Source organism: Pseudophryne corroboree, chromosome 10 (assembly GCF_028390025.1).
Source record: "Pseudophryne corroboree isolate aPseCor3 chromosome 10, aPseCor3.hap2, whole genome shotgun sequence".
Lineage (NCBI taxonomy): Eukaryota > Metazoa > Chordata > Amphibia > Anura > Myobatrachidae > Pseudophryne > Pseudophryne corroboree.
In genome coordinates, this window is record NC_086453.1 from 149,429,073 (window position 1) to 149,709,646 (window position 280,574).

General features: G+C 45.9%; 1 protein-coding gene and 1 pseudogene across 1 annotated transcript; one reads left to right on the plus strand and one right to left on the minus strand.

The window, feature by feature from the left end:
* Positions 1 to 348: 348 nt before the first annotated feature.
* On the minus strand, positions 349 to 171,352 carry LOC134966273 (B-cell lymphoma 3 protein homolog). The gene is made up of 8 exons (XM_063942878.1): positions 170,281 to 171,352; positions 116,989 to 117,160; positions 86,282 to 86,390; positions 21,822 to 22,017; positions 20,831 to 20,919; positions 20,362 to 20,439; positions 8,274 to 8,441; positions 349 to 1,138 (listed from the first exon to the last, which is right to left on the minus strand). The coding sequence occupies exons 1-8, from the start codon at positions 170,651 to 170,653 to the stop codon at positions 1,013 to 1,015; spliced, it is 1,311 nt and encodes a 436-aa protein (XP_063798948.1). The 5' UTR covers positions 170,654 to 171,352; the 3' UTR covers positions 349 to 1,012.
* Positions 171,353 to 274,211: 102,859 nt separating this feature from the next.
* Positions 274,212 to 274,331, plus strand: LOC134968224 (5S ribosomal RNA; annotated as a pseudogene).
* Positions 274,332 to 280,574: the final 6,243 nt, after the last annotated feature.

A 280,574-nucleotide genomic window follows, 5' to 3' on the forward strand; every position in this document is an offset into this window, starting at 1 on the left:
GGGATAGACATAAGGATATCCTTACAAAGAAATAAGGATCAAATAGGATTTGAGGTAACAATAATGTATGGTTAAAAAAGGGGCAGACTAGATGGGTCAAGTGGTTCTTACCTGCCATGAAATTCTGTTTCTATGTGTACGGTACAGAGATATCACCATCCTTGCTACTCAGAGCAACCCATCTAGTCAGGTAATACAAAAGTACTGCAGTGCTAAGAGCCTCTGTTAGTGACTAGTGCTCCTGGAAACTTTCCCACATAATCCATTTACGCTTGACCCTCTGACAAACGCAGCTTGGTTTAATAAAAAAATATTTATTGTAAAAAATATTAAATAACTTAGAGGTATGCAAAGCCTGCAGAAAAACCATGTCACACAGCCCCCCTCCACCATAACACATCATTCAAATGCAAGCAAGCATACTGCCAGTACCTTCCTTACGTTGAAGAACAGTTTCTTTTTCCATCATGGATGGGTGAATGACCTTCTAGTATTGCGTTACAGGAACAGTTACAAGGTCATCTAGAAGGTTTTCTGAATGTGTCACTGCATCAGGAAAAGGGTCATTTGTCACCACTAAGTTGTGTCAAGGAACAATATAATGCTGTGGTTGAGTTCTGTTGGCAGTTTATGAGATGTCTCTCCTCGTTTGGTCCTTGAAGTGTCTTTGGTAAATTTTCACAATTAGAACGTCTTTGCGCTGGGTGAATTCTGTGGCATTGTACTGTAGTTCCTACTAGGCAGGCAAAGGGCTTTCAATTAAAAGAACCCCTTCTCATATAAGGGGAGATGTGTCAAGCTTTGGAGAGAGAGTGGAGTAGTTGCCCAAAGCAACCAATCAGATGCTGTCATTTCAAAAACTATGCTAGATAAAAGGACAGTTAGAAGTTGAGTGATGCTTTGGGCAGCTTCAGCAAATTATCTCTCTCCAAGGCTTGATGCTTCTCCCCCATAGTGGTCACAGACAGAGTATGAGGTAGGAAGAATAATGGACTTTTTATCGAGGAGCAATTTAAGGGCTGCAACTGGACGATGTTATTTGTAGTGGTGAAGAACATGAAGGGTCTATGTTTTCTCTCCTTATTCTCTCAATTTGACCATGTGGAGAAGACGACTTTCCCCGGATGATATCTGCAATCTGACAAATGAAAAAGTAATGTAAAATAAAGATCACAATACCTGGGACTTATACAGTACATGCATACCAAACAAAGTACACAGCACTCTAGATCATAAACAAAGAGAAAGTCTGTATAGCAGTAAGCTCAGTTATATACAATAAATAAGTCCTTGGTCTGAAAGGCTTATATCAAATTAAGTAGATGGAGACATACTGTACACAAATAAGTGTGAAAAAGTACGCAATATGTGATAACAGGTAAAAAGTACAAGTGATTGATTACTTATAATCATGGAGCATGCATGGTGCAACTCGGATGCATGGGCAGTACAAACAACATTGGTTAACTGCTCACAAATGGGCACCGCATCCACCTCTGAATTCGGCCCCATAATATTTACAGGAGGATTAACATACATAACATTACTGGTGTACTGTATTATAAGAGTACTGCACAGAATCCCAGCAAAGACCTAATATAACGAGTATTAAATGAACAGAGCCATGACTTTGACCTTGGACTATTCTATATCAGATATTACAGAATAGTCATTTCCTAGTTCCATGCAAATTCCTATTCATGTACAAACAGCTCAATATCGATTAATAAAATAGGGCGTTTTGGGTAGTGAACTGGGTGGTGACGGGATCAGTACGAAATCCCGCCGGAATACCGACACCGGGATCCCGACTGGCACAATCCCGACAGGGGGGCGATCACACATAATCACCCTGGCTCATGGGAGTAACATGAGAGTGTATCTAAAGCTCCCGAGTCATGTATATGGAGAAGGGAAGTCTGTTTCAGACATATCTCATGCACCTAACGTTGGTGCAAATTCTTATACTAATTCTGACGGTTGTAGCAGACTGTAAAATCAAGGGGCGGCACTGGTTTCCTGCTTGTAGACACACAAACCCCTGAAATTAGCTGATCAGATACTCACATTAGCATAATGTAGGGAATCAGGCTTCCGTGGCTGCCCGCTATTACAGCCACTTTGTGTGCAACTCACAATCAGCCCCATAATGCTGACATGGTTACAATGTTTGAAATTACATTACCACCGTGTTAGCATTATCTGGCCAGCATTAGTATTGACATTGGGCCTAATTCAGGTCTGATCGCAGAAGCAAATTGTTAGCTAATAGGCAAAACCATGTGCACTGCAGGAGGGTGGCAGATATAACATGTGCAAAGAGTTAGATTTGGGTGGGTTATTTTGTTTCTGTGCAGGGTAAATACTGGCTACTTAATTTTTACACTGCAATTTAGATTTCAGTTTGAACACACCCCACCCAAATCTAACTCTCTCTGCGCATGTTATATCTGCCCCCCCCCTGCAGTGCACATGGTTATGTCAACAAATTTGTTGCTGCAATCAGGTCTGAATTAGGCCCATTGTCACCAACCCTTTAGAAAGACAGCCTTTCAGACTTTCTTTCCTTTCCACTAAAGTTCTCATTCACGTGGGTGGTTTTTTCTATCTGTGTGACCCCCCTCCCCCCCCCCCCCCCCCCCACACACACACACACACTTAATTTATGCACAATTAAAATGTAAAAAAACTTTATGATGAGGGACTTGGGTTTAATCAGACCAGTGATTAAGAGAGGCGAATGTAACACACCACAATTTGTTCGTTAGAGGTTATCCTCAAAACTTAGGGTGTTTTCCTTCACTGACAGTTATATATTCCATTACAGGGCACTTTCGCAATGAATCTTAATGTGGTGCGAGTGGGTGGGGACTGTTTGTTGATTACATATGAAAGTCGGGCCTAATGCGAGCACATCAGATGCGTATTACCTTTGGTAACACTCAACTAAAAGTAAAACTACTTGTGGTCTGATAGCCGTGCTGTGCTGTGATCAGAGTTCAAGTAACTCATAAAACTGAAATAAATTCCCCCCAAAGGTGTGTGTCCAATGAGGCAGGAAGTTGTGCTGGGGGGAGGATCATGAAATGGAAATTATTAAAAATGAAGCAAATGTATACATGTAAGGATAATTCTATCTAGGTAGATCTAACAATGCATAAGAATTATAGTATTAGACTTCTTTAGCTCACAGAATCATTACAAACGTTGCCAGTACTGTAGTTTGTGGGGGGGTCAGCAAACCATCGTCGGCATCCCAGCAACGGAATGTCGCTGGGGGGAAGGGGGGGGGGGGGGGCGAGCGCAAGAAGCCCCTTGCGGGCCAGCTCGGTGGCGACAGTGAGGGGTGGGATAGTGAGGAGAAGGGATGTAGGGGGAGGTAGTGTGACTGGTGGTCTCCTGACCGCCAGTCACATAACTACATCCCATTTGTGGATGGTATGAGATAGGCACTACTGACTTTGCTGTCTTATGTAGACAACTAACCAGGTACATATCGGAGTTCTTGTCTAAGTTTGCACAGCATTACACTGGGTGCAAAACTAACAATAGCTTGTACATACAGTATGTGTCCGCATACATCATTGCTGCAGTCATACCAAACAGCCCCTCTTGGCACTCCATGTCGCGTGAGAATCTTCTAGTGTCGGACGTCTTTTTGCTGAAAACGCATCTTAGTAGCAATGAGACTACGACATACAAGGAGACAGTGTTGATTAATTTGATATATGACGCTAGTATATCTGTCTGTGATGGAGTCTCTGAATGTATGTACAAAGGGTTACGAGGTAACAGCCACAGCTTTTTCCCCAATACCGTTGTGCTTTGAACACAGGCTCTCATTCAATATATAAATGTCATGTATCAAATTAATCATTACGGTCTCCTCATCCATCCTAGTCAAATTGCGTTGTGACTAAGACACATTTTTGGAAAAAAAGACACCTGACGCTAGCAGAGTTGCACGGTACCTGGCATCTCACTTGCGCTAGGCATCTCATGCTCCATGGCGTATTGAGGTTAGATGTATGAGGACGCATCTGTATACATCCATGTATTGCAGTGTTTGCAGGTGTGGTTTATGATAAGATGTACTATAGCGCAAAGATGAATTACTGTCTATTGATGACGTGACTATCTAACATGTCCAACATTAACCATTTTAAACAGAAAGCTATTCTTCAATGTTTACGTAATTATCACTTGTAAAGTGACTGACTTACCATAGGTGTCTAGTCATATGAGATTTATGAGGCCTTGCTCTAATTAGCTCTATGTTGGGAAGGTGGGATGTGCCAGACTTAGGAAGGGACTGGGACATGGGGAGAAGTGCAATGGAAATGTGTACAGAGTTGATGCATAGAATATTGAAATGAAACAACATTCTCATGATGTACACAGTGCACCAACATGGGAATTTCTGTCTTCAGGTGGGCGTTTAATGCCAAGTGAAAAAAAAAAAAAAAAGTTGTCTTTTACATCATTTTAAATATTGTGAATTTTAAAATGGAAATTTACTATAAAAAAAAGTTTGGGACACTGCATTTTCAGGAAACATGAAAATAGATGTTTAAAAGTAACTATGTATTTGTTTATTTAAATGTCATAGGGGTATATGCAATTGCGGTCGAATTCCGGCTGGAATTCGACCATTTTTAATTCGACACAATTCGACAGTCACATACCCTCTCGCCGGGACCCGAATTCGACATATTCAATAAAAAACGGATTCGACAGTCCCGCTGTCGAAAAACGGACCAATTGACGGATATGTGCGTCCTGGATTTGACTTTTTGGACGGCACAAAAATGTAGAAAAAACCGGAAAAAAATTGCGTGGTGTCCCCCCTCCTAAGCATAACCAGCCTTGGGCTCTTTGAGCCGGTCCTGGTTGTAGAAATACGGGGGGAAAAATGACAGGGGTCCCCCGTATTTTTAACACCAGCACCGGGCTCCACTAGCTGGGGAGATAATGCCACAGCCGGGGGACACTTTTATACCGGTCCCTGCGGCCGTGGCATTAAATACCCAACTAGTCACCCCTGGCCGGGGTACCCTGGAGGAGTGTTGACCCCTTAAATCAAGGGGTCCCCCCCTCCAGCCACCCAAGGGCCAGGGGTGAAGCCCGAGGCTGTCCCTCCCATCCAAGGGCTGCGGATGGGGGGCTGATAGCCTTGTGTAAAAAAAAAAGAGTATTGTTTTTTGTAGCAGAACTACAAGTCCCAGCAAGCCTCCCCCGCAAGCTGGTACTTGGAGAACCACAAGTACCAGCATGCGGGGGGGAAACAGGCCCGCTGGTACCTGTAGTTCTACTGCAAAAAAAATACCCAGATAAAAACTGTACACAGACACCGTGATAGTAAAACTTTATTACATACATGCCAACACACACATACTTACCTCTGTTCACACGCCGACCTCTGTCCTCTTCTCCAAGTAGAATCCATGGTGTACCTGAAAATAAAATTATACTCACCTAAATCCCAGCTAGTGGAGCCCGTTGCTGGTGTTAAAAATACGGGGGACCCCTACGCTTTTTGTCCCCCGGATTTTTTGCACCAGCACCAGGCCCAGAGCCCGGTGCTGGTTGTAAAAATACGGGGGATCCCCTGTCAATTTTTTTGACGAAAAGTACTGTATTGCATTGTCGAATCCAATTCGACAGGTTTTTTTGTGTCGAAAATGCCCCGTTTTTCGACATTTGCGGCACTTCGACCGCAATTGCATATACCCCAATATCTTACTTAGGGGGGAATTCAATTAGTCAAGGTTATTTACTGCGGCCCAATTGATCCCCTGGGGTTAATTAGCCGCTGGCAGCTATTATTGGGGATTTATTTCGGGACCTCAGCAGGCTCCAAAAAAAAAATAATCCCTGCTAAAAGTCAGTTTTTGCGAATCCTGCAGCAAAAAACAAATAGGTCCATGAACATATCACGAATTCTGTGTGTTCACCTGTAAAATTATAGTTTTTCGGGAGCACATAACATAAGTTCATGGACAAATGTAAAGTTATGCACTTTGGGACTAAGAACAACCAGGCAGCCTATAAACTAAATGGGGAAAATGTAGGGATAACAGTAGTTGAAAAGGATTTGGGCGTGCTCATCGTCAATAAACTTGGTAGCAGTACGCAATGTCAAAATGCAGCAACAGCAGCAAATAAGATGTTAGCATGCATAAAACGGGGAATGGAGACAAGGGATGAGAGTGTAATCCTGCCACTGTAGAAATCATTGGTGCGGCCACACCTGGAATATTGTGTACAGTTCTGGGCACCTCACTATAAAAAAGTAATCTTGGAACTCGAAAAGGTTCAGAGGCGAGCCACCAAACTGGTTAAGGGGTTAGAGGCACTGGATTACGAGGAAAGACTTAAAAGGTTAGATTTGTTTACACTGGAAAAGAGATGACTGAGATGAGACATTATTAATATTTTTTAATACATTAAGGGACAATACAAGGATTTATCAAACAATTTGTTCATCAAAAAAACACTACATAGGACACGAGGACACCCCCTGAGGTTAGAAGAAAAAAAAATTCCATACCCAACGGAGAAAAGGGTTCTTCATAGTAAGAACAGTAAAGATTTGGAATTCTTAGCCAGAGAAGGTAGTAATGGTGGACTCAATCAATAAGTTTAAAAATGGATTAGATAAATTCCTAGTGGAAAAAAATATCCAAGGATACAGCATTTAGGGGGTAATTCCAAGTTGATCGCAGCAGGATTTTTTTCAGCAGTTGGGCAAAACCATGTGCACTGCAGGGGGGGGGGCAGATATAACATTTGCAGAGAGAGTTATATTTGGGTGGGTTATTTTGTTTCTGTGCAGGGTAAATACTGGCTGCTTTATTTTTACACTGCAATTTAGATTGCAGATTGAACTCACCACACCCGAATCTAACTCTCTCTGCACATGTTAAATCTGCCTCCCCTGCAGTGCACATGGTTTTGCCCAACTGCTAAAAAATTTCCTGCTGCGATCAACTTGGAATTACCCCCTTAGTTAGATAAGAATTTTTTTTTTTTCATTATTACTGCAGGTTGAACTCGATGGACATTTGTCTTTTTTCAACCTCAACAACTATGTAACTATGTAACAGGGCCTGGAAAAAAAAAATGCTAGAAAATCATGAAAAATTAAACTTCTCAGTGAAGTGATGTAATAATGGGCTCACGCCATATATGATTGCTAGGAAATGAAAACACTTTTAGATCTGAGCGTGCGGTGCACATTAGGTGTGACGTGCACAAATGCTCCCCATGACGGGAATGAAGAGGACTGGGAATAAGGGTGGTAAGTATAACAGACGGGGAGAGGGTGAAGAAGCTGAGCAGACCAGGCGATGCCAGGTCCATTTATTTTACTAGTGTACATTAAGCTTAAATGTTGTGATCAAAACATGAACAAAATCCCCATGCTTTATTTGCTAGATACAGATTTGCAATACAGCACACTGATGTTAGCGCTGATAACACGTGTTTGTTTGCGTTGTATGGGTATAGACTTGCAGTTTCATATGCTAGGCTGACCATATTATCCCTTTAACCGGGGACACTCATGAATTAGGTATACAGGGGAGAAGTCCTGGGGTGCGACCCTGCAGAGACCTTTCAGTAGCACTGTACTACAAGCCTGCATTTCACCTGGTTTTAAGCAGCCTCAGAACCTGTGTAATTCATGAGTGTCCCAGGTTAAAGGGATAATATGGTCAGCCTAATATGCATAGAGAAGCGGGGCAGGGACAGGTAAGCTTAAGCTACATTAAGGGAGTGTTTATGATGCTATAACACACAGGTTCTCAAACTCGGTCCTCAGGACCCCACACAGTTCATGTTTTCCGGTCACCTGTAGATTTTAAAAATGTGACAGTTGGTGATACACAGTGCAGCTGCTGGGAGACATGGAAAACTGTGTGGGGTCCTGAGGACCGAGTTTGGGAACCACTGCAATAACACATGAATGCATCTGCAGATATGCCTGTACAACAGTATTTGAGGAGGCTTATCTCTTATGGGTGCTGGAGGGGTAGTGTGCAATTATACCAAATCATCATAATGATACAGTTTTATATCAAAAAACATTAGTGACACAGCTTTATATAGTAGGGAGATTGTCTAACAATTTTAGGATAGAAGAGTCCCAATTTTTTTAAAGGGGAAAACAACAAATATTTGTATTTATTTAAAGTTGTTCAAAAAATATAGGGGGCACAAAACCACATATAAGATTTTGTGTCATGTACTGCTATCTCCCGGCCCCAGCTCACCTTTCTGTCCTTCGCCACCATCATGGCTGTATCGTTGTGACAATTCTTTATACTACCATCTGCTCCGCTTTTCAGAAGTAACCGTGTTATCTCCACAAGACCTCGTCCACTTGCCACGTGCAAGGCTGTGTTACCAGCATAGGATACTGCATTGACTTTAGCACCATGCTGTAGGTAAATACACAGAATATCACAAAGCGGCACACTCTGAGTAAATAAACCCAACCCCTCTCTGATGGTTAAAGGCCTACTGTAAGTGTTATATTTTCATGTGTCAGACACCGGGGGGAAAATCAACCTGACATTCAGAGACAGAGAAACTAAACCTAGCCATACCCATAAAGATCTGATCACCCACATTACAACCTAGAGTGCTCTAAAATTCAGTACTTATTGTCTACCTTGGTGGCTCTGTCAACTGAACCTGTGACAGTGTGGCTAGCATGCCCTGCGAGACCCTGATTGTCATCCACAGTTGAGACTACAGGATGACTACTTTTGGCCTGTACACTGTACCTTCTTTTGCATTGTGATCTAAGGTGAACTCTACAGTGCTACACAAGGGCTTCTAGCCATTCTGAGCCTCTGGTATAAATATCATCAGAGGGTATGATCACCTTTCCCAGCAACTCTGGCAGTATGACAGTCGTAAAACAGTCTCTTTGATGCAGCCTCTATTCTCCCTCTATCCTACTTACATGTGTCTTTCAATAAAGCTTTGGACCTGATTAGCCATCTGTACCCCTCACTTATCACACTATTTCATCTGTGTTGGAAAAGTTGTCCTGTGCAGGTGAAGAATGAATAGGGCAGTGCATAATCTATAGTGTAGGACGGCAGTTCTCAAACTGTGTGCCGTGGCACCCTGGGGTGCCTCGGGACACTTGCAGGGGTGCCCTGGATTTTTGGTCCAGGACCAATTTAAATTATTTATTGTCAATGTAATAGGCAAAACCAGTGCTGGTGGCTGTCAAACATAAAATATGTGGACATACAGTAGCAAATCTTGTCCCTCATCACACAATTGAACTTAATGATGACATATATCACATTATGGGTTGAATTTTCTATGGGAAATAAATGTACAAAATTTTTTTTTAATAGGGACAAGTTATAAACCGCATGATATTAGTGTGACTGAGGAAGCACAACTTTTGATGCAAATCGAGAAAGCTACAGGACTGGGGGAGGTCCTAATCATTGGGGACTTTAATTATCCGGACATAAATTGGGCCAGCGAATCATGTAAAACAGCTAGGGGTAAAAGGTTCTTAAATATGCTAAAGGATTATTACTTGTCGCAAATAGTCGAGGAACCAACCAGAATAGGGACTATACTGGACCTGGTACTAACTAATAACGTGGAGATAATAGCGAATATCGCAGTAGGCGAGACCTTGGGTAACAGTGATCATAATATGATCACATTCGACATTAGCATTCAAAAGCAGTACTCTAAGGGTACAACTGAGACTCTTAACTTTAAAAAAGCTAATTTTAACATGCTGAAACATGCATTAAAGGACATAGATTGGGGAAAGAACACTGCCGAAATGTGGGATGTTTTTAAAATGATGCTAGACAAATATACCCATAAGTGCATCCCCTTGGGCAGTAAAAATAAGAGTATTAAATTCAAACCACAAGGAAGAAATGGATAAAAAGAGGCAAGCATTCAAAGCTTTCAAATCAGACGGGAAGGAGGAGTCATTCCAGTACTACAAGGAATGTAACAAAAAAATGCAAAAGGAAATTAGACCAGCTAAAATAGAAAACGAAAAGCAAATCGCTAAGGAGAGTAAAACTAACCCCAAAAAATTATTTAAGTACATAAATGTTAAGAGGCTAAAAAAAGAGAATATAGGACCATTAAAAGGCGAACTGGGATTCCTGCTAAATGACGACAAAGAAAAAGCTTAAATATTGAACAAATTTTTCTCATCAGTGTTTACTAGAGAGGACCAGATTGTGGGATTAGTGAGTAAAAATAACAATTGTATTGATAAAGGCCCATTGCTTAATACTTATCTATCTGAAGTAGTCAATGAACAATTGAAAAAAATGAAGACTAATAAATCTCCTGGTCCAGATGGCTTACATCCTAGGGTTCTGATGGAGCTAAATGCTGAAATAGCAAGGCCACTGTATCTGATTTTCACTGAGTCACTTAGATCAGTCATGGTACCAAAGGACTGGCATATAGTGGATGTAGTCCCAATATTTAAAAAGGGTATTAAACTTCATCCTGTTAGCTATAGACTGGTTAGTCTGACATTAATAGTGGGGAAACAATTGGAAAGTATACTAAGGGATAGCATACAGGGTGCACTTGGAGAACTCCCATGCTATTAATAAGAACCAGCATGTTTTGTGAGAAATAGGTCATGCCAAACTAATTTGATTAGCTTCTATGAGATAGTAAGCGACTAGCTTGACCAGGGTAATGCAGTTGATGTGGTTTATCTAGATTTTGCAAAAGCTTTCGACACAGTACCTTACAGGAGGCTGGCTTTCAAATTAAGGTAACTCGGTATAGGAGACACTATTTCTACATGGGTGAGTAATTGGCTTGATAACAGGGAACTGCAAGTGGTGATTAATGGGATGTTTTCCACCTGGGCTAAAGTAATTAGTGGAATACCGCAGGGTTCTGTGCTGGGGCCATGATTGTTTAATACATTTATTAATGATTTAGGAGAAGGACTAGAAAGCACAGTGTCAATTTTTGCAGATGATACTAAAATATGTAAGGTAATCAGTCAGAAGTGCATGTGGAGTCTCTTCAGAGCGATTTATTTAAACTGGAAGTTTGGGCAATGAAATGGTGTATGAGATTTAATGTAGAAAAATGTAAAGTTATGCACTTTGGGACTAAGAATAAATATGCAACCTACCAATTAAATGGGGAAAAAATAGGGGAAACTGTATTAGAATAGGATTTGGTGATGCTTATTGATAGTAGATTTAGAAGCAACACACAACGTCAAAGTGCAGCAACAAAGGCAAATAAAGTGTTAGCATGCATTAAAAGGGGAATTGAGACAAGGGATGATAGCGTAATCCAGCCACTGTATAAATCATTGGTCCGACCGCATCTTGAGTATTGTGTACAGTTCTGGGCACCACACTATAAAAGAGACATATTAGAACTTGAAAAGGTTCAGAGGCGAGCTACCAAATTGATTAAGGGGTTGGAGACACTGGACTATGAGGAGAGACTTTCTAGGTTAGATATGTTCATACTAGAATGAGAGGACTAAGAGGAGATAAGATTAATATTTACAAATATATAAAGAGGCAATGGCCCTCATTCCGAGTTGTTCGCTCGCTGCTAATTTTAGCAGAATTGCTAATAGGCTAAAATCCGGCAGTTCTGCGCATGCGTATGCACAGCAGGGTGCACGCGCTAAGCAAAATTACATAAAACTATGCTATTTTACTCACAGGCGAACAAAGCTTTTCAATCGCTCTGCTGATTGACAGGAAGTGGGTGTTTCTGGGCGGAAACTGGCCGTTTTCAGGGAGTGTGCTAAAAAACGCAGGCGTGCCAGGTAAAAACGCAGGAGTGGCTGGTTGTACGCTGGGCGTGTTTGTGATGTCAAACCAGGAACTAAACGGACTGAGGTGATCGCAATCTAAGAGTAGGTCTGGAGCTACTCAGAAACTGCAAGGAAATTGTTTTCGTTAGCAATTCTGCTAATATTAGCAGAATTGCTAATCTTTCGTTAGCAATTGCTAATCTTTCGTTAGCAATTCTGCTATGCTAAGATACACTCCCAGAGGGCGGCGGCTTTGTGTTTGCATTTCTGCTAAAAGTAGCTAGCGAGCGAACAACTCGGAATGAGGGCCAATATGTAGAGCTATCATGTGAGTTGTTTACTAAGAGACCTCTACAAAAAACGCGCGGACACCCGCTAAGGCTTGAGGAAAGGTAATTTCGTACTCAGCGCAGGAAGGGATTCTTCACTGTAAGAGCAATACGAATATTGAATACACCTCCAGAGAAGGTTGTAATGGTGGACTCAGTCAATGCGTTTAAAAATGGGTTAGACAAATTTCTAACGGAAAAATATATACGAGAATATAGCCTTTAATCTGCATAGAATAGGAAATGAAATATAATTCAGGTTGAACTTGATGGACAACTAGTCTTTTTTCAACCTCACTGACTATGTTACTATATTTACTTAGTTTAATATTTCTTTCGAAATTTCTCAATAAGAAACTTTTGGCCTAGGGGTGCCATGAAAAAAATTCTGATGCTCTAGGGTGCCGTGATTCAAAAAAGTTTGCGAACCACTGGTGTAGGAAATTACATCATATAACCTAGTTCTTCCATCAGACTAGTACACGTTAGAATTCTTACCATGGGGCTACTTTTATACAAAGCAGAGGTTCCCCTGTACTCACATGTATTGAGGAATAATGTTGAACTGCTGGTGAAAAGCAGCCATAGAGACGGGATCATGTGCACTGATACAGGGACACATAGATGGCAGTGAAACCAGTGTTGTCAACCAGGGCACAAGGCCTAGGGGGCTACCTGTCCCTGCAGCTCCTCTATTCTCTTTGTCATGATGTTGTTAGTGCAGAGAAGTCAGAAAGCAGAAGAATAGTTCAGGTATTTGAAGGTGTCGGAGAGAGGGTTAGAGTTGTCGTCTTGCGGCGGTGGCAGCGTCAATTGGGAGGGGACACAAAAATGTACTGGTATTCTCTGCGCTGACCAAATAACAGCTTCTGAATGGATGAATTCTGTGTCCACTGTCCAGTCACATATTAGTTTTAGGATAGTGGCAGATGATAAACTCTGTGCCCTCCTTGGTGTTCCCATAATGTACATATCTAGTGTGGTTAGGATAGACTTATTCCTTGTTAGAAGTATGTCTCCATATAACATCTATGCCCAAAATGCCCCTTATGCAATTTCATAGGTCATAAAACACTTCTAAATTGAGATGTTTCACAGGGACTTCTATTGACTTGAATTCTTTTAATCTGATGTGGCCCTCAGGCACTGTATGTGGTCCTGTGACAGAATACAAAGCTTATGGCAGGCTGTCCAGACATATATAAAACAGGACTTGGGTATTCCCTTTTTTGATAGTAGTGAATGAGATCTGTGCACCTTGGATCAAAATCTTCCTCGCAAGCATTCCCTGGGTATTTACCTAGCACTCAGTGACAGATTTCCCACTAGGCACATGCCTAGGGGTGCTACCTGCTGGGGGCGACACGGGATGTTCCCTTAACAGTGCACTGCATCCACGTCAGCATGGAGGCAGTAGCTGTTAGCAAGAAGGCATTAGCATCACAGACCCTCAGTATCTCAGCCACACTACTCACAGGAATTTCCCATTGCAGACAGCAACTTCCTTGCAAGTTCTGGAAGAGTTTAAACAGGGAAGACAGCGCTGGAAGAGGAAGAAAATGTAATGGGAGGCAAGCCCAAAGCAGAATCCAACAGAGAGCTAAAGAAGATTACTGGTAAGCTCTACTAGCGGGATGCCACTATCCTATATTATAAAAGCCAAGTATGCTCCTCAACTCTGTTATGTGCGTTGCCGGCCACTAGAGGCCGCCACATGGACCAAATGATTCCTTTGTGTGCTAGAAGCTGACACAGCTCAAAGTTAAACTAATACTGCAGGGAGATGTTAGTCTCCTACCCTGCTGCTGGTAATATTAATAATACTGATCTGACTGTTTCACACTTGCTGCAAGGGGAGTGGGGGGGCTGGGGGGAGAGAGTGGGGATAGGAGCAGATAGGAACTGGGGGGGGGGGGGGGTGGAGATAGGTGTAGGGGCAGATAGGGACTGGGGGAGAAAGAAAGAGGGCAGGAGGGTTGGGGCATATAGGGACTGGGGAGAGAGGTGGGGTAGCAGCAAATAAGGCATGGAGAGAGAGGGGTAATATTCCACTTTATTTAGATGTGATATGATCCAGTGTAGTAGTAATATAAATAAAGTTCTTACAAATAATATGTCAGGCTGTCTTTGTTTTATAAAATCATTGATTTGATTGTGCTTGTATTTATAGCTCATTTATATTTTATCTATATCATCCCATTATAACCAGCATTCTGTGTTCATGTGATGGTCATGTATATACACAATATTATTACTCAGCTATAGTAGTAACGTTTGGTCCGTTTCCCTAGGTTTAAACCTAGTTATGTCACATATTGTATGATGGTATTACCTGTACTACGTGGCTGAAATTTACAGTGAGCCCACGGTTTATTCACTTATTTGTTCTTCAATTATCAGTGACCCTGCGGTTTTACAATAGGTTTGATCTAGTTATACAAAACAGTTTATAGATATTACCAATGAACTTACAGTTGTTATTTACAGTGAACTCCCCACTTATTGTAACTGCACTTGCTGTGCTTTAATTTTAAGTGAGCCTGCAGTCCGTTGTTAATTCGCTAGGAAATACGGATATGTAAAACAGGCTTCCAATGAATTACAGCCATTCTATACGACTCTTATTATAGGGCTTGCAGTTTATAACTATTGGTTTTATATATATATATATATATATATATATTAACAGCAGATGGACGACTTTTATAAGCGACATATTTCTATGATGCCGTTGTCTCAGTAGGGCACATCATGTACCAAATTAAAGGTCTTGGTCTGTAGATTTGCAGAAAAATATTGGCATTGTAATTGCTTACTCAGTTTCGAGTTATGTGGCAAAACATCCGCCAGCAATTAACAATGCATCATTATGAAAATGTGACAGTTGGTGAACTCTCCCTGTGCACCTGCTGGATGACCTGGAACATGTGACCTGCTGGGTGGTCTGGAAACTGTGACAGTTATTTGCAGCCACCCACTAAGTAAGGATTTTTTTCAAAATTTGATTACTAAGGGGGTGAAAAGGAGTAAATTGTCCCACCCAGCAAACCATTGAAACCGGGCACATAAGCTACAGTACTTCATTTTTAATGCTGATTAAATTTGAAGAGCCTGTGGCTTATCATTGCCACAGAATAATACCGGCATTGCTGGACCCATATATTATGCAGAAGGCTCAGTGTGTTCAACTACCCAAGGCATGTGTATTTCAGAGCGCGAACACACACCCACGAGTGGTCAGCGAGGCGGTGATGTGCTACTGTCAGAGAAGTGGGCATGTGATGCTGATAGTGAGGCAGGAATGTGCTGCTGCCTGTCAGTGAGGCTGTGATGTGCTGCTGTCAGTAAGCTAGTGATGTACTGCTGTCACTGAGGCAGTAATGTGCTGCTGTCAGTAATGTGTTGATGTCAGTGAGGCAGTGATGTGCTGCTGGCAGCAAGACAGTGATGTGCTGATGTCAGTGAGGCAGGGATGTGCTGATGTCAGTGAGGCAGGGATGTGCTGCTGTCAGAGAAGTGGGCATGTGATGCTGATAGTGAGGCAGGAATGTGCTGCTGCCTGTCAGTGAGGCTGTGATGTGCTGCTGTCAGTAAGCTAGTGATGTACTGCTGTCACTGAGGCAGTAATGTGCTGCTGTCAGTAATGTGTTGATGTCAGTGAGGCAGTGATGTGCTGCTGGCAGCAAGACAGTGATGTGCTGATGTCAGTGAGGCAGGGATGTGCTGCTGGCAGCAAGACAGTGATGTGCTGATGTCAGTGAGGCAGGGATGTGCTGATGTCAGTGAGGCAGGGATGTGCTGATGTCAGTGAGGCAGGGATGTGCTGCTGTCAGTGAGGCAGTAATGTGCTGCTATCAGTAATGTGCTTCTGTCATTTAGGCAGTGATGTACTACTGTCAGTGAGGCTGGAATGCTCTGCTGTCAGCAAGGTGGTGATGAGCTTTTGTGAGTGAGGCAATGAGATGTAGTTATGTGACCGGCGGTCAGGAGACCGCTGGTCACAACACCTCCACCTACATCCCACCTACTTACTACCCTGACGGTCAGCATGCTGACCAACAGGGACTATCCCACTCGTGGGTGTCCACGACACCCATAGAGTGGGAATAGAACCTGTGGCGAGCGCAGCAAGCTCACAAGGAGCTTGTTGTGCTCACTTCCGTCAGCATTCTGCATCCGGGATCGCAGCATCGGGATGTTGACTGCCGGGATCCTGGCCGCCTGTAACGCATACCACACCCGAGGCAATGCTGCGTTGCTGGCAGTGTGGTTGGGATGTGCTGCTGTCACTGATGTAGTGATTTGCTGCTGTCAGTGAGAAAGTGATGTGCTGCTGTCAGTGAGACAGTGATGTGCTGCTGTCAGTAAGACAGTGATGTGCTGCTGTCAGTAAGACAGTGATGTGCTGCTGTCTGTAAAACAGTGATGTGCTGCTGTCAATGAAGGAGTGATGTGCTGCTGTCAGTAAGACAGTGATGTGCTGCTGTCAGTAAGACAGTGATGTTCTGCTGTCAGTAAGGCTGTGATGTTCTGCTGTCAGTGAGGCTGTGATGTTCTGCTGTCAGTGAGGCGGTGATGTGCTACTCTCAATCAGGGAGTGATGTGCTGCTGTCAGTGAGGCTGTGATGTGCTGATGTCAGTGAGGCTGTGATGCGCTGCTGTCAGTGAGGCATGATGTGCTGCTATCAATGAGGTGCTGATGTGCTGCTGTCAGTGAGGAGGTGATGTGCTGCTGTCAATGAGGCAGGGAAGTGCTACTGTCAATGAGGCAGGGATGTGCTGCTGTCAGTGAGGCAGGGATGTGCTGCTGTCAGTGTGGCGGGGATGTGCTGCTGTCAGTGAGACAGGGATGTGCTTCTTTTCTGTGAGTAGTGTCTCTGTGAATGATGCTAGTGTTTACAGTTGTGGAGTGACACAGCTGTGGCTCTGCGATGAGGTTTTTGTGATATGTATATATATATATATATATATATATATATATATATATACAATGGATAACGGACCGCGCTCCTGTGATCTAGCTGACTTAATCACGGAATGTGGAGTCCCATAACATATGAGGAATAAATATCTTCTCAATGTGAAGCACCAGGTCCCTGTAACGACTGCTGCTCCCCTCCATATATTCCACAGTCACTTGGAAGAATCTGTCAACTATACAAATAAATGGGGGGACACTCCATAGTGTAAAACCATAAGTTTATTAAAAACAATCAAGGACATAACTAGCGGTCGGTACGGTTAATATACATACGCTTGTTATGTCCTTGATTGTTTTTAATAAATTTATGGTTTTACACTACGGAACCCCCCCCCCCCATTTCTTTGTTTTATATATATATATATATATATATATGCACACGCATGACCCACAGCACCCTGATGTCTGACTGTAAATATACTTAGCCTAATAACTGCCTGGGACAGATACCAGCACTATTCTAAAACTGCATCACAATCGTTTCAGTGGTTTCAGGGTTTATCACAATCAGACAAGCTTAAGGGGGGTACACACGGAGCGATCCGTGCTTAAAATCTAAGCAATCTTGCTAGATTGCTTAGATTTTAAGCACGGATCTGCCATGTGTATGCCCTCCAGCGATAGCGATGCGCGGCCCCGCGCATCGCTATCGCCGATGCTAGATTGAGCTGCATGCAGGCTCAATCTAGCGGGTCGCTCACTTCACCGTTGTGTGAAGTGAGCGGCCCCCCGTCGGCTTTCCCCCTCGCTCAGCATATCGCGCTGTGCTGAGCGGGGTGAGAGATGTGTGCTGAGCGGTCTGTGTTAAGATCGCTCAGCATACATCTCTCCCGTGAGTACCCCCCTTAACAGTCTTTCTCATAAGATGTATAGATAAGGCACAAAGGCCGTGGACCATTTTCTCCCTTCTTATGTCTTCACTCTGTTTTTTATTTCACTAGGAGTGCATACGCTCCAGCTGTACCTTTTTGGCAGGTACAGTACCTTTTTTTTATGGTCTGTGCCGATTTTTGGCTCTTCAAACTTCCATTGAAAGTATAGGAAAGGGGACGTGACCACGGCCCCATTATCTGTGGCCACGCCCCTTTTGTAATTTGTACCGATTTTTCTGTGTAAAATGTTGGAGGGTATGGGAGCATAGATACCCAATTTGAAGTATTTTAACGGATAATAATAAAAAATTATTCATTAACCACTTAACGGACACGGTCAGATCACATGCACCGCCCCAATGTGTCCCCCAGTTTCTGACGATCAGGTCCGCTTTACAGATGTGCATAATATAATATTTAAATATTTAAAAAAATATTTTTTAAACTACCGTATATACTCGAGTATAAGCCGACTTTTTCAGCACATTTTTCTATGCTGAAAAAGCCCCCCTCGGCTTATACTCGAGTCAACGGCTGCAGCAGACGCCGTGGGCTGTGTGGGCGTCCGCTGCAGCCAGCTCCAGGGACAGACACTAGAGGTCATTATTGACCTCTAGTGTCTGTGCGTCGTTGCTATGGGAGAGACGTCATGACGTCTCTCCCATAGAGATGATCGGGTGCCAGGAAGCGGGCGCCGGAGCAGGCGGCCAGACGGAGCGGGTGAACAGACGGAGCGGAGCAGCGCAGCAGCAGAAGAAGCGGTCGGGAAGCAGGAGCGGGGCAGTGGTAAGTATTGTTTTAGTGTGTGTTTGTGTGTTTGTAAGCGGCAACGGGGGCACAGTAACAGGGGGCAAAGAAAGGTGGCACAACAACTACTGGGGGCAAAGAAAGGGGGCACAATTACTGAGGGCAAAGAAAGAGGGGTCATAACTACTGGGGGCAATGAAAGAGGGGGCACAACTACTGGGGGCAAAGAAAGAGAGGGCATAACTACTGGGGGCAATGAAAGAGGGGGCACAACTACTGGGGGCAAAGAAAGAGGGCATAACTACTGGGGGCAATGAAAGAGGGGGCACAACTACTGGGGGCAAAGAAGGGGCATAACTACTGGGGGCAAAGCAGCGGGGGCATGTTTTTATCTGGCACTGTGGGGAGATATATGTCGCTGGGGGTATATGTGGCACTGGGGGCACAACCCTAGCAACAAGCATTACCCCCTGGCAACAAGCATAACACCTACCGCATGAAACCCCTGGCAACGAGCATGACACGCTGAGCATGAAAACCCCCGGCACTGTGCATTTCCCACCCTAGGCTTATACTCGAGTCAGTCATTTTTCCCAGTTTTTTGTGGTAAAATTAGGTGCCTCGGCTTATATTCGGGTCGACTTATACTCGAGTATATACGGTACATTACTTAAAACATTTAAAAAAAAAAATTTAAGAATTTTTTTTGAAGGGAAAAATTCAAAGTGGTTAAGGCAGAGGTTCCCAAACTGTGTGCTCCTTGGGGTGCCTCGGGATACTTGCAGGGGTGCCCTGGGTTGGTGGTCCAGGACCAATTCAAATTATTCATGGTCAATATAATAGGCAAAACCAGTGCTGGTGGCTGCCAGTCATAAAATATGTGGCCAAACAGAAGCAAATCTTGTCCCTAAGGATGACATATAAACGCGATCTACTTAATGTAATATTTCTTTTTAAATTTCTCAATAAGAAATTTTTGGCCTAGGGGTGCCGTGAAAAAAATTCTGATATTCTAGGGTGCCGTGATTCAAAAAAGTTTGGAAACTACTGGGTTAAGGTATTACCGGAGAATACCTTAGTGCACCCATGTGGACTTTTTGTTTTCCAATTCTTTGGAAATTGTGGATATTGCAGTTTTTCTGGGGTGGCCTCCCCTTCTCTAATATTTAGAAAAGAAATACACTGGTATTGAATAATTGTGTAAATACATCTAAAGGGGATGATATTTTCTGTTTGTAGATCCTAAGGGGTAAATTTACTAAAGCTTCTAAATTGAAAAGTGTTGATGTTGCCCATAGCAACCAATCAGATTCTGTTTACCATTTCTCTATTGCATCCTAGAAAATGATAAACAGAATTTGACTGGTTGCTATGGGCAATAGCATTTTTTTTTCTTTTCCATTTTTAGACGCTTTAGTAAATATATTCCTAATAGAGATTTCCATTGCAGTGATACTCCATATTTTCTAATTTGGAATGATTGTTAATAATCTATTTTTCAGTTGAGGATTTAAATTAACACAATGCATTTAAAGACCACTGGCTTCAGCTACTGTAGGGATGTTAATAGCTGGTTTACAGAGTACAACTTTTGCTGAAGGTAACCAAGACAGTACACACCTGAAGAAGAAGAGACACTAGCGCATCAGAGCCGCTCTCCACAGCCTGGAAAATAGGACTCTGACCACTCTTTATGTCCTGTAATAAAGACTACAATTAGATGGTAAAGCTTTATGGTAGTAACACCATTGCTAGGTCAATAAGTTGTTCTTAAGCTGTTGTGGAACAACAAGTTCCAGCATGGTCATAATTATTTTATACTTCCGATAGGTACAGGTTAATGCTAGGTGTGAACAGTTTAAATCATATGGCAGCTCTGTGAAAGCAGGGAAATGAATCCTGTTAAGATAGACCAGGAGATTGATGCTGATAAGAGCCTGCAGCAATCTGCTTCCTCACTGATAAGTACTAAGAGATAGGAAAAATACGTACTATGATGTTTCTTTTTTTTTTTTTTTTTACAGATTGTCAAATAAAATATTGAAAAACAAAATCACTTTGGGGCTCAGTACCCCTTAGGGCATCATACCACGGCATTAACGCCAGCTCCATGCTCCAGCAAACACAGAGTGATATCCCTACGTCCTGTGCTGACTGCCACATGTAGAGCAGTCATACCTGAAAGAAAAAAAGGGAACGTAAATGATATGGAGCGGCCTATGGAATACATATACGTTTTGCCAGCAGCCGGGATTCCGGCTGTCATGATCCCGACAGTGGAATCCCGGCCACCAGTATACTGGCAGCGGTGCGAGCGCTAGAAAGCCCCTTGGGCTTTCTGCGCTCGCCATGCTATGGGCACGTTGGCTCGCTGCGCTCGCCATAGGTTATATTCTCCCTTTATGGGTGTCGTGGACACCCACAGAGGGAGAAAAACTTATGGCGCCAGTATTCCGGCGTCGGCATTTCACCGCCTGATGTGATTCCGGCATCGGCATTGTGACCGCCGGGATCTCGACAGGCAGTCTCGTGATCGCCTCTCCTGCCTATGATACAATCTAAACATACCAATGCATTATAAGCAGCATAATTAGAGATAGAATACATCAGTTGTCTTGCTGAACACTGACACAATGTGCATATGCCAGATGTTTTATGTGTCTTACACACACACACACACACACACACACACACACACACACACACACACACACACACACACACACACACACACTTGTTTTTATGACCATATATCTATATTGCAAAGTCAGTTAATCCTTTTGGCAGAGTTGTTAAAGGTCCAATGTTACTTATGTGAGGTGCCAGTGGCACTCAAAAAAGGTTAAAGTTACATGACGATTACATAGGTCATGGTCATACAATACAAATGGGTGGAAACTTTCCTTGTGACTTCACCGTAATAGTCAGAGTGGGTGAAGTTCATGGAAAAAAGGGGTGTCATGTTACTAACAACTAAACAAGACAGAGTAGTGCAAACAGGACTATTGAAAAGTGCTGTCTTATTACTTTCTACGGGTTCTAACAAAAGTTGGATTAAACTTAATATCCTAGTCTCACACCTTGGTAGTTAGTGGCTTCCAGATTCCTAGTTCCAGCTCTCATCAGGACCTCCAGGCTGCCCATACTTCCATATTCACATGCCAAATGAACACACGTCTGTCCATTCCGATCAGGAATCTGGGGTGAGGATCCGTGTTCCAGAAGGAGAGCCACAAGGTCTGGATGATCAGTGATTACAGCAAGGTGAAGTGGTGTCTGAGTCAGAATGATAAAGAGAGCATTAAACAGTGAAAGGTTGAAAACATGTCAGGAACTGGTTAATAAGTGACACACATATGAACCATGAAAATGTCACGTAACAGATAGAACAGTATTATAAGACATGGGTGTTTGACTCATAACTTACAATATTTCTCTTCAATTTCCAGGAAAATTACAGAAGCATGTAAAATTCATGTAAACTGTATACAGGTATAGAGCACTGTTACACTATAACATGAACAAGTCTCCCATGCTTCCAGTTGTCCCATGACAAAACCCATTTGACAGCTACTGAAGGATAGGTTCATCGGGGACTTTTTTAGTTTAAATATATAGATGCAATAAACTCAGTGCTTATTTTGTCTTATCTTTTACCAGTGGTTAGGTACTATGGGCCTGATTCAGGTTGGATTGCAGTGTGCGATCCAACCGCAAATAAGGAGAAAGAGATGCGGGCGCATTCGCAGCGCCCTTTCTGCACATGCGCCCACATTTTCTGCGGGGGACAGCAGAAAATGCGATCGCCTCTGCCTGTCAATCAGGCAGAGGCAGTCGCGGGGCGGGGGAGAGGGGCTTTGCGGGGGAGGAGGCGGCCAAACGGGGGCAGTTGCAGCGCGAACGGGGGCGTGATAACAGCGGCTGCGTGACATCACACACAGCCCCTGCGATTGAGAACATGGCAGCGGGCTTCCTGCGGGCGCAGCTAAGCTGCGCCAGCAGAAGCCATCCTCAGTTTCTGCTAATAAGGAGAAATTGCGATGTGTTCGCAATTTCTGCTTGTTGAACGAGGGCGCAGGGGTCAGCATGCTGGGCGGCCTTCCAGAGGATTGCAAATTCTGCTAATTAGCAGAATTTATAATCCTTACTGAATTAGGCCCAATATCTGTTTTAGTATCATGTATCTAGTATCAGAGAGAGTTAGATTTGGGTGGGGTGTGTTCAAACTGAAATCTAAATTGCAGTGTACAAATAAAGCAGCCAGTATTTACCCTGCACAGAAACAATATAACCCACCCAAATCATATGCTGCTTTCACATCGCAAAACCTGCTTTTGAAACGGTTCTTTAAACGGTTCTTAAAATGGGTCTGAGCAGTTAAACCCCCTTCACATCGCATGTTGTAACCAGTATATTACCATTTCATTACCGTTTTGGTACCTTTCACACTGAACCCGTTTCACCCATACAAAACAGTGGTTGTCATTGTAAATGGACTTTTCTGGCCCACACATTACTAATAATTATTAATGAATTAATTATTAATAATTTGGATAGTCGTACGATGGAACCCAGCAGCTTGAAGCATTTTAACCATGTTTTTATATATGAGTGCATCCTTGACTGTCCCAGTTATTTGTCTACAGATTTCCTCATCCCCTCTGATCCTTAGCAGCTCCCTAACCTCCTCATCACTCCAAGTTGCCATTGTATAATATATTTGCAGTAAGAAAACACTTCTAAACCCACTATCATGTGTCTGATGTGTTTTTCCTCCAGCTTCCTGCTTCTGCCTGGTGACATCACACATGGAGACAGCCTATCACCTCCTGTGGCTTGGAAATACCGTTTCAGAGCCTTTCACACTGCACAGTGAAACGGTTCTGAACCGGGTAGGACCCTGCTTTTTAACCGTTTCAAAATACCAGTATTTTGAAAACGGTAAATTCAATGTGGCCCTTTCACATCGCAGCTAGAACCGTTTAGGAAGGCTGAAAAATCGTCAATTTACCGGGTTAAAGCTGCGGTGTGAAAGGGGTATAACTCTCTCTGCACGTTATATCTGTCACACCTGCAGTGCACATGGGCCCTCATTCCGAGTTGTTCGCTCGCTAGCTGCTTATAGCAGCATTGCACACGCTAAGCCGCCGCCAACTGGGAGTGAATCTTAGCATAGCAGAATTGTGAATGCAAGATTAGCAGATTTGTGAATAGAAATTTCTTTGCAGTTTCTGAGTAGCTCGAGACTTACTCTGCCACTGCGATCAGTTCAGTCAGTTTCGTTCCTGGTTTGACGTCACAAACACACCCAGCGCTCACTCAGACACTCCCCCGTTTCTTCAGACACTCCCGCGTTTTTCCCAGAAACGGCAGCGTTTTTTCGCACACACCCATAAAACGGCCAGTTTCCGCCCAGAAACACCCACTTCCTGTCAATCACACTCCGATCACCAGAACGAAGAAATTTCTTCGTTAAGCCGTGAGTAAAATACCAAACTTAGTAGCAAATTTACTTGGCGCAGACGCACTGCGAACATTGCGCATGCGCATTAGCGGCTAATCGCTCCGGTGCGAAAAAAAAATAACGAGGGAACAACTCGGAATGAGGGCCCTGGTTTTGCCCAACTGCTAACAAATTTGCTGCTGCAATCAACTCTGCATTACCCCCAAGGTTTTGTCTATTAGCTAACAAATTTGCTGCTGCGATCAGATCTGAATTAGGCCCTAAGTTCAGTGATCTATAAATGTATATGGAATGGGTATGTGTGTGACAAGGTTTATTTAGGTGCAATAGATGTGACAATTGAACAATCAAAATAACACAAAGACATAGATTTATTTGGAGTCATCATCAAGCAAACAAAAACAAATGTCCAATTCAAGTTCATAAGAGAAATATGGCGTTTAAATTAAAAGTAACAATGTCAGGATGGGTGCCTGGGGGACCGCCGGTCTCTGCACTGACCGTACGAGTAGAGACGCTCACAAACACAGCATGGGTGCCTGGTGGACAGAGGAAAACCAATTAAGGCTGATACCACAGACATCCAGGAAATGCACATCCTGTACATCGGAGGGGTAAGTTCTGCGAAGAATGAAGGGTAGGGGACGCCGGCCCTGCTCTGTGAATTCCCTCCCCACACTTCTAGGGTATTTTTTGAGACTAGGACGCACAAGGAGACTCTGCTGATTAACTGGATATATAACACTTGTATATTGGCCCTCATTCCGAGTTGTTCGCTCGTTATTTTTCTTCGCATCGGTGCGATTAGTTGCAAACTGCGCATGAGCAACGTTCGCAGTGCGCCTGCGCCAAGTAAATTTGCTAAAAAGTTTGGTATTTTACTCACGGCTGTCACAACTGAGGGCCTGAGCTGACGGGAGGCAGCCTCAGTTGTAGGGGCTGAGATGTACCGGAACCTGGGAGGTTGTATCAGACCCCTGGACATGTAAGTAACATGAATAATAACTGCCCGAAGGCGTGACCACGACAACTTAGATAAAAGTCAATGATGTTTATTATGACAACTCCGCAACACAGCAGCAGTAAAAGAAAACGTAAAAGTCAGCAAATAATAAATACAGTTTCTGGGTACTACAGGATGGCAGGAGCCACAGGGCACTGGTAGTGTGAGATAGTTATTATGATCTTCTAGATGGAAAGTCCTTACCAGGCCCGACTGTAGCAATGGAGATAACCCAGGATTGTGCCAGCTGGTGTTCCAGGAAAAGCTGGGTTGCTGAAGGTAAAACAGCTGCTGTGGATACTGGCTGGAACCAGACTGTTGTTAGCACGGAGTGGATACTGGCTGGAACCAGTTAAATAGTAAATGAACTTGGGAGCGATGAAATATGAACTGAAATGTAGAACTTGAGAGCGGAGAAATAATAATACCGGTGGAGAGTGGTAAAGTGTAGAAAGGACACCGGCCCTTTAAGGGAAGCTGTACTCTGCTGGAAGCTGAGCTGGAAGCAGGTAATGTTGTAGCTGGAAACAGATGAATCCACAATGGATTGGAGAGTCAGGCTACACCGCAGGTGGAATGCTGGTGCGGGTCTCTATGGTGGAAGTCTTGAGACAGGAGCTGGAACCTGGAAGACAATCACAGGAGAGAGACAAACAGGAACTAGGTTTGACAACCAAAGCACTGACGCCTTCCTTGCTCAGGCACAGTGTATTTATACCTGCAGCAAGGAAGGGATTGGCTAGGCAATTATGCAGATTAACAATACTGACAACAGATTGGAGGAAATGATCAGCTGACAGAATCCAAGATGGCTGCGCCCATGCAGACACTTGGAGGGAAGTTTGGTTTGTAATCCATGTGGTAATGAAAACAGTAATGGCGGCGCCGGCCACTGGAGACAGGAGACGCTAGGCTGACAAGTGCACATCCAACCACGCGGACACAGCGGAGGCCGCGGCTGACGTAATCGCCACTCTGACACTCTGCATGCAGAAGCTCAGGGACGGCGGCGGAGGCCGCGGGAGACGCCATGCCAGATGTAATAAGGCGTTACTGTGACAGCGTCTCAGAGAGACAGGAGAGGATGCAGGAATGTGAACATTAGGATAACAGATGGGATCCGGTCCTGGAGCGCTGAGCCAGCCTTAGGAGGCATCTGATGGGTAAGAAATGGCGTCCAGATACCCGGATCGTGACAGCACCCCCCCCTTTAGGAGTGGCCCCAGGACACTTCTTTGGCTTTTGAGGAAACTTGGAATGGAATCTCCGGACCAAGGCAGGAGCATGGACATCAGAAGCATTGGTCCATGAACGTTCCTCAGGACCATAACCCTTCCAGTCAATAAGATATTGTAGTTGACCGTAACGGTGACGTGAGTCCAGGATCTTGGCCACTTCATACTCAACGCCTTGTTGAGTTTGGACTTTCGGAGTTGGAGGAAGTGAGGAATGAAACCGATTCAAGATCAGCGGTTTCAACAGGGAAACATGGAATGTCCTGGGTATTTTTAAGAAGGGAGGCAACTGGAGTCTGTAAGCAACAGGATTGATGACTTGTTTAATCTTGAAAGGACCGATATAGCGAGGTGCAAACTTCATACTGGGAACTCTTAACCTCAAATTCTTCGTGGATAACCATACCCGATCACCCACCTTGAGAGCAGGAACTGCTCGACGCTTCTTATCCGCAAACTTCTTGTACCTGAACGATGCCTTGAGCAGAGCTGATCGTACGCTCTTCCAGATATTGGCAAACTGATGCAAGGTGATATCCACTGCGGGAACAGAAGTTGCTGTAAGCGGTTGGAACTCAGGAACTTTAGGGTGGAATCCAAAGTTTGTGAAGAATGGTGTTGAAGCAGATGAAGAATGATACTGGTTGTTATGACAGAACTCGGCCCAGGGAAGTAATTGAACCCAGTCATCTTGAGAGGAGGACACATAGATGCGGAGGAAGGCCTCCAAGTCCTGATTCACCCTCTCGGTTTGACCATTGGTCTGAGGATGGTAAGCCGTGGAAAACTTTAGCTTGACTTGGAGGACTTGACATAAACTTCGCCAGAATTTGGCTGTGAATTGAACTCCTCGATCTGAGATAATTTCTTCAGGAAGACCGTGGAGTCGGAAGATCTCTTGTATGAATACTTGAGCCAACTTGGAAGCTGACGGAAGACCGGTGAGAGGAATGAAGTGTGCCATCTTGGTGAACCGGTCAACTACCACCCAGATGGTATTGAACTTGTTGCACATGGGTAAGTCTGTAATGAAATCCATCGACAAGTGGGTCCATGGTCGACGGGGAACGGATAGTGGAACCAGTTGCCCCGCAGGCGACTGGCGGGATACTTTATGTTGGGCACACTTTGGGCAAGATGCAATAAACTCCAAGACGTCCTTTTTCAGAGTTGGCCACCAATAGGACCTAGAGATAAACTCCAGGGTTTTTTGGATACCTGTATGTCCGGCAAAACAGGAAGCATGGGCCCAATGCATGAGCTTCTTCCTTAGCATCGGCTTCACAAAACTTTTCCCTGATGGGGGCGTAGAGTCCATCCCTACCGTGGAGAATGCCAACGGATTTATAATAGGATGCTTGTCTGAAGACTCTGACTCATTTTCTTGCTCCCATGAGCGGGAAAGGGCATCGGCCTTGCGATTCTGAGAGCCCGGACAGAACTGGAGTTTAAAGTCGAACCTGGAAAAGAAAAGTGCCCATCTGGCCTGACGAGGGTTGAGACATTGTGCGCCCTTCAGGTATAAAAGGTTCTTGTGGTCTGTAAGTATGGTGATTAAATGAGAAGCTCCCTCCAACAGATACCTCCACTCTTCTAGAGCGAGCTTGATGGCTAGCAACTCCTGGTCGCCAATGGCATAGTTGCGCTCAGCTGGGGAGAACTTCCGGGAGAAGAAACTGCAAGGATGTAAATGGCCATCTTTAGCCCTCTGAGATAACACCGCTCCTACTCCAACGGAGGAGGCATCCACCTCTAGGATGAAAGGAGAGTCGATGTCAGGCTGTTTCAGGACAGGCGCAGAGATGAACCTCTGTTTTAAAAGATGAAAAGCTTGCATGGCTTCTTCAGACCACTTGGACGGGTTAGCACCCTTCTTGGTGAAAGCAGTAATAGGCGCCACAATGGTGGAAAAGTCTCGTATAAACTTTCGGTAATAATTGGCGAACCCTAAGAACCTCTGGACCCCTTTGAGGGTTAAGGGTACCGGCCAATTCTGAATTGCTTGTAGTTTCTCAGGATCCATCTCTAGTCCGGAACCGGACACAATGTACCCTAGAAACGGAATGGACTTGACTTCAAAGACGCATTTCTCTAATTTGCAATAGAGATGATTGACACGGAGACGGGACAGAACCTCTTTAACCCAAAAACGATGTTCCTCTAAATCGTTGGCAAAAATGAGGATATCGTCTAGATAGACCACGACATGACGGTATAGAATGTCTCTGAAAATCTCATTGACAAAATGCTGGAAGACAGCTGGAGCATTGCTCAATCCGAAGGGCATGACGAGGTACTCATAATGTCCGTCACGGGTGTTAAAGGCGGTCTTCCACTCGTCACCCTCACGGATCCGGATGAGATTGTATGCACCTCGCAAGTCCAGCTTTGTAAAGATGGTAGCTCCGCTAACTCTGTCAAAGAGCTCAGTAATCAGGGGTAAAGGATAACGGTTCTTGATGGTAATGTCGTTCAAACCTCTGTAGTCGATGCACGGCCGCAGACCACCATCTTTCTTTTTTACAAAAAAGAAGCCTGCGCCGGCTGGGGAAGAAGAAGGTCGAATGAACCCCTTTGCTAGGTTCTCTTTAATGTATTCCTCCATAGAATGCGTCTCAGGCAGAGACAACGGATAAGTTCGGCCTCGAGGTGGAACCTTCCCTGGAACGAGATCAATCGGGCAGTCCCATTCTCTATGAGGAGGAAGGATATCAGCAGAAGCTTTACTGAACACATCCGTGAAATCTTGATATGGAGGAGGTGGAACACCAGACGACCTGGGGGAGGAAGAACAGACAGGCAATACTTTAAACAAACATGTCTCTGCACAGGAGGAACCCCATGCCAGGATTTGCGTAGTCGTCCAATCAATTGTAGTGTCGAAGTCAGAAAAATGTCTTAATGCACACTGCCATATTTGCACCGCACACTGGTCCGTGCTGCGCACGCGTACGCTCTCCCGTGGAAGCGCATACCCGCAATAGCGTGCACTCGCACGCGCAGTATGCGCATTTACGGTAGAGTTTATGTGATCGTAGCGTGCGACTCATTCGTTACAAAAGTTCACAATTAATGTAGTTTATAGATCATGTTCCCCTCAATAGTTTCTGTAAGTTTGGTTTAGATAGAATGTCCCTGAGCGGAGGAATCCCTCTTTGTATTGCACGAAGGGTCTAACAGGAGTCATACAGCAGTGTTTGGTATCCATCGGAAGAGTATTTAATTAGCAATATTCCGGTGTTGGTTTGGAGCGTATTAATCGCTCGTGCGAATAGTTATGGACATAAGAAGTTTATGTCCATTTCTATTATTTACCCATACTCAGGTATGCGGCGGGAAACCCAGTTTTCCCACCCACCTGAGCTGTTTAAACTCAGCACAGCCCACCTGTATGAATCAACCTATGACCTTTGGTTACAGTACAGGGCCGAATTCCTGTGTCCAATAAACTGTAGGATTGTAGGGACTAGGAGATTGCATTGTGTGTGAGGCATAAATAGGCAGACCGACCACATCCAGCTCTCACTCTCTCATCAACGGTTATCTGCTGATAATCGGGAGCTGGATATCGAGGCGCAGGCGATCATACCCTTTGTGCGTAAGTTCTCTCCATAATCATTGTCTTTCTGCGAGCCAATATCTCTCTTTCTCTCTCTCTCTCTATCTCTCTCTCTCCTCTTTTCTCTTAAATACTTCGTAGTATTATAGTATTGTATTGTATTGTGTTAGACCAGGATAGCATTGTAGTTTATCCCTTAGTTAGGTGTTTGGTTAGGAAGTCTTTGTTATATTGTAGTGTATCATTTGTACTGTGTTACTCTTTTACAAGTATACTAGATATAATACAGATAATAGGCTTTGGAACCCTAAATCAGTATCAGTGTATTTACTATAGTGTTAAGTGTTCATTTGAGCGTCGGTGACGCTCAAACAGCTTTGTAGGTAGTCAGGTTACACAAGGTTGCATTTACACCCTGTACTCACATTAAGGTATTCTGTGTGTTTCATCGGTATAAGGTTTAATATCAAGGTATAGTGTTGTGAGCGTCTGCATCGCTGGTGACCTCCTCGTGGTCTCGAGCGTATGCTACGCCATAGCGAATCTTTCCCCTAGACATAACCAATAACGTGTCCTGTGATCACTGGGCCGTGAGCGAACGTGACGCTTGAGCGTCTCGCCTACGGCTGAGCGATCGTTACGCAAATAGCGTACAATTACGGTACTTCTTAAGTAAACAGCGTACAGTGTTCTTAGCTTCATAAAGGGTTGATTATACGACAAAGGAATTTAGCATTGTCAATTGCGGGCTCGTCCGGTCCTTTTCACATCTGCACTAGGTAGATCAGCAGACATTATCCCTCCAGCAAAGGGTGGGAGGTTGTCTCATAGTGCTGACGGGATAAGCGTCTGCTTCGCTTAGGTGAAGAGTGCTGAAGGAATCCGGTAACCGGAAGTAAGAACAAAACGCTTGTGTCTTTTAAAACTGTTTATTTTTCTTTTGTCTTGCGTACGCACGCATATATCTGCATTTCTATTTCATTTTTTCGTATATCACTATTCCTGTTTGCCAAATTTTATAGTTGATAGAAAGGGCTAAAAGGAGATTTGCTGTTATTTAATAAGTAGAGGTAATAGTTAAAGTATAGAACAACACACGGCTTGTCCGAGAGACGAGGCAGCCAGTGTGCAGTGTGGATTGCGGTAGATGATCAGGGATCATCTACATTGATAAAATATATATTGTGTTACGGTGGATCCTCTGCATTGCGTACACGTGTCGCTAACAAAGACTAGCGTACGCAATCCAAAAGGCAGACGCACGCAGCGTTCATTACGCAACGTAGCGTCTGGTTACGCCCACGTAGCCCAAGTCACGAAAAGTTGAATTAGCGCAAAGCGATAATTAGCGCAAAGGCGATAAGTAACGCACAGCGGTAGATAACGCGACGCGGTAAATAACGCAAATCTATTTTTGGAAAATCTGAAATTTAGTTTAACAGATCCTGCTCCTAATTGGTAACACTCTTGGCCTGAAGACAATTTCTGCGCAGAAATAGATATAGAAACAAAAGTGTACATGTGTTGAGTGAGTGTGTTTTGTATACAAAAGTTTATATAACTTTAAGGTGGAACCAAAAGGAAAGTCGGGTACTCGTTAAGGAACATACGTGTAAGTGACATATACGGTGGCCAGGGAGGCATCTCTGGTTAAATAATATTTGAGCATTAGAGTATAGCGGACCATAAGGTAACAAGACCAGGAGGTCATAAGGAACAAGACCAGGAGGTCGTAAGGTAAAAGGTCCGCTATAAAAGTCCAGTGGCACAACGCCTGGGGTGTTGGTGCAGAACCCATATAGGCCATAAGCTCTGGTTGAAGGAATCGCAGCCGGAAACATCGATTCCATTGATCTTTCAGTACATGACAAGTAGTGCTCGTATACTGAACGATTGGACCGCACGTAATTGTGTGCAGTAGTTAGTAATCTGACCTAAATACCATTAGAGTAAAGTGGTCACAAACGCTATTTGTACATTCTGACGTGATTTGTGTAATTTTTTATTTTTGGAAGGGAAGTTCGCTGGTCACTCAGGGACTATCTAACAACCCCAACGTTTACTGGAAAGAGTAAGTGTCCTGCGGGTAACCCTCATATGTTCCAGTAAACTGAAGGTTCCATAGGGGCCCTGTATCGAGTACGCCAGCACCACGTCGGTGTGATCAGGTCGTATTGGTCGAGGTGGGCGAGTGAGTGGGGTACTCGGTAAACCGCCACCGCCGGCCTACTGTGGAGTAATTTGGTTGTCTGAAAAGGCTTGCTGAAAACCTTGATACAGAAAATCCAAGGAGGACTAAGCAACACCTACAGACTATGGGGGCCAGTTGCTCAGGTAGGGGGCGATCAACCCTGGTTCAGGTTGATTCTGTGAACCGACCAGTTGGGTCGGCACGATATGTAATGTGTGAAAAATATGGAATTCACACCGAATCTTTATGTGATGAATGGGAGAGAATGACTGTACAAGACAGGGACAAGTTCCCAAGAATAGGTAGCTTCAGTCCAGAGGTGTTACAAAATTTAAGGAGGAGGATAAGTCTCGTTGAACCAACGAAGAGACAAAATAAACATTATGAATATTTACAGTTATGGCAACAGGAAAGTGAATTACAAAGAGAGTCTATTGACTTTTCTGACTCTTATCTTGAGAGGAGAGACATGGCATCGGGAGAGGAGTTGATTGCGGAGAGAAAAGCACAAGGGTGGAACAATAAAAACGCTCTTAGCAACTGTAATATAGATTATAAGAATAAGTGTAATAAATGTAACAATGATTATTGTAATACTGTTGAATGTACAACTATTAACCTGTGCCAGTTGCACCCCATGTCAAACCTCCCTCAGGAATACAAACAAGACAGTGAGCCCAGAACGATGTCAGCACCTCTTCCAACAACCATCACAGAAGCCATCCAGGTGGACACGACCAAATGGGTAAAGGCAATAATCGAACCCCCTAACGGAGGGTCAGGTGAGGTCGTGTCCACAGGTACGTACAATGTTTCATATCACGCACAAACAGATGTACCCCATATTGTAAGGCCAACACAAGATGATGGAACTGAGCTCAATCTGGCCAGGGTGATCTCAGTCCCCAATGGGAAGACTGACGATCAGGGAATCATTCCCGTCAAGGACAGTGCAATGCGCTGTCTCTTGTCCCGGACCGAATTGAGATCAATTGTGTCTGAATTTCCTGATCCTAGGAAAAATCTAGCCAAATGTCAAAGGTTTATAAAAGAACTAGGAAACGCCACAGAACCCACCAACAAAGAGTGGCGGACAGTGCTGAGGGCATGTTTGCCCTCCAGGGTTGACCCTGAAAAGTTCATTGCTGATTGTAAATTAAACACAGAGGTACCTTGTACGGAGGAACACAATCAAGAATCACATAGGCAGGAAAGGTGATTGTTAGGAATGGAGGCAAGCCTGAGGTAACGGTTAATGAAGTGGGAGGTCATTCACTGAAGACATGAGAATGACCAGGTTAAACGTTGTAAATGTATTTGTGAAAAATGTTTTTCTCTTTTCTCACTCTCTATCCCCATCTCTGACGATTATTGGTAAGAATTCAAACATTGCATATTCGCCTGGTCCTTGCAGAAGTCTACCAAACCCCAGCATGACCTATCCACCACAATGTATTCTGGCCAGATACAGACAGTGGAGTAATGCAAGTGCTGGTGGGGAGGGACTGCTCAAGGAGACCATTAGACACGTAGATACGACAGCCTGATAGTCTAACAATGTTTTCTTAATGTTGACAACGTTTTAAAAAATGCTTTGTTTCTCTTTTCCTATTGATGGTTATTGTCGGGTTATGTAATATATATATGCATATGAATTATTCTCTCTTTTGTTCTTGTTTTCCTCTCTCTTCTCACTCATGTTTCCATGATTTAAAGATGGTATGTCACCCCTAAGTGTTAACCAATGGTAATGCCAGATTTTTGCTCCTTACAGAAAGATCGTCGGTTAGGAAGGAATATTGCATCACCAGAATGTTCGTTTGGAAGACTGAGAGACAGCACCTTTGAGAGGACAGCAGAACAAGAAGAACAACAAAACGAGAGAACTTATTATCGTAACGAGTTCTCTCCCCCTCAAACTGATTTTCTTATACCCCCTTTACAAATTTCTTCTTTTCTCCTCCTGTAAGATGGACTTGCCCCAAGAGACTGTGACATGGATTTTGATGTTAACCATGATGTTGACCAGAGCAGTCTGTTCCGGCGAGAGTACCATAGAGGTCGAAAGAGGTTCTGGAATGGGTTCCGATTATGATGATGGAGGCGTAGTTTTCCAAGATCAACCAAGCCAACAAGCAAAGGCGAGTATCAGAAAACGATCCGATAGAAGAAATTGTGATGGATTGTTAGCTGAGGAAAATTGTATCTGTAGGCTATGTGATAATCTGGTTGAAGATGGATGCATAAAGAAATGCCAATCTAGTTTTAATATCCATATGGACCGGCATCCATTGAGTGACTATCACTCTCTAGTGGGTAACGTGTTGAACCAAACAGATTGTTGGGTATGCTCTCAAGTACCTCAGGGTCACAGCAAATCAGGGCTAGTACCATTTCCTTTAACGTTAGGGGAGGTACTTGAGCTAAGTGGTGGGAGACCGGTGGACCGGAGGTTTAATATCTCCAGCCCTCCTAGTTTGAAGCTCCACCAGTACCATGTGGATAGGTCCCTCATATGTTTTAACATCTCCAATCCCAGAAAACCGGGAAATTGGGAAGTGTCATGGAGCAACCTTACCATGACCTTTTCACACAGAGCAGATAGAATGCCTACAGATACAGAGCTCGTACGCCACATAGCCAGTAGAGGAAAATCTTTCCGGTATCGATATACCTTAGGAAATAGGATTACTAAAGTTGGAAAGGTATCACCAGGATACTGTGCACATATCGTACAAACTGATACGTGCATTAGGCAGATGGAAGAATTAGGGTCAGGAGATTTCACCTGGAAGGTTTGTAACATGGTCATGTCCTTCTCCGTCCCTTATGTTCTCCCCGATGATGCATATTTCATATGCGGGAGAAAGGCGTACAAGTGGCTTGCCCCAAACTCTGAAGGATTGTGTTATATTGGAAAAGTATTGCCTGAAGTGATGACTGTTACACATGACAAAATGAAAGACATACACCGTGGTGCCCAAGCTCCTTATACTCACACTCACTACGAGCACCTTGTTAAAAGACAACTGTCAGAAAGGTTAGAGCATCCGGCCTCTGATCTTATCCATGAATCCACCGGGATTCAGGTTCTGGTAGCGTTAGATTTCACTCGTACCGCTCGAGGTGTGATGAATTATAGATACATTTCCGCACTCGCCAATTTGTTAGATAATATCACTGAAATGTATGATGACACGTTTAGATACACTGGAAGAGAACTTCAAGCTTACAAAACAGAACTAGTTCAGCATAGGATGGTTCTTAATTACCTTACAGCGGTAACAGGCGGATATTGTGTTACTTTGGCAACACAGTACGGTATAAAGTGTTGCACGTATATCACAAATAGCACCGAGGATCCGGTAGAGGTCATAGACCAAAAGATGGACGATATTCTGCAATTAAAGTGGGAATTTCGTCGAAAACACAATCTCACCCTTGCTGCTGTAGGTAATGAGCTGACTGGTTGGGTGTCATGGTTGAACCCGCGAAATTGGTTCTCCGGTTTAGGAGACTGGGCTCAAGGAGTCATAATGGATGTTGGAAAGTTTCTCCTATGTATCTTGGGTGTCGTTATATCTATTGGATTGATATTTAGATGCGGGCAGGCTTTAATGAGGTGCAAACAAAGTACAAAAGTGATGAGCTTAAGGAGTGAGGAAACTGTAATTAACCTGGATTTGATTTATGACCCAATGCTAGAAACCATGACGTAATGATGTAATGAGTATACGGTCCGTCTTTCACCCATTTCTATGTTTTCCTCCGAGGTACAAAGACCCACGTAAACGAAGGATTTGATGAGCCAAGGGGCCGACAACGGAAAGATGGAAAGAAGAAGGGCAGACGACCTGATATACAAGATTTTGATGGACAATGCCATGGGTACCCCAGTTTCCCTAGGAACTTTAAAATCACGCCAGCCCAACATTTTTTGTAAATCCATGGACGTTGTTTGCTTTACTCACGATTTATGAGCAAAAGCACAAAGAAGAAGACTCCAATCAACCGACACCAATCAAGACCTCAATCGACGAACGTACATTAACCTGACATAGAATATCATTGCATTTTTCGTAAGTGTTCTTTATCTTCATCTCTGCAACCCTCAAGTAATAACACACATAGTCGATAGGGAATACAGGCACAGATAGCAGCAACCACATACCCCCCCAATTCATGTATCATCAACTAAAATGTGCATCCCCATTGTGTTACAACCACAGCCGAAATGAGCTCGGTAGAGTTTGACAGCCCATCCACAGACCTGTACCACAGGATAAGAAGGAATTCAAATGTATACTTCGCAATACCTCGAAGCTTGATTTACCACACGTACGGCACGATGATACATGACCCTCCAAACATGGACTCATACACACATGCTCCTACTCTCTCACTAGGTCATACCCTTTTCACACCTACTCCTCTCTTCTTCCTTACCCCACCATGGAAATCAATTAACCCCTGACTTACATTTTTCTCCTTAAATATTTTGTGGCAGTTATTATTGACTGCCAAAGGGTGGACTGTCGAAGTCAGAAAAATGTCTTAATGCACACTGCCATATTTGCACCGCACACTGGTCCGTGCTGCGCACGCGTACGCTCTCCCGTGGAAGCGCATACCCGCAATAGCGTGCACTCGCACGCGCAGTATGCGCATTTACGGTAGAGTTTATGTGATCGTAGCGTGCGACTCATTCGTTACAAAAGTTCACAATTAATGTAGTTTATAGATCATGTTCCCCTCAATAGTTTCTGTAAGTTTGGTTTAGATAGAATGTCCCTGAGCGGAGGAATCCCTCTTTGTATTGCACGAAGGGTCTAACAGGAGTCATACAGCAGTGTTTGGTATCCATCGGAAGAGTATTTAATTAGCAATATTCCGGTGTTGGTTTGGAGCGTATTAATCGCTCGTGCGAATAGTTATGGACATAAGAAGTTTATGTCCATTTCTATTATTTACCCATACTCAGGTATGCGGCGGGAAACCCAGTTTTCCCACCCACCTGAGCTGTTTAAACTCAGCACAGCCCACCTGTATGAATCAACCTATGACCTTTGGTTACAGTACAGGGCCGAATTCCTGTGTCCAATAAACTGTAGGATTGTAGGGACTAGGAGATTGCATTGTGTGTGAGGCATAAATAGGCAGACCGACCACATCCAGCTCTCACTCTCTCATCAACGGTTATCTGCTGATAATCGGGAGCTGGATATCGAGGCGCAGGCGATCATACCCTTTGTGCGTAAGTTCTCTCCATAATCATTGTCTTTCTGCGAGCCAATATCTCTCTTTCTCTCTCTCTCTCTATCTCTCTCTCTCCTCTTTTCTCTTAAATACTTCGTAGTATTATAGTATTGTATTGTATTGTGTTAGACCAGGATAGCATTGTAGTTTATCCCTTAGTTAGGTGTTTGGTTAGGAAGTCTTTGTTATATTGTAGTGTATCATTTGTACTGTGTTACTCTTTTACAAGTATACTAGATATAATACAGATAATAGGCTTTGGAACCCTAAATCAGTATCAGTGTATTTACTATAGTGTTAAGTGTTCATTTGAGCGTCGGTGACGCTCAAACAGCTTTGTAGGTAGTCAGGTTACACAAGGTTGCATTTACACCCTGTACTCACATTAAGGTATTCTGTGTGTTTCATCGGTATAAGGTTTAATATCAAGGTATAGTGTTGTGAGCGTCTGCATCGCTGGTGACCTCCTCGTGGTCTCGAGCGTATGCTACGCCATAGCGAATCTTTCCCCTAGACATAACCAATAACGTGTCCTGTGATCACTGGGCCGTGAGCGAACGTGACGCTTGAGCGTCTCGCCTACGGCTGAGCGATCGTTACGCAAATAGCGTACAATTACGGTACTTCTTAAGTAAACAGCGTACAGTGTTCTTAGCTTCATAAAGGGTTGATTATACGACAAAGGAATTTAGCATTGTCAATAGTAGAGGACGAGCCCCCAATTGACAATGCTAAATTCCTTTGTCGTATAATCAACCCTTTATGAAGCTAAGAACACTGTACGCTGTTTACTTAAGAAGTACCGTAATTGTACGCTATTTGCGTAACGATCGCTCAGCCGTAGGCGAGACGCTCAAGCGTCACGTTCGCTCACGGCCCAGTGATCACAGGACACGTTATTGGTTATGTCTAGGGGAAAGATTCGCTATGGCGTAGCATACGCTCGAGACCACGAGGAGGTCACCAGCGATGCAGACGCTCACAACACTATACCTTGATATTAAACCTTATACCGATGAAACACACAGAATACCTTAATGTGAGTACAGGGTGTAAATGCAACCTTGTGTAACCTGACTACCTACAAAGCTGTTTGAGCGTCACCGACGCTCAAATGAACACTTAACACTATAGTAAATACACTGATACTGATTTAGGGTTCCAAAGCCTATTATCTGTATTATATCTAGTATACTTGTAAAAGAGTAACACAGTACAAATGATACACTACAATATAACAAAGACTTCCTAACCAAACACCTAACTAAGGGATAAACTACAATGCTATCCTGGTCTAACACAATACAATACAATACTATAATACTACGAAGTATTTAAGAGAAAAGAGGAGAGAGAGAGATAGAGAGAGAGAGAGAAAGAGAGATATTGGCTCGCAGAAAGACAATGATTATGGAGAGAACTTACGCACAAAGGGTATGATCGCCTGCGCCTCGATATCCAGCTCCCGATTATCAGCAGATAACCGTTGATGAGAGAGTGAGAGCTGGATGTGGTCGGTCTGCCTATTTATGCCTCACACACAATGCAATCTCCTAGTCCCTACAATCCTACAGTTTATTGGACACAGGAATTCGGCCCTGTACTGTAACCAAAGGTCATAGGTTGATTCATACAGGTGGGCTGTGCTGAGTTTAAACAGCTCAGGTGGGTGGGAAAACTGGGTTTCCCGCCGCATACCTGAGTATGGGTAAATAATAGAAATGGACATAAACTTCTTATGTCCATAACTATTCGCACGAGCGATTAATACGCTCCAAACCAACACCGGAATATTGCTAATTAAATACTCTTCCGATGGATACCAAACACTGCTGTATGACTCCTGTTAGACCCTTCGTGCAATACAAAGAGGGATTCCTCCGCTCAGGGACATTCTATCTAAACCAAACTTACAGAAACTATTGAGGGGAACATGATCTATAAACTACATTAATTGTGAACTTTTGTAACGAATGAGTCGCACGCTACGATCACATAAACTCTACCGTAAATGCGCATACTGCGCGTGCGAGTGCACGCTATTGCGGGTATGCGCTTCCACGGGAGAGCGTACGCGTGCGCAGCACGGACCAGTGTGCGGTGCAAATATGGCAGTGTGCATTAAGACATTTTTCTGACTTCGACAGTAGGATTGTGAAGACGGAGCCATGGAAGGCCCAGGACCACAGGATGTGTGGCTCTTGGAATCACTAAAAGTGAAATAAGTTCGGAATGAAGAACTCCCACTCTCAGACGAACTGGTAGAGTCCTTAGAGCAATAACAGTATCAAAAATTTTACTGCCATCCACGGCAGTTAAGGAAAAGGAGGAAGGAAGTCTCTCGGTGGGTAGGGACCACCGTTTAACATAGGCTTCAGTAATAAAGTTCCCAGCTGCTCCGGAATCAAGGAGAGCAATGACGTTCCGATAACGTTGAGCAACTTGAAGCGAGACTGGGAGATTACAATCATGAGGAGATGGAGAGGAGATCATTACTCCTAGCCGGCCCTCTCCTGGGCGAGCTAGGGTTTGGAGTTTTCCCGGACGTTCGGGACAGGCATTGATGGTGTGAGACGGAGCTGCACAGTAAAGACAAAGAGACTCAGAGAGACGTCTTCGGCGCTCAGCAGGAGTTAAACGGGAACGGCCAATTTGCATGGGCTCATCTTTAGATGGTGACAGTTGACGAGGAGGAGGAGCAGAAGATTTTGGAGCAGATGATCTTCCACGCTCAGTTGCTCTCTCTCTGAAACGTAAATCAACTTTCGTGCAGAGTGAGATTAGCTCATCTAACTTAGAAGGTAAGTCTCTGGTAGCTAACTCATCTTTAATAAGCTCAGATAAGCCATGCCAGAATGCAGCATACAGGGCCTCGTCGTTCCATGCCAGTTCGGATGCCAGGATCTGGAACTGTATCAGATATTGTCCTACAGTACGTGACCCCTGGCGTAAACGGAGAATCTCGGATGTAGCTGAGGTTACCCAGCCTGGCTCGTCGAAGATGCGCCTGAATGTTGACACGAATGCAGTGTAAGAAGATAGCAGGGTGTCGGACCTCTCCCATAACGGTGATGCCCAGTCAAGGGCGGAGCCACTGAGAAGAGAGATGATGTAGGCAATTTTTGTACGGTCACTGGGAAAATTGCCAGGTTGTAGCTCAAACTGAATCTCACACTGGTTGAGAAATCCCCTGCAGAATCTTGGAGATCCGTCAAATTTTGCTGGCGTTGGAAGATGAAGACGTGGAGCAGAAATGGGTAAGGTGGGTGGGGTTATAGCTGGAGTCACTGTGGTTGACGCACCAGATGCGCCTGATCCACGGAGAGTTGTCTGAATCCCATCCAGCCGAGTAGAGAGATCCTGGAGACAGCGGATGATGTGGCCCTGTGCAGCCTCCTGATGTTCTAGTCGGGCTGCCAGTTCTTGCATCGGCCTGGCCGCTTGATCCTGGTCTCCGGCTGGATTCATTAGGTCAGTGCTTACTGTCACAACTGAGGGCCTGAGCTGACGGGAGGCAGCCTCAGTTGTAGGGGCTGAGATGTACCGGAACCTGGGAGGTTGTATCAGACCCCTGGACATGTAAGTAACATGAATAATAACTGCCCGAAGGCGTGACCACGACAACTTAGATAAAAGTCAATGATGTTTATTATGACAACTCCGCAACACAGCAGCAGTAAAAGAAAACGTAAAAGTCAGCAAATAATAAATACAGTTCCTGGGTACTACAGGATGGCAGGAGCCACAGGGCACTGGTAGTGTGAGATAGTTCTTATGATCTTCTAGATGGAAAGTCCTTACCAGGCCCGACTGTAGCAATGGAGATAACCCAGGATTGTGCCAGCTGGTGTTCCAGGAAAAGCTGGGTTGCTGAAGGTAAAACAGCTGCTGTGGATACTGGCTGGAACCAGACTGTTGTTAGCACGGAGTGGATACTGGCTGGAACCAGTTAAATAATAAATGAACTTGGGAGCGATGAAATATGAACTGAAATGTAGAACTTGAGAGCGGAGAAATAATAATACCGGTGGAGAGTGGTAAAGTGTAGAAAGGACACCGGCCCTTTAAGGGAAGCTGTACTCTGCTGGAAGCTGAGCTGGAAGCAGGTAATGTTGTAGCTGGAAACAGATGAATCCACAATGGATTGGAGAGTCAGGCTACACCGCAGGTGGAATGCTGGTGCGGGTCTCTATGGTGGAAGTCTTGAGACAGGAGCTGGAACCTGGAAGACAATCACAGGAGAGAGACAAACAGGAACTAGGTTTGACAACCAAAGCACTGACGCCTTCCTTGCTCAGGCACAGTGTATTTATACCTGCAGCAAGGAAGGGATTGGCTAGGCAATTATGCAGATTAACAATACTGACAACAGATTGGAGGAAATGATCAGCTGACAGAATCCAAGATGGCTGCGCCCATGCAGACACTTGGAGGGAAGTTTGGTTTGTAATCCATGTGGTAATGAAAACAGTAATGGCGGCGCCGGCCACTGGAGACAGGAGACGCCAGGCTGACAAGTGCACATCCAACCACGCGGACACAGCGGAGGCCGCGGCTGACGTAATCGCCACTCTGACACTCTGCATGCAGAAGCTCAGGGACGGCGGCGGAGGCCGCGGGAGACGCCATGCCAGATGTAATAAGGCGTTACTGTGACAGCGTCTCAGAGAGACAGGAGAGGATGCAGGAATGTGAACATTAGGATAACAGATGGGATCCGGTCCTGGAGCGCTGAGCCAGCCTTAGGAGGCATCTGATGGGTAAGAAATGGCGTCCAGATACCCGGATCGTGACAGCACCCCCCCCTTTAGGAGTGGCCCCAGGACACTTCTTTGGCTTTTGAGGAAACTTGGAATGGAATCTCCGGACCAAGGCAGGAGCATGGACATCAGAAGCATTGGTCCATGAACGTTCCTCAGGACCATAACCCTTCCAGTCAATAAGATATTGTAGTTGACCGTAACGGTGACGTGAGTCCAGGATCTTGGCCACTTCATACTCAACGCCTCGTTGAGTTTGGACTTTCGGAGTTGGAGGAAGTGAGGAATGAAACCGATTCAAGATCAGCGGTTTCAACAGGGAAACATGGAATGTCCTGGGTATTTTTAAGAAGGGAGGCAACTGGAGTCTGTAAGCAACAGGATTGATGACTTGTTCAATCTTGAAAGGACCGATATAGCGAGGTGCAAACTTCATACTGGGAACTCTTAACCTCAAATTCTTCGTGGATAACCATACCCGATCACCCACCTTGAGAGCAGGAACTGCTCGACGCTTCTTATCCGCAAACTTCTTGTACCTGAACGATGCCTTGAGCAGAGCTGATCGTACGCTCTTCCAGATATTGGCAAACTGATGCAAGGTGATATCCACTGCGGGAACAGAAGTTGCTGGAAGCGGTTGGAACTCAGGAACTTTAGGGTGGAATCCAAAGTTAGTGAAGAATGGTGTTGAAGCAGATGAAGAATGATACTGGTTGTTATGACAGAACTCGGCCCAGGGAAGTAATTGAACCCAGTCATCTTGAGAGGAGGACACATAGATGCGGAGGAAGGCCTCCAAGTCCTGATTCACCCTCTCGGTTTGACCATTGGTCTGAGGATGGTAAGCCGTGGAAAACTTTAGCTTGACTTGGAGGACTTGACATAAACTTCGCCAGAATTTGGCTGTGAATTGAACTCCTCGATCTGAGATAATTTCTTCAGGAAGACCGTGGAGTCGGAAGATCTCTTGTATGAATACTTGAGCCAACTTGGAAGCTGACGGAAGACCGGTGAGAGGAATGAAGTGTGCCATCTTGGTGAACCGGTCAACTACCACCCAGATGGTATTGAACTTGTTGCACATGGGTAAGTCTGTAATGAAATCCATCGACAAGTGGGTCCATGGTCGACGGGGAACGGATAGTGGAACCAGTTGCCCCGCAGGCGACTGGCGGGATACTTTATGTTGGGCACACTTTGGGCAAGATGCAATAAACTCCAAGACGTCCTTTTTCAGAGTTGGCCACCAATAGGACCTAGAGATAAACTCCAGGGTTTTTTGGATACCTGTATGTCCGGCAAAACGGGAAGCATGGGCCCAATGCATGAGCTTCTTCCTTAGCATCGGCTTCACAAAACTTTTCCCTGATGGGGGCGTAGAGTCCATCCCTACCGTGGAGAATGCCAACGGATTTATAATAGGATGCTTGTCTGAAGACTCTGACTCATTTTCTTGCTCCCATGAGCGGGAAAGGGCATCGGCCTTGCGATTCTGAGAGCCCGGACAGAACTGGAGTTTAAAGTCGAACCTGGAAAAGAAAAGTGCCCATCTGGCCTGACGAGGGTTGAGACATTGTGCGCCCTTCAGGTATAAAAGGTTCTTGTGGTCTGTAAGTATGGTGATTAAATGAGAAGCTCCCTCCAACAGATACCTCCACTCTTCTAGAGCGAGCTTGATGGCTAGCAACTCCTGGTCGCCAATGGCATAGTTGCGCTCAGCTGGGGAGAACTTCCGGGAGAAGAAACTGCAAGGATGTAAATGGCCATCTTTAGCCCTCTGAGATAACACCGCTCCTACTCCAACGGAGGAGGCATCCACCTCTAGGATGAAAGGAGAGTCGATGTCAGGCTGTTTCAGGACAGGCGCAGAGATGAACCTCTGTTTTAAAAGATGAAAAGCTTGCATGGCTTCTTCAGACCACTTGGACGGGTTAGCACCCTTCTTGGTGAAAGCAGTAATAGGCGCCACAATGGTGGAAAAGTCTCGTATAAACTTTCGGTAATAATTGGCGAACCCTAAGAACCTCTGGACCCCTTTGAGGGTTAAGGGTACCGGCCAATTCTGAATTGCTTGTAGTTTCTCAGGATCCATCTCTAGTCCGGAACCGGACACAATGTACCCTAGAAACGGAATGGACTTGACTTCAAAGACGCATTTCTCTAATTTGCAATAGAGATGATTGACACGGAGACGGGACAGAACCTCTTTAACCCAAAAACGATGTTCCTCTAAATCGTTGGCAAAAATGAGGATATCGTCTAGATAGACCACGACATGACGGTATAGAATGTCTCTGAAAATCTCATTGACAAAATGCTGGAAGACAGCTGGAGCATTGCTCAATCCGAAGGGCATGACGAGGTACTCATAATGTCCGTCACGGGTGTTAAAGGCGGTCTTCCACTCGTCACCCTCACGGATCCGGATGAGATTGTATGCACCTCGCAAGTCCAGCTTTGTAAAGATGGTAGCTCCGCTAACTCTGTCAAAGAGCTCAGTAATCAGGGGTAAAGGATAACGGTTCTTGATGGTAATGTCGTTCAAACCTCTGTAGTCGATGCACGGCCGCAGACCACCATCTTTCTTTTTTACAAAAAAGAAGCCTGCGCCGGCTGGGGAAGAAGAAGGTCGAATGAACCCCTTTGCTAGGTTCTCTTTAATGTATTCCTCCATAGAATGCGTCTCAGGCAGAGACAACGGATAAGTTCGGCCTCGAGGTGGAACCTTCCCTGGAACGAGATCAATCGGGCAGTCCCATTCTCTATGAGGAGGAAGGATATCAGCAGAAGCTTTACTGAACACATCCGTGAAATCTTGATATGGAGGAGGTGGAACATCAGACGACCTGGGGGAGGAAGAACAGACAGGCAATACTTTAAACAAACATGTCTCTGCACAGGAGGAACCCCATGCCAGGATTTGCGTAGTCGTCCAATCAATTGTAGGATTGTGAAGACGGAGCCATGGAAGGCCCAGGACCACAGGATGTGTGGCTCTTGGAATCACTAAAAGTGAAATAAGTTCGGAATGAAGAACTCCCACTCTCAGACGAACTGGTAGAGTCCTTAGAGCAATAACAGTATCAAAAATTTTACTGCCATCCACGGCAGTTAAGGAAAAGGAGGAAGGAAGTCTCTCGGTGGGTAGGGACCACCGTTTAACATAGGCTTCAGTAATAAAGTTCCCAGCTGCTCCGGAATCAAGGAGAGCAATGACGTTCCGATAACGTTGAGCAACTTGAAGCGAGACTGGGAGATTACAATCATGAGGAGATGGAGAGGAGATCATTACTCCTAGCCGGCCCTCTCCTGGGCGAGCTAGGGTTTGGAGTTTTCCCGGACGTTCGGGACAGGCATTGATGGTGTGAGACGGAGCTGCACAGTAAAGACAAAGAGACTCAGAGAGACGTCTTCGGCGCTCAGCAGGAGTTAAACGGGAACGGCCAATTTGCATGGGCTCATCTTTAGATGGTGACAGTTGGCGAGGAGGAGGAGCAGAAGATTTTGGAGCAGATGATCTTCCACGCTCAGTTGCTCTCTCTCTGAAACGTAAATCAACTTTCGTGCAGAGTGAGATTAGCTCATCTAACTTAGAAGGTAAGTCTCTGGTAGCTAACTCATCTTTAATAAGCTCAGATAAGCCATGCCAGAATGCAGCATACAGGGCCTCGTCGTTCCATGCCAGTTCGGATGCCAGGATCTGGAACTGTATCAGATATTGTCCTACAGTACGTGACCCCTGGCGTAAACGGAGAATCTCGGATGAAGCTGAGGTTACCCGGCCTGGCTCGTCGAAGATGCGCCTGAATGTTGACACGAATGCAGTGTAAGAAGATAGCAGGGTGTCGGACCTCTCCCATAACGGTGATGCCCAGTCAAGGGCGGAGCCACTGAGAAGAGAGATGATGTAGGCAATTTTTGTACGGTCACTGGGAAAATTGCCAGGTTGTAGCTCAAACTGAATCTCACACTGGTTGAGAAATCCCCTGCAGAATCTTGGAGATCCGTCAAATTTTGCTGGCGTTGGAAGATGAAGACGTGGAGCAGAAATGGGTAAGGTGGGTGGGGTTATAGCTGGAGTCACTGTGGTTGACGCACCAGATGCGCCTGATCCACGGAGAGTTGTCTGAATCCCATCCAGCCGAGTAGAGAGATCCTGGAGACAGCGGATGATGTGGCCCTGTGCAGCCTCCTGATGTTCTAGTCGGGCTGCCAGTTCTTGCATCGGCCTGGCCGCTTGATCCTGGTCTCCGGCTGGATTCATTAGGTCAGTGCTTACTGTCACAACTGAGGGCCTGAGCTGACGGGAGGCAGCCTCAGTTGTAGGGGCTGAGATGTACCGGAACCTGGGAGGTTGTATCAGACCCCTGGACATGTAAGTAACATGAATAATAACTGCCCGAAGGCGTGACCACGACAACTTAGATAAAAGTCAATGATGTTTATTATGACAACTCCGCAACACAGCAGCAGTAAAAGAAAACGTAAAAGTCAGCAAATAATAAATACAGTTCCTGGGTACTACAGGATGGCAGGAGCCACAGGGCACTGGTAGTGTGAGATAGTTCTTATGATCTTCTAGATGGAAAGTCCTTACCAGGCCCGACTGTAGCAATGGAGATAACCCAGGATTGTGCCAGCTGGTGTTCCAGGAAAAGCTGGGTTGCTGAAGGTAAAACAGCTGCTGTGGATACTGGCTGGAACCAGACTGTTGTTAGCACGGAGTGGATACTGGCTGGAACCAGTTAAATAATAAATGAACTTGGGAGCGATGAAATATGAACTGAAATGTAGAACTTGAGAGCGGAGAAATAATAATACCGGTGGAGAGTGGTAAAGTGTAGAAAGGACACCGGCCCTTTAAGGGAAGCTGTACTCTGCTGGAAGCTGAGCTGGAAGCAGGTAATGTTGTAGCTGGAAACAGATGAATCCACAATGGATTGGAGAGTCAGGCTACACCGCAGGTGGAATGCTGGTGCGGGTCTCTATGGTGGAAGTCTTGAGACAGGAGCTGGAACCTGGAAGACAATCACAGGAGAGAGACAAACAGGAACTAGGTTTGACAACCAAAGCACTGACGCCTTCCTTGCTCAGGCACAGTGTATTTATACCTGCAGCAAGGAAGGGATTGGCTAGGCAATTATGCAGATTAACAATACTGACAACAGATTGGAGGAAATGATCAGCTGACAGAATCCAAGATGGCTGCGCCCATGCAGACACTTGGAGGGAAGTTTGGTTTGTAATCCATGTGGTAATGAAAACAGTAATGGCGGCACCGGCCACTGGAGACAGGAGACGCCAGGCTGACAAGTGCACATCCAACCACGCGGACACAGCGGAGGCCGCGGCTGACGTAATCGCCACTCTGACACTCTGCATGCAGAAGCTCAGGGACGGCGGCGGAGGCCGCGGGAGACGCCATGCCAGATGTAATAAGGCGTTACTGTGACAGCGTCTCAGAGAGACAGGAGAGGATGCAGGAATGTGAACATTAGGATAACAGATGGGATCCGGTCCTGGAGCGCTGAGCCAGCCTTAGGAGGCATCTGATGGGTAAGAAACGGCGTCCAGATACCCGGATCGTGACAACGGCTTAACGAAGAAATTTCTTCGTTCTGGTGATCGGAGTGTGATTGACAGGAAGTGGGTGTTTCTGGGCGGAAACTGGCCGTTTTATGGGTGTATGAGGACACATCTGAAGGATCTGATTGGTCGGCACTCATAAATCTCTCCCTAAGTATTCATTTCACAGTGTTGTAGAGGAAAACCATCTGCACAGGTTTATGACTCACACATGTAACAATTAGCACCCATACATACATGTATACATTTGCTTAAGTGGGAGCCAATTTTGACCCAATCATGGTAACCTGTAACTGCAAAAAAAAAAAAAAAACTATTTCCAAACAAAAAATTATTTTGATGCAAAATGATGTTAATCAACAACAAAATATTTGGTAGTAATTTGGTGTGTATCAGCCCGTTAATATCTAGAGCTGTTACTAGCTAGCTCAAGTCACTATGGTTACATTTTCAGAGATCTTGATTGGCTGGTGAATAGTATCACCGCTAGACTGGAAGTAGCATGTTGCCGCATTGCATGTTGGGAACAGGGATATGTTCCACCACAGGAGGGATGCATTCCACCGCGGACGCTTCTGATTTCCCAGTGATTATGGCTTGTGAGTGTATCACACATGTGAATCCCGTTATACACAGGTAGAGGGGCTCACTTTGATGCTGATAGGCGCCTGATCATTTATGTAGCAGCATTATGCATTATTTTGTATGCGCCCTTGAGGAAGGTAAGAGTCCACTGAAACAGCTGTCGGGCAGAAGGGCAGATGCTCTTAAATATGTCATCCTGCTGGACACATAAGTAAATATGTCATCCTGCTGGATTGATCCTCCCACACAAGGAATAAAAGGCAGATGAGGCTACACCTAGTGGATGCCCTTTGCACAAAGCCCAAGTGAGGCTGCAGTCAGAGTGAAACAGGATCAGATGGCCAGTGTCAGACCTGGATATGCAGGGAGTTCCGTGAACCTCTGACACTGCACTTGGGAAGTTGTGGCAGCCAGCCAAGCCAAGCAGTAGCCTGTGTACCTGCAAGGAAGCAGGCCAGACTGTGAGACTGTATACTGTACTGTATGTGAGCAGCAGTGGCAGCCAAGACAAGCCAGGACAGAGCCTGGCTATGAGAGACAGTACTGGAAAGACTTTTAGATACTGTTTGCAGACTAGCTGCCCAGCTCCTGTTATTTTTCAGTCTGTAACATGACAGTTAGGAACTGATTGGTTGATACTATATCTCCGTCCACTTTAACTATCTTCAAGACTAGGGGCCGATTCCGACCTGATCATTGCTGTGTGTTTTTGCAGCGGTCTTTGATCAGATAGTCGCCACCCGTAGAGTGAAAACCTGCCCCGTGCAAGTGTGCAAATGCATGTGTACACCGTGCAAAAATTCCATCAGACAGCGGACATCTGCAAATCCGTTCGCAACTCACTTGCCATCAAATGATTTTTCCAATTTGTGCAGTCTGTGCGTAGCCCAGGGTTTACTCCTACAGTACGATACAAACAGGCTGATCGGGCCTGGAGCTGACGTCACACACACACACTGAAAACGCTTGGGAACACTTGCGTTTTTCCTGACACTCCCAGAAAATGAGCAGTTACCACAAATGTCCTCTTCCTGTCAATCACCTTGCGAACGCCTTGCGATCTAAATTTTTGCACCCATCCTGTCGCTGTTTGGTCTCGCGCCTGCACATTGCTGCTCATACACATGTGCAGTCAATCGATAATCGGCTGCTGTGCGAATTCGCACAATAGCGATTAGGTCTGAATTGGGCCCTTAGTACATAGACCCGTGTGCAAAAATGCATACTGATATACTGGGCCTAATTTAGGGTTGATTGCAAAAGCAAAATCTTTCTCTAATGGGCAAAACCATGGGGGTCATTCCGAGTTGATCGCTAGCTGCCTTCGTTCGCTGCGCAGCGATCAGGCAAAAAAAATGCACTTCTGCGCATATGGTGCAATGCGCACGCGCGTCGTACTATTACAATGAACGATGTAGTTTCACACAAGGTCTAGCGAAGCTTTTCAGTCGCACTGCTGGCCGCAGAGTGATTGACAGGAAGAGGGCATTTTTGGGTGTCAACTGACCGTTTTCAGGGAGTGTTTGGAAAAATGCAGGCGTGCCAGGAAAAACGCAGGTGTGGCTGGGCGAACGCAGGGCGTGTTTGTGACGTCAAAACAGGAACTGAATAGTCTGAAGTGATCGTAAATGCTGAGTAGGTCTGAAGCTACTCTGAAACTGCAGAAAATTATTTTGTAGCCGCTCTGCGATCCTTTCATTCACACTTCTGCTAAGCTAAGATACACTCACAGTGGAAGGTGGCCAGCGTTTGCATGACTCCTAAAAACTGCTAGCGAGCGAACAACTCGGAATGACCACCCATGTGCACTATAGGTAAGGCAAATATAACATGTGCAGAGAGAGTTAGATTTAAATTCTATTGTTTAAAAGAGTCTACAGAGGTGCGGGCCTCAAGGTGACCCAGAAAAAAGCGCAGTGCCAGGAGGGCTGATTCTGAGTAGGACGCAAAGTGTCTGTGTTTGCGATATGCTGTGGAAGCCTGATTTACTACCTAATGCAAATGTCAGTTTCCATAGGGCCAAGGGAGGGCGTAGCTACCATAGGTGCAAGGAGTGCAGCTGCTATGGGGCCTAGAGCTTGAGAGGGGCCCACCTTCTCTGTCAAATTACATGTGTTATATACATTTCTGCAGCGGGGTACATTGTGTTCCACAGGGAATACATTGGGGTGTAAAGCGGGATCTTGGATCGAGAGGCACCATCAGGCATAGCTTTGACTGTCCCAGGATGCATTGGGGCTTCCTCTATAACCCCGCCTCCAGGCACTGAGAGCTCAGTTTCGAGTGGTGCCTGCAGGCAGCAGGTCGCTAACAGGCAGGCTGCTCTGGGCAGCCCTGAAAAAGCTGAAGACTTCTAGGGATGCAGCACTGTTATGTCAGGATGACATTCAGCGCTGCCTCTCCGTCACCTACTAAGCGGCGTCGCATACTCCCGTGGCTCAGATCCCAGGTACTTGCAGCGGAGACGTGCCGGCTTAGGCACACGGTCGCAGACATTCTCCTGGTTCGCGGGGCTGCTACGAAGGGAGGAGGTAAGTGGGTCCCCCAGGCGGGCCCCGCCATTAAATCCTGTTCCTGTCACAGTCTAGGGAGATGGACTGCGACGCTGGCGTGGACACGGTTACCGATCAGGGACCCCACTATATCTGCCAGGGCATAGGAGTACAGGTCGGGTGTACTAACGCCTCTATTGATAAGGCTCCGTAGTACCGGCGGTGAGGACCATCAAAGGGGAGCTGGCGCTTGACCTGTAGCCCCTCCCCCGGCCCAGGGCGCCATCTCCTCGCAGATTTCCCGCCCTGGAGCTGCCTCACACCCTCCCTCAGTTCTTGACAGAGACGCTGGGCGCCATCTTCTGAGCATAGCTGCTACTGGTCTCTGGGATTGCAGGGCAAGGTCTCCCCTGTAAAGCCGACTATCCACAGCGCTGAGTCACTTGAGTATTCTACATGTCTTATTACAGACAGCGTTAGTTAAGAAAGAGTGTTCCTATTACAGAATATATTGTACGAGTATTCTGATATATACCTCCGGTCTAGGACCGCGTTGTTATATATTCTAGTCCAGTGCAGTTTTATTGTGCTTATAAAAATCTCTGCATTGCCATGTGACTTTGTGTGCCTGTACCTGCTGTATGGTTTCACTCTCATGTGTATCCCATCTAAGGTAGCTATCACTATATTCTATAACCGAAGGGACTAGGTGTGTCAGGGTCCTCTAATATAGGGTACACAATACTTATCGCTATACAGATATTTTACTGTGTCTCAGTCACGTACACTGGGATTTAGGGGGTCATTCCGAGTTGATCGTAGCCGTGCTAAATTTAGTACAGCTACGATCATTCACACTGACATGCGGGGGGACGCCCAGCACAGGGCTAGTCCACCCCGCATGTCAGTGCTGCCCCCCCCCCCCGCAGAAGTGCAAAGGCATCGCACAGCGGCGATGCCTTTGCACTTCAAGAGAAGCTCCCGACCAGCGCAGCTTTAGCGTGCTGGCCAGGAGCTACTCGTCGCTCCCCGGCCCGCAGCGGCTGCTTGGGATGTCACGCAGCCGCCGCGGACGCCCCTTCCCCCAATGATCCGGCCTTGCCTGCCTTGACCAGACCGCTCCCCCTAAACGGCGGCTTAACGCCGCCGTCCAGCCCCCTTCCGCCCAGTGACCGCCTCTGCCTCAGAGGCGATCACTAGGCAACAACGGCTGCCATGCGCCGGCGCACTGTGGTGCCGGCGCATGCTCAGTTCCGACCCGATCGCTGCGCTGCAAGAAACTGCAGCAAGCAATCGGGTCGGAATGAACCCCTTAGTTCAGAAGTGTGTGTATTCTGACGCTGTTTGTGTACTCTGTCAGTAATTTGTGTACTCTCTCTGGCTTCATCGTACTAATAGCCTGGTTGTTGCTTTATTATGGTGGTCATTCCAAGTTGTTAGCTCGTTGCCGATTTTCACTATGCTGCGATTTTTTTGCTAAATGCGCATGCGCATGGTACGCAGAGCGCATGTGCTAAGTTATTTTACACAAAATTTAGTAGATTTGCTGGTGTTCGTACAGCGCTTTTCAGTCGCACTGCTGATTGGTGAATGATTGACAGGAAAGGGGCGTTTCTGGGTGGTAACTGAGCGTTTTACGGGAGTGTGCTAAAAAACGCAGGCGTGTCAGGGAAAAACGCGGGAGTGTCTGGAGAAACGGGGGAGTGGCTGGCCGAACACAGGGTGTGTTTGTGACGTCAAAACAGGAACTAATCGGACCGAGCTGATCGCAATCTAGGAGTAGGTCTGGAGCTACTCAGAAACTGCAAGAAAATATTTAGTAGCAGTTCTGCTAATCTTTCGTTCGCTATTCTGCTAAGCTAAGATACACTCCCAGAGGGCGGCGGCCTAGCGTTTGCAATGCTGCTAAAAGCAGCTAGCGAGCGAACAACTCGGAATGAGGGCCTATAATGTATAACAACAAAGGCAGTAAAACTCTGGAAGCTCCTGTAATTTGCAAGGCGTGCTCCAGAGGTTTACCTGAGGGGGAAGTATTGGGTGAATACCATACACCTCTCAGTCAGCTTGCAGCTCCTGTAACTACAATGGAGCCACCCTGGGCTATGTTCACCACCCTCCTGGGGACTCTGGTGGACCATTTAGCCCCCACCTATGGGACCTCCGGTGCCACTGCAACCACAAGTTGTCCCTACAGTAAATCCGCCTTGGGCGGAAAGTTTATCTACCCAGCTGCAACAGTTAAATCAGTCTTTGGTTAGACAGAAATCTACCCCAGGTGTCAGTCTTGTGTCTCTAGGTCCTCTAAGCGGGCTGCTTCCTCCTCAAAATCCACTAACCTCTCTGATGTTTCATCTGATGAGTAGGGGGAGCATACGGTCGTGTCAGACTCTGAATCATGTGTTACTGATGAGGATTCTGCCTTCCAGGTTGATGTCCCTGCCCTGGTGGATGCTATTTAAGCAGATCCTACAACTTACTGAGGATGAGGATTCCACTACAGTGGCCAAGAAAACTGATATGTTTAAGCAACAGAAGGTGGTTAAAACTGTATTACCCCATTCTAATCATCTCATGGACATCAGGAAGGAACCCTGGTGTACCCCAGGTAAGAGATTCCCGCTCCCTAAATGGGCTTTGGCTCGCTTTCCTCTCCCTGCAGAGTTTTGTAGTAATTGGGAGAACCCACCGCCGATGTATTGTCCTTTTACCCATCTCGTGGTGTCGTCTACTCTGCTTGTCACCACTGTCACCTCCCTGAAGGAACCGACAGATAAGTGTGTGGAGGGATGCCTGAAATCTATATATTACCTCGCAGGAGCCATTCATAGGCCCACTATAGCTGACTCTTGGGCCGCAAAGGGTATTGAGGCGTGGGTTCAGGCGTTAGAGGATGAGCTGTCCAAGGATATGTCTGACAAGGCCAGACAATACCTGTCTCACATATGCACTGCCGCCTATTACATTCAGGAGGCGTCCTCTGAGGCAGGGATAATGGCAGCCAAAGCGCCATCCACGCCTATCCTGGCTCACCGGATACCGTGGTTAAGATCGTGGAAAGTGGATCTGGACTCCAACAAGACCTTGGAGGTACTTCCCTTCACTGGCGACATTTTATTTGGAGAGGACCTAAATAAAATAGTGTTTGAATTAGCAGCTACTAAGACTGCCTTTCTTCCTCCTACTAATCCTTCTATACAGAAGGTGAAGACTACCACTTTTCGTTCCTTTCGACCTCAAGGGAAAGCTACGGGCCAGTCTTACCACAGACAGGCTCGTGCTCCCAAGACTACCAAGCCTAATATGAAACAGTCCTGGGCGGCCCATCAGTCTGCTTCAAAACAAGACAAGCCTGCTACATGACGGGCTGGGCCCCCCCCTGGCGGACCCCAGGGTGGGAGGCCGACTTCTATAGTTCGCCAGGTCTGGTTAAAGACCACTTCAGACGCTTTGGGTACTGGAAGCTGTCTCTCACGGGTATGCTGTCTCCTTCAAGAGATGTCACCAGTACCTCAGTCCCAGCATGGTAGAGGCTATTATTCAACCTTGTTTCTTGTGCAGAAACCCAATGGGTCTTTTTGGCCTATTCTCAACCTCAAGTCACTGAACAAGTTTGTGAGGGTCGCCAGGTTTCGTACGGAAACATTGTGCTCTATTGTGCTGGCGATGGAACTCGAAGATTACATGGTATCCCTGGATATACAGGAATGCGTATCTGCATATTCCTATTGCCATATCGCATCAGCAGTTCCTGCGGTTTGCTATTGGCGACAGTCACTACCAACTCCAGGCTCTACCGTTTGGACTGGCCATGGCTCCTCGGATCTTCACCACGGTTATGGCTGTGATGACGGGTCACCTCTGTCGCCAGGGAGTCAGAATCCTGCTGTACTTGGACGACTTGCTGATTCTGGCGAGTTCGCACAATGTCCTCCTTAGTCATCTACAATTGACGTGAGTTTCTTACAAGCCCACGGATGGCTGATCAACTGGAAAAAGTCCTCGCTGGACCCAGTTCAGAGCATGGTGCACCTAGGGGCGCTCCTAGACACACACAGTCAAAGACTGTTCCTGTCTCCAGACAAGGTACTGAAAATCCAGGACAGGATAAGACACTTCATCCATCACCAGAGAGTGTTGATTCACTCGGCAATGCAAGTACTTGGCCTGATGGTGTCGATGTTCAACATGGTGGAGTACGCTCAATTTCATTCCTCCCCTCTGCAACGATTAATTCTTGCCAAGTGGGACAGCCTGCCTCATCGGATCAGATCCCAAAGGACCCTGTTGACTCCGGAGGTTCGTTTGTCGCTGACCTGGTGGCTCCAGGATCAGCAATTGAGCAGGGGCCGTCCCTTCTGGATCCCCGACTGGGTACTCCTGATGACGGATGCCAGTCTAAGGGGATGGGGAGTGGTGATGGAGCAACACTCTTTTCAGGGTCGGTGGACCAAGGAAGAATCACTTTCCCAATAATCATCCTAGAGCTGAGGGCGGTTTTCAATGCATTATCACTTGCCCTACTTCTGGTATGGAACAGACCGGTTCAGGTACGGTCAGACAACACCACGACAGTGTCATACATAAACCATCAAGGCGGCACTCAAAGCCGCATGGCTATGAAGGAAGTGTCAAAAATCCTTTGTTGGGCAGAACGCCATCTGCCGAGTATATCGGCAGTGTTTAATCCGGGTGTCCTGAACTGGGAAGCGGACTTCCTCAGTCGTCAGGACGTAAACGCTGGAGAGTGCGTCTTTATTCGGAAGTCTTTCAACTCCTAGTGGACAGGTGGGGTCGACTGGACATTGTCACAACTGAGGGCCTGAGCTGACGGGAGACAGCCTCAGTTGTAGGGGCTGAGATGTAACGGAACCTGGGAGGTTGTATCAGACCCCTAGACATGTAAGTAACATGTAGAATAACTGCCCGAAGGCGTGACTACGACAACCAGGATAAAAGTCAATGATGTTTATTATGACATACTCCGTAACACAGCAGCAAATAAGAAAACAGAAAACTCAGCAGGGAAATAATACAGTTCCTGGGTACTACAGGGTGGCAAGGGCCACAGGGCTCTGGTAGTATGAGATAGTTCTTATAATCTTCTAGTTGGAAAGTCCTTACCAGGCCCGACTGTAGCAATGGAGATAGCCCAGGATCGTACCAGCTGGTGTTCCAGGAAGAGCTGGGCTGCTGTGGATAAAACGGCTGCTGTGGATACTGGCTGGAACCAGACTGATGTTGGCACAGAGTGGATACTGGCTGGAACCAGTTAAATAATAAATGTAGCTTGAGAGCGATGAAATATGAAATGATATATGGAGCTTGAGAGCGGTGAAATAATAATACCGGTGATAAATGGTAATCTGTAGAAAAGGGTACCGGCACTTTAAGAAGAGCTGATCTCTGCTGGAAGCTGATTGCTATAAGCAGGTGGATCTATGGCTGGAAGCAGATGAATCCAAGAGGATAGGAGATCAGGCTACACCGCAGGTGGAATGCTGGTGCGGGTCTCTTTAGTGGAGGTTTGGAGATAGGAACTGGAACCTGGAAAACAACCACAGGAGAGAGACAAACTGGAACTAGGTTTGACAACCAAAGCACTGACACCTTCCTTGCTCAGGCACAGATTACTTATACCTGCAGCAAGGAAGGGATTGGCTAGGCAATTATGCAGATTAACATTGCAAACAGCAGATTGGTGGAAATGAACAGATGACAGAATCCAAGATGGCTGCGCCCATGCAGACACTTGGAGGGAAGTTTGGTTTGTAATCCATGTGGGAATTAAAACAGTAATGGCGGCGCCGGCCACAGGAGACAGGAGACGCCAGACTGACAAGTGCACATTTAACCACGCGGGCACAGCGGAGGCCGCGGCTGACGTAATCACCACTCTGACATTCTGCATGTAGCAACTCAGGAACAGCGGCGGAGGCCGCGGGAGACGCCATTCCGGATGTAACAGGCGCTGCGGTGACCGCGTCTCAGAGTGACAGGAGAGGAGGCAGGAATGTGGACATCAGTATAACAGATGGGATCCGGTCCTGGAACGCTGAGCCAGCCTTAGGAGGCATCTGAAGGGTAAGTAATGGCGTCCAGATACCCGGATCGTGACAGCACCCCCCCTTTAGGAGTGGCCCCAGGACACTTCTTTGGCTTTTGAGGAAATTTGGAATGGAATCTCCGGACCAAGGCAGGAGCATGGACATCAGAAGCATTGGTTCATGAGCGTTCCTCAGGGCCGTAACCCTTCCAGTCAATAAGATACTGTAGTTGACCGTAACGGTGACGTGAGTCCAGGATCTTGGCCACTTCATACTCAACGCCTCGTTGAGTTTGGACTTTCGGAGTTGGAGGAAGTGAGGAATGAAACCGATTCAGGATCAGCGGTTTCAACAGGGAAACATAGAATGTCCTGGGTATTTTTAAGAAGGGAGGTAACTGAAGTCTGTAAGCAACAGGATTGATGACTTGCTCAATTTTGAAAGGACCAATGTAGCGAGGTGCAAACTTCATACTGGGAACTCTTAACCTCAAATTCTTCGTGGATAACCATACCCGATCACCCACCTTGAGAGCAGGAACCGCTCTACGCTTCTTGTCCGCAAACTTCTTATACCTGAACGATGCCTTGAGCAGAGCTGCTCGTACACTCTTCCAGTTGTTTGCAAACTGATGCAAGGTGATATCCACTGCTGGAACAGAAGTTGCTGGGAGCGGTTGGAATTCAGGGACTTTAGGGTGGAATCCAAAGTTGGTGAAGAATGGTGTTGAAGAAGATGAGGAATGATACTGATTGTTATGACAGAACTCGGCCCAGGGAAGTAATTGAACCCAGTCATCTTGAGAGGAAGACACATAGATGCGGAGGAAGGCCTCCAAGTCCTGATTCACCCTCTCAGTTTGACCATTGGTCTGAGGATGGTAAGCCGTGGAAAACTTTAGTTTGACTTGGAGGACTTGACATAAACTTCGCCAGAATTTGGCTGTGAATTGAACTCCTCAATCTGAGATAATTTCTTCAGGCAGACCGTGGAGTCGGAAGATCTCTTGTATGAACACTTGAGCCAACTTGGAAGCTGACGGAAGACCGGTGAGAGGAATGAAGTGTGCCATCTTGGTGAACCGGTCAACTACCACCCAGATGGTATTGAACTTGTTGCACATGGGTAAGTCTGAAATGAAATCCATCGACAGATGGGTCCATGGTCGACGGGGAACGGATAGTGGAACCAGTTGCCCCGCAGGCGACTGGCGGGATACTTTATGTTGGGCACATTTTGGGCAAGATGCAATAAACTCCATGATGTCCTTTCTCAGAGTTGGCCACCAATAGGACCTAGAGATAAACTCCAGGGTTTTTTGGATACCTGTATGTCCGGCAAAACGGGAAGCATGGGCCCAATGCATGAGCTTCTTCCTCAGTACCGGCTTCACAAAACTTTTCCCTAGTGGGGGCGTAGAGTCCATCCCTACCGTGGAGAACGCCAATGGATTAATAATAGGATGCTTGTCTGAAGACTCTGACTCATTTTCTTGCTCCCATGAGCGGGAAAGGGCATCGGCCTTGCGATTCTGAGAGCCCGGACAGAACTGGAGTTTACAGTCGAACCTGGAAAAGAAAAGTGCCCATCTGGCCTGACGAGGGTTGAGACATTGTGCGCCTTTCAGATATAAAAGGTTCTTGTGGTCTGTAAGTATGGTGATTGAATGAGAAGCTCCCTCCAACAGATATCTCCACTCCTCTAGAGCGAGCTTGATGGCTAGCAACTCCTGGTCGCCAATGGCATAGTTGCGCTCCGCTGGGGAGAACTTCCGGGAGAAGAAACTGCAAGGATGTAAATGGCCATCTTTAGCCCTCTGAGATAACACCGCTCCTACTCCAACGGAGGAGGCATCCACCTCTAAGATGAAAGGAGAGTCGATGTCGGGCTGTTTCAGAACTGGTGCAGAGATGAACCGTTGTTTTAAGAGATGAAAAGCTTGCGTAGCTTCTTCAGACCACTTGGACGGGTTAGCACCCTTCTTAGTTAAAGCAGTAATAGGCGCCACAATGGTGGAAAAGTCTCGTATAAACTTTCTGTAATAATTGGCGAACCCTAAGAACCTCTGGACCCCTTTGAGGGTTAAGGGTATCGGCCAATTCTGGATTGCTTGTAGTTTCTCAGGATCCATCTCTAGTCCGGAACCGGACACAATGTAACCTAGAAACGGAATGGACTTGACTTCAAAGACGCATTTCTCTAATTTGCAATAGAGATGATTGACACGGAGACGGGACAGAACCTCTTTTACCCAAAAACGATGTTCCTCTAAATTGTTGGCAAAAATGAGGATATCATCTAGATAGACCACGACATGACGGTATAAAATGTCTCTGAAGATCTCATTGACAAAATGCTGGAAGACAGCTGGAGCATTGCTCAATCCGAAGGGCATGACGAGGTACTCATAATGTCCGTCACGGGTGTTAAAGGCGGTCTTCCACTCGTCACCCTCACGGATCCGGATGAGATTGTATGCACCTCTCAAGTCCAGCTTTGTGAAGATGGTAGCTCCGCTAACTCTATCAAAGAGCTCAGTAATCAGGGGTAGTGGATAGCGGTTCTTGATGGTAATGTCGTTCAGACCTCTGTAGTCGATGCACGGACGCAGACCACCATCTTTTTTCTTTACGAAAAAGAAGCCTGCGCCGGCTGGAGAAGAGGAAGGTCGAATGAACCCTTTTGCTAGGTTCTCTTAAATGTATTCCTCCATAGAATGCGTCTCAGGCAGAGACAACGGGTAAGTTCGGCCTCGAGGTGGAACCTTCCCTGGAACGAGATCAATCGGGTAGTCCCATTCTCTATGAGGAGGAAGGATATCAGCAGAAGCCTTACTGAACACATCCGTGAAATCTTGATATGGAGGAGGTGGAACATCAGACGACCTGGGGGAGGAAGAACAGACAGGCAATACTTTAAACAAACATGTCTCAGCACAGGAGGGACCCCATGCCAGAATCTGCGTAGTCGTCCAATCAATAGATGGATTGTGAAGACGGAGCCATGGAAGGCCCAGGACCACAGGATGTGTGGCTCTTGGAATCACTAAAAAAGAAATGAATTCGGAATGAAGAACTCCCACTCTCAGACGAACTGGTAGAGTCCTTAGAGAAATAACTGCATCAAAAATCTTGCTGCCATCCACGGCAGTTAAGGAGATGGACGAAGGAAGTCTCTCGGTGGGTAGGGACCACCGTTTAACATAGGCTTCGGTAATAAAGTTCCCAGCTGCTCCGGAATCAAGGAGGGCAATGACGTTCCGATAACGTTGAGCAACTTGAAGCGAGACTGGGAGATTACAATAGTGAGGAGATGGAGAGGAGATCATTACTCCTAGCCGGCCCTCTCCTTGGCGAGCTAGGATTTTGAATTTTCCCGGACGGTTGGGACAGACATTAATGGTGTGAGACGGAGCTGCACAATAAAGACAAAGAGACTCAGGGAGACGTCTTCGGCGCTCAGCAGGAGTTAGGCGAGAACGGCCAAGTTGCATGGGCTCATCTTTAGATGGTGACAGTTGGCGAGGAGGAGGAGCAGAAGATTTTGGAGCAGATGATCTTCCACGCTCAGTTGCTCTTTCTCTGAAACGTAAATCAACTTTCGTGCAGAGTGAGATTAGCTCATCTAACTTGGAAGGTAAGTCTCTGGTAGCTAACTCATCTTTAATACGCTCAGATAAGCCATGCCAGAATGCAGCATACAGGGCCTCGTCGTTCCATGCCAGTTCGGATGCCAGGATCTGGAACTGTATAAGATATTGTCCTACAGTACGTGATCCCTGGCGTAAACGGAGAATCTCAGATGAGGCTTAAGTTACCCGGCCGGGCTCGTCGAAGATACGCCTGAATGTTGACACAAATGCAGTGTAGGAGGATAGCAGGGTGTCGGACCTCTCCCATAACGGTGATGCCCAATCAAGGGCTGAGCCACTGAGAAGAGAGATAATGTAGGCAATTTTTGTACGGTCACTGGGAAAATTGCCAGGTTGTAGCTCAAACTGAATCTCACACTGGTTGAGAAATCCCCTGCAGAATCTTGGAGATCCGTCAAATTTTGCTGGCGTTGGAAGATGAAGACGTGGAGCAGAAATGGGTAAGGTGGGTGGGGTCATAGCTGGAGTCACTGTGGTTGACGCACCGGACGCGTCTGATCCACGGAGGGTTGTCTGAATCCCATCCAGCCGAGTAGAGAGATCCTGGAGACAGCGGATGATGTGGCCCTGTGCAGCCTCCTGATGTTCTAGTCGGGCTGCCAGTTCTTGCATCGGCCTGGCCGCTTGATCCTGGTCTCCGGCTGGATTCATATGGTCAGTGCTTACTGTCACAACTGAGGGCCTGAGCTGACGGGAGGCAGCCTCAGTTGTAGGGGCTGAGATGTAACGGAACCTGGGAGGTTGTATCAGACCCCTAGACATGTAAGTAACATGTAGAATAACTGCCCGAAGGCGTGACCACGACAACCAGGATAAAAGTCAATGATGTTTATTATGACATACTCCGTAACACAGCAGCAAATAAGAAAACATAAAACTCAGCAGGGAAATAATACAGTTCCTGGGTACTACAGGGTGGCAAGGGCCACAGGGCTCTGGTAGTATGAGATAGTTCTTATAATCTTCTAGTTGGAAAGTCCTTACCAGGCCCGACTGTAGCAATGGAGATAGCCCAGGATCGTACCAGCTGGTGTTCCAGGAAGAGCTGGGCTGCTGTGGATAAAACGGCTGCTGTGGATACTGGCTGGAACCAGACTGATGTTGGCACGGAGTGGATACTGGCTGGAACCAGTTAAATAATAAATGTAGCTTGAGAGCGATGAAATATGAAATGATATATGGAGCTTGAGAGCGGTGAAATAATAATACCGGTGATAAATGGTAATCTGTAGAAAAGGGTACCGGCACTTTAAGAAGAGCTGATCTCTGCTGGAAGCTGATTGCTGTAAGCAGGTGGATCTATGGCTGGAAGCAGATGAATCCAAGAGGATAGGAGAGTCAGGCTACACCGCAGGTGGAATGCTGGTGCGGGTCTCTTTAGTGGAGGTTTGGAGATAGGAACTGGAACCTGGAAAGCAACCACAGGAGAGAGACAAACTGGAACTAGGTTTGACAACCAAAGCACTGATGCCTTCCTTGCTCAGGCACAGATTACTTATACCTGCAGCAAGGAAGGGATTGGCTAGGCAATTATGCAGATTAACATTGCAAACAGCAGATTGGTGGAAATGAACAGATGACAGAATCCAAGATGGCTGCGCCCATGCAGACACTTGGAGGGAAGTTTGGTTTGTAATCCATGTGGGAATTAAAACAGTAATGGCGGCGCCGGCCACTGGAGACAGGAGACGCCAGACTGACAAGTGCACATTTAACCACGCGGGCACAGCGGAGGCCGCGGCTGACGTAATCACCACTCTGACATTCTGCATGTAGCAACTCAGGAACAGCGGCGGAGGCCGCGGGAGACGCCATTCCGGATGTAACAGGCGCTGCGGTGACCGCGTCTCAGAGTGACAGGAGAGGAGGCAGGAATGTGGACATCAGTATAACAGATGGGATCCGGTCCTGGAACGCTGAGCCAGCCTTAGGAGGCATCTGAAGTGTAAGTAATGGCGTCCAGATACCCGGATCGTGACAGACATAGACCTAATGGCGTCTCGACACAATAACAAGGTTCCGGTCTTCGGATCAAGGACAAGGGATCCTCAAGCAGCATTCGTGGACGCACTGGTGATTCCATGGAACTTTAGACTGCCTTCTGTGTTTCCTCCAGTGTCACTCCTGCCCAGAGTTCTATGGAAGTTCAAACAGGAATGAGGAATGCTGCTTCTAGTCACTGCAGCGTGGCCCAGAAGGCATTGGTTCTTAGACCTGCAGGGTCTATCGACAGGGTATCCTCTTCTGCTTCCTCAACGACCAGACCTCCTCGTACAGGGCCCTTGTCTCTACCCAGACCTGGCCAGACTCGCTATGACGGCGTGGCTCTTGAAGCATCACTCCTGAGAGCCAAAGGATTTTCGGAGACGGTTATTCAAACGATGTTGAAAGCGTGCAAACCGGCCTCTGCCTGGATTTATTACAGGGTTTGGCATTCTTACTTCACTTGGTGTGCTGAGAAGAATTATGATGTCCATGGATGCAGAATTTCCAGAATACTGGCTTTTCTGCACAGAGGCCTGGACTTAGGTCTTTGTCTTGCCTCCCTCAAGGTTTATGTATCTGCCTTGTCGGTTTGGTTTCAGAGGAAAATTGCCTCTATACCTGATGTTCAGACGTTCATTCAGGGCGTTATTCGGATTCAGCCTCCCTATGTCCCTCCTGTGGCTCCATGGGATTTGTCTATTGTGCTGAATGCTCTGCAAGAGTTCTATTTGAACCTCTTGAATCGGTGGACCTTAAATGGCTCACAGCCAAGGTCCTGTTCTTGCTGGCAATTGCTTCTGCAAGACGGGTGTTGGACTTAGGCGCTTTGTCCTGTCGTTCACCCTTTCTCATATTCCACCGGGACCGGGCGGTTCTATGAACTCGCCCATGTTATTTGCCTAAGATGGTGTCATCTTTTCACCTTAACCAAGAGATTGTGGTTCCGGCCTTTGGCCCTCATTCCGAGTTGTTCACTCTCTAGCTGCTTTTAGCAGCCGTGCAAACGCTACGCCGCCGCCCTCTGGGAGTGTATCTTAGCTTAGCAGAAGTGCGAACGAAAGGATCGCAGAGCAGCTACAAAATAATTTTGTGCAGCTTCAGAGTAGCTCCAGACCTACTCCTAGCTTGCGATCACTGCAAACTATTTAGTTCCTGTTTTGACGTCACGAACCCGCCCTGCGTTCAGCCAGCGACACCTACGTTTCACCAGCCACGCCTGCGTTTTTTCACTCACTCCCTGAAAACGGTCAGTTGACACCCAGAAACACCCACTTCCTGTCAATCACTCTGCGGTCAGCAGTGCGACTGAAAAGCTTCGCTAGACCTTGTGTGAAACTACATCGTTCGTTGTAAGAGTACGACGTGCATGTGCATTGCGCCGCATACACATGCGCAGAACTGACTTTTTTTGCCTGCTAATGAAAGCAGCTAGCGATCAACTTGGAATGACCCCCTTTGTCTCTTCGGATTTACGTATTTATCTCCCAAAGAACGTTCTTTGGATGTGGGTAGGGCTCTCCGTATATATGTGGAGAGGACTGCCTCTATCAGGAGGTCAGATTTCCTTTTTGTTTTGTTTGGTTTTCACAAACGTGTCTGGCCTGCGAATAAGCAGACCTTGGCCAGATGGATTAAAATGGTGATTGCACAAGCCTATGCACAGGCTGGACTCCCAGCTACTGCTGCAGTTAAAGCCCATTCTACTCGGTCCGTTGGCCCTCCTTGGGTGGCCCATCGTGGCGCATCCCCAGAACAATTGTGCAAGGCAGCTATGTTGTCCTCTTTGAACACGTTCATTAGGTTCTGTGCCTTTGATACTTCCGCCTCCCAGGATGCTTCCTTTGGACGCTGGGTTCTCTTACCCACTAATGCGCATCCCCTCCCTTGAGGAACTGATTTAGGACATCCCCGATGTATTCCTTGTGGAACACAGTGTACCCCGCTGCAGAAAATTAGAGTTACCAAGGCAAAAGGTTGTAAGGGCCATTATGTACTCCCAATAGTGAAAAAAGGAGAGTTACGGTAGACTTACCATGGTTACCTCTCTTTCTGCGAGGTACACTGGGTTCCACAGGGCGCCCACCCTGACGCACCTAGCTTCTTTGGGTTGTATGGCATTTGCCGCTGGTACCCTCTCCTGTCGTGAGATTGTGGTTCTATGTGACTAACATCTGCCTTCTCTTTTACCTGCTCCTGCATTGGACTGGTTAACGAAACTGAGATCTCAGTGCCTGGAGGCGAGGTTATAGAGCAGGCCCCAATGCATCCTGGAACAATCAAAGCTTTGCCTGATGGTGCCTCTGGATCCAAGATCCCACTCTACACGCCCGATGTATTCCCTGTGGAACCCAGTGTACTACGCAGAAAGAGAGTTAACCATGGTAAGTCTACCGTAACTCTCCTTTTTTCACTATTGGGAGTACATAATGGCCCTTACAACCTTTTGCCTTGGTACCTGCAATATTTCTAGGCCTGCTCATTGTGATGAGGTATAAAATTAACTGGAGGACATTATAATGTTCCATAATATGAACTGGGGACACTGTAATGTGGCATAATATGAAATGGGTACATAGGGGTAAATTTACTAAGATTCATGTTTTCCCGTTTGAGGTCAAAGTTCAATCACGAATGACATTGAAAGTGTAAATATGCAACTTTTTGAATTGATTACGACTAATTTACTAAGCTGCCGTATTCTGCATTTTCGGGTTTTCCGATGTCGATGTCATTCGTTTTTTTTGGCAGTGTTTTACGTGAGTGACTTGTAAAACACTGCCGACTTTAATGCAATGAATCTCGGCCGGATCTGAGAGATCCGTGCTGGGCTTCATTGTGCACTTTGTTTAAAAAAAAAAATAAGAATTTACTTACCGATAATTCTATTTCTCGTAGTCCGTAGTGGATGCTGGGAACTCCGTAAGGACCATGGGGAATAGCGGCTCCGCAGGAGACTGGGCACATCTAAAGAAAGCTTTAGGATCACCTGGTGTGCACTGGCTCCTCCCCCTATGACCCTCCTCCAAGCCTCAGTTAGGATACTGTGCCCGGACGAGCGTACACAATAAGGAAGGATTTTGAATCCCGGGTAAGACTCATACCAGCCACACCAATCACACTGTATAACTTGTGATCTGAACCCAGTTAACAGTATGATAACAGAGGAGCCTCTAGAAAAGATGGCTCACTACAACAATAACCCGATTTAGTTAATAATAACTATGTACAAGTATTGCAGACAATCCGCACTTGGGATGGGCGCCCAGCATCCACTACGGACTACGAGAAATAGAATTATCGGTAAGTAAATTCTTATTTTCTCTGACGTCCTAAGTGGATGCTGGGGACTCCGTAAGGACCATGGGGATTATACCAAAGCTCCCAAACGGGCGGGAGAGTGCGGATGACTCTGCAGCACCGAATGAGAGAACTCCAGGTCCTCCTCAGCCAAGATATCAACTTTGTAGAATTTTACAAACGTATTTGCTCCTGACCAAGTAACTGCTCGGCAAAGTTGTAAAGCCGAGACCCCTCGGGCAGCTGCCCAAGATGAGCCCACCTTCCTTGTGGAGTGGGCATTTTAAGATTTTTGGCTGTGGCAGGCCTGCCACAGAATGTGCAAGCTGAATTGTACTACAAATCCAACGAGCAATCGTCTGCTTAGAAGCAGGAGCACCCAGTTTTTTGGGTGCATACAGGATAAACAGCGAGTCAGATTTTCTGACTCCAGCCGTCCTGGAAACATGTATTTTCAGGGTCCTGACCACGTCAAGCAACTTGGAATCCTCCAAGTCCTTAGTAGCCGCAGGTACCACAATAGGTTGGTTCATGTGAAATGCAGAAACCACCTTAGGTAGAAAATTTGAGGACGAGTCCTCAATTCTGCCCTTTCAGAATGAAATATTAAGTAAGGGCTTTTATATGATAAAGCCGCCAATTCTGACACCCGCCTGGCTGAAACCAGGGCTAACTCGTCACTTCCATGTGAGATATTTTAAGTCCACAGTGGTGAGTGGTTCAAACCAATGTGACTTTAGGAAACTCAACACAACATTGAGATCCCCAAGGTGCCACTGGAGGCACAAAAGGAGACTGTATATGCAGTACCCCTTTTACAAATGTCTGAACTTCAGGCACTGAAGCCAGTTCTTTTTGGAAGAAAATCGACAGGGCCGAAATTTGAACCTTAATGGACCCTAATTTTAGGCCCATAGACAGTCCTGTTTGCAGGAAATGGAGGAAACGACCCAGTTGAAATTCCTCTGTAGGGGCCTTCTTGGCCTCACCCCACGCAACATATTTTCGCCAAATGCGGTGATAATGTTTTGCGGTTACGTCTTTCCTGGCCTTGACCAGGGTAGGGATCTTCAGGATCCGGCGTTCAACCGCCATGCCGTCAAACGCAGCCGCGGTAAGTCTTGGAACAGACAAGGCCCTTGCTGGAGCAGGTCCTTTCTTAGAGGTAAAAGCCACGGTTCGTCCGTGAGCATCTCTTGAAGTTCCGGATACCAAGTCCTTCTTGGCCAATCCGGAACAACGAGTACAGTTCTTACTCCTCTCCTTCTTATGATTCTCAGTACTTTTGGTATGAGGGGCAGAGGAGGGAACACATACACTGACTGGTACACCCACGGTGTTACCCGAGCGTCCACCGCTATTGCCTGAGGGTCCCTTGACCTGGCGCAATATCTGTCTAGTTTTTTGTTTAGACGGGACGCCATTATGTCCACCTTTTGTTTTTCCCAACGGTTTACAATTAGGTGGAAGACTTCTGGGTGAAGTCCCCACTCTCCCGGGTGAAGGTCGTGTCTGCTGAGGAAGTCTGCTTCCCAGTTGTCCACTCCCGGAATGAACACTGCTGACAGTGCTATCACATGATTTTCCGCCCAGCGAAAATACTTGCAGCTTCTGCCATTGCCCTCCTGCTTCTCGTGCCGCCCTGTCTGTTTACGTGGGCGACTGACGTGATGTTGTCCGATTGGATCAATACCGCCTGACCCTGAAGCAGGGGTTTCGCTTGACTTAGGGCATTGTATATGGCCCTTAGTTCCAGAATGTTTATATGAAGAGATGTCTCCAGGCTTGACCATAAGCCCTGGAAATTCCTTCCCTGTGTGACTGCTCCCCAGCCTCGCAGGCTGGCATCCGTGGCCACCAGGACCCAGTCCCGAATGCCGAATCTGCGGCCCTCTAGAAGATGAGCACTCTGCAACCACCACAGGAGGGATACCCTTGTCCCTGGTGACAGGGTTATCCGCTGAAGCATCTGAAGATGCGACCCGGACCATTTGTCCAGAAGGTTCCACTGTGCGTGGAATCTGCCGAATGGGATTGCTTCGTAGGAAGCCACCATTTTTACCCAGAACCCTTGTGCATTGATGCACTGAGACTTGGTTCGGTTTTAGGAGGTTCCTGACTAGCTCGGATAACTCCCTGGCTTTCTCCTCCGGGAGAAGCACCTTCTTTCTGGACTATGTCCAGAATCATCCCTAGGAACAGAAGACAAGTCGTCGGAACCAGCTGTGATTTTGGAATATTGAAAATCCAATCGTGCTGCCGCAACACTACCTGATATAGTGCTACACCGATCTCCAACTGTTCCCTGGATCTTACCCGTATCAGGGAATCGTCCAAGTAAAGGATAACTAAAATTCCCTTCCTTCGAAGGAATATCATCATTTCGGTCATTACTTCAGTAAAGACCCGGGGTGCCGTGGACCATCCCTACGGCAGCGTCCGAACTGATACAGTTCTGTACCATAACCTGAAATACCCTTGGTGAGAAGGGTAAATTTTGACATGAAGGTAAGCCTCTTTGATGTCCCGAGACATCATGTAGTCCCCTTCTTCCAGGTTTGCAATCACTGCTCTGAGTGACTCAATTTTGAATTTGAACCTCTGTATGCAAGTGTTCAAAGATTTTAGATTTTAGATTTTAAAATCGGTCTCACCGAGCCGTCTGGCTTCGGTACCACAATAGTGTGGAATAATACCCCGTTCCCTGTTGCAGGAGGGGTACCTTGATTATCACCTGCTGGGAATACAGCTTGTGAATGGCTTCCAAAACTGCCTCCCTGTCAGCGGGAGACGTCGGTAAAACAGACTTTTGGAAACGGCGAGGGGAATACGTCTCGAATTCCAATTTGTACCCCTGAAATATTATCTGAAGGATCCAGGGGTCTACTTGCGAGTGAGCCCACTGCGCACTGAAATTCATTGAGAACGGGACCCCACCGTGCCTGAACTTGTAAAGCCCTAGCGTCATACTGAGGGCTTGGCAGCGGCGGAAAAGGGTTTCTGTTCCTTGGAACTGGCTGATCTCTGCAGCCATTTTCCTCTCCCTCTGTCACGAGCAGAAAAGAGGAACCCTTTTGTCCGCCTGCCAACCAGGACTGCGCCTGATAATACGGCGTCTTATTTTGAGAGGCGACCTGGGGTACATCCCCTCTTTTAAGGCAATACTTCCAAATGCCGTTTGGAATCCGCATCACCTGACCACTTTACTGGAATAATTGGACAACGCACTTATACTTGATGCCAGTCGGCAAATATTCCGCTGTGCATCCTGCATATATAGAAATGCATCTTTTAATTGCTCTATAGGCAATAATATACTGTCCTTATCTAGGATATCATATTTCCAGTCAGGGAATCCGACCACGCCAACCCAGCACTGCACATCCAGGCTGAGGCGATTGCTGGTCGCAGTATAACACCAGTATGTGTGTAAATACATTTTAGGATACGCTCCTGCTTTCTATCAGCAGGATCCTTAAGGGCGGCCATCTCAGGAGAGGGTAGAGCCCTTGTTTTTACAAGCGTGTGAGCGCTTTATCCACCCTAGGGGGTGTTTCCCAACGCACCCTAACCTCTGGCGGGAAAAGGTATACTGCCAATAACTTTTTAGAAAATATCAATTGTTATCGGGGGGAAACCCACGCATCATCACACACCTCATTTTATTTCTCAGATTCAGGAAAACTACAGGAAGTTTTTCCTCACCAAACATAATACCCCTTTTTTTGGTGGTATTCATATTATCAGAAAAGTGTAAACTTTTTCCATTGCCTCAATCATGCAATGTGTGGCCCTATTGGAAATCACGGTTGTCTCTTCACCGTCGACACAGGAGTCAGTACCCCTGTCGGCGTCTGTATCTGAGGAACCGGGCGCTTTAGGGCCCCTGTATAAGACGTCTGGACATGCACAAGCTGAGTAGCCGGCTGTCTCATGTCAACCACTGTCTTTTATACAAAGCTGACACTGTCACGCAATTTCAACAGTACATCCACTCAGGTGTCGACCCCCTAGGGGGTGACAACACTATTTCAGACACTCTACTCCGTCTCCTCATCATTTTTCTCCTCATACATGTCGACACCAACGTACCGACACACAGCACACACACAGGGAATGCTCTGATAGAGGACAGGACCCCACTAGCCCTTTGGGGAGACAGAGGGAGAGTTTGCCAGCACACACCAGAGCGCTATATATATATACAGGGATAACCTTATATAAGTGTTTTTCCCTTTATAGCTGCTGTATTGTTATATACTGCGCCTAATTTGTGCCCCCCTCTCTTTTTTAACCCCTTTCTGTAGTGTAGTGACTGCAGGGGAGAGCCAGGGAGCTTCCCTCCAACTGAGCTGTGAGGGAAAATGGCGCCAGTGTGCTGAGGAGATAGGCTCCGCCCCTTTCTCGGCGTCCTTATCATCCGTTTTTCTATATGTTTTGGCAGGGGTTAAATGCATCCATATAGCCCAGGAGTTATATGTGATGCATTTATTTTAGCCATATAAGGTTTTATCGATTTATTGCGTCTCAGGGCGCTGCCCCCCCCAGCGCCCTGCACCCTCAGTGACCGGAGTGTGAAGTGTGCTGAGAGCAATGGCGCACAGCTGCGGTGCTGTGCGCTACCTTATCTGAAGACAGGATCGTCTTCTGCCGCCGATTTCACCGGACCTCTTCGCTCTTCTGGCTCTGTAAGGGGGCCGGCGGCGCGGCTCCGGGACCCATCCAGGCTGAACCTGTGATCGTCCCTCTGGAGCTAATGTCCAGTAGCCTAAGAAACCCGATCCACTCTGCACGCAGGTGAGTCCGTTTCTTCTCCCCTTAGTCCCACGATGCAGTGAGCCTGTTGCCAGCAGGTCTCACTGAAAATAATAAACCTAAACTAAAAACTTTCACAAAGAGCTCAGGAGAGCCCCTAGTGTGCACCCTTCTCGTCGGGCACAGAAATCTAACTGAGGCTTGGAGGAGGGTCATAGGGGGAGGAGCCAGTGCACACCAGGTGATCCTAAAGCTTTCTTTAGATGTGCCCAGTCTCCTGCGGAGCCGCTATTCCCCATGGTCCTTACGGAGTTCCCAGCATCCACTAGGACGTCAGAGAAATAAAGTTTAAATGTTAAAAAAAAATTGCGTGGGGTCCCCCCTCCTAAGCCAAACCAGCCTCGGGCTCTTTGAGCCGATCCTGGTTGCAGAAATATTGGAAAAAAATGGACAGGGGTTCCCCCATATTTAAGCAACCAGCATCGGGCTCTGCGCCTGGTCGTGGTTCCAAAAATACGGGGGACAAAAAGAGTAGGGGTCCCCGTATTTTTGAAACCAGCACCGGGCTCCACTAGCTGGACAGATAATGCCACAGCCGGGGGTCACTTTTATACAGTGCCTTGCGGCCGTGGCATCAAATATCCAACTAGTCACCAACTAGAAGCCCGAGGCTGTCCCCCCCCATCCAATGGGCTGCGGATGGGGGGCTGATAGCCTTTGTGATAAGTGTTTGATATTGTTTTTAGTAGCAGTACTACAAGGCCCAGATAGCCTATGCGCTCAATTGTAACCAATGGTGGGAACTTTCAGGTCAGCGGTTGACCGAAAGTGACCTCACCGCTGACCTGAAAGTTCCCACCATTGGTTACAATGGAGCGCATAGGCGCTACATTGTAACACTGCCGTGTGCCGCCTGTCATACAGTACAGGAGCACACAGCCGATCAGGAGGGTGCCACAACGTGGCGCTCCCTGATTGGCTGAAGAAACCCACTTAGACATCAGTCAGAGTGGGTTTCTGGCATTCGAGGAAAGGGGGCACATGTGAAAACATGGGTCCCCTTTCAGTTCGTGGTCAGGTGTCCGTTTTTTTTTTTTTTTCCAAGTACGTGGATTACAAAAGGATTTACCGAGGAGCCGAAAACACTGGATTATGTGAGTATAATTTTTTCTACAGGTACACCATGGATTCTACTGGAGAAGAGGACCGACCTGCGTGGGAACATAAGGTAAGTATGTGTATATGGAGGTGTGGATGGATGTATTAAAGTTATACTTTCAAGGTGTGTGTGTAATGTCTTTATTGGGGTATTTTTTTAGTAGTAGTACTACAGGTACCAGCGGGCCCATTTTTCCGCCGCATGCTGGTACTTGTGGTTCTCCAAGTACCAGCTTGCGGGGGAGGCTTGCTGGGCCTTGTAGTACTGCTACTAAAAACAATATCAAACACTTATCACAAAGGCTATCAGCCCCCCATCCGCAGCCCATTGGATGGGGGGGACAGCCTCGGGCTTCACCCCTGGCCCTTGGGTGGCTGGGGGGGGGGAACCCCTTGATTGAAGGGGTCCCCACTCCCCCAGGGTACCCCGGCCAGGGGTGACTAGTTGGATATTTGATGCCACGGCCGCAAGGCGCTGTATAAAAGTGACCCCCGGCTTTGGCATTATCTGTCCAGCTAGTGGAGCCCAGTGCTGGTTTCAAAAATACGGGGGACTCCTACTCTTTTTGTCCCCCGTATTTTTGGAACCAGGACCAGGCGCAGAGCCCGATGCTGGTTGCTTAAATATGGGGGAACCCCTGTCCATTTTTTTCCCATATTTCTGCAACCAGGATCGGCTCAAAGAGCCCGAGGCTGGTTTGCCTTAGGAGGGGGGACCCCACGCAATTTTTTTTCTGAAAATTTAGAACATTTCCCCCCCTTCCCACTGAAAAATATGCACGGATCTCATGGATCCGTGCATGCCTATACAAACATGGGATAAAAAAGCAGGTCTGTTTTTTTTAGCACTTTTTCACGATTTGTATTTTAGCACGGCAGTGTTTGGCTATTATCGGCAGTGTTTGTGTTTTGCACTTTTTAGTAAATTCCCGATTTCTAGCAAATTGCAGGCGTATTTGACCGATGGTGTATTGATTCGTGATTTTTTCCTAGGACTTCCAAAATATTACGAATGCCCTCATCACTGCCGTGATTTTTGCTTAGTAAATTACCGAGATGACACTTTGATTAAAAAACGGCATCTCGGTCAAAATCGGGACCTTAGTAAATATACCCCATTGTCTGCTATAATTTGAGTTGGGAGTGCTGTGTTACATAGTTTGTACTGGCAGCCCTGCAATGTGACATAATATGAACTAGGGCACTGTTATGTGGCATAACAGTAACAACTTCTGCAGAGAGGTGTCTCTCTAGAAGCATTGGGACAGGGGCCCCTTCAAAATTTTTCTATGGGGCCCACGAAGTTCTGGCTACGCCATAGGGCTAATGCCAGCTTCCATAGGGCTAATGAGAGGATCCATAGGGCTAATGCGAGGAATCTGCACCATGCACTGTTTGTTTGTCCACAGCCGCAACGGCTATCATCATTACAAGTGGCACCTACTGTACACAAGCCCCATGCTGGGTGGAAAAGATCTGTCACAGACAGGCTTCCCTGTACGCATGACTCAGAATAGTATAGAACACTAGCTACACGCCCAGGAAAACGCCAGTGTCTCCCCCATAAGACATAACAGTTACGGGTGATCACAATGCTCCCGCCCAATTCCCATCCCGAAATGCTCATTTAATGCAAAGAGAGATCCAGTCAAGATCTGTCCAACTCAGAATCAAATGGAAATAAGCAAAAATGCATAAATTTACTTTTGTGCATGTCAATATCTTCAGAAATATGGCGTGTGCAACATACTGTATATCTGGTGATTTCTTCAGAAGAAATCTGCATAAATATGGCAGTGGTAGCCTTGTTATTGATGCAGGGTAGGCAGTATAGAACCTCTATTGACTCAGGTGCCCCATATGTACATCCTGTACCCACTATACTGTAGATAGGCCACTGTATTAGAATTAACATGTTTCTATTTGCAACATCAAAATACACTCTTAGAATTATATCACCAATACAAAATACATATAAGAGGCATAAAGTTCAAAATTAGGAACCCACAGCAAATGTGATTTAGTGTCAAACCTAAGGCACTACAGTAAGAGGAAGAGATAAGTTGTCAATGTATTTCAGAGCAGGGACGTGCAGTCAGGGTAGGCAGCTTTGCCTCCCCTGTCATACTCCCTGTCAAACTCCTGAGGTTTTATATAAAAACTATTAGAATAACAGAAAGAACATATTCTTATTTGTTTATTGTAATCCTTTTTATAGCTAGCACTCACCAGCTTTGTGGAAATCCCTGGGGCTGCAGGGAGACAAGAGCATTGGTGGATTTAAGGGGAAGCAAATAGGGAGAACACTCCCCCCCAACATACAGTTCCCTTCCACCTGCTACTCTGCGCACAATGTGCCGGAGATCTGCATTAGTCCCTCCCACAGCAAAGTGAGTCACCGCTGGGTGAGACTGAGAGACGGGACTGAGCTGAGCCATTCATGCAGCACTTGTGCAGAGGGAGGAGAGAGCTTTCCCGAGTCCCAGCCAATCAGAGCTGGCCTCCCTCCCCTGCTATTCCTCTCTCCCCTGATCTCCCTGTGTGTGAGCCTGGCCAGTCTGTTGCAAATCATTGCTGGGATTGGGAGTCTCTCACGTCTAACCTGCCTGCCCTAGGGATGGCCATCGGTGAGTTATCCATCAGTGGTTACCATCGATGGATAACCTCGATGGTGGGAAATCCTCTTTAAAGGAACCATCGATGGTTTCACCCATCGATGGTCATCCCCTACTTTAGTATTGAGCAAGCCACGGGCTAATCAGGGCCCTGGGACATGGCTTTGCGAGTCTCGGGGGCTGTGCTATGCTCCGTGTCCTGGCACCTAGTTAAAAAAATATAAAAATGGCTAAAGTATTCTACATCGGCCAAAAACAATAGAGGATTAAGAATCCTCGATGGTCAATGGCCATCCCTAGCCTGCCATGTATCATGTCTCCTGACTGAGCTGCAAGAGGAACCCCCTCCTCGCCTTTCCTCTCCCTCAGCAATTCCAGTCTCCTTGTCTGCAGTTCTAACGGAGGTCAGTGTCCCGTATGCATACCTCCCAACTGTCCCACTTTCAGCGGGACAGTCCCGCTATTTGGACCCTGTCCCGCTGTCCCACCCGCGGGCAGCAGTGTCCCGCAGGCGGGGGGGGGGGGAGGGGGGCAGTTGGGATAGCCTTTGATCACCCGCCGTTCTGCTCTTCAGAGCAGCCGGTGATCACTAAATACATGCTGTGTGCACGCGCACGGCATGTATTCAGTGCTAGGAGAGTGGGGGCTGCCCAGCTGCTCGGGGAGCGCTGGGCACGCCCCCAAAAGGCAGAAAACATAAGAATTTACTCACCGGTAATTCTATTTCTCGTAGTCCGTAGTGGATGCTGGGGACTCCGTAAGGACCATGGGGAATAGACGGGCTCCGCAGGAGACTGGGCACTCTAAAAGAAAGATTAGGTACTATCTGGTGTGCACTGGCTCCTCCCTCTATGCCCCTCCTCCAGACCTCAGTTAGGGAAACTGTGCCCGGAAGAGCTGACACTACAAGGAAAGGATTTGGAATCCAGGGTAAGACTCATACCAGCCACACCAATCACACCGTATAACTTGTGATAACCATACCCAGTTAACAGTATGAACAACAACTGAGCCTCAATCAACGGATGGCTCATAACAATAACCCTTTAGTAAGCAATAACTATATACAAGTATTGCAGAAGAAGTCCGCACTTGGGACGGGCGCCCAGCATCCACTACGGACTACGAGAAATAGAATTACCGGTGAGTAAATTCTTATTTTCTCTGACGTCCTAGTGGATGCTGGGGACTCCGTAAGGACCATGGGGATTATACCAAAGCTCCCAAACGGGCGGGAGAGTGCGGACGACTCTGCAGCACCGAATGAGCAAACTCAAGGTCCTCCTCAGCCAGGGTATCAAACTTGTAGAACTTAGCAAATGTGTTTGAACCCGACCAAGTAGCAGCTCGGCAAAGCTGTAAAGCCGAGACCCCTCGGGCAGCCGCCCAAGAAGAGCCCACCTTCCTTGTGGAATGGGCTTTTACTGATTTTGGATGCGGCAATCCAGCCGCAGAGTGAGCCAGCTGAATCGTGCTACAGATCCAGCGAGCAATAGTCTGCTTCGAAGCAGGAGCGCCAACCTTGTTGGCTGCATACAGAATAAACAGCGAGTCAGACTTTCTGACTCCCGCCGTTCTGGAAACATAAATTTTTAAAGCCCGGACTACGTCCAGCAACTTGGAATCCTCCAAGTCCCTAGTAGCCGCAGGCACCACAATAGGTTGGTTCAAATGAAACGATGATACCACCTTAGGGAGAAATTGGGGACGAGTCCTCAATTCTGCCCTGTCCATATGGAAAATCAGATAGGGTCTTTTACATGACAAAGCCGCCAATTCTGACACACGCCTAGCCGAAGCTAAGGCCAATAGCATGACCACTTTCCACGTGAGATATTTTAGCTCCACGGTCTTAAGTGGCTCAAACCAGTGGGATTTCAGGAAATCCAACACAGCGTTAAGATCCCAAGGTGCCACTGGTGGCACAAAAGGAGGCTGAATATGCAGCACTCCCTTTACAAACGTCTGAACCTCAGGCAGTGAAGCCAGTTCTTTTTGAAAGAAAATGGATAGGGCCGAGATCTGAACCTTTACGGACCCTAATTTGAGGCCCGTAGTCACACCTGACTGTAGGAAATGCAGAAAACGACCCAACTGGAAGTCCTCTGTAGGGGCCTTCCTGGCCTCACACCAAGCAACATATTTCCGCCATATGCGGTGATAATGCTTTGCTGTCACATCCTTCCTAGCTCTTATCAGCGTAGGAATTACTTCATCCGGTATACCCTTTTCCGCTAGGATCCGGCGTTCAACCGCCATGCCGTCAAACGCAGCCGCGGTAAGTATTGGAACAGACAGGGCCCCTGCTGCAACAGGTCCTGTCTGAAAGGCAGAGGCCATGGGTCCTCTGTGACCATCTCTTGAAGTTCTGGATACCAAGTCCTTCTTGGCCAATCCGGAACAATGAGTATTGTTCTCACTCCTCTTTTTCTTACTATTCTCAGTACCTTGTGTATGAGAGGAAGAGGAGGAAACACATATACCGACTGGAACACCCACGGAGTTACCAGTGCGTTCACAGCTATCGCCTGAGGGTCCCTTGACCTGGCGCAATATTTTTTTAGCTTTTTGTTTAGGCGGGACTCCATCATGTCCACCTGTGGCCGTTCCCACCGATTTGCAATCTGCTCGAAGACTTCTTGATGAAGTCCCCACTCTCCCGGGTGAAGGTCGTGCCTGCTGAGGAAGTCTGCTTCCCAGTTGTCCACTCCCGGAATGAACACTGCTGACAGTGCTTGTACGTGATTCTCCGCCCAATGAAGAATCCTTGAGGCTTCCGCCATCACCACCCTGCTTCTTGTGCCGCCCTGTCGGTTTACATGGGCGACTGCCGTGATGTTGTCTGACTGAATCAGCACTGGTTGGTCTCGAAGCAGGGGCTCCGCTTGACTCAGGGCGTTGTATATGGCCCTTAATTCCAGTATGGTTATGTGCAGACGAGTCTCCTGACTTGACCACAGCCCCTGGAAGTTTCTTCCCTGAGTGACTGCCCCCCATCCGCGGAGGCTTGCATCCGTGGTCACCAGGTCCCAGTCCTGTATGCCGAACCTGCGGCCCTCGAGAAGATGAGCACTCTGCAGCCACCACAGAAGAGACACCCTGGCCCTCGGGGACAGGGCGATCAGCCGATGCATCTGAAGATGCGATCCGGACCACTTGTCCAACAGATCCCACTGAAAGATCCTGGCATGGAACCTGCCGAAAGGAATGGCTTTGTATGACGCTACCATCTTTCCCAGGACTCGCGTGCAGTGATGCACCGACACCTGCTTTGGTTTCAGGAGATCCCTGACTATGGTCACTAACTCCTGAGCCTTCTCCTCCGGGAGAAATACCTTCTTCTGTTCTGTGTCCAGAATCATGCCCAGGAAGGGCAGACGCGTCGTAGGAATCAGCTGCGACTTTGGAATATTCAGAATCCAGCCGTGCCGTAGCAACACTTCCTGAGAGTGCGCTACGCTGACCAACAACTGCTCTCTGGACCTCGCCTTTATGAGGAGATCGTCCAAGTACGGGATAACTGTAACTCCTTGCTTCCGGAGAAGTACCATCATCTCCGCCATTACCTTGGTAAAGACTCTCGGTGCCGTGGATAGACAAAACGGCAACGTCTGGAATTGGTAATGACAGTTCTGTACCACAAACCTGAGGTACTCCTGGTGAGGCGGATAAATGGGGACATGCAAGTACGCATCCTTGATGTCCAGAGATACCATAAAATCCCCCTCTTCCAGGCTGGCAATGACCGCTCTGAGCGATTCCATTTTGAACCTCAACTTTTTCATGTAAATGTTCAAGGATTTTAAATTTAGAATGGGTCTTACCGAACCGTCCGGTTTCGGTACCACAAACAGTGTGGAATAGTAACCCCTTCCCTGCTGAAGGGCGGGTACCATTATTATCACTTGCTGGAGGTATAGCTTGTGAATAGCCGTCAGGACTATCTCCCTCCCCGTGGGAGAAGCTAGCAAGGCGGATTTTAGGTAACGGTGAGGGGGCGTCACTTCGAATTCCAGCTTGTATCCCTGAGATACAATTTGTATAGCCCAAGGATCCACTTGTGAGCGAACCCATTGGTTGCAGAAATTTCGGAGACGCGCCCCCACCGCTCCTGGCTCCGCCTGTGGAGCCCCAGCATCATGCGGTGGACTTAGTGGAAGCAGGGGAGGACTTTTGTTCCTGAGAACTGGCTGCATGGTGCAGCTTCTTTCCTCTACCCCTGCCTCTGGCAAGAAAGAATGCACCTCTGACTCTCTTGCTTTTTTGAGAACGAAAGGACTGCATTTGGTAATACGGTGCTTTCTTTGGCTGTGAGGAAACCTGTGGCAAGAAAGTCGACTTTCCAGCTGTCGCTGTGGATACGAGGTCCGAGAGACCGTCCCCAAACAATTCCTCACCCTTATAAGGCAAAACCTCCATGTGTTTTTTTAGAGTCGGCATCCCCTTTCCATTGCCGAGTCCATAAGACCCTCCTGGCAGAAATGGACATTGCATTTATTCGAGAGCCCAGCAGGCAAATGTCCCTCTGGGCATCCCGCATATATAAGACGACGTCTTTAATATGGCTAAGTGTTAGCAATACGGTATCCCTGTCCAGGGTATCCAACCCCTCTGACAGAGTATCTGTCCATGCTGCAACAGCACTGCACATCCAAGCTGAAGCAATAGCCGGTCTCAGTAGAGTACCAGAGTGTGTATACACAGACTTCAAGATACCTTCCTGCTTCCTATCCGCAGGTTCCTTTAGGGCGGCCGTATCCTGAGACGGCAGGGCCACTCTTTTAGATAAGCGCGTCAGGGCCTTGTCAACCCTAGGGGAGGATTCCCAGCGTAACCAATCCGTTGGCGGGAAAGGGTACGCCATTAGTATTCTCTTGGGAATCACCACTTTCTTATCAGGGGAAGACCACGCTTCTTCACATAACTCATTTAATTCATGTGACGGGGGAAAAGTCACTGGCTGCTTTTTCTCCCCAAACATATTTACCCTCTTGTCAGGGACAGGGTCAGCCTCTGAAATGTGTAATACATTTTTCATTGCAATAATCATGTATCGGATGGCCTTAGTCATTTTGGGCTGTAATAGTGCCTCATCCTCGTCGACGCTGGAGTCGGAACTCCGTGTCGACATCTGTGTCAACCAACTGAGATAGTGGGCGTTTTTGAGACGCTGACGGCCTCTGAGGCGCCTGGGCAGGCCCGGGTTGAGAGCCCGGCTGTCCCCCGGGAGCAACATAATCAAATCTCTTATGTAATGAGTTTACATTGTCATTTAAGACCTTCCACATATCCATCCAATCAGGGGTCGGCACCGACGGGGGCGACACCACATTTATCTGCACTTGCTCCGCCTCCACGTAACCCTCCTCATCAAACATGTCGACACAGCCGTACCGACACACAGCACACACACAGGGAATGCTCTGACTGAGGACAGGACCCCACAAGGTCTATGGGGAGACAGAGAAAGAGTATGCCAGCACACACCACAGCGCTATATACACAGGGATACACACTACCAGAAGTGAATTTTTCCCAATAGCTGCTGTATCAATACACCTTTTGCCTAAATTTATGTGCCCCCCCTCTCTTTTTACCCTCTTAGTGCCAGGAGACTGCAGGGGAGAGCCTGGGGAGCGTCCTTCCAGCGGAGCTGTGAAGAGAAATGGCGCTGGTGTGCTGAGGAAGAAGGCCCCGTCCCCTCAGCGGCGGGCTTCTGTCCCGCTGTTTCTGACTAAAAAATGGCGGGGGTTTTACACATATACAGTCACAGACTGTATTATGTGTCTTTTTTATGCCAAAGGTATTCTTATTGCTGCCCAGGGCGCCCCCCCCCCCCCAGCGCCCTGCACCCTACAGTGACCGGAGTGTGTGGTGTGCAGTGGGAGCAATGGCGCACAGCTACCTTAATGAAGACAGGAGTCTTCAGCCGCCGATTTCATCACCAACTTCTGATCTTCTGGCTCTGCGAGGGGGACGGCGGCGCGGCTCCGGGAACGGACGACCGAGGACCTTTGCCTGTGTTCGAACCCTCTGGAGCTAATGGTGTCCAGTAGCCTAAGAAGCGCAACCTAGCTGTGAACAGGTACGTTTGCTTCTCTCCCCTCGGTCCCACGTAGCAGTGAGTCTGTTGCCAGCAGATCTCACTGAAAATAAAAAACCTAACATTACTTTCTTTACTAGCAGGCTCAGGAGAGCCCACTAGGTGCATCCAGCTCTGGCCGGGCACAGATTCTAACTGAGGTCTGGAGGAGGGGCATAGAGGGAGGAGCCAGTGCACACCAGATAGTACCTAATCTTTTCTTTAGAGTGCCCAGTCTCCTGCGGAGCCCGTCTATTCCCCATGGTCCTTACGGAGTCCCCAGCATCCACTAGGACGTCAGAGAAATGGGCCGTTTGGCGAGGCTACGCCCACTTGTATGAGGCCACGCCCATCACGAACGAGGCCACGCCCCCTTTTCGGGACGGCAAGCGGCTGCGCCGCGCGAGAGTCCCGTCTTCATCAACCAGAAAGTTGGGAGGTATGCCCGTATGTGTGCACTGTGCAGCTTAGTTGATGTCTGCGCACAGCTCAGACTTCAGCAATCACTGAAGGGAGATATGCATGCAGTGTGACAGCAGTAGGGTTGGGTGAAGAGAGAGGTCTGTGCAGACTGCTTGTAACATATGTGTCTCCTCACAGACAGACTACAGTCAGTGCTGCAGTCTTCAGTGTAAAATTGCCATGTGCTCTCTGTATTATGCCCATATGTATTTATTTGATCTTGTTAATAGACATTTACAGTGAAGGTGTGTGTTATGTTGTGTTGGTATGTGTTTCACTCGTGTTGTGTGGTAATCTTTTTTTTTTCTAAAGAATGTATCCCTTTTGTCCTGGAACAAAGAGACTGTCAGTGGCAAACGCAGGATTTGCATGGGGGGGTTTCCAGAACTGGGCGGAGCCAATCACGGGGGTGGGGACTGAGGTGACCCAGTATATGCTGGGTCCGTAAAACTAGTGTGTGTGTGTGTGTGTGTATATATATATATATCTACACATATATATATATATATATATATCTACACACATATATATATATATATATATACACATACACACACACATACATATACACGGGTGGTCTTCAGTATGCCGGCGCCGGGAGCCTGACCGCCGGCATACCGATACTTATTCTCCCTCGTGGGGGTCCACGACCCCCCTGGAGGAAGAATAGAATAGTGTGGCGCGCGTAGCGTGGCGAGCGCAGCGAGCCCGCAAGGGGCTCATTTGCGCTCGCCACACTGTTGGTAAGCCGGCGGCCAGCCTCCTGGCGCCGGTATGCTGGTCGCCGGGAGGCCGGCCGCCGGGAGATGAACCCATATACATAGCATATTAAACATGCATACATATATATATATATATATATACACACACATACAGTACACATATATATACACATGTATATATATATCATGTGTGTGTGTGTTTATATGTATGTATGTATGTATGTATGTATGTATATACATGTGTATATATGTAGGCACATGGATATATATGTACTATAATTAAAATAAAGTAAACTTTTATTGCACTTGCAAGTGCCACCAGGAAGACAGCAGGCTTCAGAGGACGCTAGACAGTCATTAATAATACTCATGCAGCTAAAAAAAAAAAAAAAAATTTTTTTTTTTAGTGGAGGGGGGTTTCTGGGTACTCGGAAACCCCCCCTGGGTGCGCCACTGACTGTCCTGGAGTGTGACATTCACCCCTTCATCCAACACAATGATGGTCTCCTGCCGCACTGGCGTGTGTACAGAGTGTGAAGGGTGTGAACCCACACACCTCTCTTAAGTACAGCCACACATTGTCACCCTGACCCCACTGCTGCTCATTTATTAGTTAGTATCACAATACAATGTAATAAAAATAATATACTACTCTTATCTCACACATGAAAACGGCTAAATTCCCCTTTGCTTTGAAAGTTAAATAACTTGCATATGTCATATGTGACAGATTGTAGTTTGTAAATCTCTTATTAAAACAGTGCACTCGCTTCTGTCCTGCTGACAACATGCATATACACCACCATTTAATAACCATCTTTATTCCACTGAAGCGGTTGGTGTCCTGCTATTACCAGTCTCCTGCACCTTCAGATACTATGCTCCATTTATTGTCTTATAACAAGGACCCATACTGAGCACAATTATTACCCCAATCTTGTTATGTACTGTGTTCATCCACTAGTACTGTCCCTGATGTTATTCTGTATAACAATGGGGGTAATTCCAAGTTGATCGCAGCAGGAAATATTTTTAGCAGTTGGGCAAAACCATGTGCACTGCAGGGGAGGCAGATATAACATTTGCAGAGAGAGTTAGATTTGGGTGGGTTATTTTGTTTCTGTGCAGGGTAAATACTGGCTGCTTTATTTTTACACTGCAATTTAGATTGCAGATTGAACACACCACACACAAATCTAACTCTCTCTGCACATGTTAAATCTGCCTCCCCTGCAGTGCACATGGCTTTGCCCAACTGCTAAAAAAAATCCTGCTGTGATCAACTTGGAATTACCCCCAATGTATGAGTAGAGTTCTGCAATGTGTGTTTTTTCATCAGATGCAGAACAAAAATTCTAGCATACCATGTTTGTCCACAGCTGAAGGGAGAGCCGTATATTGCCTATGAGTTGTATTTCTGTAAAGTAGTGCAGCTGTGTCCCTGAACACAGAAAAATCCACAAGAGCACTCCAAGGATTCATCAAATCATTCCAATAAGCTGGAAAAGAGGACTATGCAAAATTATAAGGAGGTGCAGGGCTGAAAAGGGGAGGGGCCAAACTGGAAGTGGGAGGAGTAATGAGTAGAAATGGGAGGAGTCCGCATTGATTCTTTAACCGCACCCCCTAAAAGAAATTTCTAGATCCGCCCCTGGACAAGAGATGAGGCAGCAACAGCTCTGCCTTGGTTCTACAGTCAGACACTGCTTTGCAGACCTGGGGGATGGGGCCACACCACGGGCAGTAAAGCTCCACAGAAAGGGAACTAATAGAGGCATTCCTGAGAGGCAAACTCCCAGCATTCAGACCTATACATACCCATTTGTGCCTCCCCAGCCATTCACCTCACCTCACGTCACTGTCACAGCGCAGACACCATTTCAAAACAATCATATTAGTGGCTTGTTTCTTCATAAGTGGAAGGCCAAGTCCATCAATAATGGGTTCCGGAACATGACTAGTGCAGTCTGATTGGCAGGTAACTGTACATTTTGTTTACAGAACTACAAAATTTGACATAGCTCATCATTCTGGACACACAAGTACAGTCATTTTCATACAATTTGGTCTAAAGTATAATTATCGTATGGATAACAGAAAATGTTGGGGGGATATTTTGCTGGAAAGTTTAATTCCTGATTGACAGCACAGTATATCAAACTTTCTCTGTTCCCCTGATGCAAAAGACAGCATATAATAATATTTTATTTATACAGTGCTCTTTCTCTAATAGGACTTAACAGATAGAATGAACATAATATAGGACCTCATTCAGTAAAGATTGCAGATTCTACTATAAAGCAGAAACTGTAATCCTTTCAGTCGCATGCTGAAGGCCGCCCATCGCAGGGCAGGCTGTCCAGCATGCTACCCACCGCCCACCCACTGCGATCACGCTCTCATTGCGCCGCAATTAGAGCGTGGTCGCAGAAACAAAGGAATCCTCCCACCACCATTTTTTCGATCGGAGCGGCTGCGTGTGACAACACTATATCAACTCTGACTCTGAACTTTGCTGCCCCGGAAGTGAACCAAGGCCCTCATTCCGAGTTGTTCACTCGCAAGCGGATTTTAGCAGATTTGCTCATGCTAAGCCGCCGCCTACTGGGAGTGAATCTTAGCATCTTAAAATTGCGAACGATGTATTCGCAATATTGCGATTACACACCTCGTAGCAGTTTCTGAGTAGCTCCAGACTTACTCGGCATCTGCGATCAGTTCAGTCAGTTTCGTTCCTGGTTTGACGTCACAAACACACCCAGCGTTCGGCCAGACACTCCTCCGTTTCTCCGGCCACTCCTGCGTTTTTTCCGGAAACGGTAGCGTTTTTTCCCACACGCCCATAAAACGGCCTGTTTCCGCCCAGTAACACCCATTTCCTGTCAATCACATTACGATCGCCAGAACGATGAAAAAGCCGTGAGTAAAATACCTAACTGCATAGCAAATTTACTTGGCGCAGTCGCAGTGCGGACATTGCGCATGCGCATTAAGCAGAAAATCGCTGCGATGCGAAGATTTTTACCGAGCGAACAACTCGGAATGAGGGCCCAAGTTTTCCTAGCTTGTCAGTACAACCATGATTGCCTGTGGTCTACACCAGCCATTAAATAACACAACGGGAAATACAAGCAAACCTCATGAGAAGGACCTAGGGTGCTACATTCAGTTGAAGATGGCACCTGTGACCATTAGGCCTCCATGCAGTTCCACGATAGACTGATACAGGATTGCCTGGTTGCTGGTGTATTTTCTATTCTCAGGGTTCTGTTAATCTCTACTGAAGAAATTGGACCAACCTACTAGTATCACAAGATTCATAGGGGTAAGTTTACTAACATGGCAGTAAGGAGCTGACTGTCTTGTACTTTATCTCTCTCCGCTTTATTGTTTTTCAAGTATATCTGGCCCTATGTGAATGTTATATCACTATGTTGTGTCTGTGATCATATAATTCTATCTTGAAATGTGTGTATTACTGAATCTCAATCATACTGTAGATGTCTGACTAAGGGGGATCCCCAGAACCTTGTGACTTCCCGCAAGAGTGACAAACACTGAACTAATTATGCAGAACAGTTATGTCAGCTAATCTGTACTCTCACAGAACATTATAAGAACATGTTTAATGGTGCAATATTAAATTGTGCAGAGAGCTACGTAAGTGCAGTTTAAAATTACACACAACATCCTGTATTAATTACAAGTTGTTAAATAAAGTTTTACCGTGAAAGGAAAAATAAAAAAAAGTTTCAAAGAAGCTATATTTGAATTTACATAACTTAAGTTCAATACACCGAGCACTAAACAGCGGATAGATCAGAAAAAAAGAATGATCTACATCCTTATTGGCCCATACATGACAATGAAATTAAAGGGTAAGGAACTTTACAGATTGTGATGTGACTGGGGAAACAGCACCCGTAGGACAAGCATGCCTGAAGAGGCCATCGCAGTATAGGCTGTGAGCCAGTCACTTCTACGCTCTGGGGCAACCTCACTGTCAACTTTCCCAGCATCTGTGGAATAAAAAGTGCAATGCGGTCACCCCTTTAGGTCACCATTCAGCTCAACACTGAATTTTTTGCCTATTTTATTACCATCATTAAAAACAATGGGGCTGATGCAGAGTTAGATACAAGTGGACTGTAATTGCACCCGCATTATAAGCATCTCTGCGGTCGGACCAGCCCTGCCTGTGCGTTTTGTTTCATAGCCATCATTAGTGTGCACTGGCAGTAGTCATATTATTGGTGCAAACAATGTCTGAAAACATTTATACTTTCGCACATCTCTGCGTAGACTGCAATTTCAACGACACGCCCTCTCTGAACACAGCTTACGTGCAAACAACCAGTTACGCCCCTTTCCCTTCCACCGCAAGTGGAAATGCAACTCACTTGTGTATGACTCAGCATCACCTGTACTTGTCTAAGCTCGCCGCAGTACGGAAACAAGCAGAATTCAATTCTGCGTCAGCCCTGCATGTTTTTCTTGGACTTTGCTACTATGTTAGTTTTATTATATTTTTCTATAAAGGACAGCCCTCATAGAGCATAAGGAACTATTTATTCACAAAACAAAACAATAACAGACAGAAATCTGGAGAGATGAGAGATCATCTGTCACTAACCTGTCTGAGGTTGTTGAGTATATCCAATTCTTTTCTGCCATGTTTAAGCAGAGAGATCACCCGCTGGGCAGCTGAAATGTTTCCATGAACCACCGCAATATGCAATGCTCTGTAAGTGGAAAATATAGGACAGGTAATCATCTGAGAACATGGGTAGGGGTGTTATTCGCATACTAACAGCAAATATCTGGTTTCTGTTGCATTTTAGAAAATGTTGTATCATTTCTTTTCATTCCCATAGTCGGAGCCAGACTGGGACTTTAAAGTAAACCTTTGCATGCAAGCATTCAAGCCCACATTTATTTACATGTCTGAAGCAAAAATAAATAGTAAAATAAAAAATATCTCTAACGCTAAAGTCACAATGAGAGCAATTATCCTCTAAGAGCTTCAGGAGTCAGGACTTGCAGCCAGTGGGGGGGATCTACAGTAGGTGTCCGACCACCCCAGCAAAGTAAAGGATTGACGTCCCACCCCCCCCCCCCCCCAATCCCCCCCACACACACTTGAAATAGGGAAGGCACATGTGCTAAAAAGGGGCATGGTCACACAACAGTACCCCCAACTCAAATAACACCACACAGTAGTGTCCCTTACTCAAATTACACCACACAGTAATGTCCATTATTCACGTTATGCTACACAGTAGTACTCTTTATATACATTATGCCATACGCTAGAGCCCCTTATTAACATTCGCTACACAGTAGTACCATACTCATTATGCCATGTTAGAGCCTATTACACGCATTACACCACAGTAGAGCAGACCCCTTTATACACACTGCGCAAGGTAGCCCCTTATACACACTGCACCAGGTAGCCCCTTATACACATTGCACCAGGTAGCCCCTAATACACACTGCGCCAGGTAGCCCCTTATATACACTGCACCCGGTAGCCCCTTATACACACTGCACCCGGTAGCCCCTTATACACACTGCACCAGGTAGCCCTTTATACACACTGCACCAGGTAGCCCCTTATACACAGTCACACTGCGCCAGGTACAGCCTCTTATCAGAGACAGAGAGAGTGAGTGTGTGTATGTCTGTGTTTCTGTTACCAGGACAAAGTCACTAGCGGGACAGCACCGTGGCTGGACCGGGAGGTGTGTGGTGCGGACAGCGGTAGGGCAAATCAGATGCCCCCGGCCAGTGCCTCAATTGCAGGGTCTCCCAGCAATATGTAGAGCTGGCAGCAGCGACAGCCACAGTTCCTGGCGACGGTGTCCGGCACGGCACCAAACTAAAATCAAGAAAATGTACATAAACTACAGCTCCCAGCAGCAGTTGCTGTTGGGAGCTCCCGGGCTCTCAAGGGCTGCTGGGAGCTGTAGTTTATGTAGCATTTCTTGATTTAATGCAGTGCCGTGCCGGACACCTTTACTGGCGGCCCTGGCAAGTGCCATCCTGGCCAATGGGTAGATACGCCCCTGCTTGCAGCTAATTGATGGTATGCCTAATGACCCTACAGTAGTGGGAGCCACATAAAGAGATTACAGTGGCTGTGCAGGAGGATGTGTTTCTATGATGTTGTCAAGGTGTTGCTGTAGAGGTGGGGAAATGCGTTGCCTACAGGGGGGAAAGGGAATATGCTGCTACATGGAATGGCCATACCTCAGGTGGTGGTGCATCCTGTATTGCGGAATTGCTCACACTTCTTTCTTCATAGGGACTTATTAGCAAAAATCAAAGACCTTTTACACTTTGTGTTTTACACATTTAAGCAAGTAAAGTTTTATTGTGGCCCCTTCAATGAATGTAGTATCCCAATGTGGCCATTGGGGTAGAAAAGACTATACATTCCTGATTTGGCACCTCTAGTGGTTGTAATTTTTAGTTTCCTTAATTGTGGTCATATAAGACACAAGAAGAAATGCAGTGTAATAAATGAAAAGTTATTTTTCAGCCTATAATTTTTTTAATACATGAAATCCACCAATGGCAAATTGAAAATAAATCATGAATGCAATACACCCCTTATGTCAGTAATCAGGAAAATACAGATGAATCCGATTCCCTCTGTATGAGAGAGGTTTCCCCTTTTCATACTCCATTCTTTATCAGAACAATAAACCATCAGGGCAATAAACCTAAAGGCAATCCGCAGGATCTTGGAAAACTTTGGGGGCTAGCTCAAAGTAGCATAATCAAGATTATCTGTTTGTGGTGTATAACAAAATATCTATCTGCAGGCGGATGCCGGTAATGGGTTTCTACGCAAAATTTGTCTGCACATGACATGACACCCTCCCTGCACCCTCCCCAGTATTTGCTGTGCTGCCCCCAAAAAATGGGACTGTCTCGCAAAAATCGGGACAGTTGGGAGGTATGCCTAACAGGATTTACCCCATGGTTTGTCCAGGTGCAGTTACTTGCAAAGTATCAGCTCCAGTATACAGAATTACAAAAAGGGATTTTGGATTTGGTTAATAATATATTTTTTTTAAATTGAAAGATCCATTCTCAAAAGAAAGAGTCTATCAGGTTTGTCCTAGCATGTATAGCATTCTAATATGCAAGTTTATGTTCATCTGACAATGCAGTACAGAATGTGCCTGTTAGGGGAGGAAGTGCACTGGGGGAGGAAAGCTAGATGTGTGTCAGTTTTAGGAAGCTAAGGGATTTCACAGAAAAGGCTTTTACTACAAAGTGAAACTTAACAGTATTTTAGTGGGAGGAGTGATGTATTGTGAACGTACACAGACAAATAACACAGAGAAGGTTCATTAAGCATAAGAGGAATGAAGGCACTGATGTGTCACCAATCATACACCTCTCCTATTTTCGGCACATGGCATGCAATGCATGGCACATAAAGGGTAGCAATTCCCAGTATTTCAATAATTTTCCTGAAGTTAGGGGCCTATGTACTGAGCTCTGGAGAGTGATGAAGTGCCAGCCATTCAGCTCCTAACTGTAATTTCTGCAGCAGGGTACACTGGGATTCCACAGGGAATACATCAGGGTGTAGAGTTGGATCTTGATCCGAGGCACCACATACTTACCACATACCACATACTTACCTACTTTACATTTCTCCTCTCCGGGAGAAGCCCGGAGAGGAGACGCTGCAGAAGACTTCGGAGGGCAGGGCCGCCCCCAAATCGGGAAATGCAGTGATTCGCGGGTCCGCGGGAAGGCGGCTGGGCTAACATTACGCGATTTGCGTCATTTTAACCCCTTCCCCACCCCACGGACCTGCGAATACGGGAGATTATCTCCATCCTGCCCGCATCACTAGGGTGCGAGCAGGATGCAGGAGACCCGCCTACTCTTCCGGGGGTGCGGAGGGGCTACCCCCAAAAACGGGAGCCTCCAGCAGCTTCCGGGAGAGTAGGCAAGTCTTTGCTAAAGCTTTGACTGTTCCCAGGATGCACTGCACCGCCTCCTCTATAGCCCCGCCTCCCGGCACTGGAGCTCAGTTTGTAAGTTGGTGCCTGCAGTGCAGGTCACTAACAGGTGGGCTGCGCTAGGCAGCCCTGAAAAGAGCTTTTTAAGAAGACTTCAAGGGCCGCAGCACTTTATATGTCATTCTGACATACTGTGCTGCGGCTCCATCACCACCCCAGCAGCGCTGCATACACCCGCGGCCGGGTTCTCTGGTACTTGCAGCAGAGGCGCACTGGTCATCAGGCACACCACCGCTGACGCTCTCCAGGATCGTGTGGCTGCACGTCAGGGAGGAGGTAAGAGGGTCCCCCAGGTGGGACTCGCCGGTAAATTGCGGTCCGGTCGCGGTCCCAGGAGACGGATCGCGCCACTGGTGTGGGCACTGTACTGCACAGGGAACCCACTATATCCACCATGGCAGGGAGCACAGGTCGGATTTACTAAAATCCACTTTACATAGGCTCCACAGTACCCGGTGGTGAGTACCAGCAGAGGGGTTAAGGCGCTGACCTGTAGCCCCTCCCCCAGCTCCGGGCGCCATCTACTGCTTGTGTTCCCGCCCTGGAGCTGCATTTCACTCTACCCTCACTCCCTGACAGAGATTTTGGCGCCATCTTTACACTGCTAGCTGGGCTGACCTCCGGGACTGCAGGGCACTGTCTCCTCTGTAAAGCCGCCTGTCTCATCAGCAATGTGCATTTACAGACACTTAAGTATTCTACGTGTCATTTTGGACAGTGTTAGTTAAGAACAAGTGTACTGCTATCTGAATATTTAGTACAAGTATTCTGTGATATACATCCAGTAGTTACTGTGCATTGTTATATCTATATTCATACATATCTATATGTAGTTTTACTAGTCCAGTGCAGTTTTATTGTTTATCTGTAATAACTTCTGCATTGTACCTGTGACTGAGTGTGCCTGTAGCTGCTGTGTGGATTCCATTCTCATGTATCACATTACTTGCTATCACTATATTCTGTACCCTGGGGGGCTAGGTGTGTCAGGGTCTCATTTACATATATACAGGTTGTATATACAGGTTGAGTATCCCTTATCCAAAATGCTTGGGACCAGAGGTATTTTGGATATCGGATTTTTCCGTATTTTGGAATTATTGCATACCATAATGAGGTATCATGGTGATGGGACCCAAGTCTAAGCACAAAATGCATTTATGTTTCATATACACCTTATACACACAGCCTGAAGGTAATTTTAGCCAATATTTTTTATAACTTTGTGCATTAAACAAAGTGTGTCTACATTCACACAATTCATTTGTTTCATATACACCTTATACACACAGCCTGCAGGTCGTTTAATACAATATTTTTTAATAACTTTATGTATTAAGCAAAGTTTGTGTACATTGAGCCATCAAAAAAAACAAAAGTTTCACTATCTCACTCTCACTCAAAAAGTCCGTATTTCGGAATATTCCGTATTTCGGATATTTGGATATGGGATACTTAACCTGTAGTGCTACACAGTATATACTGTTTGGTATTTTTTTTACTGTGTATTTCAGTCACCTCATATCGCTTAAATCCTCTGTTTGTGCCCTATATTTACTGTCACATAACGCAGGGGGTTATTTGCAGGTATTGTGTTTGTCTGGCTATATTGTACTGTTACGCTCTAAGGCTACATTCCCTATAATGTCTGCCACACAGGGCGGGAAATCTGCGGCCACTTCTACATCATGCAGTGCTGGCACCATGGATTTACCTGAGGGGGAAGTTTTAACTGATGGTTCAGGCACTGAATGCTATACACCTCACAGTCAACCGGCAGCACCTGTGGCCAATCAGGACCCACCTTGGGCAGCGTTCTCAAGTATGCTGAATACGCTTGTGACACATCTTACCCCCCTGTGGGACCTACTTTGCCATTACAGCCACATATTGTCCCTGTAGTTAATCCGCCCTGGGCGGACACTCTGTCTACCCAGTAACAACAACTAAATCAAGCTTTGGTTTGACAAAAGTCTACCCCACACCCCTTTGGGGCCAAGGGGTCATCTAAGCGGGCCAATTCTTCCTCTCAGTGCACTAATATTTTCGGATGATTCTTCTGATAAGGATGGGGAATATACTGATCCATCAGACACTGATACAGTTGCTTCTGATGAGGAATCTACAACCCAGGTTGATGTTCCTGACCTAGTGGAGGTTATTAAGCTGATTCTCGCCGAATTCTGTGCTTAAGGTCCTGGAAGGTGGACATGGACTCCAAAAAGACCTTGGAGGTGCTCCCTTTTAAGGGAGACATCCTTTTTGGGGAGGATCTGGACAAGATTGTGCCTCACTTGGTGACTGCTAAGACTGCGTTTCTCCCAAGTACTAATCCTTCTGCTCCGTAGGCTAAGAGTACCACTTTTCGTTCCTTTCGACCTCCAGGGAAAGCAAAAGGTCAGATGTGCCCGAGACAGGCTCATGCTTCCAAATCCAGTAAGCCCAAACCTAAACTTCCAAACAAGGCAAGCCTGCTGCATGACTGGACGGGCCTCCCCCTGGTGCACCCCAGGGTGGGAGGCCGACTTCCTGCAGTTCGCCCAGGCCTGGTTAAAGACCACTTCAGATGTCTGGGTGTGGGAAGTTGTCTCTCACGGGTACGCACTCTCTTTCAAGAAACGTCCCCCTCGCCAGTTTTGCTCAATGGTAATCCCTTCGGATCCGTTGAAAGCGCAAGCTCTACACTTGGTTGTGCAATCCCTCCTGGACACAGGAGTGGTAGTGCTGGTACCTCTGTCCCAGAGAGGCAGGGGATACTATTCGACCCTGTTTCTAGTTCCAAAACCAAACGGGTCCTTCCGGCCTATACTCAAACTTAAATCATTGAACACATTTGTGAGAGTGTCCAAATTCCGTATGGAAACTCTGCACTCTATTGTACTGGCCATGAAACCCAAAGACTATATGGTATCCTTGGACATACAGGATGCTTACCTTCATATACCTATTACCATATCGCATCAGCAATATCTGCGGTTTGCTATTGGCAACCTACATTATCAATTTCAGGCTCTACCACTTGGACTGGCCATGGCCCCTCGGATCTTCACCAAGGTCATGGCCATGATGATGGCCCTTCTCCACCGTCAGGGAATCAGGATCCTGCCGTATCTGGATGACATGCTGATTCTGGCAAACTCCCAAGATGTTCTCCTCAGTCATCTAGAACTGACGGTTCAATTCCTACAAGCCCACGGGTGGCTCATCAACTGGAAAAAGTCCTCGCTGGTCGCTGCTCGGAGCATGGTGCACCTGGGGGCACTGCTGGACACACATAACCAGAGATTGTTTCTGTCTCCAGAGAAAGTTCTGAAACTTCAGGACAGGATCAGATACTTCCTATCTCACACAATGCACGTACTAGGCCTCATGGTGTCGGCTTTTGACATGGTGGAGTACGCTCAATTTCATTCCCGCCCTCTGCAGAGGTTAATCCTTTCCAAGTGGGACGGCCTGCCTCATCGGATCAGGTCTCAAATGATCTCTTTGACTCCAGAGGTTCATCTGTCACTGAACTGGTGGCAACAGGACCAACAGTTGAGCAGGGGCCGTCCCTTCTGAATCTCCAACTGGGTCCTCCTGACAACGGATGCCAGTTTGCGAGGTTGGGGCGCGGTGTTGGAGCAACACTCTCCAGGGTCGGTGGACCAGGGAGGAATCTCTCCTCCCGATAAACATTCTGGAATTGCGGGCAGTGTACAATGCGCTGACGCTTGTCCTGCCTCTGGTACAGAACAGGCCTGTTCAAGTACAATCAGACAACGCCACCACGGTGGCATACATAAATCATCAAGGTAGCACTCAAAGCCGCATGGCAATGCTGGAAGTATCAAAAATCCTCCGTTGGGCGGAACGCCATCTGCCAGCAATATCGCCAGTGTTCATTCCCAGAGTCCTCAACTGGAAAGCGGATTTCCTCAGTTGTCAGGACGTTCATACTGGAGAGTGGAGTCTTCATCCAGAAGTATTTCAACACGTAGTGGACAAGTGGGGCCGACCAGATGTAGACCTGATGGCGTCTCGACACAATCACAAGGTTCAGATCTTTGGATCAAGGACAATGGATCCTCAAGCAGTATTCGTGGATGCACTGGCAATTCCATGGAACTTTTGGCTGCCATACGTGTTCCCTCCAGTGTCACTCCTGCCCAGGGTACTACGGAAGTTCAAGCAGGAATGGGGAATGCTACTTCTAGTCGCTCCAGCGTGGCCCAGATGGCATTGGTTCTCAGACCTGCAGGGTCTATCGATAGAGCGTCCGCTTCTACTTCCTCAACGCCCAGACCACCTTGTTTAGGGCCCTTGTATCTACCCGGACCTGGCCAGAATGGCTTTGACGGCGTGGCTCTTGAAGCTTCACTCCTGAGGGCCAAGGAATTCTTTGAGGTGGTTATTCAAACTATGTTGAAGGCCCGCAAACAGGCTTCTGCACGGATTTATTATAGGGTCTAGAACTCTTACTTCACATGGTGCGCTGCTAAGAATTATTATGCCTATTCGTTCAGAACTTCCAGGCTTTTGGCTTTTCTGCAACAAGATTTAGGCCTTCGTCTGGCCTCTCTCAAGGTTCATATATCTGCCTTGTCGGTGTGGTTTCGGAGAAAAAGTGCGTCTATACCGGACGTTCATACTTTCACTCAGTGTTTTACAGATTCAGCCTCCCTATGTCCCTCCCGTGGCTCCATGGGATCTGTTTGTTGTCTTAAATGCCCTGCAAGAGTCTCCATTTGAACCTCTTGAGTCTGTGGACCTTAAATGCCTTACGCTTAAGGTCGTGTTTCTGCTGGCTATTGCCTCTGCTAGGAGGTTGTCGGACTTAGGCGCTTTGTCCTGTCGTCCACCCTTTTTGATTTTTCACCGTGACAGGGCAGTTCTTCGAGCTCACCCTGGTTATTTACCTAAGGTGGTATCTTCTTTCCATCTTAACCAAGAGATTGTGGTTCCCGCTTTTATCTCTTCTAGTTTGACTTCCAAAGAACGGTCTTTTGTTGTGGTACGGGCTCTCCGTATCTACGTGAAGAGGACTGCCTCTATCAGGAGATCAGATACTTTTTGGTTTTAACAAACGTGGCTGGCCTGCGAATAAGCAAACCTTGGCCAGATGTATTAGAATGGTGATTGCACAAGCCTATGCGCAGGCTGGACTCCCAGATCCTGCTGATATCAAAGCCCATTCTACTTGGTTTGTTGGACCTTCTTGGGCGGCCCGCCGTGGTGCGTCCGCTGAACAATTGTGCCAGGTGGCTACGTGGTCCTCAGTGAACACGTTCATTATGTTCTGTGCCTTTGATACTTCTGCCTCCCAGGATGCTTCCTTTGGATGCCGGGTTCTTGTGTCCGCTACGGTGTGTCCCCTCCCATGAGGAACTGCTTTATGACATCCCCTGTGGAATCCCAGTGTACCCCGCTGCAGAATAGGAGATTTATGGTAGACTTACCATAGTTAAATCTCTTTCTGCGAGGTACACTGGATTCCACGGGCGCCCACCCTGACGCAACTTAGCTTCTTTGGGTTTGTATGGCATTAGCCGCTGGTCCCTTCTCCTGTCGTGAGAATGTGGTTCTATGTGACTAACATCTGCTGTTTCTTTTACCTGCTACTGCATTGGACTGGTTAACAAAACTGAGCTCCAGTGCTCGGAGGCGGGGTTATAGAGGAGGCGGTGCAGTGCATCCTGGGAACAGTCAAAGCTTTAGCCTGTTAGTGCCTCGGATCAAGATCCAACTGTACACCCCGATGTATTCCCTGTGGAATCCAGTGTACGTCACAGAAAGAGATTTAACTATGGTAAGTCTACCATAAAACTCCTTTTTTCAAATACATCCTGTAATATGGCAATTATGAGCTGGCTGGCTGGTACTTTATCTTCGTCCTCTCTCCAAGGCTAAATACACAGACCCCATTGTGTCTTATTCGCATCATAGCTGCATCCAAAGTCGCTTACAGTGTCCTAGACCCTTAGAGTCAGTATTTATGTTGCACAGGAATAAGTACAAAGTCGCAGATTAAGCCCAGTGATGTCTGGCATGATTCATGGTGTGGCTCACTTGTATCCGTCCTCTTTCATTTGCTTTTTATTACCCAGGTTAGCACCTGAGTCGCACACAGCAGCTGCATGGAATGCCAGCGCCATTGGCCCTCATTCCGAGTTGATCGCTCGCTAGCTACTTTTAGCAGCCATGCAAACGCATAGTCGCCGCCCACGGGGGAGTGTATTTTCACTTTGCAAGAGTGCAAACGCCTGTGCAGCCGAGCGGTACAAAAACATTTTGAGCAAAACAAGACCAGCCCTGTAGTTACTTATTCTGTGCGATGATTGCTGCGACGAAGGTCCCGGAATTGACGTCAGATACCTGCCCTGCAAACGCATGGACACGCCTGCATTTTTCCAAACACTCCCAAAAAATGGTCAGTTGCCACCCATAAACTCCCACTTCCTGTCAATCTCCTTGCGATCGGCTGTGCGAATGGAATCGACGATAGAAGCAGTGCAAAACAACGATGCTCTTTGTACCCGTACACCACGCGTGCGCATTGCGGCGTAGTTTTGCCATTTTTTTACCTGATCGCTGTGCTGTGAAAATCGGCAGCGAGCGATCAACTCGGAATGACCCCCCCTTGTTCAGGACACCCGTGTATTTTATTTTTGTTGCATTAGTGATGTGAAAAAGAAGCATATTTTGTATAAAAGGATCCACATCCACATGGCGTGACTTGAGGCCCTATTCATACTTGTATGGTATTGTACAGCTGCAGGGAATTGTTCTTTCAATGGTTTCAGGTAAATCTGTGTGGGCAGGAAAAGGCAGTTTACAAGCAATGTAGATGTAGTACTCAGTGGATCGCCTCTTTGCAGTTGTGCATACATCTAAGTTGCACTGCGCAAGTGTCGCAAGGATTGATTCTCAAAGTAATTGACAGTCAGGGAGTGTTAGTGTGCGGTAACTGGGGAGTGGCTACTCAGAAAAAAGTGTGTTGTGACCATTGTGGGTGTGCCACAGTTTACAACTGTGATCCTGTGCACAAATAAAATGGCTCTGGCGCCTTACCTCCGACGTGCATGAGTGTCTTATACAAATCCTGGTAGCTGCAACACTTGCATATATGTGTACAGCCACTGTATACAAGATCGCAGCTGTGAAGGCATTTGAATCAGACCCAGAAATATGAAGTATCACATAGATAAGGCACTCTGTGCCTGGAAAAAACAAAAAAATATATACCAATAGGTAATAGATCGGGCGCTGAAGGTTGCCGCACCTCTAATGCTGCTGCTAATTATAATGGGGTAGTCACACCCAAAATTACGGCAAAACACAAACAAACAGTAGCAGCGCTGATTTGAATTACTAACACATAAGGATTGAGTGATAAAACTTTCTATTTAATATAATGGCAATCTTTAGCCTGATTAAAACAAACATGCACAGCTCATAAAAAAATGATTAAAATGGGTCTCAGCTTTAAATTGCCTCTAATAAGCAGTCCGTTCCTATTTGATGAACTGGATAAGCAGATGAACAACTTTAGAAAAGAGACTGACTGCGCAGTCTAAACATCCAACTTTACCAATGCCGCTAGAGGTGAAGTCCCTTGGTAATTTCTGTTGTTTATGAACGTCCAAGCGGGTTCCTCAATATTTTGCGGTGTCCTTTTCCTTAAGGCTATATGTTGTTGGATGTTGGAGAATTCTTTCCTTATTTTATCTGCAACGTTAAACGTCCAGTTCTGGTCCGGATATAGGCAATGTAGAGTGGCAAATGATGACCCAAGAGGTTGGTTCCTGACGCGTTTCGCTGTACAGGCTACAGCTTTTTCAAAGGATCTTTTGAAAAAGCTGTAGCCTGTACAGCGAAACGCGTCAGGAACCAACCTCTTGGGTCATCATTTGCCACTCTACATTGCCTATATCCGGACCAGAACTGGACGTTTAACGTTGCAGATAAAATAAGGAAAGAATTCTCCAACATCCAACAACATATAGCCTTAAGGAAAAGGACACCGCAAAATATTGAGGAACCCGCTTGGACGTTCATAAACAACAGAAATTACCAAGGGACTTCACCTCTAGCGGCATTGGTAAAGTTGGATGTTTAGACTGCGCAGTCAGTCTCTTTTCTAAAGTTGTTCATCTGCTTATCCAGTTCATCAAATAGGAACGGACTGCTTATTAGAGGCAATTTAAAGCTGAGACCCATTTTAATCATTTTTTTATGAGCTGTGCATGTTTGTTTTAATCAGGCTAAAGATTGCCATTATATTAAATAGAAAGTTTTATCACTCAATCCTTATGTGTTAGTAATTCAAATCAGCGCTGCTACTGTTTGTTTGTGACTCTGTGCCTGGACAGTATAATTAGTAAATAATAGACACTTTTAGCATGTAAGATAAAATTACATGCAGATGAAAACACAACAATAATAAACAAATTAATGTTAATTGATTACAAAAATCTGTAGGTCCTTCCTTAAAATAGATATGAAAAAAAAACTGCAAAAAAACAAACACATGTCCAATTTTACATGAGTGCTTGCTGCAGCAGAGTCCACTTCCATAAAATGGATGTACCATTTTGTGAAATGGAATCTGTCTTGATCAAAGATCCCTGTGATCGATCATATTTATTATATATTCGCTACTATGCCCGTCACTGGCTGCCTGACACTAGACACAGCCTCTTTTAAAGCTGAGGAGAAGATTGAAGTGGTGAGGGGGGACAGAGATGAAAGGGAGACCGACACAATGGGGACAGAAATTAGATGAGGGGAAGGGGGGGGGGGGGGTAGAGACAGAGAGAGGGGGGCGAGGGGGGATAGTGATGAGAGAGAGGGACAGACAAATGGGGAAAGAGATGACAGAGAGATAGATAGGAGGAGGGGGGGCAAAGGTGAGAGATATAGACAGATGGGGGAAAGAGATGAGAGAGGAGGGGGGACAGAGATGGGATGAAGGGGGAGACAGAGGCAAGAAAACTCCCTGCAACACTAGTTGCTTATAGCCGCCTATTTTATTCGCAAGTGGTCTTCTCACCTGATTTGTCAAGGTCCCCAGTGACAGAGACCAATTAGCAAGTTGCCTAAGCCATGCAGCCATAAGTATTAATTTTTATATATGTTGCATTGCAAACTATATATTTATATAGTGCTCCATTGAATATATAGATTTCATTTTTCAAGTGGCAATTATTTGGGTGGGTGGTCTTCAGTATGCCAACTGACGGGATCCCGACAGCCGGCATACCGACACTTATTCTCCCTCGTGGGGGTCCACGACCATTTGGGTCTGTTAATGTAATTCTTTGGTTTGCTTTTAAATTGTGTTTGGGCTTTAGAAATTAGGCCTGACCCCCCTGGCTGTATTACTGAGAATGAGTAAGAAGATTCCTGTAGCCAAGTGAAAGATATTAAAGTAAGCTAGAAAAGGTAAATAGGGAAGTTTTAGAGGGTGGAGGAAGTTTGTGGTCTGAGGGTATATAGGGGAAATTTGTGGTTTTTTGAACGGCTGGGTTAGGTAGTTTCTATGCCTTTTATTTGTGATCTTCCAGTAAAAAGATGAATGTTGGTTTAATAGCTATCACTGACAAGGGGCTTAAACATCAGTCATGTTTATTGTCTATAGATCGATACACAGTTCTTCAATAACATGCCTTTGAGACCATACATTCATATACCTAGGAAAGGGCTACTTTCTGTTTAGGACCTTGTCTACATACCCAGAGAAAGACCATTCATTCCTATAGGACCTGTTACACATATCCAGAAAAGGACACGGGGGGTCATTTCGACCCGTTCGCATGCTGCTGTTTTTTGCAGCGGTGCGAACAGGTCAGCCGCAGTGCACAGGCGCGTCGTTGCCCAGCGACGGCCGTTGCTGGGCAATGACAAGAAGAATTAAGAAAGCGATCGCTACCGCGATTGCAAGAAGATTGACAGGAGGAAGGTGTTCCGGGGCGTAAACTGACCGTTTTCTGGGAGTGGTGCGGCGAACGCAGGCGTGTCCAGGCTTTTGGAGGGCGGTTGTCTGACGTCAATTCCGGGACCTGCAACGCTGGATTCATCACACAGGGTAAGTAACTCTTACCCTGGTCTTGTTCTACACAAAACTTTTTTTGCATAGCAGGGCTGCACAAGCAATCGCAGCCTTGCTATGCAAAAATACACTCCCCCATAGGCGGCGTCTAGTTGATCGCACGGTCTGCAAAAAGTTTCAGCGTGCGATCAACTCGGAATGACCCCCACTATCTCCTTTGGCAGCTGTTCTACATACTAAGAGAAGGACCAGTCACTTCTATTAGATCTGTTCAATATATCCAGAGAAAGACCATTCACTCCAACAAGACCTGTTGCACATATCCAAAGAAGGATAACTTACTGCTGTAGAACTTGTTGCACATATCCAGAAAAAGACCAATCGCTCCTATAGGACCTGTTCTACATACCCAGAGAAGGACCACTTACTCCTATAGGAACTGTTGCACACACCCAAAGAAGAACCACTCACTCCTACAAGACCTGTTCTACATACTCAGAAAAAGACCACTCACTCCTACAGGACATGTTGCACCTACCCATAGAAGGACCACTAATTCAGAGATGTAGTTACAGTCCTGGCGGTCAGGATACCGACGCCTGGATCCCGACTGCCGAGAATGCCCACAGCTGTGCCAGGACTATTCCCACTCGTGGGTGTCCACGACATCCATAGAGTGGGAATAGAACCTGGGCAAGCGCACTGAGCTCGCAGTGTGGTGAGCGCAGGGAGCCAACAAGGGGCTTTCTAGCACTTGCCCCGCTGCTGGCATTCTGGCGGTCGGGATCCCAGCGTCGGTATTCTGACTGCTGAGATTCCATACCCAACCCCTAATTCGTATAGGACCTGTTTCACATATTCGGAGAAGGACCACTCATTCGTACAGGATCGGTTGCGCATACACTGAGAAGGAACAGTTCCCTAGTTGGTACTTTTTACCCCCCCTAATCGGTAGCAGTTTCTTTTAGAAACTAAAAATTAACATCAGTCATCTAACAAATGTTCTACATAATTTCCCCTATCTCTTGTGGTTATTGAGTTACTCTATATTAGGTCACAGCACCCAGAACAGTTTGAGCATACACAAGGTTTGTGCAACAAGAGTCACAATGTGAGTTGGTTTTCTGTAGAATTCTGCTCTCTCTATTCCTGCCTGGGACCTATTTTTATAAATATTGACAATGGAGTATAGGTTCTTATATGATAGAAAGCAGAAGTCCTCTTGAATGTATTATCATTATAATTTACCAAAGCACTGTAGAATCACATTTTTCTGCAGCGGGGTACACTGTGTTCCAAAGGGAATACATCAGTGTAGAGTTGGATCTTGATCCAGAGGCACCAACAGGCTAAAGCTTTGACTGTTCCCAGGATGCATTGCATGGCCTCCTCTATAACCCCGCCTCCGACACTGGAGCTCAGTTTGTAAGTTGTTGCCTGCAGAGCAGGTCACTTAACAGGGGGGGCTGTGCTAGGCAGCCCTGAAAAGAGCTTTAGTAAAGAAGATTTTTCAAGGGCTGCAGCACTTTTATGTCCTAGTGACATACTGTGCTGCGGCTCCAACACCTCCCCAGCAGTGCCGCATACTCCCGCTGGCTGGTTCCCAGGTACTTGCGGCAGAGGCGCTATGGTTTCCAGGCACACACCGCTGGCGCTCTCCAGGATCGGGTAGCTGCTTATTTGGGAGGAGGTAAGAGGGTCCCCCAGGTGGGATCCGCCGAAATCGCGTTCCGGTTGCGGTCTTAGGAGACAGACCGCGAAGCTGGCGTGGACACTGTGGCCGTACAGGGATCCCACTATATCCATCAGGGCAGGGAGCACAGGTTGGATTTCACAAAAATTCTTCTAATAAGGCTCCACAGTACCCGGTGGTGAGGACCAGCATAGGGGATAAGGTGCTTGACCTGTAGCCCCTTCCCCAGCTCCGTGCGCCATCTACTGCTGGTGTTCCTGCCCTGGAGCTGCTTCTCACTCTCCCTCACTCCCTGACAGAGATTTGGGCGCCATCTTTACACAAGTAGCTGCGGCTGATCTCCGGGACTGCAGGGCTATGTCTCCTCTGTAAATCCGCCTGCCTTAACCCAACGCGTTTCGTCACATATGACTTCTTCAAAGAAGTCATATGTGACGAAACGCCTTGGTTTCCCTGCACTGACCCCCTGCCTATTTTTAAAGCTAAGTCGAATCTCCTACCTTATATTTATATACTTTTATCTCTTGAAAATTTGTACTTTTTTATCTATTAGCTTTTATATCTTATTAAAATTGGTTTATTTTTATATATATATTTTTTGGCTCATAAATTCAAAGTTTTTTAGTACATACTTTTTAAACAACACAGGTCGCCGGTACCCCTATCCCCCTCTTTTTCCATATATATATATATACATATATATATACAATACTAGTATTGTATCTGCCTGGCTATATTGTACTGTTACGCTCTACGGCTACATTCCCTATAATGTCTGCCACACAGGGCGGGAAATCCGCGGACGCTTCTGCATCATGCAGTGCTTGCTCCAAGGATTTACCTGTGGGGGAGGTTTTAACTGATGGTTCGTGTACTGGGTGCATACATCTCCCAGTCAACCCGTAGCCCCTTTGGCCAATCAGAAACCACCTTCGGCAGTGTTCTCAAGTATGCTGAATACGCTTGTGACACGTTTTACGCCCCCTGTGGGTCCTCCTGTGCCATTGCAGCCACATATTGTCCCTGTAGTTAATCCGCCCTGAGCGGACACTCTTTATACCCAGATACAACAATTAAATCAATCTTTGGTGAGACAAAAGTTACCCCACATCCCTCTAGGGTCAAGGGGTCATCTAAGCAGGCCGCTTCCTCCTCACAATCCACTAATATTTCAGATAATTCTTCTGATGAGGATGGGGAATGTACTGATCCGTCAGACACTGATACAGTTGCTTTAGACGAGGAACCTACAACTCGGGTTGATGTTCCTGACCTAGTGGAGGCTATTGAGCTGATTCTATAAATTAATGATGAGGTAAAACCCACTACTGCATCTAAGAAACCTGATAAGTTCAAACCTCAGAAGGTTACTAAAGTACACATTCTGACCATTTAACTGACATTCATCAGGAATCCTGGTCTTTTGTCTTTTCCAGGAAAGAAATTCTCCCGGTCTAAAAAGATGCTAGCTCGCTATCCTATCCCTGCAGAGTTGAGTAAGAAGTGCGAAAATTCAACGCCGATGGACTCTCATGTCGCCCGTCTTGTGGTGTCATCTACTCTGCCTGTCACCACTGTCACCTCACTGAAGGAACCGACAGATAAGCGTGTGGAGGGATGCCTGAAGTCTATTTACTCCCTTACCGGTGCTGTACATAGGCCCACTATAGAAGCCTCCTGGCTTGCAAAAAGAATTGAAGCATTGGTTCAGGTATTAGAGGAAGCGCTGCCTCAGGATATTTCTGACACTGACAGACAATATCTGTCTCATATTACCACAGCCTCCCACTATATTCAGGAAGTGTTCTCTGAGGCAGGTGTAAAGGTGGCCAAGACGTCTACTATGTCCATGCTGGCTCGCTGAATTCTGTGGTTGAGATCCTGGAAGGTGGACCTGGATCCAAAAAGACCTTGGAGGTGATCCCTTTTAAGGGAGACATCCTCTTTGGGATGGATCTGAACAAGATTGTGACTGACTTGGCAACTGCTAAGACTACGTTTCTCCCAAGTACTAATCCTTCTGCACCGAATGCTAAGAGTACCACTTTTCGTTCCTTTCGACCTCCAGGGAAAGCAAAGGGTCAAGCGTACCAGAGACAGGCTCGTGCTTCCAAAACCACTAAGCCCAAGCCTAAACAATCCTGGGCTGCCCGTCAGCCTGCTTCCAAACAAGACAAGCCTGCTGCATGACGGGCCAGGCCTCCCCCTGGGGGATCCCAGGGTGGGAGGCCGACTTCTGCAATTCGCCCAGGTTTGGTTAAGGACCACTTCAGATGCCTGGGTGCGGGAAGTTGTCGCTCACGGGTACACTGTCTCTTTCAAGAGACGTCCCCCTCGCCAGTTCTGCACGACAGTTATTCCTTCGGATCCATTGAAAGCGCAACCTCTACACCTGGTTGTGTCCCAGAGAGGCAGGGTATATTATTCGACCCTGTTTCTAGTCCCGAAACCCAATGGGCCTATACTCAACCTCAAATCATTGAACAAATTTGTGAGTGTCCAAATTCCGTATGGAAACTCTGCGCTCTATCGTACTAGCCATGGAACCCGAAGACTATATGGTATCCCTGGACATACAGGATGCTTACCTACATATACCTATTGCCATATCGCATCAGCAATATCTGCGGTTTGCTATTGGCAACCTACATTATCGATTCCAGGCTCTGCCATTTGGTCTGTTCACGGCCCCTCGGATCTTCACCAAAGTCATGGCCATGATGACGGCCCTTCTCCGCCGTCAGGTAATCAGGATCCTGCCATATCTGGACGACTTGCTGATCCTGGCGAACACCCAAGATGTTCTCAGTTATCTGGAACTGACGGTCCAATTCCTACAAGCCCACGGGTGGCTCATCAACTGGAAAAAGTCTTCGCTGGTCCCTGCTCTGAGTATGGTGCACCTGGGGGCACTGCTGGACACACACAGCCAAAGACTGATTCTGTCTCCAGAGAAAGTCCTAAAACTACAGGACAGGATCAGATACTTCCTTTCTTGTCCAAGAGTGTCGATACACTCGGCGATGCAAGTACTGGGCCTCATGGTGTCGGATTTAGACATGGTAGAGTTCGCTCAATTTCATTCCCGCCCTCTGCAGGGGTTTATCCAGGGGTGGGGAACCTTTTTTCTACCGAGGGCCATTTGGATATTTATAAAATCCTTCGGGGGCCATACAAAAATTCTCAACTTAAAAAATGACCCTGCCCCCCCGTAGGTCTGCCCCTTAGGGGTACTGTGCGGCAAAAAATGGGTGTGGCCAGTTAAAATGGGACGTGATACACATATGCCCCCAATAGTGTGGTGCCAGATCCACAATTGCCCCCACAGTGCCAGGTTTACAGATGCCCCTACAGTGCCAGGTATACAAATGCCCCTCACAGTGCCATTTATACAGATGTCCCCACAGTGCCAGGTATACAGATGTCCCCACAGTGCCAGGTATACAAATGCCCCTCACAGTGCCAGGTATACAGATGCCCCCACAGTGCCAGGTATAGAAATGCCCCTCACAGTGCCAGGTATACAAATGCCCCTCACAGTGCCAGGTATACAGATGCCCCCACAGTGCCAGGTATACAGATGCCCCTCATAGTGCCAGGTATACAGATGTCCCCACAGTGCCAGGTATACAGATGTCCCCACAGTGCCAGGTATACAAATGTCCCTCACAGTGCCAGGTATACAGATGTCCCCACAGTGCCAGGTATACAAATGTCCCTCACAGTGCCAGGTATACAGATGCCCCCACAGTGCCAGGTATACAGATGCCCCCACAGTGCCAGGTATACAAATGCCCCTCATAGTGCCAGGTTTACAGATGTCCCCACAGTGCGAGGTATACAAATGCCCCTCACAGTGCCAGGTATACAAATGCCCCCCAGAGTGCCAGGTATACAGATGCCCCCACAGTGCCAGGAATACAGATGCCCCCACAGTGCCAGGTATACAAATGCCCCTCACAGTGCCAGGTATACAGATGCCCCCACAGTGCCAGGTATAGAAATGCCCCTCACAGTGCCAGGTATACAAATGCCCCTCACAGTGCCAGGTATACAGATGCCCCCACAGTGCCAGGTATACAGATGCCCCTCATAGTGCCAGGTATACAGATGTCCCCACAGTGCCAGGTATACAGATGTCCCCACAGTGCCAGGTATACAAATGTCCCTCACAGTGCCAGGTATACAGATGTCCCCACAGTGCCAGGTATACAGATGTCCCTCACAGTGCCAGGTATACAGATGCCCCCACAGTGCCAGGTATACAGATGCCCCCACAGTGCCAGGTATACAAATGCCCCTCATAGTGCCAGGTATACAGATGTCCCCACAGTGCGAGGTATACAAATGCCCCTCACAGTGCCAGGTATACAAATGCCCCCCACAGTGCCAGGTATACAGATGCCCCCACAGTGCCAGGAATACAGATGCCCCCACAGTGCCAGGTATACAAATGCCCCTCACAGTGCCAGGTATACAGATGCCCCCACAGTGCCAGGTATACAGATGCCCCCACAGTGCTAGGTATACAGATGCCCCTCATAGTGCCAGGAATACAGATGTCCTCACAGTGCCAGGTATACAGATGCCCCCCACAGTGCCAGGTATACAGATGCCCCCCACAGTGCCAGGTATACAGATGCCCCCCACAGTGCCAGGTATACAGATGCCCTGCCCCCCCCCCTCCCCTCCGTGCTGCTTACCGTGCTGCTTTCGGCGGGACACGGAGGAGCGCGCGGCTATGTTGGGCGGTTCGAGAGCCGCGGCTTCTGATTGGCTGCCGGTCCGCGAGCTCTGATTGGCTCACGAACCGGCGGCTGGTTTCAAGTCATACACGCCGCCGCTCCCACCCGACAGCCGCACTCTCCTCTTTGTTCTGACAGCTGAGACACGCTGCCGCCGGACTGAGCGGCAGCGTGTCTCACTGACACAAGCTGGTGGGCCGGACCAAACGGCTTTGCGGGCCTTATACGGCCCGCGGGCCGGAGGTTCCCCACCCCTGGGTTAATCCTTTCCAAGTGGGACGGCCTGCCTCATCGGATCAGGTTTCAAATGATCTCTTTGACTCCGGAGGTTCGTCTGTCACTGAACTGGTGGCTCTAGTTGTCAGGACGTCCACGCTGGAGAGTGAAGTCTTCATCCGGAAGTCTTTCAACTCCTAGTGGACAAGTGGGGCCTACCAGATGTAGACCTGATGGCGTCTCGACACAATCACAAGGTTCCGGTCTTTGGATCAAGGACAAGGGATCCTCAAGCAGCGTTCGTGTGTCACAACTGAGGGTTTAAACTGACAGGAGGAAGCCTCAGTTGTAGGGGATGAAATGAAATTAAACTTGGGAGGTTTAATCAGACCCCTGGACATGTAAGTGTAGAAGGATTACCCGAAGGTGTGACCATGACAACCAGGTTAAAAGTTAATAAAAGCTTTATTAACAAACTCCGTATTGAACAACAGTATTCACAGTTGATAAAAGCAATGGCAAATAATACAGTTCCTGGATCACTATAACCATGGGAGGTATCACAGAGCACTGGTAGGTTGAGGAACAGATGTTAAAGTCCTTTGATGGAATAACCTTACCAGGCCTGGCTGTAGTAGTGAAGATAGCCGAGGAACACGCCAGTAGAAGTATAGATGTAGTTGGTAACTTGAACAGACTGTTGTAGATACTGGATGGAACCAGCCAGGTGGTAGAGACACGGAGTGGATGCTGAATGGAATCAGCCAGGTGATGAAGACACGGAGTGGATGCTGGATGGAACCAGCCAGGTGATGAAGACACGGAGTGGATGCTGGGTGGAACCAGCCAGGTGATGAAGACACGGAGAGGATACTGTAAGATGCTATGGAGCATGGAAACAGAAGAGTTGAAAAGAGGTTACCGGTGGTAGTGGATACTGCTGGTAAGTAGGGATCCGCTGGAATAACACCGGCACTTTGAAGAAACTGGATACTGCTGGAAGCTGACCGCTGGAAGCAGATGGGTTAATAGCTGGAAGCTGGAATAGCCACGGAGGGTTGCAGAGTCAGGCTGCACCGCAGGATGGAAGGCAGGTGCGGATCTCGTAGTGACTGCTGGAGACAGGAGCTGGAACCTGGAGAAACAACCACAGGAGAGAGAGACTGGAACAAGGTTTGACATTCAAAGCACTGACCATTTCCTGGTTCAGGCACAGGATACTTATACCTGCTGCAGGGCAGGCATTGGCTGGCCAATCATGCAGATTCACAGTGCAGCAGATTGGTGGTGACTGAACATGTGACTGGAACAAACATGGCTGCGCCCATGTTAGTACTTGGAGGGAAAGTTGGTTTGGAAAACCATGTGGAAACACAGCAGCAATGGCGGCGCCGGCCACGGAGGACAGGAGACGCCAGACTGACAACTGCACACTGAGACACATGGATGACAGCGGAGACCGCGGCAGGCATGAGGCACCACTCTGACAACCTGCATACTGGAACACAGGAGCGGCGGCGGAGGCCGCGGAGGACGGGAGACGCCACACTGGATTCAAACATGGCGCCGCTGTGACAGCGTCTCAGAGTGACAGGAGGGATATGCAGAGTGTAGACATCAGTAACACAGATGAGATCCGGCCCTGGAACGCTGAGCCAGCTTCAGAAGACATCAAAAAAGGCAAGTAATGGCGTCCAGATACCCGGATCATGACATCGTGGACGCACTGGAAATTCCATGGAACTTTCAACTGCCATACGTGTTCCCTCCAGTGTCAGTCCTGCCCAGGATACTACGGAAGTTCAAGCAAGAAGGAGGAATACTACTTCTAGTCGCTCCAGTGTGGCCCAGACGGCATTGGTTCTCAGACCTGCAGGGTCTATCAATCAAGCGTCCTCTTCTACTTCCTCAACGCCCAGACCTCCTCATTCAGGGCCCTTGTGTCTGCCCAGACCTGGCCAGACTGGCTTTGACGGGGTGGCTCTTGAAGCTTCACTCCTGAGAGCCAAAGGATTCTCCGAGGCGGTTATCCAAATTATGCTGAAGGCCCGCAAACCAGCTTCTGCACGGATTTATTGCAGGGTCTAGAATTTTTACTTGACCTGGTGTGCTGCTAAGTATTATGATGCATACAATTTCAGAACTTCCAGACTTTTGGCTTTTCTGCAACAAGGCCTAGACTTAGTCCTTCATCTGGCCTCCCTCAAGGTTCATATTTCTGCCTTGTCGGTGTGGTTTCAGAGGAAGATTGCATCTATTCCTGACGTTCATACTTTCCCTCAAGGCGATTTACGGATTCAGCCTCCCTATGTCCTCCCTGTGGCTCCATGGGATCTGCCTGTTGTCTTGAATGCCCTACAACAGTCTCCATTTGAACCTCTTGAGTCTGTGGACCTTAAATATCTTACACTTAAGGTTGTGTTTCTGCTGGCTGTTGCCTCTGCTAGGAGGGTGTCGGACTTAGGCGCTTTGTCCTGTCGTCCACCCTCTCTGATTTTTTACCGTGACCGGGCAGTTCTTAGAACTCGTCCCGGTTATCTACATAAGGTGGTGTCATCTTTCCATCTTAACCAAGAGATTGTGGTTCCAGCTTTTATCTCTTCTGGTTTATCCTCCAAAGAGCGGTCTTTGGATGTGGTACGGGCTCTCCGTATTTACGTGGAGAGGACTGCCTCTCTCAGGAGGTCCGATATCCTTTTTGTACATTTTGTTTTTCACAAACGTGGCTGGCCGGCGAATAAGCAAACCTTGGTCAGATGGATATGAATGGTGATTGCACAAGCATATGCACAGGCTGGTCTTCCAGCTACTATTGATATCAAAGCACATTCTACTTGGTATGTTGGACCTTCTTGGGCGGCCCACCAAGGTGCATCCACTGAACAATTGAGCAAGGCGGCTACGTGGTGAACATGTTCATTAGGTTTTATGGTTTTGATATTTCCTCCTCCCAGGATGCTCCCTTTGGACGCCGGGCTCTTGTGCCCGCTACGAGGAACTGCTTTAGGACATCCCCGATGTATTCCCTGTGGAACACAGTGTACCCCGCTGCAGAAAAGGAGATTTATGGTAGATTTACCATAGTTAAATCTCTTTCTGCGAGGTACCCTGGTTTCAACAGGGCACCCACCATGACGCACTTAGCTTCTTTGGCTTTATATAGCATTAGCCGCTAGTCCCTTCTCCTGTTGTGAGAATGTGGATCTATGTGACTAACATCTGCCGTCTCTTTTACCTGCTACTGCATTGGACTGGTTAACGAAACTGAGCTCCAGTGCCCGGAGGCTGGGTTATAGAGGAGGCGGTGCAGTGCATCCTGGGAACAGTCAAAGCTTTAGTTTGTTGGTGCCTCGGATCAAGATCCAACTCTACACCCCAATGTTATTCCCTGTGGAATCCAGTGTACCTCGCAGAAAGAGATTTAACCATGGTAAGTCTACCATTAAACTCATTATTTATCAATACCAGTGCCAATTTCTTAATACACAACGATCAGGGCCAGATGTAATCAATTAAACGACCAGTATGCATTTGGACTGTAAGCAGAAACCAGAACACCTACAATATGACACCAACATAGGCCCAGCTACCAATTCTACGTCAATACACCCTGGCTGGGTCATATTCAAGTCTAATGCTGGGCATACAGTGCTATTTTTCAGTCTATTTACTAAGCCTTAGAGCGAAAGTGGACAGAGATAAAGTACCAGCCAACCAGGTCCTAACTTATATTTTTCAAACCCACCCTGTGACATGGAAGTTAGGAGCTGATTAGCTAGTACTTTATCTTCATACAAGGCTTAGTAAATAGACCCCTTTGTTCCTGAACCTGTCCTGGGCCAAAATGTATTTTCCATAATATAATAAGAATTTACTTACCGATAATTCTATTTCTCGTAGTCCGTAGTGGATGCTGGGAACTCCGTAAGGACCATGGGGAATAGCGGCTCCGCAGGAGACTGGGCTCAAAAGTAAAGCTTTAGGACTACCTGGTGTGCACTGGCTCCTCCCCCTATGACCCTCCTCCAAGCCTCAGTTAGGATACTGTGCCCGGACGAGCGTACACAATAAGGAAGGATTTTGAATCCCGGGTAAGACTCATACCAGCCACACCAATCACACCGTACAACTTGTGATCTGAACCCAGTTAACAGCATGATAACAGAGGAGCCTCTGGAAAGATGGCTCACAACAACAATAACCCGATTTAGTTAACAATAACTATGTACAAGTATTGCAGACAATCCGCACTTGGGATGGGCGCCCAGCATCCACTACGGACTACGAGAAATAGAATTATCGGTAAGTAAATTCTTATTTTCTCTGACGTCCTAGTGGATGCTGGGAACTCCGTAAGGACCATGGGGATTATACCAAAGCTCCCAAACGGGCGGGAGAGTGCGGATGACTCTGCAGCACCGAATGAGAGAACTCCAGGTCCTCCTCAGCCAGAGTATCAAATTTGTAGAATTTAGCAAACGTGTTTGCCCCTGACCAAGTAGCTGCTCGGCAAAGTTGTAAAGCCGAGACCCCTCGGGCAGCCGCCCAAGATGAGCCCCCTTCCTTGTGGAATGGGCTTTTACAGATTTTGTCTGTGGCAGGCCTGCCACAGAATGTGCAAGCTGAATTGTACTACAAATCCAACGAGCAATAGTCTGCTTAGAAGCAGGAGCACCCAGCTTGCTGGGTGCATACAGGATAAACAGGGAGTCAGATTTTCTGACTCCAGCCGTCCTGGAAACATATATTTTCAGGGCCCTGACAACGTCCAGCAACTTGGAGTCCTCCAAGTCCCTAGTAGCCGCAGGTACCACAATAGGCTGGTTCAGGTGAAACGCTGAAACCACCTTAGGGAGAAATTGTGGACGAGTCCTCAATTCTGCCCTGTCCGTATGAAAAATCAGGTAAGGGCTTTTATAAGATAAAGCCGCCAATTCTGACACGCGCCTGGCCGAAGCCAGGGCCAACAGCATGACCACTTTCCATGTGAGATATTTCAAATCCACAGATTTAAGCGGTTCAAACCAATGTGATTTTAGGAACCCCAAAACTACATTGAGATCCCAAGGTGCCACTGGAGGCACAAAAGGAGGCTGTATATGCAGCACCCCCTTGACAACGTCTGAACTTCAGGAACTGAAGCCAGTTCTTTCTGGAAGAAAATCAACAGGGCCGAAATCTGAACCTTAATGGATCCTAATTTTAGGCCCATAGACACTCCTGTTTGCAGGAAATGCAGGAATCGACCCAGTTGAAATTCCTCCGTTGGGGCCTTCCTGGCCTCGCACCACGCAACATATTTCCGCCAAATGCGGTGATAATGCTTTTCGGTCACATCCTTCCTGGCTTTGATCAGGGTAGGAATGACTCTTCCGGAATGCCTTTTTCCTTCAGGATCCGGCGTTCAACCGCCATGCCGTCAAACGCAGCCTCGGTAAGTCTTGGAACAGACAGGGTCCTTGCTGGAGCAGGTCCCTTCTTAGAGGTAGAGGCCACGGGTCCTCTGTGAGCATCTCTTGAAGTTCCGGGTACCAAGTCCTTCTTGGCCAATCCGGAGCCACGAGTATAGTTCTTACTCCTCTCCGTCTTATAATTCTCAGTACCTTGGGTATGAGAAGCAGAGGAGGGAAACACATACACTGACTGGTACACCCATGGTGTTACCAGAGCGTCCACAGCTATTGCCTGAGGGTCCCTTGACCTGGCGCAATACCTGTCCAATTTTTTGTTGAGGCGGGACGCCATCATGTCCACCTTTGGTTTTTTCCAACGGTTTACAATCATGTGGAAGACTTCTGGGTGAAGTCCCCACTCTCCCGGGTGGAGGTCGTGCCTGCTGAGGAAGTCTGCTTCCCAGTTGTCCACTCCCGGAATGAACACTGCTGACAGTGCTATCACATGATTTTCCGCCCAGCGAAGAATCCTTGCAGCTTCTGCCATTGCCCTCCTGCTTCTTGTGCCGCCCTGTCTGTTCACGTGGGCGACTGCCGTGATGTTGTCCGACTGGATCAGCACCGGCTGACCTTGAAGCAGAGGTCTTGCTTGGCTTAGGGCATTGTAAATGGCCCTCAGCTCCAGGATATTTATGTGAAGTGATGTCTCCAGGCTTGACCACAAGCCCTGGAAATTTCTTCCCTGTGTGACTGCTCCCCAGCCTCACAGGCTGGCATCCGTGGTCACCAGGACCCAGTCCTGAATGCCGAATCTGCGGCCCTCTAGAAGATGAGCACTCTGCAACCACCACAGGAGAGACACCCTTGTCTTTGGTGACAGGGTTATCCGCTGATGCATCTGAAAATGCGATCCGGACCATTTGTCCAGCAGGTCCCACTGGAAAGTTCTTGCGTGGAATCTGCCGAAAGGGATTGCTTCGTAGGAAGCCACCATTTTTCCCAGGACCCTTGTGCATTGATGCACTGACACTTGGCCTGGTTTTAGGAGGTTTCTGACTAGTTCGGATAACTCCCTGGCTTTCTCCTCCGGGAGAAACACCTTTTTCTGGACTGTGTCCAGGATCATCCCTAGGAATAGAAGACGTGTCGTCGGGATCAGCTGCGATTTTGGAATATTGAGAATCCAACCGTGCTGCCGCAACACTACTTGAGATAGTGCTACCCCGATTACCAATTGTTCCCTGGATCTTGCCCTTATCAGGAGATCGTCCAAGTACGGGATAACGAAAACTCCCTTCCTTCGAAGGAGTATCATAATTTCGGCCATTACCTTGGTAAAGACCCGGGGTGCCGTGGACAAACCAAACGGCAGCGTCTGAAACTGATAGTGACAGTTCTGTACCACAAACCTGAGGTATCCTTGGTGAGAAGGGTAAATTGGGACATGGAGGTAAGCCTCCTTGATGTCCAAAGACACCATATAATCCCCTTCTTCCAAGTTCGCAATCACCGCTCTGAGTGACTCCATCTTGAATTTGAACCTGTTCAAGTGTTCAAGGATTTCAGATTTAAAATAGGTCTCACCGAGCCGTCCGGCTTCGGTACCACAAACAGCGTGGAATAATACCCCTATCCCTGTTGCAGGAGGGGTATCTTGAGTATCACCTGCTGGGAATACAGCTTGTGAATGGCTTCCAATACCGCCTCCCTGTCGGAGGGAGACGTCGGTAAAGCAGACTTTAGGGGAGTGCCTGAGTCCGCTTGTAAAGCCCCAGCGTCATGCTGAGGACTTGGCAGAAACGGGAGAGGGCTTCTGTTCCTGGGAACTGGCTGTTTGCTGCAGCCTTTTTCCTCTCCCTCTGCCACGGGGCAGAAATGAGGAGCCTTTTGCCCGCTTGCCCTTATGGGGCCGAAAGGACTGCGCCTGATAATACGGCGTCTTCTTATGTTGAGAGGCTACCTGGGGTAAAAATGTGGATTTCCCAGCAGTTGCCGTGGCCACCAGGTCTGATAGACCTACCCCAAATAACGCCTCCCCTTTGTAAGGCAATACTTCCATATGCCTTTTGGAATCAGCATCACCTGACCACTGCCTCGTCCATAACCCTCTTCTGGCAGAAATGGACAGCGCACTTACTCTTGATGCCAGTCGGCAAATATCTCTGTGCATCCCGCATATATAGAAATGCATCTTTCAAATGCTCTATAGTCAGTAATATACTGTCCCTATCCAGGGTATCAATATTGTCAGTCAGGGAATCCGACCAAGCCACCCCAGCACTGCACATCCAGGCTGAGGCGATTGCTGGTCGCAGTATAACACCCGTGTGAGTGTATATACATTTTAGGATATTCTCCTGCTTTGTCAGCAGGTTCCTTAAGGGCGGCCCTATCAGGAGACGGTAGTGCCATCTGTTTTGACAAACGTGTGAGCGCTTTATCCACCTTAGGGGGTGTTTCCCAACGTGCCCTATCCTCTGGCGGGAAGGGGTATGATGCTAATAACCTTTTAGGAATTATCAGTTTTTTATCGGGGGAAACCCACGCTTCATCACACACTTCATTTAATTCCTCAGATGCAGGAAAAACTACAGGCAGTTTTTTCTCACCAAACATAATACCCTTTTTAGTGGTACTTGTATTATCAGAAATATGTAAAACATTTTTCATAGCATCAATCATGTAACGTGTGGCCCTACTGGAAGTCACATTCGTCTCTTCATCGTCGACACTGGAGTCAGTATCCGTGTCGGCGTCTGTATCTGCCATCTGAGGTAACGGGCGTTTTAGAGCCCCTGATGGCTTTTGAGACGCCTAGACAGGCACGAGCTGAGTAGCCGGCTGTCTCATGTCATCAACCGTCTTTTGTAAAGAGCTGACACTGTCACGTAATTCCTTCCATAAGCTCAGCCACTCAGGTGTCGACTCCCTAGGGGGTGACATCTCCATTACAGGCAATTGCTCCGCCTCCACACCGTTTTCCTCCTCATACATGTCGACACAATCGTACCGACACACAGCATACACACCGGGAATGCTCTGATAGAGGACAGGACCCCACTAGCCCTTTGGGGAGACAGAGGGAGAGTATGCCAGCACACACCAGAGCGCTATATATATACAGGGATAACCTTATAGAAGTGTTTTTCCCCTTGTAGCTGCTGTTTTATTTATACTGCGCCTAATTAGTGCCCCCCTCTCTTGTTTTACCCTTTTCTGTAGTGCAGGACTGCAGGGGAGAGTCAGGGAGACGTCCTTCCAGCGAAGCTGTGAGGGAAAATGGCGCTCGTGTGCTGAGGAGATAGGCTCCGCCCCCTTCTCGACTGACTTTTCTCCCGCTTTTTGCTGTATTCTGGCAGGGGTTAAAATACATCCATATAGCCCTGGGGGTTATATGTGATGTATTTTCGCCAGCCAAGGTGTTTCTATTGCTGCTCAGGGCGCCCCCCCCCAGCGCCCTGCACCCTCAGTGACCGGAGTGTGAAGTGTGCCTGAGGAGCAATGGCGCACAGCTGCAGTGCTGTGCGCTACCTTGGTGAAGACTGATGTCTTCTGCCGCCGATTTTCCGGACCTCTTCTTGCTTCTGGCTCTGTAAGGGGGCCGGCGGCGCGGCTCTGGGACCGGACTCCGAGGCTGGGCCTGTGTTCGGTCCCTCTGGAGCTAATGGTGTCCAGTAGCCAAGAAGCCCAAGCTGGCTGCAAGCAGGCAGGTTCGCTTCTTCTCCCCTTAGTCCCTCGATGCAGTGAGCCTGTTGCCAGCAGGTCTCACTGAAAATAAAAAACCTAAAACTAAACTTTTACTAAGAAACTCAGGAGAGCCTCCTAGAATGCACCCTTCTCGGCCGGGCACAAAAATCTAACTAACTGAGGCTTGGAGGAGGGTCATAGGGGGAGGAGCCAGTGCACACCAGGTAGTCCTAAAGCTTGACTTTTGTGCCCAGTCTCCTGCCGAGCCGCTATTCCCCATGGTCCTTACGGAGTTCCCAGCATCCACTAGGACGTCAGAGAAATTTTATTTTAAAGTCCATTTTTAGTGCCTTCTTTTATAAAAACTAGCTATCTATCTATAACTTTTTTAATAGCTCCACCCCCAGACCCGTAGTTCCTGAACCTATTTTTCAAGAAAAATAATACTGTGGGCATACATTATACAATTATCGTCCCGATCCACCAATAATCACATACCATGTAGCCGCAACCAATACAAATGGTAGGACTGTTGGACATACCGAATCGTCCCGCATGTCCAACAGATCCGATAATTTGTGGGCTCCAGCAGTGTATGCAGCCTCTGTCTGAGTGACCAACAGATCTCTCCTGTTCCTTTACAAAGGAGGAATGGGGTAATGTCTCATCCCCTGGGGAGGAACGGGCTACTGTCTCATCCCCAGGGGAGGAATGGACTAATGTCTCATCCCCAGGGGAGGAACGTGCTAATGTCTCATCCCCAGGAGAGGAACGAGGTAATGTCTCATCCCCAGGAGAGGAACGAGGTAATCTCTCATCCCCAGGGGAGGAACGGACTAATGTCTCATCCCCAGGGGAGGAACGTGCTAATGTCTCATCCCCAGGAGAGGAACGGGCTAATGTCTCATCCCCAGGAGAGGAACGGGCTAATGTCTCATCCCCAGGAGAGGAACGAGGTAATGTCTCATCCCCAGGAGAGGAACGAGGTAATCTCTCATCCCCAGGGGAGGAACGGACTAATATCTCATCCCCAGGGGAGGAACGTGCTAATGTCTCATCCCCAGGAGAGGAACGGACTAATGTCTCATCCCCAGGGGAGGAACGTGCTAATGTCTCATCCCCAGGAGAGGAACGGACTAATGTCTCATCCCCAGGGGAGGAACGTGCTAATGTCTCATCCCCAGGAGAGTAACGAGGTAATCTCTCATCCCCAGGGGAGGAACGCAGATATTGTGTGGCCATCACTGTGAAATATCTTACAGTGTACGGCAACAATATCGGTTGGGTTTCATGCTCTCAGATAAAATGTCTGTCAGTCTGCTAGGCAAGGCAGCAATGCTAACCATTGTGGTATCGTGTCACCATAATACAGTTTCATAAAGTCATTATAATGTGATTTTAGTAGTAGTACTAGCAGCAGCAGAGGATATGATAATATTTAAGTGCAAGATATATAGCACAGAAATGTGCACTGCTCTGGTGTAATAGGCAGAGGAGGCAGAAAGGTGGGATATTCAGAGGGCCTTACGTGTCTCCATCTTCATCCGACTGCGTAGCTGCTCTGATATCGGCCTGGACATCTGTGTCAGTAGGAAGCAGCGCTGTGTGATATGGTGGCAGTAGTCTCAGGAGGGGTGGGTTCATAATTGCAGGAGCTGAGTACAGGGGTAACGTGGATGGTAAATATGCGGCAGCACTCCCTGAAATCAGAGGAAACAAATTCTGCTATTTCTTTTCTTTCACTTTGTAAAGGTTAACTGACAAAGGCGCATGGCTGGAACGGAGGGTAAACAGTAGAGTCGATTACCTTGGAACAAAATCCCAGTACTTACGGCAATTACCTCTCTGTCCCAAATTATCAGCAGGAGAAAAGCATTTCTACTCCTATTCAGAATAAATTTCATGGAATCAGTGGACATTACCGGATGAAAATACGGCAATTCATCTTACCATGCACCCAGTATATTCTAAGTTTCAGGTGCAGTGAGAGGGTGGGGTGGATAAAAGCTACTTTTGCTCATCTTGGGGTTCTTACATGCCTATCCCATGCCCATGGCCAGGTTGTCAGGCAACCCCTCCCTGTTGACAATATATTTCAGTAGGCATTGCAATATGTATCTGACTTGTAAGCTAATGCATTTAGGGCCTAATTCAAGGTTGATTGCAAAACAACATTTTCCTCTAATGGGCAAAACCATGGCCCTCATTCCGAGTTGTTCGCTCGCAAGGCGAATGTAGCAGAGTTACACACGCTAAGCCGCCGCCTACTGGGAGTGAATCTTAGCTTCTTAAAATTGCGACCGACGTAGGCGCAATATTGCGATTACAAACGAGATAGCAGTTTCTGAGTAGCTTCAGACTTACTCTGCCTGTGCGATCAGTTCAGTGCTTGTCGTTCCTGGCTGACGTCATAAACACACCCAGCGTTCGCCCAGGCACTCCCACCGTTTCTCCGGCCACTCCTGCGTTTTTTCCGGAAACGGTAGCGTTTCCTGCCACACGCCCCTAAAACGCCGTGCATCCGCCCAGTAACACCCATTTCCTGTCAATCACAATGCGAACGTCGGAGCGATGAAAATGCCGTGAGTAAACTTACTTTCTTCATAGTAAAGTTACTTGGCGCAGTCGCAGTGCGAACATTGCGCATGCGCACTAAGAGAATTCTCACTGCGATGCGATGAAAAACTCAGAGCGAACAACTCGGAATGAGGGCCCATGTGCATTGCAGGTGGGGCAGATATAACATGTGCAGAGGGAGTTAGATTTGGGTAAAGTGTGTTCAAACTGAAATCTAAATTGTAGTGTGAAAATAAAGCAGCCAGTATTTACCCTGCACAGAAACAATATAACCCACCCAAATCTAACTCTCTCTGCATATGTTATATCTGCCCCACCTGCGCTGCACATGGTTTTACCCATCAGAGGAAAATGTTGTTTTACCATCAACCTTGAGTTAGGCCCTTAGTTCTATCTCACTGGTCATTATCAGTTACAGAACATCATAGCCTTATATCACTTAAGAAGGCCTAATGACTTTCACAGATTTTATCTGCCCTATAGCCACAAAAGGACACTCTCATAATGTCATTGTCAACTCTTGGGGGTTTGCGAAAGTAACTTTGTTTAATGAAACTTACATACATTGCACAAATGTGCACACTGAGAAAGCCAATTTGCGGTAATTGTGGCAAGGTTGAGAGACTTTTCTATCAAAGGTGACATGGGAAAAGTTGATGGAAAAGTGGGAAAATCAACCTGGACCCCCAAAAAGTGGCAACTGAGATAGCAGGACCATACAGACCAGAGCCGGCCTAAGCATAGGCAAACTAGGCAAATGCCTAGGGCATTTGGTATGCCTAGGGGCACAAGCAGTTTCTTCTGATTAAAATTATATGTGGCATGCCTATATTCTGTGTGACAGCGGCTGTATCTGCATACGAAATGCTACATTACAGTGTATTTCTGGAAATCACTGTAACATAGCATTTCGTATGCAGATACAGCCACATTCGCACACAACTATAGACATGTAGCATATAATTTTAATCAGCAGAAGCTGCTTGAGCATCCTAGCCACATAGCAATGCAAATAAGATGCATTTTCATAAAAAAAATTGGTGCCCTACGTTAGCAGAGCTGCCAGCTGACACACGCCAGGCATCTCCTTGCTGCATGGCGCATTGAGGCAAGATGTATGAGGACACATCTGTATCCAAGTGGAGGCAGAGGTCACAGTGTTAGTGGGCATGTGAGTGTGTTTGTTTGCGCAATAGTGTTCGGCATATGTGTAAGGGACATGATGCGTGTCATGTGTATAAATGCATTAATAATGTGTGGCAATGTGTAAGGGGCACTATGTGTGTCATTATGTGTATAAGGGCACTAATAATGTGCGGCATATGTGTAAGGGCCATTATGTGTAAAAGGGCATTAATAAAGGTTGGCATAATATGTAAGGCACATTATGTTTATAAGGACATTAATAATGTGTGTCATATGCGTAAGGAGCATTACTGTGTGGTATTATGTGTATAAATGCCTTACTAATGTGTGGCATTATGTGTATAAGGTGCTCTACTTTGTGGAGTAACGTATAGAAAGGGCACTACTATGTGGTCTAATGTGAATAAAGAGCAATATGGTGTGGTGTAATGTGAATAAGGAGCAATTCAGTGTGATGTAATGTGAATAAAGGGCACTACTGTGAGGAGTAACGTTTATAAGGTAATGTGGTACTACTGTGTGATGTAACGTGAATTAGGAACACTATTGCATGATATAATGTGAATAAAGTTGCAGTACTGTGTGGCGTAATTTAAATTGGGGGTACTATTGTGTGGCCATGCCCCTTGCTAGCAAAAACACACCCCTTTGTGTGCCGGATGTGCGCACTGTTCCTATTTAAAATATAGGGGGTGGAACACCAAAATAAGGACTGTTATGGGTGAAGGGTGATGCTGCTGGGAAAGGGGTGCAGGGTCAGAGGTGAAAATAGCAGTGGTGCTAGAGGGCACCAGCCAAAATCTTGCCTAGGACATCATATTGGTTAGGGCCAGCTCTGATACAGACGTCTGAGAAAAGTACTAGAGGTACTGTATCTAAAAGGTGTCAAATGTATAATTATCACACTTTTTATTAATGGTTGAAAAATGATAGCAAGCGTTTATTAGCAAATAAAAGTTATTCCATCATTTTGGGGTACAGAAAACTGTCTGTATAGTCATTTTCTATTTTTTTATAGGTTTGTAAAAATAAAACATCTATGAAAGAGCAGTCAGTAATTTCACATGTAAATGATCACAAAATACACTAACAATAACACAATCCACATGTCTAAAATTAAAATACCCCAATATACAGTTAAAATGTATTATTAACATGGACAAAAGTTTCTTATTGAGAAATTTAGATGAAAGATTAAATTAAGTAAATTGTATTTATATGTCAACCGTAGGCTCAGTTATGTGATGAGGTACAAGATTTGCTTCTGTTTGTTAACATATTTTATGCTTGGCTGTCACCGGCAATGGTTTTGCATATTACATTGACCATAAATAATTAAAATCGGTTCTTGAACACCAATCCAAGGCACCCCTGCAAGTGTCCTGAGGCACCCCAGGCCAGGGTGCCCAGACACACAGGGGCAGATGTATTAAGCCTGGAGAAGTGATAAAGCAGTGATAAGTGCAAGGTGATAACGCACCAATCAATCAGCTCCTTCCGGTAAATTTACATTTTGGAGCTGATTAGCTGGTGCGTTATCAAATTGCACTTATCACTGCTTTATCACTTCTCCAGGCTTAATACATCTACCCCACAGTTTGAGAACCACTCCCCTAGATTATTAGTAATTTTTCACAGAATTCCTAAATCAAAAGTTTCTTATTGAGAAATTCAGAAAAAAAATAAGAATTAAGCAAAGTGTGCTTATATATCATATATAGGTTCAGTTATGTGGTGAGGGACAACATTTACTTCTGTTTGTCCACATATTTTATGATTGGCAGCCACAAACACTGGTTTTGACAATTAAATTGATCAACAACCCAGGGCCCCAGGGTGCCATAGCACCTAGTTTAGGAACCACTGCTCTATACCATTTAGCAGTAAATGTTTACTGTAACTAAGTGCTATGTGTACCAATTGTTTATGCATTTGTACACAAATGTTATTAGGGATTTAGCAAGCTATTACCTTTGGACTCATACTAACAATATCTGAAAGCTGATTATTATTGCAATCTCTTCCTGGGTTTCTTAAGGTAGGAACTCTGGTTTTCCCCGTTGTTCCTAGATGACTGCCTGCTACAAATTGCTACGTCATTACAGCTGTAAATTGTAAGTATGTTGCAAGAAACTATTCTCCCATGTTCCGGAGATTGCCATATGTGATCTCAAGCATTTTTATGAGGTTCTGATACACTAGAGTTGGACACAAATGATACAATCCAGCTGCCAGTGCAGCTGACATTCCATGTATTCCATATATACTTGGCTGATTCTGACTCCCCCGAACACAGTAAGGTGATCGGGCAATATGGTGAAAAATTACACAATTTATCTGTATTCATGCAACTAAATTAAGATTTAGGGAATTTATAATGACACATATTCCAAAGGAAATAGCCTGTTACATTACACAAACTTTAACCAACAAGTTGACTCATAGATGCTAATGATAATAATCTATAATCACACATTCAGTCCCAAATGCTAGTAAATGGTTTCAAAATGGTACAAACAGAATCCTACTGATCCAGTCCTGCCAGAATTTCAGATAAGGGATATTCAACCTATATTTATCTAGATATAATCATCTTTTCTGTGCTACATAGATTATGTATCTGCTATACATTTTATAAATGCATTCTGGAACATGGGGGCTTGTTTATAGACTCTTTTAAAATAATGGGCGACCCGGCGGCGGGGGGGCAGTGACGGGGGAGTGAAGTTTCTTCACTCCCCCCGTCACCCGGATCCATAGAAGTGCAGGCAAATATGGACGAGATCGTCCATATTGGCCTGCATGCACAGGCGACGGGACACAAGCTTCATCACTGGTGCCTCCACACTCAAAGACATGAACGGGATCCCATTCATTAATGAACGAGATCGTTCATATCTTTGAGTATTATCGCCCAGTGTGTAGGGCCTATAAGTGTAACAAGAGACCTCATATGTGGTATAGTAGTGTTTATAATGTCTTTTTTTTTTCACTGAAGCCTCTTTGGTGTGTCAATATGACTAGACAAACCCTAGTCATATTAAAAACAATACTAAAACCTACTGGCTGATTCACATATATGTAATGTATTTTTCTTGTTTGACCACTTAGGGGCCTATTTAATTAGTGTCGGAATTTCCGACAAGTCGGAAAAACGCCACTCTTCGACTTTTTTAGGTTGAATCTGGATTCGAACTATTCAATTCCAATGCCGTTTTTCCAACTTGTCGAAAAATCCGACTTGTCAGAAAACACGTGGATCGGCGGATTATCCACGGATCCACGTTTTTTTGTCAGACTTGCAGGCGTTTCCGACAGTTTTTTGGCCTGTTTTCGACAATGCCAATTTGACTTTTTTAAAGTCAAATCGGTATTGACGAAAACGGGCCAAAACCTGTTGGAAACGCCCACAATTAAATAGGGGGTGTCGGATTAGAGCCATATTTCCAACTTGACAAAAATTCTGACTCTAACTGAATAGACCCATTAGCTGGCTAATGTTTTTTCCATAGACCGATCAGAAATTGTCGTAATATTTTATGACTGAATTAGGGTAAAACTTATCAAACATGATTTTATGTAAAATATTTTTTTGTTTAAGATACTCATAGCCATGCTCATCTTTGCTGCGAGGCAGTATGCTGCAACATGGCTTGCTGCATGATGTGCCAGGCTGCGACTATTCGCAGCCGGCAATCACTCGGAATTAATGAAACAATCGCTGGCTGTGAATTGACGGAGCGATCGCTGGCTGTGAATAGTACGCAGCCTGGCACATCATGCAGCATGCCATGATGCAATATGCCACATCTCAGTAAGATGAGCATGGCTATTTCTGTATGTAAAATATTCATTTCCAGACATCGGTGACCGATATATAAGACAACTGATCGTCGGAACATCAGTTGTTGTTTTTTACCCTCTGAGATTGGAAGCTGATAGAAGATAATTATCTTCTCAAAGCTGCTCAGTGGGCATCTCTGACTGATCACATCTGATGCGACCATGTCAGGGAAAGCCTAGCCTGGTGTTATCGTGTCTGATGCGACCACACCAGGTAAGTGGTTAATAATTCAGTCTTTCAGTCAACAAGATAATCTTTTTCCAACCTATAGTTAAATAGAAAGTTCCTTAGTAAACATTGGTATTACTTATTTACTAAACTGTATGTGTCTCATAATGTCACATCCTTCTGTCCGCCCCTGTATTCCAGAAATCGGCACTTGGAAGAATAAGACATGGCTGTTGCTATCACTTAGAAGGTATGTTGTGAATATCCCACAAACCTTAGCAATATCCATAACCACAGAACCACGGTAACTGCAGTCCATAGTTTGTTTCCATGGTTATGAAGGATGCTAATGATTGTAGAATATTTACATCTTATCTGCCAAATTGCACCAACAACCATGTCCCAACCTTCGCACGCTAATTTCAGGAACAATTCATATTTCAAGTTAATCTGACAAGTTGAGATACATGATTTGCCATTTATGAGCACTGAATTACTGAAGTCCACAGTAGGCCACTTTGTTGAAAATCCATTAAATCTCACAAAGATGATTCAAAGAGGCGTAGTAGTATAAATGATTAATGTGACAGCCTAAAATAGGATGGTCTTCTAACATGTAAAAGCTCAGAAATGATGATCTGGCAGGTTCCAACGCAGGATCAAACAGTCCAGCACTGCTCTGCTCTCACCTACTACAACCAGTCTGATCTGTACAGGCTGAACCTCCTAGTCATACACATGATATATTCACATGGGTGGGGCATTGACAGCATCATCAACACTTGTGTGTGTTAGGAACAAGTCAGCTTTAGCTGGGGGGAGAAGAGTGCAGCATTGGAAGGTTGGAGCAGATGATGGAGTGCAACAGTTAGGGGGAACACCACGCCAATAGGATTTATTTTTTATTTTTTTATCATATCTTTGTAAATACCTTCAAAATCTACACTAGACAATTTGGTTGGTGTTAACCTTTTAACAATGTTTTAACTTTAGTGCCGGTCTGTGAAAGTACAGACTGTGTTCTGTCATGAACCTACCTACTAATGGCAAATGTATAAAACTTTCTAAAGAGTGGCAAAGAGGACAAGTGGCAATAGCAACCAATGAGATTTACCTAGCATTTATTGATTGGCAGCCATGGGCAGCTTCTCCACTTGTGCACTCTTAATACCACTTTTACACTCGCACTCCCGGGTCACTCCCGGGATGCTTCCCGGGATGCATCCCGGGATGCATTCCCGGGACTGACCCCTTTCACACTGCATTAAGACCTGGGATCGACCCGGGACAGCCCCATTTACACTGATCCCGGGATATCCCTGCAAATGCATTAGTATGTCATTAGAAATGGCCTTGGGCTCAGAAAAGATGACATCAGCTTTTCTGAGCCCAATCCAAGTCCTTTTAACAGTCCCGGGATAGTGAATCCCGGGACGGACCCTTTCACACTACACAGCTTCCCGGGACGGTCCCGGGTTCAACCCTGCTTTTGACCTGGGATGAAATCCCGGGATGCTCGTCCCGGGAAATTGTCCATGTACCCATTTACACTGAGAAGAATCCCGGGATGATGCGCGTTCACGTGCAATATCCCGGGATTTTCCTGCGAGTGTAAAAGGGGTATTAGAAGGTTTGATACATCTTCCCCTTAGTGTCTTCTTAGAAACAATCCAGCATTGATACTTCTTATGCACTTCAAAGTTCAGTGCAACAATGTGATCATGCTAAACTGCTGGCTGTGCATGCCCCTGTATTACAGTATGGTGCAATACATGGTTATGTACAGTAGTCCATAGGTTTATGCTTTCCCAGGGACACGTATTAACTAATAATACATATTCTTCAATAAAGTAAATTCTTGCTGTACCAACTTTTAAAAGGACTAGGAATTGATTCCTGTAAATAGTAGTCTGATTTTATGGCCTGAGCAAACTTCAGGCTAAATGGGTGTCCCCTATCCGTATGGTTTGACAGGAATTGTCATCATGATGCACTTGCTTCAGCATATTATTGGTACAAATAATACTTCTGGAAACCAGCACATTCTGGAAATCTGCACAGCCCCCAATTCCATCCACATGCCTTCTATGAGGTTTGCCTATATGAGAATTCCCCGCTATTGCCCAGTTACCCTCCTTCAGCAGAGATGTGGCTGAAAAGTGCATGCCTCTACATCACTCATACTTGGGTACACCAGTGCGAAAACATGCAATATACACTAAGATGTATGTACAACTCAGCCTGAGGCCCACTGACTATATATGAATGTGCTTTAGTGCTAGTGTCAATGTTTTACACTGCCTATCCTGATTGCTGCTTACTAGGATGACTGTGGCTAACTTTTACCTTGACCCTAACCCTTGTTTGGTCACCTGCTTGCCAAAAGACCCTTGCTTAAATATGGTCATGATACTGCTTGCAAATGCTGTATTCCATTGCTCATCTTCTGTCCAGTCTGTTTTTGACCATAGCCTGTTTTTAGCCTTAGGTAAGCTACACGGCTAACTGAATACCCTCTTTATGTTTCCAGTTGCCTTATCTGCAAGTGCAAGTTCTGGGAGAAACTGCATATTGTTGAGATTATATAACTCTAATGACAATGCAGCAGCTGCTACATGTGAACATCACAGGATGCCAGGTAATACGTATTTGGAAAAGCTTTTAGATGAATGGAAATGATACATTCCCCTGGTTATTGCTGCAGCTCACAAAACACTTTACATCGGATTGTATAGGGGACAGGAACAATTCAACATAACAGAGTAAGAAAAAATAAACAGTAACTAAAGGCCCATACACATGGTGAGAATCGTGCTAACCCCAATTCTCACTATGCGACAGGGTTTAGGTCGGCATCGCAAGCACATAATGACTGTGCTTGTGATACTGACTATGTGCGATTTTGGCTAAGTGTCAATTTTGACTATCTTTTCTATGAGATAGTCAAAATTGACTTGCCTGCACAGTCTATCTAGACTTGTGATGCCAACCACGCAGGACCGCGCATCGGCATCGCATTGGGATCGCAAGGTGAAAGTCACCTTGCGATCTGCACTAACTTTTCTTACAATTTTGACTATATAGTCAAAAGCGTAAGAAAATATCTCACCGTGTGCACACACCGTAAGATTTACTGTATATGTTTATTTATCTAACTTATTATTTGTTTTGTTGATTTGAGCTACTTGTTTATGAGCTGTAATAGCTGATTACAATGTAAAAAGCAGAAATATTACTCAGTTAAAAACGCGGAGGCAACGTTTATCCCCACTGATTTATGGGAAGCTTTTGAGAATAATGCAAGCCCTGGAAACTACCTGAATTTTCAAGGCTGTCTTCCCTTGGACCTTTATTTCTGTGAATGAGATATGAATAACAAATGTTTTTAAAGGCAACGCCTACACATGGAATCACATCAAGATGACAGACATGGCTGGGAAAATATAAAGTGAGAGGCACAGGCAAAAAAACAAAAAACAGTAGAACGGTAGAGGATTTATTTAATGTCTCAACGTATTTTTAGCAATAATTTGTATGCTGTATGAGACCACTATGAAAAGCATGAAACGCGTTAGACTTAGGAAAGCGGAATGCAATTATCACTGAAGCATCGTCACCTCTACTATAGAGTGAAGGAAAGCTTGGTGTTACATGTCCATCCACACTTGAAACCTCCACCACGCTTTTATCAGCATACAGTATGAGGGGCTGGCTCTTGCACAGTGCAGTTCCATTTGGGGTTTTAGTTCTACAGAGGAGATTGGGGACCTATGATGCAGTAATTAGATATGCATGACTGATACGCATTGCCATCTGCCCCAATCCACCCCCTATAACAAAAAATTGAATAACTACTACGGAGTATGGTGACTGTGTGTTACACTCCAGCATAGAAACATTCAATTTTTACATTGTCAATTCCTCAACTTACTACATATCGAACTGAGTAGAATTAAAGAATAAAGAAATATGCAGCACAAGTTACCATATAAAAAGGACTAGTAATAACATATGCAAATACATATGTTAACGTTCCAGAAGCCTAACACAATGCTGTAATGTAGGACAGTATTTTATTTTATGGTATTACCGGTAAGTCTACAAGAATATAATTATAACTTCCAGGCTGTCCACTTTTTTCCTTTCTAAACAGTGCTAGAATGACAAATTGGTTTTATCAGTTTGAAAATTGCCCCCTCTCAATAACAACCTTCTCTCAAATATATACCATTGTGTTAGGCTTCTGGAACGTTAACATATGTATTTGCATATGGGGTGTAGTACTGCTGACCGGCGGTCAGGAGACCGCCGGTCAGCTTACCGACGCCGGGATCCCGGCAGCATACTGACGCCGGGATCCCGGCGGGGAGGGGCGAGTGCAGCAAGCCCCTTGCGGGCTCGCTGCGCTCACCACGCTGCAGGCTCGGTGGCGACTTGCGGTCGCCACTGGTTCTATTACCACTCTATGGGTGTCGTGGACACCCACGAGTGTAAATAGTCCCTGTTGGTCGGCATGCCGACCATCAGGATAGTGAGCTGTCGTGCTGGTGGAGGAGGTCATGTGACTGTCGGTCAGCTGACCGGCGGTCACATGAATACCACCCTTACAGTCAGTGGAGGTGATCAGGAATAGTGGGGACCACAAAAAAAGACTCATGAGGGCCTGATGTCTAGTATTAAAATCTGTGTCACAGAAGTATACTGATATTAGTACAGAGCCTACACAGTACACTAACAGGTGCTTATTACTTTAATACATGGATTACAGTTAGTGCTGCTACCCTGCCAGTATCCCCCAGTGTGTGAATGTTAAAACCAACATTCAAGACAATGTGTTAGAAATGTATCAGCAGTTCAGTGCCCGATACTTTCAGAATCCCTCCCTCGGCATTTCTGCGATGGACTTTATCGTGGCCAATATATACCTCCCATGCTACTTACAACCCCATAACCTCCTTGCACTCTGCTTTTAAATAGGTAAATTAGAAGTAGGAGACAGACACAGTAGAGAGGCGAAGGGCGATGCTGCTGCTGCTGCTAATTCACAGGAACCAATCATTGCTTAGCCATTGACAAAGTAGATTGCAAAAAAAAAAAAAAAACTACAGGTGAGCTTAGCTTTGACCCGGATGACAGACTATTTAACTTCATCCTCTACCTATTCACAGTGACTGCCATACAATACATACAGCATTACGGTGATCGCCAAACAAAATACAATGAGCATCACAATGACCGCAGTATAATGCAGAGAGCATCGCAATGACCACCATATAATGCAGAGAATATCAGCGACCACCATATAATACAGAAAACATTGCAGTTCTGAACATTACATTTCCTATCATGCAATACAGACAGTATTTTTGATTGCCTTACAATACCATTCCCTCGTCAATATTTAACCCTTCATCAAACAGTATGACCTAATTCATCATCATTGTAACAACTTGATTAGGTGTAATTAATATAATTAACCTCTTTACAATAATTACTTACGTACAGATGTGTCCTCATATATCTAGCCTCAATGATGTCTGGTGTGAGTGAGCAGCCAGGTGCCATGCAATTCTGCTAGTGATGGGCTTCTTTTTGCCGGAAATGTGTTTCAGTAGCAACACAATGTTTCTAGGACACACAAAGACACTGTGCTGATTAATTTTATATGAAACACTTATATATTGAGTGTGCCCGAGTCTGTATAGGGAGCACAATGGAACTTGTATTGGAAAAAAGCTGCGGCTGCTACATTCTAGCCTTTCATATACAGATTCAGGGACTCAGCCGCACAAAGATATACAAGTGTTGCATATCAAATTAATCAGCAGTCTCCAAAGCTTTGTGATAAATATGGTGGATAGAATAATACTACCAACCAATCAGTTTCTACCTGTCATTATACGGGCTGTGACAGTATGCATCAAGCATCACATTTTGCATGCAATGTAAGCATAGCGGCATTTAGTAACCCTGTATCCTTGTAAAAGATTGAAAAGGACAGCTCTCCCAATACAAGGACTTTGTGATACAGATTTATGACCTGGGAGTCCTTCTAACCCTTAATCCCTTAATCTGGTGGGAAGACTAAAAGATTTCACTCAATAATGTTCTTTTGTTTTTTGCAGACAATCTATTCCACCCATGGACTGTCAACATTGGGCCTAATTCAGATGTGCAGCGGGATGTAGTGGAGTCCAAGATCGCTGGAGATTTTTTTTAAAGGGGCAAACACAAGGCAAAATCCTGTCTTGTAAGTGATTGCCTTGTTAAAAAAACCATCCAAGATCAGCCAGCATCGCGCACCTCCGGCAATCTCTGACTCCATTACATCCCGCGGGGGTTGGAGTTGTGCCCTGTGCCACAAAGTACAGATTGTCTGTACTCTGTGCATACACATTACCCATTCTGCGTGTGCACGAAAGGGACTCAGGACGCCAGCAGACTGTCAGCGATTGACAGTCTGCTCCCATCTGATGGCAGCTACGGCCGCTGTTTGGGAGAAGTGAGGTGTGTCGCTGCTGTTTAAGAGGAGGGAACAGGTTATTGGACGGAGATTTCCTGGCCCCAGCAAAGGGCAGCTTGCGTGGCAGCGTGAGTGCCGTAAGCCACCTGATGTGACTGAGTGATCCGATGCAGGCCGGATCACTACTGCAGCAGGAGGCGTCTGCTTGCAATAGACGCCTCCTGCTGCATCACTATACAGCACTATCACTGCTGCTTTCAAGGAAGTGATAGCAACTCCAAAGACATCTGGATTAGGCCCATTATAGTGGGTGATATTCACAATGTCAACATTATGGCAATGTTGCTATTAAGTTCATGTTGATATTGTGTGTCGATATTCAGATCATGTCAAGATTATGATGTGAACATTCTGAATGTTGACATAATGACTGTGACAAAGCCTCTGCAGCCTATTGCTGCAAAACACAACCCCTTGGAAGGGATAACTATATGGTAGCTTGCCTTATGGTCCCTAGCGCTGGCTATGCAGCCATGTACAGAGCCACTTGTAGAGGGCGCCACCACTGCCTTCTCAATATTGACTGCTTACTGCTGCCACCTCCCGAGATGTGCTTGCACCCTATGCCACACTGACCGCTGTGAGAGCCCGGACTGCGAGGTGTGGTGAGCCGGTGAGGGCCAGGGTCGCACGCTGTGGGTGCCATCTCACTATCTCCCTGTCACCCCTGCCTCACCAGTCACCCCGATTAGTGCACCGTGTCCCCTTGCTGCGTTCGGCACAGGTTGCCATTTCCAATTGTAGACCACGTGGATCGTAAAGTATGAAAAAGTTCAAAAAATAAAAAAAATGTGAAAAACTCATGCCAACCTTTTGTCATGTTGACCTAGTAGATGTCCACCTTGAGTCCCTGTCGACCTAGAAACCATGTCGACCTACTTACTGTTGACCAATAGTGGTCGATCTAGACACTGTCGACTGAAGTCTTGTCAACCTAATGACCGGATCCCCTATCCAGACTGCCAACCACAGATAACTACAACACTGAAAGACAAAAAGTTGTATGTAACCTATTTCTACTACAGACTGATCACTTTACCACTGCTTACTGTTCTCAACCTCAGGGACTGTCCCATGTCTAGAAGATTTGTTATTGGATGTTGTTTCACTTGCTCTGTAAGCTGAGTACAAGTCTTATAATTATTGGGTGTGTTATAGGAGATCTACATTCAGTAGGTCTACAGTCATTAAGTTAACCCCATATGGTCGACAAAGTCAATAGGTCGACACAAACTCCAGACACACTTTTTTATTTTTGGGGTTAGTATTGATAGTTTTTCCATCTGGGACCACCATTTGTAGAAACGCGGCCCCTCGCCACGCTTCGAGCACAGTGTCTCGCTTCGCTCGCCACAAGGTTACAAAAGGTTATGATTTGTGACATGTATAGTCAAGGAAGGAAAAAGTCCAAAGACATGAAAAAACCCCAAACAAACATGTTCCGACCATTGTCATGTCGACTATATAAACCTGTCAACCTTTTCCAGGGTTGACCTTTTATATGTGGACCTTTTTTCCATATCAATCTTGTGCCTGTTGACCATATGGGGTCAACCTAATGAATGTCGACCTATAGCCCAGATCCCATAATTATTATATGTTTATGGACAAATACCTTAGTGGTCTCTTGCAATTTATATTGAATCAGTTCCATTTCCTTCCATGGTTTCATTGTATTTTAAAATCTATTGATAGTTGCACAAGGAGAGGTAACATGCTCCTTTATCTTTGAAGAAAATCACAATATGAGGGTGACGAAACGTGCAAGGACATGCAATTGATTAGCTAGGAACATTTTTCCCATAGATATTTTTTTAATTATCATGGGGATTATAACATTGAACCCAGGTACATTATTTTCGTGTAGAAGTTACATTGTTGTGCACAATCTATCATCTTGATCCAGTTTCTGGAAGGTTCAACTTATTTGCTTTGAAACCTAAATCTAGAACTGCATTTCACAAAGCTTTGCTGCATTGAACTGAATTTTTTTTTTCAAAGGTCCTAAAGAAACTGCTTGTAAAAAACGATACCTTATCAAGCATTATGCCAGACATACTGTACACTATGCAATTATCCTCCCAATCCAATAAGCATGTCTAATAGATCCGATCATTGGTCGAATGCATCTGACAGTGTATGCAATGTACAGTGCCACAATATTGGAATTTTATCCTTCCCACTTCCTGGACTTTTCTGTTTAATGTTTTATGTTGTACCGATACTGGATGTCTTTAGTATATTCATTTAAACCTATCCATTTGACTATTATCTTTATTACCATCATTATGGTTTCTTTTATTTATTTTATCCTGTCTACAACTAAATTTATTAAATACCTATTAATAAATGATAATAGGATTTTAATACCTACCGGTAAATCCTTTTCTCATAGTCTATAAGGGATACTGGGGATACTTAGTATGATGGGGTATAGATGGGGTCCAAAGGAGCTGATGCACTTTAAGTTTTTCAAACTAGGTGTGCTGGCTCCTCCCCTCTATGCCCCCTCCCACAGCCAGTCTAGGAAAACTGTGCCCAAAGGAGATGGAAATACTTGAGAGGAAGAAATATAACAAGACAACGAGTGGTGAGAGTAACGAACCAGCACACAACAATCATAAACTAGACCAGCAACAGCTGGCGAAACAGAACAGCAACAGCTGATTCAAACAATGTTCACACAAGAACAAACCTGCAGACAAGTCTAAGCACTGAGGCGGGCGCCCAGTATCTCTTATGGACTACGAGAAAAGGATTTACCGGTAGTTATTAAAATCCTATTTTCTCTAACATCATTAAGGGATACTGGGGACACTTAGTACGATGAGGATGTCCCAAAACTTTCAGAACGGGTGGGAACGTGCTGAGACATCTGCAGCACCGCCTGCCCAAACTGGGTAACCTCTGTAGCCAGGGTATTAAATCTGTAGAACTTGACAAACATGTTTTTCCCTGACCAGGTAGCAGCTCGGCATAGTTGCGAAGCCGAGAGTCCATGGGCAGCCTCCCAGGAGGATCCCATCGATCTTGTAGGGTGGGCCCCAATAGACCGTGGAACAGGCAAGGTTGCCGAAGTATAGGCCTGTTGGATAGTAAGCCTAATCCAACGAGTAATCGACTACTTCGAAGCAGGGCAACCCTTTTTCTGAGCATCATACAGCACAAAAAGGAATCCTTTTTTTTGACATGAGCCGTCCTCTTGACATAGATCTTTTGTGGTATGCACTACATCCAAAGTCTCCGGATTAGAAGTGTCAGAATTGGACGGAACCACAATTGGTTGATTCAAGTGAAACGCAGAAACCACTTTTGGCAGGAACTGCTGACGAGTTCTGACCTCCGCTCTGTCCACGTAAAAGACCGAATAGGGACTCTTACATGAAAAAGCTACCAATACAGAAACTCGCCTACCTGAGGCTATGGCCAATAGCACTACCGTCTTCCACGTAATTTACTTGTCTTCTACCGTCATCAATGGTTCAAACCAGGAGGACTGCAGAAAATCCAAAACCACATTCAGATCCCTGGGTGCCGTTGGAGGCACAAAGGGAGGTTGTTTGTGGAGTACACCCTGTAAGAAAGTCTGGACTTTCTGCAAGGTAGCCAACTTTTTCTGAAAGAAAATGGACAAAGCCGAGATCTGGACTTTAATGGAGCCTAAGCGAAGACCCAGATCCACTCCAGCCTGTAAGAACCATAAGAAACGGCCCAGGTTGAAATCTGCAGGAGGATACTTACAGCCTTCACACCAGGAGACATATCTTTTCCAGATATGATGATAGTGTTTTGACATCACTGCCTTCCTGGCTTGAATCATGGCTGCAATAACCTTACCCAGAATACCTTTCTTAGCTAGAATGTTCTGTTCAACCGCCATGCCATCAAACAAAGCTGCCGTAAGTCCGGGTAGATGAACGCCCCTAGTTGAAGAAGATCCACTCGCATTGGCAGAGGCCTGGGTTCTTCTACTGACAAGGCTAGAAGGTCTGCGTACCAAGCTCTTCGAGGCCAATCTGGGGCAATCAGGATTGCCTAAACTTCTTCCCTTCTGAGTCTCTTTAGCACCCTTGGGAGTAACGGAATTGGAGGGAACAGGTACACCAAATGGTAAGACCATGGTGGAGTCAGTGCATCCACTACTGCCGCCTGAGGGTCCCTGGTTCTGTAACAATACTGCCGAAGCTTCTTGTTGAGATGAGACACCATCAGATTGATCTGCGGACAACCCCACTGGTCTGTGATCTGCTCAAACACCTGTGGGTGGAGACCCCATTCTCCCGGGTGAAGGCTGTGTCGAGTTAGGAAGTCCGCCTCCCAGTTGTCTACTCCCAGAATGAATATGGCCGATATAGCCCTTGCATTCCTTTCCGCCCAGAGGAGTATTTTGGAAACCACTCGCATGCAAGCTCTGCTCTTTGTTCCTCCTTGTCGATTGATGTACACCACTGCCGTGGCGTTGTCCGACTGAACATGTATGGCCTGATTTCGAAGCAGAGGAGAGGCCTGAAGGAGAGCATTGTAGATCGCCTGGAGTTCCAGAATGTTTATTGGAAGAACATCTTTGTGGCTTGACCACATGCCCTGGAACTACGCCCCTTGGGTGACAGCTCTCCACCTCCGCAGATTCGCACCCGTGGTTAGGAGGATCCAATCCTGAATCCCAAAGTTCCGACCCTCCACAAGATGGAAGGACTGCCACCACAGGAGTGACAACCTGGCTTGCGGTGAAAGGCATATGATCTGATGCATCTGCAGATGTGAACCTGACCATTTGTTCAGGAGATCTAATTGGAATGTCCTTGCATGGAACCTTCCATATTGGAGTGCCTCGTATGAGGCCACCATCTTCCCCAACAGGTGTATGCAAAGATGTACTGAGACCTGTTCGGTGTCAGTACCTCCCAGGTCCCATCTCCTGAAGCATTCTTGCTTTGTCTGCAAGAAAGAAAATTTTCTGAGCCACCTTGTCCAGAATCATTCCCAGAAATACAAGAAGCCTATTGGGTAAAACGGGGGAATTGGAATGGCCTGTATCAAAGTCTCAGTATGATATTATAGGTATTACGGAAGCATGGTGGGACGACTCTCACGACTGGGTTGTGAATTTGGAGGGATATTCTCTTTTCGGGAGGGACAGGGCTACCAAAAGGGGAGGAGGGGTATGTCTTTTTGTTAAAGCATCCCTAAAACCAAACTTAATAGAGGGTATTTTCGAGTGGGCAGGAGATAACGTGGAGTTGCTATGGGTTGAGATCACAAGTGGGGGCACAGAGGCAAAGAAACTAGTCATTGGCACGTGCTACAAGCAACCGGATATTAGTGTACACGACGAGGAACAACTCTTACACTAAATTGAAAAAGCTGCGGGAATGGGGGACATCCTAGTGTTAGGGGATTTAAATTGGAGTAGCGATTCATGTGTAAAAACTAGGAGCAGCAGGTCCTTAAATACATTAAACGATCAATACTTGACTCAGTTAGTCGAGGACCCAACTAGAGGTAAAACTATTCTGGACCTAGTTATTACCAATAATGTGGACATTATATCAAACACTAAAGTTGGGGAGACCTTGGGAAACAGTGACCACTATATGATCACATTCTACATCAGTTTCTAGAAACATAGCTATAAGGAAACTGTCACGATCCGGGTATCTGGACGCCATTTCTTACCTTTCAGATGCCTCCTAAGGCTGGCTCAGCGTTCCAGGACCGGATCCCGCTGTTCCTGAGTTTCCACATGCAGAATGTCAGAGTGGTGATTTCATCAGCCGCGGCCTCCGCTGTGCCCGCGTGGTTAAATGTGCGCTTGTCAGTCTGGCGTCTCCTGTCTCCTGTGGCCGGCGTCGCCATTACTGTTTCAATTCTCACATGGATTACAAACCAAACTTCCCTCCAAGTGTCTGCATGGGCGCAGCCATCTTGGATTTTGTCATCTGAGCATTTCCACCAATCTGCTGTCTGTATTGTTGATTTGCATAATTGCCTAGCCAACCCCTTCCTTGCTGCAGGTATAAGTAAGCTGTGCCTGAGCAAGGAAGGCGTCAGTGCTTTGGTTGTCTAACCTAGTTCCAGTTTGTCTCTCTCCTGTGGTTGTCTTCCAGGTTCCAGCTCCTGTCTCCAGACTTCTGCTATAGAGACCCGCACCAGCATTCCATCTGCGGTGTAGCCTGACTCTCCGATCCATTCTGGACTCACCTGTTTCCAGCTACAACAATCACCTGCTTCCAGCCCAGCTTCCAGCAGTGTACAGCTTCTCTTAAAGGGCCGGTGTCCTTTCTGCAGTTTACCACTCTCCACCGGTATTATTATTTCACCGCTCTCAAACAATCACCTGCTTCCAGCCCAGCTTCCAGCAGTGTATAGCTTCTCTTAAAGGGCCGGTGTCCTTTTCTGCAGTTTACCACTCTCCACCGGTATTATTATTTCACCGCTCTCAAACTCCAAACTTCATTATTATTTCATCGCTCTCAAGTTCGTTTATTATTTAACTGGTTCCAGCCAGTATCCACTCCGTACCAACAACAGTCTGGTTCCAGCCAGTATCCACAGCAGCCGTTTTACCTTCAGCAGCCCAGCCTTTCCTGGAACATCAGCTGGTACGATCCTGGGTTCTCTCCATTGCTACAGTCAGGCCTGGTAAGGACTTTCCAACTAGAAGATTATAAGAACTGTCTCACACTACCAGTGCCTGTGGCCCTTGCCACCCTGTAGTACCCAGGAATTGTATTTATCCTCTGTTGACTTTTATGTTTCCTTTTACTGCTGCTGTGTTACGGAGTTTGTCATAATAAACATCATTGACTTTTATCCTGGTTGTCGTGGTCACGCCTTCGGGCAGTTATTCTACATGTTACTTACATGTCTAGGGGTCTGATACAACCTCCCAGGTTCCGTTACATCTCAGCCCCTACAACTGAGGCCGCCTCCCGTCAGCTCAGGCCCTCAGTTGTGACAGTAAGCACTGACCTAATGAATCCAGCCGGAGACCAGGATCAAGCGGCCAGGCCGATGCAAGAACTGGCAGCCCGACTTGAACATCAGGAGGCTGCACAGGGCCACATCATCCGCTGTCTCCAGGATCTCTCTACACAGCTGGATGGGATTCAAACGACCCTCCGTGGACCTGGCACGTCCGGTGCGTCCACTACAGTGACACCAGCTGTAACCCCACCCACCTTACCCATTTCCAGTCCACATCTTCATCTTCCAACGCCAGCAAAATTTGATGGATCTCCAAGGTTCTGCAGGGGATTTCTCAATCAATGTGAAATCCACTTTGAGCTTCTACCTGGCAATTTCTTCAGTGACCGTACCAAAATTGCCTATATCATCTCCCTTCTCAGTGGCTCAGCCCTTGACTGGGCATCACCTTTATGGGAGAAGTCTGATCCCCTGCTATCCTCCTATACTGACTTTGTAGCTACATTCAGGCGCATCTTCGACGAGCCAGGCCGGATAACATCTGCTTCATCTGAGATTCTCCGTTTACGCCAGGGAACACGTACTGTGGGACAGTATCTTATACAGTTTAAAATCCTGGCATCCGAACTGGCATGGAACGACGAGGCCCTGTATGCTGCATTCTGGCATGGCTTATCAGAACGCATCAAGGATGAGTTAGCTACCAGAGACTTGCCCTCTAAGTTGGATGAGCTAATTTCTCTTTGCACGAAGGTTGATCTACGTTTCAGAGAGAGAGCAACCGAGCGAGGAAGATCATCTACTCCTAAATCTTCTGCTCCTCCTCCTCGTCAACCATCTCCATCCAAGGATGAGCCTATGCAAATTAGTCGTTCCCGTCTATCTCCCGCTGAGCGCCGAAGACGTCTCTCTGAGTCTCTCTGTCTCTACTGTGCAGCTCCGTCGCACACTATCAATGCCTGTCCCAAACGTCCGGGAAACTCCAGATCCTAGCTCGCCAAGGAGAGGGCCGGCTAGGAGTAATGATCTCCTCTCCATCTCCTCATGACTGTAACCTCCCAGTGTCGCTCCAAATTGCTCAACGTTACAGGAACGTCATTGCCCTCCTTGATTCCGGAGCAGCTGGGAATTTCATAACCGAAGCTTATGTTAAACGGTGGTCCCTACCCACCGAGAGACTGTCCTCGTCCATCTCTTTGACTGCCGTGGATGGCAGCAAGATTTTTGACGCAGTCATTTCCTTAAGGACTCTTCCAGTTCGTCTGAGAGTGGGAGTTCTTCATTCTGAGTATATTTCTTTTTTAGTGATTCCAAGAGCCACACATCCAGTGGTTTTAGGCCTTCCATGGCTCCGTCTCCACAACCCATCAATTGACTGGACGACTACGCAAATACTGGCATGGGGTCCCTCCTGTGCTGAGACTTGTTTAGCCAAAGTTCTTCCTGTTTGTTCTTCCTTCCCCAGGTCATCTGATGTTCCGCCTCCTCCATATCAAGACTTCACGGACGTGTTCAGTAAAGCCTCTGCTGATATCCTTCCTCCTCATAGAGAATGGGACTGCCCAATCGACCTCATTCCAGGGAAGGTTCCACCGCGAGGCCGAACTTATCCGTTGTCTCTGCCTGAGACACACTCCATGGAAGAGTACATCAAAGAGAACCTGGCGAAGGGTTTCATCCGACCATCTTCTTCTCCAGCCGGCGCAGGCTTCTTCTTCGTTAAGAAGAAAGACGGTGGTCTGCGTCCGTGCATCGACTACAGAGGTCTGAACGACATTACCGTCAAGAACCGATACCCTTTACCCCTGATTACCGAGCTCTTTGATAGAGTTAGTGGTGCAACTATTTTCACAAAGCTGGACTTGAGGGGTGCCTACAATCTCATCCGAATCCGTGAGGGTGACGAGTGGAAGACCGCCTTTAACACCCGTGACGGACATTATGAGTACCTCGTCATGCCCTTCGGATTGAGCAACGCTCCAGCAGTCTTCCAGCACTTCGTGAATGAGATTTTCAGGGACATCTTGTACCGCCATGTCGTGGTTTATCTAGATGACATCCTCATCTTTGCTAATAATCTCGAAGATCATCGTTTCTGGGTAAAAGAGGTTCTTTCCCGTCTCCGTGTCAATCACCTCTATTGTAAATTGGAGAAGTGTGTGTTTGAAGTTAAAACCATTCCGTTTCTAGGTTACATTGTGTCCGGTTCCGGACTAGAGATGGATCCTGAGAAACTCCAAGCAATCCAGAATTGTCCTATACCCTTAAGCCTCAAAGGGGTCCAGAGGTTCTTAGGGTTCGCCAATTATTATAGAAAATTTATACGAGACTTTTCCACCATTGTGGCGCCTATCACTGTATTAACCAAGAAAGGTGCTAATCCGTCCAAGTGGTCCGAGGAAGCTACACAGGCCTTTCACCTTCTGAAGCAACGGTTCATCTCTGCACCAGTTCTGAAACAGCCCGACACCGACTCTCCTTTTATCTTAGAGGTAGATGCCTCCTCCGTTGGAGTAGGAGCAGTGTTATCCCAGAGGGCCAAAGATGGACATCTACATCCTTGCAGTTTCTTCTCCCGGAAGTTCTCCCCAGCTGAGCGCAACTATGCCATTGGCGATCAGGAGTTGCTAGCCATCAAGCTCGCTCTGGAGGATTGGAGATACCTGTTCGAGGGAGCTTCCCACTCAATCACCATACTTACCGACCACAAAAATCTTTTATATCTCAAAGGCGCACAATGTCTGAATCCTCGTCAGGCCAGATGGGCACTTTTCTTCTCTAGGTTTGACTTTAAACTCCAGTTCTGTCCGGGTTCTCAGAATCGTAAGGCCGATGCCCTTTCCCGCTCATGGGAGCAAGAAAATGAGTCTGAGTCTGCAGACAAGCATCCTATTATTAATCCGTTGGCATTCTCCACGGTAGGGATGGACTCTACGCCTCCACCAGGGAAAAGTTTTGTTAAGCCAGTTCTAAGGAAGAAGCTCATGCATTGGGCCCATGCTTCCCGTTTTGCTGGACATACAGGCATTCAGAAAACCCTTGAATTTATTTCTAGGTCCTACTGGTGGCCAACTCTGAAGAAGGACGTTATGGAATTTATTGCCTCCTGCCCAAAGTGTGCCCAACACAAAGTCTCCCGCCAGTCGCCTGCGGGGCAACTGGTTCCATTATCTGTTCCCCGTCGACCTTGGACCCATTTGTCGACGGACTTTGTTTCCGATCTACCTATCTGCAACAAGTTTAATACCAACTGGGTGGTAGTTGACCGGTTCACCAAGATGGCACATTTCATCCCTCTCACCGGTCTTCCGTCAGCTTCCAAGTTGGCTCAAGTGTTTATACAAGAGATCTTCCGACTTCACGGTCTTCCTGAAGAGATCATCTCGGATCGTGGAGGCGAAGTTTGTGTCAAGCCCTCCAAGTCAAGTTAAAGTTTTCCACGGCTTACCATCCTCAGACCAATGGTCAAACCGAGAGGGTGAATCAGGACTTGGAGGCCTTCCTCCGTATATATGTGTCTTCCTCTCAAGATGACTGGGTTCAACTCCTTCCTTGGGCCGAGTTCAGCCACAACAATCAATACCATTCCTCATCTTCTTCTACACCATTCTTCATTAATTATGGATTCCACCCTAAAGTCCCAGAATTCCAACCGCTTCCCGCAACTTCTGTTCCAGCACTGGATGTCACCTTGCGTCAGTTTTCAAATAACTGGAGGAACGTCCGCGCAGCCCTGCTTAAAGCCTCATTCAGGTATAAGAAGTTTGCCGATAGGAAGCGTAGAGCGGTTCCTGCTCTCAAGGTGGGTGATCGTGTGTGGCTGTCCACGAAGAATTTGAGGTTGAGAGTTCCCAGCATGAAATTTGCACCTCGCTACATCGGACTCTTCAAGATTGAACAAGTCATCAATCCTGTTGCCTACAGGTTACAGTTACCATCCTTCTTGAAAATACCCAGGACATTTCATGTTTCTTTGTTGAAACCGCTGATCCTGAATCGGTTTCATTCCGCACTTCCTCCAGCTCCCAAAGTTCAGACTCAACGGGGAGTCGAGTACGAGGTGGCCAAGATTTTGGACTCACGTTTCCGTTACGGTCAGTTACAATACCTCATTGACTGGAAGGGCTATGGTCCTGAAGAACGCTCTTGGACCAATGCCTCAGACGTCCATGCTCCTGCCTTGGTCCGGAGATTCCATTCCAAGTTTCCTCAAAAGCCAAAGAAGTGTCCTGGGGCCACTCCTAAAGGGGGGGGTGCTGTCACGATCCGGGTATCTGGACGCCATTTCTTACCTTTCAGATGCCTCCTAAGGCTGGCTCAGCGTTCCAGGACCGGATCCCGCTGTTCCTGAGTTTCCACATGCAGAATGTCAGAGTGGTGATTTCATCAGCCGCGGCCTCCGCTGTGCCCGCGTGGTTAAATGTGCGCTTGTCAGTCTGGCGTCTCCTGTCTCCTGTGGCCGGCGTCGCCATTACTGTTTCAATTCTCACATGGATTACAAACCAAACTTCCCTCCAAGTGTCTGCATGGGCGCAGCCATCTTGGATTTTGTCATCTGAGCATTTCCACCAATCTGCTGTCTGTATTGTTGATTTGCATAATTGCCTAGCCAACCCCTTCCTTGCTGCAGGTATAAGTAAGCTGTGCCTGAGCAAGGAAGGCGTCAGTGCTTTGGTTGTCTAACCTAGTTCCAGTTTGTCTCTCTCCTGTGGTTGTCTTCCAGGTTCCAGCTCCTGTCTCCAGACTTCTGCTATAGAGACCCGCACCAGCATTCCATCTGCGGTGTAGCCTGACTCTCCGATCCATTCTGGACTCACCTGTTTCCAGCTACAACAATCACCTGCTTCCAGCCCAGCTTCCAGCAGTGTACAGCTTCTCTTAAAGGGCCGGTGTCCTTTCTGCAGTTTACCACTCTCCACCGGTATTATTATTTCACCGCTCTCAAACAATCACCTGCTTCCAGCCCAGCTTCCAGCAGTGTATAGCTTCTCTTAAAGGGCCGGTGTCCTTTTCTGCAGTTTACCACTCTCCACCGGTATTATTATTTCACCGCTCTCAAACTCCAAACTTCATTATTATTTCATCGCTCTCAAGTTCGTTTATTATTTAACTGGTTCCAGCCAGTATCCACTCCGTACCAACAACAGTCTGGTTCCAGCCAGTATCCACAGCAGCCGTTTTACCTTCAGCAGCCCAGCCTTTCCTGGAACATCAGCTGGTACGATCCTGGGTTCTCTCCATTGCTACAGTCAGGCCTGGTAAGGACTTTCCAACTAGAAGATTATAAGAACTGTCTCACACTACCAGTGCCTGTGGCCCTTGCCACCCTGTAGTACCCAGGAATTGTATTTATCCTCTGTTGACTTTTATGTTTCCTTTTACTGCTGCTGTGTTACGGAGTTTGTCATAATAAACATCATTGACTTTTATCCTGGTTGTCGTGGTCACGCCTTCGGGCAGTTATTCTACATGTTACTTACATGTCTAGGGGTCTGATACAACCTCCCAGGTTCCGTTACATCTCAGCCCCTACAACTGAGGCCGCCTCCCGTCAGCTCAGGCCCTCAGTTGTGACAGAAACAACTAAAACATTTAACTTTAGAAAAGCTAATTTCAATATGTTGAGACAGGCACTAAATGACATTGACTGGGAAGTTTTGTTTCATGGTAAAGACACAACGGAAATGTGGGACGCTTTAAAAGGGTTGCTTGATAGCAATATTCACAAATTCATTCCCATGAGCAGTAAACGCAGGAGTACTAAAAACAAACCAATGTGGTTTAATAATAAGGCCAAAGAAGCAATGGCTAAAAAGAGGCATGCTTTCAAAACATTTAAATCTAATGGAGGGAAGTAGTAATTCCAACATTACAAGGAATGTAATAAAAAAATGCAAAAAAGTAATAAGGGCAGCTAAAATTGTAAACAAAAGCAAATCGCTATAGAGAGTAAAAGCAATCCTACAAAGTTTTATAAATACATAATCAGTAAAAGGTTAAAGAAGGAGAAAGTAGGCCCATTAAAAGATGAATGGGGAGCTTTGATAAACGATTATAAAATAAAAGAGGAAATGCTGAACAATTTTTTTCCTCCCCAGGGAGGATCAGTCGGTGAGAGTAGTGCATAACGATAGTGAAGGTAATGACTCTTAACTGGATGCTTGTTTAAGTGAGGAAGTTGTCCTGGAGAGACTAAGCAAAATAAAAATTAATAAATCACCAGGAGTCTCTACAAAATGACTTATTTAAACTTGAAGCTTGAGGGTCTAAATGGGGAATGAGGTTCAATATAGAAAAATGCTAAATTATGCATTTTGGGACAAAAAACACACAGGCATCGTACACTCTAAATGGGGAAATTATAGGGGGAACTGTGGTGGAAAAAGATATGGGGGTGCTCATAGATAATAGGCTTAATAAAAGTACACAATGTCAAAATGGTGCAAAAAAGGCAGGTAAAGTGCTCGCATGCATAAAACGGGGCATTGAGACAAGGGACGAAGATTTAATCCTGCTACTGTACAAATCATTGGTACGTCCGCACCTTGAATATTGTGTTCAATTTTGGGCACCATATTATAATAAAGATATCGGGGAACTAGAAATGGTTCAAAGGCGGGCTACTAAATTGATTAAAGGGCTAGAGATACTGGAGTACAAGGAAAGGCTTGCTAAGTTAAATATGTATACACTAGAAAAGCGGCGACTAAGAGGTGACATTATTAATATCTTCATATATGTAAAGGGTCATTACAAGGAGTTAGGAGGGGATTTGTTTATTAAAAGAACTCTGTATAGTACACGTGGGCACTTGCTGAGGCTAGAGGAAAGAAAATTCCGTACACAAATTAAGAAAGGGTTCTTCACGGTAAGGGCAATAAAAATTTGGAACTCCCTGCCAGAGAAGGTACAGTAGTAATGGCAGACTCTGTAAATGCATTTAAAAACCGACTGGATAAATTTCTAACTGGAAAGGGTATCCAGGGTTATAGCATTTAACATAGTGGCATTAATCTGGGAGTGGTAAGAATCATTGTTGTCAGTTGATACTAAGCCACTACTTAAGCAGGTACATTATAATATGAACAGCTGATCACAAAATACAGGTTGAACCCGATGGGCATTTTGCCTCTTTTCAATCTCACTAACTATGTAACTATGTAACTGGAGAATATGAGTCGGCTCAAGGTGAGATTTCAGTAAATTGAGAATCCACCCGTGGTGTGACAGTAGCTATGTAGTGCGGCTGATGCTGCCCAACAGATGCTCCCTGGATCTTGCTTTTATTAACAGGTCATCCAGATAGGGGACAATGTTGACCCCCTGAATGCAGAGCTGGAACATCATCTCCGCCATCAACTTTGTGAAGACCCTCAGTGCCGTAGACAGGCCGAAAGGCAGTGCTTGAAACTGGTAGCGTTCGTCCAGTAGAGCAAACCTGAGGTAAGCTTGATGAGGTGGCCAAATTGGAATATGGAGGTAAGCGTCCTTTATATCCAAAGATACTAAGAACTCCACCTCCTCTAGTCCGGAGATCACTGCTCTCTAGGACTCCATCTTGAACTTGAAGACCCGCAGATATGGGTTTAGAGATTTGAGATTCAAAATGGGCCTTACCGAACCAACCGGTTTCGGTACCACGAACAGGTTGGAATAATATCCTCGCCCCGTTGTTGAAGTGGAACTGGAACGATGACCTGGGTCTGAACCAACTTCTGAATGGCCTCTTGCAGCGTAACTCGAGTTTCCTGAGAAACTGGTAAGCTTGACTTGAAATATCTGTAAGGTGGAGAACTTACAAACTCCAGTTTGTAGCCCTGGGAGATCAGATCTTTTACCCAGGCATCCTGGCAAGAGCTTCTCCAAATGCGGCTGAAAAACCTTAAGCGAGCTCCCACCTCAAGAATCCCCCACGGGTGGAGGGACACAGTCATGCTGAGGCCTTGGTAGAAGCAGAGCTGGTGCTCTGTTCCTGTGATCCTGGAATGGTAGGTTTTCGTTCCTTACCTCTGGTGCCTGTTGCTGCATTGGAGGCACCTCTTGATTTCCCTTTAAACCTCGTAGTCCGAAAGGGTCCTGGGTAAGAGCGTCTGGAGCCACAGATGGAAGAAACGTAGATTTTTCAGCAGAAGACTTTGAAATCCATGTGAAAGGCAGAGCTTCAACCTATGAAAGGCAGAGCTTCAACACTCCTTTTCGATTCAGCGGCCACTACCCACTGACGCAGCCACAAGGCTGTGTGTGGATACAGCCATGGTAGTTGTTCTAGCATTGATAATGTCTATATCCTTGATTGTCTCACAAAGGACACGTGTTGAGTCCTGAATGTGTTTCACCAGTGTCACCATGTCTACCAGTGTCTTGTTACCCGTCAAGCCCTCCTGAATATGACCTGCCCACGTATGAATGGCATGCAATAACAGGTCTCTGTGATGCTCCTGCTGCTGTGTAAATAAATTTCAGAATGCTTTCTATTTTCCTATCAGCTGGTTCCTTTAACACAGTAGTACCAGGAACCGGTAACACTGTCTTTTTTGACAGGCGTGAGACAGATGCATCCACAGCCGGGAATTTTCCCATATTTTCCTTCCTTCTTAGCTAATGGGAAAGTGGTTATCAAACGTTTTGTCACCTGGGATTTTATATCAGAATTAACCCAGGGTTGTCTGAAAAGGTCATCTAATTCCTTAGAATCAGAAAAGGTGACATTGGCTTTTTTCTGCGAAGAAATCACCCCAAGCTGGTTCCTGGAAATCACCCCCTGAAGCCTCACTGTTCTGTAGGGCTGGCTACATTGCTCACATATGAGAATCAGCAGGGGATGGGGAAAACTTGGTGTAACAGGCACTACACGCAGCCTTTTTCACCATGCTGACAGGAGACAATAACACACACACACACACACACACACACACACACACACACACACACACACACACACACACACACACACACACGTACGTACAAGCAAGCCTGCCCAGCCCAGTATTATATGTGGAGACCTAGACAGGAGGGACCAGCACACCAGCCAGAGCAAACTCAGTGAGAATGCAAGGCTCTTTAAGTGTGTTATATATGTTGCAGGAGCCTATTTAAGGGTCCTAGAGCGGCTCTCCCCTATATAACACCCCTGTACCAAGTGTCCTGGTTGCTGGAGTATCTCTGGAGGAGCTGGCAATTGTGCTGCAGTGCTGGAAAAGCAGAGAATGGTGCCAGGAAGCCTCTGGTTCTGCTCTGAGTTAGCTCCTCCCCCTCCAATGGCGCCGAAGCTATACATATATGTATACTGGCAATGTCTTCCAAATAGTGGAAAATGAGGTCCCAGCACCCCCTTTCACCACCGCTGGCCAGTCTATGCAGAGTGGGGGGGGGGCAATGGGATCACCCCAGGGTGGATCCCATATGCCCGCCCCGTGATCAAGCCGCACCAAAAACCAGGGGACCCCCCTAGCAGGGTCCCCGGTTGCCCCTCACCACTCTTCTCACCTTCAGGCTGCTCTTAGGGGTGTGCGGCGTGCTGCGGGTGTGTGCGCTATAGCGCAATGCCATGCGTTACACTGCCCATCAGGACCGGTGTCCTGTCAGTGGGGATACGGCTCAGCACCTAATGAGGTCGGTATCCGTCCCCCCCCCACCCCTAAGTCACTTGGTGCAGGTAGGCTGTTGCCCAGACAGCCTACCTGAAATAAAAAGAAGTTTAAAAGAAATTGAAGAAAAAATCCTTGGAGCTCCAGCATGTGCATCCTCTCCTGAGGGCACATTTTTCTAAACTGAGCTGTGGGAGGAGGCATACAGGGGAGGAGCCAGCACACACTATTGAAGATTTAAAGTGCACCGGCTCCTTTGGACCCCATCTATACCCCATTGTACTAAGTGTCCCCAGTATCCCGTATGGATGTTAGAGAAATGTTATATTGCACCTGAGCTATGGCAGTGTCAATTTTTTTTTTTTATCAACATACTGCATCAATAGTGTCTAACACACTATCCAGAATTTAACTATTGTATTTAACTAGATCTGTTTATGTCAGTTAACACAGTACACCGTATATATATAAATTCTAATTTAGGCAGTGTTGAGAGACCCAAATACACAACTTTGCAGCTCAGCCTCTTAGGGACCTCATCTATCTGTATCTCAAAACCCTTATTAGCGTAATTCCAACACATACACCTTTTTTTCTGAGCCAATAGAGGGCCTAATTCAGCATGGATCGTAGATGTGCGAAAAATTACAATGACATGCGGGAGGATGCCCAGCACAGGGCAAGTCTGTACCGCATGCCGGGTCCTGTTCCCCCCCCCCCCCCACAAACATGCGGAAGCATTGCCCGACGGCGAGGCTTTTGCATGTTTAGGGTTGCCCTCTGCTATCCGCCATCTTTTGTCTCGCAATGGCTGTGTGTGACATCACGCTGCTACCGCAGCCCGCCCTGCAAATGGTCCAGACACGCCTGCATTCTCCGGTCCGTGCCATTCCCCCAACGCCGATGCAAAGCCACTAAAACGACGTCCCATGAACGCCTCTGCCTTTCAAACATGCAGATACGTTCGCACATGTGAGATACTCACTGTGTGCGAACGCACACTGCACTGGGCATCAGCATGTGAACGCTGCCGCAGCTGCGTTCCGTGCTGAATAGGCCCAGAAACTGCTTTGTTCAAGCACATTAGACTTACTTATGTGCAAAGCTGAGAGCAGAGGGGAGCAATCTGCAGCTCTTTAGCTTTGATAAAAAAACAAGTAAGCATGTCTTAAAATCTTCTAACAAAGCATGCTGGAATTTGTAGTTCTATGACTGGAAAAACACATGCTGCCAAACTTTAACTCAAGCAGGGGTACAATATCATATTATACATGTAACGTCCATAGAGCAGAGTTATGCAAGTTAGAGCCCAACATGAAAGTACTCGCCCAAGAAAACAGTTACAGAAAAATTAGCACTTTTGTTTTCTCCCACTAGTAATAAGTGTCACCCAGTATATTTACTTAATTTGCAATGTTCTAACTAGTTATCAATGTGTGAATTTATGTCATCACCAGCCAGAGTGTATAATTCCCAGAAAATGTCTTTTTCCTGTTAAATTTATTTTGAAGAGCTTTCCAGGAAAATGGAGTAATATTAGTTACATTTCTCCGCAGCTTGGAGCAATACATTAAATACCACAATCAAAAACAGGAAAAGACATCAGCTACACCCGTCATGTTTCACAAATACTGCATCATCAGATAACATATACAATTTACTACTATATTCCGAGAAAAACTGTTCTGCAAATTAATATTCTGTCATTCAATTTCCCATTTAGGAAAACGGCATCCATATTCCTTTGTGTCAGAAATAATAGGATTTTAATTACCTACCGGTATATCCTTTTCTCGTAGTCTGTAGAGGATGCTGGGGTCCACATTAGTACCATGGGGTATAGATGGGTCCACTAGGAGCCATAGGCACTTTAAGAATTTGATAGTGTGGGCTGGCTCCTCCCTCTATGCCCCTCCTACCAGACTCAGTCTAGGAAACTGTGCCCGAGGAGACGGACATACTTTGAGAGAAGGATAGATAAAGATAGTGGTGAGATTCCGAACCAGCACACACAAGAGGAAAGCCAAGCTAACCAAACTTGAAACAGGAACAGCAATGGCTGAACCAACAATACTTAACCAAGTAACAGTGCAGGAAGAACGAAGTACTGCGCGGGCGCCCAGACTACGAGAAAAGGCTTTACCAGTAGGTAATTAGAATCCTATTTTCTCTTACATCCTATAGGATACTGGGGTCCATTTAGTAACATGGGGATGTAACAAAGCTCCCAAACTGGGTGGGAGAGTGCTGAGTTTCCTGCAGAACTGATTGGCCTCTAAGGACCTTCAGTTTGGTCAAAGTATCGAACGTGTAGAACTTAGCAAACGTGTTCGACCCTGACCAAGTAGCTGCTCGGCAGAGCTGTAAAGCCGAGACACTCTGGGCAGCCGCCCAGGAAGAACCCACCGACCTAGTAGAGTGGGCCTGTACAGATTTTGGACATGGCAAACCTGCCGTGGAATAAGCATGCTGGATAGTAAGCCTGATCCAGCGAGCAATGGACTGCTTTGACGCAGGACACCCAATTTTATTGGGATCATAAACAACAAACAGCGAGTCCGATTTTCTGTGACGAGCTGTTCACCTGACATACACCTTCAAAGCCCTCACAACATCCAAAGACTTTGAAGTAGCAGAGGTGTCGGTGACAACCGGAACCACAATAGGTTGGTTGATGTGAAACACAGAAACCACTTTAGGAAGAAATTGCTGACGAGTTCTGAGTTCAGCTCTATCCGCATGGAAAATTAAATAGGGACTTCTGTGAGACAAAACTCCCAGCTCCAACAGACGTCTTGCTGAAGCCAAGGCCAACAGTGTGACGGTCTTCCACGTAAGTTATTTTACGTCCACCTCCTGTAACGGTTCAAACCAGTCCGATTGGAGGAACTGCAGCACCAAATTGAGATTCCAAGGTGCCTTAGGAGGCACAAAGGGAGGTTGGATGTGCAGAACTCCTTTCAAGAATGTCTGGACTTCAGGGAGAGAAGCCAATTGTCTCTGAAAGAAAATGGACAAGGCCGAAATCTGGACTTTTATGGAACCCAGACACAGGCCCACATCCACACCTGACTGCAGAAAAAGCAGGAAACGTCTCAGATGAAATTCCACCTCAGAATAATTTCTGCACTCACACCAAGAGACGCATTTCTTCCAAATACAATGGTAATGCTTAGATGTTACCCCCTTTCTGGCTTGGATCAAAGTTGGGATAACCTTGTTAGGGATCCCTCTCCTGGCTAGAATCAGCTGTTCAATTTCCATGCCGTCAAACGTTGCCACGGTAAGTCCCAAGTCCTAAGTAAGACGAAGGGCCCTGTTGCAGAAGATCCTCGCGAAGAAGTAGAGGCCACGGATCTTCGAGGAGCATCTCCAGAAGGTCCGCGTATCAGGCCCTTCTTGGCCAGTCTGGAGCAATGAGTATTGTTTGAACCTTTTCCCTTTTTATTCGCTTAAGAATTCTTGTGATCAGAGGAAGTAGAGGAAACACGTACACCAGGCATGTCCAAACTGCGGCCCTCCAGCTGTTGAGAAACTACACATCCCAGCATGCCCTGACACAGCTTTAGCATTCTCTAACAGCAACACTGTGTCAGGGCATGCTGGGATATGTAGTTTCACAACAGCTGGAGGGCCGCAGTTTGGACATGCCTGACATACACCATCTGATAGACCCATTGAGTCATCAGAGCATCTCCCACCACTGCCTGTGGGTCTCTTGACCTGGAACAATACCGCCTGAGCTTCTTGTTGAATCAAGAGGCCATCATGTCGATCTGTGGATATCCCCACCGTTGTGTCAAGCACCTGAACACTTCCGGGTGAAGGCCCCACTCCCCCGGGTGCAGGTCGTGTCTGCTGAGGAAGCCTGCTTCCCAGTTGTCTACTCCCAGAATGAAGACCGCTGACAACGCCACAGCTTTTCTTTCTGCCCAGATGAGAATTCTTGACACCTCTGACATTGCTGCTCTGCTTTTTGTTCCGCCCTGTCGGTTTATGTACGTTACTGCCGTCACATTGTCCGACTGGACCTTAATGGCCCGATCTTGAAGAAGATGTGAGGCCTGCAGAAGGGTGATGTATATGGCCCTGAGTTCCAGAATGTTGATTGGAAGGATGACTTCCTGACTTGACCATCTTCCTTGAAACTGCACCCACTGAGAGACTGCTCCCCAACCCCTGAGGCTTGCGTCTGTGGTTAACAGAATCCAGTTCTGAATTCCGAACCTCCGACCCTCGACGAGGTGAGAAGTGTGTAGCCACCACAGATGGGAGATCCTGGCCTTTGGCGACAGACGGATCCTCTGGTGCATGTGAAGATGCGATCCAGACCATTTGTCCAACAGATTGAGCTGGAAGGGTCTTGCGTGAAACCTTCTATACTGAAGTGCCTCGTAAGAGGCCACCATTTTCCCCAGAAGGTGAATGCAAAGATGCACCGATATCCGGGTTGGCTTCAGGAGATCCCGAACCATCAACTGGATTACCGATGCCTTTTCCAACGGAAGGAACACTTTCTGCGACTCCGTGTCCAGTATCATTCCCAGGAATGGGAGTCTCCGTGTTGGCTCAAGGTGAGATTTCGGAAGATTCAGAATCCACCCGTGATCCTGGAGGAGTTTGATTGAGAGACCAATGCTGTCCAGCAACCTTTCCCTGGACGGTGCTTTTATCAGAAGATCATCCAGGTACGGAATTATGTTCACTCCCTGTTTGCGGAGTAGAAACATCATCTCTGCCATCACCTTGGTGAACACCCTCGGTGCCGTGGAGAGACCAAATGGCAGGGCCTGGAACTGGTAGTGATGGTCCTGCAGTGCAAACCGTAGATTAGCCTGATGAGGCGGCCAGATCGGAATGTGAAGGTATGCTTCCTTGATATCCAGATACACAAGGAATTCCCCCTCCTCCAGACCTGAGATCACCGCTCTCAGAGACTCCATCTTGAATTTGAACACTCATAAGTACGGGTTCAACGACTTGAGGTATAAAATTGGTCTTACCGAACTGTCCAGTTTCGGTACTACAAACAAGTTGGAATAATACGCCTTGTTTTGCAGATGAGGTGGATCTGGAACAATGACTTGAATCTGTATCAGCTTTTGGATGGCGTCCTGTAAAGTTATACTTGTCTCTTGTGAAACTGGTTAAGAAAAAAGGGAGAAAGGTACATCTGCACACTTGATTGATCTATATTCAGGATTTGATTTATGAATGAATCAATGAAACCCCAATATACGTGTGTCTAGACTTTAGACCTCTCTGGGGATGCGACCCTATTACAACCAAGATATCAAAACATATAAAGAGAACTAGAAAGACGGTTGTTGAGTTGGGTGCACAAAGTCAATTATTGGATTGATTATCTAAATAAAACGTAGCTTTTATTGCTTATATTAATATTAAGAGGGTCCTTGTGGTAGGACACATACAGCAAAATATAGAGGTTAAAAACATGACATATACAAACACATAAGTGATATAGAAAAAAAGGGAATGTGTAAGACAGATTCTTAAAAAGTGGGGTCACCGCAATAACTCCTGCAACAAGTATAATCGTTTGTTTTTGTGTGAGACAATAGCCACTCTAGATATAGACTGGATGATATTTACCAGTCCTGGATATATTAGATGTCGTGTGGGGAGATTAAATATAGCCCCAGTTAATAGGGTATTATAATGGGACACTGCCTCTGGTGCGTGGATACATTAGAATATATGGATTAGTACAATTTGGACCTCTTTCCCCCAAGTAAAAATATGCAGGTAAGTTACTCTTGAATAGATAACATTGACTACATTGGTACTGATGGTTGAGACATGAAGAAAAATGTGCCACTAGTGCCCTATATTGCAAAATACTGTGTATCTCCTTACGTACTGATTCTAAATGAATCAATAACGCTGATAATATATGTGCTTGTCAAAAATTGACAGTAACAGATTCTGGGGTGCTCACACAATATTGATGTGTGGGGCGCTCACACAGATACTAAGAACTGATATGACTTGAGAATAAGGTGTATTGATTAATTGATTAATGTCTGTGTGGATATTGAACATCCCCCCTTATGATGAATCCAAGGTAATCAAGGTTGTACTCCGTGTATTAATAGGGTCAATTGATAGATGTAATTAGATATTACAGTTATGGCTGTTTATAGATATAGGCACAAGATGAATCTACTTCAGTCCACATTTGTTTAGAAGTGAGGGAAAAGATGTTGCAAAAGGTCCTGAGACTAATGTAACATAAGAGCAACAATTGTTGCAATGCAAACCACTGCTGCTGACTATAATGGCCCCTGGAGTATAGTATAACTCTGAACCAATAATTACAATGAGGTTCCTGATTCCTACAATTTAATTATGGGCAGTGCAGTGGTTACTAAGCACAGATTAAATATGTCTACATTAAGTGCTTGCAGTGCTAAATTGCCATTAACATTGACATACTGCTTCCACATTTATATCGATAATCGGGTAATCCACAGAAGTGTGCTGTTCAGAGAAACAGATGATTACTGCCTCTAATGCAGAGACAACCCTGGGTGATCCCCTATGCTGCTATCTTGAGTGGTTGTTTGTGTAATTTCCTAAACTCATACACACAGCCTGCTGAGCGAATCCTAATTGCTAAATGCTGTAGCTATATGGAGATCAGTGCTGGTGCAGGTAAGAGCATCACTATCCACGCATGGAAGACCTCTTAGTATTTTCACAAGCACTTTTTCCACCATTACACAATCCTTTTATTTCTGTTCACTTGTGGCAACACCCATTCTCCCCTTTTCTCTCTTTTTTCACTCCCTTGTCTCGATTTACTCATTCACTCATTCACGATGCACTAATTATACAAGATATGACAAGTCATAACATTCTTAGGAGAGTTACATCCAGCAACTGTTTACACTGTATATCATTTATTAGGTGTAATTAATAGGACACACGTCCCCTCACTTCATTACTGATAACAGACTGTATGAATGGATACAATAATCCTCATGATACAATTTATCTATATGCTCATTTGATCTATTTTTATTCAATTTAATTTCAAGATTCACACACACTCTATTAATATATTCCTAGTCTCATCGCATTTTATCTTATTTTAATTTAATATACTTTGGCCCAAATATGTGACCTAGAGGTAATTAACGCTACACTCAGGGAAACACGCACCCTTATGGTTAATAATATTTATTTATTGATATTCTGCCGCTCCACGCTTTCCCAATTGTAATCACTAGATAATGTAAGAGCCTTCATGGTTACAAGACTTTCAATCACATGACTGGAGCTTGGATCCGACTGCTTATCGGACATACATAGGGGTCTATTCATGCAGCAGTGAAAAGCCCTGTTTTGCGTTAAACAGGGCTTTTCTCTGCTTACCGCAATTCACAGAGCCGGTTACCGTGGAGAAGTCTCTGACTTCTCCAGCGGTACCTCCGCTCTGTGCCTGAATCGCATCACCATACCTTTGTACGGTGAGTGCAATTCATGAAGGTGCGGAAAGCTCTGCTTTCCGCTTCTCCATGGAGTTCAGGTTCGCCATCTGAGGACGGCGTAACCTGAACTGTAGTGCGGAGACGTCAGGGAAGCTCAATGCTTCCCTGATCGCTGCTCTGCACCTCGCGCTGGCTCCGCCCCCCGACCTCCCAGCAACCACTGCGGCCGGCCGGGAGGTCAACACCCTGCGCATGCGCAAAGGGACCCGCCGCTGGACTCCGCGCATCGCCGGGAGGGATCTCTGGAGAAGACCTCACCGCAGGAGCCCCAGACACCGCAGCGCATCGTCGGAAGGGTGAGTATACATGAATTGCTACTTATCACAGCTATACATCGCATCGAAGAGATGCGATGTATAGTGATAAGTAGCAATTATGTTTTCGTTTTCTACATGAATAGACCCCTTAATAAGTTACTGTCATGCTCAATTAAACACCGTTATATATTTGCATACTACTGCCAGCGACTGGTGTATGGTATTCATAAAATTTTCCTAGACGTTCAGTAGTAATGTTAAAAGGCACTGGGCTCCGATCATGAGATCGGAGCCGCTATTCACACACACGTCAGACTTTGACGTCAGTGTAAAGTCCCCGCAATCATGCCGGGTTCGCTGGGCGATTTTCAGGATAGGTCTAGAGAAACATGTGACCTTATCCTCTATTGTGATTGGTCATACTTACCTGTTAAATGACGTCTGTGGGAAACAATCGGGTTCAGCCTCGTTAAAGCTGCCCGTACAGCGAAACATGCATGTCGGCTTGTTAGTGGGCCACCACACTCCTTGAAATTTATAGCAATGTTGTATTCTGTGCAATAGATAGTGATGCTCTTACCTGCACCAGCACTGATCTCCATATAGCTACAGCATTTAGCAATTAGGATTCGCTCAGCAGGCTGTGTGTATGAGTTTAGGAAATTACACAAACAACCACTCAAGATAGCAGCATAGGGGATCACCCAGGGTTGTCTCTGCATTAGAGGTAGTAATCATCTGTTTCTCTGAACAGCACACTTCTGTGGATTACCCGATTATCGATATTAATGTGGAAGCAGTATGTCAATGTTAATGGCAATTTAGCACTGCAAGCACTTAATGTAGACATATTTAATCTGTGCTTAGTAACCACTGCACTGCCCATAATTAAATTGTAGGAATCAGGAACCTCATTGAAATTATTGGTTCAGAGTTATACTATACTCCAGGGGCCATTATAGTCAGCAGCAGTGGTTTGCATTGCAACAATTGTTGCTCTTATGTTACATTAGTCTCAGGACATTTTGCAACATCTTTTCCCTCACTTCTAAACAAATGTGGACTGAAGTAGATTCATCTTGTGCCTATATCTATAAACAGCCATAACTGTAATATCTAATTACATCTATCAATTGACCCTATTAATACACAGAGTACAACCTTGATTACCTTGGATTCATCATAAGGGGGGATGTTCAATATCCACACAGACATTAATCAATTAATCAATACACCTTATTCTCAAGTCATATCAGTTCTTAGTATCTGTGTGAGCGCCCCACACATCAATATTGTGTGAGCACCCCAGAATCTGTTACTGTCAATTTTTGACAAGCACACATATTATCAGCGTTATTGATTCATTTAGAATCAGTACGTAAGGAGATACACAGTATTTTGCAATATAGGGCACTAGTGGCACATTTTTCTTCATGTCTCAACCATCAGTACCAATGTAGTCAATGTTATCTATTCAAGAGTAACTTACCTGCATATTTTTACTTGGGGGAAAGAGGTCCAAATTGTACTAATCCATATATTCTAATGTATCCACGCACCAGAGGCAGTGTCCCATTATAATACCCTATTAACTGGGGCTATATTTAATCTCCCCACACGACATCTAATATATCCAGGACTGGTAAATATCATCCAGTCTATATCTAGAGTGGCTATTGTCTCACACAAAAACAAACGATTATACTTGTTGCAGGAGTTATTGCGGTGACCCCACTTTTTAAGAATCTGTCTTACACATTCCCTTTTTTTCTATATCACTTATGTGTTTGTATATGTCATGTTTTTAACCTCTATATTTTGCTGTATGTGTCCAACCACAAGGACCCTCTTAATATTAATATAAGCAATAAAAGCTACGTTTTATTTAGATAATCAATCCAATAATTGACTTTGTGCACCCAACTCAACAACCGTCTTTCTAGTTCTCTTTATATCTCTTGTGAAACTGGTAAGCCTGATTTGAAGAATCTGTGAGGTGGGAGCTCTTGGAACTCCAGTCTGTAGCCCTGGGAAATAAGATCTATGACCCAGGGATCCTGGCACGAACTTGACCAGATTTGACTGAAGAATTGCAGTCGGGCTCCCACCTGACAGCCTTCTAGGCATTGCGGTCCACCGTCATGCTGAAGGCTTTGAGGAAGCAGAGCCTGAGCTCTGTTCATGAGCACTGGCAGTTGCTTGTTTGCGTGGTTTACCTCTTGCACCACTGGAGGACGTAGAAGCACCTCTGGATTTGCCCTTGAACTTGGCCGTCCGAAAGGACTGCAACTTAGAAGCTGAATAAGTCTTCTTTGTTGGGAGGGCTGCAATAGGAAGCTACGTAGACTTACCCACAGTAGCTGTGGAAATTCATTTGTCTAGTTCATCTCCAAATAAGGCCTCTCCTGTGAATGGTAAGCCTTCCACGCCTTTCCTGGAGTCTGCGTCAGCTGTCCACTGGCGTAGCCACAATCCCCTGCGTGCCGACACTGCCATAGCGGTGGTGTATGCATTAAGCGAGCCTATTTCTTTTATGGCTTCCACTATAAAGTTTGCAGAGTCCTGTATATGCTGCAGGAGTAAAACATCCCCCCTAGACAAGGAATCTAACCCCTCAATTAGGTTACCTCACCATTTTGCAATAGCTTTTGTGATCCACGCACATGCAATAGTGGGTCTTTGGGCCACCCCAGCAGCTGTGTACAGCAGTGTAGTCTCAATTTTACGATCAGCCGTGACTTTCAGGGAGGCTGCACCAGGAACACGCAATACAATTTTACGTGACAGCCTAGAGACTGATGCGTCTACTATCGGTGGATTTTCCCATTTTTCCCTATCCTCCAGAGGAAAAGATGAGAGCAACCTTTTAGGGATATGAAATTTCTTAGAAGGATTAACCCATGGTTCTTCAAACAGGGTATCCAATTCCTTTGACAAAGGAAAAGTGACTGAGGACTTCCTTTTTACATTAAAATAAGATTCCTCACACTCCTCTGACACCTTATCAGGAATATGCAGAACATATCTGATAGCCTCTATAAGAGCCTCTATTCCCCGTAACAGAGCCGCATCCCCCCCTCCAAATCCAACTGACCCTCCTCCATGTCTGACCTGTCAGCGTCAGAGTCAGACTGCAGGATGTGGGCCAGAGATCGCTTTTGCAGACAAATGGGAGGGGATTGAAACGCTGTTTTGGGGACTGAGTCTCTGTTCATCAACTCATCCACAGTCTGTTTTAAGTATTGCGTCTCTTTCTCATTGCGGGACAATTTTGTAGAAAGAGTGGAGATCATTCCTTTGAGAGAATTAATCCACTCCGGTTCAGCCCCGCTATTCTGTGAACCCTGAGTACCCAGTAGTGAGCCCCCTTGTGAAGAGGAACACTCCGCTGTACAAGAAACACATTCTTTGCCTGACATAATGTAAATGTGACAGTACACACACATACAGGAAAAGGTTAAGCACAAGTAACCCACAAAGAGCCCTTCAGGGAGACACAGAGCTGTTTGGAGCCAGCCCCCACCACGCCCTGACTGCTAATGCCAAGCTAAGCCAGGTCGCAGACCAAGTACCCTTATAGGGGACTTAGTACACTAATAGTCGCTTCCCCCCTGCTATGACCCCCTGGTACCGCAGAGGTAATTCGGAGTCACACCAGAGGAGCTGCGCATCCCTGTCAGTCAGCGCCTGAGTCCACTGCCGAGGGAACATGGCGCTGGTGAGCTGCTGGATCCTCTTATAATGAAGCCCAGTCCCTTCAATGGTGCGCGGTATTCCCACTTTTTTTATACTGGCTGAGATAATTTTTGTACTTAAAATGGAGAAGAACCGTTTTAAGGCTGTGTTTGCCAGTTTGGGTACTGTGTACAGTGTACTGAGATGCAGTTGTGTACTGTGTCTGGAGATGCATTCCACCCAGTTTAGAAGCTGTGCGTCTCCGTACCCTCGTGCCGCCATAATGGCCGTCGCCCCGCTAACCGGGACACCGGCTCAGTACTCACCACTCTTCATTCTTCTGACTCTGTTAGGGGTGGCAGCGTGCTGCGAGAATGTATGCTTGCCGTGGTGGGGCTTGCAAATAGTTCCCTCAGGAGCTCACTGTCCTCCAGCGGGGGACGGGACCATTAACCCTTCAAGAGGTTGGGCCGTTTCCCCCCCTAAGTCCCACAAAGCAGGCAGGCTCGTGCCAACCAGCCCTGCCTGATAATAACAAGCATATAAAATAAATGCAGAAAACTCTTCAGGAGCTTCCTTCAGCGTGACCGGCTTCTCCGGGCACATTTTCTAAACTGAGTCTGGTAGGAGGGGCATAGAGGGAGGAGCCATCTCACACTATCAAATTCTTAAAGGGCCAATGGCTCCTAGTGGACCGTCTATACCCCATGGTACTAAATGGACCCCAGTATCCTCTAGAACGTAAGAGGATACCCCAGTATCCTCTAGGACACTTGAATACTTATCTATTCATTTACAGAAGAGATAAGTATTCAAGCATAACAGAAAGTAAACCATTGGTAGCAGCACATTCTAATGGCTGAACTCAACTGTTTATCGCAAGCGATCTCCCCAGTCTAAAGTGATGGGAGATCAGGGAGGCGCTATTGAATTGTCCTTATAATCGTGCACATAGCGCCCAGAAGGGTTGGGTTAAGCTGCTTTACACAATGTACGTGATGCGAAAACTCTCGTTTAGGGTAACTTTTTGCTCATTTCAACTCGCTACCACTGGAGGTAGCGAGCTGAAATGCCAGCAGCTGGTCGCACGGAAAGGAGAAACAATTGAATAGCTCCATTGGGCGCCAACAACTAGCTGCCAGCACCGAAAACAATTGAATGATGCCTTAAGGTTATTTTACTAATTGTGAAATTGCATGTTTATTTAAATGATGGGATTGGGTATAAAATCCCAGTGGTGTAGATCCCAACAGTCAGAATTCCAACACCCAAATCTTTATGCTGAGAATGCCAACTGCATCCGCGTAAATAATGTTCCTCTACTCATAGCCCTGATTAGCAGGGAGTGCTTCGGGTTTAGTATGAAATACCTATAATCAAAATTCTGACAACAATTGACCGACGGTCAAAATACCAACAAGGTCAAAACACTGACATTTAAAATGTCGACAGGTCAAAAAGTCGACACATTTTTCAAATGTTTTTTGTGTGTGTATGTTGACATAGGTCAACATGGACACCGTATAAGTGTACCACGTCCCCTTGCATGGAGAACGCTGCGCTCGGCACACTATTATATTCCCCCTCCAGGTCCACTGGGATGGTAAAGTATGAACAAGTCGGTTTCAATAAAAAAATCATGAAAAACTCATATCGACTTTTTGACCTGTCAACATTTTAAATGTCGGGATTTTCTCCTTGTTGGAATTTTGACCGTCGGTCAATGGTTGTTGGTATTTTGACTGTCAGGATTTTGATTGTAGGTAAATTGACCGCATCCCAGTGCTTCCAATGGGAAGTCACTGCCACTGCTAATTAGTCCCTGTGGGTGGCAATCTGCCAGGTCAGTAGATAACTACTATTGTCTATGTACAGTATTCAGTCATTTATCCAATCTTTCTTTATTTTCCTAGAAGCGATTTGGTCTCTTAGCACGAGTGCCCGGTACCCAGAGCTCATCTTTCTGGCTTACTTGCATGTGTGGCTGAAATGAAAAGAGATCTGGACTCTGATTGCTTTTGTAACCACCATGGATGACATCAAGTCATACTCATACTGGTCTGTCAAGGAGAGGATGATGGGAAGCAGGCAAATATTGCAATTTTTCAGCACTAGTCTACTCCTTGTGTCAGAACTAGATCAACAGCCGGGACACCTGGTAAGACCCTGGTTTAACAAACTGCATCTACCGTGGGATGCACCTTTCCACTTTACAACTTGATTTTCATATTTCCATAAGGAATTCCCACCACCCGCAGCAGACTCCAGCTGTTATTGAACTACGAACCATAGGATAATAGACTTGCTGGGCCATGTGGTTCCACAACAACTGCATGCAAACAGATTTCCTAATAATGAGCTACTTTACTGTATGTTCTGTCTGCATAAATTGCTCCCTCATCAAGTTAGAAAAATAGGGACTCACACCATGGGGGTCATTCCGAGTTGATCGCAGGTAGCAACTTTTTGCTGCCCGTGCGATCAACTAGACGCCACCTATGGGGGAGTGTATTTCTGCATAGCAGGGCTGCGATCACTTGTGCAGCCCTGCTATGCAAAAAAAGTTTCCTGTAAAAGAAGACCAGGGTAAGAGTTACTTATCCTATGCGATCGATCCAGCGATGCAGGTCCCGGAATTGATGTCAGACCTCCACCCTCCAAACGCCTGGACACGCCTGCGTTGGACTCACCACTCCCCGAAAACGGAGAGTTGCCGCTCGGTAATCTTGTCAATCTTCTTGCGGTCGCTTTCCTCACTAGCGGCGTCGCTGCCTGGTGACGGCTGTCGAGCATGCGTAGTTGTCTGGTCAGAATCCCATGTCTGGTCAGAATCGCACCGTGTGTAGGCCCCTTTAGCCTGGCCTGGCTTGACTGCCACAGCTGCTCACACGTATACATTCCCTGCTTCCTTGCAGGTAATATATAAGCTCCAGCCTACTCACATTCAGGTTCCCTGTCTGCCCTGCTCCTTGCAGATAACACAGGATCCTGCTTGGCTTGGCTTGGCTGGCTGCCACAGCTCCCCAGATCAGAGTGTCAGAATTTAGGAATCTCCCTGCAGCTATGAATCCTGACCTCTTGGCTTGCTTTTTTCTGACTGCAGCCCCACCTGGACTGTCTGACTGTGTCCACAACCAGCTTCTCTGTGCAAAGGGTAGACTCTAGGTGTGCGGTCACACACCCTCTTGGTTCTTCGCATGGGCGGATCCCTCCTGCTCCACAGACTCCATCTCTAGTGATACTGCCACAGGAAGTTTTTGGCTGTGTAAAATAGTAATATTGGGGCTAAATCAGATGTGAAAAGAGTAGCTATTGCTGTTGCTTCCAATGAAGCAGCAGCAATAGCTCTGAATGTAAATGCAGCATGAAGTGTCTATATTATTATTATTAAGTGCAACAAGAGGCGCCTATTACAAGTAGACGCTTCCTGCTGCAGTAGTGATCTGAGCTGCATCCTAGGATACAGGCATTGGATCATTGCGACACCATCGTGCAGCATGCAGAACCCATGGAGTCGTGCAAGCCGACCATCTCAGTACCTTGTTAGAGGCCAAGAAATCCTTGCCTTCTCCCTACCCCCTAAAAGCCGGCAACACACCTTTGCTTTCCCAAATGGAGGCCGTCGCCACCCCCACCCCGTCCCCAAACGACATCAACTGTCAATCAATGACAGACTAATGCCATACTGTGTTCGGTGTCTCAGAACCTATTTGTACATGCGCAGAATGGGTCCTGTGCATGCTGAAAGTGCTGAACAACGGTCATAGGCGTGCGCAGAACATTTATTAGGGGGTGCACGACTGGAGAAGCATGCCTTGCACCGCATAGTGAAAGGCTGCGGCACTCACAGGTCTTGTAATCCGTATACAGGTTATATACTGGTCCACCTCACCTTAGAAGGACACTCCAATCCATATACTGGTCAACATTTAATTTTATGACATAAAATTTTGTATGTCCTGACAAAATTTAATGTAATAAAATGAAACGTTGACCTGTATATGGAGTGTCCTGCTAAGATGAGGTGGACAAGTATATAACCTGCATACGGATTACAAGACCTGTGAGTGCCGCAGCCTTTCACTGATACAGATAGATAGATAGATAGATAGATAGATAGATTAGATAGATATACACACACAGATAGATAGATAGATAGATAGATAGATATACACACACAGATAGATAGATAGATAGATAGATAGATAGATAGATATACACACAGATAGATAGATAGATAGAATAAGTCCAACAAGAGGCACTCTTTCGGTCCACACAGGACCTTCCATTTTGGAACTTGTGCAAGTTAAGTATGTTCAATAAATGTATTATTCTTCATTATATATAGAAGTCTGGACAGTGCCACCTGTTGGACTGTTTCTATATTTAGGACACCTTGGTATCTGGTGGAAGCCCCGGCTGCCGATTTCCCGGGAGTATGTGAGTGCGACGTGTGTGTACATGTGTACGGACGTGCTTGTGCTAAGTGAATCTGACCGGCGGCGCAGCGGGAGGGGGTGACTGTGGAACAGCCTGGGCAGCGATGCAGGAGGTGATCCAATCATTGCTATCAGTGTACTGCTGTAGTAGCACAGCTACAACTGCAGCACACAGACAGTGATGATCGGATCGCAGGCATGACGTGCGGGGAGTGCCGGACATTAGGGCGCACCAGGCACCCCCCGTGCGCACGACTATGAAAACGGTACTTTATGCATCAAGATGCCGTAATAAATAACCAGACCTGAATGAGGTCCATTGTGCAGATTGCGGTTCAAAGGGGTTGCTTCATCTGTAAAAAAAAGGCTACTAAAAATATCTCCAACCAAAACGTCAAATTAGTTATGCATTTGTTTTATTTTTTATAAATGGATAAGATGTTATAGCAGGGCCCCCTGCTAGTGTTGGAGAGCAGTGTGTGCAAGGTGGAAGGGATGCAGAGTTACAGGTAATGGAGTGGTGGGTGCTGGCAATGCCAGATTACCAAATAGGCAGAGTAGGCACCGGCCTATGGGCCCAGCAACAACGGATCACAATAATATTGATTTGATCTTGAAAGAAAATTACAATCAAACTTTCTTAAATTGTTTCCACAACATAGAAAAAATGTATCAACTCAAAGAAATGAAAACTTTACATTAAAGACTCTATATAGAAAATACTGTATTAACGTAATGTACCCATTAACAACTTAAAGTACAGATGTGTCCTCACCAATCTTGCCTCAATACACCACATACAGTATTGGGAGATGCCTGGCGTGAGTGAGCTGACAGGTCCCGTGTAACTCTGTTAGTGTCGGGCATCTTTTTTTGCCGAAAATGCGTCTTATATAGGACACACAAGCATACTCTTCTGATTACAATGATATGCAGCATGCCTATATTCTCTGTGCATCTGTGGCTGTAACTGCATATGAAATGCTATGTTACAATGGGGCAGATGTATTAACCTGGAGAAGGCATAAGGAAGTGATAAACCAGTGATATGTGCAAGGTGATAAAGGCACCAGCCAATCAGATCCTAACTGTTAATTTTCATAATGGAGCTGATTGGCTGGTGCCTTTATCACCTTGCACATATCACTGGTTTATCACTTCCTTATGCCGTCTCCAGGTTAATACATCTGCCCCAGTATTTTCTTGGAAACACTGCAATGTACGATTTTGTATGCAGATACAGACATGGTTGCACATAGAATATATGCATGCCACATATTGTAGTCAGCATAAGCTGCTTCACATGGTTTTGTGAATAAGATGCATTTTAATGGAAAAAGTTGCATGTAAAGACGCTCAGCGCTGCCGAGTCACACCATTAGAAGCATACTTACCTACATTGTAAGTCTCCTCTCCGGGAGAAGCCCGGAGAGGAGACGCAGCAGGTGTCTTCAGGGGGCGGGGCCGGACTGTGACATCACTAAGCCCCGCCCCCCACATCGGAAAATGCAGCGATTCGCGGGTCCGCGGGAAGGGGGTGGGGCTAAAATGACGCGATTTGCGTCATTTTAACCCCCTTCTCCACCCGACGGACCCGCAAATGCGGGAGGTTATCTCCATCCTGCTCGCATCACTAAGATGCGAGCAGGATGCGGGAGACCTGCCCACTCTTCCGGGGGTGCGGGGGGCTAATCCAAAAAACGGGAGCCTCCCGCAGCTTCCGGGAGAGTAGGTAAGTATGATTAGAAGGGCTGTTTAATGTGCAGGAAGGGTAGATGTCAGTGAACACATCTGTACATAAACCATAGACATCAGATTCACATTACAGTTTCTAGATCGTAGACTGTTGATTGGTAAATTTAAAAACATATTAGGAGATCATTTGCGAGGGGGGTCCAAGATTTCGACTGCCACAGAGTTTCATCCATCACTGAGTGCAGGTATATGTGGCTGCCACTGTTTGTCTATATGTGGAAGAAAGGAAGGGGGGAAGCCCTGCTACCTGCTATGCTGCTGGTTGGAGAAGAATGTTGGGGCAGCCGAACAGAGGACAGCGCAGCACAATGTAAGTAATTCTTGGACTAATTAAGTGAGTAAGAAACTTCCAATTGCTTAATTAGTCATTATTGGGGTTCCAGAGCAAGTCTACACAATTTTTCCATAAAATAACAATTTAAGTAAAAATTAGACTTAAGGGGGGTACACACGTAGTGATGTGTGCTTAAATTCTAAGCAATCTGACTAGATTGCTTAGAAAAGAAGCACATGTCGCTCCATGTGTATGCCCCATAGTGATAGCGCAGATTGCTATCGCTCATTCTAGATTGGCCTGCATGCAGGCACAATCTAGTCAGATCACTCACTTCACCGCTGGGTGAAGTAAACGTCCCCGCCTCTCCCCTTGCTTAGCACACACTGTGTGCTGAGTGGGGGGAGAGATTGTGCTGAGCGTTAGCACACATCTCCCCATGTGTACCCCTCTTTACTCTGTGGGTGCGAGGAAAAAGATGCATGTAATTTCTATAGAAATCACTGCGGCTCATTTTCTCTTCTGAATAGGAAAAACCCTACAGCTGCTGGAAATACGGGTGTACTACGGTATGCCGGCGCTTGGGATCCCGGCGCACAGCATACCGGCGCCGGTATACCGGCAGCGGGGTGAGCACAATAGAGCCCCTTGCCTTGCGGGCTTGCTGCACTCGCCACGCTGCAGGCACGGACGCTATTTATTCTCCCTCCAGGGGTGTTGTGGACACCCCAAGAGGGAAAATAGTTGTCGGTATGCCGGCTGTCAGGATTCCGGCGCCGGTTTGCTGAGCGTCGAGATCCCAAGCGCTGGCATATCAAGTGCCACCCAGAAATACCTTGTAACATAGGGTTTTTCTTTTATTTCACCCACAATTGAACATGCCCCTATATACACAGACTGTGAACTTGATTCTGAGTTTGATGGATCTCTGTTAATAGAGCAGCTATATATATATATTGCGATTGCACAGATACAAATTGACACTTTTTTGCATATACTGTATGCATCCTATTCTGAGTTGGGCAGAACTTGTCCGGCTCTGTCTGTTCATGAGATAGGAGTGTTTAGGGGCAGGTACTGGAAGGTGACAATGCAATCGCATGAGCCTGCCATGACTTTACTTGTCATGGGAGTTTGTTGGACATGCATCTAAAGCTTCATTCACACTTGGAAGGTTATGCTGGGTACACACTTGGACAACGAATCGGCCATCTGGCTTATCCGCCGACCTATCTGACTATTGGTAAGTGCATACACACTTAAAAATTGAAGGCCCAATGCGCCATGCCTGAAGTCACAACTGGACAGGCATCTACATGTATCTGCAGCAAGTGCATGGATGGTCGATGGACCGCCCCTACACACAGCAGGATGCAACAAAATATCTCTGGGTATATCAGCCATCGGCTGTGCTGCAGGGCTGACGTGATACTTCTGTGAACTGCGTAGTTCACAGACATATCACTGGTACACACCCACGATGCACCCATGATATACTGTATCGGTCAGTGTGTACCTAGCAATAGTCTTTCTGATGGATCTCTTGAATGAGACTGGTGCTGGCTACAGCAGCTGGTATAAAATCACAGGCTTTCTGCTTGCAGATGTCCAAACCTCTGCATTAGCATAAAGTAGGACATCGGGCTTCTGCAACTGGTAGCAAATACAGCAACTTTTCATGTGATTTCATTTAGCACAGCTACGATCAGGCACTCAGACATGCGGGGGGAAGCCCAGCACAGGACTAGTCTGCCCCGCATGTCAGTGCCCCCCCCCCGCAGAAATGCAAAAGCATCGCACAGCGGCGATGCTTTTGCATCTCAGGAGTTACTCCCAGCCAGCGCAGCTCCTGCGGCTGGTCGGGAGAACCTCTTCGCTGCCTCGGGTCGCGTGTGACATCATGCAGCCGCCGCGGCCCGACCCCCCAATGGTTCGGCCACGCCTGCGTTGGCCGGACCGCGCCCCCTAAATGGCGGCTTAACACAGCCATCCAGCCCCCTCCCGCCCAGCGACCGCCTCTGCCTCAGAGGCGATCGCTAGGCAACGATGGCTGGCATGCGCCCGCGCACTGCGGCGCCGGCACATGCACAGTTCCAACCCGAACGCTGCGATAAACTGCAGCGTGCGATCGGGTCGCAATGACCCCCTATATACAGACAGCGGTCTAAGTACAGTTTGGGTTTTTATTGCTGTGGGATTTATAAATGAGTAGTCTACTGACTCCTGTCACTCCTCTATATAGCAGAAGAGCATTCTCTTATTCTAGTTACGCTCATGATCATACTGTACTTACCTATATTGCAACCATGCCCTCAGATTCAACGGAGGTGCAACACGACCCACTCCAGGATGGACAAAATGCTCTGCCGGCACCTGCTTTGAACAGGTTAAGGCTATGGCCACACATAGCGGCCAAACAGGACCCGTTTGGCCGGAAGGAGAGTGCACATGGGCGCCTATATAGTCGCCCACACATGTGCGGCAGTCCCACCGCCGCCGGGTCCGACCGCAGCATGGCCGCTATGTGTGGCCCTAACCTAATGGATAAGAAAGGTGTTTCACCACAGCTGAAAGCAACTATAAATTAAGTGGGAAGTCCAAAAGCAGATCATTCAGTCCCTCCTGGAAAGGGTCATGTTATGAGGTATGGAGGTGCAGCACAGACTGTGCAGCACTGATTCTTCACTTAATCCATACCTCCCAACATGATCCTCTCCAGGAGGGACAAAATGCTCTGCTCTTGGACTTTCCTCTTAATTTATTATTGCCTGCACCTGCTTTGAACAGGTTAATGGATAAGAAAGGTATTTCAGCACAGACGATGGCAATCATAAATTAAGAGGGAAGTCCAGGAGCAGTGATTCTGTCCCTCCTGGAGAGGGTCATGTTGGGAGGTATGCTTAATCCTTAACCATAATGGAACATTCACTGCAACAAACTCTACATTTGTAGACCGTGTAGTGCATATTTGAGATTAGGATACATCTCGGTCAGTAGCTCCAGAATACAGTACAGTGAAATGACACTATCCTCAGTATTTGTCAAACACAAAAAGCCTTTACCAAAAATGCATCATCTGTTTCACGTTAATTAGCATTTCCCAATCCCCTGCTAACAGTGAGTATGCCATTTATTTAATACTCCAGCAGGTGTATGAATGTTATGTTAGTATTGTTACTAACAATGCCTACTCTCATTTTTCACTCGATATCATGAAATGTAGTAATGATAAGGCGTGTAACACTACAGGGTATATTTACTAAACTTTGACTTAGATCAATTTTTATTGGTTTTAAGTCAAACTAAATTGATGTATTTGAGGAGCTACAAAGCACGTTTACGAATATTTAAAAATTTATATTAAAAAAATTGTATATTGGTAAATGTGGTTTTTAGTCCGTGTAACACAACATCAATTAAGATAGATTTAGAACGATTTAAAATCTTTTTTTTTAAATTATAATTTTGTTTAAAAAGGTCTAAATTTACCTTTGCTACATATAACCCTAATGCCAGGCATACACGGTCAGATAAAATGCCTGTCAGACCGACAGGTATTTTATCTGGGTGTGGATTATTACGTCTACACTAAAAAGGTCTACGGTCAATAGGTCTACCACTAATTGTAGACATGCATTAGGTCAACAGGGTAAGAGGGTCGACAAAAAATAGGTAGACTGTAGGAGAGGTCAGCAGGGTCAAAAGGTCGACATGTAAATGGTCGACATCAAAAAAGTCGACACAATTATTATTATTTTTTTGGGGGGGTGACATAAACATGCCCCATTAGCGTACCACGTCCCCTCGCATGGCTACGCTTTGCTCGCCATGCTTCGGGCAAGGTGCCTCGCTCTGCTACCGCTGCACTCGGCACAGGTTACTATTCCCAATCATAGTCCACGTCGTGGATGGTAAAGTATGAAAAAGTTGAAAAAAAAATGATTTAATTTTTTTCTTCAACTTGAGTTGTGTGTGTCGACCATTTTCATGTCGACATTTTAACCCTGTCGACCTTTTGACCCTGTCGACCTAATGCATGTCTACCATTAGTGATAGACCTCTTGACTAAAACTTTTTAGTGTAACTCTATAGTCTGGATACCATTTTATCTGACCCTGCCGATTTCCAGGACATACACTGTGAGATCTCTCACAGTGCATGTCATGTGATATCTGTGCTCCGCCCCCGAGAAGGAGACATTTCCCCATTATTTTCCATGTGAAGTAACAGGGGAATGTCCATTGATCGGCCGCGGTTGGGCATACATTGCCCGATGTGGCCGACCGGACACTATGTAAATATTGCATCAGAGGGACATTCTGGACGATCCGGCATGTCCGACCGATCAATATTTTGGGCCGATTGGCCGCATACACCCTGCAATTATAGTGTGTATGCCCAGTATAATGCTACATACACATTGGCATTCAAATTAAGCATTTGAGATACATTTGTAATGAACCTTGAACATACTGTATGCAAACAGATGTAAAAAGAGACATCACTGTTCCAAATGAGACAATATTATGCAGTCAGTTAGTGGTTCTATGCCATCGTACATTACGTAATGTTTGGTTGCACAATTACTGTATTTGCCCATTATGGTAAATTATCTGGTGCAAGGAAATACTTCAATAATGCTGGTCACGATGTGCCGTTCCAGAACAGAATGACGTGGCCAGGATGAGAATTGGATCACCCCCTATTTATTTGTATTATTATGTGCATTTGGGTACGGGTCATAGGGTCGACAGTCATTAGGTCAACCACTATTGGTAGACAGTGACTAGGTCGACACAGTCATTAGGTCGACTTGGAAAAATGTCGACATGGAAAAGGTCGAAGTAAAAATGTTTTACTTTTTTGGGTGTCGTTTTCATCGTACAGTGACGGAGAACCCCAATTAGTGCACCGTGTCCCTTTGCATGGCTCGCGATCGTATTCCACGTGGATCGGGAAGTATGAAAAAGTTTTAAAAAATTAAAAAAGGGAAAAAAGAATGTCGACCTTTTTCCACGTCGACCTAGTACATGTCAACCTAGTGACCATATCGACCTAATGCATGTCGACCAATAGTGATTGACCAAAGTGTGGTCGACATAATGACCGTATCCCATGCATTTATAGTGCATTTCATTTGCATTGTATTTGCTCCATTGCAGTGCACCTGACACTGAAACGTACATTCCTCGCAATGGAAGCGTAACGTAAACATAATGCGGTATAGGAAGTGTTTACATAAGCATTTCCACATGCATTTTCCTTGGACAAGATGTCAACTCCCTGCTATGTCATAGAAACGCATAGTCAAGTACTGCTAATTCCATGAATACGTAAATACACCTAAACAAAGATCAAACAGATTTCTGTAGAACTTAGTGCAACATCCAGAGTGTACATTACTTATACATATCTGTCACTAATTACATATTTGATCAGTTACACAAAATTAATAGAATTAAAATGAATTGTGCACCTTACATGCTGCTTAGTTATTACATATCATCTATTACTAGTCATTATAACACATTTGTCCACAGTGGTAATAATGATCTATTGTGCACTTCTGCTACTCTAACTTCACATATTTATTGTAAGAGGATTGCTATAAACTTGCTATAGGTGACTTATGATACTGTACATGGATGGCGGTCATTAGGTCGACATGCATTTGGTCGACATACATTGGGTCAACCACTAATTGTCCACATGCATTAGGTCGACATGGTCATTAGGTCGACATGAAAAAGGGCGACATGAGTTTTTCACAATTTGTTTTATTTTTTGACCTTTTTCATACTACAATTGGGAACGGTAATCTGTGCCAAGTGCAGCGGTAGTGGAGTGAGGCACCTTGCCCGAAGCATGGTGAGTGAAGCGAGCCATGCGAGGGGACACGGTGCACTAATTGGGGTTCCCCGCCACTTTACGAAGAAAATGACACCAAAAACAGTAAAAAAACTCATGTCGACCTTTTCCATATCGACCTAGTACATGTCGACCTAATGACCATGTCGACTTAATGTATGTCGATCATTAGTGGTCGATCCAATGTATGTCGTCCTAATGCATATCGACCTAATGAACCACACCCCTGTACATTTGCTCCCCTCACCTCACCTGAGGATACTTACCTTGGTAGTATGCTGGCAGTGACACTGCCATATAAGGATGACTATAGCATTTCCTGGTCCACTCTGAATATTCATCGGTGTATTTTAAATGGGGTCCATCCTCCTTGGGTGAAGGAGGGTACTTGCGTTTCCGCAGGGGCAAACAGGCTTGGTCTTTGTACAGTCCTTGTTCCTCAAATGAATCATTCTGGCCCTCTGCTGGCTGCTTTGCATTCTCCAACTTCACCTCTTTCAGGGGCTTACACCCTCTTGTCCAAAATTCTGAGGGGCTCATTGAGATGACCTCCAACATGTTCATGCTCTTTCTTATGCTGAGGTCCAAGGGAGATGAGGTCTCCATGGCTCCAGCAGTGTGGCTGTAATGGCTGTCCATTGGTAAATCACTGGATGTCACTCCATGAAGAACAGTTGCAATGATCCCCAGGGAGCACAGCACTAGAAATGACACTATGGTGTGACACTCTCCTCTCTCTATTTCTCTCCTCCCTTCTTCTCTTCCCTGTCTTATGTCTCTTTTCTCCCCTCCCCTTTTAATATTTGTTTGGGGCAAGCAATATTAGTTAGTTTTCTTACTGCACCTAGTAATGTCTTTTAGCTTTTGAGCATCCTGCATCTTATTATTTTTATTTATGATCTCTATCTCAGCTCTCATTCTCCCATTCTTGGTTGACCCTCCTCTATACTGTATACTTCTGTAATGCACAAGTCTCTCTGGGAGCTGACACTGTAATGCACAGCTGTGCACCTTCTGCAGTGCACACTCTGATGTGCAGCCTCTGATCTAGTTAAGGGTTTCCCTACTCCTCTGCCTTTCCAGCTGCACTGACCTGCGTCCTCCTTTTCTCTTTCCTCAGTTTCCTATATTTGCACCCTCAAAGTTCCTGATTCCCCCAGGCCCTCTATCTTACACGTCCCTCTGCATTCCCAGTCTTTTCTCATTCCCCCGAAGTCCCCTCTAGATTCAGCCAACAAGTCACAGACTGCCTGCAAGCCTGTATAGGAAGCAGCAGCTCTGAGAGAGGGACTTCCCCGTTCTCACATAACACACCCAGGTGCTTTCTCACCCTGTTCCCTGAAGTGCTCCTCCTCCTATGAAAAGGAAACTATGAGGGGGGTGTCATCCAGTCATGCAATGCAACCACTCCTTGTACTCAGCATTACCTCAGGGCTGCAGTGTGTTATTGCGCTCTCTCTGTACTGTATATAAATCTTCTTTTCATGCTTCATCATATTATTCTTACGGTACTATTCTGGCTACACTGACTGGGTTAATATTGTGTCATGTAGCCCTGTGCAGTGCACACTACGGCTTAGTTCTTGCTGCTTCCCAGTAACTGTTTATTAGTTTTAATTCTCAATATTACACTTTCATAGACTGCGGTCTAGATCTGAAAGGTATATATTTATCTGGTGAAGAGGGCATTTTGTTGTTTATGAAAGGTTACAGCTGGCGGTGGCTACGGGAGATAACAGCACTTATCTCACCAATCACTATGTCGACCTCGTATGTCGCTATCGCTGTACCAATGCAGCTGAAATTCACCCATGCAATTGTTATAGATTTAAATGGCACAAAGAATGCTTTATTACTAAAATATTTTTTCCTTTAAAAAAATTTGGATTTTAAATACCTACCGGTAAATCCTTTTCTCGTAGTCCGTAGAAAATGCTGGGGTTCCATTTAGCACCATGAGATATAGACAGGTCCCTTGGGAGCCATGGGCACTTTAAGAGTTTAATAGTGTGTGCTGGTTCCTCCCTCTATGCCCCTCCTACCAGACTCAGTCTAGAAACTGTGCCCGAGGAGACGGACATACTTCAAGAGAAGGAATACACAGATAGTGGTGAGAATCACACCAGCTCACACCGAATTGAAAGACCATGCTGACCAGCATGCAACTTGGAGAAACCATGCCAACCAGCATACAACATAAAGAAACCATGGTAACTAGCATGAAACATGAAGAAACCATGTTAACCAGCATGCAACTAACCAGCAGGAATTAGAAGAAACCCTGCTAACCAGCATGAAATAGGAACAGCAACAGCTGAACCAATACTTAACCAAGCAACAATGCAGTAAAACGAAGCACTGGGCGGGCGCTGAACATCCTCTACGGACTACGAGAAAAGGATTTCCCCAGGAGAAGATATACATTCTGCATTACAGGACATAGTCCCCCAAATAAGGTACCAGTGCTGTAACTACGTGTGTGCCAGGTGTGCCTGGCACACAGAGCAGTCGCACTGAGGGCGCAATGCCCAGCGGCTTGTAATGAGTCAATTTGACTCATTACAAGCCGTCTGTGCCGGAGGAGGAGAGGGAGCAGCGGAGAAGGAGGAGGGAGGGGAGGAGGGAGCCGCAGCAGCGCTATGTAATTGGTAGCGGCGGCGCTGTGCAGTCCCTCTCCTTCCGCATTGGCTGGCCCGGCGCTGCTGTGAATGCTGGGATGCGCTTCCCTCATCCCAGCATTCACAGCGGCGGCCAGCCAATGCTGAAGGAGAGGTACAGCTGCATGCGGCGCCGCCGGTAATTACAGTGCACTGCTGCAGCTCTCTCCTCCTCCTTCTCCCCTGCCACCCGGAGATGCCAGCACCGAGGAGCCTGACTGCCTGAGAGATGGTATAGATGATACTTACCATCTATCTATCTATCTATCTATTCTGTCTGCCGCACTGTGTAAAAAGGGGGAGTGGCTGCCGTAATGTGTAAAAAGGGGGCGCTGTCTGCCGTAATGTGTAAACAGGGGGACGCAGTCTGCCATAATGTGTAAAAGTGAACGCTGTCTGCCGTAATGTGTAAAAAGAGGACTGTCTGCCGTAATGTGTAAAAGGGGGACGCTGTCTGCCGTAATGTGTAAAAGGGGGACGCAGTCTGCCGTAATGTGTAAAAAGGGGGATGCAGTCTGCCGTAATGTGTGAAAAGGAGGACGCAGTCTGCCGTAATGTGTAAAAAGGGGGCGCTGTCTGCTGTAATGTGTAAAAAGGGGGACGCAGTCTGCCATAATGTGTAAAAGTGAACGCTGTCTGCCGTAATGTGTAAAAAGAGGACTGTCTGCCGTAATGTGTAAAAAGGGGAAGCTGTCTGCTGTAATGTGTAAAAAGGGGGACGCAGTCTGCCATAATGTGTAAAAGTGAACGCTGTCTGCCGTAATGTGTAAAAAGAGGACTGTCTGCCGTAATGTGTAAAAAGGGGAAGCTGTCTGCCGTAATGTGTAAAAAGAGGACTGTCTGCCGTAATGTGTAAAAAGGGGAAGCTGTCTGCCGTAATGTGCAAAAGGGGGACGCAGTCTGCCATAATGTGTAAAAAGGGGGACGCAGTCTGCCATAATGTGTAAAAAAGAACGCTGTCTGCCGTAATGGGTAAAAAGGGGACTGTCTGCCGTAATGTGTAAAAAGGGGAAGTTGTCTGCCGTAATGTGTAAAAGGGGGACTGGCTGCCATAATGTGTAAAAGGGGACGCTGTCTGCCGTAATATTTAAAAAGGGATATCTGTCCGCCGTAATGTGTAAGAGGGGATGTACCTGGGGCGGGATGTACTAATGTACATCGCCGCCCATTGCCGCCCTGCGCCACGATGCTGATCGCATATGTACTAACATATGCGATCAGCATTGCGGAGGACAGCTCTTCCGATAAGAGCTGTCCTCCGCGATGCGCAGCGGCAGCCTGACTTCCGGGATTCGGCCCCAGGAGTCAGTCTGCGCATGCGCGGGGTGACGGGGGCGGCCGCAGGGCATGCTGGAAGGGATCCGATCGGATCCCTCACACAGCACCGCGGAGAGAAGCCCATGGGCTTCTATGGACGTACACCAGCTAAAGCTGGCGTACCCCGCCGCGGCGCTGTCCTGCCGGCCGGGGGTTAGTACATCAGGAAAATGCGGTAAACAGGGAGTTTACCGCATTTTCCGCTTAGTACATCCCGCCCCTGGTGTAGTGGCGCTACTGTGCGGCGTAATTTGAAAAATGGAGACTACTATAATATGAAATGTGAATTGGTATTATTTTGTTGCCACACCCCTTCCCCATGAAGCCACGCCTCTATTTTTTTGCACGCGCCTACGGCGCTCACGACCCTCTTTTTACATTAAGGGAGGAGGGCGCCGATGCCCTATCTTGCACACGGCGCTAAAATGTCTAGTTACGGCACTGTAAGGTGCAGAGGGTTACAAACACACAGGAAAATGTCAGTACAATCCCCCCCCCCCCCCAGAATACCTTCAGAGTGTCACAGAGTACAAGGAGCCAGCCACACCGCGCCCTTATATGCTTTTATTATGATAAAAACCCCTCTGACTAGCTGAACCTTAACAGAATAGCTAATATCGAATGACACTCCCCCGTATCTATAACACAGTGTTACTTATGTGGAGGGCAGCGTCTCTGTTGATGAACTGCAGGGAGAAAATGGCACTGGTGAGTGCTGTATTCGCTCTGAGAAGAAGTCCCGCCCCCTGTAATGCGCGTCTTCCTGCACTCATTGTATTATACTGGCCTGAGGTATTTTTTCGCTAACAGCGGGATTCGCTCCTGTTAGCAGTGTTGACCAGTGTAGGGTGATTGCGCTGGCCCAGGACACCCCTCACAGCGCCGTACACAGTGTGCCACTGAGCCTTCCGGAGCGCATCCTGTCAGAGCTGCGCTCCCACCCTTGTGCCGCCATTCCCGCCGGCAACCCGCTCTCCCAGCCGCCGGCACTGTACTCACCACTCTTCTTTCTTCTGGCTCTGTTAGGGGGTGGCGGCCGTGCTGCGGGAGTGAGCGGTCGCCTTGTGGGATTGCGATCAGCAAGCTCAGTATCCTGTCAGTGGAGATAGAGAACCATTAACTTCTAGAGTTGGTTCCTACTCCCCCCCTAGGTCCCACGAAGCAGGTAGGCTGTTGCCAGCAGCCTGCCTGTACCTAACTAAAGTCAGAAAATAATAAAACTAGAAAAACTCCTAAGAGCTCCCCTAGCTGTGACCGGCTCCTCCGTCTGGTGTAAGGGGCATAGAGGGAGGAGCCAGCCCACACTATTAAACTCTTAAAGTGCATGTGGCTCCCAAGGGACCCGTCTATACCCCATGGTACTAAATGGAGCCCCAGCATCCTCTAGGACGTAAGAGAAATACATTGTAATAAATAAACTATATATTGAATTGTTCTTTTGTTTACTTAAACTGCTACAGGAAGCCCAAGTCTTGGTCTGTGTGAGTAAGCAAAGCCAGGCGTTAGGCCACACCACACAAGGGGAGCTGGCGAAGCAGTAACCTTGCAAACAAGCAGTATCCACAGCGTGCTGCCCAACAAACTTATTTGAGTGAATTTGGCGCAATAAAGATTTTCTATCCATGCAAAAAGCGGCAGCAAATATGTTTCTTGCACCTCTGTCCCATAATTCTACCAAATCCTGTTCCACATAACATTTGCATTCAGTATTGTATACAGTACAGATGCTCCTCACTTAGCGACCGAGTTCCGTTCCTACGACTAGGTCATTAAACAAATTGTTCAATTAACGAGCCGCATACTCCACTTAACTGATGATTTTTCCCCAAAAAAACGCTCAGAAATTGTCATTTTTCTTATGAGTGAATTAGGTGAAGAACATGAATTTAACCTTCTCCAAAATGATTTTAGTTAAAAAAAGAAAACACTTCTTACATCTTTTTATTTAAAATTTTTTTCTCTCAAACATCGCAGCATCAGTTGGGAAGATCGGCAACATCGAAACATCTGTAACATCAAGACCACCACAACATTGCTTTTTACACCCAAGACAGCTTCCAGGTACACGGGGCGCGCGGGGAGGAGGGGGGGGGGGCTGCTGTGCTGACCGATAAGCAATGAGCGGCAGTACAGTAATCCTGAGGGGAGGGTGCAGCGGAGGGAAGTTTCCCTTCCCTGCCGCCAGGGCCGGCTCTACCATTAGGCAGCTTTAGGCGGCTGCCTAGGGGCGCCGTTCTCTGGAGGGCGCCACTGAATTCATCTAACAAAAAACTGAAGGATATCAATGTGCCCTCTCCTTTTACACTGCGCTGGCAACTGCTGCGAGTCTAATCAGGTACAGCCGCCGCTATCAGGCTGTATCACATAGTGTCTCAGCGTTTCCTCTGTGCTGACACATGTAACATCAAATCATGTGAAGGCACATAGGGGCAGATGTAACTGTGGATCCTGGGGGCGGCGCCCCTACGTCCGCTTCTCATAGCCCTGATGCACCTCCTCTACCTGGATCCCGGCTCCCCAGCAACAAGCAGCACCTGACTACATGTCGGCTGCCAGCAGCGTCGCTGTAATGCTACTGTCACCTGTAAGAGGAACCAATTACCAAGGAAAACATGGAAGCAACTTTTAGGTAAGTAACCCATGAGGGTTCTGCGGGACCACAGACAGTGCAGGTCTTACAGCCCGATGTAAACAACATAATAGGGAAAACACTAGGGCACAATTCAGTAGAGTGGTAGGGGGGTCAGTAATGTGGAGGTAGGGGGGTCAGTAATGAACTTACAGATTGGGGAATGGAACACAATAAGGAGCAAACAACTGTATGTGTGTGTGTATATATATATATATATATATATATATATATATATATGTATGTGTACACATATAATTAAATATCCTCACCAGACCCCAAATGCAGATGCATTTCTTAGCACTTAGCGAAAATGTGAAATTGGCCTCAGTGTAGTATATAATCCCTAACATGCCGGCTAGCGTGTATACATAGGCAGAAAGAATGGTCGCCACTCAAGGATTTGAAAGTGAAAGCATACTGTGAATAAAGTCACAAAATGTTGTGACTTTGTTTACAATATACTTTTTCACCTTAAAAGTCCTTGAGTGTTGTCCCTTTTCTCTGTATATATATAATGATGCAATTCACCTCATCCACCTAGTGGCCACCTGCATCTCCCCTCTGAGAGGTGGTGATGTTTTTTTTTTTTTTTCTTTGCAGGTTAGGGGGCGCCAGGCTGAAGCTTTGCCTAGGGTGCAGAGAGACCTTGCACCGACCCTGCCTGCCGCTGCAAACACTCTCTATCTGACTGGTCGCATCCTGTGCGACCAGGTAAGATAAAACACTGCCTAGTGTGGTCGCATCTGATGCGACCATGCCGGGCAAGTGGTTAATACGGCCAATTGCTTTTATGTATTCTGAATAAAGAAAAGGTCTAAAGGAAACTCCAACTTGATAGCTTTGTTTTAATTGCATAACTCTTACATACTTGTACTATGGGGTGCATAATACATACCCTCCAACATTTTACACAGAAAAATCGGTACAAATTAGGAAAGGGGGCGTGGACACAGGGAATAGGGGTGTGTGACCACGCCCCCTTTCCTATACTTTCAATGGAAGTTTGGAGAGACAAAAATCGGTACAGACCATACAAAAAAAGGTATTGCACCTGGCAAAAAGGTCCAGTTGGAGGGTATGATAATAAAGTACGTGAGATGCTTGACGCTGATACGCCGTGCTGCCATTTCCAGCTGGTCGGAGAGCTGGTCGCAAGTCTGAGCGGTCGATAGACAGGCCCTGTAGGTCGGTCAGAGGAACAACTGTATATTTCACTTTCTCATATAGGCTGTTGCACACTCCCAATATTTGCAGTTCTCCCCCTCATTTTATTAAAAACAAAAAAACACGCCACATAAAACAGGTAAGGGTAATCTGGGCCCAACAATACTCCCTGGCCCTATCCAAGAACTTTAAGCTGGGTACACACTGGCCGATATATCAGGCGTTTGATCGAACAGCCGATATTGCGATTGGCGGGTGTGTACCCACGATATGTCTGTGAATGATGTTGTTCAATTACATTACATTGGCTGTACAGCACAGCTGATGCCCGATACATCTACAGATATATCAGCGCATCTGGCTGACCGCCCCTATACTTGCTGCGGGGGGCTGACTTCACAGCTGAAAGGGCAGCTGAGTTTTCTGAACGACACGCAGGACCAACGCCACCATTAGGCAGCTTTAGGCAGGGGGGTTTGATGTGCTGGGTGACACAGGGGGAGTGATGTGCTGGGTGACACAGGGGGATTGATGTGCTGGGTGACACAGGGTGGGGTGCTGTGCTGGGTTATCAGGGTGGACAAGGGGAGGGTGGGGGTTTGATGTGCTGGGTGACACAGGGGGATTGATGTGCTGGGTGACACAGGGTGGGGTGCTGTGCTGGGTTATACAGGGTTGACAAGGGGAGGGTGGGGTTTTGATGTGCTGGGTGACACAGGGCGATTGATGTGCTGGGTGAAACAGGGTGGGGTGCTGTACTGCTAGGTGACACAGATGCAATGTGGTTGTGATGCAGTCCACGGATGTCACCCAGCTACATAAGGGGCCGGCCACCGTGGAGTTATGGGTAGCAGTGGCCATGTCTGGAAGCCCTGTGCCAGGGGTTGGGCAGACAGGCAGTAGGCTAAACTTTTGCCTAGGGTGTTGAAAAACCTTGCACCGGCCCTGACGACACGTCGAGCAGCCGGTCAGTAAGTGTGTATACTTACCTGGATCGGTCGCCCAGTCGGCACAATGGCGGGTCCGCCGATGTGTCGGTCAGGTGTACACCCAGCATTAGTGAATAAATTGTCTCTGCCTGGACTATTAATTCAGTAAAATGCTAATTTTAAAATCCAGAGCAGAATGGCAACAATGTGTTCTGTGCATGTGTCCACGTTACACTCCACATACATTCAGATAGTTTGTGCACAAAGCCAGACTTATGAATTAGGTGCACAGTCTCAGAAATATTTGAAAAATGTATTTTGGGTACCTGGGCGGTTACATGGAGGAAGTTTAGCGGATGCACGGAGATGGCCCATCTTATGGCATCTTATGGCAAGTTATGGGAGTGTCGCCAGCATATCATGGATAGTGGTAGCATGCAGAGAAGCCAAATCATTCACATAGGATGCACCATAAAGACACCCCATTCAGTATTTCAGTATATACAGAAGCTGAAAGGGGGTGTCTCAGTCCTTGCAGATTGGAACATGGATGTACACCAGGAAGGGCTTAGTAGTGGCTTTTGCATACAGTCCCAGATGTGCGACCGACAATAGATGCAAACATGGACTCTGCAGCATCCCACTTATAATCAGTCCCTGTATCTAAACACATCTTTCTTGTGAACACTTAGCATGACACAGAATCAGTATGATATCTCGGCTATCAGCAGACCGACGCCGGAATCCCGACAGCTTGAATACCAGCGGCAAGCTCAGCATGTCCCCTCCCAGGCTTGCTGCGCTCCCATGCTGCGGGCTCGGTAGCGACCCTACACTAATCTGTTCCCCCTCGGGTGGCGTGGGCTGCCGGCATTTTTCCGGGTGTCAGTATTCCAGCGTCGGTATCCTGCCCGCCAGGATCCCGAAAGCCGGCAAATGAATTGCCTCCCCTTGAAACTACATGAGCATAGTTAGGTACAGTGAGATTGCTGCAAGCTGAAGATGCAATACCCAGAGCGTATTAGGGTAAATGTGAAGCCAGACATGCAAATTTGGTTTACATGTGACAATACCGTTCCAGGAAGCAAGAAATTCACTGGAATGCAGATTGCTGCAATGCAGAGGGAAATTAGAGACTGAGTAGAGACAAACACTTACAATAAAGAAAGAATACATCCAAAACAGAGACCTCAGCAGCAGTAGCGGATCTTGCTATGGGTACGCAGGATATTTGCCCGGGGCGCCGCCGCCGTAGCAAGATCCGCTACTGGTGCCCCCCGGTCCTCTGTAGATGCGGTGCACGATTAAGTCATCGTGCACCGCATAACATTGTCAGAACGGCACATAGACACTAGCGGTCATGATTGACCTCTAGTGTCTATGCGGTGCTATGGGAGAGACGTCATGATGTCTCTCCCATAATCAGAGGAGCCACTTCGGCGGCCGGAGGGCAGCTGCGGTCGTGAATCAGGAGCGGGGATGGTGAATATTAATTTATTTTCTCTGACGTCCTAGTGGATGCTGGGGACTCCGTAAGGACCATGGGGAATAGACGGCTCCGCAGGAGACTGGGCACATCTAAGAAAGATTTAGGACTATCTGGTCTGCACTGGCTCCTCCCCCTATGACCCTCCTCCAAGCCTCAGTTAGATTTCTGTGCCCGGCTGAGCTGGATGCACACTAGGGGCTCTCCTGAGCTCCTAGAAGAAAGTATAGTTTAGGTTTTTTATTTTCAGTGAGACCTGCTGGCAACAGGCTCACTGCAACGAGGGACTAAGGGGAGAAGAAGCGAACCTACCTAAGTGGTGGTAGCTTGGGCTTCTTAGGCTACTGGACACCATTAGCTCCAGAGGGATCGAACACAGGACCCGACCTCGTCGTCCGTTCCCGGAGCCGCGCCGCCGTCCCCCTTACAGAGCCAGAAACAAGAAGGTGGTCCGGAAAATCGGCGGCTGAAGACTTCTGTCTTCTCCAAGGTAGCGCACAGCACTGCAGCTGTGCGCCATTGCTCCTCATGCACACCACACACTGCGGTCACTGATGGGTGCAGGGCGCTGGGGGGGGGGCGCCCTGAGCAGCAATAATAACACCTTGGCTGGCAAAACTAACACCATATATAGCCCCAGAGGCTATATAGGTGTATATTAACCCCTGCCAGAAACGATAAAATAGCGGGAGAAAGCCCGCCGAAAAAGGGGCGGAGCCAACTCCCTCAGCACACTGGCGCCATTATTCCCTCACAGCTTCGCTGAAAGGAAGCTCCCTGGCTCTCCCCTGCAGTCCTGCACTACAGAAAGAATAAAAAAAGAGAGGGGGGGCACAATTTAGGCGCAGTATATATATATTATAGGCAGCTATAGGGGAAAACACTCTGTATAGTGATATCCCTGTGTTATATAGCGCCCTGGTGTGTGCTGGCATACTCTCCCTCTGTCTCCCCAAAGGGCTTTGTGGGGTCCTGTCCTCTGTAAGAGCATTCCCTGTGTGTCTGCTGTGTGTCGGTACTGCTGTGTCGACATGTATGATGAGGATAATGATGTGGAGGCGGAGCAAATGCCTGTGAATGTGATATCACCCCCTGCGGGGTCGACACCAGTGTGGATGGACTTATGGAAGGAATTACGTGACAGTGTCAGCTCCTTACATAAAAGGTTTGACGACATAGGACAGCCGGCTACTCAGCTTGTGCCTGTCCAAGCGTCTCAAATGTCATCAGGGGCTATAAAACGCCCGCTACCTCAGATGACAGATACAGATGTCGACACGGATACCGACTCCAGTGTCGACGATGATGAGACGAGTGTACCCTCCAATAGATCCACCCGTTATATGATTGAGGCTATGAAAAATGTTTTACACATTTCTGATGATACCCCAGGTACCACAAAAAAGGGTATTATGTTTGGTGAGAAAAAACTACCAGTAGTTTTTCCTGCATCTGACGAATTAAATGAGGTGTGTGAGGAAGCGTGGACTTCCCCAGATAAGAAATTGATCATTTCTAAACGGTTAATGGCTGCGTACCCTTTCCCGCCAGAGGATAGGTCACGCTGGGAAACACCCCCTAGGGAAGATAAAGCATTGACACGCTTATCAAAGAAGGTGGCACTACCGTCTCCGGATACGGCCGCCCTAAAAGAACCTGCTGATAGAAAGCTGGAAAGTACCCTAAAAGCTATATACACACACACTGGCATTATATTGAGACCCGCTATTGCATCAGCTTGGATGTGCAGTGCTGCTGCTGCGTGGTCAGACTCCCTGTCGGAAAACATTGATACCATGGATAGGGACAATATTTTGCTAACGATTGACCATATAAAAGACGCGGTCTTATACATGCGTGATGCACAGAGGGATATTTGCCGGCTGGCATCAAAAATAAGCGCTATGTCCATTGCCGCCAGACGGGGGTTATGGACTAGGCAATGGTCAGGTGATGCCGACTCCAAGCGGCACATGGAAGTTTTACCCTATAAAGGGGTGGAACTTTTTGGGGAAGGTCTTTCAGACCTCGTTTCCACAGCTACTGCTGGGAAATCGACTTTTTTGCCACAGGCTACCCCACAGCAAAAGAAAGCACCGTATTATCAGGTACAGTCCTTTCGGCCCCAGAAAAATAAGCGGGCTAGAGGCTCATCCTTTCTGCCGAGGGGCAGAGGAAGGGGGAAAAAGCTGCAGCACACAGCTAGTTCCCAGGAGCAGAAGTCCTCCCCTGCGTCCGGTAAGTCCACAGCATGACGCTGGGGCTGCTCAGGCGGAATCGGGAATGGTGGGGGCACGTCTCAGGTTTTTCAGCACACAGTGGGCTCTCTCTCAAGTGGATCCCTGGGTCCTTCAAGTAGTATCTCAGGGGTACAGGCTGGAATTCGAGACGTCTCCCCCTCGCCGTTTCCTAAAATCTGCCTTGCCGGCAACTCCCTCTGCCAGGAAGGCAGTGTTGGTGGCTATTCAAAAACTGTATTCACAGAAAGTGATCGTCAAGGTACCCCTCCTTCAGCAAGGAAAGGGTTACTACTCCACAATGTTTGTGGTACCGAAACCGGACGGTTCGGTGAGACCCATCTTAAATTTAAAAACCTTGAACACTTATATCAAAAGGTTCAAGTTCAAGATGGAATCGCTCATACTCCTTCGCAAGAAGGGAGTTTTAATTATCCCGTACTTGGACGATCTCCTGATAAAGGCGAGGTCCAAAGAACAGTTGATAGTGGGGGTGGCACTTTCTCAGGAAGTGCTACAACAGCACGGCTGGATTCTAAACATTCCAAAGTCACAGCTGGTCCCGACGACACGTCTTCTGTTCCTGGGAATGATTCTGGACACAGACCAGAAAAGAGTGTTTCTTCCACTGGAAAAAGCCGAGGAATTGTCATCTCTGGTCAGAGACATTATAAAACCAGGAAAAGTGTCGGTACATCAATGCACACGAGTCCTGGGGAAAATGGTAGCTTCGTACGAAGCAATTCCATTCGGAAGGTTCCACGCAAGGACGTTCCAGTGGGACCTGTTGGACAAATGGTCCGGGTCCCATCTCCAGATGCAACAGCGGATAACCCTATCGGCCAGAACCAGGGTGTCGCTGCTGTGGTGGCTGCAGTGGGCTCATCTACTAGAGGGCCGCAGATTCGGAATACAGGACTGGGTCCTGGTGACCACGGATGCCAGCCTTCGAGGCTGGGGGGCAGTCACAAAGGGAAGAAATTTCCAAGGACTGTGGTCAATTCAGGAGATTTCTCTTCACATAAATATCCTGGAGCTAAGGGCCATTTACAATGCCCTAAGCCAGGCAAGACCCCTGCTTCAAAACCAGCCGGTACTGATCCAGTCAGACAACATCACGGCGGTCGCCCATGTAAACAGACAGGGCGGCACGAGAAGCAGGATGGCGATGGCAGAAGCCACAAGGATTCTCAGATGGGCAGAGAATCATGTGTTAGCACTGACGGCAGTGTTCATTCCGGGAGTGGACAACTGGGAAGCAGACTTCCTCAGCAGGCACGACCTCCACCCGGGAGAATGGGGACTTCATCCAGAAGTCTTCCAAATGCTGGTCAACCGGTGGGAAAAACCACAGGTAGACATGATGGCGTCCCGCCTCAACAAGAAGTTGAAAAGATATTGCGCCTGGTCAAGAGACCCTCAGGCGATAGCGGTGGACGCTCTAGTGACACCATGGGTGTACCAGTCGGTTTATGTGTTACCTCTCATACCCAAGGTACTGAGAATAATAAGAAGGCGAGGAGTGAAAACCATACTCGTGGTTCCGGATTGGCCAAGAAGAGCTTGGTACCCGGAACTTCAAGAGATGCTTACAGAGGACCCTTGGCCTCTGCCGCTCAGACAAGACCTGCTGCAGCAGGGACCCTGTCTGTTCCAAGACTTACCGCGGCTGCGTTTGACGGCATGGCGGTTGAACACCGGATCCTGAAGGAAAAGGGTATTCCGGAGGAAGTCATCCCTACCCTGATCAAAGCCAGGAAGGATGTCACCGCAAGACATTATCACCGCATTTGGCGAAAATATGTTGCTTGGTGTGAGGCCATGAAGGCCCCGACGGAGGAATTTCAACTGGGTCGATTCCTGCACTTCCTGCAAGCAGGGGTGACGTTGGGCCTCAAATTGGGGTCCATAAAGGTCCAGATTTCGGCTCTGTCGATTTTCTTCCAAAAAGAACTGGCTTCACTGCCCGAAGTTCAGACTTTTGTCAAAGGAGTACTGCATATTCAGCCTCCTTTTGTGCCCCCAGTGGCACCTTGGGATCTCAATGTGGTTTTGGCATTCCTGAAATCACATTGGTTCGAACCACTTAAGACTGTGGATTTAAAATATCTCACGTGGAAAGTGGTCATGCTGTTGGCCTTGGCGTCGGCCAGGCGGGTTTCAGAATTGGCGGCTTTGTCTTGTAAAAGCCCTTATCTGATTTTCCATATGGATAGGGCAGAATTGAGGACTCGTCCTCAGTTTCTCCCAAAGGTGGTCTCAGCTTTTCACTTGAACCAACCTATTGTGGTGCCTGCGGCTACTAGGGACTTGGAGGATTCCAAGTTGCTGGACGTAGTCAGGGCCCTAAAAATTTATATTTCCAGGACGGCTGGAGTCAGAAAGACTGACTCGCTGTTTATCCCGTATGCACCCACCAAGCTGGGTGCTCCTGCTTCTAAGCAGTCTATTGCGCGCTGGATTTGTAGCACTATTCAGCTGGCGCATTCTGCGGTAGGCTTACCGCAGCCTAAATCTGTAAAAGCCCATTCCACACGGAAGGTGGGCTCATCTTGGGCGGCTGCCCGAGGGGTCTCGGCTTTACAACTTTGCCGAGCAGCTACTTGGTCGGGGGCAAACACGTTTGCAAAATTCTACAAATTTGATACCCTGGCTGAGGAGGACCTGGAATTCTCTCATTCGGTGCTGCAGAGTCATCCGCACTCTCCCGCCCGTTTGGGAGCTTTGGTATAATCCCCATGGTCCTTACGGAGTCCCCAGCATCCACTAGGACGTCAGAGAAAATAAGATTTTACTCACCGGTAAATCTATTTCTCGTAGTCCGTAGTGGATGCTGGGCGCCCATCCCAAGTGCGGATTGTCTGCAATACCTGTACATAGTTATTGTTACAAAAATCGGGTTTTGTTGTGAGCCATCTCTTCAGAGGCTCCATTTGTTATCATACTGTTAACCGGGGTTCCTATCACGTGTTATATGGTGTGATTGGTGTGGCTGGTATGAGTCTTACCCGGGATTCAAAAATCCTTCCTTATTGTGTCAGCTCTTCCGGGCACAGTTCCTAACTGAGGCTTGGAGGAGGGTCATAGGGGGAGGAGCCAGTGCACACCAGATAGTTCTAAATCTTTCTTAGATGTGCCCAGTCTCCTGCGGAGCCGTCTATTCCCCATGGTCCTTACGGAGTCCCCAGCATCCACTACGGACTACGAGAAATAGATTTACCGGTGAGTAAAATCTTATTTTTATTTTTGTTTATTTTTGTAAGCGGCACAACTCTACTGGGACCACAAATGGGGGTACAACTCTACTGGGGGCACAAACGGGGGCATTACATACATACATACGGGATCGGTATGAAATACCTCCAATCAAAATCCCGACAGCAATTGACCGACGGTCAAAATCCCGACATGGACAAAATCCCGACATTTAAAATACAGACAAGGTCAAAATACCGACATGTAAAATGCCGACAGGTCAAAATACCAACATGCACTTTTCATTGTTTTTTGTGTGTGTGTCGACATGGACACCAAATAAGTGTACCGCGTCCCCTCGCATGGCGAGCGGCTTCAGGCACGGTGCCTCGCTGCGCTCGGCACACTATTATATTCACTGGGTCCACTGGGATGGTAAAGTATGAACAAGTCGGTTTCAATGAAAAAATTGTGAAAAACTCATGTCGGCATTTTGACCTGTCGGCATTTTACATGTTGGTATTTTGACCTTGTCAGTATTTTAAATGTTGGTATTTTGTCCATGTCGGGATTATGACTGTCGGTCAATTGCTGTTGGGATTTCGACCGTCGGGACTTTGATTGGAGGTAAATTGACTGCATCCCATACATACACACAAACTTAACATACTGTATACAGTACATATTACATATACAGTACTTTACCATCAGGGGCCGGGAGGCGGGAGCAGACAGCGGCACTGTGTGGACGGAGGGAGCTGCTATGGCTGAGTAAGCGCAGCCAGCAGCTCCCACAGGACATTCTCCATGCATAGCTATGTCTTTTACTGAGACGGAGACACTCCTGACTCCGTCTCAAATATAAAAATGTTGGCTCATCGTGTGTGGGGGGGTGTTTCCAGGTACTCGGAACCCCCCTGCGTGCGCCACTGGGTCCAGTTGTTACTGTGCCTTGATGCACAAAGTACCAATGTTCGGTACTTTGCACATGTGCAGGACCAATCCTGCGTCACAGGATGCAGTCTAGCATCAGACTGTCAATGATTGACAGTCTGATGCCGTTTGGGGGTGGCGACAGCCTGTATTTGTGAAAATGGACACATGTTGCCGCCATTTAGGGGGAGGCCTATGTTTGGACGGAGATACTTTGGCCCTGTGACAGGTGGCTTGCGATTCCCCATGGGTACCGGAAGTCACCTGATAGTGAGTCAGTGATCCAGTGCTGCTTGCTAGGATGCTGGTCTGCTCACTATTGCAGCAGGAGGCGTCTATTTGTAACAGATGCCTTCTGCTGCATTACTATACAGACAGTGTCGGACTGGGGCATGAAGGGCCCACCGGGGAATGCAGTGGTAGGGGCCCATGTTTAGGGGTGTGGGCAGTCTCCAGAGGGGGTGTGGCCAGTCTCCAGAGGGGGTGTGGCCAGCCATTACATTGGATTGCCTAACCATTAATGAGTGCATGGGCTGGGCCCCTTGACAAATATATAAATACTTTTAGTGCGTGCATGATAATGTACCAGATAAACATTGGCAATGCACTGTAGAGAATACATTATAGTCCTGTGCAGTATAAGGTAACATATGTATAATTCATGTGCAGAGTCTGGAACCTGATCACTAGAGGAGGAGAAGGGCCCCCAGGCAGTAGGGCCCACCGGTGGTTTCCCCTGTACCCATGTGGGCCAGTCCGACCCTGTATACAGAGCAGGCGCTTCTGCTTCCCAGCTACTCCAAACACATCTGAATAAGGCCCAGTGTCCTTTTAAATCACCTCTAAGGGTGAAATTTAATTGAGGGCGGGATATAAAACAAAACACAGTATTGCTATTCAATTAGAGTACCAAAAATGTGTATAGAAATCGCTGCACACACACACACACACACACACACACACACACACACACACACACACACACACACACACACACACACACACACACACACACACACACCCCCCCCCCCCCTCCCCCAGAGCAAGTCTGATTCCCTCCCCCCCCCCTAAAATCATTATTTTTAGGTAAAATCACCAGGACTTGCTTTGGCACCCCAGCAACACCCAGTGAGGATTAATTAAGCAATTGGAAGTTTCCAATTATCGTAATTAGTCACCTTCTGAAGCCGTGTCTGAGTGCGTGTGTATGATCTACCCCGGAGGTAGCAGCTGGGAGAACTACATCTCCCAGCAGCCCCCTCGACCCCCCGTATGAGAGGGACAGAAAGACATACAATGAGGGAATGAGAGATTAAGGGACTTTCTGTGATGGTAAACAATTATTTAGATTGTAACCACCGAATAGGGAAGAAGCTGAAAGTTGTAGAGAACACTACCACAGTTTCCAGCTGTCCCTATTATCTTGGGACAGCCCCAGGTTTTAGATACAGTATGTGTCTTTGACAGTGTCCCTATTGTTCAATATTGACCGAATGCAAAATTTTAATTCCACTTTTTTACAGTACCTTATATGGAATTCATATGTATTTTTATACTTGTGAAGTCTGTTTATCAAAGCCATAATAAGATCCCTAAATATCTTTATTTATCAATGTCCATGGGTTGTGTTTACCATTGTCAGTAGTGGCCCAAGCCACTCAAACATATGGTTGGCCTGGGTGATACAGGGGGGATCAGTAGGAATTACCAGCGCAGGGGATCCTTGCGGTCGTAATACTGATGCCGGGATCCTGCTGATGAGAAGACCGACAGGGGTGAGTAAGGGGTGTTCTCCCCACGCCCCTAACCCTAACCCGCCCTTCCCGCAGCCAAACCCTAACCTCACCTCTTAGTGCCTAACTCTAACCCCACCACAGAGGTTCCTAATCCAAACCCCCATCCCCGCTGCCTAAACATAACCCGCCCTCCCCCGCAGCCTAAAGTTAACCTCCCCCAGGGGTTCCTAACCCTAACCCCTCCCCCCCACGCAGCCTAACTCTCCTTCCTGACGTCCAAAGCTAACCCCCCTCCCCAGCCCCTAAACTTGAGATTGCAGGGATACTTACGGTCAAGATGGCGGCTGTCAGGTTTACGGCGGCGAGATCCCAATCAATTCGGAGTTCCGATGTCTGGATTCTGAAGGGTGTCGGGATCCCGGCGTCGGTATTTTGGATCTAGACAGCCAGCATCTTGACCACATCCTATGCAGGGGAGTGGCCAAAATTAGGGCACACTCTTTCGCCTTAAACAAATTATACAGTATACAGTAAGCAGTTAATACATACATACAGTTACAGTTACAGGCCAGCATACAATACCATTATCTTTCTCATATAAATTTGTCTCTCCATATCACTCTCTCTCTCTCTGTAAAATCATGCAGGAACTGGGCAGACAGCATCTCCATCATCGTCTGGGACAGATCAGCAACTACCTCCTGTGTGATCAGCAATGTGTTATCTAGTTTTTGAGGAGGGGACTTTCTCATTCAAGATGAGTCACTGGTTTGTTCGTGTGCTGACAGCCTTGGGGACGTCTGAGGGGGCTGGTCTGAGTTTCCTGTCCATTGTACTAATAAGAGTGATTTTAGCTTTCATACATTTAATCATAACTATTTGTTGCAATGTCCTACAACTTAATAACAAGTATCAAATGAATCTGCACATTAATCTGGTTGCTTAAATATCAAATATGACAGGTGTATCTTGCTTCGTTCAAATAATACACATACATGACATTACTTCATTATATAATTTTAAATCATCATCATGTCTGGCGCTTGATATTATTATAATTATGTACTGTATGAAATAAGTGTCGAATCCATCTCTGTGGCATGTCCGTGTAAATGCGTGTGTTACCATATATTGCTGTGCTCGCTGCGTGTATTTGCAAGTATAGCAACTTATATGTGTGTAGTTTTTGTATGTTCTTTCTATGTAATATTTTTTACTTCGACAGTCCATCCTTTGGCAGTAAACAATAACTGCCATCAATTACTAACATAAGAAAAAAAAATATTTCATACAATAATCGGTGACCTAAACACAAGTATGTATTCATTTTGCAAATCAGACACTTGACTATATTTGGGGAAGACAGGGAAGAGGATGAGACATTCTCTATATGCACTCGGCGGTCATGGTACCACTGGTTGGGTGTGGGATAACATTCAACCTATAGAGTATGCTGGGACAGTGCTTTGGCCTATAATGTCTGATTTGCGACGAACATTTCACACATACATGTACCTACGTCTTTGTACACTGATGTTTGGATTCGATTGAGGTTCTGCTGGGTAGATGAAGAAGACACAGACAAATCAGGAAAGTGACATATAAAATTTTCATGATCTACATTTCCCTATCATTTTCTGAACATTGTTTCCATTTCTGGAACGTATGCTAGGTCTGTTTAATAATTGAACAATTGTTTTAAGTAGTGTCCTTCCTAAATAACATAAACCTTCGGAGTTCAGGGAGAGCCACTCATAAACCTCTCTTCCACATATATTAATGAGCTCTTTATCTGCAATGTGTGAATAGCCATTGTCTGATTGTTCCTGATTACCTCTGAACTCCATAACTACTAGACCTTTGATTTTTCTCTGACTTTAACAAACTGATCGGCTAATCCTGGGATCCTATAAGGAAATCACTCCTTCCTCCAGAACCAGTTCCAGTCCCACACTCGACTCCTCATAAAAAAACCTAGCAAAAATAGAATGTCCTGAAAAAAAATGTTTGTCGGCGGAAAAGAGAAATAGAACAAAACAACTCTTGTTCATAACAAATCAATTACAATGACTGGTCTTTCTGCAATCCTATAGTACGCCCAGGTAGTGTTCAACAGTGCCGCCTCTCAGTCTTCACGGAACAGAGTCTCTGGTGATACTTTTGCGATCTCACTCCATTTACGAGTTCCTTCCGGACTACCGACTTTCCTGCAATGGGAATCGTGGACTCAAGTCTCTCTCTCGGCTACTTTCACTGGGATAGTGCTGTCAACAAAACTTGGTATGGTCCTTCCCACCTGTCTATTAGGCAACCTGAGCGTAAGAACAGTCACACAGTCTCTTGGTTCACAATCAAGACAGTTAGTATTTGGCGTACCAGCAATCAACAGTTTCAAGTTCTTTTGTCAAGTTCTCAAATGCTGGCTCATCTCAATAAGGTACTGTACTGTCACCTCATTGGTGTATTTCTGATCATTGTGCGGATCAATCATGACATGAGGTTGTCTTCCAAAAACAACCCAAAAAACCCCACAAAAACCAAAACAAAAACTAATTTCAAAGAGGGTGATTCGTCAAGTGAAGATCTGGGAGTGGTTCTGATGCTACATAATACTAGTGGCAGTATCTATGATCACAATGGTACAATTTCAAGCTTTGCTCCTACTTCTAGGGGTACCATTATCTACACACAAATTTCTGCGCAATTTTTCTGTGCGGTAAACACAGCAGCATCCGTGGCGGCAGGAAATGCCTCTACCCAGTTTGAGAAAACATCAGTGCACACCAATACATAACAATAATTCCTAAAGGGTGTTAACTGTACGAAGTCGATTTGTATTTCCTGAAAAGATCCGTCTGCAGGAGGGATATGGGATGGCTCTGTTGGTATTGCTTTACCAATATTCTTCCTCAAGCAAGTATGACAGGTCATTGCTCTCTTACCTGCATGAGAATAGAATCCTGGCGCACACCAGTAGGCTCTCATCAGCCTGCATATACCTTCTTTGCCTAGATGAGTCAGACCGTGTGCCACCTCAGATAGACTTGGAAGGTATGCTCTGGGGGCTACTGGCTTACCGTGTCCACCTGTCCACAGTCCTGAGGACTCCTGGCCATACCCCTTTGTCCTCCAGACTGCCTTTTCCTGTAGGGAACACAAAGTTTTCTTTTTAATTTACTATCGTGTGTTTGCAATGTAGAGTACCATGAGCATAACTCAAAAAAAAAAAAAGAAACATCTCCAGAGGAGAGAAGGAAGAGGAAAATGAAAAAGAAAATGTCAGGTTTGCCATTCACCAACAGGCATATCAGTGTCTATACAAAATTTCCCTTCACCAGTATTCCCATTCTCCACCCTTTGTGCATGACAAGGCACACTGCAGTAATACTGGTGTTATCGTGCTGTTGAGATGTACTGGGTTTGGGCAGAACTCTGAAGGAACTAGGCCTGTGGAGTTTGAACTGTACTTGCGTCCATGTATTGTACCACCCTGTGTGAACGCAAAAGATGAAGAGGAAACTGTAGAGAAACAGAATAGAGGTTGGTGACAGATGAGTTTGTAGAGGTGGAGAAGATTTTAGAAAATTTTGACAACTGGATTGGGCACTACGGGGAAGTGATTCTCTACTTGGTCTACTCCCCTTAAAAAAATTCTGTGTTTATTGTATCGCTATTGGGACTATCCCAGCCATCAATCCAGTGTCCTGTCCATCCTAAATTCATAGGGAACCCGGTATCTGTGAGATAATTTCCTCTACCTGTGATGGACATGCATCTAGAACAGTAGAATGTGACATTAGCCTTTGAGGGGTGTCTAGTATATCTTGTACTTCTTGAGCATGGTTCTCAGGTATATCCAAGAAGACACCCTCAGGAGTACAATATATGACACACCGCATTTTACACAATAAGTTTCTGCCGAGTAGATTAGTCGGAGCCGATGCAGCCAGCAGAAAAGAATGTTTGGTTTGCAAGGGCCCTGTCGTAATCTCTGCAGGTCTACTCAAAGGGTATTGTTGCACCGTTCCTGTTACTCCCATTGCCCGAATCTGTGTTTCCTACATGGCTCGTGATTCCTTACTATATGTCCCTTGGTCCCATCTATGTCTTTAATAATGATGTCTTTAATAATGTGGCTTGTGTTTTCTGTCTAGGGAGTCTATATTGACTATGTGTCCTACTACTCCTACAATCTCTGGCAAAATGCCCTTCCTTCCTACAAGTGTAACATATTATTGACCATTAGGGATCTGGGGTTTGAACTGATGGGTCTTTCCTGTATGTGCCAGTATACTTACCGTCCTCAACCTCTCCACCTGTTGTTCTCTGCGTCTAGCACTATTCTTGTGATGTTCAATAGAACACTTTCTAATATTAGCTACTGATGACCCCTTTCCAATTTTGCAAAGTCTGCACCCTGACCCTCAATGCCTTATTGAGCCCGTCCATTTGCACAGAGACAGCCACCTCCCATTTGCCGATTTAGTGTTTACCAGTGGTCTTATCCAGATGGAGAGTTTTCTATTACTGCAAAAGACAAAAAAAAAAAAAAGTTTAACAAGCTTCTAGGTCATGCGAAGTATTCATTCAATCCTTCTCATCCCGTATTAAGGGTCTGTACATGGTCCAACAAACATTTCCGAGCTCATCTTGACTAGGGGCATTATTAGGAATGAATACTTCTTATATGGTAACTGAAAGAAATACCTGGGGGTTACCTTGTCTCTGTCCGCTTTCCTACTGGCAAATACTAATGTGCGGACAGATTTTTTTCTCTCCATTTCTGACGTTACTTTCTTGATTTTATTTTTTCATTTTATTTTTGAGTTTTACTATATATGTACACGAATGATACCATACTTACCTGTTCCACTGGTCTCAGCCACTTCCCCCACAGGCTACTGCTCTTCTATTACCGGTTGGATACTCCTCTGGGTGCATGAGAAATGGCTGAAAACAATCATGTCACCTTCTCCTCCTAAATAAAACTTTCAACATTCATTAGTACATATATAGGTTACAGTCATATTTTTCATATTTGTATTATTTTCTATAGTTTGTATGCTGTCCGTAACTGCTTCCACATCTACATATGGTGGTGTACTTTAATTCTCTCTTTTTTTCTTCCTACTTGTTTATTGTTGCTACAAGTTCAAACAGTTCTTATATTTCCATTCTTGTCTTATATGACTTTGGTTAGACATACCACCTGCAATACCTTAGGATCAAACTCACCAACCCATCTTGCTGCCACAGGTTTAAACAATTTGTATGTCTGACCCATTGTTTTCTGGATTTTATCAGACATATCCTTATCCTTAAGTTCTGCAGTACCTCTGGTTCAAAGCTGCCCACCTTAGGGAATGGTACCCTATCTTTGTCATTCATACGTACCCATTCAGACAAAAAGTCTTCAGTATGTGGACCATATTTTCCACACATAACAAACCTCACTGACCCCTTGGGCCGCGGCTCTTCAACCTGAACCCTGGCTACCATACGTCCACCGCTTGTGCTATTGGATCCCATCGCGGACTTTTTCCTTTTACGCAATCCCCAATGCACGACACGGATAGACGGTGAAAGTTCTTAGAGCGCTTTCACCCACTCCTCCGCTGAGTACCACGACTCACTACAATAGTGACCACTGCGTACCCAGTGAGGCCCTATTGGTTTCTATTTACTGGAAGTCTTAGGAGTGACTTACCTTTTCGAGCAAATATCCACCGCTGGAGATTTTCCTGAGAGAGACCAGCGAAAACTCCCTATACACTTTTATACACAAATCACGCTTGCGTATGCTCTACACAGCGCTAATGATACCGCGATTTTACGCAAAAGCTCGTAAAAGGGGTATCAAGTTGCGCTATGTACCGCACCCACAAACGCGCGGTTTAATCGCACAGCATATAGGTACTTGTTACCTATCTGCCGTACGACCACGGGTCGATGTACAAACTGCGACCCTTCAGCCAGAGCGTAACAAAAAACCTTTTTACTTCAATACTACACAATGCACAATTCCCTATTACGCTCCTCTGCAAATCTCTTCACGATTTGCGTATTTCAATCTATACTAACGTGAGTCAGCCGCCTCGCGCCGCCAAGCCTCCACTTACTTGGTTCACCACACGACGGGATCCCGAATTCCGGGGTTCAAATCCACTCACTCCTACGTTCGCTCACTCAAATACACTTTGTTTTTCTGTACAGAAAAGTTTCACTCGTTCTGATTGCCAGCTTTACCCCCAGATACAGTTTTTAAACTAAATTTAGAGTAACCTGCTTTTGAAATCGGATAGTTATGTGCTATTGTATTAAATGTCTACTATCCCACCTTAATTGAACAAATATCATGTGCTTTTATTATGCGCACACAACCCTACGCAAGCTTGCGTAATTACGCAACCGTGCGTACCCCTATGCCATGTGTGCGGCCTTGAGCCACGTGCATGTTTTTGTACTCTGTCCTCGCGTTCCGTAGCACGTGTACCAATGTGCGTACGCAATAAAACAAATCACACAACTCTATAAATGTGAACAATACTAATTACTATTGCCCACTAGACACAACTTGTTCTGTATAAACTTTTATGCAGACCTGCATTTGTGTCTTTATACTTACTTCCTTAAAATACTGTTATTTCAAATTTACCTATATAGCAATAAATGTATCCAATTTCACACAGATCTATAATGACTGCAATAATCTATAATTTAAATGATATGATTCAGATTGGATAGCTATCTTGCAGAACATACACTGATATAAATATACACATAATTATAATAATTTTATATATATGTACCATTCACTGGTCTCCTATGAGACACCTTACCTCTTATTTGCATATCAAAGCTATTTGCTTTTCACTGCTAAAAAAAAGCAGTTACACAGTTTAATTTGCATTTCAATGGCTATCCTCCCTAGTAAGCAGATTCTACAAGTCTTAGAAGAAAAAAAAACAAAACCAACTCTTTCTTTCCTTTATTCTATCTGTGTGCAACCCCCCATTTGATGTAAAGTAATTACGCACAGACAAGAAGGACAAAAAAACAACAACTTATCTCACCATTTACTCTCACTAGGCCCAACTGAAACTATTTGTAATTGACTATGGCATGGGTTAAATAAATGCATTGGTAACTCATAAATGGTTCTTGATGTTACAAAGGAAACTGATTGTTCTGAGCAGACTGAAAATCAGCTATTTAGAAAATGACCTTCCTAAAATGGCCACTGCTCCTCCCCCTTCCACATCCATGAGGTTTACACAAAATGGTGGACAGCCCATGTGGTTAGTCCAAAATGGAGGACAGACCATGCGGCTTCCTTTGTCACAAAGAAATCACACATTATAAAAGCACCAGAAGTTATTTTAGGCCTGAGTTTAAAAAAAAAAACTATATCAAGGCTATGCAGCAACTTTTAAATGTACTTTTAAACCTACTTAACAGATAAACAATCCAATCTGAATCAAACACAATATGACTTATTTGAACTTTGTTTTGCAACAATAAAAATTAGTGATGAGCGGGTTCGGATCCTCGGGATCCGAACCCCCCCGAACTTCACCCATTTTACACGGGTCCGAGGCAGACTCGGATCCTCCTGCCTTTCTCGGTTAACCCGAGCGCACCCGAACATCATCATCCCGCGGTCGGATTCTCGCGAGATTCGTATTCTATATAAGGAGCCGCGCGTCGCCGCCATTTTTCACTCGTGCATTGGAGATGATCGTGAGAGGATGTGGCTGGCGTCCTCTCAGTTTCTATGTTCAGTGGGTTGCAAATTGTGCTGCAAATATCTGTGCTCAGTGTGCTGCAAATATCTGTGCTCAGTGTGCTGCAAGTGCAAATATCTACGTTCTCTGCCTGAAAAACGCTCCATATCTGACTGTGCTCAGTGTGCTGCAAATATCTGTGCTCAGTGTGCTAATTGCTTTATTGTGGGGACTGTGGACCAGCAGTATTATATAGTAGGAAGATGGTGCAGAGTTTTGCTGACCAGTGAACACCAGTATTATACGTTCTCTGCCTGAAAAACGCTCCATATCTGTGCTGCATTGTAGTATATAGTAGGAGGACAGTGCAGAATTTTGCTGACCACCAGTATAACTATATATATAGCAGTACGGTACAGTAGTCCACTGCTCTACCTACCTCTGTGTCGTCAAGTATACTATCCATCCATACCTGTGGTGCATTTCAGTTTTGCACAGTTTGCTGACCACCAGTATATACTATATAGCAGTATGGTACAGAAGGCCACTGCTCTACCTACCTCTGTGTCGTCAAGTATACTATCCATCCATACCTGTGGTGCATTTCAGTTTTGCACAGTTTGCTGACCACCAGTATATAATATATAGCAGTACAGTACAGTAGGCCACTGCTCTACCTACCTCTGTGTCGTCAAGTATACTATCCATCCATACCTGTGGTGCATTTCAGTTTTGCACAGTTTGCTGACCACCAGTATATACTATATAGCAGTACGGTACAGTAGGCCACTGCTCTACCTACCTCTGTGTCGTCAAGTATACTATCCATCCATACCTGTGGTGCATTTCAGTTTTGCACAGTTTGCTGACCACCAGTATATACTATATAGCAGTACGGTACAGTAGGCCACTGCTCTACCTACCTCTGTGTCGTCAAGTATACTACCCATCCATACCTGTGGTGCATTTCAGTTTTGCACAGTTTGCTGACCACCAGTATATACTATAGAGCAGTACGGTACAGTAGGCCACTGCTCTACCTACCTCTGTGTTGTCAAGTATACTATCCATCCATACCTGTGGTGCATTTCAGTTTTTCACAGTTTGCTGACCACCAGTATATACTATATAGCAGTATGGTACAGTAGGCCACTGCTCTACCTACCTCTGTGTCGTCAAGTATACTATCCATCCATACCTGTGGTACATTTCAGTTTTGCACAGTTTGCTGACCACCAGTATATACTATATAGCAGTACGGTACAGTAGGCCACTACTCTACCTACCTCTGTGTCGTCAAGTAAACTATCCATCCATACCTGTGGTGCATTTCAGTTTTGCACAGTTTGCTGACCACCAGTATATACTATATAGCAGTACGGTACAGTAGGCCACTGCTCTACCTACCTCTGTGTCGTCAAGTATACTATCCATCCATACCTGTGGTGCATTTCAGTTTTGCACAGTTTGCTGACCACCAGTATATACTATATAGCAGTACGGTACAGTAGGCCACTGCTCTACCTACCTCTGTGTCGTCAAGTATACTATCCATCCATACCTGTGGTACATTTCAGTTTTGCACAGTTTGCTGACCACCAGTATATACTATATAGCAGTACGGTACAATAGGCCACTGCTCTACCTACCTCTGTGTCGTCAAGTATACTATCCATCCATACCTGTGGTGCATTTCAGTTTTGCACAGTTTGCTGACCACCAGTATATAATATATAGCATTACGGTACAGTAGGCCACTGCTCTACCTACCTCTGTGTCATCAAGTATACTATCCATCCATACCTGTGGTGCATTTCAGTTTTGCACAGTTTGCTGACCACCAGTATATAATATATAGCAGTACGGTACAGTAGGCCACTGCTCTACCTACCTCTGTGTCGTCAAGTATACTATCCATCCATACCTGTGGTGCATTTCAGTTGTGCGCAGTATATATAGTAGTAGGCCATTGCTATTGATATATTACTGGCATATAATTCCACACGTTAAAAAATGGAGAACAAAAATGTGGAGGGTAAAATAGGGAAAGATCAAGATCCACTTCCACCTCGTGCTGAAGCTGCTGCCACTAGTCATGGCCGAGACGATTAAATGCCATCAACGTCGTCTGCCAAGGCCGATGCCCAATGTCATAGTAGAGAGCATGTAAAATCCAAAAAAATAAAGCTCAGTAAAATGACCCAAAAATCTAAATCAAAATCATCTGAGGAGAAGCGTAAACTTGCCAATGTGCCATTTACGACACGGAGTGGCAAGGAACGGCTAAAGGCCTGGCCTATGTTCAAGGCTAGTGGTTCAGCTTCACATGAGGATGGAAGCACTCATCCTCCTGCTAGAAAACTTAAAAGAGTTAAGATGGCAAAAGCACAGCAAAGAACTGTACGGTCTTTTTTTATCACAAATCCCTAGAATGTAAGAGGAAAGAAACAGAGGGAAATCTGTATTGTTGACACACTGAGGAGATATGAATTTATTCTAAAATATAACCTTTATTTGATATGCATTAAAATAGAGTTGGATATCGTCCTGAACAGCAGTGAAACATAAGAGTTAAAATGACAGTACTAACAAATATGTGAAAAGACTGGAAAAATGTGAATAAAGAGTTAAAAACGTGTCCACATGTGTTTCACGTCTAATTCTTAGGAGTTGCTGAGATGACTTATATATCAATAGTCTTTATCCAATATCAAAAAGGCTGTCACAATCTATGATGTTGGAACCCGCTATATTACATCAGTGGTCTAAATGTTTACTCTTCATGTGTGTATCTTCTTCACTCCATGAAGATTACCATCTGACGGGTACTCCCCCTTGTGCAGTAGAAATATATGGACTATAGATTCAAATGAATGCACATATATCACCCAGTTTCAGATAAAATTATCTTTGAGTATAAGTGGTTGCTTTAGTCTTAATTTCCCTATTGCTGTAGATATAATTCTCTACTGAAATACAGATCTCCAAGCATCAGGAGTCCTACACACTTACTGTCTATACCTTCAGAGGATCTATTATATGTGTGGGTTAAGTTGCTTCGGAGGTTATAATATTCCCCACTTTTATGGGAAACGGCCTACGTGTATTATTAATACACACCGGCTCTGTTTTAATCTGTCAGGAGTATGGCTAGAAATTGCTTATATTAGGGGTATAGCAGCCCCAATTTTTCTTAGAAAGCAATCCACCTGTAGACGCAACTCATTTCCTGTGCGTCTGTAGTATATTAACACTGAGGATTATTATGTGTATCCTCAATTAATTATAGTGTATTTCTCATTAACATAATGATTTCCCATTAGTGAATGTAAATCACTGTTATGCCATTAAAGGAATAAACCTTATTTGATTGGTTAACAGTAACAGTGAGGTTAATGGTGGGGTATTATTACATTCATCAAAAAACCTTAGTTTATTAAGCAACCACTATATAGGGAGACCTGTTATAAACTATATAGTGGTTGCTTTATAAACTAAGGTTTTTTGATGAATGTAATAAATTTAACACAAACAAAAATAAATTTCCCTATATCTGAAGCCTAACAATTTAAGAATAATTATGTGACACAAGGATTAAAAGTACTATACCTCTCAGTTATTATTCTATACATATTGGTAGCCAAAAAATAGGAATTATTCCTTAAGGCTACCACAACCAATATATATGTGGGTCACTTTATATTAAAGCTTGGACTGTTATACCCCACCATTAACCTCACTGTTACTGTTAACCAATCAAATAAGGTTTATTCCTTTAATGGCATAACAGTGATTTACATTCACTAATGGGAAATCATTATGTAAATGAGAAATACACTATAATTAATTGAGGATACACATAATAATCCTCAGTGTTAATATACTACAGACGCACAGGAAATGAGTTGCGTCTACAGGTGGATTGCTTTCTAAGAAAAATTGGGGCTGCTATACCCCTAATATAAGCAATTTCTAGCCATACTCCTGACAGATTAAAACAGAGCCGATGTGTATTAATATACACGTAGGCCGTTTCCCATAAAAGTGGGGAATATTATAACCTCCGAAGCAACTTAACCCACACATATAATAGATCCTCTGAAGGTATAGACAGTAAGTGTGTAGGACTCCTGATGCTTGGAGATCCGTATTTCAGTAGAGAATTATATCTACAGCAATAGGGAAATTAAGACTAAAGCAACCACATATACTCAAAGATAACGTTATCTGAAACTGGGTGATATATGTGCATTCATTTGAATCTATAGTCCATATATTTCTACTGCACAAGGGGGAGTACCCGTCAGATGGTAATCTTCATGGAGTGAAGAAGATACACACATGAAGAGTAAACATTTAGACCACTGATGCAGAGCCGGATTAAGGCTCTGGGGGGCCCGGGGCACTTCAGAGAGCGAGGCCCCTAATTAAAAGGCAGGCAGCTGATTATATATATATAAATATATATATATATATATATACATACACACACACACGTAAACATACATACACATATAAATACAAATACATATACACACACGCATATACAGTATGTTTACATATACTGTATATGCACACACAGATATATACACAGATAAAGATATATACACAGATAAAGATATATACAGATATATATATATATATTAGAGATGAGCGCATGAAATTTTTCGGGTTTTGTGTTTTGGTTTTGGGTTCGGTTCCGCGGCCGTGTTTTGGGTTCGAACGCGTTTTGGCAAAACCTCACCGAATTATTTTTGTCGGATTCGGGTGTGTTTTGGATTCGGGTGTTTTTTTCCAAAAACACTAAAAAACAGCTTAAATCATAGAATTTGGGGGTCATTTTGATCCCAAAGTATTATTAACCTCAAAAACCATAATTTACACTCATTTTCAGTCTATTCTGAATACCTCACACCTCACAATATTATTTTTAGTCCTAAAATTTGCACCGAGGTCGCTGTGTGAGTAAGATAAGCGACCCTAGTGGCCGACACAAACACCGGGCCCATCTAGGAGTGGCACTGCAGTGTCACGCAGGATGTCCCTTCCAAAAAACCCTCCCCAAACAGCACATGACGCAAAGAAAAAAAGAGGCGCAATGAGGTAGCTGTGTGAGTAAGATTAGCGACCCTAGTGGCCGACACAAACACCGGGCCCATCTAGGAGTGGCACTGCAGTGTCACGCAGGATGGCCCTTCCAAAAAACCCTCCCCAAACAGCACATGACGCAAAGAAAAAAAGAGGCGCAATGAGGTAGCTGACTGTGTGAGTAAGATTAGCGACCCTAGTGGCCGACACAAACACCGGGCACATCTAGGAGTGGCACTGCAGTGTCACGCAGGATGTCCCTTCCAAAAAACCCTCCCCAAACAGCACATGACGCAAAGAAAAAAAGAGGCGCAATGAGGTAGCTGTGTGAGTAAGATTAGCGACCCTAGTGGCCGACACAAACACCGGGCCCATCTAGGAGTGGCACTGCAGTGTCACGCAGGATGTCCCTTCCAAAAAACCCTCCCCAATCAGCACATGATGCAAAGAAAAAGAAAAGAAAAAAGAGGTGCAAGATGGAATTATCCTTGGGCCCTCCCACCCACCCTTATGTTGTATAAACAAAACAGGACATGCACACTTTAACCAACCCATCATTTCAGTGACAGGGTCTGCCACACGACTGTGACTGATATGACGGGTTGGTTTGGACCCCCCCCAAAAAAGAAGCAATTAATCTCTCCTTGCACAAACTGGCTCTACAGAGGCAAGATGTCCACCTCATCTTCACCCTCCGATATATCACCGTGTACATCCCCCTCCTCACAGATTATCAATTCGTCCCCACTGGAATCCACCATCTCAGCTCCCTGTGTACTTTGTGGAGGCAATTGCTGCTGGTCAATGTCTCCGCGGAGGAATTGATTATAATTCATTTTAATGAACATCATCTTCTCCACATTTTCTGGATGTAACCTCGTACGCCGATTGCTGACAAGGTGAGCGGCGGCACTAAACACTCTTTCGGAGTACACACTTGTGGGAGGGCAACTTAGGTAGAATAAAGCCAGTTTGTGCAAGGGCCTCCAAATTGCCTCTTTTTCCTGCCAGTATAAGTACGGACTGTGTGACGTGCCTACTTGGATGCGGTCACTCATATAATCCTCCACCATTCTATCAATGTTGAGAGAATCATATGCAGTGACAGTAGACGACATGTCCGTAATCGTTGTCAGGTCCTTCAGTCCGGACCAGATGTCAGCATCAGCAGTCGCTCCAGACTGCCCTGCATCACCGCCAGCGGGTGGGCTCGGAATTCTGAGCCTTTTCCTCGCACCCCCAGTTGCGGGAGAATGTGAAGGAGGAGATGTTGACAGGTCGCGTTCCGCTTGACTTGACAATTTTGTCACCAGCAGGTCTTTCAACCCCAGCAGACCTGTGTCTGCCGGAAAGAGAGATCCAAGGTAGGCTTTAAATCTAGGATCGAGCACGGTGGCCAAAATGTAGTGCTCTGATTTCAACAGATTGACCACCCGTGAATCCTTGTTAAGCGAATTAAGGGCTGCATCCACAAGTCCCACATGCCTAGCGGAATCGCTCCGTGTTAGCTCCTTCTTCAATGCCTCCAGCTTCTTCTGCAAAAGCCTGATGAGGGGAATGACCTGACTCAGGCTGGCAGTGTCTGAACTGACTTCACGTGTGGCAAGTTCAAAGGGCATCAGAACCTTGCACAACGTTGAAATCATTCTCCACTGCACTTGAGACAGGTGCATTCCATCTCCTATATCGTGCTCAATTGTATAGGCTTGAATGGCCTTTTGCTACTCCTCCAACCTCTGAAGCATATAGAGGGTTGAATTCCACCTCGTTACCACTTCTTGCTTCAGATGATGGCAGGGCAGGTTCAGTAGTTTTTGGTGGTGCTCCAGTCTTCTGTACGTGGTGCCTGTACGCCGAAAGTGTCCCGCAATTCTTCTGGCCACCGACAGCATCTCTTGCACACCCCTGTCGTTTTTTAAAAAATTCTGCACCACCAAATTCAAGGTATGTGCAAAACATGGGACGTGCTGGAATTTGCCCATATTTAATGCACACACAATATTGCTGGCGTTGTCCGATGCCACAAATCCACAGGAGAGTCCAATTGGGGTAAGCCATTCCGCGATGATCTTCCTCAGTTGCCGTAAGAGGTTTTCAGCTGTGTGCGTATTCTGGAAAGCGGTGATACAAAGCGTAGCCTGCCTAGGAAAGAGTTGGCGTTTGCGAGATGCTGCTACTGGTGCCGCCGCTGCTGTTCTTGCGGCGGGAGTCCATACATCTACCCAGTGGGCTGTCACAGTCATATAGTCCTGACCCTGCCCTGCTCCACTTGTCCACATGTCCGTGGTTAAGTGGACATTGGGTACAACTGCATTTTTTAGGACACTGGTGAGTCTTTTTCTGACATCCGTGTACATTCTCGGTATCGCCTGCCTAGAGAAGTGGAACCTAGATGGTATTTGGTAACGGGGGCACACTGCCTCAATAAATTGTCTAGTTCCCTGTGAACTAACGGCGGATACCGGACGCACGTCTAACACCAACATAGTTGTCAAGGACTCAGTTATCCGCTTTGCAGTAGGATGACTGCTGTGATATTTCATCTTCCTCGCAAAGGACTGTTGAACAGTCAATTGCTTACTGGAAGTAGTACAAGTGGGCTTACGACTTCCCCTCTGGGATGACCATCGACTCCCAGCGGCAACAACAGCAGCGCCAGCAGCAGTAGGCGTTACACGCAAGGATGCATCGGAGGAATCCCAGGCAGGAGAGGACTCGTCAGACTTGCCAGTGACATGGCCTGCAGGACTATTGGCATTCCTGGGGAAGGAGGAAATTGACACTGAGGGAGTTGGTGGGGTGGTTTGCGTGAGCTTGGTTACAAGAGGAAGGGATTTACTGGTCAGTGGACTGCTTCCGCTGTCACCCAAAGTTTTTGAACTTGTCACTGACTTATTATGAATGCGCTGCAGGTGACGTATAAGGGAGGATGTTCCGAGGTGGTTAACGTCCTTACCCCTACTTATTACAGCTTGACAAAGGGAACACACGGCTTGACACCTGTTGTCCGCATTTCTGGTGAAATACCTCCACACCGAAGAGCTGATTTTTTTGGTATTTTCACCTGGCATGTCAACGGCCATATTCCTCCCACGGACAACAGGTGTCTCCCCGGGTGCCTGACTTAAACAAACCACCTCACCATCAGAATCCTTCTGGTCAATTTCCTCCCCAGCGCCAGCAACACCCATATCCTCCTCATCCTGGTGTACTTCAACACTGACATCTTCAATCTGACTATCAGGAACTGGACTGCGGGTGCTCCTTCCAGCACTTGCAGGGGGCATGCAAATAGTGGAAGGCGCATGCTCTTCACGTCCAGTGTTGGGAAGGTCAGGCATCGCAAACGACACAATTGGACTCTCCTTGTGGATTTGGGATTTCAAAGAACGCACAGTTCTTTGCGGTGCTTTTGCCAGCTTGAGTCTTTTCAGTTTTCTAGCGAGAGGCTGAGTGCTTCCATCCTCATGTGAAGCTGAACCTCTAGCCATGAACATAGGCCAGGGCCTCAGCCGTTCCTTGCCACTCCGTGTGGTAAATGGCATATTGGCAAGTTTACGCTTCTCCTCCGACAATTTTATTTTAGGTTTTGGAGTCCTTTTTTTTCTGATATTTGGTGTTTTGGATTTGACATGCTCTGTACTATGACATTGGGCATCGGCCTTGGCAGACGACGTTGCTGGCATTTCATCGTCTCGGCCATGACTAGTGGCAGCAGCTTCAGCACGAGGTGGAAGTGGATCTTGATCTTTCCCTAATTTTGGAACCTCAACTTTTTTGTTCTCCATATTTTATAGGCAGAACTAAAAGGCACCTCAGGTAAACAATGGAGATGGATGGATTGGATACTAGTATACAATTATGGACGGACTGCCACGGTTAGGTGGTATAAAAAAACCACGGTTAGGTGGTATATATTGTAATACAATTATGGATGGACGGACTGCCTGCCGAGTGCCGACACAGAGGTAGCCACAGCCGTGAACTACCGCACTGTACACTGGTTGATAAAGAGATAGTAGTATACTCGTAACAACTAGTATTACTGACTATGACGGTATAAAGAATGAAAAAAAAACCACGGTTAGGTGGTATATATTATAATACAATTATGGATGGACGGACTGCCTGCCGACTGCCGACACAGAGGTAGCCACAGCCGTGAACTACCGCACTGTACACTGGTTGATAAAGAGATAGTAGTATACTCGTAACAACTAGTATGACACTATGACGGTATAAAGAATGAAAAAAAAACCACGGTTAGGTGGTATATATTATAATAATACAATTATGGATGGACGGACTGCCTGCCGAGTTCCGACACAGAGGTAGCCACAGCCGTGAACTACCGCACTGTACACTGGTTGATAAAGAGATAGTAGTATACTCGTAACAACTAGTATGACTGACTATGACGGTATAAAGAATGAAAAAAAAACCACGGTTAGGTGGTATATATTGTAATACAATTATGGATGGACGGACTGCCTGCCGAGTTCCGACACAGAGGTAGCCACAGCCGTGAACTACCGCACTGTACACTGGTTGATAAAGAGATAGTAGTATACTCGTAACAACTAGTATGACTGACTATGACGGTATAAAGAATGAAAAAAAAACCACGGTTAGGTGGTATATATTGTAATACAATTATGGATGGACGGACTGCCTGCCGAGTTCCGACACAGAGGTAGCCACAGCCGTGAACTACCGCACTGTACACTGGTTGATAAAGAGATAGTAGTATACTCGTAACAACTAGTATGACTGACTATGACGGTATAAAGAATGAAAAAAAAAACCACGGTTAGGTGGTATATATTATAATACAATTATGGATGGACGGACTGCCTGCCGACTGCCGACACAGAGGTAGCCACAGCCGTGAACTACCGCACTGTACACTGGTTGATAAAGAGATAGTAGTATACTCGTAACAACTAGTATGACACTATGACGGTATAAAGAATGAAAAAAAAACCACGGTTAGGTGGTATATATTATAATACAATTATGGATGGACGGACTGCCTGCCGACTGCCGACACAGAGGTAGCCACAGCCGTGAACTACCGCACTGTACACTGGTTGATAAAGAGATAGTAGTATACTCGTAACAACTAGTATGACACTATGACGGTATAAAGAATGAAAAAAAAACCACGGTTAGGTGGTATATATTATAATACAATTATGGATGGACGGACTGCCTGCCGAGTGCCGACACAGAGGTAGCCACAGCCGTGAACTACCGCACTGTACACTGGTTGATAAAGAGATAGTAGTATACTCGTAACAACTAGTATGACTGACTATGACGGTATAAAGAATGAAAAAAAAACCACGGTTAGGTGGTATATGTTATAATACAATTATGGATGGACGGACTGCCTGCCGACTGCCGACACAGAGGTAGCCACAGCCGTGAACTACCGCACTGTACACTGGTTGATAAAGAGATAGTAGTATACTCGTAACAACTAGTATGACACTATGACGGTATAAAGAATGAAAAAAAAACCACGGTTAGGTGGTATATATTATAATACAATTATGGATGGACGGACTGCCTGCCGACTGCCGACACAGAGGTAGCCACAGCCGTGAACTACCGCACTGTACACTGGTTGATAAAGAGATAGTAGTATACTCGTAACAACTAGTATGACACTGACGGTATAAAGAATGAAAAAAAAACCACGGTTAGGTGGTATATATTATAATAATACAATTATGGATGGACGGACTGCCTGCCGACTGCCGACACAGAGGTAGCCACAGCCGTGAACTACCGCACTGTACACTGGTTGATAAAGAGATAGTAGTATACTCGTAACAACTAGTATGACTATGACGACGGTATAAAGAAAGAAAAAAAAATACCACGGTTAGGTGGTATATAATTATACAATTATGGATGGACGGACTGCCTGCCGAGTGCCGACTGCCGACACAGAGGTAGCCACAGCCGTGAACTACCGCACTGTACTGTGTCTGCTGCTAATATAGACTGGTTGATAAAGAGATAGTATACAACAATATACTACTATACTGGTGGTCAGGCACTGGTCACCACTAGTCACACTGGCAGTGGCACTCCTGCAGCAAAAGTGTGCACTGTTTAATTTTAAATTAATATAATATTATGTACTCCTGGCTCCTGCTATAACAACCTGCAGTGCTCCCCAGTCTCCCCCACAATTATTATAAGCTTTTATACATTGATGTGCAGCACACTGGGCTGAGCTGAGTGCACACAGACTGAGTCACACTGTGTGACTGCTGTGTATCGTTTTTTTCAGGCAGAGAACGGATATAGCAGAGAACGGATATATTAAATAAAAGTTAACTTAACAACAACTGCACTGGTCACTGTGGTAAACTCTGTCTGCACAATCTCTCTCTCTCTCTCTCTCTCTTCTAATCTATTCTAATGGAGAGGACGCCAGCCACGTCCTCTCCCTATCAATCTCAATGCACGTGTGAAAATGGCGGCGACGCGCGGCTCCTTATATAGAATCCGAGTCTCGCGAGAATCCGACAGCGTCATGATGACGTTCGGGCGCGCTCGGGTTAACCGAGCAAGGCGGGAAGATCCGAGTCGCTCGGACCCGTGAAAAAAAAAGTGAAGTTCGTGCGGGTTCGGATTCAAAGAAACCGAACCCGCTCATCTCTAATATATATATATATATATATATATATATAAATACTAACAAACGTGAGCTATAATTATACAGCCAGCCTTACTTTTGCTGGCAGGCTGCTGTAGCACAGGAGACAGGAGAGTGAGTGTTCGTTCCTCTCCTTCTCCAAACACTGCTCCGTACTGCTGCCATTCCCTACACTACATTCTCTCATACAGCCTGCGCGCTCAGACGGTGACTGAGCCGCAGGCTGTTACACTATTTGACAGCTGAGCCGTCGCTCAGCTGTCCTGTACTGATAGGCGGCGCCGAAGCCACGGCTCAGGTGTTAGGTTGCCAGGGCAACCAAACGGGAGCCGGAAATGCAGCGCAGCGCCGCAGATCGGTAAGAGCTCCGATATGCGGCGGGGGGCCCTTTTAGGAAGGGGGGCCTGGGGTACATACCCCCCGGCCCCCCCCTTAATCCGGCTCTGCACTGATGTAATATAGCGGGTTCCAACATCATAGATTGTGACAGCCTTTTTGATATTGGATAAAGACTATTGATATATAAGTCATCTCAGCAACTCCTAAGAATTAGACGTGAAACACATGTGGACACGTTTTTAACTCTTTATTCACATTTTTCCAGTCTTTTCACATATTTGTTATTACTGTCATTTTAACTCTTATGTTTCACTGCTGTTCAGGACGATATCCAACTCTATTTTATTGCATATCAAATAAAGGTTATATTTTAGAATAAATTCATATCTCCTCAGTGCGTCAACAATACAGATTTCCCTCTGTTTCTTTCCTCTTACATTCTAGTTTCAATACCCTGTAGTTGACAGCACCCCCTGAGTACATTTAATAAAATATGATATAGGAAAGGGGTTCGCCAAGTGAATGTATGGTGATGAATCACATACACTCACAAGAAATACAATAAACAAATACATAGTGAGTGTGCAGATACCCAATCTGTGTGTTATCACAAATCCCCAAGGAGAGTCCAATTGTGTTGGTTGCGATGCCTGCACCTCTTTTTTCTTTCATTTTTCTCTGCATCATGTGCTGTTTGGGGACTATTTTTGGAAGTGCCATCCTGTCTGACACTGCAGTGCCACTCCTAGATGGGCCAGGTGTTTGTGTCGGCCACTTGGGTCGCTTAGCTTAGTCACACAGCTACCTCATTGCTCCTCTTTTTTTCTTTGCATCATGTGCTGTTTGGGGACTATTTTTTTGAAGTGCCATCCTGTCTGACACTGCAGTGCCACTCCTAGATGGGCCAGGTGTTTGTGTCGGCCACTTGGGTCGCTTAGCTTAGCCATCCAGCGACCTTGGTGCACCTCTTTTTTTCTTTGCATCATGTGCTGTTTGGGGACTATTTTTTTGAAGTGCCATCCTGTCTGACACTGCAGTGCCACTCCTAGATGGGCCAGGTGTTTGTGTCGGCCACTTGGGTCGCTTAGCTTAGCCATCCAGCGACCTTGGTGCACCTCTTTTTTTCTTTGCATCATGTGCTGTTTGGGGACTATTTTTTTGAAGTGCCATCCTGTCTGACACTGCAGTGCCACTCCTAGATGGGCCAGGTGTTTGTGTCGGCCACTTGGGTCGCTTAGCTTAGCCATCCAGCGACCTTGGTGCACCTCTTTTTTTCTTTGCATCATGTGCTGTTTGGGGACTATTTTTTTAAATCTGCCATCCTGTCTGACACTGCAGTGCCACTCCTAGATGGGCCAGGTGTTTGTGTCGGCCACTTGGGTCGCTTAGCTTAGCCATCCAGCGACCTTGGTGCACCTCTTTTTTTCTTTGCATCATGTGCTGTTTGGGGACTATTTTTTAAATCTGCCATCCTGTCTGACACTGCAGTGCCACTCCTAGATGGGCCAGGTGTTTGTGTCGGCCACTTGGGTCGCTTAGCTTAGCCATCCAGCGACCTTGGTGCACCTCTTTTTTTCTTTGCATCATGTGCTGTTTGGGGACTATTTTTTAAATCTGCCATCCTGTCTGACACTGCAGTGCCACTCCTAGATGGGCCAGGTGTTTGTGTCGGCCACTTGGGTCGCTTAGCTTAGCCATCCAGCGACCTTGGTGCACCTCTTTTTTTCTTTGCATCATGTGCTGTTTGGGGACTACTTTTTAAATCTGCCATCCTGTCTGACACTGCAGTGCCACTCCTAGATGGGCCAGGTGTTTGTGTTGGCCACTTGGGTCGCTTAGCTTAGTCACACAGCTACCTCATTGCGCCTCTTTTTTTCTTTGTATCATGTGCTGTTTGGGGACTATTTTTTTGAAGTGCCATCCTGTCTGACACTGCAGTGCCACTCCTAGATGGGCCAGGTGTTTGTGTCGGCCACTTGGGTCGCTTAGCTTAGCCATCCAGCGACCTTGGTGCACCTCTTTTTTTCTTTGCATCATGTGCTGTTTGGGGACTATTTTTTTGAAGTGCCATCCTGTCTGACACTGCAGTGCCACTCCTAGATGGGCCAGGTGTTTGTGTCGGCCACTTGGGTCGCTTAGCTTAGCCATCCAGCGACCTTGGTGCACCTCTTTTTTTCTTTGCATCATGTGCTGTTTGGGGACTATTTTTTTAAATCTGCCATCCTGTCTGACACTGCAGTGCCACTCCTAGATGGGCCAGGTGTTTGTGTCGGCCACTTGGGTCGCTTAGCTTAGCCATCCAGCGACCTTGGTGCACCTCTTTTTTTCTTTGCATCATGTGCTGTTTGGGGACTATTTTTTAAATCTGCCATCCTGTCTGACACTGCAGTGCCACTCCTAGATGGGCCAGGTGTTTGTGTCAGCCACTTGGGTCGCTAAGCTTAGCCATCCAGCGACCTTGGTGCACCTCTTTTTTTCTTTGCATCATGTGCTGTTTGGGGACTACTTTTTAAATCTGCCATCCTGTCTGACACTGCAGTGCCACTCCTAGATGGGCCAGGTGTTTGTGTTGGCCACTTGGGTCGCTTAGCTTAGTCACACAGCTACCTCATTGCGCCTCTTTTTTTCTTTGCATCATGTGCTGGTTTGGGGACTATTTTTTTGAAGTGCCATCCTGTCTGACACTGCAGTGCCACTCCTAGATGGGCCAGGTGTTTGTGTCGGCCACTTGGGTCGCTTAGCTGAGCCATCCAGCGACCTTGGTGCACCTCTTTTTTTCTTTGCATCATGTGCTGTTTGGGGACTATTTTTTTGAAGTGCCATCCTGTCTGACACTGCAGTGCCAGTCCTAGATGGGCCAGGTGTTTGTGTCGGCCACTTGGGTCGCTTAGCTTAGTCATCCAGCGACCTCGGTGCAAATTTTAGGACTAAAAATAATATTGTGAGGTGTGAGGTGTTCAGAATAGACTGAAAATTAGTGAAAATTATGGTTATTGAGGTTAATAATACTATGGGATCAAAATGACCCCCAAATTCTATGATTTAAGCTGTTTTTGAGGGTTTTTTGTAAAAAACACCCGAATCCAAAACACACCCAAATCCGACAAAAAATTTTCAGGGAGGTTTTGCCAAAACGTATCCGAATCCAAAACATGGCCGCGGAACCGAATCCAAAACCAAAACACAAAACCCGAAAAATTTCCGGTGCACATCACTAATAAAAATTCATTTTAGCATCTTAAATATTATGAGAAACACATTGTCCCTTGGAATTTCATATCATTGGCTTACTGATAACACAACAATACACACGGATATGATTTTCTCAGCTTTACGATGCGTCCACCACAAGCCGATCGACCACAGCGTCCCGTTTATAATGTACAGTGCATCATTAAGACCATGATATCCCTTTACGAGCCCCCATCTGTAAATGCCAAATTGCTTCCTAACAAATATTTAAAATGCCCGCTCTAATATATATTGTAAACGCCTGCACCTGTTATAACCATGTGCCATGAATGTGCGCTATACATAGCAAAACACTGCATCCCATAAGAGAAAACAATACACCCACACATTATCTGAGTTCCCAAGCTCATTGATGTATATATTTGTTATTAAAAGGATATGTATTCAATATATCACAATGTACAGTATACACATAATTACATGATTACAATTTATACAGTAAGCAGTTAATACATACAGTTACAGTTACAGGCCAGCATACAATACCATTATCTTTCTCATATAAATTTGTCTCTCTCTATCACTCTCTCTCTCTCTCTCTCTCTGTAAAATCATGCAGGAACTGGGCAGACAACATCTCCATCATCATCTGGGACAGATCAGCAACTACCTCCTGTGTGATCAGCAATGTGTTATCTAGTTTTTGGGGAGGGGACTTTCTCATTCATGATGAGTCACTGGTTTGTTTGTGTGCTGAACAGGTTCAGCCTTGGGGACGTCTGAGGGGGCTGGCCTGAGTTTCCTGTCCATTGTACTACTAAGAGTGATTTTAGCTTTCATACATTTAATCATAACTATTTGTTGCAATGTCCTACAACTTAATAGCAAGTATCAAATGAATATACACATGAATCTGGTTGCTTAAATACCAAATATGACAGGTGTATCTTGCTTCGTTCAAATAATACACATACATGACATTACTTCATTATATAATTTTAAATCATCATGATGTTTGGAGATTGATATTATTATAATTATGTACTGTATGAAATAAGTGTCGAATCCATCTCTGTGGCATGTCCGTGTAAATGCGTGTGTTACCATATATTGCTGTGCTCGCTGCGCGTATTTGCAAGAATAGCGACTTATATGTGTGTAGAGTTTGTATGTTCTTTCTATGTAATATTTTTGTCTTCGACAGGAGAGACTGGAATAGAAGAGGTAGGTGGAGGGTCTGGAAGCAAGTTCACTTTGGTTAGCATTTCTTGACTTTGGGTTAAGGTTTTTATAGGGAACACTGTGTTGTTGGCAAAAACTTGTAGAAGAAAGGGAAATCCCCATCTATAATGAACTTGATTTTGACACAGAATCTTCGTAATAGGTTGTAGGTCTCTTCATTTCTGGATGGTAGAGGGAGCCAAGTCCTGAAATATTTGCAGTTGCATATCATGGAAGGAGATAGAGGAAGAGTCACTGGTAGAGAACAGAATCTCTTCTTTCGACTTGTAGTAATGTAAGCTGACTATCACATCCCTAGGAGTTTGAGAAGCAGAAGGTTTGCTCCTCAGGGCTCTGTGTGCTCTATCGCACAGGCAGTCATCATCTGTCAATTCTGGTACTAGATGCTGAAAGAAATCTTTACGAAAGGGTTATAAGGAAGAGTTAGATATCGATTCTGCAATATTCCAGATTCTAAGGTTATTGTGTGTGGAGCGATATTGATGATCTTCCTGTTTCTCTTTAATTCAATTTGATCATGAAGTCGTGTAAGTTCTGTATCCATGCGTTGTTGGGACCGACATATATTGTCAGTTTTTCGTTTACAAAGCATCAGTCCTATTTCCCAATGAAACAATTTCTGTTTTAAATTCTGAGATTGCTTTGGTAAGTTCTTGGTTAAAAGCGGACTGTACATCTTCCAATAGACTGGTCATCATGGTACAGAAAATGGTCAGCGCGCTCTGGGGATGTGGATGTATAGAGAGGGGGAGGAGTGGGGGGGGGGGACAGGAAAATTCCTGTTTCCCCCCCACTCCTCCCCCTCCCCAGACATCCACATCCCCAGAGTGCGCTGACCATTTTCTGTACCATATCCATATCAGGAGGTAGGACACCTCCAGGCCAAGCAGCACTCATCCTGACTGTCCCCACAGTGAGCGCAATCTCTCCCTACTCCATATAGACTGGTCATCATGGCTTGTATCTGTGGATCAATACCAGAATCTGAGGAATGTGGTGAGGAAGGTGAATCTAGCAGAGATCCCCGGGTTTGTGTATTTTTAGTTTTGTTTCCAAAAAAATTAGCAGAAGAGACTTGGCCTTTTTTGTTTCTCTGCGCCATGGTGAATGCTAGCAGGTATATAGTGATAAAGTACACTATGAGAAAAAAAAAATGGGGACGAGGGAGGGGTGTTCAACAGGTAGTACTACAGCATAGTTGGGGACCAGGGAGAACTCTGATCACATTGTAGGGATGCTTTACATTAGGGCATCATTGTTGATCTACCAGAGAAAAGGTAGGATCACGTGTCTTAATACGTAAGCTTGTCCTTCCACTGGCTCCTGAGAGTAGCTAAAGGGGTCTCACTATTGCAATCGAACAGTACATTTATTTCAACCAGGTGAGTCTTCGCGACCGCACCCCTTAACCACCTACAATGGTTCAGCTGTGGCCCCCAGGTAGGTATATAGGTTTCTAGGGGGCCTCGCGACCTCAGTTGAGGGGGGCCCTAGGATCCAAGAGCCAGTGAACACTGTCTGTGGGCCCCATGTATCCCAGGCGGCACTGCAGGTGTTGATTCCCTATCAGCAAGCCAAATGCAGCCGGTGACTAAGAATTATCTTACAGGCGTTGGCTGAGGAAGTCTGTATCACTTCGGGAATGTGGGTAAGTGCGGCCAGGTGCACAGGCTAACTCAGACTGGGAGCGTCCACCCAAGAAAGCATTTATATAACAATAGAAGAAAGTGACTGGTAGATCTCCTTCTGCCACTGTACAGCCTGCCCAATACTTCAGATAATAGTGCAGAAGGGACTGAGCCTGCTTTATCACTCACCCCTCCTCCGGTATATGTGATAGTGGGATGCCCAGGTGGAGGGTATTTATCACGGGCCAGCCAGTGACCAAGACACCACTGCTGACCACCTGGGAGCTGTTCCGTTTTGCACCAGGGATCAGAGATGGAGAATCCAATATGGCCGCCATCTGCAGGAATCAGAGCCTGACTAGCGGCAACTGCAGCATCAGAGACTGCAATGCCGGAGGATCGTAGCACTGACCCTGAATATGCATATGACCTCTGGGATCTGGAAGATGCCTCCGAAGCTGGTTCAAATAGTGGCCGCGGGCAGTGGGGCAGCAGCGTGGAGAGGCCGTCAGAAGAAAAGCAGACACTGCACACCAGGTCCCGGAGCAGACGTGGGCAGAATCGCGGGTCAGGTAGTGGCTGTGAGCGGCGGGACAGCAGTGTGGGAAGGCTATCAGGCAATGCTGCTGCAGCGGGCAGGGTCCCAGGGCTTCCAGTGGAAAGAACGCAGCTCCCGGGCGACAACCTCTGCGGCCGCTGCATGTACACAGCAGGCCCCAGGAACTAATAGTAGAGGCTGCCGCTTCCGGGGGCCGGGTAGGCCACAACCTGCGAAGACTATGTGAGAGTCTCCTGGCCCTGTAGCGCAGACCTGCAACAACCCTCACCCGTGCAGGGAGCTCAGGGCACGAGAGGACAGGCCGAAACCAGGGTTCAGAGGCTTCGGGGAGATATTTCAGCAGTAGCCCCCTAGAAACATGACTGTCTTGGAACGGCGTCAGGCCACGTTCCCGGAAGTCTTCTTTATTGCACAGAGTGTAATCACATAAGAGCAGGGAACAGCTGACAAAAGGAAGCTCCTGGATTGGTTAATGGACGGTCAGCTGACAGAAACCAAGATGGCAGTGCCCAGATCCAGTTTTGAAGGGAACTCAGAACTAGGACCAAACATTAGGAAGTAAACACAATGGAGAATCAATATTGAAACAGTGGACAGCAGCGGTGTGGACCACTAAGTATAAATATGTGGAAACAGCGTGCATGGACGTCTGCACTAGACAGAACAGACATCTCAATGGTAAGAAACAAATTTTAAAACTTCGGAGTATGACACCCTCTTATGAAGGGGATGAAAAGTTATCTGTCCTGAATGCCTTGGATTTCTCCTCTTGGTCTGGTAGTCACCTGCCAGCTTCATCTGGGCAGTATTCAGCAAATTGTTTATAAAGAGTTCTTTTACAAGGGCCCCCTTCTGTCTCATTATTTCATCTTTCCAGTCCAGCACATTCTTCTTTTTTTGATGTTGCTGGCTGCTCCCATACACAATCCTCTACCTGTCTTGATCTCACTGACCAGTCTTCTTATGACACAGCTAGCCGTGATTGACTTGATGACAGAACCAATTATAAGATGCCAAAGGTGAGCTCTGACTGGCTTGGTTTCCCACTGGACGAGCATGAATCTTCAACTGTTACAATGTAGGTAGACATCACGACCGCTCCCTCCAGTGTTCCAGCAATGGTGGTATTTCCCCTGGATGGGATATGGCTCTATTTTCCTCCATGTAAGTTTTTTTCCCTATGAGCTTTCCAACTGGTGCATCTCTTTGCTGACTTGACAGGGGCAGATTAAGAGAGGAGAGGGCCTGTGTGCAGGCTTGGTGTGGGCCCTCTCATCTCTGGCAGTGGCCACAGTGCTCGCAATGCTGTAGACTCTGGATTTATGCCAGAATGTACTGCACATGTGCAGGTCTCCGGGAACTGGCGCATGCTTCTTGTTCCCAGGGACAAATCACCGGGAAAATGGCTGCTGTGCAATTTTCCCAGTGATTTCAGTCTGCAGAGCTAGCATCCGTGCGACTCCAGAGGTGTAAGTATGACTATATATGTGCAGGATGTGCGGTGAGGGTCCCCCAGGACCCAGGGGCCCATGTGCACCACATACTCTGAACCCATTATAGATGACTCCACCAGTGGTGATCAGACAACTCTTCGCCATAGCAGTATTGGATATGCTCAATATCAAAACAATGGATGTGAGCAGGATAGCACTTACACACTGTAGTTGATGTTTTTGGAAAAGCATAGACAGCTGGAAGAAGGCTAACATACAGGAATTGTGTAATGTATATGTAATTCTGCAAAGAATATGTACAGAAGGCACGGAGCTTGACAAACAGGTGATTATTTGTTGGAGTATTTCAATTACTACAGGCTAAGTATTGCTTGAGAAGCTTCCCTTGGAGGACAATAGGTAGGCGTGTGTCATAAATTGTCACTGTTGTAGTCTTTATTGTGATAATGCACTCTGGTGGTCATTCCGAGTTGATCGCAGCCAGCAACTTTTAGCTGCTGCTGCGATCAACAGTCCACGCCTATGGGGGAGTGTATTTTAGCTTAGCAGGGCTGCGATCGCTTGTGCAGCCCTGCTAAGCTAAAAAAATTTCAAGCAGAAGTAGAGCAGCCCTGGACATACTTACCCTGTGTGATGGATCCAGTGATGATGGGCCCGGCTTTGACGTCACACCTCCGCCCTCCGTTGTCCTGGACACGCCTGCGTTTTCCTCCCCACTCCCCGAAAATGCTCTCCAACGGTCCGGATCCGCCCATCCACGCCTCCTTGCTGTCAATCTTCTTAGCGGTCGCCGCTGCGACCGCTCCTGTTGGTAGCCGCGATGTAACCTGGCTACCTCTGTCGCCAGGCAATGTCGCGCATGCGCACTGCGCATTCCGCACCCGTTCACACCGCATCGAAAAAACGCTGCATGCGAACGGGTCAGAATGACCCCCTCTGTCATACCACTGTCACGGTTTGGTGCACGAAGTTACCTGGGTCCGGTGATGACCTACCTACAGGGTCTGAGGCTTGGAGCTGGAGTCAAGGTGGCTGACTATAGCTCATTTGCATGGGATTACTGTAGCAGTGAGAACTGCCTTTGATATGAGTTCAAGGTTATGAACCATGCAGTGGTAATGTAACGGACTGGTTACCGGCTGAGGTATACAGCTGGACCGGACTGGCTACCTGCTGAAGAGATGCTGCTGCACTGGACTGGCTACTGGTTGAGTAATACAGCTGGACCAGACTGGCTACCAGCTGAAGAGATGATACTGGATCAGTCTGGCTACCAACTGAGGAATACAGCTGGACTGGACTGGTTACCGGCTGAGGACATGCAGGACCGGACTGGTAACCGGCTGAGGATATGCAAGACTGAACCGTTTAATGGCTGAGGATATGCAGGACTGGACCGGTTACCGGCTGAGGATAAGCAGGACCAGACCGGTTACTAGCTGAGTGTATATAGGTCCGGACTGGTTACCAACAAAGGAAATGCAGGACCAGACTGGTTACCATCTGAGTATATCCTCAGATATGCTGGGCCTGATAGTGTCACACAGAAGACGCTAAACAGGTTCACTTGTCACGCTATGTGACTAGTTGCACAGGCCCCTTCCTGTTCCTGGAGACCTGTTTTATACCCTTAGATAGACTGCCATTGGTGGAAGGAGTCAGCTGAGAATAACCAGCCCTCCTACTGATGAATAGTCTGATTAGCTGATCAGCAAACATGGCTGCTGGAACTTCTTGTGAACACAAGGAACAGAGAAACCAGAACCTGTACACCAGATCCTGCTGATTACTCACACAGGTACTGTAGCTTAATCAGGAGAGAGTAACACAGACACATGCTGCAGCTTGGAAAACTGAAGTCTGCATGGAGCTTGCAAAACTGAAAGCCTGAAATCCGCACAGAACAGAAAGTAAGGTACAAGGAACACTTAGTACAAGCATGAAATAGTCCAAAATCCTGACAACCTTCTTCTTGTTAATCCTCTATGTAATGAAGTTTCAACGTTTTGGTCACAGTAATCTACTCTGTGTGCTATTGTTTGACCAGAGAACCATATACTGCAACAGTTTATGTGGCCCAGACAAGTAATCATCAAGGGAAATTTGCAAACTGTATGTGAGTAACTCAGCACTGTATTTCAAGCAGAGTAAAAAAGGAGAACGAAAAGAAACAGCTGGAAGCTCTTGGTGCAAAGTACAGTAGTAATTAGTAACAGGCAATTATAGGGCGTGAACATTTAAGGCTCAAATAATGCTATCCAAAGATGTTATGTAGGACATTAAATAACACAGAGTCTGATAAGAATAACAGATATGAACGAGAAACCATAAGGATATTAGATGGAGACTACCACAAGGCATGTGGGATGCAACACATAGTCTGCATGAATGATCCAGCCTAAACAATAAGTTATTTTATAGGGGGAGGTGGAAGTGGAGAACTGTATTACTACATATTTTTTGAGGGGGATGTGTTGTTATTAAGGACAGAGAGGGGACATGCATTACTACTGGCAAGAGTGGAGTTGAATGTGAATGCATTTGGTCTACCACACCTCTGCAGTTTCATATTGCTCTTTTTAGCTCTCTAGTATGACATTCCAACCTCTCACCTCTGTAATAACACCCCAATAACTTTACTAACACATTTCTAACACATAAAAAAAAAATCTGTCCAGCTGTCCCACCCGTGGGTCGCAGTGTCCCATCCCGCGGTGGGTGGCTGTTGGGAGACCCCCCTGTCACTCACTGCTCTGAGCAGAGCAGTGGTGAATAGATGCTGCGTCTATTCCCCGATAGAGAGGGACAGAGGGCATGGCCAGCAGCTTGCTGAGCACTGTCCATGCCCCCATAGTGACATACACTGTGAGATCACGCCCCCAATTTTGAATGTGCTCCTCCGGCACGCATTACTGTCCCTCCTTCCCTGTCCCAAAAGTTGGGAGGTATGAGTGTGTGTGCAGTGTGATACTATGCAGTGTGTGTATGTGCAGTGTGCTTGTATGCTTGTGCAGTGTGTGTGTGCATTGTTGGTCTGTGCAATGTGTGTATGTTTGTGTATGCAGTGTATGCTTATGTAGTGTGTGTACAGTGTGTGTGTATGCAGTGTGTGTGTATGTAGTGTATGTGTATGCTTATGCAGTGTGTGTTTGTATACAGTGTGTGTGCATGCAGAGCCGTCCCTATTCATAGGCAAACTAGACAAATGCCTAGGGCATTTGGTATGCCATGGGGCACAAGCAGCTTCTGCTGATTAAAATGATATGCGGCATGCCTATATCTGTATCTGCATACAAAATGCTACGTAACACTGTATTCACTGTAATGTAGCATTTCGTGTGCAGATACAGCCACAGTCGCACACAGAATATAGGCATGCCACATAACATTTTAATCAGCAGAAGCTGCTTGTGCATCCCAGCCACATAGTAATGCAAATAAGATGCATTTTCATCAAACAAGGCGCCCAACGTTAGCAGAGCTGCCAGGTGACTAATGCCAGTCATCTCCTGCTGCATGGTGTATTGAGGCAAGATGTATGAGGACACATCTGTATCCAAGCAGAGGCAGAGGTCACAGTGTTAGCGGTCATGTGAGTGCTATGTGCGGGTAGATTGGTTGTGCAGTAGTGTTCAGCAAATGTGTAAGGGACATTATGTGTGTCATGTGTATAAATGCATTAATAATGTGCGGCATATGTGCAAGGGGCACTATGTGTGTCATTATGTGTATAAGTGCACTAATAATGTGAAGTATATGTGAAGGGACATTATGGGCGGTATTCAAATGATATATCACGCCCAAACTCCTTTCAACAGTGTTCCCCGTTATCGCGCCGGCGCCCATAGCATTCAGCTTTAGCTGTGTAGAGGGTTGGACGCCTTCGCTACCCTGGGGTTAGCTAGTTGAAATTATTATACCACGCCCATTAGCAGAAACAGAATGGGTGTGTTACTTAGTTACATAGTTGTTGAGGTTGAAAAAAGACAAATGTCCATCGAGTTCAACCTACTGTACATTACATTTTTTTTATTTTATTTTTTTATTTTAATATTAATTAAATGCTGTATCCCTGGATATGTTTTTCCGCTAGGAATTCATCTAATCCATTTTTAAACTTATTGATTGAGTCCACCATTACTACCTTTTCTAGCAGAGAATTCCAAATCCTTACTGCTCTTACTGTGAAGAATCCTTTTCTCCGTTGGGTATGGAATTTTTTCTCTTCTAACCTCAGGGGGTGTCCTCGTGTCCTATGTAGGGTTTTTTTGGTAAAAAAATCGCTTGATAGATCCTTGTATTGTCCCTTAATGTATTTATAAATATTAATGATGTCCCCTCTCAGTCGCCTCTTTTCCAGTGTGAACATATCAAGCCTTTTAAGTCTTTCCTCATAGTCCAGTGCCTCTAACCCCTTAACTAGTTTAGTGGCTCGCCTCTGAACCCTTTCGAGTTCCAAGATATCTTTTTTCTAATATGGTGCCCAAAACTGTACACAATATTCCAGGTGTGGCCGCACCAATGATTTATACAGAGGCAGGATTACACTCTCATCCCTTGTCTCCATACCCCGTTTTATGCATGATAACACCTTATTAGCCTTTGCTGCTGCATTTTGACATTGCGTACTGCTACCAAGTTTATTATCGATGAGCACACCCAAATCCTTTTCAACTACCGTTATTCCTACATTTTCCCCATTTAGTTTATAGGCTGCCTGATTATTCTTAGGGGGTCATTCCGACCCATTCGCTCACTGCGTTTTAACACAGCAGAGCGAACGGGTCCCTGCTGCACATGCGCCGGCGCCGTAATGCGCCTGCGCATGCCGGACGGCCGCAGGTCGTAGCAGGACAGCGATTGCCTCTGCCTGATTGACAGGCAGAGGCGATCGATGGGTGGGAGGGGGCGAAACGGCGGCATTTGGGCACCGTTTCGTAGGCGCGGTCTGGCCAATGCAGGTGTGGCTGGACCGAACGGGGGCGGGCCGCAGCGGCTGCGTGCCATCATACGCAGCCGCTGCGGGCAGGGGAGCGAGGAGTAGCTCCCGGCCAGCTCGCTAAAGCTGCGCTGGCCGGGAGCTACTCCTCAACTGCAAAGGCATCGCCGCTGTGCTATGCCTTTGCACTTCTGCGGGGGGGGGGGGGGTTGCACTGACATGCGGGGCAGGCTAGCCCTGTGCTGGGCGTCCCACTGCATGTCTGGAAACATGATCGTAGCTGTGCTAAATTTAGCACAGCTACGATCAACTCGGAATGACCCCCCTAGGGGGTAATTCTGAGTTGATCGCAGCAGCAAGTTTGTTGGCAATTGGGCAAAACCATGTGCACTGCAGGGGGGGGGGGCAGATATAACATTTGCAGAGAGAGTTGGATTTGGGTAGGTTATTTTGTTTCTGTGCAGGGTAAATACTGGCTGCTTTATTTTTACACTGCAATTTAGATTTCAGTTTGAGTACACCCCACCCCAATCTAACTCTCTCTGCACATGTTATATCTGCCCCTCATGCAGTGCACATGGGCCCTCATTCCGAGTTGATCGCTCGCAAGGCGATTTTAGCAGAGTTACACACGCTAAGCCGCCGCCTACTGGGAGTGAATCTTAGCTTCTTAAAATTGCGAACGATGTATTCGCAATATTGCGATTAAACACCTCGTAGCAGTTTCTGAGTAGCTTCAGACTTACTCGGCATCTGCGATCAGTTCAGTGCTTGTCGTTCCTGGTTTGACGTCACAAACACACCCAGCGTTCGCCCAGACACTCCTCCGTTTCTCCGACCACTCCTGCGTTTTTTCCGGAAACGGTAGCGTTTTGATCCACACGCCCATAAAACGCCGTGTTTCCGCCCAGTAACACCCATTTCCTGTCAATCACACTACGATCGCCGGAGCGAAGAAAAAGCCGTGAGTAAAAATACTATCTTCATTGTTAAATTACTTGGCGCAGTCGCAGTGCGAATATTGCGCATGCGTACTAAGCGGAATTTCACTGCGATGCGATGAAAATTACCGAGCGATCAACTCGGAATGAGGGCCATGGTTTTGCCCAACTGCTAACAAATTTGCTGCTGTGATCAACTCAGAATTAGGCCCTTAGTCCTAAAGTGCATAACTTTACCTTTGTCTATATTGAATCTCATTCTCCATTTGTCTGCCCAGGCCTCCAGTCTAGATAAGTCATTCTGTAGAGTCTCAACATCCTTGTCTGAATTAATTATTCTACATAGTTTAGTATCATCTGCGAAAATTGACACTGTGCTTTCCAGTCCCTCTCCTAGGTCATTAATGAATATATTAAACAGCAATGGCCCGAGTACTGAAGCCCTGCGGTATTCCACTGAGTACTGAAGCCCATTCAGAGTACATCCCATGGACCCCCACTCGCTGTTCCCTATTAAACAGCCAATTACTCACCCAAGTACAGATAGTGTTTCCTACCCCAAGCTCTCTTAGTTTGAGAATTAGTCTCCTGTGTGGACCTTTGTCAAAAGCCTTAGAGAAGTCTAAAAAGATCACATCCACTGCTTGACCCTGATCAATATTATCGCTAATTTTCTCGTAGAAGCTTATTAAGTTAGTTTGACATAGGTCAGTCCTTCATAAATCCATGTTGATTCCTAGCTTTAACCTTGGAGGTATCCAAGTACTCTAGAATGCTATCCCTTAATATACCTTCTAGTATTTTCCCCACTATAGATGTCAAGCTAACTGGTCTATAGTTCCCGGGGAGCATTTTAATACCCTTCTTAAATATTGGGACTACCTCTACTATACACCAGTTCTTTGGTATCATTCCTGATCTAATTGACTCGCTGAAGATCAAATATAGAGGTTTCGATATCTCTACGTTGAGTTCCATAAGAACCCTGGGGTGGAGTCCATCCGGCCCAGGAGATTTATTTATCTTAATTTTACTCAGTCTCTCCCGGATTACTCCCTCGTTTAAGCAAGTACCAAGCAATGGGTCATTATTATTATTATTATTATTTATGTTTTGCTCTACTCTCGTCAACCTATCCTCTTTTGTGAATACTGATGAAAAGAATGTATTAAATAAATCAGCTTTTTCCCGATCATCATTAATCAAGACATCCAGCTTGCCCTTTAAGGGCCCAATATTCTCCCTTTTCAACCTTTTACCATTTATACACTTAAAGAACTTTCTCTAACGTCCTAGTGGATGCTGGGGACTCCGTCAGGACCATGGGGATTAGCGGCTCCGCAGGAGACAGGGCACAAAAATAAAGCTTTAGGATCAGGTGGTGTGCACTGGCTCCTCCCCCTATGACCCTCCTCCAAGCCTCAGTTAGGTTTTTGTGCCCGTCCGAGCAGGGTGCAATCTAGGTGGCTCTCCTAAAGAGCTGCTTAGAAAAAGTTTTTAAGGTTTTTTATTTTCAGTGAGTCCTGCTGGCAACAGGCTCACTGCATCGAGGGACTTAGGGGAGAGAAGTCAACTCACCTGCGTGCAGGATGGATTGGCTTCTTAGGCTACTGGACACCATTAGCTCCAGAGGGATCGAACACAGGCCCAGCCATGGAGTCCGGTCCCGGAGCCGCGCCGCCGACCCCCCTTGCAGATGCCGAAGATGGAAGAGGTCCAGAAGCAGGCGGCAGAAGACTTTTCAGTCTTCCTGAGGTAGCGCACAGCACTGCAGCTGTGCGCCATTGTTGTCAGCACACTTCACACAGCGGTCACGGAGGGTGCAGGGCGCTGGGGGGGCGCCCTGGGCAGCAATGTATAATACCTTTTTATGGCTAAAAAATACATCACATATAGCCCTTGAGGCTATATGGATGTATTTAACCCCTGCCAGATCTCACAAACTCTGGAGAAGAGCCCGCCGAAATAGGGGGCGGGGCTTATTCTCCTCAGCACACAGCGCCATTTTCCTGCTCAGCTCCGCTGTGAGGAAGGCTCCCAGGACTCTCCCCTGCACTGCACTACAGAAACAGGGTAAAACAGAGAGGGGGGGCACTTTTTTTGGCGATATTACTATATTTAAGCTGCTATAAGGATACAACACTTATATAGGGTTGTTCCCATATATATTATAGCGCTTGGGTGTGTGCTGGCAAACTCTCCCTCTGTCTCCCCAAAGGGCTAGTGGGGTCCTGTCTTCAATAGAGCATTCCCTGTGTGTCTGCTGTGTGTCGGTACGTGTGTGTCGACATGTATGAGGACGATGTTGGTGTGGAGGCAGAGCAATTGCCGGTAATGGTGATGTCACCCCCCAGGAAGTCGACATCGGAATGGATGGCTTTGTTTATGGAATTACGTGATAATGTCAGCACATTACAAAAATCAGTTGACGACATGAGACGGCCGGAAAACCAGTTAGTACCTGCCCAGGCGTCTCAGACACCGTCAGGGGCTGTAAAACGCCCTTTACCTCAGTCGGTCGACACAGACCCAGACACGGACACTGAATCTAGTGTCGACAGTGAAGAAACAAACGTATTTTCCAGTAGGGCCACACGTTATATGATCACGGCAATGAAGGAGGCTTTGCATATCTCTGATACTACAAGTACCACAAAAAGGGGTATTATGTGGGGGGTGAAAAAACTACCTGTAGTTTTTCCTGAATCAGAGGAATTGAATGATGTATGTGATGAAGCGTGGGTTAACCCAGATAGAAAAGTGCTAATTTCAAAAAAGTTATTGGCATTATACCCTTTCCCGCCAGAGGTTAGGGCGCGCTGGGAAACACCCCCTAAGGTGGATAAGGCGCTCACACGCTTATCAAAACAAGTGGTGTTACCGTCTCCTGATACGGCCGCCCTCAAGGATCCAGCTGATAGGAGGCTGGAAACTACCCTAAAAAGTATATACACACATACTGGTGTTATACTGCGACCAGCCATCGCCTCAGCCTGGATGTGCAGTGCTGGGGTGGTCTGGTCGGATTCCCTGACTGAAAATATTGATACCCTGGATAGGGACAGTATTTTACAGACTTTAGAGCAATTAAAGGATGCTTTTCTTTATATGCGAGATGCTCAGAGGGATATTTGCACTCTGGCATCGAGAGTAAGTGCGATGTCCATATCTGCCAGAAGAAGTTTATGGACACGACAGTGGTCAGGTGATGCGGATTCCAAACGGCATATGGAAGTATTGCCGTATAAAGGGGAGGAATTATTTGGCGTCGGTCTATCGGATTTGGTGGCCACGGCAACTGCCGGGAAATCCACCTTTTTACCTCAGACCCCCTCCCAACAGAAAAAGACAACGTCTTTTCAGCCGCAGTCCTTTCGGTCCTATAAGAAGCGGGCAAAAGGACAGTCATATCTGCCCCGAGGCAGAGGAAAGGGTAAGAGAGGGCAGCAAGCAGCTCCTTCCCAGGAACAGAAGCCCTCCGCGGGTTCTGCAAAGCCCTCAGCATGACGCTGGGGCTTTACAAGCGGACTCAGGAACGGTGGGGGGTCGACTCAAGAATTTCAGCGCGCAGTGGGCTTGCTCACAGGTGGACCCCTGGATCCTGCAGGTAGTATCTCAGGGTTACAGGTTGGAATTCGAGAAGTCTCCCCCTCGCCGGTTCCTAAAGTCTGCTTTGCCAACGTCTCCCTCAGACAGGGCGACGGTATTGGAAGCCATTCACAAGCTGTTTTCTCAGCAGGTGATAGTCAAGGTACCCCTCCTACAACAGGAAAAGGGGTATTACTCCACGCTATTTGTGGTACCGAAGCCGGACGGCTCGGTAAGACCTATTCTAAATCTGAAATCTTTGAACCTGTACATACAAAAATTCAAGTTCAAGATGGAATCACTCAGAGCAGTGATAGCGAATCTGGAAGAAGGGGACTTTATGGTGTCCCTGGACATAAAAGATGCTTACCTGCATGTCCCAATTTGCCCTTCACATCAAGGGTACCTCAGGTTCGTGGTGCAAAACTGTCATTATCAGTTTCAGACGCTGCCGTTTGGATTGTCCACGGCACCTCGGGTCTTTACCAAGGTAATGGCCGAAATGATGATTCTTCTGCGAAGAAGAGGCGTATTAATTATCCCTTACTTGGACGATCTCCTGATAAGGGCAAGGTCCAGAGAACAGCTGGAGGACGGAGTAGCACTAACCCAAGTAGTGCTGCAACAACACGGGTGGATTCTGAATTTTCCAAAATCTCAGTTGACCCCGACAACACGTCTGCTGTTCCTGGGAATGATTCTGGACACGGTTCAGAAAAAGGTGTTTCTTCCGGAGGAGAAAGCCAAGGAGTTATCCGAACTTGTCAGGAACCTCCTAAAACCAGGAAAAGTGTCTGTGCATCAATGCACAAGAGTCCTGGGAAAGATGGTGGCTTCTTACGAAGCAATCCCATTCGGCAGATTCCACGCACAAACTTTTCAGTGGGATCTGCTGGACAAATGGTCCGGATCGCATCTGCAGATGCATCAGCGGATAACCTTATCGCCACGGACAAGGGTGTCTCTTCTGTGGTGGTTGCAGAGTGCTCATCTGTTAGAAGGCCGCAGATTCAGCATACAGGACTGGGTCCTGGTGACCACGGATGCCAGTCTGAGAGGCTGGGGAGCGGTCACACAGGGAAGAAACTTCCAGGGAGTATGGTCAAGCCTGGAGATGTCTCTTCACATAAATATACTGGAGCTAAGAGCGATTTACAATGCTCTAAGCCTGGCAAAACCCCTGCTTCAGGGTCAGCCGGTGTTGATCCAGTCGGACAACATCACTGCAGTCGCCCACGTAAACAGACAGGGCGGCACAAGAAGCAGGAGAGCAATGGCAGAAGCTGCAAGGATTCTTCGCTGGGCGGAAGATCATGTGATAGCACTGTCAGCAGTGTTCATTCCGGGAGTGGACAACTGGGAAGCAGACTTCCTCAGCAGACACGATCTACACCCGGGAGAGTGGGGACTTCATCCAGAAGTCTTCCACATGATTGTGAACCGTTGGGAAAAACCAAAGGTGGATATGATGGCGTCTCGCCTCAACAAAAAACTGGACAGGTATTGCGCCAGGTCAAGAGACCCTCAGGCAATAGCTGTGGACGCTCTGGTAACACCGTGGGTGTTCCAGTCAGTGTATGTGTTTCCTCCTCTGCCTCTCATACCCAAAGTACTGAGAATTATACGGCAAAGGGGAGTAAGAACGATACTCGTGGCTCCGGATTGGCCAAGAAGAACTTGGTACCCGGAACTTCAGGAGATGCTCACGGAAAATCCGTGGCCTCTACCTCTAAGACGGGACCTGATTCAGCAGGGACCATGTCTATTCCAAGACTTACCGCGGCTGCTTTTGACGGCGTGGCGGTTGAACGCCGAATTCTAAGGGAAAAAGGCATTCCAGAAGAGGTCATTCCTACACTGGTTAAAGCCAGGAAGGAGGTGACTGCACAACATTATCACCGCATTTGGAGAAAATATGTTGCGTGGTGTGAGGCCAGGAAGGCCCCCACGGAGGAATTTCAATTGGGTCGATTCCTACATTTCCTGCAAACAGGATTGTCTATGGGCCTCAAGTTGGGGTCCATTAAGGTTCAAATTTCGGCCCTGTCGATTTTCTTCCAGAAAGAATTGGCTTCAGTTCCTGAAGTCCAGACTTTTGTAAAAGGAGTACTACATATACAGCCCCCGGTTGTGCCCCCAGTGGCTCCGTGGGACCTTAATGTAGTTTTGGATTTTCTCAAATCCCATTGGTTTGAGCCACTCAAATCGGCGGATTTGAAATATCTTACATGGAAAGTAACCATGCTACTGGCCCTGGCTTCAGCCAGGAGAGTGTCAGAATTGGCGGCTTTATCGTATAAAAGCCCATATCTGATTTTCCATTCGGACAGGGCAGAACTGCGGACGCGTCCTCATTTTCTGCCTAAGGTGGTGTCAGCGTTTCACCTGAACCAGCCTATTGTGGTGCCTGCGGGCTACTAGCGATTTGGAGGATTCCAAGTTGCTGGACGTTGTCAGGGCATTGAAAATATATATTTCAAGGACGGCTGGAGTCAGAAAATCTGACTCGCTGTTTATACTGTATGCACCCAACAAGCTGGGTGCTCCTGCTTCTAAGCAGACGATTGCTCGTTGGATTTGTAGCACAATTCAACTTGCACATTCTGTGGCAGGCCTGCCACAGCCTAAATCTGTCAAGGCCCATTCCACAAGGAAGGTGGGCTCATCCTGGGCGGCTGCCCGAGGGGTCTCGGCATTACAACTCTGCCGAGCAGCTACGTGGTCGGGGGAGAACACGTTTGTAAAATTCTACAAATTTGATACCCTGGCTAAAGAGGACCTGGAGTTCTCTCATTCGGTGCTGCAGAGTCATCCGCACTCTCCCGCCCGTTTGGGAGCTTTGGTATAATCCCCATGGTCCTGACGGAGTCCCCAGCATCCACTAGGACGTTAGAGAAAATAAGATTTTACTTACCGATAAATCTATTTCTCGTAGTCCGTAGTGGATGCTGGGCGCCCATCCCAAGTGCGGATTGTCTGCAATACTTGTACATAGTTATTGTTACAAAAAAATCGGGTTGTTCTTGTTGTGAGCCGTCTGTTCAGAGGCTCCTACGTTGTCATACTGTTAACTGGGTTCAGATCACAAGTTGTACGGTGTGATTGGTGTGGCTGGTATGAGTCTTACCCGGGATTCAAAATCCTTCCTTATTGTGTACGCTCGTCCGGGCACAGTATCCTAACTGAGGCTTGGAGGAGGGTCATAGGGGGAGGAGCCAGTGCACACCACCTGATCCTAAAGCTTTATTTTTGTGCCCTGTCTCCTGCGGAGCCGCTAATCCCCATGGTCCTGACGGAGTCCCCAGCATCCACTACGGACTACGAGAAATAGATTTATTGGTAAGTAAAATCTTATTTTTTGGGGTTTGTTTTACTTTCCTTTTCGATTTGTTTTTCGTTTTCTATTTTAGCTGCTCTAATCATTATTTTGCATTTTTTTGTTACATTCCTTGTAGAACTGGAATGATTCCACCTTTCCATCAGACCTATACACCTTTCCGTCAGACTTTCCACCTTTCCGTCTGGAAGGGATTGAAAAGAATTGAATACCGCCCTATGTGTGTTATTATATGTATATAAGGGCATTAATAATAAGCGGCATATGTGTAAGGGGCACTATGTGTGATATGTATATAAATGCATTAATAATGTGTGGCATATGTGTAAGGGCCACTATGTGTGCCACTATGTGTATAAGTGCACTAATGTGCGGCATATGTGTAAGGGACATTATGTGTGTCATATGTATAAGGGCATTAATAATGTGCGGCATATGTGGAAGGGACATTATGTGTATAAGGGCATTATTAAAGGTTGGCAAAATGGGTAAGAACAATTATGTTTATAAGGACATTAATATGTGTCATATGTGTAAGGGGCATTACTGTGTGGTATTATGTGTATAATTGCATTACTAATGTGTGGCATTATGTGTATAAGGTGCTCTACTGTTTTGCGTAATGTACAAAAACGGAACAACAGTGTGGTCTAATGTGAATAAAGAGCAATATGGTGTGGTGTAATGTGAATAAGGAGCAATTCAGTGTGATATAATGTGAATAAGGGGCACTACTGTGAGGAGTAACGTATATAAGGTAAAGTGGTAATACTGTGTGATGTGACACGAATTAGGGACACTATTGCATGATATAATGTGAATAAAGTTGCACTACTGTGTGGTGTAATTTGAATTTGGGATACTATTGTGTGACCATGCCCTTCCCAGCAAGAGCACACCCCTTTTTGGGCTGAATGCCGAATGTGCGCATTGTTCATATTTAAAATATAGGGGTGTCAAAGTCGAAAATATTATAGGCCCACTCATCACGTACAAACACCACACAGATGGCCTCCGTGCGGGTGCTTGTTCTGCTGTGCGTGCACATACTCGCAAGCTACGTATAACCGCTCACACGGTCTTGCATGTTAGGACGTGGTATGAGTAAATACGGTAACATACGCATTCACACAGAAAGAGCCACAAATGCCATATTCAATATTTTACCCATATAGTGCATGAATCACACACTGTCAGCACATCCTTCAAATACCAAGTTACTGTTCACACATAAATTATACTCCTAGAAACTCAAGCACAAACAAGTGCCTTGAATGTACCAGACTGACTTGTTAACGCAAAGCTTTGTAATCCTATGAAGAAGGCAAATACCTTTGGTTACCCCCATTGCTCTAGAGTTATCCAGTATCTGTCGAAGACAGTAAATACTGGACTGTCATTGTTTTACTTGAAGCCAGGACAAACAAGAAGACAATGGCCCTCATTCCGAGTCGTTCGCTCTGTATTTTTCATCGCATCGCAGCGTTTTTCTGCTTAGTACGCATGCGCAATATTCGCACTGCGACTGCGCCAAGTAATTTTACAATGGAGATAGTATTTTTACTCACTGCTTTTTCATCGCTCCGGCGATCGTAGTGTGATTGACAGGAAATGGGTGTTACTGGGCGGAAACAGGCCGTTTTATGGGCGTGCGGGAAAAAACGCTACCGTTTCCGGAAAAAACGCAGGAGTGGCCGGGGAAACGGGGGAGTGTCTGGGAGAACGCTGGGTGTGTTTGTGACGTCAAACCAGGAACGACAAGCACTGAAATGATCGCAGATGCCGAGTAAGTGTGGAGCTACTCTGAAACTGCTAAGTAGTTTGTAATCGCAATATTGCGAATACATCGTTCGCAATTTTAAGATGCTAAGATACACTCCCAGTAGGCGGCGGCTTAGCGTGAGCAACTCTGCTAAATTCGCCTTGCGAGCGATCAACTCGGAATGAGGGCCAATATCCAGAAACCTTGTTTAACTTGAAAGAACTCGATTAGCAACAGCTGACAAACTACATACCAGACATTTAGATATCTAAGGTATAACATTTATAGTCTAATCTCTTGGAAATATATATATATATATATATTTCCTAACAAATTGTAATAGCAGGAATATATGTGTGTGTATGTATGTATGTATGTATGTATGTATGCATGCATGTATGTGTGTGTGTATATATATATATATATATATATATATGTATATCTTGAGGATGGAAATGGATAATCATCATGTGTGGGATCATATTGTTCAGGGTCACATAAGCAATAATCTGATGGATATGAGAATATTGTCACAAATTGCAACAATAAGTTATTAGTAATAACAGATTTATGTATGATTAATGTGATGGGTTTTACTGGTCATGGGGCGGGAACTTAGATGCAAACACAGAAATCACATCTCAAGACTTAGCCATCACCCACCGCTTGAGCTGACCAATGATCCCCAGTGCACAGGATATGTCCCACCCCGAACCAATGAAAGAAGAGCATACAGTGTCTTTTGTATCATGAACTGGACAAATGTATAAAAAGCCAAGCTGCCTGGCCGGCCACACTTTCTCTGAAAGTCATCTATCTTGATTGACCGAGGACCGGGTGGCGCTGGCGTAACAAACGTATGTATCATTGATTGTAGCCTCTTTTCTCCTATTGTGATTGTATTATTTGCTGTAACCCCCTGTTAGTAAGTAACTGTTGGTGGGTTGGATCCCAACATATTTTAAATACAATTGGTGTCGTGTTCCTTTCCTGCTAGGGGTTATAATGTGTATTCCACCTCACATGTAGCTACTCCGTGCTTAAAGCGTGACAGCGTGCTTACGCAATATGTACGCATCTGTTAAGGGTTACACACACACACTTAGAGGTATTGCTTTTTCTGTCCTGTAAGTTCATCAGCTTTAACAATTGGGAGCTCATCCGGTTTTTCAAACACTCATAGACTTGCAGACCACAGCAGACTTTGATCTATCAGCAAAGGGTGGAGACGCATCTTTAAGTAAAACCTTTCCATGGTTGCTTGGGTGTTTTAAAACCCTCTTTTGTGCTGATTAGATCAAGTCTGCTCTGTCTAGTCTACAGAGGTGCTGATGGAACCCGGAGAAAACAGGAAAATAGCTATTTAAAATCTGTGTGTAAAACTTTTGGCACCAAAAACGTACACAAAGCGTACCGATACTTTGCATACTTTCCCACATATTGTTGCCATAGGTTACAACAGTAATTTTAGATCTGTGTGAAATCGGATACATTTGTTTGCTATATAAATATTTGAAATAGTGTATTAAGGGTGTAATCGTAAAACACAAAACGCAGTTCCGGCCTGGTCCCTTAGGTTTATACGGAAAAAATTGTGTGTTGTGTTTGTGAGCGATAGTAGCTTTTATTGCTCACATTTATTGAAATTGTGTGGTTTATTGCGTTGCGGACGCACGTTTGTACACATGGTACGGACAAAGTGCAGAAGTGTACATGTGGCGCAGGGTCGCACACGTAGCGTAAAGGCACGCACGGTTGCATGTTTACGCAAGGTTGCGTAGGATTGCGGGCGCAAAATTAAAACCACACCATAGTTTTTTAATTAAAGGCGGGATAGTATACATTTAATACAAATAGCACATAACTATCCGATTTCAATAGCAGATTAGTGTAAGATTTTGTTTAAACTGTACTACCTCTGGGATAAGACTACTAGTCGCAGGGAGTGATATTTTCTGTACAGAAAAGAAACACAGTGTATTTGTGTGAGCTGAAAGTCGGAGTGAGTGGATTGAACCCCGGAAGTCGGGAACCCGTGGTGTCACCAAGTAAGCGGAGGCTTGGCGGCGTAGGGCGACTGACCTACGTTAACAGATAGAGAAATACGCAAATCGTGAGGAGATTTGCAGGGGAGCGTGATATAGAATTGTGCATTGTGAAGTTTAAAATTGTAAATTGAAGTAATGATTTTGTGTTACGCTCTGGCTGAGGAGCGCAGCTTGTGGAATCGACTCCATTGATCGCAGGGCGGATAGATAACAAGTATCTATACGCTGTGCGATTGGACCGCGCGTTTGTACGTGCGATACGTGGTTCAACATGATACCACTTTTGCAAGCTTTTGCGCAAACTGCGGTATCATTAGTGCCGTGTAGAGCATACGCAAGCGTGATTTGTGTATAACAAAAAGGGAAGTTTTCGCTGGACTCTCTCAGGAAAATCTTCAATGGTCGATATTCACTGGAAAAGGTAAGCTACTCCTATAACTTCCAGTGAATAGAAATCAGTTAGGGTCCTCACTGGGTACACGGTGGTCACTATTGGAGTGAGTCATGGTACGTCAGCGGAGAAGGAGCGAGTGAAAGCGCTAGGTGTCTTTCACCGCCTATTTGTGTTGTGCATTTGGGGATTGCGTTAGCAAGCAAGAAGTCCGCGATGGGATCCAAGTGCACAAGAAGTGGGCGTGTGGTCGCTAGGGTTCAGACAGGAGAGCCGCGGCCCAGGGGGTCAGCGAGGTTTATTATGTGTGAGAAATATGGTCCACACACGGAGGCTTTTTGCAATGAATGGGTGCGTATGACTGCTGAAGATAGGACATCTTTTCCTAGGATGGGTAGTTTTAAGGTATTACAGAACATAAGGATTAGAATATTTCTGATCAAATCTAGAAGGCAAAGGATCAGACATAACGACTGTTTAAATCTGTGACAGCAAGAGGGGGAGGTGCAATGGGCACTGACTCGCACAGCATGTTCCAAACCTGGCAGGAATGTATGAATACACCATTACAGACAAATGTCGAAGGGAAGAAATTGGCTACAACCAATGGTATATCTGTAAATGCTAGTAAAATGCAAAATCAATGTGTTAACCCTATCCCGTGCAAGTTGTATCTTGTTTTGAATTCTCTCCAAGGTCACAGGAAGATGAAGGATCCAGCCTAATCTCAGCTCTCATTCAGGCAGTCACCTTACAGGAAACTCAGGTGGGCCCTGCCCAACCAATAAGAGCAGTAACAGTGTCTCCCACTGAAAGGACTGGTGAGATGACAGCCATCAGTAAGTGTGAGACTGTTCATTACACAGAGACAATAACACCTCACAGTGAGCAAACTAGGAATGGAATGGTTGGGTTACATCCTGTCTTGGAAATAGTAACTCCCAATAGGAGGACCGATAGTCAGGGAGTAACCCTCACCAGGAACAATGCAATGTATTGCCCGTGGACCAGATCAGAACTGCGGTCAATCATTTCAGAATTCCCCGATTCCCGGAAGCATTTAGTCAGAATGTCAGAAGTATATCAAGGATCTGGGTAATGCCCATGAACCTGCAAACAACGATTGGCGGATACTTTTGAAAGCGTGCCTACCCCTTAATATTGACACCCAAAAATTTATTACAGATTGTAAATTAGAGTCGGACGGTCCTATGACTGACGAACACAATCAGGAGAATATGGAACAAATTAACATACAACTAGGATTGAATTTCCCCACTGCTGTTAAGTGGAGCAAAATTTTCTCCATAAAACAGAGAGAAAATAAAATGACATCTGAATATTTCCATAGGGCCTTACAAATAATGGCTAGATACACTGGGGTATGGGATATAGGGAACAATGCGAATTACAGGGAGGTGGCTGTCTCTGTGCTAATGGACGGGCTCAATAAGGCATTGAGGGTCAGGGTGCAAATAGAGATGAGCGGGTTCTGTTCCTCGAGATCCGAACCCCCCCGAACTTCACCTATTTCACACGGTTCCGAGGCGCCCGAACGTCATCATCCCGCTGTCGTATTCTCGCGAGATTCGTATTCTATATAAGGAGCCGCGCGTCGCCGCCATTTTCACTCGTGCTTTGGAGATGATAGCGAGAGGACGTGGCTGCGTTCTCTCAGTTTCTGTGTTCACTGTTTAGTGTGCTGCAAATATCTGTACTCCGTGTGCAGCAAATATCTGTGCTCAGTGTGCTGCAAATATCTACGTTCTCTGCCTGAAAATGCTCCATATCTGTGCTGCATTGTTGGAGGACAGTGCAGAATTTTGCTGACCACCAGTATATATATATATATAGCAGTACGGTACAGTAGCCCATTGCTCTACCTCTGTGTCGTCAAGTATACTATCCATATCTGTGCTGCATTGTAGTTGTGCGCAGTATATAGTAGGAGGACAGTGCAGAATTTTGCTGACCACCAGTATATTTTATATATATATATTTATATATATATAGCAGTACGGTACAGTAGTCCATTGCTCTACCTCTGTGTCGTCAAGTATACTATCCATATCTGTGCTGCATTGTAGTTGTGCGCAGTATATAGTAGGAGGACAGTGCAGAATTTTACTGACCACGAGTATATATATATATATATATATATATATATATATATAGCAGTACGGTACAGTAGTCCATTGCTCTACCTCTGTGTCATCAAGTATACTATCCATATCTGTGCTGCATTGTAGTTCTGCGCAGTATATAGTAGGAGGACAGTGCAGAATTTTGCTGACCACCTGTATATATATATATATATATATATAGCAGTACGGTACAGTAGTCCATTGCTCTACCTCTGTGTCATCAAGTACACTATCCATATCTGTGCTGCATTGTAGTTGTGCGCAATATATAGTAGGAGGACAGTGCAGAATTTTGCTGACCACCAGTATATATATATATAGCAGTACGGTACAGTAGTCCATTGCTCTACCTCTGTGTCATCAAGTATACTATCCATATCTGTGCTGCATTGTAGTTGTGCGCAGTATATAGTAGGAGGACAGTGCAGAATTTTGCTGACCACCAGTATATATATATATATATATATATATATATAAAAGAGACAAGATAGCCCGGCACTCCCTTGTACCTTCTTATAATATCGGCTGCGGTGCCCTCCCTGTGACCGTGGTCACTATATGCATGGATGGAAGTAAGGCGGCACTCAAACAGGCTTTCATCAGAAGAAATAGGTCATTTATTAAGACCAAAAGGCCGACATGTTTCGGGGTGAATCCCCGTCCTCAGGGCCAAAATCCAGCAAAAGAACAACACACATAAGTGCAACATACATATATAACTACAACCATTAAACCTAAGCATACTCACCTGTTCGTCGGCGCCGCCGCCAGCCCCCTCGCCACGCTGGCTTCCGCATCATGAAGTGACGTCGTGTAGCGTCGCGGAGCGATGACGCGACGGGGCAGCCGAACGAACAGGAGAGTATCCATAGCAACGGCCCAGCGTGTCCCGAAGGCGCCGCTGCAGCAAAACCTCCTGTGGACAAAACAAATAAGTGAAAACACATACATTTAAAAAAACACTTATAGGATATTAACAAATGACTTTAAACACTTTGGGTATCAGAGTTCAGGCATATAAGTACAGGACTATAAATATCGCTCTAGATAGCCCAAATGGGGCAACCAGTTTAAAGAAAACATTGCAGGCTCATGTTTTCATTTAACCCCCTGGGTGCTAGTGTTCCCAGAGAGAAAATCCAACGTGTCACCTTTTGGAGCAGACGTCTGCCTCTATCCCCACCTCTAATATTATTAGGGACATGGTCAATCAAGGTTGCACGTATACTAGCAACCCCATGTTTGGCACTTAAGCAATGTCGAGCAAATGGCTGTTCACTGCAACCTTTTTCAAAAGCTTTTTTGATGGCACTACGATGTAGTGCCATCCTTTCTCTAAATTGCCGTATGGTCTTGCCGACATAGGTAAGTCCGCATGGACAAGTTAAGATGTAAACTACATATGTAGAGGTGCAGGTAAGCCTATGCCGTATCTTCAATTTTTTGCCTGAATGTGGATGGTTAAAGGTCATGCCTGAAACTAAGGTGTTACATGTAGCACAGCCCAGACACCTGTAACAGCCATTCTTGGCCCGCAAAAAATGTTTGGTCTGTTTTTTAATGTTGTCAGAGATATCCAGCTTCATTACCCTGTCTCCAATGTTGCTACTACGGGTAAAGCTCGGTAAGAGGCGTGTGTCAATAAGATCTGATAGGGCTTTATCCGTTTGGATGATTGGCCACAGCTGTTTAGCCTTTTTAATAACTCTAGTGGAAGCTGTGGTGTACCTGCTTACCCAAGGTAGGCATTTGTCATCTCGTGTCTTGCCCTTGGGGACTAGTGTCTGTGCCCTAGTTAATTTGAGAACTTTATTCCTGGCTAACTCTAATTGTCCCAGAGGGTACCCTCGCTGGATGAATTTCTCCATCATGTTGTTCAATGCGATCAACGTCTCCCCCGGGTCAGATGTAATTCGCCTGACCCTTAAAAATTGAGAGTATGGGAGGCCCCTACGGAGAGAAGGGGGGTGAAAACTGTGATAATTAAGTAAGCTATTTCTATCAGTAGGCTTAACATAGATCGAAGTAGATAGCCTAGCCCCCGTATGCTTGATCGTTACATCTAAGAAGTTAATATGTTCCAAATTAATCTCAAATGTGAACTTAACTGGATGGTTACTAGAGTTAACTTGCTCAAAGAGTGCCAATAGTTGTTCACGGGGCCCTTGCCACAAGATAAGGAGATCGTCTATATAGCGCCTATAGTACCACAGTTTAGTGGTCACCCCTGGGTCGACATAGAACATAGATTTTTCCACTGCGTACATGAACGCATTGGCGTACGATGGGGCCACTGCCGACCCCATCGCACAGCCAGCCACTTGCAGATAGAAAATGCCATTAAACATGAAATAATTTCTATGTAAGACTCTACTCAATAATAGTAGGAAAAAGCTGAGATCTGGTCCTGTATATCTATCATTATTCTCCAACATGAGTCGTACAGCCTCCACTCCTGCATCATGCGGGATGCAGGTATAGAGGCTGGTGACATCCGCTCCACAGAGTAGCAGATCTTCAGGTACTGGGTTTAGTTGGTCAAGCTGTACAAGTAAAGTATTCGTATCTTTTAGATAGGAGGGTAACGCTTGAATACAAGGGTTAAGGAAAGAGTCCAGGTACACTGATATGGGATGAAAAAGGGACCCCCGGGCAGAGACTATAGGGCGCCCCGGGGGATCAACCAAGGTTTTATGTACCTTGGGCACCACATAGAATAAAGGGGCCCTAGGAAACTCTACTGTGAGAGCATCCCGCGTAGCAGTTTGTATAGTCTTTGTTTCACAGGCCTCAACTAATAGGCGGTCAAGATCCTCCTTGTATTCGCGTGTGGGGTCCTTAGATAGTTGCTTGTAGGTAGTAGTATCGTTCAGTTGACGGTTGCATTCCTCCATATATTTGTTCAGGTCCTGGACCACTATCCCTCCTCATTTATCCGCCTTGCGGATAACTATGTCGGATCTTTGAGATAACTCATAAAGAGTCCTTTGTTCAGACTTAGTAAGGTTATGATGTACAGCGTCCCTGGATGTTTTAAATCCCTCTTGCTCTAGCATCCTGGTAAAAGTCCGTATTGAGGGATTTAAGGTAGGTGGATCAAAGTGGGACTTCGGGGCTATACGTTGTAGTTGGCTCGGGATGTCATTTAGCTCCCTGTTGGAGGATTTACCATTAAAAAATTCCTTGCGTCTGAGTGTCCTATTGAGACGATACACATCAATTTTCCATTCAAGGCTGTCTAGGGGATAAGTGGGTACAAATGATAAACCCTTAGTTAGAAGGCGGTGTTCAGGGTCCGTCAACGGGACCGATGATAGATTAAATACTAGCTCTTTCATTGACGCTGCCGTCTTGGTGCGTAGGATCCTTTCGTTTTGGTGCGACCGCCGCGTCCTCTTCCGCGAGCGGGGCCTGGGGTCTGATTGGAACGTGTCGTGATATCGGTTGATGGTTGCCCTAAAGGGACCGCCCCTTCAGTACTAGTGGATGCCAGCGCTGTTGGTACATCTGTATCACTGGCTGACGTACTCGTGTAAACTTGTTGTTCCCTTCTACGTCTTGACTGAAACCGTAGTAGCAACATTGGAGACAGGGTAATGAAGCTGGATATCTCTGACAACATTAAAAAACAGACCAAACATTTTTTGCGGGCCAAGAATGGCTGTTACAGGTGTCTGGGCTGTGCTACATGTAACACCTTAGTTTCAGGCATGACCTTTAACCATCCACATTCAGGCAAAAAATTGAAGATACGGCATAGGCTTACCTGCACCTCTACATATGTAGTTTACATCTTAACTTGTCCATGCGGACTTACCTATGTCGGCAAGACCATACGGCAATTTAGAGAAAGGATGGCACTACATCGTAGTGCCATCAAAAAAGCTTTTGAAAAAGGTTGCAGTGAACAGCCATTTGCTCGACATTGCTTAAGTGCCAAACATGGGGTTGCTAGTATACGTGCAACCTTGATTGACCATGTCCCTAATAATATTAGAGGTGGGGATAGAGGCAGACGTCTGCTCCAAAAGGAGACACGTTGGATTTTCTCTCTGGGAACACTAGCACCCAGGGGGTTAAATGAAAACATGAGCCTGCAATGTTTTCTTTAAACTGGTTGCCCCATTTGGGCTATCTAGAGCGATATTTATAGTCCCGTACTTATATGCCTGAACTCTGATACCCAAAGTGTTTAAAGTCACTTTTTAATATCCTATAAGTGTTTTTTTAAATGTATGTGTTTTCACTTATTTGTTTTGTCCACAGGAGGTTTTGCTGCAGCGGCGCCTTCGGGACACGCTGGGCCGTTGCTATGGATACTCTCCTGTTCGTTCGGCTGCCCCGTCACGTCATCGCTCCGCGACGCTACACAACGTCACTTCATGATGCGGAAGCCAGCGTGGCGAGGGGGCTGGCGGCGGCGCCGACGAACAGGTGAGTATGCTTAGGTTTAATGGTTGTAGTTATATATGTATGTTGCACTTATGTGTGTTGTTCTTTTGCTGGATTTTGGCCCTGAGGACGGGGATTCACCCCGAAACATGTCGGCCTTTTGGTCTTAATAAATGACCTATTTCTTCTGATGAAAGCCTGTTTGAGTGCCGCCTTACTTCCATCCATGCATATAGTGACCACGGTCACAGGGAGGGCACCGCAGCCGATATTATAAGAAGGTACAAGGGAGTGCCGGGCTATCTTGTCTCTTATCTATGTATGGACTACACACTCGGTATAGACATATACCAGTGTAGTATCCTTGCTTCCAAGGCACCTACCTACCGGTTTCAACAGACAACCCAGGACCTATATGATTCACGGCTCATACCTGTTTTTAACAGTTACTTTTTGTATTTTATACTGTGCAAGTGGACATTACTGCACTTTGGAGTATCATTGTAGCTCAGTGAACACCTACCATTACGACAGCATGGCTGAATTGAACCCACATTTGGAGGCTGCCTTGGATCTGGTATATAAGGATGCCAGCGACCGCCTCAGCTTTTCAGATACAGAGGCGCAAGCAATTCTGATAAAACGCAGCATGACTGATGAACCTGCCAAGGACACAAATGAGGAACTCTTCAGAGCCTGGCTTAAGCTCAAACAGAAAGAATGTGACTTCACCTACCATGGGATATCATTGTCCGACTATTACCGCAATAATCTCATACCAAGAGGTTTCCGGGTACGCAACACACCTACAATAGGCAGATACAATGCACAGTTCTGCCGTAGGTGGGTTGCGATACTCAATAAATGCTCTATGGACTTAATTCTGCTGGTGGTGGAGGAGTCCACAAGGGAGCTGAGTCTTATTACCGAGCAATTATCAGCATTTGAAAGGCAACATAAAACATCACTTGGACAAGATACACAGAAAGATTGGATAAACAAATTAACAACACAGATGGAGCAATACCGTCAGGATCTCCTGAAGTTTAAGAGTGACAAACTCATTAAAGTTAAGAGGGATTACGAACAAAGACTAGTCTACCCCTGGCTGGGGAGTACTAGACCCAACCAGGAGCAACAGGCCAATAACAGGCGGTTTCAGTCAAGACGTAGAAGGGAACAACAAGTTTACACGAGTACGTCAGCCAGTGATACAGATGTACCAACACCGCTGGCATCCACTAGTACTGAAGGGGCGGTCCCTTTAGGGCAACCATCAACCGATATCACGACACGTTCCAATCAGACCCCAGGCCCCGCTCGCGGAAGAGGACGCGGCGGTCGCACCAAAACGAAAGGATCCTACGCACCAAGACGGCAGCGTCAATGAAAGAGCTAGTATTTAATCTATCATCGGTCCCGTTGACGGACCCTGAACACCGCCTTCTAACTAAGGGTTTATCATTTGTACCCACTTATCCCCTAGACAGCCTTGAATGGAAAATTGATGTGTATCGTCTCAATAGGACACTCAGACGCAAGGAATTTTTTAATGGTAAATCCTCCAACAGGGAGCTAAATGACATCCCGAGCCAACTACAACGTATAGCCCCGAAGTCCCACTTTGATCCACCTACCTTAAATCCCTCAATACGGACTTTTACCAGGATGCTAGAGCAAGAGGGATTTAAAACATCCAGGGACGCTGTACATCATAACCTTACTAAGTCTGAACAAAGGACTCTTTATGAGTTATCTCAAAGATCCGACATAGTTATCCGCAAGGCGGATAAAGGAGGAGGGATAGTGGTCCAGGACCTGAACAAATATATGGAGGAATGCAACCGTCAACTGAACGATACTACTACCTACAAGCAACTATCTAAGGACCCCACACGCGAATACAAGGAGGATCTTGACCGCCTATTAGTTGAGGCCTGTGAATCAAAGACTATACAAACTGCTACGCGGGATGCTCTCACAGTAGAGTTTCCTAGGGCCCCTTTATTCTATGTGGTGCCCAAGGTACATAAAACCTTGGTTGATCCCCCGGGGCGCCCTATAGTCTCTGCCCGGGGGTCCCTTTTTCATCCCATATCAGTGTACCTGGACTCTTTCCTTAACCCTTGTATTCAAGCGTTACCCTCCTATCTAAAAGATACGAATACTTTACTTGTACAGCTTGACCAACTAAACCCAGTACCTGAAGATCTGCTACTCTGTGGAGCGGATGTCACCAGCCTCTATACCTGCATCCCGCATGATGCAGGAGTGGAGGCTGTACGACTCATGTTGGAGAATAATGATAGATATACAGGACCAGATCTCAGCTTTTTCCTACTATTATTGAGTAGAGTCTTACATAGAAATTATTTCATGTTTAATGGCATTTTCTATCTGCAAGTGGCTGGCTGTGCGATGGGGTCGGCAGTGGCCCCATCGTACGCCAATGCGTTCATGTACGCAGTGGAAAAATCTATGTTCTATGTCGACCCAGGGGTGACCACTAAACTGTGGTACTATAGGCGCTATATAGACGATCTCCTTATCTTGTGGCAAGGGCCCCGTGAACAACTATTGGCACTCTTTGAGCAAGTTAACTCTAGTAACCATCCAGTTAAGTTCACATTTGAGATTAATTTGGAACATATTAACTTCTTAGATGTAACGATCAAGCATACGGGGGCTAGGCTATCTACTTCGATCTATGTTAAGCCTACTGATAGAAATAGCTTACTTAATTATCACAGTTTTCACCCCCCTTCTCTCCGTAGGGGCCTCCCATACTCTCAATTTTTAAGGGTCAGGCGAATTACATCTGACCCGGGGGAGACGTTGATCGCATTGAACAACATGATGGAGAAATTCATCCAGCGAGGGTACCCTCTGGGACAATTAGAGTTAGCCAGGAATAAAGTTCTCAAATTAACTAGGGCACAGACACTAGTCCCCAAGGGCAAGACACGAGATGACAAATGCCTACCTTGGGTAAGCAGGTACACCACAGCTTCCACTAGAGTTATTAAAAAGGCTAAACAGCTGTGGCCAATCATCCAAACGGATAAAGCCCTATCAGATCTTATTGACACACGCCTCTTACCGAGCTTTACCCGTAGTAGCAACATTGGAGACAGGGTAATGAAGCTGGATATCTCTGACAACATTAAAAAACAGACCAAACATTTTTTGCGGGCCAAGAATGGCTGTTACAGGTGTCTGGGCTGTGCTACATGTAACACCTTAGTTTCAGGCATGACCTTTAACCATCCACATTCAGGCAAAAAATTGAAGATACGGCATAGGCTTACCTGCACCTCTACATATGTAGTTTACATCTTAACTTGTCCATGCGGACTTACCTATGTCGGCAAGACCATACGGCAATTTAGAGAAAGGATGGCACTACGTCGTAGTGCCATCAAAAAAGCTTTTGAAAAAGGTTGCAGTGAACAGCCATTTGCTCGACATTGCTTAAGTGCCAAACATGGGGTTGCTAGTATACGTGCAACCTTGATTGACCATGTCCCTAATAATATTAGAGGTGGGGATAGAGGCAGACGTCTGCTCCAAAAGGAGACACGTTGGATTTTCTCTCTGGGAACACTAGCACCCAGGGGGTTAAATGAAAACATGAGCCTGCAATGTTTTCTTTAAACTGGTTGCCCCATTTGGGCTATCTAGAGCGATATTTATAGTCCTGTACTTATATGCCTGAACTCTGATACCCAAAGTGTTTAAAGTCATTTGTTAATATCCTATAAGTGTTTTTTTAAATGTATGTGTTTTCACTTATTTGTTTTGTCCACAGGAGGTTTTGCTGCAGCGGCGCCTTCGGGACACGCTGGGCAGTTGCTATGGATACTCTCCTGTTCGTTCGGCTGCCCCGTCGCGTCATCGCTCCGCGACGCTACACGACGTCACTTCATGATGCGGAAGCCAGCGTGGCGAGGGGGCTGGCGGCGGCGCCGACGAACAGGTGAGTATGCTTAGGTTTAATGGTTGCACTTATGTGTGTTGTTCTTTTGCTGGATTTTGGCCCTGAGGACGGGGATTCACCCCGAAACATGTCGGCCTTTTGGTCTTAATAAATGACCTATTTCTTCTGATGAAAGCCTGTTTGAGTGCCGCCTTACTTCCATCCATGTATATATATATATATATATATATAGCAGTACGGTACAGTAGGCCATTGCTATTGATATATTACTGGCATATAATTCCACACATTAAAAGATGGAGAACAAAAATGTGGAGGGAGGCCGGCCACTTGGGTCGCTTAGCTTAGCCATCCAGCGACCTTTGTGCACCTCTTTTTTTCTTTGCATCATGTGCTGTTTGGGGACAATTTTTTTAAGTGCCATCCTGTCTGACACTGCAGTGCCACTCCTAGATGGGCCAGGTGTTTGTGCCGGCCACTTGGGTCGCTTAGCTTAGCCATCCAGCGACCTTGGTGCACCTCTTTTTTTCTTTGCATCATGTGCTGTTTGGGGACAATTTTTTTAAGTGCCATCCTGTCTGACACTGCAGTGCCACTCCTAGATGGGCCAGGTGTTTGTGCCGGCCACTTGGGTCGTTTAGTTTACTCATCCAGCGACCTCGATGCAAATTTTAGGACTAAAAATAATATTGTGATGTGTGAGGTGTTCAGAATAGACTAGAAATGAGTGGAAATTATGGTATCTATGGGATCAAAATGACCCCCAAATTCTATGATTTAAGCTGTTTTTGAAAAAAAAACACCCGAATCCAAAACACACCCAAATCCGACAAAAAATGTTCAGGGAGGTTTTGCCAAAACGCGTCCGAATCCAAAACACGGGCGCGGAACCGAATCCAAAACCAAAACACAAAACCCGAAAAATTTCCAGTGCACATCTCTAGGTGCAAACAGCTTTGCCTAATTGCAGAGGGGTCACAGTAGATAATTTTAGAGAGTGCGTTATTGAACATCACAAGAATATCGCTATACGCAGAGAACAACAGGAGGAGAGGTTGAGGACTGTAAGTATACAGGCTCTTACAGCAAAGTCCCATCTGCCTAAACCCCAGACCCTTGATGTTTGGAGAAGACCAAGACTATGTTACATTTGTAGGAAGGAAGGGCATTTTGCCAGAGATTGTAGGAGTAGTAGGACACATAGTCAATATAGACCCCTAGACAGAAAACACGAGCCACATTATTAAACACATAGACGGGACCAAGGGACATATAGTAAGGATTCAAAAGCCACATAGAAAACACAGATTCGGCTAATGGGAAGAACAAAATAAATGCAACGTTACCCTTTGACAAAACTTGCTGGGATTAAGATGGGGCCTCTATGATTCTAAACTTTTCCCTATCAGAAATGGCCCCTGACTAACGTCACAGAAACTTTGTTAAATATGAAATACATATATTGTGCTCCCGCTCAGGAAGTACAATGTATGTTAGACACCCACGAAGACTAATATTGCATTTCACTGTTCTAGATTCATGTCCATCACAGGTAGAGGAAATTGTCTCGCAAAAGTACCGGGTACCCTATGAACTTAGGATGGACAAGACACTGGATTGATGGCTGGGATAGTCCCAGTAGAGATACAACACACACAGAATTTCTTTTTTTTAAGGGGAGTAAACCAAGTAGAGAGTCATTCCCAGTAGTGCCCAATCCAGTTGTCAAATTTTATAAAATCTTCTTTACCTCTACAAACTAATCTATTACCAACCTCTATGTCACTGTTCTTCACAGTTTCATCTTACCTTCACCGACAGGAGGATCCAATACATGGACCCGATTACAGTTCAAACACCACATGCCTAATTGGTCCTTCAGAGTTCTGCCCAAATCCAGTATATCTCACCAGCACAATGGCACCAGTATGACTGCAGTGTGCCTGGTCATGCACAAAGGGTGGAGAATGGGAATACTGGTGAACGGAGACTGTGTACAGACACCGATATGCATGATGGTGTGACAGCCTGTTGGTGAATGGCAAACCTGACATTTTCTTTTTTTATTATTCCCCTCTCTTCTCTCATCCAGAGATGTTTTTACTTCACACAACTGATAACACACAACAGTTAATTGAAATGCAAAATTTGTGTTCCCTACAGGAGAAGGTAGTCTGGAAGGCGAAGGGATATGATCAGGAGTCCTCAGGTCTTTGGACAGATGGACACAGTAAGACAGTGGCCCCCAGAGCATATCTTCCAAGTCTAGCTGAGGCGGCACACGGTCTGACTCATCTGGGAAAGGAGGGTATGTGCAAGCTGGTAAGAGCCTACTGGAGTGCACCAGGGTTCTCTTCTCATGCAGGTAAGAAAGCAATGACATGTCTTATTTACTTGAGGAAGAATATTGGTAAGGCAATACCAACAGAGCCATCCCATATCCCTCCTACAGACGGACCTTTTTAGGTAATACAAATTGACTTCTTACAGTTACACCCTGTAGGAATTTAAAATATGTATTAGTATGTACTGATGTGTTTTGCAACTGGGTAGAAGCGTTCCCTGCTGCCACAAATACTGCTACGTTCACTGCAAAGAAAATCGTGCAGGAATTTGTGTGCAGATATGGTATCCCTAGAATGATTGAAAGTGACAGGGGTACCCATTTTACAGGTGAAGTCTTTCAGGTCATGTGCAAACTGATGGGGATTAATAGCAAGCTGCACACTCCCTACCGGCCACAGGCGAGTGCGAAGGTGGAGAGAATGAACAGCACTATGAAAAAGAAATTGGATTGTTGTGGCCAGAAGCTTTGCCACTAGTGTTGTACAGCATCAGAACCACTCCCAGGTCACCGCTTAACTTATCACCATTTGAAGTTCTTTTTGGGCGACAACCGCATGTAATTATAGACCCCCAGGATGATTTGAAGTGCAATAACGAAATAACTGTGCAATACTTGGTTAGGATGAGCCAACAGCTGAGAAATCAACAAAGAAATCTAAAGCTGGTGATTCCTGACCTACCGGATAGTAATTGTCATGACACTGAGCCTGGGGATTATGTGATGATTCAAAATTTTTTACACTCAGGTTGCCTCATAGACAGGTGGGAAGGACCGTATCAAGTTTTGTTGACCAGCACGACAGCACTAAAGGTTGCCAAGAGAGAGACTTGGGTCCACTCGTCCCACTGCAAGAAGGTCGCTGCCCCGAAGAAAACTCGTGACAAAGATAAAGGTGAAGAGAACCTCGAATCATTAGAGAGTCTATTACGGGAAAGCTGAGAGGCAGGACTGTTGAATGGCACCTGAGCGCGGAGAACAACAAGATCAAGGACGGTTGTCGTACCATTTTTCTTTTTTTCACCTCACCCCCACTGCATTTTTCTTTTATTTTGTTTCCCTTCTTATTTTTCTCTCTGCTCCTTAACGAAATGGATCTACCTCAAGAGACCGCGTTTCGGGTTTTTCTGGTAATTCTGTTTTTGATCAGGACAATCTGTTTTGGTGAGGGTCCCATAGACGTCGAGCAAGGATCTAGAATGGGTACTGATGGCGAGTACGGATTTGTAGGATCTCAGGAGCAGCACATCACTCTATTAAAGGCTGGTATCAGTAAGCGCTCTGGTAGTCACGGGGCTCGGAGGCAATGTGAAGGGTTATTGTCTGATGAATATTGTATATGTAGGCATTGCGAGAACATAGTCGGGGACGTGTGCATCCAGAGATGTCAGGCACGCAGTAATATCGATATTGGCCGACATCCGTTGAGTGATTACCACTCATTAGTAGGTAAGGTCTTAAACCAAACAGAATGTTGGGTGTGCCATACCCTTTAACGATAGATGAGGTACTCGAATTACGGGGTGGGAGACCGGTGGACAAGAAATTCAGTATATCTAGGCCCTCTAGCTTGAAGCTCCACCAGTACAACGTAGATAGGTCCCTGTTGTGTTTTAATGTTTCCAATTTCCGAAAGCCAGGAAATTGGGAAGTGACTTGGAATAACCAGACAATTACCTTTTCACTCAGAGCTGATAGGATTCCTATCGACTCTGAACTTGTACGCAAGATAGCCAACAGTGGAAAGTATTTTCGGTACCGGTATACACGTTGGATCAAGACCATGTGGGTTGGAAAGGTAACGCAGGGGTATTGTGCCCACATCATCCAGCCTGATACTTGTACTGAGCAAATGAGAGAACTAGGGATTGGTTTCTTTATAAGGAAGATTTGTGATATGGTGTTGTTACATTTTGTCCCCTATGTTCTCCCAGATGATGCCTATTTCATATGTGGGAGGAAAGCGTACAAGTGGCTTACTCCGAGCTCTGAAGGGTTGTGCTATATTGGGAGAGTACTACCAGAGGTCATGACCATAACGCACGATAAAATGAAAGACATTCACCGCGACGCTCAGACTCCTTATACTCATACCCCTTATGAACACATCATCAAGAGACACCTCATAGATAGGACAGAGGACGCAGCCTCTGATTTGATCCATGAATCCACCGGGATTCAGTTCCTTCTTGCATTAGATATCACCCGTACTGCCAGAGGAACTATAAATTATAGGTACATCCATGCGCTGGTGAACTTGATAGATAATGTCACCGAAATGTATGATGACACCTTCAGGTATAAAGGAAGGGAGTTACAAGCCTACAAGAAGGAGCTGATCCAGCACAGGATGGTCCTTAATTACGTTACGGCTGTGACAGGTGGGTACTGTGTTACTCTGGCAACTCAATATGGTGTGAAGTGCTGTACGTACATTACGAATAGCACTGACGACCCCACGGAGATCATCGATCAAAGGATGGACGAGATCTTGCAGTTGAAGTGGAAGTTCAGGAGAAAACACAACCTTATCTTGACGGCTGTGGGTAATGAACTGACTGGCTGGGTCTCATGGTTGAACCCACGCAAGGGGTTCTCAGGGTTAGGAGAGTGGGCACAGAATGTTATTATGAATGTGGGAAAGTTTCTCCTTTGTATCCTGGGAGTCATCATAATTATTGGTTTTATATTCAGGTGTGTTCAAATTTTGATGCGGCGCAAGCACAGCACAAATTTAATGAGTCTAAGGAGCGAGGGCGTTGTTACAGCAGCAGACTTGATTTATGATCCATCTGTTGAAACTGTGTTATGATAAGGATTGCAAATGAATTTCATGGCCTATTTCTTTCACCATTTCTCTCTGTTTCCCCCTTTACCCAGAAACATCCAACCGGAACAGACGTCAACCATACCCAAAGTTATGTGAATGTATTCTTATATATGTGTCTTACCTTCATCACTGCAACCCTCAGTTAATGGCACACATAGTCGACAGGTGTTATCCACATATAGTAGCACTCACATATGTTTCCCCCCTCCATGTATCATCAGATAAATGTGCTCCACATTTGTTGGAAATAAGCCGAAAAGGGTGAGGGGTAAAAGCCCTTGCCCGAAATGAGCTTGGTAGTGTTTGTTTGCCCATGTACAGACCCTTAATACGAGATAAGAAGGATTTAATGTTTACTTCGCAATACCTCGAAGCTTACTTAGAACAAATACAGCATGATGATACATGCCCGTCAGACATTGATTCATACATACATGCTTTTTCCTATCCCACTAGGCTACACGTTTCCTACCTACAAATCTCTCACAGTTATCCAAACTTTGTATATAATGTATAGATATTTTCAGAGTATTAGTTATGTGTGGCAGTTATTATTGACTGCCAAAGGGTGGACTGTCAAAGTCGAAAATATTATAGGCACACTCATCACGTACAAACACCACACAGATGGCCTCCGTGCGGGTGCTTGTTCTGCCGTGCGTGCACATACTCGCAAGCTACGTATAACTGCTCACGCGGTCTTGCGTGTTAGTACGTTGTATGAGTAAATACGGTAACATACACATTCGCACAGAAAGAGCCACAAATGCCATATTCAATATTTTACCCATATAGTGCATGAATCACACACTGTCTGTACATCCTTCAAATAGGAAGTTACTGTTCACACATAAATTATTCTCTTAGAAACTCAAGCACAAACAAGTGCCTTGAATGTACCAGACTGACTTGTTTACGCAAAGCTTTGTAATCCTATGAAGAAGGCAAATACCTTTGGTTACCCCCATTGTTCTAGAGTTATCCAGTATCTGTCAAAGACAGTAAATACTGGACTGTCATTGTTTTACTTGAAGCCAGGACAAAGAAGAAGACAATATTCAGAAACCTTGTTTAACTTGAAAGAACTCGATTAGCAACAGCTGACAAACTACATATCAGACATTTAGATATCTGAGGTATAACATTTATAGTCTAAACTCTTGGAAATATATGTGTGTATATATATATATATATATATATATATATATATATACAGAGAGAGGACGTGGCACTCATGGCAAACTGAAGAACTCACAGACTCATCAGTAATTGAAGTAACGTTTCAGTGGACACCCCACTGTCGGCTGGCTTTTATTAATAATGAAGTAAAAAAGCATACCTATATAGAACCCCCACGTGTGCTCTCACAGACAGTCCGGACCCGAACTTCCGGTCACAAAAAAACGGAAGTGATGTGATAGTGCCGTCAGCGCACTAAGACAGAGTAGAACCCGTCACCATGGAAACCATACTGCTACAGTACAATTACAAAGTAATCTTTCCTTTTAGAACAGCAGCGATACAATGTTAACAAACAGTAATCAATGTCAAAACATCAAACAATACATAATCACAACAATATATCTCAAAGATTCTTACTGCTTCATGTAAATATATATCTTCAAACCTTCTGACAAAAAACAGACACTGCTCAGTGTTAATATCATACAGCCACACCAGAACTAATCTCTATATAGAGGGGGCAGCTTAGGTAATGATTAAAAAAATATAATAATCAAACCTGAGCAGTGTCTGTTTTTGAAACGTTACTTAAATTACTGATGAGTCTGTGAGTTCTTCAGTTTGCCGTGAGTGCCACGTCCTCTCTCTGTGTAATTACCTTGGTTTTACGGAGGCACCGGCTCTATTTGTATTAAGCTTTAGGAGTGCCTTACCTGCCTACATGTATTTGGTGAAACACTTGGGCTTAATCCTACTTGTCATTGAACAATCCACCAAAGAATTAGAAGCAGTGAGAGCAAAGATTACAGTATTTGAGAACTCTAATTTACCGATTCTTACTGCTGACACAGGTGGTGATTGGGTTAATAAATTACAAGCCCAAATTACACATTATAAGAAGGAGCTTATTGATTTTAAAAAACAAAAATTATCCAAAGTTGAGGAAGATTATGAAAGACACATTGTGTATCGCTGGCTCTCTGGTGCTAATCCCACTGAGAGAAAACGTCCTTTCTTTCGGCGTCAATTTAAGCAGAATCCCCGTTTGGATACAGATTCATTGATGGAGTCGACAAGTGAGTCTGATAAAGCAAATCAAGCATCAGCCCCTTTAGGGGTTGCAATAAGGGATTCCACCAATTTAAAAAAAAAACGCAGATTCACGTGCAGAGGCCGCCAGTGCGAAAGGCAGAGGTCGAGCAGGCAGACCGCCACGCTCCAACAAGAAGTGATCTGCAATTTATCCTCGTATGAATTATCAGACTCTGAGATTAAATTATTAAATAAGGGTCTCTCCTTCGTGCCCTCTGTCCCCTTCAATAATCTACAATGGAACATTGAGAAATACAAACTACAGCGTAAAGTAAAACTAAAGGAACATTTTGGTGATCATAGTAATCCTGATATTCATGTTTCTATGCCTTCTAAGCTTCAACCCTTTCGCCCTAAGTCAGTCTTTGACCCCTTGTCTAACAACTCAAGTTTAAAGACCTTTATGAGAATATTTGAACATGAGGTCAAAGATGCAGTGAGCTCCAGTGATAAAATACATCCAAATCTTACTAAGTCTGAGAGAGATGCTCTGCAAACATTATCTAGTAATGATAAGTTAATCATTAGGCCGGCAGACCTATTAGGCCGGCGCTATTGTGTTGCAGGACTTTAGTGATTATAATACAGAGGCTTTACGCCAATTAACTTGTCCTGAAGTTTATGTAAAATTACAAGGTAATCCGACTATGGGTTGCAAGAAGAGGCTTAAGGAGATTCTGTTACAGGCAATTGAGGTCGAGTTGATCACTAAAGAGATTATGGATGTTCTAGTGCCACAATTCCCTGAGGTTCCGTTGTTTTATTTATTGCCTAAGATCCATAAGGGCACAAATCCTCCTCCGGGCCGGCCCATTGTGTCGGCCAGGGGATCGCTTTTGCAACCCTTATCGGTCTTTTTGGATTGGCTGTTGCAACCATTGTTGGGTGAAGAACCCAGTTTTTTTAGCGGATACCACTGCATTTCTCAATAATTTGCAATCGATTGATTCATTACCTGAGGGCTGTTTGCTGGCTACGGTTGATGTAGTCAGTCTGTATACTTCAATACCCCATGAGATGGGGATTAATTGCCGTGAAAAAGTTTTTGACTAAGAAACAGGTTTTTGATGTAGATAAAGTTGAAGTGATAGTACAGGTTGAGTATCCCTGTACTACTATTAGAACTGATTTTGACTAACAACTTTTTTTCTTTATGGTAAACAATTTTACCAACAAGTGCAAGGCTGTGCGATGGGATCTGCTGTCTCTCCCACGTACGCAAACATTGTTATGTTCTCAGTGGAGGACGATGTGTTTTACAGCACTGAGGTATTTAGATCTGATGCGATCTTGTTTAACCGTTATATAAATGACTTATTCATTTTTTGGAAAGGTGACAAGATGAACCTTATTGAATTATTGGAGGTGTATAATTCAGGGGAAAGTACTATTAAATTTACATTTGTGATGAATCAGAAAGAAATTAATTTTTTGGATGTCAACGTGTCTATTCAGAGCAATCTAGTGCATACATCAATCTATGTCAAGCCAACCGACCGCAATCAATTTTTACATGCAAATAGGTGCAGTGGTGGATTTAGGGGGGGGGCACCAAGGCACGTGCCCCCCCCTGTCATTTTTAGTTGATTTTTGTATTGCTGCGGGGGCGCCACTGATTTAGTGCAGACAGACATGCGGACGAGCGTCCGCATGTCAGTCTGCGGTCTCGTTTCCTCCCCTGCTGTTAGGAGGGACACGGAGGGCACAGTGCACTCCTCCCTGTGTCCCTCCTGGGTCTCCGGCGGCCGCGGGTCTCATAAAGGAAGTGCCGTTCGTGAGCACTTCCTTTATTAGAGTGACCCGCGGCCGCCGGAGACACAGGAGGGACACAGAGAGGCGTGCACTGTGCCCTCCGTGTCCCTCCTAACAGCAGGGGAGCGGCGGCGGCGGAGGAAGCGGGGGGGACGCACTGAGGGGGCATATCTGGCACTGGGGGGGGAATATCTGGCACTGGGGGCATATTTGGCAGGGAGGGGGGGGGGAGAATATCTGGCACTGAGGACATATATGGCACTGGGGGGAATATCTGGCACTGGGGGCATATATGGCACTGGGGGGGGGAATATCTGGCACTGGGGGCATATGTGGCACTGGGGAGGGGAATATCTGGCACTGGGGGGGAATATCTGGCACTGGGGGCATATTTGGCAGGGAGGGGGGGGGGGAGAATATCTGGCACTGAGGACATATATGGCACTGGGGGGAATATCTGGCACTGGGGGCATATATGGCACTGGGGGGGGGGGAATATCTGGCACTGGGGGCATATGTGGCACTGGGGAGGGGAATATCTGGCACTGGGGGGGAATATCTGGCACTGGGGGCATATTTGGCAGGGAGGGGGGGGGGAGAATATCTGGCACTGAGGACATATATGGCACTGGGGGGGGGAAAATATATGGCACTGGGGGCATATGTGGCACTGGGGGGGGAAATATCTGGCACTCGGGGCATATGTGGCACTGGGGGGGAATATCTGGCACTGGGGCATATGTGGCACTGGGGGCATATATAGCACTGGGGGGGGATATCTGGCACTGGGGGCATATATGGCACTGTCGGGGAATATCTGGCACTGGGGGCATATGTGGCACTGGGGGGTATATGTGTACCTGGCACATGGGGGGGGGGGCTATATTTGGCACTGGGGGCATGTGAGTACCTGGCACCGTGGGGGAATATCTGGCACTGGGGACATATGTGGCACTGGGAGCACAGCCCTAGCAACAAGGACTACCTCCTAGCAACGAGCATGACACCCAGTGCATGAAACCCCTGGCAACGAGCATGACACCCAGTGCATGAAACCCCTGGCAACGAGCATGACACCCAGTGCATGAAACCCCTGGCAACGAGCATGACACCCTGAACATGAAAACCCCTGGCACCGTGCATGGAACCAAGAGCATGAAACCCCTGGCAACGAGCATGACACCCAGTGCATGAAACCCCTGACAACGAGCAGGTATTTGAAAAGTAATTAGAAGCCTTACTGTAGGACTTAATGTGTAATGGGCATTACGGTGTGTGGCATAATGTATCACGGACATTGCGGTGTGTGTCATAATGTGTCACAGGCATTACGGTGTATGGTATACTATATCGCTGGCATTGTGATATGTGGTATAATGTCTCAGGGTCATTGCAGTGTGTGGCATAATGTATCACGGACATTGCGGTGTGTGTCATAATGTGTCAGGCATTACGGTGTGTGGTATACTATATCACGGGCATTGTGGTATGTGGTATAATGTCTCAGGGTCATTGCAGTGTGGCATAATATATAACGGGCATTGCGGTGTGTGGCATAGGGTATAACAGGCATTGCGGTATGTGTCACAGGCATTACGGTGTATGGTATACTATATCACGGGCATTGTGGTATAATGTCTCAAGGTCATTGCAGTGTGTGGCATAATGTGTCACAGGCATTGTATGTGCTATAATGTATCGGGCATTGCAGTGTGTGGTATAATGTATCACGGACATTGCAGTGTGTGTCATAATGTGTCACAGACATTGTATGTGCTATAATGTATCAGGGGCAGTGCAGTGTGTAGCATAATGTATAACGGGCATTGCAATTCCTGTCATAATGTGTCACAGGCATTATAGTGTGTGGCATAATGTGTCGGGGGCATTACGGTGTGTGGCATAATGTGTCGGGGGCATTACGGTGTGTGCATACTGTGTCATGTGCATTATTGTGTGTGGCATAATGTCTAAGGGCCATTGCAGTATGTGGCATAATGTATACTGGGCATTACTATAAGGAGGAAAAATGACAAATAATGTAAGGGGCATGAATCAGGATTATTTTTCTTTCCTGTGGTGGCCAACGTCTGGGCGTGCAGGTTGCAAAACTGGGGTATAAGGTAGTCTTTTCCTGCAATACCACGCCCATTCCAACGAAGCCACGCCCATTCCAACGAAGCCACGCCCCTTATGGTGCCCCCCCCCTGTAATTTTTTTCTGGATCCGCCCCTGAATAGGTGTCACCCTTCCTCTCTGAAGAGAGGACTGCCGTACTCTCAGATGATCAGGATAAGAAGAGTTAACAGTGATGTTGAGGGGGCTTCACATCAGATTGATGCACTGATTGTTAAATTATTGCTGAGAGGCTATTCTAAAGCCTTACTACAGTCAGCTAAAACAAAAGTTATGACTATGGATAGAACTTCTTTATTACAGAAAAAAAGAAAAAATTTAGAACAACAGAATAGATTCCCATGGGTAAATAAATTTAATACCAAATCGGACATTGTTACCAAAATTGCTAAAAAAAACACTGGTCTTTGTTGGAGACTGATGAACAATTACATATGGCTGGTTTAAAATTAATGCCTTGCTATTCTAGAGGTAAAAACCCGAGGGATTTCCTTGTAAAAACAGATGTTTCCGGCATGCTGACGGATTCAGGAACAACTGCTACTCATTTTCTGTCACAGCCTAATTCCAAATTAGGTTGTTTCAGATGTACTTGTGTCACCTGCCAATATTTATTAGTGGGGGATTCTTTTAACCATCCACAGACTGGCAATAAAATCATGATTCAACATCGCTTAACCTGTAATTCGGCATTCATTATTTACCAAATTGTGTGCCCATGTGGGCTCAGTTATATTGGTAAATCTGAACGTAAGTTTAAAGAGAGAATGACGTGCCACAGATCTGCGATTAGAATTGAAACTGGGAAAAGTGATCAGCCTGTAGCCAGGCACTTTGTGGCTTATAAACATTCCACCAGCAGCATTCGATAGAGAATGATTGATCACGTCCCTAAAAACATCAGGGGGGTGACCGTGCTTTGAGATTATTGCAAATGGAAGCAAGATGGATAGCGAGACTTGATGTAATTCACCCAAAGGGTTTAAACGAGCAGTTTTCATATGCATGTTTTTTATAGGTTTGATTATTATATTTTTTTAATCATTACCTAAGCTGCCCCCTCTATATAGAGATTAGTTCTGGTGTGGCTGTATGATATTAACACTGAGCAGTGTCTGTTTTTTGTCAGAAGGTTTGAAGATATATATTTACATGAAGCAGTAAGAATCTTAGAGATATATTGCTGCCATTATGTATTGTTTGATGTTTTGACATTGATTACTGTTTGTTAACATTGTATCGCTGCTGTTCTAAAAGGAAAGATTACTTTGTAATTGTACTGTAGCAGTATGGTTTCCATGGTGACAGGTTCTTCTCTGTCTTAGTGCGCTGACGGCACTATCACATCACTTCCGTTTTTTTGTGACCGGAAGTTCGGGTCCGGACTGTCTGTGAGAGCACACGTGGGGGTTCTATAAAGGTATGCTTTTTTACTTAATTATTAATAAAAGCCTGACGACAGTGGGGTGTCCACTGAAACGTTACTTCAATTACTGATGAGTCTGTGAGTTCTTCAGTTTGCCGTGAGTGCCACGTCCTCTCTCTGTGTAATTACCTTGGTTTTACGGAGGCACCGGCTCTATTTGTATTAAGCTTTAGGAGTGCCTTACCTGCCTACATAGATATATATATATATATATATATATCTATCTATCTATCTATCTATCTATCTTGAGGATGGAAATGGATAATCATATCATGTGTGGGATCATATTGTTCAGGGTCACATAAGCAGTAATCTGGTGGGTATGAGAATATTGTCACATATTGCAACAATAAGCTATTAGTAGTAACAGATTTATGTATGATTAATGTGATGGGTTTAACTGGTCATGGGGCGGGAACTCAGATGCAAACAACAGAAATCACATCTCAAGACTTAGCCATCGCCCACCGCTTGAGCTGACCAATGATCCCCAGTGCACAGGATATGTCCCACCCCCGAACCAATGGAAGAAGATCATACAGTGTCTATTGTATCATGAACTGGACAAATGTATAAAAAGCCAAGCTGCCTGGCCGGCCACACATTCTCTGAAAGTCATCTATTTTGATTGACCGAGAACCGGGACCAGGTGGCGTTGGCGAAACAAACGTATGTATCATTAATTGTAGCCTCTTTTCTCCTATTGTGATTGTATTATTTGCTGTAACCCCCTGTTAGTAAATAACTGTTGGTGGGTTGGAGCCCAACATATTTTAAATACAATTGGTGTTGTGTTCCTTTCCTGCTAGGGGTTATAATGTGTATTCCGCCTCACGTGTAGCTACTCCATGCTTACAGCGTGACGGCGTGCTTACGCAACTTGTACGCATCTGTTCGGGGTTACACACACACACGCTTAGCGGTTGCAGCGGCCTGTACAATATAAGTTAAAGGTATTACTTATTCTGTCCTGTAAGTTCATCAGCTTTAGGAACACCAAAATGAGGACTGCTATCGGTGAGGGGTGATGGTGCTGAGAAAGGGGCAGAGGGTCAGAGAGTCAGAGGCGGAACTAGCTAGGGGGCACCAGCTAAAATCTTGCCTAGGGCATAATATTGGTTAGAGCTGTCTGTGCATACAGTGTGTGTGTGTGTGCATGCAGTGAGTGTACATTAATTGGAATATGCTCACCGCGCTTCAAGAGAGTAATCTGCTCCAGAATTATGACATTTAGTTTGAGTATGCAGTGGCGCACCCAGGGGGGGTTTCCGAGTACCCAGAAACCCCCCTCCACCAAAAAAAAAAAAAATTTTTTTTCTTTTTTTTTCTTTTAATGCTGCATGAGTATTGTTAATGGCTGTCTAGCGTCCTCTGCAGCCTGCTCTTTTCCTGGTGGCACTTGTAAGTGCTTCATAAAAGTTTACTTTATATTTAATTGTAGTACATATATATCCATGTGCAGTTTGTGCATACATATATACACATGTATATACATACATATAAACACACACACATGATATATATACATGCATATATATACTTGTACTGTATGTATATATATATATATATATATATATATATATATTATCCTTTATTTATATGGCGCCACAAGGGTTCCGCAGCGCCCAATTACAGAGTACATAAATAATCAAACAGGAAAACAGCAACTTACAGTTGATGACAGTATAGGACAAGTACAGGGTAAATAAACATAGTTACATCAGCAGATGACACTGGAATAAGTATCAGGTGGCAGAAGACTGCTGGAGTTGATGCAGTTGAAGATTATTAAAGTAAGACAAAGGATAAGCACATGAGGGAAGAGGGCCCTGCTCGTGAGAGCTTACATTCTAAAGGGGAGGGATAGATAGACAGAGGTGACACAGATGGGGTACATAGAGAGCGTAGAACAGAGGGTTAGGATGAGATTTGGCTGGGTTTGGTGAAGAAGTGGGTCTTGAGAGCCTGTTTGAAGTTTTATAGAGAGTTGGAGAGTCTGAGGGGGAGAGGTAGGGAATTCCAGAGAATTGGAGCAGCACGTGAAAAATCTTGGAGGTAGGAGTGGGAGGAAGTAATCAGTAGGCAGGAGAATCGGCGTGCATTAGCAGAGCGAAGAGGACGGGTGGGAGTGTAAAGGGAGATAAGGTCAGAGATGTAGATGGGAGAGGAGTGGGTGAGGGCTTTGTAAGCGAGTGTGAGAAGCTTGAAATGGATATATATATGCATGTTTAATATGCTATGTGTATATTTTATATATATATATATATATATATATATAGGTGTATATACGGTATATATGTGTACATATATAGATATGTATATATATATATATATATATATATATATATAAAGATGGCGTAGTACGGCACTCAGACACTGATGGACGAACTGAACGGGAGCCCTGGATAGCTGTCAACGTTTCAATTTATTCAATTTTTTTCAAGACATACATTTAAAAACAGAGAAGCACTCACCTTATAACCCCTCACCACTGGTGTGTGTTGCGCGGGCCGGAGCGGGGACCGCCTCCCGCCGGAGTCCGTCGGGCGGCAATCTCCCGTCAGCTGTGGCGCAGTCTGGTGACGTCATCGCGCTAAACGTGATGCACGTCAGGTGTCATGGAGACCGGCTATAGACAATAACAAAATACAAATACTGTTAATTCACTGGGTTTCTGTGCTATGGGAACAAATACTGTCGTGTGGATCCATGGACATGTCAAAAAATGCAGCAGATAATTAAATATCAGCATAATAATGATAAAGATATAGATATATAAATATAAATATAAATATCATGCCAAGGCCAATGTACACAGAATGGAAATCAAACCTAAAGATAAAAATATAAAAATAAAAGATAGGCAAAATGTAGACAGATCACAGGAAACCCAGTGGAGTCATATTATAAATAATGTTATTAATGAGGGTGTAGAGTTTACATGTTGCTGAAATTACGTGAAGCAGGAAAGAGGTACCATGTCATTAAGGCCCCTGGGACTTACTGTATCCAGTTTATGAATCCATTTGGATTCACACCTTAGTAAGGCATTGCCCCGGTCACCCCCTCTAAGGGACGGGGGTATGTGGTCTATCATCCTGTATTTAATAGTTGCCAAAGCATGTTTAGCTAGTATGAAGTGGCGGGCAACCGGCTGGTCACTGCTACCTTTTTGTAGACCTAGTCTAATGGATGACCTGTGAGCGGTCATGCGCTCTTTAAATTTCCGTGTGGTTTTACCCACATATACCAGCCCACATGGGCAAATTATCTGATATACTGTGTGGGTGGTGTCGCAGGTCAGATGATGTTTGATGTGGAATTTGGTACCTAAATGGGGATGAGAGAATGTGTTGCCCGTAATCATGTAACTGCATGTAACGCAGGTACATCTAAAGCAACCCAGTTTTAGGGGCGCTAAGAGGCCTGCTTTAGATGATTTAGTTAGTTCTGAAATGTCTGCTTTTACTAAGAGGTCACGTAGGTTCCTGGATCTCTTATAGCATGGCATGAGATCCGTCTGTTGTAGCGGTAGATGTTGATCAGATTTGATGATGGGCCAGTGTTTCTTGGCAACCTGCATGGTCTTCTCAGAGGATGTATTGTAGGTCGTCACCCAAGGGAGTTTAAATTGGCTAGAGACTTTAGCTTTAGGAAGAAGAAGAGATTCTCTATCCAGGCGTAGAACTTTTTGTTTGATAGACTGCAGATTGTTAAGGTCATACCCTCTTTGTACGAACCGTTTCATAAGTTCGTCCATTTGCTGGGCAGCCATCTGTTGATCACTGTTGATCCGGTGAATTCTCAGCATCTGTGAGTAAGGCAGACCAGCTTTGAGGCTCCTGGGGTGGCAACTGTTCCAATGTAAGTAGGAATTACGATCCGTGTCCTTAGTATATACCGTGGTGGTGATAGCGGAATCTGTAATAAAAATGCGGACATCCAAAAAATCTATGGTGTATAAGTCCATTTTCATGGTTAATTTAACTGGACTATTAGATGTGTTATGTTCAGTGATGATTTTGTCCAATAATTCCTTCGGTCCTTTCCATAATAATAGGAGATCATCTATGTATCTGGAGTAGAATATTATGTGTTCTGCCACAGACGGGTTTCGGAAGAAGATGTCTTCCTCTATTGCGAGCATGTACAGGTTTGCATACGTGGGGGCCGTATATACACATGCTATGTGTATATTATATATATATATATTTATATATATATATAGGTGTATATACGGTATATATGTGTACATATATAGATATGTATATATATATATATATATATATATATATATATATATACACAGACACACTAGTTTTACGGACCCAGCATGTACTGGGTCACCTCAGTCCCTGCCCCCGTGCTTGGCTCCACCCAGTTCTGGAAACCCCCCCATGAAAATCCTGCGTTTGCCACTGGTATGGGTATTTCAGCTTTGCGATCTACATATACAAACAGCGCTCCTAAACTCAAACTAAGTGAATGCACAGTGTACGTGTGTGTAGTGTGAGTATGAATGCGTTTTGAAAGGGGTGTCAGCCAACAATGTTGTGCATAGGGATGGCAGAACCCTAAATCCGCCTCTGAGTGTACCAGTACAATTAGGGGAAAACCAGGATCTGAGGCCATTGTGCCAGTGATGACTTACCTGGTTTGGCAACTGTCTCAAAGTCTCTTTCCTGAGAGCGCTGTCTGGTCTGCATTCCAGAACAGTATAAACATCTTGATGTCATGACGATGAAAGCATCACTACATATCTCCACACATACCTCTCACACCATTATAGCAGGTTTATAGAGTTTGGTTATAACAATTTTCCCATTGTAAATATTCCACGTTATTACATAGTAATCCAAAAATCCAATCACATAAGAATAAATAGCTAGTATTGAAACTAGTTAGCAGGGCTATACTGTGGTGTTAGAAAATTATGCGGGAACAAATCTCTCAACCCTGGTACTGTCCATGGACATTGTAGATAGCTGGGAACTGATTAAGGTCAACAAACAAATTATAATAGAATATGCAATTGACTGAAAGTGAAGTTCCTTTTTAAGCAGAAGAATCCCAATTTCCTTTGCAGGGAGTTGCCTTCTGAAATAATAATGCTCCCTCTACCAACAGTATATATTTTTCATACCTACTTCCCCAAACCTACCCAGTATTTCGGGAATTGATCAGCAAGTGTATAATCACCATACAACTTGTGGCTCATTTAGATGCCTCCTTACATAGGTTTTTGCATAATGTGTGTGACTCCCTACCAGAGCTGAAAAGACATTTATTAATTTTAAGATATATATATATATATATATTGTGACAAGAACACTGGGATAGTGTTTGAGGGCAGGTATATTTGTCCCAGGTTCTTGTCTTACATGTTTTAGAAAATGTTAACTTCTAGGAAAAATGCTTTTTGTTTTGTCTGAACCTTTTCAGTTTGCTGTAAAAGCTGGGTAAAGGCTCTGAGAGAGAGATAAGGCGAGTTCTAGACATTGGGCCCAGTTCGGGTCTTTTGCCTCACAGAGGGCTAATCAGGGTTTCAGCTGTGTAAGAGTGATATAGTGCTTCTAACCTGATTAGTATGGGCAGACTGCCTGGGAAGGCTGCAGGATCTGTGTGTGAGAGACACGCTTTCTGATGCAAGTAAGCTATACAGTATGTACTGAAGAACTCTGTGTTTTGTTTAGTGACAGTTAGGAACATCTTATGTTTAGTTAGTGCCGGACAGGCAAGGTATTTTTATTTTGGGGTTTGTTTTATTTTCTGTTTCAATAAAACTGGCCGGGGTCAGTTGTACCAGAAACTGGACTTGTGTTGTTCCTCAGCTGCTGCGTCCTGCCATATTCCCCAGGAAAAGGCACCTTGCACCCCTACAGTGTTACAACTTGGTGGAGAATGCGAGCAGGCCGTTCTGCGCATAAGTGAAAGCAGCTGCAAAGCCGCCTGAAAAATCTGTTGACATGGAGGATCTGCTTAAAGCCTTGCTGCAAGCTACAGCGGCTCAGCAGGAGGCCAACCGACAACAGCAGGTGGCAATGGAGGAAAATAAGAGACAACAGCAGGCAGTTGTTGATGAACTTTACAGGCAACAGCGTCAGGATAGAGAGGCCTTAGCAGAAGTGGTGCAGAGACTTGCAGCTCGGGTTGGAGATGTGGCCGTCAGTGCTCCAACCAGCTCTAGTTCTATACGAGCCAGTCACTTCCTGCAGAAAATGACAGAGGCTGATGATGTGGAGGCCTATCTGACCACGTTTGAAAGGACTGCCGAGCGTGAGAACTGGCCGAAAGCACAGTGGGCCAGTCTGCTGGCACCTTTCCTGTCAGGTGAGCCCCAAAAAGCTTACTTTGATTTAAGCCCTGCTGAGGCTCGGGACTATGATAAACTAAAGACTGAGATCCTGACCCGCCTGGGAGTCACGCTGTCAGTACGAGCACAACGGGTGCACCGTTGGCTGTACGCCATGGAGAAGCCTCCGCGCTCCCAGATGCACGACCTTATTCAGCTAACAAAAAAATGGCTACAGCCAGAGACATTAACTGGTCCCCAGATGGTGGAAAGAGTCGTCATGGACCGCTACTTGAGGTCTTTGCCCATGGTCCTGCGCAAGTGGGTGAGCCATGGAAACCCGGGTACTGCTGACCAATTAGTGGACATGGTAGAGAGGTATTTGGCAGCAGAGGAACTACTGATGACCACCCAGCAACCCATAGATCCTCGACAGCGCCCTTCAGTAAAGACTGGTAAGACTGTTCCGTGGGAAAACGTTGCTGGGCGGTTAAGAGAACGCAAGGCTGGAGAGACTGTAAACACTGGCCCTGGAAACAGGCCAATGGGGCTAGAACGGTCTATGCTGCCCAAATGGGTTGATAATCGTGTGGTTAAATGTTTTAGGTGTGGTATGCCAGGTCATGTTATTGCCAATTGCCCAGTCACGCAAGAACCCATGCAATGTGATGCTGCCTTTGAATGTCGCAGAATATCTTTCTTTGCTAGGTTAGCCTGTACTGTGGTACCTTCACCTGAGCTGGAAAAACAAATGTGTGATGTGTTCTTAGAAGGTAACCGGGTAGAGGCCTTGCTAGATTCAGGAAGTTTAGTTACCCTCGTGAAAGCTGGGTTAGTGAACCCCTTAAAGGTCCAGCAAATACCTATTGGGGTAACTTGCATACATGGGGATACCCAACATTATGCCACTGCTGAGGTGAATATAGAAACTTGTTGTGGGTCAGCAATGGTTAAAGTGGGACTGGTACCTTGGTGCATGAGGCCATAATAGGGAGGGATTTTCCTCATTTTTGGAAACTGTGGGAATCACGGTTATCAACAGATGTGAGAAGTAAAAAGCCAGTTGATAATACCGGTGATTTTATGGATGTACGTGGGTCTTCGGAACTTTCTGGCCCTTTGCCTTTTGCTAGTTTGGCTGGGGAAGTGACAGATGGGGAGTCCAGTGAGGACCCTCTTGCCGGGAACAGAGACATAGTAGTTAGAACTGAAAGCGTGCCTGACCTGGAGGTAAAGAAGGATCTGTTTGCGTCTGAACAGTTAAAGGATCCTACCTTAATAAAGGCTAGAGAGAATGTTAAGATTGTTAATGGGGAACCTGTGGTACCAGGTGACAGGGTTACGTATCCCCACATGGCCATCTGTAATGAGCTCTTGTACCACATTGTCAAAAGGGGTGTGGATGTGGTGGAACAGCTGGTAGTTCCCCAGCCTTATCGGAGAACGGTACTAGATTTAGCTCACAGTCACGTTACCGCAGGACATTTAGGGGCAGAAAAAACCACTGAAAGAGTTTTACAAAGGTTCTTTTGGCCAGGGGTTTATAAAGAAGTGTCTGAATATTGTTCTTCCTGTCCTGAGTGCCAGTATCATGCCCCTAGACCCCATTTCAGGAGCCCACTAGTTCCCATGCCTATTATAGAGGTCCCGTTTGACAGAATAGCCATGGATCTCGTGGGGCCCTTGTTAAAGTCTGCTCGGGGCCATCAGTATATCCTGGTAATTATGGACTATGCCACTCGATATCCTGAGGCTGTCCCTTTACGCACTATCACAACCAAGGCGATAGCTAGGGAGCTGGTGCAGGTATTTAGTAGAGTGGGAATACCAAAAGAAATTTTGACTGACCAAGGTACTCCATTTATGTCAAGGATCATGAAAGAATTGTGCAAGTTATTTAAGGTCACTCACCTCAGGACGTCCATCTACCATCCCCAAACTGACGGGTTGGTGGAAAGGTTTAATAAAACATTAAAAAGTATGTTAAAAAAGGTTGTTGAGAGAGATGGGAAAAACTGGGATTGTTTGTTGCCCTACTTGTTAATGGCCATCAGAGAAGTTCCTCAGTCCTCTACGGGGTTTTCTCCATTTGATTTGTTGTATGGTAGACACCCCAGAGGGCTGTTGGATGTTGCCAAAGAGACGTGGGAAGGACAGCCCACTCCTTATAGAAGCGTTATTGAGCATGTAACACAAATGCAGGATAGGATTGCAGCCGTGGTACCTGTTGTCAGAGAGCACATGGAACAGGCCCAAAGTGCTCAACAGAGGGTCTATAACCGGAGTGCCAAGATACGGGAATTTGCTCCTGGAGATAGAGTTCTTGTTTTGGTACCCACTGTGGAAAGCAAATTCCTAGCTAAATGGCAGGGTCCATTTGAGATTAGGGAAAAAGTGAATGAGGTTAATTACAAAGTATACCAGCCGGGAAAGAGAAAACCCGAACAGATCTACCATGTTAACTTAATCAAACCCTGGAAAGATAGGTTGTCTCTGTCAGCGGAGCCTTGCCCTTCGGTGTCTTCACCCCGGTTGCTTCCCGCAGTGAAGGTGTCAGAGACATTATCAGCTGATCAGAACAATCAGGTTAAAGAATTTCTCATCCAAAATAGGGAGGTATTTTCAGAGCTGCCTGGCCGAACGACCATAATAAAACATGACATTGTCACAGAACCAGGGGTCAGGGTTCATTTAAAGCCATATAGGATTCCTGAAGCTCAGCGAGAAGCTATTTCTAAGGAAGTTAAAACCATGTTAGAACTTGGAGTCATAGAGGAGTCTAACAGTGAGTGGTCCAGTCCCATAGTGCTCATCCCGAAGCCCGACGGTAGCATACGCTTCTGTAATGACTTTCGTAAGTTAAATGAGGTGTCCAAGTTTGACGCATACCCCATGCCCCGTGTGGACGAGCTTGTAGAAAGGCTGGGAACAGCCAGGTTTCTCACCACATTGGACCTGACCAAAGGTTACTGGCAAATACCTTTATCTGATAGCGCCAAAGAAAAAACAGCCTTTTCGGTTCCGGAGGGGCTGTACCAGTATAAGATGTTACCCTTTGGGTTGCATGGGGCTCCAGCAACCTTTCAACGGGCGATGGATAAAATTTTGAGGCCCCATAGAAAATATGCAGCTGCCTATTTGGATGATGTGGTAATTCACAGTACAGACTGGGGGTCACATTTGGTTAAAGTACAAGCAGTACTGGACTCAATCAGAGAGGCAGGGTTAACTGCTAACCCAAAGAAGTGCTGCCTCGCAATGGAGGAGGTCAAATACTTGGGCTTCACCATAGGCAGAGGTCTGATTAGGCCCCAATTGAATAAAGTTGATGCTATTCAAAACTGGCCTCGTCCAGTGAATAAAAAACAGGTAAGGGCTTTTTTGGGAATTACTGGGTACTATAGACGGTTTATTCCTAATTTTGCGACCACAGCGGTGCCGTTGTCAGACCTTACCAAAGGGAAGCAGTCAAATGTGGTGAAATGGAACCCTGATGCAGAAAAGGCGTTCCAAGCGTTAAAAGTGGCTTTGTGTTCACAACCGGTGTTGATAACACCAGATTTTTCAAAAGAATTTGTGGTACAGACAGATGCCTCAGAGGTAGGGATAGGTGCTGTGCTGTCCCAAACCAGAGATGGGGACGAACACCCTATCATTTATTTGAGTAGGAAACTCAATGAGCATGAAAAAAGGTATGCCATTGTGGAAAAGGAGGCTTTGGCCATTAAGTGGGCACTAGATACCTTGAGATATTACCTCTTGGGTAGACAATTCAGACTAGTGACAGACCATGCCCCTTTAAAATGGATGTATGTAAATAGAGGCAAGAATGCTCGTGTAACTAGATGGTTTCTAGCGTTGCAGGACTTTAAGTTTACTGTCGAACATAGACCGGGAACACAATTGGCCAACGCAGATGCATTGTCTCGCATCTTCTGTTTGGGGGCTACAAGTGTTCCGGCCCCTAGGTCGAAACAGGGGAGGGGGATATGTGACAAGAACACTGGGATAGTGTTTGAGGGCAGGTATATTTGTCCCAGGTTCTTGTCTTACATGTTTTAGAAAATGTTAACTTCTAGGAAAAATGCTTTTTGTTTTGTCTGAACCTTTTCAGTTTGCTGTAAAAGCTGGGTAAAGGCTCTGAGAGAGAGATAAGGCGAGTTCTAGACATTGGGCCCAGTTCGGGTCTTTTGCCTCACAGAGGGCTAATCAGGGTTTCAGCTGTGTAAGAGTGATATAGTGCTTCTAACCTGATTAGTATGGGCAGACTGCCTGGGAAGGCTGCAGGATCTGTGTGTGAGAGACACGCTTTCTGATGCAAGTAAGCTATACAGTATGTACTGAAGAACTCTGTGTTTTGTTTAGTGACAGTTAGGAACATCTTATGTTTAGTTAGTGCCGGACAGGCAAGGTATTTTTATTTTGGGGTTTGTTTTATTTTCTGTTTCAATAAAACTGGCCGGGGTCAGTTGTACCAGAAACTGGACTTGTGTTGTTCCTCAGCTGCTGCGTCCTGCCATATTCCCCAGGAAAAGGCACCTTGCACCCCTACAGTGTTACAATATATATATAGCTGATATAGATTGCGGCAGGTCACATGACTTAGAAACTGCTGAAATCAGCTGCATCCGGTTGGGGGAGCTGTTAGGGGAGAGTGGCAGTTGGAGCTGCCATCTTAGGTGAGAGGACGGAGAGGAGAGTGGGGACGCAGCTCCTCTCTCGGAGACAAGCAGTGAGCAGTCCAGTCCAGGGCTGGATTAATTCTTGGGGGGGGGGGGGGGGCATGGGGCATTTAGGAGATGAGGGAAAGTGGGTGTATATTAGATTGTACATACCTTCCAATATGATCCATTCCAGGAGGTACAAAATACTCTCTACCAGGTCTTCCCTCTTAATATATGATTGGACCTGTGTTAAACTATTTCATAGATAAGAAAGGTATTTTCACAGAGGTGATTGCAATCATAAATTAAGAGGGAAGTCCAGGTAGAGAACATTTTGTCCTTTCTGGAATGTGTCATGGTGGGAGGTATGGATTGTGTATATTACATTTATACCATTAAAATGAGACTAATAGTTTAATAATGTACTGTTTATAGCTCCACCTAATTGAGATTCAACTATTTTATGTTTTCTTGTAGTGAAACAAAGACAACTTTAAAATAAACATAGAAAAATAAAATCTATAATTTATCTTGCAAAAATGCAATAGCAGCAGCCTCGGAACTACTTACACACAGAACAGGACATAGGTGGACTCTCTGGGCTAAAGTTACTAAGATGGGAGTTCTATTTAAGATGGGATATTGCCCATAGCAACCAATCAGATTCCAGGTATTATCTTCTAGAATCTAGAAGATAATACCTGGAATCTGATTGGTTGCTATGGGCAACATCCCATCTTAAATAGAACTCCCATCTTAGTAAATTTACCCCTCTGTGTGTGTCTCTCTCTAGACCCAAATGCTGTCATTAGATAACAGGTTACACACAGTGACGGAACTAGCGGTGGGCCCGCGTGCGACCAAATGCTTTGCCGCCCCCCCACACCCCATCCCATCCAAGTCCACCCCCTCACCCCTGGAGAGGATCTGGTGAGGGGGACCTGCTCAGGGCCAGAGAAATGGATACCTAGCAACAGTGCCGTAACTAAACATTTTAGCACTGTGTGCAAGAAACGGCATCGGAGCCCCAGCCCTGCATGCAAAACAGGGGCAGTGCGCGGCGTAGGCGCGCACAAAAATACATAGGGGCGTGGCTTCGTGGGGAAGGGGTGTGGCCACAAAATAATACCAATTCATAAAACGGTGCACAGTAGTCTCCATTATTCAAATTACGCCGCACAGTAGCACCACTACACCAGGTAGAGACCTTTTACACCTTACGGCGGACAGATTCCTCTTTTTACACATTACTGCAGACAGCGTCCCCTTTTTACATATTACGGCAGACAGCGTGCCCTTTTTACACATCACGGCAGGCAGATTCCCCCTTTTTACACATTGCGTCAGGCAGATTCCCCCTTTTTACACATCGCGGCAGACAGCGTGCCCTTGTTAAACATTACGGCAGGCAGATTCCCCCTTGTTACACATTACGGCAGGCAGATTCCCCCATTTTACACATTACAGAAAGAAAGAAAAGAAAAGAATGAATTATACTTACCCTCTCCGCTGGCTCAGGCTCCTCGGTGCAGCTTCTGGCAGAGATCACGATTCCCGGGCAGGAGAGAAGGAGGAGGAGGGAGGTGGAGGAGGGATCCGCAGCAGCACTGTGTTATTGGTGGAGGCGCTGCTGCTGCTGTCCCTCTGCTTCACTATAGGCTGTTCTCCGCCGCTTTGAATGGCTGGGATGTGCTTCACAGCGGCGGAAGACAGCCTATAGTGAAGCAGAGGGACAGCAGCAGCAGCGCCTCAACCAGTAACAAAGTGCTGCTGCGGCTCCCTCCTCCACCTCCCTCCTTCTCCTTCCCCCTGTGACCGCTGCGCTCCTCTCCAGTGTCCTGCGGGCGGCTGTGTGCTGTGGGCAGCGGTTGCCCGCAGCACACAGCGGCATGTAATGAGTCAGTTTGAATCATTACATGCTTTGGGCCCCTGGACAGTGGCGGGCCCCAGTGCAACGCACTGGTTCCACTGGCGGTAGTTCCGCCTCTGGTTACACAGGACCCAGACACCCAGGCAGGGAGGAGGAGAAGCTGGGAACCCTGGGTCACTTACAGCTCTCCTTTCCCCTCCTATCCAGTGGCATAAATTCATCACTGTCGCTTGGAGCATAGGCGGATCCAGGGGGGGGGGGGCACTTGGGCACGTGCCCCCCCTGTTGTTTCTGACTTCTCCCTCAGGATGCACTTTGAGCCGCAGCGCTGTCCTGTCCAGTGCTGCGCTGTCAATCAGTCCGGTGGGAGGGACGGAACGGAAGGAGGAACGTGGAAGAGGCGGAGACCATGAAGAGTGTGATCTCCCGCCCTCCCCTCCTCCTCTGCTCTGCATGCTCCCCCCCCCCTCTGATTAACGGCTGATTCCGCTGCTGTACCTGAGGTGGGGGCAGTTCGGTCCCCTGTTCCCCCGGCTGGATGCCGCCGCCGCTCTCCCCACTGATTCACCTCTTCTCCCTCCTCACCCATATGGCCGCCCCCTCCGTGTTTTCCGCTCACCCTGGCCGCATCCTCTGACTCCAGGCTGGCGGTGGTGTGGCCTCATGCAGATCCACGGACTATACCCCCGGCCTGACTCCGCTGCTGCTGGCAGTGTCCATGGTAAGCGGTGGGGGCCTGGTCCCTGGAGGGTGTTGTTATGGTGGTGGGGTTTCTGGCCTCTCTGTCCCTACCCCCTGGTGCCTCTGTCCCTACCCCCTGGTGCCTCTGTCCCTACCCCCTGGTGCCTCCGTCCCCACCCACTGGTGCCTCCGTCCCCACCCCCTGGTGCCTCCGTCCCTACCCCCTGATGCCTATGTCCCTACTCCTTGCTACCTCTGTCCCTACCCCCTGGTGCCTCTCTCTGTCCCTACCCCCTTGTGCCTCTCTCTGTACCTATTCCCTGGTGCCTCTGTCCCTACCCCCTGGTGCCTCTGTCCCTACTCCTTGCTTCCTCTGTCCCTACTTCCTGGTGCCTCTCTCTGTCCCTATTCCCTGGTGCCTCTCTCTGTCCCTACTCCCTGCTACCTCTGTCGCTACTCCCTAGTACCATATAAAACGTGTATAACATGCTCTACCCTGCACAATGTGTATAGAACACTAACTGGCGCAATGTGTGTAATGTGCTCTACCTGGTGCAATGTGTGTAACGTGCTCTACCTGGTGCAGTGTGTATAACGTGTTCTACCTGGCGCAATCTATATAACGTGTTCTACCTGGCGCAATCTGTATAACGTGTTCTACCTGGCGCAGTGTTTGTAACGTGCTCTACCTTGTGCAGTGTGTATAACGTGTTCTACCTGGCTCTGTCTGTATAACGTGTTCTACCTGGCGCAATCTGTATAGCGTGCTCTACTGGTGCAGTGTGTATAACATGTTGTAACTGGCGCAGTCTGTATAACGTGCTCTACCTGGCGCAGTGTGTGTAACGTGCTCTACCTGGTGCAGTGTGTATAACGTGTTCTACCTGGCGCAATCTGTATAACGTGTTCTACCTTGAGCAATCTGTATAACGTGCTCTACCTGGCGCAGTCTGTATAGTGTGCTGTACCTGGCGTGGTCTGTATAACGTGCTCTACCTGGCGCAATGTGTGTAACGTGCTCTACCTGGCGCAGTTTGTATAACGTGCTCTAACCTGGTTCAACGTGCTCTACCTGGTGCAATGTGTGTAACGTGCTCTACCTGGTGCAATGTGTGTAACGTGCTCTACCTGGTGCAATGTGTGTAACGTGCTCTACCTGGTGCAATGTGTATAGGGTGTTCTAACTGGCACAAATCTGTATAACGTGCTCTACCTGGTGCAATGTGTATATAACGTGCTCTACCTGTGTGGTGTAATGTGAATTGGTACTGTTATGTGGCCATGCTCTTTCCCCATGCAGCCACACCCCTAAATTTTTGGTGCACGCCTTCGGCGCGCACTGTCCTTGGTTTGAAGTATGGCAGGGGGAGCACCAATTTACCTTCTGCCAAAGGGCACTGAAATGTCTAGATACAGCTCTGGGGCAGAGTGTCCTGTATGCTACACAGCCCAGCAGCATTGTCACCCCCTCTTCCCCCTCGCAATACTTTTGTAGTGTCGAAATTAAGTCTGTTTTTATATTTGAATAATTAATAAGATTAATATGAACCTTCATTCCGATGGGACCCAGAAAAGGACAGATAGGACCCCAATTTTTAAAAGTGAGGGGTCCGTGCGATACCTGTCAGAAGCAGAGACGGATTAAGGTACCCCGGACCCCCCTCCCTAAAGGGCCCCCCACCACAGATCCGAGATCTTACCTATTTGCGGCGCTGCGCTGCATTCCCAGCTCCCCTGGCAACCTGAGCTGAACGGTGGCGCCAGCACCACCTATCAATACAGGACAGCTGAGCGATGGCTCAGCTGTCCAATAGAGTGTTATATAGCAGCCTGCGGCTCAGTCACCGTGCGCGCAGGCTGTATGAAAGAATGTGCAATGAATGTACAGAGCGGTGTTTGCTTCTTGGAGGAACGCTCACTCTTCTGTCTCCTGTTCTACAGCAGCCTGCCAGCAAAAGTAAGGCTGGCTGGCTGTATTATTATGGATCACGTTTGTTTGTCTGTTTGTGTGTGTAACTGTGTATATACAGTTGTGCTCATACACACACACACACACACATATATATATATACACACATGCATATACAGTTTGTTTACATATACATACACTGTATATGCACACACACAGATATATGCAGACAGTTATATATATATATATATATATATATATATATCTATATCCAGTTGTGCTCATAAGTTTACATACCCTAGCAGAATTTGTGATTTTCTGGCCATTTGTCAGAGAATATGAATGATAACTCACAAACTTTTCTTTCACTCATGGTTAGTGGTTGGGTGAAGCCATTTATTGTCAAACAACTGTGTTTACTCCTTTTTAAATCATAATGACAACAGAAACTACCCAAATGACCCTGATCAAAAGTTTACATACCCTGGAGATTTTGGCCTGATAACATGCACACAAGTTGACAAACGGGTTTGAATGGCTACTAAAGGTAACTATCCTCCCCTGTGATCTGTTTGCTTGTAATCAGTGTGTGTGTATAAAAGGTCAGTGAGTCTCTGGACTCCTGAAAGACCCTTGCATCTTTCATCCAGTGCTGCACTCACATGTCTGGATTCTGAGTCATGGGGAAAGCAAATTGTCAAAGGATCTGCGGGAAAAGGTAATTGAACTGTATAAAACAGGAAAGGGATATAAAAAAATATCCAAGCAATTGAGAATGCCAATCAGCAGTGTTCAAACTCTAATTAAGAAGTGGAAAATGAGGGATTCTGTGGAAACGAAATCACGGTCAGGTAGACCAACAAAAATTTCAGCCACAACTGCCAGGAAAATTGTTCGGGATGCAAAGAAAAATCCACAAATAACTTCAGCTGAAATACAGGACTCTCTGAAAAAAAGTGGTGTGGTTGTTTCAAGATGCACAATAAGGAGGCATTTGAAGAAAAATGGGCTGCATGGTCGAGTCGCCAGAAGAAAGCCATTACTACACAAATCCCACAAAGCATTCTGCTTACAATACTCCAAACAGCACAGAGATAAGCCTCTAAACTTCTGGAACAAAGTCATTTGGAGTGATGAGACCAAAATTTAACTTTTTGGCCACAACCATAAACGTTACATTTGGAGAGGAGTCAACAAGGCCTATGATGAAAGGTACACCATTCCTACTGTGAAACACGGAGGTGGATCGCTGATGTTTGGGGGATGTGTGAGCTACAAAGGCACCTGGAAACTTGGTCAAAATTGATGGCAAGATGAATGCAGCATGTTATGAAAAAATACTGGAGGAAAATTTGCACTCATCAGCCCGGAAGCTGCGCATGGGACGTACTTGGACGTTCCAAGATGACAATGATCCAAAACACAAGGCCAAGTTGACCTATCATTGGCTACAGCAGAATAAAGTGAAGGTTCTGGAGTGGCCATCTCAGTCTCCTGACCTCAATATCATTGAGCCACTCTGGGGAGATCTCAAACGTGCAGCTCATGCAAGACAGCCCAAGAATTTACAGGAACTGGAGGCTTTTTGCCAAGAAGAATGGGCAGCTTTACCACCTGAGAAAATAAAGAGCCTCATCCACAACTACCACAAAAGACTTCAAGCTGTCATTGATGTTAAAGGGGGCAATACACGGTATTAAGAACTGGGGTATGTAAACTTTTGATCAGGGTCATTTGGGTAGTTTCTGTTGTCATTATGATTTAAAAAGAGTAAACACAGTTGTTTGACAATAAATGGCTTCACCCAACCACTAACCATGAGTGAAAGAAAAGTTTGTGAGTTATCATTCATATTCTCTGACAAATGAGCAGAAAATCACAAATTCTGGTGGGGTATGTAAACTTATGAGCACAACTGGATATATATGTATATATATATATATATATAAAATATGACAAAAATGACAGCACTCTATGTCAATAACGATAAGTTCAGGTGCAGGGTCCTGGTAATTGATATAGACAATCACTTCTTCCACAGATAGAAAAAGAATTAGACCAGCACTCACGTTTAGTAGGTGAAAAAAAAGGGGGGTTTTATTCCTGACAAACCATCTGGATATACCCACTGCTACAGTCCGCCCAACAGCTGTTTCAACGCTTCATGGTTTTCATCAGGGGCAATTGTCACTCTGCCCGGAGCCCTTTTAAATAGCAGAGAGAGCGCCGAGAGTTTTGAAACCGGAAGTCCGTCACCGGGAGGCATGTTACCACACGGGACTGTGATGTGATATAATTGAGAGATGAGGGATGGCACTGTCACACTGTGTATAATTACATAGGGGCACATTTGTTTGATACAATCATACCACACTGGAAAACATCCGATCCCATCTGAACTTGGCAGTTAAGCAGTGTTGGGCCCAGTTAGTACCATGCATGGAGACAACATGGGAATACTGGGTATTGTACCAAGGGACAATTCTTGACCCACAGGTGATGTTCTTTTTATGCTCTTGGCACTACACGGCAATTACTATTGTCTCTCACGTTGGCTTTTCGCATTTATATTATCACAATATTTGTGACCATCCATTGTTACTGTTGTGATTCATGAGTTAACGGCATTGTACTGCATTAGTGATTGAGGCATCATATCCCCTGAGTGCTGGTACACCCTTGCTGTGCAAGTTAATACAGGTTGTCCACCTTTATTTAATTTATCTATATTGATTATTCATTTCTTCATGCTGTTGGCGCACTGTGGGGTTAATTACTCCACAGACAAACCTATGGCTGGAGTCACTAACAGCAGCAACTATACCTGTCTGCCATTGTACGCTGAATACTGATCTGCCTGAACTACACTCACGTCACGCTGCCGGAGCGGGTTACTATGGAGAAAGCCGGGTTTGTTTATTATGGCAACGCAACCCACGTGCGCGGAAGTAGCCAATCAGGCAGCGGCTAGGACGCGCTGCCTCCCGGTGACGGACTTCCGGTTTCAAAACTCTCGGCGCTCTCTCTGCTATTTAAAAGGGCTCCGGGCAGAGTGACAATTGCCCCTGATGAAAACCATGAAGCGTTGAAACAGCTGTTGGGCGGACTGTAGCAGTGGGTATATCCAGATGGTTTGTCAGGAATAAAACCCCCCTTTTTTTTCACCTACTAAACGTGAGTGCTGGTCTAATTCTTTTTCTATCTGTGGAAGAAGTGAGTGTGTGTATATATATATATATATATATATATATAAAAACTGTCTGCATATATCTGTGTGTGTGCATATACAGTGTATGTATATGTAAACACACTGTATATACATGTGTGTGTATATATATATATATATATATATATGTGTGTGTGTGTGTGTGTATATGTGTATATATATATTAGAGATGAGCGGGTTCGGTTTCTCTGAAACCGAACCCGCACGAACTTCATGTTTTTTTTCACGGGTCCGAGCAGACTCGGATCCTCCCGCCTTGCTCGGTTAACCCGAGCGCGCCCGAACGTCATCATGACGCTGTCGGATTCTCGCGAGACTCTGATTCTATATAAGGAGCCGCGCGTCGCCGCCATTTTCACACGTGCATTGAGATTGATAGGGAGAGGACGTGGCTGGCGTCCTCTCCATTAGAAATTAGATTAGAAGAGAGAGAGAGATTGTGCAGAGTCAGACAGAGTTTACCACAGTGACCAGTGCAGTTGTTGTTAGTTAACTTTTATTTATTTTAATATAATATATCCGTTCTCTGCTATATCCGTTCTCTGCCTGAAAAAAAACGATACACAGCAGCAGCCAGTCACACAGTGTGACTCAGTCTGTGTGCACTCAGCTCAGCCCAGTGTGCTGCACATCAATGTATAAAAGGCAAAGCTTATAATAATTGTGGGGGAGACTGGGGAGCACTGCAGGTTGTTATAGCAGGAGCCCCCAGGAGTACATAATATTATATTAATTTAAAATTAAACAGTGCACACTTTTGCTGCAGGAGTGCCACTGCCAGTGTGACTAGTGGTGACCAGTGCCTGACCACCAGTATAGTAGTATATTGTTGTATGTATTGTATACTATCTCTTTATCAACCAGTCTATATTAGCAGCAGACACAGTACACGGCAGTCGGAACTCGGCAGGCAGTCCGTCCATCCATAATTGTATTACAATATATACCACCTAACCGTGGTATTTTTTTTTCTTTCTTTATACCGTCGTCATAGTGTCATACTAGTTGTTACGAGTATACTACTATCTCTTTATCAACCAGTGTACAGTGCGGTAGTTCACGGCTGTGGCTACCTCTGTGTCGGCAGTCGGCAGGCAGTCCGTCCATCCATAATTGTATTATTATTATAATATATACCACCTAACCGTGGTTTTTTTTTCATTCTTTATACCGTCATAGTGTCATACTAGTTGTTACGAGTATACTACTATCTCTTTATCAACCAGTGTACAGTGCGGTAGTTCACGGCTGTGGATACCTCTGTGTCGGCAGTCGGCAGGCAGTCCGTCCATCCATAATTGTATTATTATTATAATATATACCACCTAACCGTGGTTTTTTTTTCATTCTTTATACCGTCGTCATAGTGTCATACTAGTTGTTACGAGTATACTACTATCTCTTTATCAACCAGTGTACAGTGCGGTAGTTCACGGCTGTGGCTACCTCTGTGTCGGCAGTCGGCAGGCAGTCCGTCCATCCATAATTGTATTATTATTATAATATATACCACCTAACCGTGGTTTTTTTTTCATTCTTTATACCGTCATAGTGTCATACTAGTTGTTACGAGTATACTACTATCTCTTTATCAACCAGTGTACAGTGCGGTAGTTCACGGCTGTGGCTACCTCTGTGTCGGCAGTCGGCAGGCAGTCCGTCCATCCATAATTGTATTATTATTATAATATATACCACCTAACCGTGGTTTTTTTTTCATTCTTTATACCGTCGTCATAGTGTCATACTAGTTGTTACGAGTATACTACTATCTCTTTATCAACCAGTGTACAGTGCGGTAGTTCACGGCTGTGGCTACCTCTGTGTCGGCAGTCGGCAGGCAGTCCGTCCATCCATAATTGTATTATTATTATAATATATACCACCTAACCGTGGTTTTTTTTTCATTCTTTATACCGTCATAGTGTCATACTAGTTGTTACGAGTATACTACTATCTCTTTATCAACCAGTGTACAGTGCGGTAGTTCACGGCTGTGGCTACCTCTGTGTCGGCAGTCGGCAGGCAGTCCGTCCATCCATAATTGTATTATTATTATAATATATACCACCTAACCGTGGTTTTTTTTTCATTCTTTATACCGTCGTCATAGTGTCATACTAGTTGTTACGAGTATACTACTATCTCTTTATCAACCAGTGTACAGTGCGGTAGTTCACGGCTGTGGCTACCTCTGTGTCGGCAGTCGGCAGGCAGTCCGTCCATCCATAATTGTATTATTATTATAATATATACCACCTAACTGTGGTATTTTTCTTTCTTTCTTTATACCGTCGTCATAGTGTCATACTAGTTGTTACGAGTATACTACTATCTCTTTATCAACCAGTGTACAGTGCGGTAGTTCACGGCTGTGGCTACCTCTGTGTCGGCAGTCGGCAGGCAGTCCGTCCATCCATAATTGTATTATTATTATAATATATACCACCTAACCGTGGTTTTTTTTTCATTCTTTATACCGTCATAGTGTCATACTAGTTGTTACGAGTATACTACTATCTCTTTATCAACCAGTGTACAGTGCGGTAGTTCACGGCTGTGGCTACCTCTGTGTCGGCAGTCGGCAGGCAGTCCGTCCATCCATAATTGTATTATTATTATAATATATACCACCTAACCGTGGTTTTTTTTTCATTCTTTATACCGTCGTCATAGTGTCATACTAGTTGTTACGAGTATACTACTATCTCTTTATCAACCAGTGTACAGTGCGGTAGTTCACGGCTGTGGCTACCTCTGTGTCGGCAGTCGGCAGGCAGTCCGTCCATCCATAATTGTATTATTATTATAATATATACCACCTAACCGTGGTTTTTTTTTCATTCTTTATACCGTCGTCATAGTGTCATACTAGTTGTTACGAGTATACTACTATCTCTTTATCAACCAGTGTACAGTGCGGTAGTTCACGGCTGTGGCTACCTCTGTGTCGGCAGTCGGCAGGCAGTCCGTCCATCCATAATTGTATTATTATTATAATATATACCACCTAACCGTGGTTTTTTTTTCATTCTTTATACCGTCGTCATAGTGTCATACTAGTTGTTACGAGTATACTACTATCTCTTTATCAACCAGTGTACAGTGCGGTAGTTCACGGCTGTGGCTACCTCTGTGTCGGCAGTCGGCAGGCAGTCCGTCCATCCATAATTGTATTATTATTATAATATATACCACCTAACTGTGGTATTTTTTTTTCTTTCTTTATACCGTCGTCATAGTGTCATACTAGTTGTTACGAGTATACTACTATCTCTTTATCAACCAGTGTACAGTGCGGTAGTTCACGGCTGTGGCTACCTCTGTGTCGGCAGTTGGCAGGCAGTCCGTCCATCCATAATTGTATTATTATTATAATATATACCACCTAACCGTGGTATTTTTTTTTCTTTCTTTATACCGTCGTCATAGTGTCATACTAGTTGTTACGAGTATACTACTATCTCTTTATCAACCAGTGTACAGTGCGGTAGTTCACGGCTGTGGCTACCTCTGTGTCGGCAGTCGGCAGGCAGTCCGTCCATCCATAATTGTATTATTATTATAATATATACCACCTAACCGTGGTTTTTTTTTCATTCTTTATACCGTCGTCATAGTGTCATACTAGTTGTTACGAGTATACTACTATCTCTTTATCAACCAGTGTACAGTGCGGTAGTTCACGGCTGTGGCTACCTCTGTGTCGGCAGTCGGCAGGCAGTCCGTCCATCCATAATTGTATTATTATTATAATATATACCACCTAACCGTGGTTTTTTTATACCACCTAACCGTGGCAGTCCGTCCATAATTGTATACTAGTATCCAATCCATCCATCTCCATTGTTTACCTGAGGTGCCTTTTAGTTCTGCCTATAAAATATGGAGAACAAAAAAGTTGAGGTTCCAAAATTAGGGAAAGATCAAGATCCACTTCCACCTCGTGCTGAAGCTGCTGCCACTAGTCATGGCCGAGACGATGAAATGCCAGCAACGTCGTCTGCCAAGGCCGATGCCCAATGTCATAGTACAGAGCATGTCAAATCCAAAACACCAAATATCAGAAAAAAAAGGACTCCAAAACCTAAACTAAAATTGTCGGAGGAGAAGCGTAAACTTGCCAATATGCCATTTACCACACGGAGTGGCAAGGAACGGCTGAGGCCCTGGCCTATGTTCATGGCTAGTGGTTCAGCTTCACATGAGGATGGAAGCACTCAGCCTCTCGCTAGAAAAATGAAACGACTCAAGCTGGCAAAAGCACAGCAAAGAACTGTGCGTTCTTCGAAATCCCAAATCCACAAGGAGAGTCCAATTGTGTCGGTTGCGATGCCTGACCTTCCCAACACTGGATGTGAAGAGCATGCGCCTTCCACCATTTGCACGCCCCCTGCAAGTGCTGGAAGGAGCACCCGCAGTCCAGTTCCTGATAGTGAGATTGAAGATGTCAGTGTTGAAGTCCACCAGGATGAGGAGGATATGGGTGTTGCTGGCGCTGGGGAGGAAATTGACAAGGAGGATTCTGATGGTGAGGTGGTTTGTTTAAGTCAGGCACCCGGGGAGACACCTGTTGTCCGTGGGACGAATATGGCCGTTGACATGCCTGGTGAAAATACCAAAAAAATCAGCTCTTCGGTGTGGAGGTATTTCACCAGAAATGCGGACAACAGGTGTCAAGCCGTGTGTTCCCTTTGTCAAGCTGTAATAAGTAGGGGTAAGGACGTTAACCACCTCGGAACATCCTCCCTTATACTTCACCTGCAGCGCATTCATAATAAGTCAGTGACAAGTTCAAAAACTTTGGGTGACAGCGGAAGCACTCCACTGACCAGTAAATCCCTTCCTCTTGTAACCAAGCTCACGCAAACCACCCCACCAACTCCCTCAGTGTCAATTTCCTCCTTCCCCAGGAATGCCAATAGTCCTGCAGGCCATGTCACTGGCAATTCTGACGATTCCTCTCCTGCCTGGGATTCCTCAGATGCATCCTTGCGTGTAACGCCTACTGCTGCTGGCGCTGCTGTTGTTGCTGCTGGGAGTCGATGGTCATCCCAGAGAGGAAGTCGTAAGACCACTTTTACTACTTCCACCAAGCAATTGACTGTCCAACAGTCATTTGCGAGGAAGATTAAATATCACAGCAGTCATCCTACTGCAAAGCGGATAACTGAGGCCTTGACATCCTGGGTGGTGAGAAACGTGGTTCCGGTATCCATCATTACTGCAGAGCCAACTAGAGACTTGTTGGAGGTACTGTGTCCCCGGTACCAAATACCATCTAGGTTCCATTTCTCTAGGGTTGCGATACCGAAAATGTACACAGACCTCAGAAAAAGAGTCACCAGTGTCCTAAAAAATGCAGCTGTACCCAATGTCCACTTAACCACGGACATGTGGACAAGTGGAGCAGGGCAGGGTCAGGACTATATGACTGTGACAGCCCACTGGGTAGATGTATGGACTCCCGCCGCAAGAACAGCAGCGGCGGC

What these genes read in the sequence shown, in the direction of transcription:
- LOC134966273 (XM_063942878.1), bottom strand. Translation starts at nt 170,653, where the DNA reads ATGGACAGCCATTACAGCCACACTGCTGGAGCCATGGAGACCTCATCT. An exon ending in GGAAGCCACTAACTACCAAG is followed by an intron (nt 20,920 to 21,821) that starts GTGTGAGACTAG and finishes TTTTTCTTTCAG; the next exon opens with GTATGACTGCTCTACATGTG. An exon ending in TAGTGTCTCTTCTTCTTCAG is followed by an intron (nt 8,442 to 20,361) that starts GTGTGTACTGTC and finishes ATTTACCTACAG; the next exon opens with CATGGTGCTAAAGTCAATGC.